Below are 288358 nucleotides of genomic sequence, written 5' to 3'. Positions count from 1 at the left end.
ACCGGAACAGTGAATGGGATGGCTCTGTTTTTTCCTTTCAACTGCTCGTTAGGGTTGTAGTACAGGTTATGCAGGCAATATGAGGTGCAAAATTTTTATCTTGATCACCATCAGGGCAATCAAAATACAATTTATATGTCTTCTTAACCAAATCAGTGATTGGTTTTCTTTGGGCTTTTGGAGTGAATTTCCCACACGCATAACAAAAGATATTAGGGTGGTTTGGACACCAACGAGATTTACTAGTTGCCACTTTTCTTAGTGTTAGTTTAAAACACAAAAAGTATGCACTATCTTTCACACTCACTGAGGATCTCTTTCACACCACTGGATTACCATACCAACCATTTACTGACCATTTGTAGATCTTCTAGCTCTTCTCTGCAAACCAAAAACAAACAATTAAACAATAAAACAGAAGATCAGCAAAAAGCGAAATAATGAATAAAAAACAAAAAACCTTAAAAAACTAAAAAATGATACGTGCTAGAACATTTTGAAAGGTATATTCGGATTCTACACACCAAAATACATACTTGCTGATGTATCACATCCCATATGTAAAATGGCTGTGGACTAATGTCACCAGACAATGCTTATGCATTGTTTGGTAACAAGAGCACATAGTGACTTCCAACAAAGTTTAAACATAGCTTCAAACGCGTTATAATCTTCGTCTCGCTGAGGTGTTTAACGTCAAAATTTAAAACATTAACTTACTTGTAATCAGACTTTGAAGCTGTTTTAGAATGGGAAGTCTATTCTTTAAGGAATTGTGCCTTTCCTGGTAAATGCCGAGCTTAGAAAGGGTTTTATTCAACGTGTTATTCTTGTTAGGGCGCTAAACTTCTGTCAGCATGTGCGGTAACTCGACCATTACCCTGTAGAGACTGAGGTTGCGTGGGCCGGGATCCCATGACTGTTGCGCGAATATGAAATCAGTGGGTTCACACAGGCCGCAGTCAGCAACTTGCAGGCTCTCAATGGCTCCACGCTACTAGCGCCAGAGAGGATAGACTGGTCAGCTATGCCGAACAGTTCAGCCACGTCAAGTACTTTTGTGAGAAAGTAATTGAGACTGATTGTCCCATGAAAAACACCCACACGGACATAGCTAGAGAAGGCGTTTGAAGCACCACTGACTGTCAGCACAACGACTGCTGTCGCAGCTTCTCTTGACGCAGCAGCAGAGAGAGACAGTGGTACACAGTGACAGTGGTACACAGTGACAGTGGTACACAATGACAGTGGTACACAATGACAGTGGTACACAGTGACAGTGGTACACAACGACAGTGGTACACAATGACAGTGGTACACAATGACAGTGGTACACAGTGACAGTGGTACACAACGACAGTGGTACACAATGACAGTGGTACACAATGACAGTGGTACACAACGACAGTGGTACACAACTACAGTGGTACACAATGACAATGGTGCCGCTGTTCAGTTAACACCATCACGATGAACGTATTCGAGTGTGGAGTCTGCGAGGAAAACAGACGTAGCCAGGTGGCATTCGGCATTGCTGTACGGGCCAAGCACCTGGTGGGATTTATGAGGCGAACTGTGTAGGCAACACTATCACCTCTCGTTCCCATAGCCGATAATTTGGACAGCAACCTTTATACTTGTGAGGCGTTAAGGCCGGCGGCTGCGCCACATCTTCGAGTTCTCCGTTGCGTTAACTTTCAACAAGATAATGCAAGACCGTATGCTCCACATGCTATCTTGATCTGCCTTGAGACTATTCGACTGTTTCCCTGGCCAGCACAGTCTGCGGACCTCTCACCCGTGTAAAACGCCAGATCACTAGCGGCCGAGCCCTGGCACAACTCCACTCGACAGCCACATCGATTGACGAACTCTAGCATCGAGCTGAAGCAGCGATTTGAGCTACCAGTATCTGCCAGTTCGACTATATGCCCAGTTTGATTAAAGAGGTTATTGCTGCCAGAGGTCACAGCTCAAGTGTGTGTGTGTGTGTGTGTGTGTGTGTGTGTGTGTGTGTGTATGTGTGTGAAATCTTTTGGGACTTAACTACTAAGGTCATCAGTCCCTAAGCTTACACACTACTTAACCTAAATTATCATAAGGACAAACACACACACCCATGCCCGAGGGAGAACTCGAACCTCCGCCGGGACCAGCCGCACAGTCCATGACTGCAGCGCCTAAGACCGCTCGGCTAATCCCGCGCTGTAAATCGTAGCTCAGTGCACTGAATTTCACAACCGTCTTACGAACAGATCACTTAAAGGCTTAATCATGTCTCGTCCTGTTACACTGTGTACGTACTAGGGCTGTTGATAAAATATTGTTATATCTATATATTGAAAGCTTTTCAAAAAATATCGATATATATCGGCGATATTTCTTTCCCGTTATATCGATACCGAAATGGCAATATCTAGTGCCGATATAATTATTTTATATTATATTTTTTCTCGATTTTCGGTAAATATGTGAAATTGTTCTAGTGAAATTGTAGTAGGACATACTTTCAACGTGTGAAGCAGTTTGAGCTCCCATACCGTCCAGCCTTTCTCTTTGACTTTGTGAAGCAAGTATAGGTGGCACAAAGAAGACGTCTGGTTGCACACCGAGAACCATAATGATGTGATTCCCGATATTTTTAAAAATGTCAGCAGTCCTAATACGTACAGTCAGTAAAATTTCGTTGTTTCCTATCCTTCCTGATGTTGCAATTTTAACAGCCAATGTACAGGGTGGACATTTAAAAATGTACTAATTCACGGAATAATGTAGGTGGAGAGGTAAAACTTGACACACATGCCTGAAGTGGGATTATTCTGAAACCAAAAACGAGTGCAAAAGCCGGCCAACAGGTGGTGCTGGTCCGGCAAAGCCCATTTCACACTCCGAGGGTCTGTCAACATCCACAACAGCTGAACATGGGCTACCGTAAAACCCAGCACTGTCGTGTAAACCCCACTGCATGGCGAGAAAATCACGATGTGATGTAGCTTACCGCATCAGTCGTGATCGGACCCTTTTTCCTCGAGTTAATGCAGGGTGCTGCTTTTCGAACTGTCGGCGTGACGACAGAGAGGCACACCGGTATGTTGCACAGTCGCATCATCCCTAGCGTGGCCGATAAACCTTCTGCTGGAAGGTACGACTTTTATTCAAAATGGTGCTCCACCCCAAACTATCACACCAGCGTAAGATGTTTTGCGAACATCGTTTGGCGAGGATCATGTGCTGAGCCGACAAACCGTCACGGTTGGCCTCCCAGGTCTCGAGACCTCGTTCCGTGTAATTATTGGTTGTGGGGTTACCTGAAGTCGCAGGCCTACCGCGATCGTCCTACGTAATTAGAGATGGTAGGAGGCAGTATCTGACAGCAATTTCTCGCCATACCTACTGATAAGCTATAGACTGCTGTTCACAACGCTGTCCCTCGACTACTTGTATTGTTGTTGAATGACGACCGAAGTGTTGAGCATGTATTATGAAGAAGCACCGTTTGTCGGTAATTTTGTGCGCCTTTTTGGTTTCAGTAAAAGCCCGTGTCATTTCAAACATGCCTGTCAGCTTTTATCTCTCTACCTACATTATTCCGTGAAACCCTGAATTTTCCGATGTTAACGGACTTTTTGGTCACGCTGTACTTTGTCATCTCGTATTTGTTTCAATTCTCTCTCTCTGCTCTCGTCATTAAACTAAATTGTAGTTTCTGTCCTATAGCTTTTCCGTCACTAACAAATGATCGCTTTCGTCTGCAGAGAAAATTGTGAAATTTTTAAGAAAATTAATGCAATGTTTTTCTTTGTTGATAACTTCAATGCATCAGAAGTCTCCATTAAAGTAATTAGTATTTCCGTTCATATAATTCTCGATAAACGCGAGCCTTGATGGATAAACGGTCTAGTGCAAGCGTGTTCACCGCAATACCTGCGCAAACGCACGCTTCCCATTTAATTACAGCACCTGCGACGCGACGCTGGAGTCACGCACGTTGCAAATACACGTTGTATTTGAGCGGCATAATGCGGAGCTGCATGGAATTGCAATGTATGTAAAAGCAGAGACTTTTTTTTTGTATATGACAAACTAAACGGGATCCAGCTCTCACGTTAAATATTGGCATGGAGCACAACGTTTGGCCACAGTTTCATTCTAAAAAGCATAAGGAACAAAATATAATTGCAGTGTCGTCATTTTTCTGGAGTTAATACGTTTTGAGCTATCACATGGAATAAGTTTCTGACTGCAGTACATAAACAATCAAAAAACTAAATAACACTGACAATATGTACGAGGACGGATAGCAACATTCATATTTATTTGCTTTATCTGAAATTTGTGTATCGTGTTTATGAGTACCATGTATCAAAGAATAATAAAATGTGATCAGCTAAGATAAAGAAGAACATAATGACAAACTGTGATTGTGGACTTTCTCTTGCGCAAAGTGGCAGTGTGACTTTCCAGTATTTCTGCATATACATAAATGTAATAGTATGACGTAAGAGGATACAATTGGAAAAACTAAATATCTTGTTTGTCATTGAATAATATCAGCGATATGAACGAATAATAAGTAAAAGGATAGCAATTAGAAAGTAATATTACATGAAGGCAGGCGAACAGTTGCTGAAGTTCTAAAATCTTCAACGCAAGGTTCAGGTTAAATGCTTTTTGCTAGGTACCCGATATATATGCCTGTGACTCTGCTTCATTGCGTTTCCGATCTCACATGTGAAGATGCCTGGTTTTTACACAGAGGTGTTACAGTTTATGTAAATTATATTATAGAAGTGGCTGCTAAAAACTAACATCCAGTTAATGAGTTCCTCTGGTTCCTGTTTCCAAATCGGATATCAATTTAATATTTAAAGACGATATACTTCACATATTTTACTGGTATCTACATTTTTTAAAGATCAGATTGCAGTATCGTCGTAAGACGACAGCATAACGCAGTTGCTAGTACACAAAAAACATCAAATAAGAACATATATCCGTGTGTCGGACCGAGACTCGAAATCGTGACCTTTGCCTTTCGCGGGCAAGTTCTCTACCATCTGAGCTCCAAAAGCACGGCTCACGACCCGTCCTCACACCTTCAATTCTGCCAGCACCTCGTCTCCTACTTTCCAAACTTCACAGAAGCTCTTCTGCGCACCTTGCAGAACTAGCACTCCTGGAAGAAAGGATATTGCGGGGACATGGCGTAGGCACAACCTGGGGAATGTTTCCAGAATGAGATTTTCACTCAGCAGCGGAGTGTGCGCTGTTATGAAACTTCTTGGCAGATTAAAACTGTATGCTGGACCGAGACTCGAACTCGGTACCTTTGCCTTTCAGGGCCAAGTGCTCTATCATTAGTACCACGAGGTATTGGCAGAATTGAAGCTATGAGGACGCGTCGTGAGGCGTGCTTGGGTAGCTCAGTTGGTAGAGCACTTGCCCGTGGAAGACAAAAGTTCCGAGTTCGAGTCTCTGAACGGGACACAGTTTTAACCTGCCAGGGAGTTTCAGAACAGCACAACTCCGCTGCCAAGGTAAAATCTCATATAAGAACATATGTCATGCACGTAGTACTGTGCACTGTTCTACATCTACACCTACTTCTACATGGATAGTTTGCAAATCACCCGTAAATGGCCGGCAGCGCGTTCATCGTACCACCTTCACAATAAATCTCTATTACTTCACTCTCGAACAGCGCGCAGAAAAAACGAACACCTATATCTTTCGGTGTGAGCTCTGATTTCCATTTTGGTTTTAGATTTCGAAGACTGTGCCTTCCGTGACCTTTACATCAGCACCACATTTTTGGTTTAATATCCAGAATTTTAGAATTAATTATGATCTTTCCCTGAATATTTATCTTCTTTTACTACGTTGGTCGCTTACCGTTTAACAATGACGTACAGGCCGGATTCGTTCTTGTGACATAAACGCACCCCTATATAACATGCACAGTTCTGTGGTTTCCGTTTTTAAATATAAACGTTACTGCAATCTGCAATTGAGATCAGCTTCCATATCTCATGATCAATACTTCATCTTGTTGAAAGTTGGTGACTCATCACACGATCCTGTTAACAAAAAAAATTTAAAAAAATGGCTCTGAGTACTATGGAACTCAACTGCTGAGGTCATAAGTCCCCTAGAACGTAGAACTACTTAAACCTAACTAACCTAAGGACATCACACACATCCATGCCCGAGGTAGGATTCGAACCGACCGTAGCAGTCGCGCGGCTCCGGACTGAGCTCCTAGAACCGCTAGACCACCGCGGCCGGCTCCTGTTAACAGTATGTCTCCATTTTTTGCCGTCTTCTGCATTTCTGAGTAGCTGTCGGCACGTTTGGTTTTTCTTCTCCTTTATCTGGTCCATCCATCATCTCAATGAAATTCCCTGCAATCTTTTCCCTTTGACTTTGGCTTGGATGATCATCTTTTCCAAGATATCCTCCTGTCGTCGAACTATTTGACGAAAGAGCTGCATAACTGGCTGGAGACAAATACTGGACAACTTCTTCGCCATTCTTCGTTCTTGAAGCACTGATTTGTTCGTTCATTTGTCCATCCATGATATCTCAACAATCTCCTTCTTAACCACATCTCAAAAGCATCATTTATTTTGCGGTCAGCTTCAGTTACTCTCCATGTATAAGTGCCATAAAGAAAAACTGGAAACAGTGGTGATATCAGGACTCTCAGTTTAGTATGCCTAGCTAGGGCTCGCTATTTCCAAACCACTGACAAGATCGTCCACATCTGATGTCGATGCAACATCCTTTCACAGGACAATTCTATGCCGTTTTTCCGGTGTAAGGCCTCCCCATTTCTCAATCACTGAGCTCGGGATGACAAAGTGATCATGTTTTGATAGCATAACAATAACTGGTAGTGACTCGCCTCTCTCAGCTATCTTGGTTTTTGTCTTTTCCTTATTAACTGAAAACCCAAGATTCTCACTTTCTTTTTAACTCTCTCCAGTAATTACTTCATTTCCACTTGTGATTCTGTAAACAGCATCGTATGTTCAGCAAATCTTGATCTTGATTCTTTGTTCTGCAGTTCGGATCCCACCAATTCATCCACGAAGAATGTTTCTCATAACATAAGTATTGGAACTGTGAGAGAAGTGGACAAATGAGTCCATTGTTCTCCTTATGCAACGAATAACATCATTTGGTGTTGGCCCTTAGGCAAACAAACCATGCGTGTGTGCTTTTATGTTAAGTTCATTCAAATGAAGCTTATGACCCCAAAGTAAACAGACTATGCACCAAATCCCTTACTGTTTATTTATTGAAGCTCCGGATGTTTATCTGTCTAACATTTTTTCAAGTTGCTGCTTCCCCTCCTCTCCCTAATCCCGACCCCCTCTCCTCTATGTCAATTGGATATAAATATCAGGTTAGGATGAATTATTATAACTGCTACCATTTTTTATCCAAGAAATGATTCCAGACACCTTGACAGTGCAACGGGTATGGGAAACTCAAATGTTATTGTATTGGCTGGACTTCAATAATTACTATGAGTTATGACCCAAAAATGATGTCAGGCACTTTAACATTACAGTGTGCACAGGAAATTCAAAGGGCGTTATCCTACTGCCTGACTTACTAGGATTTAAATATATCATGGCTGCCCAATGGTGTTTCCTGTAAGCACTCCAACATATGACAAAATTCCATTTTTATAAGTTTGAGGCTATTTGTTACAATTTTTGTGATTTCGTCTTATTGTTCCAAAGATTCACTTTTCAAGACTAGCAGCAAAAGACACAAATAAATGCATGACTTTGAATGTTTAACAACTCACACAATGTATTATTTAAAGAAATTTATTGATATCTCAATAGTTCCAAGTTTAACAATCAGAATAGAGTAGTTTTTAAACAAATACATTCATGCTACATACCAAATCTATTTACGTAATAATGTTTCACTGAATCAAAATTGTTCACGTATTGTTAGTGTGTTAAAAACAATAGTCTACGCACCATCACATCACTATCAGGCTCTCATAGGGGAGCGTGATACTATAAGATGATAGAAGACTTGTAAATAACGGAGGAAAGCCAAAAAAATTCAAGCAGGAACGTTTCTACAGATATGTATGCACACACACGAACAAAGTATTTTCGCATTCGGAAGAGAAAGTTGGTGATTGAAACTTCATAAATAGATCCCGCCGCAAAGAAAACCGCCTTTGTTTCAGTGACTCTGCCACCACAACTCACGTACCACATCGGTGACATTCTCACCTCTGTTGAGCTATAACACGAAACGAGCTGCTCTTCTTTGAACTTTTTCGATGTCCTCCGTCGATCTTACCTCGTAAAGATCCCACATTACGCAGCAATATTCCAGCAGAGGACGGACAAGTATAATGTAGGCTGCCTCTTTAGTGGGTTCGCCGCATCTTCTAAATATTCTGGGCCGGCCGCTGTGGCCGAGCGGTCCTAGGGACTTCAGTCCGGAACCGGGCTGCTGCTAAGGTAGCAGATTCGAATCCTGCCTCGGGCATGGATTTGTGTGATGTCCTTAGGTTAGTTAGGTTTAAGTAGTTCTAAGTCTAGGGGAACTACTTAAACCTAACTAACTCTAGGCGGTCCGCAGCTCGTGGTCTCGCGGTAGCGTTCTCGCTTCCCGAGCACGGGGTCCCGGGTTCGATTCCCGGCGGGGTCAGGGATTTTTCACCTGCCTCGTGATGACTGGGTGTTTGTGTCGTCTTCATCATCATCATCAATCATCCCCATTACGGTCGGAGGAAGGCAATGGCAAACCACCTCCACTAGGACCTTGCCTAGTATGGCGGCGCGGGTCTCCCGCGTCGCTCCCCTACGCTCGGTAAACGGAGTATGGGACTCATCATCATCATCATCAAGTCTAGGCGACTGATGACCTCAGATGTTAAGTCTCATAGTGCTTAGAGCCATTTCAACCATACGTGTTCTGACAACAAAGCGGAGTCTTTGTTTCGCCTTTCCCACAATATTATCTATGTGGTCTTTCCAATTTAAGTTGCTCGTAATCGTAATTCCTAGGAATTTAGTCGAAATGACAGATTTGTGCGACTTATCATATACCAAAAATTTATCGGATTTCCTTTAGTACTCATGTGAATGACCTCGCACTTTTCTTTGTTTGTTTAGTGCCATACAGAAATTCTCTCTACATCATTTTGTAATTGGAATTAATCGTCTGATGATTTTACTAGACGGGAAATTACAGCGTCATCTGCAAACAATCTAAGGGGACTGCTGAGATTATCACCTAGATCATTTATGTAAATCAGGAACAGCAGAGGGCCTATGACACTACCTTGCGGAACGCCAGATATCGCTTCTGTTCTACTCGATGATTTACCGTCTATCACTAGGAACTACGACATCTCTCAGAGGAAATCATGAATCCAGTCACACAGCTGAGACGATACTCCGTATGCACGCAATTTGATCAATAGTCGCTTGTGAGGAACGGTATCAAAACCCTTCTGGAAATCTAGGAATATGGAATCGATCTGAGATCCCTTGTCAACAGCACTCTTTACTTCATGGGAATAAAGAGCTAGCTGTGTTGCTCAAGAACGATATTTTCTGAATCCGTGTTGGTTGTGTATCAATAAGTCATTTTCTTCAAGGTGATTCATAATGTTAGAGTACAGTATATGCTCCAAAATCCTATCGAAAATTGAGGTCTATGATATGGGTCTCTAATAATGGGTTACTCCTATTTCCTTTCTTGAATATTGGTGTGACCTGTGCTACTTTCCAGTCTTTAAGACCAGATCTTTCGTCAAGTGAGCGGTTGCATATGATCGCTAAGAAAGGCGCTATTGTGTCTGCATACTCTGAAAGGAACCTGAGTGGTATACCATCTGGACCGGTAGACATGCCTTTCTTAAGTGATTTGAAATTTTAAAGTTGCCTCCCTCCCCACCCCCAGGAGGCTGCGGTGGGGGGCTAATTTTAGCACCAGCAGATGTCCCCCTCGAAAATAATCAACTTTGGATTCTACACATTTTTCGTGTGAAGCTCATTTTTCGAGTTATTCTGGTTTGTGAACTCAAAATTTACACCGTGTATATAAATTATCTAGTAGAAAGCGTCGGATGCTCTTTAAGGCTGTTCGTAGACGATGGGGTTGTTTATAACAAAGTAACAACGCCAGAAGATAGTAAGTATTTGCAGAATAGATGAATGATGGATGGTACAGGCTCTGGCAGTTGAACGTAAATAAATGTAACATATTGCAAATACATAGGAAAAGAAATCCACTAATTTATAGTTACACTATTGATGACAAACCACTGTAAACAGTATCTGCCATAAAATACCTAGGAGCATCTATCCAGAGCGACCTTAATTGGCATGATCACATAAAACAAGTAGTCGGAAAAGCAGATGCCAGTCTCAAACTCATAGAAATAATCTTAAGGAAATGTAACCCATCCGCGAAGGTATTTGCTTATAAGGTGTTTGTTCGACCGATTCTTGAGTATTATTCATCTATCTGAGACCCCTACCAGATAGGACTGATAAAAGAGAGAGAGAAGATCCAACGAAGAGCTGCACGTTTCGTCACGGGATCTTTTCGTCGTCACAAGGGTTATGGAGATGCTCAACAAACTCGATTCACAGAAATGAGGTACTTTGTGCATCTCGGAGAGATTGAAATTTCGAGAGAGCACTTTCCGGGAAGAGTCGGACAACACATTGATTCCCCGCACATACTTCTCGCGTAATGACCATGAGGAGAAAACTCGAGAAATTACAGCCAATATAGAGGTTTCCCACGCGCTATTCGCTAGTGGAAGTGTTGGTGGGCTCAGTTAGTAGTACAAAAAGTACTCTTCGCCACACACCATTAGGTGGCTTGCCGAGTATGATTTTGATGTACTTTTTCACGGGGATCTGAAAGTCTATAAATGCTGAAGTTGTATAACTGGAAACAAGCAAAACATTTATTACATAACTTCATTTTTTCGAAGTGATAATTAAAGCTTTATGACGACTCCTCGTAGAAGAATAGGACATTCACAGGAATGTCCCGTAAAAAGAAAAGTTACACAGGCAGCCAGACAATAGCAGCAGCAGCAGCAGAAAACGGAAGGCTGCTTTAGAGACAGCCTAATGAGCCTGAGCGTAATTTCCTCTGTAGAAAGGCTCGTGTCGTTTTTCTGACTCTTGTTAACTTGTTAACTACTCTTTTCGTAAAAAACAAAAACATTTAGTTGTGAGAGTAGTTTGCTTTTGTTATGTTGCCAGCACAGTCTTCAATAATTTTTGAATACAGTATAGTATGCGTATGCATCAGTCGATCAGATTCGCTGTTCGTCCTGTCTGTTGTAAAATTTCTTTAATAAATCTAATTTTATTGTTGAGTGAAGTTCACGGTAATCTCTGTCAAAAGCTCCTATCCAAAATACAGTTTCTACGGTCAGTTGAGAAAAGTGACAATGACTGTCAAAACCATACTTCACCAGAAGCGGTATATTACAATGTTCAACACACTGTGAGGTTAACTATATTTTCTCTTCCGAAAGGATCAGCTTGCTTAAATTATGTACGCGGACATGATAAAGTTCACTTCACTTATAATTTAACGTCTCGCAGCAATCATACGTTAATAGGTCAAGCAGTTAACATCAGAGTAGGTAACCCCCAAAATAAGCTAACGACAAAACAGCAAACAGGCAAATGGGATTTAATATGTGTATATCCATTTTATCAATTCTCGAAATCAGCGAGATGATACATGTTACAGCAAAGAGCCCTGAATACATGCGTAAATATCATTGAAAATATCAACTTCAGACATTATTTTTCTACGCGGAGATAAGACAAGCGCTCAGGGTACGCACTCGTGTACGATGTGTTATAATAGCTGTATATTTATGTGTGATCTATTTCCCCAAATGGAAATAGGAATTTCTGTTGCGTTTAATAATAGCATATGTCTCCAATATACCAAGCACCTTTCGTTACTTATGATAGTGATATGTGTATTACGTTATCTCTTTCCGAGCTGTGTAAGTCTATTCACAGATTTCGTTTATTTCCTTGCGCAGTACATCTATGTGTACGCCAATTTACTTGTTCGATATTTCGTTGTGCTAACTCGTAAACTATAATGCCATACCGCCCTGAATTTTCGTAAATTCCCCATGGCGAGTAAGTACCATTGTAAGTGGGCTGTTTAGGTTTTTATATTGGTAGCGCCATGTAGCGCTCTGTATGAAAATTACTGGCTGTGCTGTGTGCAGCCTATGGCTGGTTCGAATTGTTGTAATATTCGCTATTGGGGTGTTGGGCAGTTGGATGTGAACAGCGCGTAGCGTTGCGCAGTTGGAGGTGAGCCGCCAGCAGTGATGGATGCGGGGAGAGAGATGGCAGAGTTTTGAGAGCGGATGGTCTTTACATGTGTCCGTCAGAGACAGTAAATTTGTAAGACTGGATGTCATGAACTGATATATGTATTATGACTTTTGAACACTATTAAGATAAATACGTTGTTTGTTCTCTACCAAAATCTTTCATTTGCTAAGTATGCCTATCATTATTTAGTGCCTTCAGTTGTTAGAATCTTTTATTTAGCTGGCAGTATTGGCGCTCGCTGTATTTCAGTAGTACTAGTAACGAAGATTTTTGATGATTCATGAAAGGTATAGGTTATTGTTAGGCAGGGCCATTCTTTTATATGGATTATTGAAAGTCAGATTGCGTTGCGCTAAAAATATTGTGTGTTAGTTTAGTGATGATCAGAATCAGTAAAGAGAGAAATGTCTGAGTATGTTCAGTTTTGCTCAGCTGTTTGAAAATCAAATAACGTAAGGGGTTTATGAGCACAAGCATTCATAAATTTTTCTAAGGGGAGATTTCACCATGCACATCGCTGAGGATACGATTCCAGCTTTTGAAATACAACTGCTAACAGTTCGTGCGGCTGGCTAGCTTGCGCCACATTTCCTTCTGCCTCCGGGCTAGATTATATTATGTGGTCAGTGCTGGAATGTACGTTTAACATGTGAGATCGGGTATTTACCAAGCTCTAATTTGGTTAAAATTCCCGAAATCACAACTTATAGTCAAATAAACAATTAACTGACGCATTTATAGAGAGAATCACGGACATCGTCAGGTAAAGTGCAGCGGTTCTTCGAACACATCTCTAGAATGGACCGAGGGAGATTAGCTCGGCAAATAATAGAGTTTCTTGTCAACAAGAGAATTAAAGTACGCTGTACGCAAGGGATACGAAGGTATCTGCCAGAAATGGGAACACAGGCAGAGATATACTTCCCTGGAACTGCTTCACCGACGAGGGCTTCCTGCCTTCGGCGTGAGGTTATTGGACCTTTAACACCTTTCCTTAACGTATCAGGTCGAAACTGGGCCGTTTGCATGAAGCAGAAATTACATTCACCTTAGTACACACATAATGGGCGACACACAAATATTTTCACGTCCTCGAGCGAGTACCAGTTGTAGTGTATATATGCATTAATCAAACAGAATGTATGGTATTACATGCTGTTCTCCCCGTCTGACGCCAAATTTCTTTAATAAATAGCATTTTATTACTTAGTGAAGTTGAAGTTAGTCTCTGACAAAAACTCTTATCCAAAGTGCAGGTTCTGCCTCGCTTATGGAAAATAATTAATGACCGTTAAAAGTAAACTTCACCAGATAGAATATACTGCAGTCCACAACACGCTGTAAGGTTAACTATCTTTTCTCTTCAGATCTTTAGCAATATAGAAATCGTTAGCTGATTATTAATCTGTATAATAACAGGATCAAGTTAGTTAAATTATGTGCGTGGATAGTAACAGTTCATTACAATGATATTTTATTGTCTCGCAACAAGCACAATACTTATCCTTATCGAGTCAAGCAGCTAACGTCAAAGTAGGTAACACCAAAATAACCTGGCGACAAAATGGCACATAGGTAAATGGTCTTTTTCATATGTGTAAATCAATTAATTCTCAAAGTCATTGAGTGTATACATATAGCGGCACTAATGTCTAGTTTCCATTGTAAAGATAAGGCAAGCGCGTAAAGTGTGCTCTCGTAAATTATACATTACAACTGCTGTATAAAGGTGTGAGGCATTTCGCTAAATGGAATTATTAAACTTAAAGCCGTATTTAATAATAACATACGTTTTCAAAATTTCAGTCAGCATTCCCTTTTCGTGATATTGGTATGAACACAATGCTATCGCTTTCCGAGTTGTAAAACATTCAAAAGCCAAGATCACACGAATAATTTTTTATTTAAAAACATTAGGTTTCGACAGACTTTGCTGTTATCTTCAGGTCTTAAAAAATCTTTTTGTTATTTTTAAATAAAGGAATATTTATGCGATCTCGGCTTTTGAATTTTTGTGGTAAATTAGCCAAATTGATCCTTCTGTCTTCTCAAACTGAGAAAATTCAATCCACAAACGTCGTTAGTTTCCCTGCACAACAGGTCTTCTGTGTACGCTGTTTGATTTGCTCGCTATAATCCATAATCTATCGAGTTGGGCAGTCATATGGACTTCTGACGATGGGATTATATAAGTCATAAATCGGAAAAATACTGTCCAGATGAATGTAAAAAATACAGTTTGCTGGAAAATTTCTAACATTCATTATTGATAAGCAAAAGTTGAGAGACGTGAATACTGTAAAACCTTCACTTTAATAAGTCATGGTTGCAAAATACTGACAAATTATTTGCTAATAAGGAAAACTCCGAACAGCCCTCGCAGGGCTCAGCGGTATCATCTCTAGCCGATAGTCGTCACCGGGTGCCGATGTGGAGGGGCATGTAGTCAGCACATGTCTCCCAGTTGTTGTTGAGCCGCTACATCTGAGCCACGGAGCTCCTCAGTTGACCTCACCACGACTGAGGGCACCCCACTTGATAACAGTGCTCGGCAGACCTGGACGGTCTCCCATCCAAGTAATAGCCGAGGCCGTCACCGCCTAACTTTGGTGATCTGACGTGAACCGATGTCACTAATGTGACAAGTTTGTGGGCCGAATTATTTACAGGGAATGAAAAATCTAGTAGTAGTCGGCCTCAGAGAGGATCATTTTATGTTCTGGAGAAATGTACGAACACACGAGGTAGTACTGACCCTACGTGTGATGATATATGTTTAGGAAAGGCAATCATGTTTATAGCATTTGTGGATATAGAGGAAACTTTTGATACTATTGAGCGGGACATATTCTTTGAAGTTCTGAAAGGCGTAAGTCGTAGAAAGAAGAAGGTTATCTGTAGCTTGTACAGAAACCAGACTGTAGTTAAGGAGACAGCAATCATTTTAGCCTATTTCCGATGATATTTGATCCGTACTTTGAGCAAGCTGTGAAGGACACCAAGGAGAGATTTAAAGTTCAGGGAGAAGAATTTAAAACTCTGACAGCTGCTCGTGATACTGTAATTCTGTCGGAGACAGAAAAGGAGGTGGATAGTGTCTTAAAAAGAAGTTGTCACAGGGATAGCAACAAAAGTAGAACAGGCATAAAGGAATACAGTTGAACTGAATCGGACGACGCTGAGGGAATTGGAATAGGAAATGAAACACTAAAAGTAGTAAATGAACAGGAAACAGTGATCGAAGTACTGAATGGATAGAGCTCAATGAGAGACAAAACACGATCAAACTGAGACTAGTTTTTATATGCCAGTCGCTGTTGAAGTGTTTGTATTATGCGAAGAACTAGCCAGATCTCTGCAGAAACCTAATTGCTACGGTCTCAGGTTCGAATCCTGCCTCGGGCATGGATTTGTGTCATGTCCTTAGGTTAGTTAGGTTTAAGTAGTTCTAAGTTCTAGAGGACTGATGACCTCAGAAGTTAAGTCCCATAGTGCTCAGAGCCATTTGAACCATTTTTTAGAAACCAAATTGTAACACAGCTGGAGCGAAACTTTCTGCAGATGTTACAAGAGTAGGCTCTTGTGAATCTTAGGCTTGTATTAGCGTTTGATATTCTGTTAGAGAAAGCCAAGCATTATTCGAAGAACGTAAATTTGAAAGATCCAAATATCTTACGACCAAGAAAATTCCATCCTGGACTGATACAGGAAGAAACATCATATATTCCTGAAGAATTTCCTCATGGACGAAGATTCAAGACAAGCGCGTTTCAAATCCTTGATCTCTTTCCGAATGAGACTGAGGACGGTTAAAACAAGAGGATCTAAAGCGAATATTCCATCACGAAGAGATAATTGCTGCTTCCTCCAAAACAAATCCTCCGTCTACACTAGGTTTGGAACAGTTTGTTGGAATACACACATAGCAGACTTTAACCTGCACACGTTTCATGCACAGCTAGAGAGGCCCTTTGCGACTGGTGTACAATCATGTAATGTGTCCTCTATAGGAAAACAACTTATTGCTGAAGGTGGTAGTGTTAAAAAACTTCTCAGGAAATTATTCATCTGATTTGGCCATTCTGATTAAGTCAGTTCCAGTATCGTCAGTATCTTCTGAACGGCCACCCGGCGCCTGGTGATCAGTTAAAACGTGCCTCAGGCCAACAACGACGCAGTCGAGACTCACACAGCTACTACACCATCACGTTCACAAGGATTTTTCTCTAGAACTGTGGAAAGAAAGGCTACTCTCAAAAGTTGTGTGTAGAACTTTTGGAATCTAACAAGAAACAAAATAAAGCTGTCAACTTTTTCAAAGAAATTATTATTTTCTTTTTTCCAATTAAACTGCGATGCGCAGTGTCCTATAAATAGTAATAATAATAATACTAAGAGGTTTATCAATGTCCGTTTGTTATTGTGGTTCACAGTCAATCTGAACTACTGCTCGTAATTGGTCTCAGAGAAAAGTAGAACTAACGCCGCCCTCAACTAAGCGATGTATCTTTGAAAATTAAGGGAAGGAAACTGGGCCCATATTTACGTTTTTTAATGAATTGTTTGTCTTTCTATGACAACAAATCACTGACATCTAATGCCGCCCCTTCATCGCTATGAGGCTGTTATAATCATAAAGGCCTAACGCACACCGTCTAGACTGTAGTATGTATGGTTGCTCCTGACATTCGTTGATCTTATGGTGAACCAGCTTTATCTCTGCTGAAGGCCCACATTGTGTATATGAACAGTCAAGAAAATCTGTCTTATTGATCCCTCTGTTATTCGCTTCCACAAGGGAACTTTATGTCCGTGCCTTGGACCCTTACGGTTCTCAGTGGCTCATACACATTTACTTAACGGTTTTGCTGAGAGATGTATGTCTTATTCACACTGGACGAAATGTGTGAAGAGGGCTCTACCCTCTCCTCCCAAACAGTCAGTGAATAGGTTTGTATCCCCGCCCCCCAAAAAACTGTGAACAGGATTGCTTGCCACCTCCCCCACCAAAAAAGTAATTGGTACACCAATGTTCCATCCACTCAGTAGTCGCAAAGCCTCGTCACCTGCAATAGGCAGAGGACAACGGTGTGTCCCGTTGTGGGCTGCCCTCTCGCGGGCTCCAGAGAAGCCGGCAACATTTGTACTGGTGCCTGGGCTGCCATCTAGTGAAAGCGAGTGCAACCCGGTTCGCTGTCTGCCTCTCATCCAGTACACAGGAGCTACGGAAAAACTGGCTATACGAGTGAATGAACGGTCTCCTCGGGTATAGGTCAGTTTGAATACAGTACTACAATACGTATAGTATATGACTCATATATGCCCGCTGTAATGTACTAAACTTTTCGGCGGGCTACGTCCCTGGAGGGCTGAGTAACTTTACATAAGTTGTTTGTAAGTGACATCGTTAATGTATGAAGGATAACGTAGTAATTGAAACAGTATAATTGCATTTGTTTTGTTTGTTGTATGTCACCGAGCGAGAGCAAACGAGACCAGCGCCTCACTCTTAACTTGCAGCGGGACTGATTACCTCCTGTTACAGGAAACCAACCAGCCGACTACTGTAAACTGTACATTCTGCATTCATTAAGCAAAAATAAATATATTAGTCTAAATGAATGAAATGTTGTGATATTGTAAATAAGTTCATATATGGTCATCTGTCGAAATGTAGTGTTTGTTGCATCTGTTAAACTGTTCGAGCCATTACAAGTACTGCATTTGTTTACGTCTGAATGGTTTATTACATGCTGGGTTTGCGGTAGCGCCTACTTAGGAAGAATATAATAAACTGATTCACAAAATTTTTGCTTTATATTATTGAGGATTTAAAAATGTATTTTGACTCCTCTTCCACAGAACGAAGTTTCTGGGAAATCTAGTTATGGCATCCACCGTGTTCTACTCGTGAATGCAGTGGCAGAGTGGCACATCGACCGCTGTGTTGAGCTGTTCCCATAGGACAGCAAACATCACAATACTTTTGCATCTTCACTTAAGTACATTTGTGTTGTACGTTCCGATGGCTGCACTTATAGGGCTTTTCACTATTGTTAGAGTATTTTAACAAGAACGAAGTTAACTGATGTAAAGAACTGGATACGTCATAATTCCATTATTACTCTGTAACGACCCGCAAATAACAACGGGTCTCTTGTACAAAAACACTTAGGATAAATCTCTGAACAGTGTTGTCGCTTGAGTTCGGTTTCACCCTTCACGCTGTGTGTGGTGTGTAAACGTGTGATGATATTTGATCCAGCTACCTAGAATTACTCCGTTGATTAAGTATAAAAATTAATGAATAATAACTATACGTCTTTCTTCGAAGTACTTATAAACTAGTCAATTAGTCTTCGGTGTTCTCTATTATAAAAGCGTCATCTATGTCATGCGGGCCTCTCTAAATCTATGTAAGTATTAGTGTTACACATAGTAAAATATGTGAACGGCTAAATAATAAACGTCGACTGACTAGGGCCTCCCGTCAGGTGGGTCCCTGAGTGGAGAAAATCTCCAACTCAGCCGGTAATCGAACCGGAGCCCTTAGGATTGACATTCTGTCACGCTGACCACTTGTTTTCTTTCTTTTTTCATTTTGTTCGGTATTGTTCGTTGCGTTTGGTCTGGGCGGACGTCACAAGACATCCGTTCAAGTTGATCGTTGATTCCTTTACTCAGTTTTTTATTACAGAGGGTGAGCAGCCCTTTGACCGAGCACGCTGAGCTACCGGAAACGGACATGTGTACGGCTCATACTATGTAAGTGCGTTTAAAGGCTATATTGAAAGAGTCGAATGACAAAAACGTGTGAGACTCTCTGATTAATTTGTGGTTGAAGAACAATTTTCCAGAAATTACCACATATTCTCTGATTTCTTTATCAAATAGCACAGTGCTGTGTAGTGTGATGCTGTGCAGTAGCAATGAACAGGAAAATGTAATGAGAGTGCTTACAAGCTCCTGTCTTCGTGTTCACTACGTTGGTTCGGAACGATCACTACTTACAAGTATTTTTCTGTAATCTTTCTTCATTGGTATATTTGCGGCCACTTAATGCATCTTCACAGGTTCTCCTCATGTTCTTGCAGGTAAAGCTAACGCCAGGAGAAACATCTTGTCGTTAAAAATTTTATTTAGTTTTCTTGTAGGTATGGAAACAGTCAATGGTTCTCTGACTTTACTGCTCCAAAGACATTCCAGAGAGAATCTTCTCCAATCGACATGTTCTTACATTATTAATGATTTTTGAATCATACATATTTTATTTTTGATTTCGTTATTTTATTTTGCCCGTATCTTTGTAACAATAATTGGGTAATAAAATATTTCTTGGACTGTTCACATCCTGTCTTTGGCTGAAACTGCTTCAGTCGCTGCAAAATTACACACAACAAAACATCATAACAGAAGACTTTTCCGAGAACTGGCGCTTGCAGTAGATTACGAATCAAGATACACTACAGGAATTTCACCGAAAACAATTTCAAAAAAATGTTCATTTATTTATTTTGTCTTTAATTAATTCACGGTAAATAGTATTAGCAGATGAATAAGGACAATGTTATTTCAATATGCACTGAAAAACATTCGTGTAGTAATCTTCTACAAACATGGACAGATAAACGAAAAACACAACGTGTTTCGAATATGGGTCGCAAAAGTGTGAAGGCGAGACGCTAGCCACTGTCCCACCCCTTCGGTTGAACCAGTCACTCGCTCAAAGGCACATGAAGTACCTCGAAGCCGGCCGGTGTGGCCGGGCGGTTCTGGCCGCTTCAGTCTGGAACCGCGCGACCGCTACGGTCGCAGGTTCGAATCCTGCCTCGGGCATGGATGTGTGTGATGTCCTTAGGTTAGTTAGGTTTAAGTAGTTCCTAAGTTCTAGGGGACTGATGACCTCAGATGTTAAGTCCCATAGTGCTCAGAGCCATTTGAACGAAGTTCCTCGAAAACTTCGACAGTCGTTTTCTCAGAAACGGTTGAGTATCTACGGATAAGCCGAGACACGTGTCCGCTTTATTTTGGCTCCTCATCCACTGAACGAAGATTCCGGGAAATCGGGTTATGACACCCGCCGTGTTCGCCTCATCAGCGAAACCTGACATCAGGTCCATATTGTCCAGCTCTTCGTTAGTAAACCTACCCGTATTATTGTACTGTTAACGTACAATTAACACTTGCGGAAAAACAAATGCAAGACAGAACCAAGCGATACCGAATGCAAGCTTGAGGACGAATACTAAAATGGACATTACAGTTGTCAACATACGGTGCCGTCAGTGAATTGGAGACGTTTGTATCCATACAAGACAGACGGTACTTATCGTCGGCATTTGCGGTGTTGTGTAGGTACTACCAGTGCAATACAGGTACAAAAAAAGAAAAAGATTGAATAACCAACTAAAGGGTCACTTTCTAACTGTCTAAGAGTGAAATGTCAGAAATCGTTGTAAGGAAGGTAGAAAACCTGAAAAAGAAAATGCAAAGACTCAATCTAGATATATTGGGAGTTAGTAAAGTGAAATGAGAAAATGACAAGGATTTTTGACCAGACGAGTGCAGGGTAATATCAACAGCAGCAGTACATGGTATAAACGAAGTAGGATGCGCTATGAATAGGAAAATAGTTCAGAGAGTGAGTTACTGTGAGCAGTTGAGTGATAGGATTGACCTCATCAGAATCGACATCAAACCAACGCCAACAACAATAGTTGAGGTATACAAGCCTACGTCGAGCTGAAGATGACAAGATAGAGAAATAATACGAAGATACTGAACGGGTAATTCAGTACGTAAAGGGATATGATAACCAAATAAACATGGGGTATTGGAAGGCGGTAGAAGAGTAAGGAACAGATGAAAGAGTAACTGAAGAATATGGGACTGGTAGTAGGAAGGAGAGAGGAGAAAGTCTAATTGAATTATGCAGTAAATTTCAGCCTTTGATACTACATTCCAAAATCAAATATTGGATTGTGAGGCGCACACAGGATCAGAGATACTCAGATCACAATTTGGTAACGCTGAAGAGTAGACGGAGAATAGAATAGGGGGACAAGTGTGGAAGGAACTGGAATACTGGGCGATGAGATGCGTTTGAAATTCTCTGAGGCTATAGGTACTGCGATAATTAATCTTACAGCAGGCGGTTTAGTTGATAAGGAATGGACGTTGCACACCGAGGTACAAAGAAGATAACTGCGAGGAAAAATGGAAATGAGCGTACGGCATCGTTGGCCGGAAGGCCCCTATTCGGGGAAGTTTGGTGGCCAAGTGCAATCCTTATTTCATTGGACGCCACATTGGGAGACGTGCGCGCCGGTGACGAGGATGAAATGATGTTGAGGACAACACAATACCCTGTACCCGAATGAAGGAAGTCTCCAACCTGGCCGGGAATCGAACACGGGCCCGTTTGCATGGGAGGCGAGCACGTTACGCAGGCGGACAACTTTGCGGAAACCTTTGGGTAACAGAAAACATACAGCACTTCAGCTATCGGCAAAATAAAATACAAATATTCAGGGTAAGGCAAGAATACAGCAAAGTAAGTGGCTTAGGAACGAGATAAATAGAAAGTGCAGCAAAGCCAAGGGCGAAACCGCTGCAGGAAAAACGTGAAGAAGTGAGAGAATAAATAGTCATCGGAAGGACTGACTCAGCACATACGAAAGTCGAAACAGTCCTCAGTGAAAACGAGTGCTTCAACACTAAGAGTACAGTGGGAATTCCACTGTTAAACGCGAAGGAGAGAGCGCATAGGCAGAAAGAGTAGACTGAAGACGTCCATTGGTGGAGGAACTGTCTGAGGATGTGATAAAAGATGAAGTGTGAGTCGATGTGGAAGACACAGCGGATCCTTAATAGCGTCAAACACAGCTTTCGAAAACTTACGATCGAATAAGACAAAAGAAATGGGTAACATCGCCTCAGCAGTTTCTAAAATCATTGAAGGCAGTGGCAACCAAATGACTAAAACTTAATGACTAAAACTTAAGAATGTGGATACGAACCCTCAAGTTTTCGGAAAAGTATCACTCACACAATCCCGAAGATAGCATAGGCTAGTAAGTGCGACGTGTATTACACAACCAGCCTGACAGATCATGCGTCGAATTTTCTAACAAGAATAATATAAGAAGAATGGAAAATAAAACTGAGGATGTTTGATAACACTCAGTTACGTTTTCGGAACGGTAAAGCCACGTGAGTGGCAGTTAAGTCCTTACACTTGATAATGGAAACAAGACGACAATAAATCAAGACACGTTCATAGGATTTTTCGATGTAGTAGAAGCTTTCTACAATGTAAAATGGTTCAAGATGTTCGACAGCAGAAGAGAAATGGAAGTAGACTACAGGGCAAGACGAATATCGTACAGCATGTATAAGAACAAACAGGGAACCAGAAGAATGGAAAGCCAAGAACGAAGTACTCGGATTAAAAAGTGAGTGAAAGACGTGGATGAAGTATTTGGCCTCTGCTGTTCAATCTATAAATCGAAGAAAGACAGACATAAATAAAAATAGGTTCAAGAGTGAGATTAAAATTTATGGTGACAACATATCAATGATACGATTCGTTGATGACATTGCTTTCCTCAGTGACATAAAGAAGAATTACAGGACCAGTTGATTGGAAACAGCAGTGTAATGAGTACAGAATAAGTATTGACAGTAAACCAAAGAAAGGCGAAAGTACTGAAAAGTACCAGAAATAAGAATAGCGATAAACTTAACGTCAAAACTGGATATTACTTTCGAGGAACTCCTGAAAAAATTTTTTAAAAAAAAGCTAAGTCTTTTGTTCTGTAGCTGATTTAAACTTGTGGTTGTTGTCTGCATAGGATTCAAATACTTTTTAATTTACCTATTATTACTCTTTTGTTTAATTACATGTGTAGACTCGTTCTATGACTACGGAGACGATGCTCCTCAATTTGGTCCAACATAAAAATATAAAAAAACTAAGTGAAGGGTTTCTGCTACCTTGGAAGCTAAATACATGATGGACGAAGCAAAGAGGACTTAAAAATTAAACAAGCATCTGCAAAGAGGGATTCCTGGCGATAGCCAGTCTATTAGTATCAAACATAGGCCTTAATTTGAATAAGAAATTTCTGAGAATGCACAGGTGGAGCACAGCCTTATAAGGCAGTGAATCGTCTACTGTGGCAAAGCCGGCTAAGAACCGAAACATTTGATATTTGATGCTATAGAGGGTTTTTGAAAATTATATGGACTGATAAGGTAAGGAATGAAGATGTTCTCCACAGAACCGACGAGGGAAGGAAAATGTGGAAGACACTGACAAGAAAAAGCGACAGGATGGTAAGAAATGTAAGGGATCAAATAATCTCTCCCATGGTACTACAGGGAGCTACAAGGAGTAAAAATTTTAGGACAAGACAGAGTCCGGAATACATCCAATAAATAAATGAAAACGTAATGTGCAAAAAAAAAAAAAATTAAAAAAAATGAAGACCACTTCTGGCCCACCACCCAATATGCAAATGAAGAAGCCTTACTCTTCGTTCTCACTGCCTCCGACGACGAGTTTGATTGCCAGGAAATAATTTGGTTTGCATGCGTCTCCACCAAATCTTAGATGAACATTCTCCGCTACTTCCACTCGTATTTTGCATGTATTTGCTTCCGAACGTTTTAGCGAAAATCGAAACAAAATACCTTGTTTGACAACGAGAGAAAATAACTGATGTTCAGACGCTAAGCAACAACGTTCCATAAACAAATCGTCTGTATCAGGATGTTTTGACGTGTAACAAAGGTACAGGGCTATATTTAATAGCAGATCTATCTGTTGGCTCTGGGTGGCTGAGGTCAAGCCACAAATCCTCGACCAGTTAACTTCACCTGATCTCCGCTGCATGGCAGCCAGTAGTACGTTGTGCTCCCGCATATGAACTCTGATAATAAATGATTCTAAGGCGACAACACTTTGGGAGAGGCTATGAATAACAGACAAATCTGGTAAAATGTTAAAATATTGCTGAGGCCCAGTGTCCTCGGGTTTTGAAGGTGTACATTAGTTTCATCAGTTGCATCAAGTTACTAATTGCTTTTATGAGAATTAGCGGAGCTCATGTGATAGTAATTCCTCACTCTCAACAGGGCACTGCTGATACGAGCGAAAAAGTTACTGACACCTGAAGTTAAAATTCTAAGCTGCCGCACCTCCGCTATGCTGTGCGGCATAAGTTTTATGGTCTTAACCACGCGAAAATTGAAATTAGGTAATTACAACCCCAGGATAGTTTAAGATAATTTCGCAATCAATAACCCGATATTCTCAGAGACACAAAAATAAACTAATATCACCGTCGCAACCAAATGGTCATCAACGACGACAGAACCACAACACCGAGACAGTGAATAATGGAAAATCCTACTTACCGACATGAGCTGGGCTGATGGCATCTCGCCTGGCATAAGCCAGCCCTTTGTCTACCATTGTCTAACAGGGAGACCGTGCATACTCGTCATCACCGATTTCGCCCAAATTTGTGGTATATGCAGGGTTTGGTTGTAAATGAAAGTGGCGAAAGTGAGCGTTCCAGATGATCAAGCTTTTAGGAAAAAATAGCGTTCTGGCACGGTTTGGAAGAGCTGTGAGGCAGTTATGGTGGTTTGGTTTCCTGTAGCTGTGGGCGCAGCGGTAAGTGTACAGAAAGACAATCTGAGGGACGTAGGATCGGATCACTACGCTGACTTTTTTTTAATTTTCAGTTTTTATGATACTTACACTGCAAATAAACCGAAGTAATGATCAGTGCATTGTATTCATAAAAACTATATATTTGTATTATAAAAATGTATTTATATATGAGTGTACGAATCACATCTCCTTCTAAACGACTGGGCCAATTTCAACTAATCTTGGAACACATATCCCTTACTCCCACGCAGCGATTGTTATGGGAATAAGAACTACCTACCTCTCGTAGCTCAGGAGATGTGACATGGTAAACAGTGGGATGCGTGAAAAATTACCTTATCATACATGACGTATAAATTGTTTTACTCCTTTGCTACTAACTCTGTTCACAACAAATTTCGCGGACGGTGTCCACATATGTCGCTGAATGTACTTACACGACTACACTGAAGAGACAAAAAAACTGGTACACATGCGTAATATTGTGTAGGGCCCCCAAAAGCACGCGGAAGTGCCGCAACATGACGTGGCATGGATCCGACTAATGTCGGAAGTAATGCTCGAGGGAACTGACCCCATGAATCCTGCAGGGCTGTCCAAAAATCAGTAAGAGTACGAGGAGTGGAGATATCTTCTGAACACGACGTTACAAGGCATCCCAGACATTCTCAATAATGTTCATGTCTTGGGAGTTTGGTGACCACTGTAAATATTTAAACTCAGAAGAGTGTTCCTGGAGCCACTCTGCAGTAATTCTGAACGTGATGAGTGACGCTTTGGCCTGCTGGAGTGCACAATGGAAAAGAATGGATGCAGGTGGTCAGACAAGATGCTTACGTACATTTCACTTGTCAGAGCCATATCTAGACGTCTCAGGGATACCATATCACTCCAACTGCACACACATCACACCATTACATAGCCGCCATCAGCTTGAACAGTCCCCTTCTCACATGCAGGGTCCATGGATTCATGAGGTTGTCTCCATAGTCATACACGCCCAACCGCTCGATACAATCTGAAACGAGACTCGTCCGACCAGGCAACATGTTTCCACTCAACAGTCCAAAGTCAATATTGACGGGTCCAGGCGAGGTGTAAAACTTTGTATCGTGCAGTCATCAAGGGTACACGAGTGGGCCTTCGGCTCCGAAAGCCCAGATCGATGATGTTTCGTTGAACGGTTCGCACGCTGACTCTTGTTGATCGCTCAATATTGAAATCTGTAGCACTTTACGGAAGGGTTGCACTTCTGTCACATTGAACGATTCTCTTAAGTCATCGTTTTCCCTCTTTTTGCAAGATGGTTTTCGGCCGCAGCCATGTCGGAGACTTGATGTTTTACCGGATTCCTGATATTCACGGTACATTCGTGAAACGGTCGTACCGGAAAATCCCCACTTCATCGCTATCTCAGAGTTGCCGTATCCCACCGCTCGTGCGCCGACTATGACGCCACTTTCAAACTCACTTATACCTTGATAACATGCCATTGCAACAGCAGTAACCAATCTAACATCTGCGCCAAACACTTGTTACCTTATATATGCGTTGCCGATAGCAGCGCCGTGTTCTGCCTGTTTACATATCTCTGTATTTTAATACGCATGCCTATACCAGTATCTTTGGCGCTTCAGTGTGTATCATTGTGTGACACATAATTCAAGAGATATGTCATCATAAACACTTAGATGCGTGAAACAATGTAGAATCATGCATGAAGTACTACAGAGACAATCCTACAATCGAGTCAATTAAGGAAATCCCTGACAACTGGCAGCTCATTTGACAGCTTTCAAACTACGTACCGCAAACGGCTATAGGCGAAAACAATAGCCGTCTACATAGCTATGAAGAGGCGTTGCCATAGAGACTTTTACAAATTCGCGCTGTATCTCCTGCACATGTAACTATAATATTGTGTGTAATCAACTTCTGAGGTAATTGAAGATTAGAGAGAATTTGTATTTTGCATATTAAGTTTCTTAATTTGGATGCTGTGCTAATATTTTTGTACATTATGCATATTTCTTTATTCGACCGTTTCATAATTTCAAAGGTGTTTTCACAAATATTTGGAACTGAAACTTTTTCGGTGTTTCATTAGAAACACTGTTCATTTTTTGTTATCGTTTCTAATGGAAAGTAGGCAAAATGAATACCCGGGAAATGGTAGGTTTGTCAACTTGCACATTCATAAAAGGAAAAACAAAAGAAAATTTGAGATTGCAAATAAATTTCCAGGAAGTGATCATTAGGCGTACACGAGAACTTCGTAAGTTAGATAATTTTCTTTTTCTGCAGTTGATTTACACACGTCGGGGTAATATTATCGCAAAACCAGAGGATGCAGAAATTTCTCTCTCTCACTCTCTCTCTCGTTGCAGTGGTTTGCACAGTGGACTCGCATTCGAGAGTACGGCGGTTCAAACTTGCGTCCGGCCATCGAGATTTAGGTTTTCCGTGATTTCCCTACATAGCTCCAGGCAAATCCCTGAACGGTTCCTTTCAAGGGGCACGGCCTATTTCCTTCCCCATTCTTCATACCATCTGAGCTTGTGCTCCGTCTCTAATGATCTCGATGTCGACGGGACGTTAAATTTAATTTTCCTCCCTTTCTTTAGAAACTTTCTCGCCATCTTGACGAATTATAAGCACCTCATTTTTACGATTACATGGTTGTTTCAAAGTTTTTATACAAAAACAAATTTGATTTACATTCATAAAAGGTTCTCTCTCACTCCAAAGTTTTTCAGCTCACCAGACGTAACACTTCTTTACGTCAAATATTGACGAGGATAGCTAGTAATATACAATGGAACGCATTTTGATGCAGTCTTCTCGGGATGTGATTTCCTTTTTTCACTCTGTATGAGATTAATTTTAATGCCTTTTGATCAAATTCTTTAGCTGGCGATAAAATTGAACATCACAGGATGGTATTAGCCGAGTACATTTGGGGGGGGGGGGGGGATAGAATCACTTTAATACTTTTTCACGATGGCAGACCTTCTTCATATTGAAAAATATCTTTGTGTAGTTGTAGATTTGCTTCTTCTCGCCACGAGTCAATTAGCAAAAGAAATTTGCGCTCCTACGCACCTACACAGAGGGTTTCATGACAGCAAATATATATTGATCATTATCTCGGTTTATTTAGAACGTAAGTAAGGTAAAAATTGAAAATAAAATAATGTTTCTGCGTAGGTACTCGATCCCATGACCCTCGGATTAACTTCCTGCACTTTCTCCACTGCGGAAACCGCTTTTTGAGATCTATCTAACGTAAATGGCTCATGCCTCGCACAACCCGAGTGTCATACGCCATTTCTTTCTGAAAGCTTGAACCTCTGGAGCTTCAACTTCTATCACTTTCATTTGCGGTGAATCTGGACGAAAACGGTGATAACAAGTAGGCGCGGTAACCTCGTAAGTCTACATATGTTGTCCAAATCAATATGTACATCATCAACACCTAAACAAATTCACTTTCTGTGCAAATTTACTTGATTAGACTTTACTGACTCAACATAATCAAAAGCAGAGCTTATTATAACATGACCGTGGAGCTAAATGCACCACTCCTCCAAATCCAGTCACGTGTTTCTTCAACATTGACGCAACGCCCCACCTGCTGTCCGTCCTGGGCGCCATTGACGTCACACTATCCACTTTAAGAATTATTAATGCTTTTAATATTGTAACTTTAAATCGATGCCTCCATTGGAGACATTCTCAGATGGTACATGTCACACTTTCTCCTACCTCTTAACTATGACAATCTGTAACTTTATCATGTACTATTTTTCCCCTCTCATTTTCTTTGCTCCCTTGGACTCTTCCACAAAGTCGTATCGAAGGGGTGTCAGTCGCTGCAAACTACACATAATTACTTAAGTCATGGTTAGTATTTCTCCGCCAGCCATCAAAACTTCTCGACAGCATAGCCTGAATTTTCGTCATGCTGTATTGCGTTTTTGTAGGCACTAGCGCCTTCTCTCCTCGACAATGGATGCCCACACTCCTCGTTGGATTTCTTGAATTCGGATCATTAGACTAATTAAAATTCAAATATCTCGTGATTCTTCACCCGGATCACGATGTTTTTACCAAACTTAAGTCTAATAAAATTTTACATACGCCTACATATGAGTCCACCTGGTTACATCTCTTCTTCATTACTTTACTGTAACAACTTGTCAACACTGAGATGAATGTGCACAGGGAGATGACGTTCCACTGCCACATTCATGTTTCCACAGGAAGTATGACAGATAACTGCAGTGTCAGCCCACAACCAGGTGTTACACAACGTTTTGCCAAAGTGTTCACCAAGACAGTCAGACCTAGCGTTTAGTAACGATTTTTAAATGTAGAATACGCTCATTGCAGGGAAGGGCGTCTTAACATGAGACACAGGCAACGCTGAATGCCATTCCACCCCTGCTCTGGCCCTGCAACCTCCGGCTTCTTTATGCCTCACTTAGAGTGGTGACACACATGAAGGTGTAAGATCAACCCCACATATGTATTGGCCAGTTATCAGTACTGCTGCTGAACATGTGTACTGCTCCTCTGGTGCCTGCCACATACACCATGTGGCGACGAGAGTGTTTCTCTCTATGGTCACACCTGGACCGCCACTGGAAGCGAGTGCATGTTGAGAAGATTAGAGATGGAGTACAATCTCGGATTATTTCAAGCACGAGGAAGCAAATCAGCCATGCCATTTCAAATTAACAAACCCTGCATCTGTCTGGAGTGATTTAGGGAAATCACGGAAAACCTAAATCTGGATGATCAGATACAGATTTGAGCCGTCGTCCTACCAAATACGAGTCCAGTGTGCTAACCACTACTCCACCTCTTTCGGTAGAGTGATTGTTGACTGGTAGCTAAGGGGTTCTACATCTACATGGATACTCTACAAATCACATTCAAGTGCGTGACAGAGGGTTCACCGAACCACTTTCACAATTCTCTATTATTCCAATCTCGTATAGCGTGCGGAAAGAACGAACACCTATATCTTCCAGAACGAGCTCTGATTTCCCTTATTTTATCGTGGAGATCGTTTCTCCCTCTGTAGGTCGGTGTCAACAAAATATTTTCGCATTCGGAGGAATGATTGGCATTTTGCGAGAAGATTCCGTCGCAACGAAACCGCCTTTCTTTTAATGATGTCCAGCCCAAACCCTGTATCATTTCTGTGACACTCTCTCCCATTTTTCGGGATAATAGAAAACGTGCTGCCCTTCTTTGAAGTTTTTCGATGTACTGCGTCAGTCCTACCTGGTAAGGATCCCACACCGCGCAGCAGTATTCTAAAAGAGGACGGAGAAGCGTAGTGTAGGCAGTCTCCTTAGTAGATCTGCTACATTTTGTAAGTGTCCTGCCAATAAAACGCAGTCTTTGGTTAGCCTTTCCCACAACATTTCTATATATTCCTTCCAATTTCCATTGTTCGTAATTGAAATACCTAGAAGTTTAATTGAATTTACGGCTTTTAAATTAGACTGATTTATCGTGTAACCGAAGTTTAACGAATTCCTTTTAGCACAAATGTGGATGACCTCACACTTTTCGATATTTAGGGTCAACAGCCAATTTTCGCACCATCCAGATATCTTTTCTAAATCGTTTTGCAATTTGTTTTGATCTTCTGATGACTTTTTTTTTTGGTCATCAGTCTACTGACTGGTTTGATGCGGCCCGCCACGAATTCCTTTCCTGTGCTAACCTCTTCATCTCAGAGTAGCACTTGCAACCTACGTCCTCAATTATTTGCTTGACGTATTCCAATCTCTGTCTTCCTCTACAGTTTTTGCCCTCTACAGCTCCCTCTAGTACCATGGAAGTCATTCGCTCATGTCTTAGCAGATGTCCTATCATCCTGTCCCTTCTCCTTATCAGTGTTTTCCACATATTCCTTTCCTCTCCGATTCTGCGTAGAACCTCCTCATTCCTTACCTTATCAGTCCGCCTTATTTTCAACATTCGTCTATAGCACCACATCTCAAATACTTCGATTCTCTTCTGTTCCGGTTTTCCCACAGTCCATGTTTCACTACCATACAATGCTGTACTCCAGACGTACATCCTCAGAAATTTCTTCCTCAATTTAAGGCCGGTATTTGATATTAGTAGACTTCTCTTGGCCAGAAATGCCATTTTTGCCATAGCGAGTCTGCTTTTGATGTCCTCCTTGCTCCGTCCGTCATTGGTTATTTTACTGCCTAGGTAGCAGAATTCCTTAACTTCATTGACTTCGTGGCCATCAATCCTGATGTTAAGTTTCTCGCTGTTCTCATTTCTACTACTTCTCATTACCTTTGTCTTTCTCCGATTTACTCTCAAACCATACTGTGTACTAATTAGACTGTTCATTCCGTTCAGCAGATCATTTAATTCTTCTTCACTTTCACTCAGGATAGCAATGTCTCAGCGAATCGTATCATTGATATCCTTTCACCTTGTATTTTAATTCCACTCCTGAACCTTTCTTTTATTTCCATCATTGCTTCCTCGATGTACAGATTGAAGAGTAGGGGCAAAAGGCTACAGCCTTGTCTTACTCCCTTCTTAAGACGAGCACTTCGTTCTTGATTGTCCACTCTTATTATTCCCTCTTGGTTGTTGTACATATTGTATATGACCCGTCTCTCCCTATAGCTTACCCCAACTTTTTTCAGAATCTTGAAGAGCTTGCACCATTTTATATTGTCGAACGCTTTTTCCAGGTCGACAAATCCTATGAACGTGTCTTGATTTTTCTTTAACCTTGCTTCCATTATTAGCCGTAACGTCAGAATTGCCTCTCTCGTGCCTTTACTTTTCCTAGAGCCAAACTGATCGTCACCTAGCGCATTCTCAATTTTCTTTTCCATTCTTCTGTATATTATTCTTGTAAGCAGCTTCCACGCATGAGCTGTTACGCTGATTGTGCGATAATTCTCGCACTTGTCAGCTCTTGCCGTCTTCGGAATTGTGTGGATAAGGCTTTTCCGAAAGTCAGATGGTATGTCGCCAGACTCATATATTCTACACACCAACGTGAATAGTCGTTTTGTTGCCACTTCCCCTAATGATTTTAGAAATTCTGATGGAATGTTATCTATCCCTTCTGCCTTATTTGACCGTAAGTCCTCCAAAGCTCTTTTAAATTCCGATTCTAATACTGGATCCCCTATCTCTTCTAAATCGACTCCTGTTTCTTCTTCTATCACATCAGACAAATCTTCACCCTCATAGAGGCTTTGAATGTATTCTTTCCACCTATCTGCTATCTCCTCTGCATTTAACAGTCGAATTCCCGTTGCACTCTTAATGTTACCACCGTTGCTTTTAATGTCACCAAAGGTTGTTTTGACTTTCCTGTATGCTGAGTCTGTCCTTCCGACAATCATATCTTTTTCGATGTCTTCACATTTTTCCTGCAGCCATTTCGTCTTAGCTTCCTTGGACTTCCTATTTATTTCATTCCTCAGCGACTTGTATTTCTGTATTCCTGATTTTCCCGGAACATGTTTGTACTTCTTCCTTTCATCAATCAACTGAAGTATTTCTTCTGTTACCCATGGTTTCATCGCAGCTGCCTTCTTTGTACCTATGTTTTCCTTCCCAACTTCTGTGATGGCCCTTTTTAGAGACGTCCATTCCTCTTCAACTGTGTTGCCTACTGCGCTATTCCTTATTGCTGTATCTATAGCGTTAGAGAACTTCAAACGTATCTCGTCATTCCTTAGAACTTCCGTATCCCACTTCTTAGCGTATTGATTCTTTCTGACTAATGTCTTGAACGTCAGCCTACTCTTCATCACTACTATATTGTGATCTGAGTCTATATCTGCTCCTGGGTACGTTTACAATCCAGTATCTGATTTCGAGATCTCTGTCTGACCATGATATAATGTAATTGAAATCTTCCCGTATCTCCCGGCTTTTTCCTAGTATACCTCCTCCTCTTGTGATTCTTGAACAGGGTATTCGCTATTACTAGCTGAAACTTGTTACAGAACTCAGTTAGTCTTTCTCCTCTTTCATTCCTTGTCCCAAGCCCATATTCTCCTGTAACCTTTTCTTCTACTCCTTCCCCTACAACTGCATTCCAGTCGCCCATGACTATTAGATTTTCGTCCCCATTTACATACTGCATTATCCTTTCAATATCCTCATACACTTTCTCTATCTGTTCATCTTCAGCTTGCGACGTCGGCATGTACACCTGAACTATCGTTGTCGGTGTTGGTATGCTGTCGATTCTGATTAGAACAATCCGGTCACTGAACTGTTCACAGTAACACACCCTCTGCCCTACCTTCCTATTCATAACGAATCCTACACCTGTTATACCATTTTCTGCTGCTGTTCATATTACCCGATACCCATCTGACCAGAAATCCTTGTCTTCCTTCCACTTCACTTCGCTGACCCCTACTATATCTAGATTGAGCCTCTGCATTTCTCTTTTCAGATTTTCTAGTTTCCCTACCACGTTCAAGCTTCTGACATTCCACGCCCCGACTCGTAGAACATTATCCTTTCGTTGATTATTCAATCTTTTTCTCATGGTAACCTCCCCCTTGGCAGTCCCCTCCCGGAGATCCGAATGGGGGACTATTCCGGAATCTTTTGCCAATGGAGAGATCATCATGACACTTCTTCAACTACAGGCCACATGTCCTGATGATACACGTTACGTGTTTTTAATGCAGTGGTTTCCATTGCCTTCTGCATCCTCATGTCATTGATCATTGCTGATTCTTCCGCCTTTAGGGGCAATTTCCCACCCCTAGGACAAGAGAGTGCCCTGAACCTCTATCCACTCCTCCGCCCTCCTTGACAAGGCCGTTGGCAGAATGAGGCTGACGTCTTATGCCGGAAGTCTTCGGCCGTCAATGCTCATTATTTATCAAAATTTAGGCCGTGGCGGGGATCGAACCCGGGACCGAAGACATTTTGATTATGAATCAAAGACGCTACCCCTAGACGACAGCGTCATCTGAAAATAATATAAGACGGTTGCTCGAATTGTCTCGCAAATCGTTTATTAGATATAAGGAACCGCAAAGGGCCTATAACACTACCTTGGAGAATGCCAGAAATAGCTTCTGTTTTACACGATGACTTTCCGTCAATTACTACGAACCGTGGCCCCTCTGACAGGAAGTTACAAATCCAGTCATATAACTGAGGCACGCAGTTACACTAAAAGCCGCTTGTGTGGTATAGTGTCAAAAGAATTCCGAAAATCCATAAATACGGAATCAATCTGAAATACCTTGACAAGTTGCTTGCTGTAAATTATTTGAGAATTATAAATTTTGTACATGGGTACACGTTCAGAGACCGTGAACAGTTACATTTGAAATAAAAACAGCCCTCGGTCACTGTTTTTAACAAATTAACCTGGTTTCAACACTGCTAGGAGTGTCTTCTTCAGAATTTAAAACAAAGAATGGTCTATATTCTATAACATGGTCACAGAATAATGACTGAAAACGTTTGATAGGATATAAGTACGGAAACATCGTAAAAGACTGACAGTAATTTTGTGTCATTTATAAAATAATAAATATGTCAACAGAGCATTAGTCACAAAGAACCTGCGAACCTTGCAGAACTAGCACTTCTGAAAGAAAGGGTATTGCGGAGACATGGCTTAGCCATAGCCTGAGGGATGTTTCCAGAATGAGATTTTCACTCTGCAGCGGAGTGTGCGCTGATATGAAACTTCCTGGCAGATTAAAACTGTGTGCCGGACCGAGACTCGAACTTGGAACCTTTGTCTTTCGTAGGAGAGCTTCTGTAAAGTTTGGAAGGTAGGAGACGAGGTACTGGCAGAAGTAAAGCTGCGAGGACGGTGCGTGGGTCGTGCTTGGGTAGCTCATTTGGTAGAGCACTTGCCAGCGAAAGGCAAAGGTCCCGAGTTCGAGTCTCGGTCCGGCTTACAGTTTTAATCTGCCTGGAAGTTTCACGCAAGAGGTTATTTGCTGTTATACGGAATATAAGGAATGGCAGAGAGGTTGCTAACCCTCAGGCGTTAGATCATCAGAGGAGCAGCACTGAACTGCATGGGTATTGAAGTTTCCGTACAGGTTCCGGGTGGTTATAATTAAAGTTGCCCTATTTAAAACGTTATAATACGGAAATTAATTACCGTACGAGGACCAAATCTGGTAGCATTAATTTCAAGGACATAAGGAAGAGAAATAATGCAGAAATAATTCAATTAAAACACTTTTAATGTGCTGCTACAGTACATCATGCCATTACATACCGGTACCATTTGTGCTACAAAAGAGGCTCAATATGACGCACCTCAGTGTCCAGAAGTGTCAGAAAGCGCAATATTGCATTATGCACAACAGAAGAAAGAATATCCATAGTTATGCTGACTAACTCTCTTCATACGCTGTCCTTCAGATCAGCACATGTGTCAATGTCCCCTGGTAAATGTGTCCTTCAGGTAGCCCCAGAACCAGAAATCGCAGGGCGTGAGATAAGGTGATGGTGCCGGCCAAACATTTGGAAAGGATCGGCTGATAATTCGATCGTTTCCAGATGTGTCGGAGAAGCAGGTGAACTTCACGACCGATGTGCGGTGAGGCCCCATCTTGCATGAGAATTGTTGAGTTCAATGCGTCTCTCTTCTATAGGGCGGATATGAAAAGCTGGCGAAGCAAACTGTTCAAAAAAGAGTGGGCCAATGATGAACGTAGCCGTGAAGTCACACCATACGATGACACGTTCACCATACAGAGGAACTTCATGACAGTGAGTGGAGGTGAAGATCCCGACTCTCGGCAATTCTGTGTGTTCACCTCACCCGTCAGCGAAAAATGAACTTTGTCTGTACATAGAATGGTCCAGGGCCAGACCTCGTCAACTTAAATCCTCGCGAGAAAGTGGAGGACGAAGTCAACACGTCGTTGCGCGTCCTGTGGTGCAAGCTGCTGCACGATATGGATCTTGTACAGATACCAGTTGAGAATGGTTCCAATCACCTTCCGTACAGTGGACTACGGGATGTACAACTGTCGTGAACAGCACACGCACAGCCTGACGGTCGGGAATTGCTCGCAGCGTTGTCTGCCATAGCAACAGTGATTTCAGCAACCACCTGTGGTGCAACCTATCGTCGGACGCTTCCCGGAGCCACGCCCAGTTCTCCAGTTGATTCGAACTTCTTCATCAGAGTAGGTGGCGAAAGAGGACCCTTATGTAATCCTTTCAGCCTGCGATATTCTCGAAGTGCAGCTGCAGCACTGCTGTTGTTTAGATAATAGAGCTCCACCAATAATGCCGGACTCCTTTTGCCCAAGCTCATATTGGCACGTCAATAGGGGCACTGCGGCTGGTCAGGTGTGTAAGACTATGCACAAGATGACTGATCACGGCATCTGGTGGCCATAGTTTGAACTGGACTGTCGCACTGTGACGTGTGGAAATCATGCACCCCATACTCTGCACATTAATGCTAGCAAGTTTCGTATTCGTACGGTAATTAGTTCCCGTGTTATAACGTGTAAAATAGGGAAAGTTTAATTATATCCACCCGGAATATTTTTAATTTTGTCAACAAAGATGCGGGGGTTCCAACGTGAGCGTTGCCGAACTGGACGGTCTTGTTGTTGTTATTGTGGTCTTTAGTCCTGACACTGGTTTGGTGCAGCTCTGCATGCTACTCTATCCTGTGCAAGCTTCTTCATCTCCCAGCACCTACTGCAGCCTACATCCTTCTGAATCTGCTTAGTGTTTTCATCTCTTGGTCTCCATCTCCGATTTTTACCCTCCACGCTGCCCTCCAATACTAAATTGGTGATCCCTCGATGTCTCAGAACATGTCCTAGTCCGCAGCTCATGGTCGAGCGGTAGCGTTCTCGCTTCCCAAGCCCGGGTTCCTGGATTTGATTCCCGGCGGGGTCAGGGGTTTTCTCTGCCTCGTGATGACTGGGTGTTGTGTGATGTCCTTCGGTTAGTTAGGTTTAAGTAGTTCTGAGTAATAGGGGAAGGTGCGGCTCTCGCAGCCGAACAAAGCAGACGTGCAGTGTGTGCCCTCCGCCGTCGGCGAGGACCCGCGCGCCTTGTTTACTTTCTTCGGCCGACACTAACGTGACGCCTAGCGCTACAAGACCATGGCAAACCAATACAGAAGATCAACCTCGAAATTCACGTTTCGGAACGACTTTACCCGACCAAAGGCGCTCGAAGTCGAACGCTTTTTAAAACAGGAAGCCAAGATCCCGGCTGCCGACATTGTCGGCATTCACTTTTCGAATGTCAGTAGCACGGTCTATGTAAAGCTCATAAACGAAACTACTTGCGACAAGGTGCTTCGTGCGATGAAACAAGAACTCCGCTTCTGCCACGCAGATGGCAATGTTGGCAACGTCGAGGTCGGCCATGCCGCAATGGGACTGCGGGCTATACGCATATTCGAACTTCCATTTGAACTCCTGGCGGCAGAAATTGTAGCGGCGCTCCGCCCCTACGGCACGGTACACGAACACGTGGCTGAAAAATGGACCCAGTTTAAGACGTACCCAGTACTCAATGGAGTACGCCAAGTGCGCATCGATCTCCAACGACACGTGCCATCCTATCTACAGATAGGAGGATGCCGGGCCATAGTTCTTTATGACGACCAGCCGAAGACGTGTTCCGGATGCGGCAAGGAAGGTCACCTCCGTTCCGAGTGCCTCCAGCGTTGGATCTCACAACTCCCACCGAAGGACGTTGCACCACCAGCGGAGAAGACTATTCTACCCGTGACTTACGCGGCGGTGCTCACGACGTTCTCCACACAACAGACACGGCCGACCGCTTCAGCGGTACAAAAATCACTTTCCACGGACAAAGACCTGGATGGTCCACCGACCTGGCCAGTGGTGGAAAATAGTACTACGAATCTGGAGCTACCGAACGCGACAGACATTGACGCCAGCAAGATGTACCGACCGAAGCGTTTGTTCCGGCGCAGCTGAGTCAATGCCGTCTTCTGACAATGAAGGCCACGTACGGAAACAGCGATCACCGAAACGCCGAAAGCGCCGTCGTCGGACCGTGTCGGAACACATCGGTTCGTATTCGGCCGGGGAAGAACAACTGACCACTCAAGAAGCCAGCCGCGATGCTGAGGCTGTTTCCACTGACTCCAACCTTGCAGAGCAGACAGAAAAACATGCAGCTTTCGACCATCAGCCCATTGACAGAAACAGTGAGCAGCGGGAAGGTACCAGTGCAGGCAGCGAAGTCGCCCGCTCCCTTACTATCAAACATTCCGAGCCTATGAAACATGAACAGACATCCGCGCCCGCTTCGTGGGCCGAGGACGTCGAGACACAAGAACCCGATCTGCGGCCAGATGAGGCGCCGCCGGATCATGCAGCATAAGCAGCACAAGGAGGACCGCGTTCGGCGGGGGCTGACATCACTTCCGATGTTCGCTTCTCTCCAGCATCACCATGGATAACCCCGCCCAAACAACGCGTTCCCAGGCTTACCGCCTGGAGACAATGAATATCAACATGATCAGTTCTCCTGTCAAGATCCAACTTTTGAAAGAAACAATACGAACCATGGGAGTTGACTTTGCTTTCCTACAAGAAGTGAAAACGACTGCACTCCCGCACTTTTACGGTTACGCCACACATGTGACGCCCGGTAGCCCTGCAGACACCGGAGTGGCAATATTAGTGCGTGATGGTATTGAAGTTACCGACGTCACGTATCTTCCCTCCGCACGAGGAATAGCATTTACGGCGCTCAACACCCGATTCATTAATGTTAACGCGTCGTCGGGTACCACAAGACGTCACGACCGCACCACGTTCTACTCCACAGATGTCGCTCCTCTTTTCCTTGGACGAGACTACCACAGCGTCTTCGCCGGCGATTTTAATTGCGTACTTCACGCCAAGGACCAAATCCCACATTACAAGCCTTGTCCGGAACTGGGTGCGATGATCCAAGAACTCCACTTGTGCGACACGTGGGAAAAAGTCCACGGTAACCGCTCTGGCCACACTCATCTTACCAGTCATTCGGCCAGCCGACTTGATCGCATATACGCGTCACAAGATCTCACACAAGGTGAGCTGGACGACAAACTATTCCGATCATAGTGCCTATATCTGCACTATAAACCTACGCCCCCAACAAGTCTGGCTCAGCAATGGCTTTTGGAAGCTCAACATAACTCATCTCCAGGATATGGATTGCCGTAGGCAAGTTGCAGCAACGTGGACTGACTGTGAACGCCGCCACCCACGATACACCTCGACCCTGGAGTGGGGCTCCTCTGTGCCAAACCAGCAATCCGTAGGACACGTATACAATATGGCAAGGACGTGACTGCGTGGCATCGACAGATCCTCGATTTTTACTACGCGACTCTCAGGGACCTCGACGCCTTACCCCCTTCCCCGGAGAGACAACATGATCAAAGCAGAATCAAGGCTCACCTACTGTGATTGACGAAGCGCCAACTAGAAGGTGCAATAGTCCGCTCGCGACGGCACGACCGAACGGTTGCAGAGAAACCCACTATGCACCACGTTGTGGCGGATAAGCGCCGACAACTCCAACATTTAATCACACAACTCAGGACACACGACGGTCGATTATGTGTGACCCAAGCAACCATAGTAAAGGCGGTGGAAACATTTTCGTCATCTTTTCAAGGAAAGAACCGTCGATGACGAGGCCACTACTGAAGTGTTACAGCAGGTAACATGTACTATCGACGAGGCTACCGTGAATACACTAACAGAGGAAATCTCACTCGAAGAAGTCGAAGACGCCGTGGACAAAGGTGCGGCCAATAAGTCTCCTGGACCTGATGGATCGAATTCTATCGGACTTTCCGTGGCATCATGATGCCTCGCTGGGTTACAATGTTCGGCGAACTTATGTCTCCAGACTGTGTTGTGCCGCCAGCGTTTGTAGGTCTTCTCATACCGGTACACAAGCCAGGTGGAGGGCTATCCATTAACGACTATCGGCCGATTACAATGCTGAACGCCGATTACAAGATTTTTGCCAGGATTATGGCGAGCAGTATTAAGAAGACATTGCCGATGATCCTCGCTCCAGAACAGACCTCGCAGGGGGGAGAAGCCAACATACACATGGCCACCGGTGACTGCAGGGACTTAACAGCGATCGCTTCTGCGTGCCGTCTGAGAGCGGCGATCGTCTCCGTCGATTTCAACCGCGCCTTTGATAGAGTGCACCACAACTTCCTCCTACGAGTGATGGACTGTATGGGATTCCCCCCGGGCCTCATCGACACACTACGGCGTCTTTGGACCGCAGCCAGCTCACACGTCCAGGTCAATGGAAGGACGTTAGGACCAATACCCATTAAGAGGTCTCTACGACAGGGTTGTCCCCTTTCTACCTACCTATATGCCATCGCACTCGAGCCTCTCCTAGGGGCCTTAACTACCGCCTATCTAGCATCACGCTGCGGGACTTCACCTTTAGCTATAGGACATACGCTGACGACCTGCTACTGCTGGTTCGTTCCAATGACGAATTTCAAAGCGTACTAACCTGGATTGAGCGATACGGACAGGCCGCAGGCAGTTATCTGAACATCAAGTCGGATGCGTCGGATATTGAGCGTGGTCTCGGACCGGAAGCTCTCGCTCTCCCCCACCAGTTTCTGATCTGCGATATTTGGGAATCACGTTCAAGAAATATGTACGTAAAACAGCTGCAGCAAACTACCGACGGTTATTACAGATCATACGCGCAATGGTGCGACAGAACCTACTCCGGGACTTGAATCAGCAACAACGTGTTGAATACCTGAACCTCTATGTGGCAATCAAAATTCAACCACGTGGCACAGGTCCTCCCACTAACGCTGCAGATAGATCGCCGGCTTCAGGAGGCCTGCAGTTACTACGTTTCCGCAGGTCATATATTTAAAGTACGATATATCACTCTTACCCTCCCAGTGCACAAAGGGGGGCTGGGATTGGTCAACGTCAGGGCGAGAGCAGCTGCTCTTTACATGAGCAACATGAGGAAACGATGGAAAAGTCAATATACCTCTCTCACGGGTCGTTTACTACAGATTCTGATGCCAGTCTCTCAAGTCCCGCCGGTGTCGGTGGCGCACGTCGCACCACAGCTCTCCCATGTGTCGACCTTCATTCTTGATTACAGCTATGTCAGCTCGAACTTCTCCGCCACATGTCCAGAAAAGGCGAAAGATTTTTATACCAACCTTCTGCGTTCTGTTCCCCATGACGTGGTGGAAAACAAGTACCCTACGGTTCACTGGCCAAGAGTGTGGAAAACTATACACCACAACTTTCTGTCATCCACGGTGTGTTCTAAGTGGTATCAGATCGCCAACAAAAAATATGCTACACGAGAGCGACTTCACACTATTGGACTGGCAGACTCGCCTTATTGCCCAGATTGTCACCTCTTGGATACCGATAAACATCGCTTTACTTGCGCATCATCGTCCGGAGTTTGGCGACTAACACAGAAGATATTGGTTTGTTACCTCCGGGTCACACCTGATATGATTGACCCTCAGACCCTACTCTGTCCAGATGAAACTTACTTTCCGGCCGCAAAATATCATGCGCTCACACGGTTCAAAGGACTTACCGTCGCCTATATCTTTAGCGACGGAGAGAAAGAGCAGCTTGATTACTGGTGGTTCCTGCAAAATGCTCACAATGCCCTCGAACGCACACCGAAATACCGTACGCTCTTCTCAAATTATTTACGCAGCGTTTTCGTTAACCCCCCACTCAGCGGGGAGTGCCAAGCTGCGGTTCATGTTCTGTGCCGCATCACACTAACGGCTGAACGTTCTGCCTTGTCAACCATGAGCGACGGAAGAGACAGACTGCTGCAAGGATGCTGTTTTCCTTGAGGCACTAGCGAAGCAGAATGCCTCCGTTGCAGATGCCCTTCAAAGGCGCTGTTAGAGATATCAAATAACGATGGCGAAGCACCAAGTGGAACCAGTTACATTTATTGAAGAACCTTTTAGTTGGAAATGCATCAGTGATTTACATTTTTATTTTTTTGATTACTCTTTATGCCACCTCTGTTGTTGTAACACTTACTTGTAACATTGAGTTCCTAGAATTCTCATTTGTACACGTTTCCTAAATGTAATCATGTAAGAAAATAAATAAAAAAGTTGTTAGAGCACTTGCCCGCGAAAGGCAAAGGTCCCGAGTTCGAGTCTCGGCCCAAAAAAAGGGACTGATGACCATAGATGTTAAGACCCATAGTGATTGGAGCAATTTGAACCATTTGAACATGTCTTACCAATCGATCGTTTCTTCTAGTCAAGTTGTACCACAAGCTCCTCTTCTCCCCAATTCTATTCAATACCTCCTCATTAGTTATGTGATCTACTCATCTAATCTTCAGTATTCTTCTGTGGCACGACATTTCGAAGGCTTCTATTCTCTTCTTGTCCAAACTAGTTATCGTCCATGTTTCACTTCCATACATGGTTACACTCCATACAAATACTTTCAGAAACGACTTCCTGACAATTAAATCTATACTCGATGTTAACAAATTTCTCTTCTTAAGAAACGCTTTCCTTGCCATTGCCAGTCTACATTTTATATCCTCTTTACTTCGACCATCATCTACTATTTTGCTCCCCAAATAGCAAAACTCCTTTACTATTTTAAGTGTCTCATTTCCTAATCTAATTCCCTCATCAACACCCGACTTAATTCGACTACATTCCATTATCCTCGTTTTGCTTTTGTTGATGCTCATCTTATACCCTCCTTTCAAAACATTGTTTATTACGTTCAACTGCTCTTCCAAGTCCTTTGCTGTCTCTGACAGAACTACAATGTCATCGGCGAACCTATAAAGTTTTTATTTCTTCTCCATGGATTTTAATACCTACTCCGAACTTTTCTTTTGTTTCCTTTATTGCTTGCTCAATACACAGATTGAATAACATCGAGGATAGGCTACAACCCTGCCTCACTCCCTTCCCAACCACTGCTTCCCTTTCATACCCCTCGACTCTTACAACTGCCATCTGCTTTCTGTACAAATTGTAAATAGCCTTTCGCTCCCTGTATTTTACCCCTGCCACCTTTAGAATTTGACAGACAGTATTCCAATCAACATTGTCAAAAGCTTTCTCTAAGTCTACAAATGCTAGAAACGTAGGTTTTCCTTTCCTTAATCTATTTTCTAAGATAAGTCGTAAGGTCAGTATTGCCTCACGTGTTCCAATATTTCTATGGAATCCAAACTGATCTTCCCCGAGGTCAGCTTCTATCAGTTTTTCCATTCGTCTGTAAAGAATTCGTGTTAGTATTTTGCAGCTGTGACTTATTAAACTGATAGTTCAGTAATTTTCACATCTTTCAGCACTTGCTTTCTTTGGGGTTGGAATTATTATATTCTTCTTGAAGTCTGAGTGTCTGTCTCATACATCTTGCTCGCCAGATGGTAGAGTTTCGTCAGGACTGGCTCTCCCAAGGCTGTCAGTACTTCTAATGGAATTTTGTCTTCTCCGGGGGCCTTCTTTCGACTCAGGTCTTTCAGTGCTCTGTCAAACTCTTCACGCAGTATCGTATCTCCCATTTCATCTTCATCTACATCCTCTTCCATTTCCATAATATTGTCCTAAAGCACATCGCTCTTGTATAGGCCCTCTATATACTACTTCCACCTTTCTGCTTTCCCTTCTTTGTTTAGAGCTGGGTTTCCATCTGAGCTCTTGATGTTCATACAAGTGGTCTTTTATCTCCAAAGGTCTTTTTAACTTTCCAGTAGGCAGTATCTATCTTACCCCTAGTGAGATAAGCCTCTACATCCTTACATTTGTCCTCTAGTCATCCCTGCTTAGCCATTTTGCACAGCCTGTCGATATCATTTTTGATACGTTTGTATCCCTTTTTGCCTGCTTCATTTACTGCATTTTAATATTTTCTCCTTTCATGAATTAAATTCAATATTTCCTCTGTTACCCAAGGGTCTTAGGGTGAGCCCTCGACGTTTATCGACGCCCTTTCTAATATTGCACCCTCTCCCCACCCCCACCCGCACCACTAAGATCACACTAAAGAAGGGCAGCAACAGGAGAGTTAAAAAAAGGCATAAAGACCCATTGCTGCTTCGGATTACGTTCGAATTTCTCGAATGTTTTTCAACTTTCCCTAGTGGTTCCATCCTATATACCAGAGCAAAAATTGCGGACTACACTCCTAACAGGCCAGATGATTTTCAGTGGTACTTTAGAGAAAGGGTGTCATAAGTGTCGAACGTTATCAAGAACGTCATCCTCTTTGTCATTACACTGCGAACTGTCATTGTCAAACGCGAGATGTATGGAAATCAACTCCCCAATTGAAGGGGCGGTTTCACTGACGCCCCACTTGCTATCTCCTGAAGTCTCTCCGTGTCACTTATGAGCGGCGCCGTGTTTGAAATGTTTTCCTCGGCCACTCATAAAAAAACCTCATGATTTAAACGCTGGGCGTTGCGGTTTTGGTCTCCGTTGCAGAGTCTTCAGAAGAAGGGGTGAAGTGTGGGTAAGAGGGGGTGTTCGACCTCCCTACGGCGGTGGACAGAATTGTGGTAAAATTTGGTTCCAATGTAACGTCAATAACTCACCTTACACGTCACGTGAACTACCTAGCTCCGACCTTTTCTTCGCACCTGTCGACACCTCGCTGTTTCAAGCGTCGCCGAGCCCGAGGTTGGCAGTGCATTGCGAGGCGCTTTTGCACCATTACAGACGAAGGATAAACGCCGCTTTGAGCCAAATCTCAAACTTAAGCGTCGCGGTGGAAGACAGTTACTGGGTTTAAAGAAAGTGATCATTTATATTGTGCGGGTTTAAAGAAAGTGATCGTTTATATTGTGCAATGCGTGTATTTATTGAAACTCCGCAATATCCTTTCTTTCAAGAGTGCTAGTTCTGCATGGTTCGCAGGAGAGCTTCTGTAAAGTTTGGAAGGTAGGAGACGGATACTGGCAGAAGTGAAGCTGTGAGTACCGGGCGTGAGTCGTGCTTCGGTAGCTCAGATGGTAGAACACTTACCGCGAAAGGCAAAGGTCCCGAGTTCGAGTCTCGGTCGGGCACACAGTTTTAATCTGCCATGAAGTTTCATATCAGCGCACACTCCGCTGCAGAGTGAAAATCTCATTCTGGAAACATCCCCCAGGCTGTGGCTAAGCCATGTCTCCGCAATATCCTTTCTTTCAGGAGTGCTAGTTCTGCATGGTTCGCAGGAGAGCTTCTGTAAAGTTTGGAAGGTAGGAGACGGATACTGGCAGAAGTAAAGCTGTGAGTACCGGCCGTGAGTCGTGCTTCGGTAGCTCAGATGGTAGAACACTTACCGCGAAAGGCAAAGGTCCCGAGTTCGTCTCGGTCGGGCACACAGTTTTAATCTGCCAGGAAGTTTCATATCAGCGCACACTCCGCTGCAGAGTGAAAATATCATTCTGGAAACATCCCCCAGGCTGTGGCTAAGCCATGTCTCCGCAATATCCTTTCTTTCAGGAGTGCTAGTTCTGCATGGTTCGCAGGAGAGCTTCTGTAAAGTTTGGAAGGTAGGAGACGGATACTGGCAGAAGTAAAGCTGTGAGTACCGGCCGTGAGTCGTGCTTCGGTAGCTCAGATGGTAGAGCACTTGCCCACCAAAGGCCAAGGTGCCGAGTTCGAGTCTCGGTCGGGCACGAAGTTTTAATCTGCCAGGAAGTTTCATATCAGCACACACTCCGCTGCAGAGTGAAAATCTCATTTCGTGTATTTATTGATCTTTGTCATCTATTAATAAGTAAAGTTCATTATTTTAAAATGCTGTACTATACTCCCTCTGTGTTTTGCAATCTTTGGACATTTACAAACTAATAATATTTAAGTTCCATGAAAAGTCATTTCTTAGAGTTCACGATAAATGTACAATGATCTCAAACAATGCTTCTGATTTGAATTTTTCAAAACTTATGTATTATAATACTTATTTCATTTTTTTCTTTTGTGTTACATCTGTTTTTTTTTAATTTCTTGTATTAAATGGTATAGCAATCTTGGTGGTAAAAGGCGTATCACTAATTATTCTATTTCTTTTCATTTACTTGGACAAGCCTATATTCATCAAAGTTGGAAAAATGCCATACACAAGTATTTGTACGTTAACTAATTTTGTCATTTTTAGGGATCTATGTAACTTCAATTTCAATATTATTGAAGGAAAGGAAAAGATAAAAACTTTCTGTTATTTGGGATCCATTTTAGAAATCGAGGGAAAATCAGGGTCAGAAATCAGTAAAAGAATTAGTAGCGTACGGAAGGTCATTGGGATGCTTAACTCAGTTTTATGGAGCAGGAATGTAATAAGCAGAACTAAAAAATTAATATGCAAATCCATATTAGAGAGTGTGGTTCTGTATGGAACGGAGACCTGGAGAATTAACCTGAAGCACATTAAAAAATTACAAGCTCTAGAGATGGACTTCTGGAGAAGATCGGCAAGAATCTCCAGGAAAGAAAAGATAAGGAACATCGAAATAATGAGAATGGAAATAAAAGAAAGAATATATGACGTAATGTATAGGAAGGAATTACAGTGGTACGGGCATGAACGCCGAATGGAGAAAACCAGAATACCAAAACTGATACTGGAGTGGGAACCGGAGGGGAGAAGTGGACGACCTATGACCACCTGGCTGCAAAATGTACAGCACACAATGAGGAGAATGGGCGTAGAGGAAGAGGACACACAAGATCGAAACACCTGGAGAAATATTTTGAAAATATAGTTTAAGAACGTTTATTCTTTCTATAATTTCAGAGTAAATTATTATGCCTGAGATAAGCCTCTGTAATGAGGAAATAACAATAATAAAGTATTATTGAGGTATTAACTAATAATTACACTTAGATCATCAGCAGGAGGCCTCAGCTGTAGTACGAATTATCACACATTAATCACCTGCGTAGTTAGTCTAGCGGAATCACTCAACAATCGCTTTCTTGTCTCCCATGTTCCATTCTCGGGCAGAGTAACAGGATTTGTTGCGAACCACAAATGATTTTAATAGACGGGTAAAGATAAAAAAATTTACCCGGCTTTCCTTCTAATTTGGCAGATACGCTGACCACTGCGCTATCCGGACACAGTGGTCATCGCAACTGCCCGGACTAGCCTAGTACGCCTCCCGTCAGACTCAAATTCTCAACTTTATCCACACACTATTAAATGTAGTGGCTCTTGCACATTACCCTCACCACTGGCACCTTTTCGCCGATTCCAAATGGTTCAAGATGGTTCAAATGGCTCTGAACACTATGGGACTTAACATCTGAGGTCATCAGTCCCCTAGAACTCAGAACTACTTAAACCTAACTAACTTAAGGACATCACACACATCCATGCCCGAAGCAGGATTCGAACCTGCGACCGTAGCGGTCGCGCGGTTCTAGACTGAATCACCTAGAACCGCTCGGCCACAACGGCCGGCTCGCCAATTCCCGTTAGAGTTCGAGCCTGGTGTGCTTTCTCATTGCAGAGATCATGAACTGTCCTCGCCTGAATTATTTGTATGTGATGTCTCTTTTTTCTGACACGTCATGCTAGAAATTTACTTCTTCTCATTCATGCTATACCAACTGTGCATGTAATTGTCATTCAATAATTCTCAGTCCTGAAATTTCTTGTAAGGTTCCCTTCTTATATAGCTTGAAAATTGCTGAAACATTTACCATCTGCTAATGCTCTGTTGGAAATTCCGTATTAATGATTGCTTGCTGAAGGCTATCTGAACAGAAATCATAATAATATTAAATTGTTTAATTATCATAAAATACATACAATGTTTTAATATTATAGCAAAAACAATAATAACTCGTTTACTTCATTGCTTAGTACGTCACTTATAGCTTTAGCAATACTTCCAAGAAGTTCAGTTCAGATAAATAGACAACTTGAAAAGCATTCGTTCGAAAGTATGAGAAGTATACGAGGCGTGATAAAAAAATTATGGGAAATTTTATTTTTCTGAAAGAATCTTTATTCATGAACTTCAACTGTGCCTCATTCAAAGTAATCTCTCTCGTATATAATACATTCGTACCAGCGCCTTTTCCAGTCTTGGAAACACTTCTCGAAATCACTTTTCGCTTTGGCGTTCAGCTGCTTCAGTGATTCTGTTTTTATCTCATCAATGGTGGCAAAACGACGTCCTTTCATGGTTCCGTTGAGCCACGGGATTAGAAAGAAGTCACAGGGGACAACGTCCGCCGAATACGGTGGCTGAGGGAGTATAATGACTTTGTTTTTTGTCAAACAGTCTTGAAGAAAAATTGAGGTTTGAGCGGGAAATTTATCGTGGTGAAACTTCCACGAGTGGTTTTGCCACAATTCTGGTCATATTCTTCTGATTCCTTGAGACAAACGCCGCATAACTTCCAGATAGTATTCCTTATCAAAAGGCAGGAACTTAAGACGCACTACCCCATTATATTAGAAGAAAACAATGAGTAGAACCTTCACATATGATCGAAATTGTCAACCTTTTTTCGATCTTGCCTCTTCAAGCAGTTTTCATTGGCACGATTGGTTTCAGCATCATACACGTATATCCATGTTTTGTTAAACCTACTTTAGAAGTTTCGAATTGTTGTCGACTTCATGAAGATATCTACACAACGTCGTTTTTGGAGAAAAGTCCATAACTTCGGAACTAACTTTGCTGTTACACGCTTCATGCCCAAAATATCCGAAAAAATTGTTTGACATGAACCAGGGGATATGCTGACATTATCACCAACCTGTCTGATTGTGATTCAGCTATTTTCAAGAACCATTCTCTGTACTTCTTCCATATTGTCGTCATTAACTGATGTACTACGACCTTCAGGGCGGTCGTCGTCTTCAACGTCTTCTCGACCCTCTTTGAAGCGGTTACACTACTCGTAAACTCTTATCTTACTCATAGTAGACTCACCGAAAACCAGAGTCAACTTTTCGAATTCGGTGGTGCATTTATTCCATTTTCAAGCAAAATATAATGCAAATTCTTTGATCTATCATTTTCGAAAGTAAAAGTATAGCCTTTACGACTGTCACCAATAAAATACATATTCAAAACAGCTCAAAAAGCAAACATTCATCAGGATCATGTGTACTAAGAAGATAAAGAAATTGAAAATCGGATGTATAAATCCCACGACGTTAAAGAATTTCCGTTACTTTTTTATCACACCTCGTATCTGTCACGCAACTGATTTGAAAAGTATGACAGAAACAAACTCTTCCAGTGTTGATAAAGTCATAATTTATATGACTTAAAATCGAAATGTGCATTCGCTATTATCAGTGTTTTACTTAGGACTAGCATTGTGAACACTGATCTGTAAACTACGGCTGTGCGGACGTGTAAAGGTTGGATTATTGTTTCTTTCAGCCGCTTCTGTCTAATGGGTTCGAAAAGTCACTCTGTTTGATTTCCCGTTTATTTCTTCCCTTAGTGGAGTGTCTCTCCATTCCTGTCTTACCTTAGTAAGCTTCTTGTTGTTTGGCAAATCTACCTGTCAATTCGCGAAGCGTGTCCTAGTTGTTGACAGCAGGTGAGGTCAGCCTATCGATGGGCGCCTTTCCCTAGCTGGAATGCTCGCTGCAGCCGATCGAGCAAAAAGCTTATTCATGTGGCAAGACCTCAGGCGAGTAACTGGAGATATCCTGTGTTAAACATGGCTTGTGATTTCTTGAATTCCTTGTCATTTTCGAGACTCTTCTTTTTCAAGCTACTTTTGTACTTGAATATTGTCTGAGAACGTTGGAAACTAATATATGTATAAGGAGCAATCGAAAAGTTTCCGTTGGAAGACCGTACAGTCCAGAATCGGTACGTCAAACAGGCAAATTCAGCGTCAGCAATTATTCCACGGATCCCCTGGATGAAGATAACCTTTTGGTAAAACATCTTTGCTACTGCGTTAAGAAGTCCGTAACTGCCTCCTCGACGTCTTCAAATGGTTCAAATGGCTCTGAGCACTATGGGACTTAACATCTGCGGTCATCAGTTCCCTAGAACTTAGAACTACTTAAACCTAACTAACCTAAGGACATCACACACATCCATGCCCGAGGCAGGGTTCGAACCTGCGACCGTAGCAGTCGCGCGGTTACGGACTGAGCGCCTGAACCGCTAGACTAGCGCGGCCGGCTCCACATCTTCGTCCTACAGGAATCGTCGACCCTTTAAGGCGTTTTTTAAAGACCCGAATGCGCGATAATCGCATGGGGGAGAACACGACAACAGGGTGGTTGCTCTAGTACCTCTCACTTGAGTTTTCCTAATTTCTGCGTCACGACATTCGCGATATGGGGACGTGCATTATCATGAAGTAGCAGCACGGAACTTGGCGCACCATTCCGTAACGGTCGTTTTCAAAAATGGCTCTGAGCACTAAGGGACTTAACAGCTGAAGTCATCAGTCCCCTAGAACTTAGAACTACTTAAACCTAACTAAACTAAGGACATCACACACATCCATGCCCGAGGCAGGATTCGAACCTGCGACCGTAGTGATCGCGCGGTTCCAGACTGTAGCGCCTAGAACCGCTCGGCCACTCCAGCCGTCAACGGTCGTTTTCGACAGATTTGCTGCCCCATATACATTCTTCATTCTCCGATGGATGTCTACCTGTGTTTGTCCTTAGGCAGCCAAGAAAAGAATAACAGCACGTTGGTACTGTTTGGGGAGATTTGGCAATAACGTCGCCATGTTGGAGTCATGCTACGTTGCATATATGCTACAGCAACGCCCTAAAACCGAAAGTTTTGATCTGCCTTATAATAATATACTCGCTTTTAGTAAAACTTGTAAAATTTTCTTTGCAAGGCGGTGGGATCATGGCACCCATTGCTACCTCTCCCTTCCCATAAATCTGCGTCTGGATGAGATACTCAAAAGAATGTTCACACATAATCTTCTTGAGAGTTGTAAGAATCGCGTACGTTTTGGCAATAAATCTCGACATGTCAGTAGTAAGCTGAGTGTCATTACTTAATCTGGGAAAACAGTTGGCTAGCTAATAAATTTTCTTCTACTGGAGTGACCCATGTAACTCCGAACAATGATGATGCCTGCATGAAATGTATTTGAATTTGCAGTGAGAGATAAAAATCGCTCTAATCAGTTTGTTGAATGCGCGGATCTCAGAAATATCCTGAACCACATGATTTACAAAGTGGTTGTTTGCTGCGGCTACTTGCGACAACGGTACGGAAATACTTTCGTACGTGTTACATTGGCTTTGTGGCTGGCAGGTGGTTTTAGTGTACACACTATGTTGAAGGGTCAGCAACGGTGGATCAAGTTGAAGACTGCACCTTTGTATTTCGCGTCGCACGTTTAAAGGAGCCGTGTAATGATTAAAGTCACTGTTTGACGGCTGGTACCTTACAGCATTAATCTGGTAACTGAACATGGCACCGTAATTTAATTCAGGAGCTACAAGAATATGTGCCCGACAGTACTACGAGACATCCATTGAATTCTACTCGTAGACTCAATGCAGTCAGTACCCAGTCTAGACCCCGAATGTCATTAACTACACCATAAAAGACTGGGCACAAGATATTTTAATCAGATAAGTAAAATCAGTGGTTGTGTAGAGATTGCTATATTGAGCAAAAATATTATACCAGTTCTGAGTAAATGTTCACAACATTTATTTTTGGATAAAGTATATACAGTACTTAACTCTTTTCTGAAGGGCGTTAAAGGAACATCAATGTGTAGAACAACATGTATACAAGAGAAGAAGGAAGTTCCAATGGATTATGTGGAAGATCTGCATGGTGCACCAGCTGACAAAACCAAAGTGGATTTAGATTTGAAAGGGAGCAGAATAAAGAAGACCGAGGTCCTAATATACTTAAATGGGGAAAATCAATTCAGAAGCCTCAAGACAAAGAAAAAAAGCGTTGGGATGTGACAAAACGCCATCTAAAGCACTGAAATACTTACGTCAAAATTAAATAGCGACATTGATTGAGGTATTATATAGAATTTTCGACACAGGAATTTGGCTTCAGGATATACTTAAAACAACTCTAGTATCCTTACCCTAAAAAGCAACGGAAAAGAATGTAAAGAATGCAGCAAAATTTGTTTTATTAGTAATGTTACAAAGGCTGTAAGGAAAGCCACATTAAGAAGAATTAAAAAGTAAATTGACGAAAATATTGGAGACAACCAGTTCGGATTCAGACAGGGGAAAAAAAAGAATCTGTAGGTTGTCTGAGGATTATTGGAGAAAGTATGACAGAAATGAACATGGAGGTGTACATTTGTTTTATCGGTTGGAATACAGCATTCGATAGCGTCACCTAGAGTATACTGTTGAGAATTTTAAAAAAAATGTTAGACTGGACTACAAAGAAGGAAGAATGTGACAAAACGCCAGCTAAAGCACTGAAATAGTTATGTCATGGAGATGTACACAAAGCAAAAAGTGACAATAAGAGTGGAGAATGAGGAAACGGAAGAGATTAGCAGTGACAGGGGTTTAAGGTAAGGATTCTCACTGTCACCGACGCTGTTCAGCATATGAGGGGAAGAACTGATACGTAAAGCCAGAGAAGACGCAAGAGGCATAAAAATTGGAGGAAAGAAAATAAGGCTATAAAATTCTGGGATGATCAAACAGTACTGGTGGAATCAGAAGAGGAGCTACAGCAGATGTTGAAGAGTATTGCAAGAAGGGCTGAAAAACGGAGATAAACATAGGAAAGACAAAAGCGATCAGAATCAGCAAGAACGAAGCTCCAGTTGACATATTCTTAGACAAAGAAAAGATAGAAAAAGCAAAGTCCTTTCTGTGCCTAGGAAGTTTAATGACGCGGAACAGAAAATGTACAGAAGAAGTAAGGAGGATAACTATGAGAAAGAGATAATTTGAAAAAGTGGAGCATTTAGTAACAGCCAGAAGGATTAAAATGGAGCTGTGGAAAAGATTTGCTAAATGTTATATGCATAGTGTAGCGTAGTGTTGTACACCATTGAATCATGAGAAGTAAAAGAAAGAAGAAAGATATATAGGAACTTCTGAAATGTGGGTGTGGAAAATAATGCTTCTAGTGACGTGACAGACTTAAGACCCAAAGTCTCTCCAATTGAATTCCAGTTGTAACGGACGACAAATACTTCGCGAGCTTCAGTACTTGGAACACTTAACTTCCAGTTTAATATGAAGTTTAACCTTCAGTTTTCTTGCACGGTTTTTCCGCCTGTTCCTTACATATGGCTGTCAGAACTTGTAGCAAAGCTGATGAAAAGTATTGTTGCTACCTTAGTAGTGGCTTTTAAAATTTTAATTTATAAGTTTAGTTACTGTGTTAATTTGTATTGTCGCACAATATTAGTCTGAAAAATGGTATGGCCATCGTAGAATGAGCTACTCGATTTTGTTGTCCATGTTTCTGATGTGTAGATTTGTAGAGCTAGCTGCCTATTGGAAGAACTTCCTTAATCTCTCGACATCTTTCTTTTAGTCACGGTAGGTCAGCCCGTAAGTGTAGTTATCACGATGAATGATCCCAACGGAAGTGAGCCTGTCGTGCTCATCTGCTGTCGGGCCGTGCAGCCCCCTATATATAAGGCGGGAAGGTAGGAACTGTGACCTGTTTCGGACCATGTAACTTTCGCAGCAAAACAGTGCGGCAAAGGTGGGTCCCTCTGCTTCTCTACTGCCCCCCCTCTTCGCCGGACTAGAACTATGGTGTCGGCTCGCCGTACACGCCTGCTGCGCAGGCAACCCCTCTGACTCTACTGTACCGCGTGGGGCCTCTACCTCCGTATACACCTACTACGCAGGCAACCCCTCTGACTCTACTGTACCGCGTGGGGCCTCTACCTCCGTATACACCTACTACGCAGGCAACCCCTCTGACTCTACTGTACCGCGTGGGGCCTCTACCTCCGTATACACCTACTACGCAGGCAACCCCTCTGACTCTACTGTACCGCGTGGGGCCTCTACCTCCGTATACACCTACTACGCAGGCAACCCCTCTGACTCTACTGTACCGCGTGGGGCCTCTACCTCCGTATACACCTACTACGCAGGCAACCCCTCTGACTCTACTGTACCGCGTGGGGCCTCTACCTCCAGGGTATACAGCAGAGCTAACATTCTCACTGAGGTGTAGAATAGGCCACGTCATACAAGGAGTCCTGCTTGTCAACAAGTTACGGTGAGGATGATTGGGATCATGTACGTATACGATGTCTATGATTGTGTGGGTTTCCTGGCTTACATAAATGGTGCAAAGCTCTGGGAATTCAAAGTTGCAGTTACGAAATACGTTTACGATTTGATGAATATCACTCCGCTCTCCTGTGGCCCATCTCAGATGATGTCCAGAACGTGCATACGTGTGTGTTCCAGAGTCAAAGACGTGGTTTATTCTGTACATTCACTACACGAGTGTACTGTTTTCCCATGTCATCAATCTTCATCTTTAAGTGATATCTTTGCTATTTCTACAGCTTTTATATCAAGGTCCTCACTTTTGGCCCTTATAAACTAACACTCCTCTGATCCTACACTTATCCTTTAATGTTTCAGTAGATTATAAATCCCTATAGCTTTTCTCCCTTGTACGATTGTTTCAACAATCTATGTAGTTCAAACTTTTCTCGTTTCCCTTTAGACTGGTCCCTGTTATTTTTACAATCCTTGATCGTTGTCCCTATGCTGTTCATTTTTTGAACACAACCTACGACCAGCTTACAGACAGAAGTGATGACACTTTCTGCAGGACCTGGCCATCATTGCGCAGGACAATGCTCAAAGCACGTACAGTGCAAGCTGTTACTGATTTGTTTGACTGATGGGGCTGCTAAGTCCTATACCACTTACTGCACTCCCCTGAATTAATCCCTCGTGAGTTCAACTCGATTTCTAAACTGAAGTAAACACCTTACGGCATTCGCTTCAGAGCTGCTACAAATTCGTCGGGTAACAGACCACAACGGTCGAACTGTCAACACAACTGGTACTGCTAAGAGTATCCTACGACTTACACATCGCTGGCAGCGGGTTATACACAATGCTGGAGACTACTTTGAAAGTCAGTAAAACTTTGAAACGCGTGTAGTTTTTGTGTGAGCTGTAAATAAATAGTTGCGACTATTAAAGTTATAACCCTGTCAGAGACAGCAGAGCACTAAAGAGAACAGTTGAACGGAAAGGATAGTGTCCTGAAGAGAGGTTATAAGATAAGGGTAATGCAATGCAGACGAACTGAACAAGGTGATTCCGGTAGAATTAGATTGGGATCTAAGACACTAAGAGCAGTCGCGAAGCAACTGTTGAGGCTTAAGTAGAGAGGATGTAAAATGCGGGTTGGCATTACCAAGGCAAGCGTTTCTGAAAAAGAAACAATTGTTAACATGTAATATAAGTTTGTCAGCTAATCTTTTCTGAAGGCATTATTATGCATTGTAGCCTTGTACAGAAGTGAAACGTGGACGTATAGTAATTCAGAGAAGAAGAAACTATAAGCGTTTGTAATATGGTGATGTACGAGAATGCTGAAAATTGGAATCGAGCAAAAAACGAAGAGGTACTGAATCTAACTGGGGAAGAAAGAAATTTATGCCAGAACATGTTTAAAGTAATGGATCGGTTGATAGGACACATCATGTGGCATCAAGATCGTGAGTTTGGTAATGGAGAGAAATGTTAGGGTTAAAAACTGTAGAGGTGACCAAGGGATGAATACATCAAGCAAGTTGAAATGGAGTGAGGTTGCAAAAGTTATGCAGAGATAGAGAGGCTTGAACACGACTGACGAGCGAGGATAGTTGCGCCAAACCAAGACAGCAACAACAATGGTGACGACGACAGCTGCACGGCATTTGGAAATATTTGTTGGTGCACCAACAAATGTATTATTTTAAGTGTTGTGTACATTTTAAATGGGATGTTTCTCTTATTATATTTAGCTTTCTAATTTACTAGGACCAGTCTATCTTTCTTGGCATTTATATGCTGCACTGGATGTTATCTGATTACTATCTATAATTTCGTTCCCTGGTGTCCTTAGATATTGGTTAAACGCCGGTAGTGAGTGTGTCTTATGTCAGCTTGGGAGTTAGGCCTAATAATGCACGCTATCTCTCTAAATGTGGCAGCCTGGTGCGAAAAATTCATCTGTTCATCACCTCCCAAATCAAAAATTTCACTGTTGGATTGCGCATATCTGCCATGCGGTCTATGCTTACCTTTCAGACCTCGCGAATAAACCATCCCATCAATACGATAATACGCAACTACCCTAGGTTAAGAATTAAGTTACATTATGCTGAAGTGGTGACGTAGCAAATGAATTATCAAATCCAACAGAGTTATCTTATTACGTGTTCACACATTGTTAGGAAGCATAGACTGGAAATGTGGGTGATGTGTCAACAAAGTTTCACATCAGTGGTATATTGACTACACACATCACATAAAAAGCATAGGTTTTATTGATAAATATTTCTTAAATACAAAAGATTGGATAGTTGTACATAATTTACTCTGAAAAAGGAAGCGATAAGATACTTGGATGGTATGGATGAATCACATGTGCACTGAATCTCCTTCTTATACTTGCGTAAACTAATAAATAGATAATGACAATTACACAAACAAAGCTTCCAGTACGTTCCGTGGCCCAAAACAAATTCCGCAGCACACCACAATATGACGTCTTTGTTAAGTCCACATGTGTGCGGGTAATGCTTTTAGCCGAACACATTAAATGCTTTTTAAATGACTCTTGCTTATGAATGTATGAAAGACATGCTGTCTGCAAGAGACTTTAACCCTACCCCCGTTTCGTTCAAATAACGCTGTCAATAACTAATCACATAATGATTGGCAATAAATTAACCCTTCGATTGTTTTTCCTGAAGACAGTACATCACTGAGCACCACACATTTGAGTCAAACAATGTGTACAAAATGATACCGAAAAACTTGGAAGGTTCATAGAGGGTATCTCGAGGAACAAGTTGAGGACGGGAATCCATGCCTGTAAATTGTCTACCAACGGCGCTACAAAACGTCGTATTCGTAGGGATTAACGCATTGTGTTAGACTATGAACAAACGCGACTTTTAACTCTCACAGAACATCAGCGATGTTGTTGTCGCAGATGCAAATGGGTTCGATCCCATCTAACCAACTGAGTGCTGTGAAGCCCATTTCGACAGTTCACCTGAGGTTCGTCTTGGGGGAAGACGACGTTCATTTCGAGGAATACTACTGAGAAAATTTGGAGAACCACCATTAGTAGCTGACTGGAGAACGATTGTACTGCCGCCAACGTACATTTCGCGCGAGGTCCGTGAAGACAAAATGAAGGAAATTAATACTCATACGGAACCGTGTAAGAGTCGTTTTTTTTCTCACTTCAATTGCGATTGGAGACAGATAAGGAAATTTCATATTACAGTCTTGACGGCAAATTTTTATTAAACGCTAGAGGTTACCTGTCATTGCTAACCGCTTTAGATTATACCTAGTTCATCATCAGACCATGTGTCTGGAATTCATGATGTCATGCAGCAAGCGTGGGAGAGAGCTTCTCTTCTATAACGATACCATTTTGATGGTAGTTAGCAGTTGCTTGGGGTGTCCCCAACAATTGGCAGTGCTCCGCTTGTCGTCTCTGGTTACCACCTAACTCTAAAAACGTTTTTCTAGTTTCTTATGATCGTGTTGTGTAGATAGACTTTATAATTTTGGTACCTGATATTCACTAAGAAGAGTAATCTTTTGCACTACACAGAAATAGTCCGATGATGATGTAGACGTGACCGAAACCGGCTACCGTTCACCTGTATTTTTTAGTTTTTGATAACAATTTGCGATCAAGACGGATTACTGTTTCTAATTATCTAATCAAGTTGCTGGTTGTTTCAGTAATGTTTTCCAAAAATAGATAAGAAAATGACTAGTAGTGGTACAAAGTACTCTCTGCCATACACCCTATGGCGACTTGCAGAATTTACATGTACATGTTAAATGAAGAGGCGGCTTCGCGGAAGGCGTTGGTCCCTCTCACTTCGATGCATCGCAGCGTGTATGGGTGACTTTTCCTGCCATGGATCTCCATTCTCGACTTGTTCCTCAAAGGAGACTCTACAACCCCTGGGAGATTATCGCTATCGTTACGGTACATCCTGTACACGATTTACATATAAATATTTCAAATAGCAAATAATCCTTGTCGTAACCGAAATGTTATCGAAAAATAAATAATAGTGAACAATGACGGTGATTACGATGAAGTCTCTCGGCGGTAGCTAGAACGATTAGCTCGCTACCGCCGGTTGCTGTCTTCCTTCCCACCCCAGGAGGGGAAGAAGGCCTCGAGTGGCAGGATGGGATCGTCGGTTGCCATGGTGATCCTCAGTGAGTGCTGGGAAGGCACGGACTTCTGGAAGAAGTCTGAGGCCGAAGCGGATGACGTAAGGTCGGCGATCATCTGCGTGGGCGGGACGGCGTCGTCACTCCACTGGTGCGACGTCGACGACGGGTCCGGGACGGAGTCTGCGGCCGTGGCGGGGGTGGCGGCAGAGCTGGGGTGGTCAGTGTCCACGGCAGCGGCCGCGTAGTGCGGGGAGGCGTGCGTGGAGAGGGCAGGCGGCGCCGAAGGCTCCCGCTGCGCCCAGTAGGCCGACAGTAGGTCCGTCGTCTGCTGAGGGGGCTGCGGCGCGGGCGTCGTGGCGGCGGCGGCGACGGCGGCGCTACTGGGCGCTCGCGGACCCGCCGCCAGAGTCAGTTCGGCAATCCTGAGCGACTGAGACTGCTCGTCGTCCACGCCGACGGCCGGCTGCGCAGTCCTGACGCCGAAGACACCCGGAGCAGAAGGCGCCGAGGGAGCGGACGGCGTCTCGTTGGCTGAGTCGGCAGCGGCGGCGACTGTGGTGGGTGCGGCTGGCGTCGTGGTGGTGGTCGTCGTGGTCGTGCTGGTGGTGGTGGTGGTGGCGACGCTGGTGGCGGTACGCAGTAGCGGGTTGGGCCGCACCGCCGAGAAGATGCCCTTGGTGCGCAGCGAAGGCCGCGAGACGATGGCCGACGGCGTCGGCGCTGAAACCGTCGTCGCTACTGTCGGGTCTTCTGTGGTTGTGGACGTGCTTAGCGTCGACCGGTAGCGGCTTTTGTACTTGTACCTGCAGGCAGAGCCAAGTAGAAACATTACTTCACAAATGCAAAGGCTACTTCTGAGTGTAATTGTGATGACCAAAGCATGCCAGATGTTTACAAGACATATCGATCCAATATATACAGAGTGGTTCATTGACCGTGACCGGACCAAATATATCACGAAATAAGCGTCAAACGAAAAAACTACACAGAACGGAACTTGTCTAGCTTGAAGGGGGAAACCAGATGGCGCTGCCATAGGTCAAACGGATATCAACTGCGTTTTTACAAAATAGGAATCCCCATTTTTATTATGTATTCGTGTAGTACGTAAAGAAACATAAATGTTTCAGTTGGATCACTTTTTTCGCTTTGTGATAGTAATAGTCACAAACGTGTGGCTCACAATTTTAAACGAACAATTGGTAACAGGTAGGTTTCTTAAATTAAAATACAGGACGTAGGTACGTTTGAACATTTTATTTCGGTTGTTCCAATATGATACAAGTACCTTTGTGAACTTATCGTTTTTGAGAACGCATGCTGTTACAGCGTGATTACCTGCAAATACCTCATTAATGCAATGAATGCTCATAATCATGTCCGTCAACCTCAATGCATTTGGCAATACGTTTAAAGGTATGTGCTAAGGTCTGATCAGGGTAGCTCCAGAAAATAGTCGGTAGTTGCCAATCGCAAGGTGGAGCGAGGATAATATCTTTGAGTAGGAGGATCTTTGATGGTTAATAGGGCCGGGCGCGCACAGTAAAAAAAAAAAAAAAAAAAAAAAAAAAAAAAAAACTGGGTGTCGCAGCTAGGTGCCCGGAGGAAGCAGACGTGTGGTGACAGCGTTAAGTTAGGTCGCTACCCCTGACTAAACTTTAGCACGTAAATGAGAGAAGATATCAAATCATTTCAAGTTGGTTTTTGTTAGATAATGTTCAGAGTTAGGATTTTTATGGCCAAAGTTTGATGCAGTAAGCGTTATGTAAAATTTTTTGTAAGTGTGATTCGCACTATTAAAATGTTTGAAATAGTAGGTTTTGTGAATGACTTAAAATTTTAACAATATATATATTGAGGTCAACATTGTGTTTAAATCTAATAGCCTGAATCATAATCCACATCCTTTGCTTGTACTGAATATGAAAATGAGTAGTAAACGAAAGTTACCAACCGATGAAAGAACCAAGTAAACATCAGGGCCAAAAGTTAATTCTCCAGTACCATCTTAATGCCAGTGCACAAACGGCATTATTCTCTTAAACTTGATTGCTGAGTCAAATACATGTTTCATTTCTGGCAAAATGGAGGAGTGCAAGAAAAAGTTCACAGACGCAGTCAGATGCAGGTTTGCTGAATAATTAATTTAGAAAAATCTCATCACTGATACTTTCACAGAATAAAATGATAAAATTTTGGTTACATACTTTCAACGTGTAACGACAATTCTCTCAACAGCGAGTAGTTCGCCTTCCATAATGTTCGCGCATGCATTGACAATGCGCTGATGCATGTTGCCAGCCGTTGCCGGTGGGTCACGATAGCAAATATCCTTCAACTTTCCCCACGGAAAGAAATCCGGGGACGTCAGATCCGGTGAACGTGCGGGGCATGGTATGGTGCTTCGACGACCAATCCACCTGTCGTGACATACGCTATTCGATACCGCTTCAACCGCACACCAGCTGTGTGCCGGATGTCCGTCATGTTTGAAGTACATCGCCATTCTGTCATGCGGTGAAACATTTTGTCGTAACATCGGTAGAACATTACGTAGTAAATCAGCATATATTGCACCATTTAGATTGACATCGATAAAATGGGGGCCAATTATCCTTCCTCCCATGACGCCGCACCATACATTAACCCGCCAATCCATCGTGGATTTTCCGTTGCCCAACAGTGCATATTATGCCGGTTTACGTTACCGCTGTTGGTGAATGAGGCTTCGTCGCTAAATAGAACGGGTGCAAAGAATCTGTCATCGTCCCGTAATTTCTCTTGTGCTCAGTGAAAAAACTGTACACGACGTTCAAAGTCGTCTCCATAGTGCATAGTGCGTAGAAATATGGCACGGGTGCAATCGATGTGAATGTAGCAATCTCGACACCGACGTTTTTGAGATTCCCGATTGTCACGCAATTTGTCTGCTACTGATGTGCGGATTAGCCGCGACATCAGCTGAAACAGCTGCTTGGGCATCATAATTTGTTGCAGGTCGTGGTTGACGTTTCACATGTGGCTGAGCACTTCCTGTTTCCTTAAATAACGTAACTACCCGGCGAACGGTCCGGACACTTGGATTATGTCGTCCAGGATACCGAGCAGCTTACATAGCACACGACCGTTGGGCATTTTGATCACAATAGCCATACATCAACACGACATCCACCTTTTCCACAATTGGTAAACGGTCCATTTTAATGTATCACTGAGCAAATACCGTCCGCACTGGCGAAACGTTACGTGATACCACGTACTTATACGTTTGTGATTATTACAGTGACATCTATCACAAAGCGAAAAAAGTGGTACAGCTAAAACATTCATATTTCTTTATGCACTAAACGAATACGTAATAAAAAATGTGGGTTCCTATTTTAAAACAACGCAGCTGATATCCGTTTGACCTATGGCAGCGCCATCTACCGGGCCAACCATAGCGCCATTTGGTTTCCCCCTTCAAGCTAGACGAGTTTCGTTCTTTGTAGTTTTTTGGTTTGATGCTTATTTCGTGAGATATTTTGCCCGGTCGCTATCAATGGACCACTCTGTATATATAAGCACTCACACTGATAAGCCAAAACATTATGACCACTGCCCACCGCGACGCTGGATGCCGCTTGGTGACGCTGCGGTCATGTATGTAACCGGAGCAGACGTGGACGGGGGATCGCCCTAGCGAAGACACTGGTTGCAAATGGGGAAATCCACTGAGATAAGCGACTTTGAGAAAGAACGGATTATTATTACGCATAGATTGTGCACGAGTACCTCGACAACGGCGGAGCTGGACGGATGTTCATTTACATCTACGGAAAGAGATACAGGTAGAAGGATAGTGAGACTACCCGTAGGTGCTAATGGTAGGACGACTACTCTTCACAGCAAGTGCGGTTCGGAGGCATATTTTGCACTGTGAAATAGTATAGATGGTGACCTGTGGCACCTCAGCCGAAAAAGCACAGTGCTGGTGCACGCTCAAGTGTTTCGGAGCGCACCGTTCATCGTACATTGTTGTGCGATGAGCTCCGCAACAGATCACTCCTACGTGTTCTCATGCTAACTCGACGACACCGTCAGTTACGACTGCAGTCGGCTTGCGACCATCGGGATTCGACCGTCGGTCAATGGAAACGTGTCGGCTCTTCGGGTGAATCACATTTTTGCCACACTAGCTCAATGATGGTCTCTACAAACCCTGTCATCGAGATGAACGGTGGCTCGGAACGTGCACCAGGCCACTGATGCAGGTTGGTGAGAGCGTATTATGCTATAGGAGACATTCTCCTGCGCTTGCATGGGACCTGTGGTGGTAATCGAAGACACGCTGACACCTGCGAACCACTTCCATCCCTTCATGCTTGATATCTTCCCCGTCGGCGATTTCTTTCACCTATCATATCATTGGTAACTCACCCATCAGCTAAGCCCATCCCTTGCGCTTGCTAAATCTTTTAGACCATGGTTGACGTCAACAGACGTCCTGCTCCTCTTCATGTGTCGCATTCTTCCGATCACTTTTAAACGTTTCGATCAGCAAATAAATATTCCTATGTGACACGGCACTGTCTCCGCATTGTCCTGAAAATCTAAAATGAATTCAGGCCCTTTTACCCCTCACGACCTAACAAATCGAACCATTGCTCATTGTTCCTCTTCGGTGCAAATTACGAGTGGAACAGGTATGTTTAAGCTGTCATTTACAGAGGTCAGGGACGTACTGTGCGTACATTACTGCAGTGGTACCAACAGTAAGAGAGCATGGGCAGAAGGCAGTGTGAGAGTTATGGATGTGTGTCATGACGAAAGTGTAGATAATTACCGACTGTTCTTCGTGCAACTATGGTAGTAGTAGTAGTAGTAGTAGTAGTAGTAGTAGTAGTTACTTGAAGTAGTAGATGTCCATTCCGTGAGGAGTTAGAATCAGGCTAAGAACCAAGTATTCATCATTTGGTTTTGCAACCTTCGTAGTAGCCTTGTTTGCAGAATTACTAGTTATAAGGACGACATGTTATCCAAAGAACTCTTTTGTTTCTATTTTTTCATACGAACCAAAATGTGTTTCAGCACCTATGTATCATCTTCAGTGGATATTCTTTATTCAGATCTGTAAAATGTAAACATGTTTTATGTACGTATGATTCAAACGAAAATTACACCCAAAGACAATTTTCCTGTTGTTATTACCTAAATTTTTCTCAATTACTAGGTTAAGTAGAACTCTTTGCAAATCATTTGGTGTTGGTAGCTTGTCACCTGTTATCTGCAATTAAATGATGTTACTGTGTGTACGGTTCGGGATTTAACAAATCACTTTATTTCTAAACGTAATTTCGTTGTGCGAAAGTATTTCACAACTATATTTTGGTGACTATAACTAACTGCAAAACAGAGTCATAAAATATTTTCTCACAACAAAATTACGTTTAGAAGTAAAGTGATTTGTTAAATACCCAACCCTATTCACGGCAACACCATTTAATTGCAGTATCCAAAAATTTATAGAGTTGTACATCACCCAATAATGAAGAAAAACGAAGATAATAACAAAAAGAGGCAAAAACTGTTTTTAGGTGTGGTTTTCGTTAGAATATAATTAAATTAAAACATTTTCCAGAACTGAATAAGGGATACCCACTGACGTTGGCACAAAAGCGTGGAAAGACGTTTGGATTTATACGAAAAAACAAAAAAAACAGTTGTTTGCATAACAGGTGGACCTTATATTCATTACATAAGAGGAAAATGCTCAGTGCGCATCCGTAACACATCAACCCCCATATAACAACAATGTTGATAGTTGAGGCTGTAGCTTCGGTGCCACATGACACGCCTACAAGATGCTGCAACTTCTCGTGGCGTGCGTACAGTACCTAGTGGAGGGCGTGGCGGCCGTGGTGGAGGTGGGGGCACTAGAGGCCCTGTAGCGCGCGCTGTTGACGCGGGCGGGGTCGCGGGCAGCGGGCCGGGGGCGAACCGCCTCCAGGTCTGCGGGGGCGGCCGTAGAGGCGCGCGTGCGCCCAGAGAAGCGCGGGGCAGTCGCCGCCTCCGTGGCCTCTGACGCAGAGGCCTCCGGCGCCGCAGTGCTGGTGGACAGCCGGTTCAGCCGCTCCTGGAAGTCCCGCACGCTGAAACGAGGTCGCGTCGCGTTGTACCTGCACACACACAGAGGCACTCTTACTCCCTCAACACCTGTCAATTGTCCGGCTGAAACAGCACACGCAACTCTGCCCAACAGTTATATCAATTCATACAGGGACTCGGTTACATTTCACTGTCTACAAAATAGGAGTTTCTAACAATGCACTGAAATTATAACAACTACACTTTACCGTACAAGGAGGCCCTTGTGCTATATACGCTGAAGAGCCAAAGAAACATCCCAAATATCGTGTAGGGCCACTGCGAGCACGCAGAAGTGTAGCAACACGATGTGTCATGGACTCGGCTAATGTCTGAAGTACTGCTGGAGGGAACTGACACCAGGAATTCTGTAGGGCTGTCCATACATACGTAAGAGTAATAGGGGGTGGAGATCTCTTCTGAACAGCACGTTGCAAGGCATCCTAGATATTCTCAATAATGTTCATGTTTTGGGAGTCTGGTGGCCAGCGGAAGTATTGAAACTCAGGAGAGTGTTCCTGGAGCCTCTCTGTAGCAATTATGGACACGTGCGGTGTCGCATTGTCCTGTTGGAATTGTCTAAGTTCATCGGAATGCACAATGGACATGAATGGAGGCAGGTGATCAGACAGGACGCTTACATAAGTATCACATGTCAGAGTCGTGTCTAGACGGTATCAGGGGTCCTATATCACTCCAACTGCACACGCCCAACACCATTACAGAGTCTCCACTGCTGACATGCAGAGTCCATGGAGTCATGAGGTTGTCTCCATACACTTACACGTCCATCCACTCGATACAATTTGAAACGGGACTCGTCAGACCAGACAACATGCTTCCAGTCATCAAACGTCCAATGTCGGTGTTGACGAGCCCAGGCAAGGCGCAAAGCTTTGTGTCGTGCAGTCATTACGGGTACGTGAATCGGCCTTCCGCTCCGAAAACCGACATCGATGAATGGTTCGCACTCTGACACTTGTTGATGACCCAGCAATGAAATCAGCAGCAGTTTGCGGAATAGTTGCACTTCCACCACAATAAACGATTCTCTTCAGTCGTCGTTGGTCCAGTTCTTGCAGAGTCTTTTTCCGGCTGCAGCGATGGGGAAGATTTGATGTTTTGCCGGATTCCTGATATTCACGGATACTCTGTGAAATGGTCATACGGGCAAATCCCCACTTCATCCTTACCTCGGAGATGCTGTGTCCCATCGCTCGTGCATAGACTACAACATCACGTTCAAACTCACTTAAATCTTGATAACCTGCCATTGGAGAAGCGGTAACCGATGTAACAACTGCACCAGACACTTGTTGTCTTATATATGCACTGCCGACCGCAGCGCTGCATTTTGCTTGTTTACATATCTCTGTATTTGAATACGCATGCCTATACCAGTTTCTTTGGCGCTTCCGTGTATTCATCTTGTTCAGTCATACAAATTATTTAACGGTTTTACGACGACTGGGACGTATGTGTGACACGATAAGTTATCAGGGAAGCAGTGGCAGTTTGCTGCATCCCACTGGCTGACGGCAGCCGGCTAATGGTTTGTAGAAATCTTATAATTATATTGCCGTATCGTAGTTGCACTAAGGAGTAAGCATACCAGAACGTGTAGACAAATCATCCGCTCCCTGTTGACGCAATAAATCAGTTCGTGTGTGTAAGTCGGAAACCAAATAAGCAGATTTGCAAAGGGGGCCGGTGTCGTATCTTCCCAGACAATACGTCTCAGTGAAGTGCACGCACGTTTTGACGTTTGCCCCATCACAGGCGAAGCCCTTATTTAGCACCTACAGTGCCGCTTACGAGCTTGGAATGATACTCCGTCCACTGACGTGTGTCTGTTTTCAGTGTGTCTTGTGGTTTTTGCGCACTCGTCTTCTGAAACCCTGGAGGTACTTACTATTAATCCTGTATGCACTACCCCCATCCCACCCCTTTGAAAACGAAACTGTGGGAAATATTTTTCCTATTATTGCTTCTGATTAAGAAATTAATTAAAACAGCCGTGGATTAACGTTTTCGACGTAAAATTGGCTGTCAAAGGGTTTGAAAACCCTCGTCGCCAGTGCTGTGCAGGCCAAGTTTGTGAGTTCGTGAAACGGCTTATGGTGCAGTACACTGCTAAGACAATTACTCCTTGCCGCTATTACACAGCTATACCCCTGGGTCAGGTGACAGGATAGAAGAACGAAAGTTCTACAGCACTCCGACAAACTAGTAACAAAGTCGCACTAATAGTTAAAAAGGTTTAGTTATCTTTGTCACTTGTTGAATGATTAAATCTGCATTACTGCATCTAATATAACACAAAATGGCCGGCAACTGCTAAGTGCAAAGAATCGTAAGTGAACTTGACAGTACATAACAAATGTAATTTACAACAACTGTCTGTTCACTTCTAAGAGTTCACTAAACGACATTCCCTGTCTAAGATAGCCCTGGACGATGATCTATAACCTAGTGGGCGAGATCTGTTCTTCTGTCTTCCAAGTACACTTCTGTCCGTTGCCGTCCAGACATTCGCGGATTGCACTCGCTCGGAAATTAGCCGAGGCGAAGTCGGTATCTTCAGCCTCAGCGTTGCTCATAACGCTGCTGGAACTCGAGCAAGTGGAAAGTCTATAGCACTGGGACCAGCTCGCATCTTTGCGCCTGTGGTGCTTTTGACGTGGTTGTGTGGTTGTGTCTTGTTCGGACAACACAGCAAAAAGGGTACCAAAGATCGGTTGAACAGACTAGCGCCTCAAGTCTTCCTGGTGTGCAGGGGGACTTATATAGATGAGTGGAAATTAATATAAGTCACAGAACTTTCCGATCGTATACGGGCCCGTCTTCGAAAATACGCCATCCTCGCGTGTGCTACGATCTGTGTTACAATCAGACCGTAAGTCACGACCAAGGAAGCTACGAACAGTGTACAACTGACGTTTCGTAATAAAGCTGCAAATTAATCTATCTGGAAAGGTCGTTGACTAAATTCGACTTACTTTCATCGGCAAAACTATTTTATTCTGAATTTTATTTGGAACATTGTTTTTCGCAATAGCGAGCTTATATTATAACAACTACACCACACTGCACAAGTGAACTATCGTCAACAGTATTGTAGCAACATAAATTTTGTTTCAAAAAGAACCGAGATATTTCATTTTTTGCGTGGTTCTTGCACAAGGAAAGACCTGAAATTTTGGCATCCCTAGACACTTTTTAGTGCGACCACATGTACTATTTACGACGAAAGCCATCTGCCCCAGACGAGTAGCGTCTCCCCTTCTGTAGAAATCTGCTTTATAGCATGAGTATAATCTAAGACCTCTTGTTGTGGTTTTGGTTATGCATCTACAACACGATCACCAAATCTGCATGTGGACGCAATGTTTTGTACATGTCATTCGTATGCTTGCCACACGCCAGAGGCTAAGTTAAATCCCCTGTTGCTTAGGCAGCCCAAGTAGCTTCTGTGCTCCACGGGCACTCCGCAACAAAGGGGACGCAAAGCGCACGTGATCTGAAGGCAATGTCAACGTTAGTAGTTGTAACATATAATGTGAAATACACAGGATCAAGCAATACACGTTAGAAATTAGTCTTCATTCGTAAAATTAAAAATGGTACATTGGTAAAGAGGTTTCTACAGCTTTCATAATTTGATTTTCAAACCAAATACCTTTTTTCGATGACTCTATGCTAGAACTCGAACCCTGATCTATGCCTCACGCGGGCAGTGCGTTGCCAGGTAAACTATCCGAGAATGAGTATCATACCGAATGAGTCTTTGGAAAATGTCAAACTACAGCGAGTCATGAACTCCCATGTAAACTCACAGACTGTCGAAATTAGTTGTGTGAGCACTGCCTTACCCTGACCTTCTTCACAGCTTGACATGTATTCACTTTCTTGTATATTCACGGAAAACTTTTGTATTCAGCTTTCACTTCTTCGTTACTTCAGTTCTTTTTATTTCCATTGTTACTCCGCAAACTTTACCAGACTTCACAGTTTCATATAAGTAATCGATTCGGGATTAAAGTTGACTTCTTTCTCATGAAGTGGAAATTTATCTACACTGACGGAAAAAAAATCGCAATACCAAAAAATAATTAATGTACAGTAATGAAATTTCGGGAATACTCTTGCCTATCTACATCTAGATCTACATCTACATCCATACTCCGCAAGCCACCTGACGGTGTGTGGCGGAGGGTACCCTGAGTACCTCTATCAGTTCTCTCTTCTATTCCAGTCTCGTATTGTACGTGGAAAGAAGGATTGTCGGTATGCTTCTGTGTGGGCTCTAATCTCTCTGATTTTATCCTCATGGTCTCTTCGCGAGATATACGTAGGAGGGAGCAATATACTGCTTGACTCTTCGGTGAAGGTATGTTCTCGAAACCTTAACAAAAGCCCGTACCGAGCTACTGAGCGTCTCTCCTGCAGAGTCTTCCACTGGAGTTTATCTATCATCTCCGTAACGCTTTCGCAATTACTACATGATCCTGTAACGAAGCGCGCTGCTCTCCGTTGGATCTTCTCTATCTCTTCTATCAACCCTACCTGGTGCGGATCCCACACTGCTGAGCAGTATTCAAGCATTGGGCGAACAAGCGTACTGTAACCTACTTCCTTTGTTTTCGGATTGCATTTCCTTAGGATTTTTCCAATGAATCTCAGTCTGGCATCTGCTTTACCGACGATCAACTTTATATGATCATTCCATTTTAAATCACTCTTAATGAGTACTCCCAGATAATTTATGGAATTAACTTCTTCCAGTTGCTGACCTGCTATTTTGATAGCTAAATGATAAGGGACCTATATTTCTATGTATTCGCATCACATTACACTTGTCTACATTGAGATTCAATTGCCATTCCGTGCACCATGCGTCAATTCGCTGCAGATCCTCCTGCATTTCAGTACAATTTTCCATTGTTGCAACCTCTCGATACACCACAGCATCATCTGCAAAAAGCCTCAGTGAACTTCCGATGTCATCCACCAGGTCATTTATGTATATTGTGAATAGCAACGGTCCTATGACACTCCCCTGCGGCACACCTGAAATCACTCTTACTTCGGAAGACTTCTCTCCATTGAGAATGACATGCTGCGTTCTGTTATCTAGGAACTCCTCAATCCAATCACACAATTGATCTGATAGTCCGTATGCTCTTACTTTGTTCATTAAACGACTGTGGGGAACTGTGTCAAACGCCTTGCGGAAGTCAAGAAACACGGAATCTACGTGTGAACCCGTGTCTAAGGCCCTCTGAGTCTCGTGGACGAATAGCGCGAGCTGGGTTTCACACGACCGTCTTTTTCGAAACCCATGCTGATTCCTACAGAGTAGATTTCTAGTCTCCAGAAAAGACATTATATTCGAACATAATACGTGTTCCAAAATTCTACAACTGATCGACGTTAGAGATATAGGTCTATAGTTCTGCACATCTGTTCGACGTACCTTCTTGAAAACGGGGATGACCTGTCCCCTTTTCCAATCCTTTGGAACGCTTCGCTCTTCTAGAGGCTTCTTCCATCAGTGTATGTCCATTTGAACCTTCTTCTTATTCTTAAATACTTTTATAACTTTAGCTTTCTTTAGTTAGGATTCCAATGTCCTTTGTTCATCTCTAGCAAGTTCGCCGCCGATAGCTGAGTGGTCAGCGCGACAGAGTATCAATCCTAAGGGCCCGGGTTTGATTCCTGTCTGGGTTGGAGATTTTCTCCGCTCAGGGACTGGGTGTTGTGTTGTCCTTATCATCATCATTTCGCGCAAGCCACCGAAGTGGCGTCAAATCGAAAGACTTGCACCCGGTGAACGGTCCACCCGACGGAAGGCCCTAGTCACACGGCATTTATTTATCTGTAGCAAACATTCACATAGCATGTCCCAGCCTGTCGCCTATGAACCTATCCCTTCTTTTAGCCAAGTTGTTCCATAAAGATGTTTTCTCGCCGACCTGAGTAATCAACTTCAGTGATTATCCTGTCTACCTACTTAAATATCTTTCTTCTGTAACATAATTTCTCCAAAGCTTCTACATTCTTCTTGTCTATACTTATAATGTTTCACTTCCGCATAAGGCTACATAGACAAATGCTTTAAGAAAATACTTCCTAACACTTAAGTTTATTCTTGATGATATTTCTCTTTTCAAGAAAATCTTTCTTCGGTATTGCCAGTCTGCGTATTGTAGCCTCTTTAATTCAGCCCCGTCAGTAATTTTTCGGCCCAAAAGCTGTTTTCCTCAGTTTCATCTAATTTACTTCGTCAACATTCCATCACTGTCACTTTACTTTTGCTGGTATCCATCCCCTTCAGTTGAACTTTTAAGTCCTTTTCCGTCTCTCAGAATTACAATGTCACAGGAAAATTTTAAAGTTTTTACGTCTTTTACTTGAACTTTAACTGCCTTTGCAAATTTCCTCTTCCCTAGATTCATACGAGAAAGAGACTTTGCTAATAATTGTAGGTAACATCCAAAACCCCGGCGGTACTAATTGGTATATCTGGGCTTATTATCCACGAAATTGGGAAACCCAACCATCTTTAACCCTAAATGATACTTTCTCAGAGCATTTCTTAGCATGTGTTCTGTGAACCTATCCCTTCTTTTAGTCAAGTTGAGTCATAAGGATGTTTCCTCACCGACCTGATTACTTTAGTGGTTGTTCTGTCTACCTACTTAATCTTCAGCTTTCTTCTGTAACACAACACTTCGAAAGCTCCTATATTATTCTTGTTCGTACTGCCTATGTTTCACTGTCCCATAAGGCTACACAGACAAATATACTCCTTCGGCAAAGAGTCTAGGAGTAATAACAGATGAAAATCCAAACTGGACTGAGCACGTAACTCCAATGTGCAAGGAAGCATCAACATCTCTCCAAGCCCTGCAAAAATAAAAAAGGCTCTTCCCTCTTGACCTGAAACAGAAACTTGTACCAACAGTTACACTACAAATTGTTGATTACAGCGATGCCATCCTGCAAGGTCTTTCTCAGGAGAGCTCACGTCACCTGGAACTAGTTATGAATGCTTGTGTTCTTTATATCTGTGATGTCTGACTCTCTGATGATTTTTCACCATCATATGCACAGCTATCCTGGCTGCGGACAGGCAAGCGCAGAGATTCCCGTACCCTCTGCCGTTTCTACTACCTTACCAGCGATCGCCGCCCGTCACATCTCTCCTCGATCTTAATACTCTTGTCTGAACAATATGCCACAAACACCCGTTCCTATCAGAGCTAAATCCTTTGTGTTCAACTCCATTTTCTCGAAGTCCTTATCAGTAGCAGAAATCCGACTCTTAAATAACCCCTTGCATTATACAAGACAACTGAATAACAGCTCCAGCTTCAAAAGACTGTTAATAACATTTCTACTAAAGCAACAATAAAGATTACCATTGTCCCTTAGCGCACTCATTACCCTTGTACACCCCCGTTTCCAAGCAATCTTCCTCATTTCCCACATTTTTAGCTGGTGCAGTCTCCTTAAATTTCTTTTCCACAGAACTCGTTATAGCAGAAAACATGTATTTTGTACGCTTATAAATTCTTTGTACATCTGTCAATATCATTATTGTTGTTATTGTCATTATTATTGTCACTATTATTGTCATTATTATTATTATTATCATTATTATCATCATTATTATTATCATCATTATTATAATATTATTAGTGACATCGCTTCTCGCGCCCGGGTTCCCGGGTTCGGTTCCCGGCGGGGTCAGGGATTTTCTCTGCCTCGTGATGACTGGGTGTTGTGTGCTGTCGTTAGGTTTAAGTAGTTCTAAGTTCTGGGGGCCTGATGACCATAGATGTCAAGTCCGATAGTGCTGAGAGCCATTAGTGACAGCAGCAGCAGAGGCAGTAATAGAAGTATTGCCAGTATTTACTTCATTAGTTCATAGTACTCTTATTCACATTGTCACAATAAACATTCAAATCATTTTAACACTTCTGCCATATTACAATTGTTATTTCTTAAGTAACTATGATGTAAAAAAGGCATTGTTTGTATGAAACCCTGGCCCGATATAAGAGAGGGCTAGATGGCCGTAATCAGATCAGGTTAAATAAATAAATAATACTTTATTCATGCACCGTACACAGGCTTCACATAGAAATATAGCTTTCCTGCTTGAGGTACTTAGTATAAGTGGAGAGTAAAAATATTGTACCGTGTTTTGAATTCCACTTGAAACTATACGTCGTTCAATAATAGGACGGGGAAAAAGGCGACTCATTTGAGATTGACTAAAGTGGTCAAACATTCAGTTTGCTAACAGCTTAAAGTTATTTTATGAACGAGTTATAGATGATCGAGACAATATTGTCCACTACAAATTACTGTTCACATTACTGTTTGCTACGCGTTTCTAGTGTTACAGTCACCTAGCAGCAAACATTCAAGAACGTTAATTATATCAGTATTGGTTAAAAACAGTCTTGGTTACAATTTTAGCTTTTTTATTTTTCAACGACGCCTTTCTCCTTATTTTACGCATCTTCAGGTTGTCTACATAGAAAACAGAGAACAAATACATCTATTTAAGAATCGCGATCGCGTTCTGCAGACTTGGATAACCTAAAAGCGTGTATAAACAGATCAAATACTGAAAGAGCAAATACCTTAATTTGGTATTTCTTGGAAGAATCCTTTAGTCAGTGTCACCAAAGGGCATCGAATAATCAGGCCAACATCGCCTTAGTTAAACTCAGTAAAAACTAGAAACATAAAATAGTAAAATCATTACATTTTCTAGATGGACGCGAGCGACACCAAGCTCTGCATAACGCGTTCCCGTTCAAAGGAGCGAGTAACAGAATAAGATGGGGCTCAGGTAGTAAGCTTAATTATATCGTTTCCGAATTTTGACTCTTCATAAGATCCCTCGATCTCTTTTCTCATCCAGATGCTGCAAATCCCCAGAGCGGTGAATGGAAGTAATAGCCTTACCTTGATCTCTGACGCAACTTCTCCAGAGCGGAGGAGACGGTGCTGGCTGGCCTACTGGTGGAAGGTGCCGGCGTTGTCGTCGTTGTGGTGGTGCTCGTCGTCGTCGACGTCGTTGTCGTCGTCGCCGGCGGCTCGCTGACAGCGGAGGCCGAGTCATCGTCTTCAGCAGCGTAATCTGCCGCCGACGGAAAGCGCGCGTCGGTTCCGCCTCCCAGTACATCGTTCTCGAAATCCGATTCCGTCTCTACTGGCAACTCTTCCACGTAGACTTGCTCCGTCGGTTCTGGAAAAGGCGTGTCTGTCTCGGTCAGCTGCTCCCTGTGATATTTGGTCTTGCCCCGGATAAGACCCTGTTGGTTGACCCTCTGGCGGACCTTCTGCGCGGGGGCAGGCGCCGTCTGCTGGTCTACGGCGTAATAATTGTCCTCGGCGTCCAGTGGCGAACTGGACTGCAGCTGGTAAGCCGTGTTGGCAACGGCCGCAGTGCGCGCCGGCACGTCTTCGGCAAAGTTTTGTGACGCCTGTGGCCGTTTGTAGCGATGCCTCTGCACCTTCTTCAATTCCGCCAGCCTGTAGTCTTGCACGTAATCTCCCGAATTGTCGCTCTGACTGACGGGATCGTTTGTCGTTTCCTGCTGGCTTGCCGGCTCGCTGTCGTATTCCGGTTGCGGACTAGTCGGGCGAACGCGCTTCTTGTACTGCGGTCTCCTCGACGGGTGGAGCGGCCTCCGGTAATGGGCGACGGTAGTCGGTTCCTCCTGCTGGCTCCCTTGCACAGGTCTGCGGGAGACGTGCTGTTGCCGAACTCTCGTGCGTTGGCTCGATTGCCCTTCGACTTGGGACTCTATTGCTGCCTGGACGATACTCTCAGTCGTAGAATATCTGCTAGAAGGTCTCCGAGTGAAAACTTGTTGTTCAACTTCCTGGTTTTGTGCAGGAACTGGGGATGCGTCTTCATGAGGCGTTTCTTCAGGCCTGTTAACCACATTCGTGTACGCTTCTTCGTCTCTTTGGGATTGGGGATAGTTCTCACTGCGGTAAGTGTTCAGCGAAGACGCTGGAGGGTTTCTGTGCTGAGGACGCACTGGCCTTCTCCTCTGCTGCGGACGGCCCTCCTGAGCTGTGAGCTGTGGCTGACTGTAGGCACTATCAGTGGCAGAGTTCTCCTCCGTAGCAAAGTCGATTTGCGTGTTTTGTTTCTGCACTGGCCTTCTCGTGTGTGGGCGAGTCGGCTTCACAGTGTTCTGCGCCTGTTCCCAGTCGTTGCTACCGACTGTCCGCTTGTCGCTATCCATGGTGATATGGTACTTCTGCTTGTTTTGTGGCCTCCTCCGAAGGTGCTCACGTGGCACTTGACCATCAGCGGATGCCGGTGCTGAAGGCGCCGAGGGAACCTCGCCCACAGCATCTGGTGCAGTGGCAGCATCCTCGTTGGCCTGCAGATTCGCCGTATTCTGGTAGTACGTCTGTTGTTGACTGATAGCAACTTGTTGTTGTTGTTGCGCTGTGTCCTGCTCACCGGGTGCAGTGACTGCCGGGCGCTCCTGCCGGGTCTGGGTAGGTCTGCGGCGCCGCTGCGGACGGTATTCTCCACCTGCCGTGGGTTGTTCCAGCTGGGGAGTAGACGTCGGCCCTCGAGCAGACGGCGAGAACTGTTGCCTCTGGGGTGGCCTCCTAGCGTGCTGACGAGGCGTGTCTTGCTGGGCCGCCTCTTCCTGGTACTGGACGGGTTGCTGCGTGGAAGCTTCCGGCTGGTGAGCCTGCGGTGGCCGCCTGCGACCTTCGTGCCTCTGTCGCAGCGACGCCTCTTGCTGTGTAGACACCTGTTGTGGAGCTGTCGGCTCGGAAGCGACGTGGTGCTGAGGTGCCGTGGGCGGCCAGGAGGCGGACAGCGCGTTCTGCTGCTGCGCATTCTGCTGCGTTTCCGGTCGGTACTGCTGTTGGAGGACGTACGTGCTGTGCTGGTGCGGTGGAGGCTGGGGCTGCGTCCTCGCGTCCTGCACGTCCCCGGTGGCCTCGGCGTACGCGGGCTTCTTCTGGCCCGCGGAAGGCCGCCGCTTCCTGCCCGGCTTGTCGGCGACCGTCACACCGTCCGGTTGACGAACGCCGGCGCCCGGTCGTTGCAGCGAGTTGGGCTGCGCGCCCGGCTGGTCGCGGAGGAACGTCTGCGGCTGCTGCTGCTGCAGCTGGAAGTACTGCTGAGGGCGCTGAGCGGGCGTATCCACTTGGCTCCCCGCGGTCGTGCCCCGGTCGTCCGACACGCCCAGCGTGAAGCCCACGACGCTGGCCGACGTGTGCACCGGCTGCTCCGCGTAGCTCGGCGTGTACGCCTGCTGCTGGAAGAGCGCTACGGCCTGTTGCGGGTACTGCGTGACGGTAGTCGGCGGGGGGCCCGGGGAGTAGTTGCCCAGCGACGCCGTCGGCCGCTTCGTCTCGAAGCGGTGGCCCTGCCCTCCCAGCGAGGAGGCGCTCAGATAGGCGGCCTCGTCGCGAATGTTGCCGTGGAAGGTGACGCTGCCGGCGGTTGCCGTGTGCGTGGGCGGGGCCGCCCCTTGCGGCCGGGGAGTGGCCGCCACCGGCTCGCGCCCGCCGAAGACACTCTGTGCTTGTCCGGCGCCGAGACCTATGCCACGGAAAACAAGCATTACTATGTCTCACTACAGACAAGGGACGTCAAAAAATGGCCCTCAGCGCTATGGGAGTTCATTCCCCTAGAACTTAGAACTAATTTATAAATGATGACTAACTGAAAACCTCAGCTGCCGACAGGTGTGGACAGCTGAAAATGTGTGCCCCGACCGGCACTCGAACCCGAGATCTCCTGCTTTTTTCAGTTACTCATCATTTATTCCAGGGAAAATAGCTGCAACGTCATCAACAGTACCTGTTCTTTCGAGAACAAGTTACTGTCTTCGTATATATAGTTAAAGGCAACCCAGCCATTGACCTTCGTCTGTGCGAATGCGCACAGGTTGCCCAAACACTTACGGGAATCGCCAAAGCGTGTGCGAGTAATGAGTGGGTGGGCAAATGTCTATAAGGTACAATACATATATAGAATTGTGGACAGTTGGGAATGTGAGTCTCACGGGAAGCGTGCAAGGGACAAGTCCCTGCAGTCGCGCTATTCATCTGTGTCCTCGGTGGCTCAGATGGATAGAGCGTCTACCATATAAGTAGGAGGTCCCGGGTTCGAGTCTCGGTCGGGGCACACATTTTCAGCTGTCCACATCGAGGTATATCAACAACACCTGTCGGCAGCTGAGGTTTTCAGTTAGTCATCATTTAGTAAAGGGAAAAGCTGCACAGTCATCAACAGTAATTGTTCTTTCGAGAACAAGTTACTGTCTTCGTATATAGAACTACTTTGTTGTGTACATAGTTCCGCGTAGTCAGCGGGTACACAACTTTCCCACTAGAGCGCGCCCCACTAAGCACAACAGCGCAGGCGCAGCGCTCGTCCATCTCCACACTAAGAGATGGCGCTGCCATAGAGACGGACCAAATTCTGCCCCCGCCGATCCGCGTATTAATATGTAAAGCAGCCAATGAGATTGCTGCTAACAATCCTCGCGGATCACACTCGCGCAGTGATACATGAATGCGCGAGGTATTATGAGTGTACAGACCTCCGATCACCAGTCTGCATTTCTCTGCACCAGTCTGTACCAGTCTACATTTGTCTGTACCAGTCTATAGTCAAGTTTCAGTCTGCGCCTAATAAGATTACCATATTCCTGTACATAGCCATGAAGATAAATGTATAGGCACTTTTGTCAAGTATCAGAGATATACGTGAGAATAAGATTAACGTACCAATACCAAAGGAACTTTGTCAATTGTAAATAGCATCCAGAACCAAGTTAAGTAATTTTAATGCTTGTTATTATTTTAATAAATGTGTGTGAAAATTTATCAAGCTCTGTTTAAAGTTGGTCACCGTCAATCTGCTACTCTAAGCGTGCAAGTGGCATTTCTATCGTCTGACCTAACGGCTGAAGATAAACACGCTACGATAAGACCACGAGACATATTGCTGACACTCGCCTACTTCGTTAGAGCGACAAGTCAAATAATCTGATGGTGTGTGTACTGAAGGTCTTACAGTACACACACCACATACTTAAACCTAACTAACCTAAGGACATCACACACATTCATTACCGAGGCCGGATTCAAACCTGCGACCGTAGCGGTCGCGCGGTTCCAGACTGTGGCGCCTAGAACAGCTCGGCCATTCCGGCCGGCCAGGGGACGTCAGACTGATTCCATATTTTTACTAGGGTTGCCCAGAAAGTAATGCACGGCATTTTTTCATCAACAATTCTTTACTGAACATAATGAGAATTACAGACACGAAAGAACGGTGTTTTATCTACACGCCCTATTTTTCTACGTTATCTCCACCCCGCTCTATGGCCTTCCTCCAGCGCGAAACAAGGCCCCGTTGGTACCAATCCTTGTCCTGGTGGCGGAGCCACACTTCGTTTGCTGATTGACAGACTCAGCGCCAACTGCCGAGTCGTAATGCGTCTGTCCTCGAGAATGACATCAGCTCGCTGCAACATGTCAGGTGTGACAGCCGTGGATGGTCTCCCCGACCGCTGCAAACCGCGGAGCTGCGCCGAACGGCCTTCTGATGACCTCACCCTCCGTGCCCAGCGACTTACTTCTGTCGACAGCATATGTTCCATAGACTTTGCACAAGCGTTTGTGAATATTCCCCACAGTTTCTTTCTCTGCAGTGAGAAACTCAATGACGGCACGTTGCTTATAGCGTACATCACCTACATACGCCATTTTGAAATTCTCCTGCGGCTACGCTATATGTCGGAAGTGACGGAAGCTCGCCGCTCACACTCATAAATCTTCAAATAATACATATGTAACGTTTCGCATTCGTAGCATTGTTTTGGGATGAGAAAAAATGCGGTGCATCATTTTCTGGGCAATCCTCGTAGATTCCAGAAGGCTTTTGATACCGTTCCTCACAAGTGACTCCTAATTAAATTAGGTGCCACTGAAGTCTTGTCTCAGTTAAGTGACTGGATTCGTGATTTCCCGTCAGGAATGCGACAGTTCGTAATAACTAACTGAAAGTCATCGAGTAAAGCAGAAGTAATACCTGACGGTCCCCAAGGAATTGTTAGACACCCTCTGTTGCTCCTGATGTACATAAACTATTTAGGAGACAATTTGGGCAGTCCTCTTAGACTATTTGCAAATGACGCTATCATTTACCGTCATCTGATGTCATCATATGATTTAGACAAGATATCTGCAGGGTACAAAACGTGGGAACTCACTCTAATTAATGAAAAGTGTGAATTCATCCATATGAGCAATAAAAGCAATCTGCTAACTTTATGTTACACTATAAATCACACAAATCTGAATGCTGTAAATTCAAGTGAATACTTAAGTATTACAATTACGAATAACTTAAATTGGAACGATCCCACAGATAATGTTAAAGGGGAAAGCAAACCAAAACTGCAATTTATTGATATTAAGACCAGCTTGCAACCAACATCCAGAAAACAGAATTCATGACCAAAATCAAGGACATTCCATCTAAAGTTCCAATAGACGGCACTAATATAAGTAAAGTATCCGCATTCAAGTACCTAGGAGAGTGGATCTCTCGAACGAGATCTAGAACCTAGCCATAGGCAACAGTCGCACCACGTATGAAACGGTTTATTACTGCTGCAAATCTACTCGTCCAAGTACCTCTCCACATTACACTACGCTCCAACACTACAACTCGGTAGTAAAACCCTCTGTCCCGTATCTCTCCGTATGCATCGTCTAAAGTAAAAGAAGCGGTAAATGATTGGCAAAAAGCACTAGAAACCGTTTGTCAAAATATACAAGTACCACCCGAAGATTTCTTACCCAACGCTGTGGCAGTATAGTGAATACATTGAATACGTACTGGGGAAGAAGTAAGGCGAGACCAAAGCTTGAGCTAGTATTACATTTCCCTATGTATTGTAGGATAGCACCCTTCTTCCCCTTCCGATACAGGTTTCCTGCTTTTTTCCTAAATCAACGCCTCCAGTACCGTGGCGGTTTCAGGTTCTGCCTGTTATGTTCCCGTTGCTATTTCCGATGACTTTTACGTCCAGTTAACAACGGTTCAAATAACTTGTCCCTAAAGATATGTGATACAACGTGTCAAAAATTACCTGATAAAACTAGTACGTTTTTGATACGTCATATTGATGGGAAACTTCCTCTGACTCGAGAACACCAGGAGCTTCTTATATGCTGACGACTTCGCTCTAACCACCCAGAGCACAGATTTTGAATCAGTGGAGAGCAATCTCATGAATGATCTATCCAGATACTACAACACAAACGAGCTTAAAAGAAACCTTTCAAAGACCCACATGTGTGCTTTTCATCTGAGAAACGAGGAAGTCACTTGCAAGTTGAAAGTAGTATGGTCGAAGGTGTACTGGAGCAGTAAGAGACTCCAAAATACCTAGGAAAGGCAATTGATAGCTCTCTCATTTTCAAAAAGTACTGCGTGAAATGCAAGTCGAAAGTCTTCAGGAGGAACAATCTCCTACTGAAACTGGCTGGATCACAGTGGGGTAGTCAACCTGAAACGATCCGGATATCTGCGATGGCACTGTGCTATTCTGTGGCAGAGTATGCCTGTCCTATTTAGTATAATTCAGCTCATGCCACACGGGTGGATGCAGCTGTCAACGAAACCTGCAGAATTATAACAGGTTGCATGAAACCCACTCCAGTCGAATGGCTTTACCACCTCGCAGGAATAGCTTCGCGACCTGTTCCAAGAGAGATAGCTGCGAACAAGGAAAGAAAGGTAGTGGAACAGGAAATTACCCATCCTCTGTATGGGCATGAACAGCATCCGCAACGACTTAAGTCAAGGAAGAGTTTCCTTAGGACATCATTGGAACTTAGAACCATTGCTTAAAAAGCTAGGCTACGCCCTACCTTCCCCCTCGTTGGAAGAGAGTTGTTGAAGCTTTACTTCCAGGCCATGACGGGGAATGGAGAAGTTGAGAGTCCCTGAATAGACTGAGATCCGGAGATGGAAGATCGAAAGTAAACCTGGCACAATGGGGATACATTGATCCAAATGATATTCGGTGTGACCGTGGAGAAGAACACACAGTCCGGCACATGCTTCAGTGTCGATTGAATCCTGTCATCTGTACAGAAGATGACCTTCAAACAAGCAACAGAAAATGCACTGGAAGTGGCCACGCTTTGGTCAAAAGTAATTTAATCATAACTGTGTATGTACATGTACCTGTATGTTTTTGACACGAGAATAATAACTGGAAAGGTCAAGTCACATACCGGCTGGTACGATATTTAGAATGAACTGAGATCACGACTTAAATGGCAAATATTACGCCCAGAATTCAAGAGATCAGCCTACAATCTAGTAACCAGGAACCTCTCTTCTTCTTATTATTATTTGAAACATCCCCACAATGAAAAGTCTCTCATTGTCAGGATTGGAACGGGCTACCTTTCGGTCAGGCACCAGCTCAGCACAGGCGCATGCCAACCTCATTAAGAGTCTGTAAAGCTATTACCCTGCACATTACAAGTTATTTATTTGGGAGACATAATGATTACAGTCTTGGCTACTTACTCTGAAGAGTAGAAATACTAATGCTAGAAATACTAATTCAGCCCGATTTGATAGAACTCTTGATGCACAGAAGCATCAAAATAGATCGTGTCGAATTAACCGTTAGTAGAATATGCTGCGTGACCTCCTTGGCTCACACAGTTCGACCGTTCGAGTGACTGTGTTCTGGGCCATACTTCAGGCCCACTTACTTTCAGAGTGTTAAATAGATGTGATAGATGTGTATTATATTTTAAAATTGTGAGCCAGAGGGGTACACCATTTCAAAGTTATTAAGTCTGCAGACGATGACATGCTGTCAAAACTATCTGCTGAGGTTATACAACAAATTTCATTTGTATGATATTCGTCGCTTATTAGTGAACTTCGTGTGCTTGCGTTTTGGTTAGAAATACTGATGAAGAAACTAAAGGCACATGTGTATTTCACTGTTTTCACTATTGCTATCAAATCAGGTTAGACATATGATGAAGTATCCCCTCAAAACCTTGACGTATTATCTTGTATAATTGCATAAAAATACTGTATTATTAACAAACGGAGTGCCGCACTTCTTGCTTCGGAAGATACTGTGACCGGATCACTTCTAGTGACGTGTGAGAGCTGTCACTATTTCGTTCAGCGACTGCTACAAATAAGTATAAGACTTCAGCCGTGTTTAATCCTTTCTCCTGTTATTCCGGTAGCTTAAGATTTGCCAGACCTCCCTCTCACCGCTAATGCTGTCAGTTCCGTGTCGGACCCCGCTAAGCGAGCACGTCTTTCTTAGGCGCGATTCAACCGTAACTTCCCCGAAAACATGATGCTGCAAGACACTTAGAACTCTGTTCCAATGTAGACACAATAGGCTGTGGTTTCCGCCAGCGTCCATCTGCTGGCGATGAGGCGAAAAAGACAATTTTCCGTAAGAAACACAAGATTAAAGATTAATCTTGTCCCTACAGCCACCCATTCCAAAACCAAGTAAGAAGAGAGAGAGAGCAAAGTCCGTAACGGCCTTCCGTGAAATTACCATCTCTTTGTGCACAGTCATCACAGGTGTTGATTACTATTACTTCCCGCCATTCCCTCCTCTAACACGAGTTTAGGGTTAACACGCGATGTTTCAAAACATAACAATATGACAGATACAGTGGAAAACTACAGTATTATTCATTCAAAGTTATTTACCATCAATACTAAGAAATGAAAACTATATTTTTCATGTAATTAAGTCTATTTTTCTTTGCAGTTGCCGTTAATATTCGGACAATTTTCGATCCTGGATACCATTTCCGAGCTAGGTGACACAGTGCTTAAAACACTGAAGTGGTGTTCGAGAGGAGAACGGGTCATTTGATTTAGGTATTCTGTGATTTCATGAACATAAGGATGGTTCCTTAACCACAGGTCTCGTCCTTGTCTCCCGCTTTCCTTCTACAACTGAGCTAATGAGCTGCCACTAATGACACCGAAAACATGTTTAACGCTTACATTCCAATCATTTTGTTACCCTCCAGTTATAGAAGTATGAAACCGGAATTTTCCTATAGATGGTGCTTGCCGTCAACGTAGGAACATGGGACCGCGACTGCAGAGCCATCTCTTTCCTGTAACGGTTGACGACGAATGTCAACACATAGTAACCCAAATTCCATACATCGGCATCTGTTTCAAACCCGTAAACATGTCTAGTTCTTTGCCTACGAACTACGATTTGCGGACAGCATTGGTTTTCTGTTATCATCTTAAGAAAACTGCTGCAGAATCGCGTCAAAAGCTTCTCGAAGTATTCTGCGGACATGCTCTTGGGAAAACAGTGTTTCGAGTTGTTCAAAAAAATTCAGAAGTGGTGATTTGGACGCGAGAAACGACGAGCGGGGAAAGCTATCGAAAAAGTTCAAAGACAGCGAATTGCAGGCCTTATTGGATGAAGGTGACACTCAAACTCAACAGGAACTCACGGAGGAATTGAATGTGACGCAGAAAGCCGTTTCTATACGGATGAAAGCTATGGGAATGGTGCAGAAAGTGGGAAAATGGGTTCCGCATGAACTGAATAAAAGACAGCAAGGAAATCGAAAGACCATTCGTGAAATGCTGCTCGCCAGATACAAAAGAAAGTCGTTTCTCCATCGAATAGTGACAGGTTAAGGAAAAGTGGATATATTTTGAGAATCCTAATCTACGTAAATTGTGGGTGAATCCATGCAGACCATCGACATCCACTGCAAGACGAAATCTGTTTGGAAAGAAGACAATGCTCTGTGTTTGGTGGGATCAGAAGGGTGTCATCTATTATGAGCTGCTAAAACCTGATGAACCCGTTAGCGCTGATCGTACCAAGAGCAAATGATCAATTTAAATAAAGCATTACGTAAGAAACGACCAGAATATGGAAAAGGGCAACACAGTCATATTGCTCCATGAGAACGTCCCATCACACACAGCAAAACGGGTCAGGGAATCGATCCAGGCATTCAGTTGGGAAATACTAGGGCATGTGGCGTATTCTCCAGACTTGGCCCCGTCGGATTAGCATCTACACAAATCAAAAAAAGTTTTGCATCACCTCGGTTCCGAGAGTTCCGGAATCTGTACAGAAAATTGGAACAGAGATCAACAGGAACACAATTTCCGCCCTTTTTATTGCTCATCAAAACCACATATTACATATTGTGCACCATACAGCGAGACCTTGAGAGGTGGTAGTTCAGTTTGCTGTACACACCGGTACCTCTAATACCCAGCAGCACGTCCTCTTGCACTGAGGCATACCTGTATTCGTCGTGACATACTATCCACAATTTCATCAAGGCACTGTCGGTGCACATTGTCCCACTCCTCAACGGCGATTCGGCCTAGATCCCTCAGAGTGATTGGTGGGTCACGTCGTCCATAAACAGTCTTTTTCAATCTATCCTGAAGGAAGTCATTCACACGATGTGCACGATGTTGGCGCGAATTGTCGTCCATGAAGACGAATACCTCGCCAATATGATGTCGATATGGTTGCACTGTCGGTCGGAGGATGGAATTCGCGTAGCGTACAGCCGTTACGATGCCCTCCATGACCGTCAGTGGTGTACGTCGGCCCCACATAATGCCACTCCAAAACAGCAGGGAACCTCCACCTTGCTGCACTCACTGCACAGTGTGTCTAAGGCGTTCAGTCTGACTGGATTCCTCCAAACACGTTTCTGATGATTGTCTGGTTGAAGGCATAAGCGACACTCATCGTTGAAGAGAACGTGATGCCAATTCTGAGTGATCCGTTCGACTTGGTCCTATCTGTACCGAGCTGCATGGTGTCGCGGTTGCAAAGATGGACCGCGACATGGACGTTAGGAGTGAAGTTGCGCATCATGCAGCCTGTTGCGCACAGTTTGAGTCGTAACACGACGTCCTTTTGCTGCACGAAAAGTATTAGTCAACATGGTGGCGTTGCTGTCAGGGTTCCTCCGAGCCATAATCCGTAGGCAGCGGTCATCCACTGCAGTAGTAGCCCTTGACCGGCCTGTCAGTGCAGTTCCTGTCTCTCTGTATCTCCTCCATGTTCGAACAGCATCGCTTTGGTTCATTCCGAGACGCCTGGACACTTCCCCTGTTGAGCGCCCTTCTTGGCACAAAGTAACAATGTGGACGCGATCTAACCGCGGTATTGACCGTCTAGGCATGGTTGAACTACAGACAGCATGAGCCGTGTACCTCCTTCCTGGTGGAATGACTGGAACTGGTGGGCTGTCGGACTCCCTCCGTCTAATGGGCGCTGCTCATGCATCGTTGTTTACATCTTTAGTCGTGTTTTCAGTGACATCTGTGAACAGTAAATGGGACTGTGTCTGTGATACAATGGCCACACTAAAACTCTATCTTCAGGAGTTCTGAGAATCGGGGTGATTCAAAACTTTTTTTGAGGTGTGTATTTGCATCACTGGGGCACGCTATAGCCTGCCAGAGAGGTGGGAGAAATGTATAAATAGCAATGGAGAATATTTTGAATAAAATGTTGTTTATCAGTTTCAAACAACAGACGTGTAATTATTGCAACTAAATTCTGGTTTCATAGTTCTACAGCTGGTACACTATCTGATCAAAAGTATCTGGACACGTATTAGTAGACATCAATATGGAGTGCGTAAGTGCTCCACCCTTACGACGAGTTGAATTTTGCTGGGGACACTTTCTGTGATGTGACTGAATGTCTGTGGAGGACTGGTAACACAGTCTTCTTCAAGAGCGAAAACAAGAGCAGGAAGCTGCTGCGAAGTCGACGTTTTAAGGATGACTTCAGATGGGAATTCTGGGCAGGCCAGCCCATATCAAGTATTTTACTGTCCTCATACCACTGACTCACCGTTGCTGCTTTATGACAGGGTGTATTGCGTGTATTGTGTATTTAAACTGGGGACCTAGAAACGACAGAGAGCCCTCAGTGGTTCAAAACCCCGCAACAGGCCGCAGCAGTCCACCCACCCCACCGCCGCCCCACACCGAACCCAGGATTATTGTGCCATTCGGCTCCCAGTGGACTCGTCCGGGAACGTCCCAAACCAGACAAATGTTTGCTTGGTAGCGTAATTATTGTGTACGCGTATGTGGAAGACAGAGTTTGTGCAGCAATTGCCGACACAGTGTAACTCAGGCGGAATAAGGGAAACCAACTCGCATTCGTTGAGGTGCATTGACATACTGATACTAAAAACCATCCAAAGGTAGCCGGCACCCGGGCCTCGACACTAAACCGCAGGGCGGATTCGTGCCGGGGAACGGCACGTTTTTCCGCTCGGGAAGCCGCGCGTTAGACCGCGCGGTTAGCCGGGCGGGATTTATGACAGGGTGCGTTGACATGCTGATACTAACAATCATCGTCTGTGAACTGTACAGTACACAATGCTGTAAATGTGTTGTATGGTTCCACCTCTTGCGCTTTCTTATGTGCAGTTAGCTGACCACACCCTGAACATGAAAGCATTCCTGTATCGTAACACCACCTCCTTCGTTATTCACTGTTAGCAACATACACGAAGAGCAAATGACGTTCCCCAGGTATTTACCAAACGCAAAAGCTATCATTGGATTGCTGCGGGATGGAATATGATTCCTCACTCTAAATCACAGATTGTCAGTCATCCAATGTCCAGTAACGTCTCTCTTTTACCACACCTCTATCTACATCTACATCTACATGGATACTCTGTAAATCACATTTAAGTGTCTGGCAGAGGATTTATCGAACCACCTTCACAATAATCCTCTATTATTCTAATCTCGTACATCGCGTGGAAGAAACTAATTCCTACATGTTTCCGTGAAAGCTCTGATTCCTCTTATTTTATTATGATGATTGCTTCTCCCTATATAAGTCGGCGTCAACAAAATATTTTCGCATTCGGAGGAGAAAGTTGGTGATTGGAATTCTGTGAGAAGATACCTCCTCACCGAAAAATGTCTTTCTTTTAATGATGTCCACCCCAAATCCTGTATCATTTCAATGACACTCTGTCCCCTATTTCGAGGTAATACAAAACGTGCTGCCCTTCTCTGAAATTTTTCGATGTACTCCGTCAATCCCATCTGCTAACGATTTCACACCGTGCAGCAGTATTCTAAAAGAGGACGGACAAGCGTACAGCCACAAAATTTTCTAATCGTTCCTCCGAATTTAAATTATTCCTAATTGTAATTCCTAGATATTTAGTTGAATTTACGACCTTTAGATTTGATGATTTAACCTGTAACCAAAGTTTAACGGATTCCTTTTAGTATTCATCTTCATGACCTCACACTTTTCGTTATTTATTGTCAATTGCCAATTTTCACACCATACAGATATCTTTTCTACAACGTTTTGAAGTTTGTTTTGATCTTCTGATGACTTTACTAGTCGATAAACGGCAGCATTAGCTGCAAACAAGACAGCTGCTCAGATTGCCTCGTGAATCGTTTATATAACTAAGGAACAACAGAGGGCCTATAACACTGTCTTGGGGAACGCCAGAAATCACATCTGTTTTACTCAATGACGTTTCGTCAATTACTACGAACTGTGACCCCTCTGACAGGAAATCACGAATACAGTCGCATAACTGAGACAATATTCCATAAGCAAGCAATTTCACTACAAGCCGCTTGTATGGAAAAGCCTTTTGAAAATCCAAGAATACGAAATCAGTTTTAAATCCCTGGTGAGTAGCACTCAACACTTCATGTGTGAGCTAGTTGTGTTTCACGAGAACGATGTTTTCTAAATGCATGTTGACTGTGTGTCAAATGTGTGTGAACTCTTATGGGACTTAACTGCTAATGTCCTAGGCTTACGTACTACTTAACCTAAATTATCCTAAAGAAAAACACACACACACCCATGCCCAAGGGAGGACTCGAACCTCCGGCTGGACCAGCCGCACAGTATATGACTGCAGCGCCTAAGACAGACGGCTAATCCCGCGCGGCATGATTGCGTGTCAACGAACCAATCTCTTCGAGGTTTATTCATAAAGTTCGAACACAATATATGTTCCAAAATCCTGCTGCGTATCGACGTTATTGATATGGGCCTGTAATTAAGTAGATTATTCTTACTATCTTTCTTGAATATTGGCGTGACAACGGTAACCGTTGCTTAGCAGTGACTATGTATATACACATATATACATATATAGACATGTATATCTGGGTTATGAACAGCTGTTCGATCATTGTACCCCATTCTTTTTAACTCTCTTCAAACAACCGTTGTGCTAGTTAGACTGTTGGCAGTGCTCTGTGACACACGTGTGAATCCTTCCGATGATTTCATGCTACATTTTACAACCGCCCTCCGCAATATTCGACGGCTCCTCTCCGTCAGAAGATGTCTGCCTGGCCTTACAACCGCCCTCCGCAATATTCGACGGCTCCTCTCCGTCAGAAGATGTCTGCCTGGCCTTGGTTCAGCTGTGGTTTTTCCTTTCTACTCCCAATCCACAATCGCGTCACCGACAGTCCATTGGGGCAGCTCTAGAAGGACTAAAATGTTCCTGATGGGTGAAATTCAGTGTCTCGTCCACTATATTTTTAGAAGGTGATATCCCACTGCGCTTACGTATTTGAAACATGTCGCACAACCACCTTGAGCTACTGGTAAAATACTTTAATTACATAACCAGTTTCACTTGTCTGACAATCATCAAGTTCTTATATACCAAATAAAATAATACATAAGTAAGGTTATAAGCTAAATTGTCACGAAAGTGTTAGAAACTGTAAATGTTAACAACAACCCAGACGCAATGAATTGTCAAGTACTCACATAAAAGTATTCACAGCCTCATGTTAGGCTAAATGTAAAATCATTGTTGTCAGATGATAAAACCATTAATTATACACTGAAAATAAACTCAGTAAAGTAACTTATTACGGAAGCCATATCGTAAATGGTTCACATTTGTATCTGTTATCATTTCGTTACTATGTTCGTTGTGCGAATAAAGCATTTTACCAGCAGCTCAAGGCAACAATGTGACATTTTTCAAAGTCCACTTTCGAACTCTGCTGACCAGCTCATTCTGCTGGTACTGCATCTTTACTGACAATACAGTATTTCCCGCCGCTTTATATACTGTCAGGTCCGCCTGTTGTGACATCTAGTGGTCAATTCCGCATTACATATGGGTGTGCGGACAATTTTGATCACATAGTGTAAGTTTTGACTCCGCCCGGAGTAGCCGTTTGGTCTCAGGCGCCTTGTCACGGATTGCGCGGCTCCGCCGCCCCCCCCCCCCCCCCCCCCTTCAGAGGTTCGAATCCTTTCTTGGGCATAGGTGTGCGTGTTGTCCTTAGCGTTAGTTAGTTTAAGTCAGATTATGTAGTGTGTAAGCTTAGGGACCGATGACCTCAGCGGTTAGGTTCCATAGGAACTTGTCACAAGTTTCCAAATATTTCCAGTTTTGGCAGTGACAAACGAGGTAATTATTTGTTTGCTTACTTTTCATTTTCATTTATTCGTTCTGGTCGTACATGTAATATGAGAAGCTAGAAATGGGACAACTGATCTTCGCTTACCGCAATGGCGTAGAACGAAGCTAGCGCACGTTATCACGTCAAAGGCCCTATACTTTCGGCGTGTGAAAGAAAGAGTAGAAGAGTAGCACCTGTGTGGAAATGCCTAATTACTGAAGTGACTGCTCACAAAAACCTGAGGGTCCTGTTTCGAGTCTCGGTTTGGCAGGTATATTCCACTAGCATGACATATTCGTTAGACTGAGTTCGTTACTGGTATGTTCTTTCCGCAAATTCAACATTATTCGGTAAATCCACTGGTGTTGATTAAAATTGCATCATCAGGCGTGATAGCAAATAATGAAATTTTATGTATTGTCTAGACTCTTAATTCTTGGAAGAATGCTTGATTAACTTTTATGTGATTTGGGGGAATACATATACACTATGTGATCAAAAGTATCCGGACACCTGGCTGAAAATGACTTGTAAGTTCGTGGCACCCTCCATCGGTAATGCTGGAATTCAATTTGGTGTTGGCCCACCCTTAGCGTTGATGACAATTTCCACTCTCGCATGCATACGTTCAACCAGCAAGGTTTCTTGGGTAATGGCAGCCCATTCTTCACGAAGAGCTCCACTAAGGAGACATATCGATGTCGGTCGGTGAGGCCTGGTACAAAGTCGGCTTTCCAAAACATCCCAGAGGCGTTCTATAGAATTCAGGTCAGGACTCTGTGCAGGCCAGTCCATAACAGGGATGTTATTGTCTTGTAACCACTCCGCCACAGGCCGTGCATTATGAAAAGCCGCTCGATTGCGTTGAAAGATGCAATCGCCATCCCGAAATTGCTCTTCAACAACGAGAAGCAAGAAGGTGCTTAAAATTTCAGTGTAGGCATGTCCTGTAATAGTACCACGCAAAACAACAAGGGGTTCAAGCACCTTCCAAGAAAAGAAACGACCACACGATAATACTACCGCCTCCGAATTTTACAGTTGGCGCTACACACTCTGACAAATGATGTTCACCGGGCATTCGCTATACTCTCACCCTGCCATCGAATCGCCACGCTGTTTACCGTGATTCGTCACTCCACATAACCTTTTTCCACTGTTCAATCGTTCAATGTTTACTCTCGTTATACCAAGCGTGGCGTCGTTTGCCGTTTACCGGCGTGATGTGTTGCTTATGAGCAGCCGCTCCACCATGAAATGCAAGTTTTCTCACCTCCCGCCTAACTCTCTCATTACTTGCAGTGGATACTGATACAGTCTGGAATTCCTGTTTGATGGTCTGGGTAGAATCCTTATTACACACTACGACCCTCTTCAACAGTTGGCGGTCTCTGTCAGTCCACAGTCAAGTTCGGCCTGTACGCTTTTGTACTCTACGTGTCCCTTCACGTTTCCACTTCACTATCACATCGGAAACGATGGTCCTAGGGATGTTTAGGAGTGTGGAAATCTCGCTTACTGTCTTATGACACAAGTGACACCTGAACACGTTCCAAGTCCGTGAATTCCGCGGAGCGCCCCATTCTGCTCTCTCACGATGTCTAATGACTACTGAGCTCGCTGATATGGAATACCTAGCAGTAGGTGGCAGCAAAATGCACCTAATATGAAAAACGTATGTTTTTGTGGGAGTTCGGATACTTTTGATCACATAACGCAATTGACTATTATAGCAGAAACAAAGGCCCCTTATCGGCTGTCCATCGAGTAGAACTGGGTTTCGATGGCATATACAGGTACGTCGTTCCACGCTGCTTCAACTCTACTCCAGAGATCAGTACATTCTCTCTCAAAAAAAAAAAAATCCAAATGGCTCTGAGCGCTATGAACTGCTGAGGTCATCAGTCGCCTAGAACTTAGAACTAATTAAACCTAACTAACCTAAGGACATCACACAGATCCATGACCGAGGCAGGATTCGAACCTGCGACCGTACCGGTCGCTCGGTTCCAGGCTGTAGCGCCTAGAACCGCACGGACACTCCGGCCAGCAGGATATGCGTACCAGTGGTAATCCTGCTGTATACCAAATGGGACGCCGAACCGGGTTTGGCCTGAATGACCCGAAACCAATGCAGAGCGTTTTCCTGCTGCTCATTAGACTGCGAACTGTCATTGTAGACGGTAAGATGTGCGGGAATCATCGCCCTAGGAAAGGGAATGGTTGCCACCTCCTGAGCGTTTGTGTGCTGATTCTGAGTGATGGTGTGATTGTAACGTTTTCCCCGGCCACTCATAAGAAAATCACGTAATTTCAACGCTATACGTTGTAGTTCTAACCTCCATCCAAGAGGGCCCAAAAAGAGGGGTAAAATGTGGGTAAGCGGGGTTGTACCGACCTTCCGACGGGGAGCGTTCACGATGGCGTTGGGCAGAATTTTGGTGAAATTTGGTGTCAGTGTAACGTCATTAATTCACCTTTGGCTTCACATGAACGTCTGAGTTCTGACCTTTTCTTCGTGTGTGTCGAGACCTTACTGTATGAAGCGTCGCCGAGCTCCGGGGTAAGGTCGCGGGGCGCCATGCATTCCCACCATCGCAGATTAAGGTTGCATACTCGCGTCGCAGTGAGTGGGAATTAAGGGGTTTCAAGAAAACTGATCGTTTAATTCTATTGCGCAGTATACTTCTCGCAGTTGGGCTCAATTTGCATACCCAAGCACGTAATATAATTCACGTGAATAGGACGTTTATTGCTTGCCGCCTTCGTGATTTTTCTGTTTTAATGGCCAGCAGTGTATTAAATTACGTATATTAACGTCGTTTTCGACGCTATCTGATGGTCGACGGAAGCAGCGTCATTTTTCGTGTTTTTCCCAGTGAGTCTAGCTCATACAACGAATGCCGACTCGTAGCGCAGGAAAAATTGACATCGTAAATTAGGAATATGGATTTTTCTGAAGTGCCGGAATAAATAAAGTAGGAATGGTTGGTTTGATCACAGACTCAACATTTTACAGAAAAAAATACCTCGATCACCGAACGAGGTGGCACCGTGGTTAGCACACTGGACTCGCATACGGGAGGACAACGGTTCAATCCCGCGCCCGGCCACCCTGATTTAGGTTTTCTGTGATTTCCCTAAATCGCTCCAGGCAAATGCTGGGATGGTTCCTTTGAAAGCGCACCGCCGACTCCCTTCCCCATCCTTCCCTAATCCGATGACACCGATGACCTCGTTGTTTGGTCTCTTCCGCCAGACACTCTAGTCCAATCCAATACCTCACCCATGAATTTTCGTAAGAGACAGAGTATTCGCATGATTCAGTGCATCTAGTTAGACAAGTGATGTCGTTTATTGACATTTTTCAGTCCCATCAGCGGTGGTCCACCGCATATGCCTTCTTCTTGGCGTGACACCGACAGAGCATAAGCATTCTGAGACAACCGGAAGCTGTTTTGAAAGCGACGGTTTTCCTGCACCGTATTAGGCATTGCAATGTATTGTATCTGTGCTGATTTCCACGCCGTATCTGAGACGCACCTGGTGACGCGGCGGCAATCGCCTGGTGGCTGGTGTACTGCGACGAGACTGCGGCCGGGTGCTGACGGTGCTGCGTCGACAGCACGTAGTCCGGCTGCTGCTGGTACTGTTGAGGCTGCTGCTGTGGCTGCTGCTGTTGCTGGTAGTACGTCTGTCGCTGAGGCAGACTGCCGAAGGCGTCCTGCTGTGTCTGTGTCTGCGGTTGGGCCTGCGGCTGCTGGGGGAAGAACTGGAGCTGCTGCGTCGCCAGCTGCTTACTGCCGCCAAAGTACGCGTCGCCGGAGAAGGGCGGGAAGCTGACGTAGGAGGAAGCGGAGCCCGCGCCCGGCCCCTCGAGCAGGAAGTCGGAGGCGCGCGGGGGCGGCAGCAGCGAGTGCAGGTAGTAGGGCCCGGGGTGCGTCTGCTGCGCCGGCGACAGGTCGCGGCTGTCCTCGGGGAAGGCGGCGGGGGGCGGCTGGTCGCGCGGGGGCGGCACCAGGCGGCCCGAGAAGCCCGCGTTCTGGTCGCGCCGCGGGCCCACCGCACTGCAGCACACACACCACCACGACGCTCGTAATGGAACGGAACAGGTAAACGAGAAGATAGCTGGGCCCCAGTACATTTTAACAAACATATCTACGATTGATCCATTAAGTTTCGGGCGTTCAGTCGCATAAGTTCCACTTCTTTTAATATTTCTGCCGTACACAGTTCGGTCATCTTCAGAGTAAGCCCAAAGACTGCTTCGCACTGTTGGTTTGAATCATACATGACAAACAGAGTGCAAAAGCCTGTGCTGAATTATTCTGGTGATGACGGAAAGGTAGAAAGGTAGTAACTGTGGAGAAATCGCAAAGGGACTCCCACAGGGTTTAGTTTTGGGTCCACTCCTATTCTTTATACATGTGAATGATCTTTTACTCACCACCCAACAAGCAAAATCGCTACTTTTTGCAGACGATACTAGTGTTATTACAAGTCCCATTAGAGAGGAAGCAACAGAAGAGCTAGTAAATAATATTTTCCAGAGAACTATTAAGTGGTTTGAACTGGAAGAAACAAACTACTGAACTTCTCAAACAATTAAGTTCAGCTTATAAGTGCTGATTTTGGTAACAAACGTATCAAACTGTTGTCATATTTTGCACATTTACACTCAATAATGTCCTACAGAATTATTTTCTGGGGTAACTCACAACTTATGCAGAAAATATTGATTACACAAAAGCTAGCAGTCTAAATAATATGTCGTGTTTGCCCGTATATGTCATGTAGATACCTCTTCAAGGAGTTATGCATTTTAACTGTCCCGTCACAATATATATTATCGCTAGTGAAATCCATCGTAAATAACCCATCACTATTTCAGACAAATAGTGATGTACATGCCTACAACACGAGAGCTAAAAAGTCCTATAAATGACTCGTTCCTCATTATTTCAATAAAAGAATCATTGAAATATCCTATGGAAGATTAAATAACTAACTGAAGCCTCAATACTCACTCGATCCTTTCAGACTCTCCGACAGTGCCATTGCGCATGTGGTCACAGGTACGAGGGCGTGCTGCAAAGTAATGCCTCCGAAATTTTTTCCTGTTCTCGATATTGTGTACTAAACGGAGGCCCTAGAAACGACGGAGAGGCTTCGTCCCGCCGTAGCCCTCAGTGGTTCACAACCCCACAACAGGTCACAGCAGTCCACCCACCCCACCGCCGCCCCACACCGAACCCAGGGTTATTGTGCGAATCGGCTCCTAGTGGACCCCCCTGGGAACGTCTCATACTAGGCGAGTGTAACCCCAAATGCTTGCATGGTAAAATAATTATGGTGTACGCGTACTTGGAGACAGTGTTTACGCAGCAATCGCCGACATAATGCAACTGAGGCGGATGGAAAACCGCCTTAAAAACCATCCACTGGATGGCCCGCACACCAGACCTCGACACTAATCCGCCGAGCGGATTCCTGCTGGGGACCGGCACGCCTTCCCGCTCGGGAAGCAGCGCGTCAGACCAAGCGGCTAGCCGGCCAAGCTCTCAAAATTGGTTCAGGTATTACATGTTAACAATATTACACTGCCGACTTTGCCACTTCAGTGACGCAAGCTGCAAACCCCTGCTGCTATAGGGCTCCGAACTGTAATCTCTAACAAGGCGGTGTGTGACGTAACTGTGTCGGTGAGTGAGAAACAGCGTGCTGTAATCGAGATGCTAACTCCAGAAACTGTCGTCCACACATGTAGCATGACAATGCCAGACCACACTCGATCGCTGCGAAATCTGCAACACTCCGATACCTTGGGTTTACTGTCCTCGATGTTCCTCCATACGACTTCGCCCCTCCGTTTTTTTCTGTTTCCAGAACTTAAAGAACGCCTTCGAGGACTTCACTTCGATAGTGATGAAGCTATGCAGGCAGAGGTGAGGTTGTGGCTTCATCAACAGTCAGACATTCTACAATGACGGTATTAAGAAACTGGACTCTTGCTGGAAGAAATGTGATCGTCGCCAGGGTGGCTACGTTGAGAAATAAAAGTGTAGTCACAAATATGAAGGATGAAGAATGTTAATAAAGTATTTCTCTGTCCTGCAGCCATTACGAATCGAGACACAAAGGAATTAACGACGTCTAGCTGTTAGTGGGCGTCGATACAGAACAATGGGGAAAGTTAAAAATCTGTGCTGCACCGGGTTTCGAGCCAGGGCCTCCTGCTCAGGAGGCAGATGCACCGCCAACTGCACTCTCTGGTCACAGTGGTCATTGCATCTGCATGAACCATCCTAGGACGTCTGCCATGAGACCCAGATTCTCAATTTATCCACTCACTACTGACCTAATGTCTCTGCCCATTATCCTCATTACTCGTGAAGTTTGCGCTGACCACTGTGTCCGGATGGCTTACAAGGGAAGGACGTCAGACACGGCCTAGCTATTCTGTTCATTTTCAACAGGTTGTTTGTGTATGAACAAGACGTAAGTCCTGTAAGATATTTTGGCTCACTTGCTCCCAGATTCTGAGAAAACGACGCTTAAAGTTCATGACACTAAATAGATTCGAAGCTAACTGGATCGGTAGATAATTATAAACTGAGTATTTTTCATCATCATGCGGGAAAATGTGTTTTCCGAAAAATCAAGAAAACAAACTTTTACTGCTGTCGCTTATACACACATCAAGATAAAAATGCTTCACCGAAAGCGGCGCTAGCCGAGCGACAGCGGGCACGGTAATGCAGTGCGTTCGGTCAGAGAGCTGGCTGGCTTCTGAAATGATAAATAAATAAATAAATCAAAATAAAGAAACCTGAGTGAGAGATTCAAAGATGAACTTGACTGGGTGTCACGAGACGTCCACCCAGACCGAAAACCGAGGGCAATAATGAAAAAAGTGAAGGGAAAAAGTGTTGAAGACATCTGGTTCAAGAGCGGAGATTCCGTATTCGTTTCCTATAGGTATACTGCATTTTTTGCTTTTATTTTTGCATATGTAGCTTTTGGAAAAATGAAATGATCGTGCTGCATTGATGGCCTGGATGTCCCATCCAGGAGAGTTGACTCGCCAGGTTGCAAGTCTTATTTTAGGTGATGTCCTATTGGATGACATGCGTCGCGGTGATGAATGTATGAGAACAACACAAAACCTTGTCTACTAGCGGGGAAAATATCCAACCTGGCCGGGAATCGAACCCAGGCCCGCTCCATGGTAGGCAAACAGGTTACCACTCAGCTACGCAGGCGAACGTAGCTTTGGGAATAGACTGGAATTACAGGATTCATAACTTAAATAAATCTATGGGGAGTATAGCAATCACTTTTATTGCTGAATAACTACAATTTCTGTCCAAACATCATAATCAAACCGATTTTTCAGTCTACATAAGGAGAAACAATACTTCGGAAGACGTGTCACATCTGTATGAAATGGCAAGTAGTTCACTTGGTTGTACCTCGGAGGACCGCAATCCTCCTCTTGCACTGATAACAGACTGTGAATACCCCACTCTGCTCTCCTGAATTCCCTTCCCCTAGAAGTGTCGCCTGTGCCCATCCGCCCCACGCTAACATGTTACCATGCGGCCTCCGGATGGTCTCGACCCCAGACTGTACGTTATGACGAGAGCGGGAGTAGGGCGGACGTACCTGAAGGAGGCGAGCACGCTGGGCGTGGGCGTGGTGGCCACCTTGCGGCGCTCGGCGTCCTCCAGGTGCGCCCTCAGCTTGTCCAGCACGGGGTGCCCCACGGCCTGCGTGCTGTAGCGCGGCTGCTCCGTGCTGCCAGCCACCGGGCGCCAGCCGTCCTGCAACACACCCACAACGTCCACATGCTTCACTGTGTCGTAATATCTGCTACTCACCTTGTAGTGGACCTGGTGAGTAGTATATAATTTTATTTTCAGTATACGACTCTATACAGTCACCACCCACACCAATAACAATACCAACTATAGTTTCTCATTTATGTTTCAACAGATGGTAAAAAATAAATTGATCATATCAAAATGTAAAAATACACTACTGGCTATTACAATTTCTACACCAAGAAGAGATGCAGATGATAAACGGGTATTCACTGGTCAAATATGTTATACTAGAACTGACATGTGATTACATTTTCACGCAGTTTGGGTGCATATATCCTGAGAAATCAGTACCCAGAACAACCATGTCTGGCCGTAATAACGACCTTCATACGCCTGGGCACTTAGTCAAACAGAGCTTGGACGGCGTGTAAGTGTACAGCTGCCTATCAGAGTACTGACTGGCGTATTGTAACGAACCAGTTGCTCGGTCACAACAGACCAGACGTTTTAAATTGGTGAGAGATCTGGAGAATGTCATTTTCTGTATCCAGAAAGGCCCGTACAGGACCTGCAACATGCGGTCGTGCATTATCCTACCGAAATGTAGGGTTTCGCAGGGATCGAATGAAGGGTAGAACCACGGGTCGTAACACATCAGAAATGTAACGTCCACTGTTCAAAGTGACGTCAATGCGAACAAGAGTTGGCCAAGACGTGTAACCAGTGGCAACTCATACCATCACGCCGGATGATACGATGACGAATACACGCTTCCAATGTGCGTTCAACGCCATGTCGCCAAACACGGATGCGATCATCATGATACTGTAAACAAAACCTAGATTCATACGAAAAGAAGAATTTTGCCATTCGTACACCCAGGTTCGTCGTTGAGTACACCATCGCAGGTGCTTCTGTCTGTAATGCAGCTCCAAGGGTAACCGCAGTCATGGTTTCCGAGCTGATAGTCCATGCTGCTACAAAATCGTCGAACTGTTCGTACAGATGGTTGTGATGCAGATAAGATGCCTGTCATCTCCACTGCTAGTGATACGAGCCCGTTGGGATGCAGCACGGCGTTCCGTATTATCCTCCTGAACCCACCGAATCCTTATTCTGCTGACAGTCATTGGAGCTCGAACAACGCGAGCAGCAATGTCGCGATAAGATAAACCGCAATCGAGTTAGGCTACAATCCGACCTTTATCAAAGTCAGAAACGTGATGGTACCCATTTCCACTCCTTACGCAAGGCATCACAACAACGTTTCACCAGGCAACGCTGGTTTACTGCTGTTTTTATATGAGAAGTGGGTTGGAAACTTTTCTCGTGTTAGCACGTTGTAGATGTCGCCACCGGCGACAACCTTGTGTGAATGGACTGAAAAGCTAATCATTTGCATATCACAGCATTTTCTTCGTATCGGTTAAATTTCGCGTCTGTAGCAAGTCACTTCGTGGTGTAGCAATTTTAATGGCCAGTAGAGTATATAAGGAAAAGATGTTTCAGACAAAACAGTGTAATGCTAAAAATGTATCGAACAAGCACTGAAGCGCCAAAGAAACTGGTATAGGCATGCGTATTCCAATACAGAGATATGTAAACAGGGAGAATACGCACAAACGAATGGACCCAGCAAGTCCGAGGCAGAGATGAAGTGTAGATTTTCCCTTACGACCGTTTCACGAATGTATCGTGGATATCAGGAATCCAGTAAAAATCATATATCCGATACTGCTGCGGCCAGAAAAAGATCCTGCAAGAACGGGTGCAACGACGACTGAAAACTATCGCTCAACGTGACTGTTGTGCAACCTTTTCGCAATTTGCTGCAGATTTCATTGCTGGGCCATCAACAAGTGTCAGAATGCTCAAAAATCATCGACATGGGCTGCAGTTTTCAATCCTGGGCCATCAACAAGTACCAGTGTGCGCAAAGATCATCGACATTGGCTTTCCGAGCCGAAGGCCCACTCGTGTACCCCTGATGACTGCACGACACAAAGCTTTACGCCACACATGGGCACGTCAACACCGACGCTGGACTGTTGATGGCTGGAAACATATTGCCTGGTCAGACACGTCTCGTTTGAAATCGTATCGAGCAGATGGACGTGTACGGGTATGGAGACAACTTCATGAATCCATGAACCCTGCATGTCAGCAGGGGACTCTTCAAGCTGGTGGGGGCTCTGTATTGGTGTGGGGCTTGTGCCGTTGGAGTGATATGGGGCCCCTGATACATCTAGATACGACACTGACAGGCGACACGTACGTAAGCATCTTGCGAGATCATCTGCATCCATTCATGTCCACTGTGCATTCCGACGGACTTCAGAAATTCCAGCAGGACAATGCAACATTGTTGAGCATACTTGGGATGCCTTGCAACGTGCTGTTCAGGAAAGATCTCCACCCCCTCGTATTCTTACGGATCTTTGCACAGCCCGCAGGATTAGTTGTGTCAGTTGCCTCCAGCACTGCTTCAGACCTTAGTCGAGTCCATGCCACGTCGTGTTGCGGCAGTTCTGCGTTCTCGCGGGGGTCCTCTACGATGATAGGCAGGTGTAACAGTTTCTTTGGCTCTTCAGTGTAGAACAGTTATAATCTCAATTATCAAAAGTATTAATTATATATACAATTTTCTTTGCTTGTTGAGGTCGAGTTTAAACAACATCGTTGTACAGTAAAATCCATTCAAGATCTCTTTGTCTTTTTGGCCCATTTTAAGCAATTCTTGTTGAGAAACGCGTGATGTTGACCGCGAATGTGCAGTTAAGGTACATTTTTACATAGAAATGTTTTTGTAACAGAAGATGTGCTCTTCGAAACAAACTATTACCCTAAATGACGAAAATAATCGAAAGAAAAATCTTCACAAAAAATAATTTTAATATTGTCGCAAAACCAAATCTACGATCCTCGATCTCCCTTCTTCAGACACGAAACATACGTCTAGATATACTTACCCAATGATAGACATCGATAAAACCACTAAGAGGAGCAAAAGATTAGAATAAACAATTTAATAAGTGCGATGTTCGTTTAATAAGTAATGCAACAGTTTTTTTTTCTTTGGCCAGTTTCGTTTGCAAAAATGCATAATTTTTGTGGGAGATTGTGGAATATTCACGCTTCAGTCCCTATTGTTTGATGAAGTTACGACATGTGGCGGCGCTACGCAGCTTACAAAGTGGCGTTTGTGACGCAAGTGTCATTTAGTTTCCTTTCGCGCAAAACCAGAGCACCGCAAATCTCCATAGGCGCTTGCAGATTGTCTACGGAGAGCTGACAGTGAACGAAAACACCTAGAGTCGTTGAGCATCAACGTAACAAGGTCGCGCAAACCTGTCCCATCTCCCGAATGTAAGCCGGCGTCACACAAGTGTCACTCCAACTATGTTGGAATGTTGGGACATTGTCACTAGAGGTGATCGACGAGTCACAGTCAAAAACCTCGTTGCTCAACTGGACGTCTCTGTTGTTAGTGCCGACATGCTTGTCCACCAGTTAGGTTACTGAAACGTATCTACCCGCTGGGTTCCTTGCCGCCTAATAGAAGAGCATAAAGAGGATGATCGTGACAGACTTTTGGTCGAACATCCTCACAGACAGAGAAACATGGTTTCGTCAACTCGAGCCGGAATCAAAACGCCAATCTACAGGGCGGCTCTCCAGTGAAGAAACAGTTCAAAGCCGCGCCTGCAGCCGGAAAATTCATGGCGACGATCTTTTTGGATGCTGAAGGGCTTACTCTATTTGACGTCCTCCCTCATGGTGCAACAATTAACTGTGAAATGTACTACGTTAACCTCAGGAAATTGAAGAAGCGACTTCAGCGTGTTCGTCGTCACGAAAATGAGGACTAACTTCGCCTTCTGGATGACAACATGACGCCGCAGACAAGTCTACGCACCCGAGAGGACCTCAAGAAATCTTCATTGGACTGTTCTCAGTCATCCACCATACAGCTTGGATCTCGCACCCTCCGTCTTCTGTCTATCTGGCCCAATTAAGGATGCAACCCGCGGGAAGCAGTACGTGGATGATGGCGAAGTTATTAATGTAGCAAGAAGTTGGCTCAGCCGTCGAGCAGTAGTGTGATATCAAGAGCGCGTACAAGTCGTTCCAGCAAGGTGGCGTAAGGCTGGCGCATAGAACAGAGATTATGTTGAAAAAATAAGGTCTTGTAGCCAGAATGATGGGCAACAATATACTGTATTGGAATGCTGAATATAACCAATCTGCTCTCAGAAAAAAATGTGTTGCATTATGAATTGTTATGCCGTACAACGATGATTCAGCACTGTTTCGTACGTTTTCAAGGTACTGGGAATAATTTACGTAGACCGTAACAATATCACCATGGACGTCTGCTGAACAAAGAGAGTAGGTTAGAAGTTCAAAGTAAGGCGGCTGTCATATACATACGTGCAGACTTCAGAAAGAACGTTACACACGTCGTCCCGCGCTAAGACCATTGCGGAACAAAAGCAGCCCAGTTACAGAAGAGAGACCATCTTCCAGGTTTCCTGCACGCAGTGTTTTACTGCGGAGCGGATGACAGGCGCATCACATTGTGGGAATGGATTGGCGTGACAACTGGAAACGAAGTACAGAGCTGAAGAACGCGGAACAGTACGATTCTTGTGAGCGTGAAATTGTAGTGGTATATGGAACAAATGCAATGTTGTGTCCAGGGAAATTATGTCGACAATTTGATCAGATCCACAATGACGTTGGTGATGCTGATCCGCCACACGGTCCAGATCTGACACCATGCGATTTCCATGGGCAAGATGAAAAATCGTCTGGAGCAAAAGAGGTTCTCCAACGACGAGGACGTGCAATCAGAGGCTGTCGAAACGTTGCGTGACCAGGCAGCGGGTTTCTATCGGCGAGGTATTGAACAATGGGTACAACGTTCCGTACGCTGTTGTCAGAGATTTGGTAACTATGTCGAAAAACAGTGTCATATATCTGCGTCACTTTGACGCATCGTGTAGCATTCAGTAAGAGTTACTTGACCTGCCGTAGTAAAGTGTAGGCTATTTTTTGAACTGATTTCGTAAATATACACAGTCCATTGGAAGAAGGAGCATACTTCGTCCCAATATCAGCGAATTGCTACCGTATTGAAACAGCTGTATGTACTACCTGTATTCTTCCGTACTCTTCCTGATCTCTTTTAAGTCAAGTTTATTTCGGTTTAAACTTTGTACCACCAATTAACATTTACGTCCGTCTTTGACGACTGTTGTTTCCACTTCGGCTCCTTTAAGAATTTATACGTCTCAGCACTATCACGCACAATTTTTATATTATTTTGTATCTTTTATTTTGATAGGGTTGCAGCCTCTCCCCGATGTTATTCAATCTGTATATTAAGCAAGCAGTAAAGGAAACAAAAGGAAAATTCGGAGTAGGTATTAAAATACATGGAGAAGAAATAAAAACTTTGAGGTTCGCCGATGACATTGTAATTCTGTCAGAGACAGCAAACGACTTGGAAGAGCAGTTGAACGGAATGGACAGTGTCTTGAAAGGAGGATATAAGATGAACATCAACAAAAGCAAAACGAGAATAATGGAATGTAGACGAATTAAGTCGGGTGATGCTGAGGGAATTAGATTAGGAAGTGAGACAATTAAAGTAGTAAAGGAGTTTTGCTATTTGGGGAGCAAAATAACTGATGAAGGTCGAAGTAGAGAGGATATAAAATGTAGACTGGCAATGGCAAGGAAAGCGTTTCTGAAGAAGAGAAATTTGTTAACATCGAGTATAGATTTAAGTGTGAGGAAGTCATTTCTGAAAGTATTTGTATGGAGTGTAGCCATGTATGGAAGTGAAACATGGACGATAAATAGTTTGGACAAGAAGAGAATAGAAGCTTTCGAAATGTGGTGCAAAGAGAAGAATGCTGAAGATTAGGTGGGTAGATCACATAACTAATGAGAAAGTATTGAATAGGATTGGGGAGAAGAGAAGTTTGTGGCATAACTTGACCAGAAGAAGGGATCGGTTGGTAGGACATGTTCTGAGGCATCAAGAGATCACCAATTTAGTATTGGAGGGCAGCGTGGAGGGTAAAAATCGTAGAGGGAGACCAAGAGATGAATACACTAAGCAGATTCAGAAGGATGTAGGTTGCAGTAGGTACTGGGAGATGAAGAAGCTTGCACAGGATAGAGTAGCATGGAGAGCTGGATCAAACCAGTCTCAGGACTGAAGACAATAACAACAACAACAACAACAACAACAACATCTGTAAATGGATTATCCACAATTTTTAATGCGATTAATGTTTTATATCAGTTTTGTACATGACTTGTAACAGCTCTCATATTTGGTGTTTAACCCTTGCCTTTATTTGGCAATTAAATAATACTCCGTACCTCACAGCTGACTAGCGCCATCGGCTGCGAGATGAGGATGACTGGCACGCGCCTCGCAAGGAGCCCATTGAGTGCGAGGTCGCAAGTTCAGTACTCATCAGAAAGTGTTGTGTTAACAATGTTGATACGAAAAATGTTAGCTGCTTATCACTCACGTTGTGCATCAGGAGACGGACAGAAAATGAGTGTCCGGGAGATGCAATGATCAACCTTGATGAGCTGCATGTATTACACTTCATGAAATCGACGTCGTCGTGCTTATATTGTTAGTTTTACTTTCGCTTCAGTTCTCAGCAACCATATATTGCAAATATAGAAAGTCATTAAATACCTACAAACATCCTGGTTACTACATTTTTCGTATATATTGAATACAAGGACACGCGGTAACAATAAAAGGAAGAGAAAATTTAATTTATAACAAAAAGAGATAATAGCGTTAAAAAGTTCTACAGAAGAGTAAAATATGTTTATGTGTAATAAGGACGAGCAATACCCGCCTCCGTAGCGCAGAGAGCTAAAGCACACCTAAGCGGTGGCGTTCGGCTCTGAAGCACGCTAGATGGTTAGATTTCTACTGTTGGAAGAAAATTTGACGTGCAGTATTTTGCCGAGAGTGGAACGAGATGTGGTGATGTTAACTTCATGATCACTAAACAACGCGCCAAAATCCTTCATGAAATCGCAAATCTCCCATCATTGTCTCGTAGAGTTAGAGCATGTGTTCCCCATAGTGCGACAAGAATAAGTTACGTGTAACCATTTGTTCTCATTCTCTACCTTCTTTTCTTATACCATCATACAACACAAACAGGACACAACAGTACACACACACACACACACACACACACACACACACACACACACACACACACACACACACACACACACAAACCTATTCTCAACAGCTGCAGCACAATTCTCTTACGCTTTGTGCGCCAAGACTGAAAAGACTTGCGTATTCAGCGGTTGAACAACTTTCTTGACTTCCCAGCTAACAATACCATACCACACTCTCTCTCTCTTATACTAGAAGTAATTACATGGAGCTACGAAAACAATATGAACCCTTTGCTGATACTCTGTATCTCATTCATACAAAAACTAAGGTAGGTCACTTCCGCTCTATATTATCATACTTAATCCATATAGACTTTGGCAGAAAGGATTTCTAAAATAGGAGCCATGTCTTGTAAGCTATTATTTCAAACTGAACAGAATGAAAGTAAAGATATAATTTAGCAGAGTTCCGTTAAACGCGAAACTTACAGCAGCCAGAAAGTTCATTTATCGACACCATAGGCAGCTAGGGTTACTGGTAGAGAATGTATAACTAAATATTTGTAAATTACAGTTTCTGCAACTCACTTCCTGCCGATACACATTAAAAATAATTTTCCCCTTAGTGCAGGATATATCGCTGTTGTTAGCTACTCAAGGATATTTCGTTCATTCGGATTCTATATTTAAGAAGCACCTGGCATTTACGTAAAGCTGTATACATTTTATAGGCAACAACATTTGTTGGGTTGGAACTGATATTATCGAACGAGGTGACACTACGATGAGGACACTGAAGTTGTGTATTTAGTAGGAGTAAGGGCCAGACATCATCTGGCCGTTTGGTGGAGGTTTCCAGTTGTTTCCACAGATCACTTCAGGTGGTTTCCGCGATGGTTACATCGACAAGAGTTGATTTCCTTTTCCAAGCTTTTCTACACTATATGATCAAAAGTATCCGTATAATTGGCTGAAAATGACCTACAAGTTCGTGGCGCCACCCATCGGTAATGCTGGAATTCAATAAGGTGTTGGCCCACACTTAGCCTTGATGACAGATTACACTCTCGCAGGAATACGTTCAATAAAGTGCTTGAAGGATTTTTGGCGAATGGCAAGCCATTCATCACGGAGAGCTGCACTGAGGAGAGGTATAGTTGTCGGTCAGTGAGGTCTGGCACGAAATCGGCGTTCCAAAACATCCGAAAGATTTTCTATAGGCTTCAGGTCAGGACTCTGTGCACGCCAGTGCATTACACGGATGTGTAACCACTCTGCCACAGGCCGTGCATTATGAACAGGTGCTCGACCGTGTTGAAAGATGCAATCGCCATCCCCGAATTGCTCTTCAACAGTGGGAAGCAAGAAGGCGATTAAAACATCAGTGTAAGCCTGGGCTGTGATAGTGCCACGCAAAACAACAAGGGGTGCATGCAAAAAACAACCACACAATAACACCACCGCCTCCGAATTTTACAGTTGACGCTGCACACGCTGGCAGATTACGTTCAACGTGCATCCGCCATACGCTCACCCATCCATCGGATAGCCACATTATGTACCATGATTTGTCACTCCACGCAACCTTTTTCCACTGTTCAATCGTCCAATGTTTAGGCTCCTTCCACCAAGCGAGGCGTGGTTTGGCATTTACCGGCGTGATTGTGGCATATGAGCAGCCGCGCGACTATGAAATCCACGTTTTTTCACCTCACACCTAACTGTTATAGTACTTGCAGTGGATCCTGGTGCAGTTTGGAATTCCTGTGTGATGGTCTAGATAGATGTCTCCTACGACCCTCTTCAACTGGGCGGTCTCTGTTAGTCAACAGACGAGGTCGGCCTGGACGCTGTTGTGCTGTACGTGTCCCTTTGAGTTTCCGCTTCACTATCACATCAGAAACAGTGGGATGTTTGGGAGTGTGGAAATCTCACTTACAGACGTATGACACAAGTGACACCCAATCACCTCACCACCCTCGAAGTCAGTGATTTTCTGCCGAGCTCCCCATTCTGCTCTCTCACGATGTCTAATGACTACTGAGGTCGCTGATATGAAGTGCCTGGCAGTAGGTAGCAGCACAATGCACCTAATATGAAAAACGTATGTTTTTGGGGTTTCCGGACATTTTTGATCACATAGTGTATGTGTGCTGTCGTTCCAGTTCTATTGAGATTGATTTCGACTGGGCATTAAGATTTAATTTTCCATTCCTTTATCGTGGATTTGAGGTTCAGTGTCACCCAGTACTGCTGTTAACGGGGAAAACTGAGCAGTAAGTCCACATACATGGGTGTTGTTCCCTAAATGTGACACGGTAATAAAATCATATTATGTTATGTTGCGTGAAACTGAAATGAAACTGTAATAGAAGATGACGAGAAATAATTTAGAAAGCGAGCAGAAAAAAGTAAAATAACCTACTGGTTACGTCTCGCCATTCAGTATGATAACCGTGAATGACTGACGCAAAATACTGCAGTCGGGTACTCTGCGGATCGTTCTGGTAGTAGTAATTAATTTCACTCCTTCAAGCATCCACCATCCCGCTTCTCTGCAACTTTTCCTTTTTATCCCTCTCCCAGTCCTTGAGGACTCCAGCCCTCTGCTGTACGAGTAGTAACATTAAATTATATAAACGCGTGATAAATTTTGAAATGATGACGTCAGATTAATATGATTACGAATTTAAAAGCGTTCTGCGTTCGGGATGCGTCGAATTGATTATATATTAAGCGGACAATTATGGTTTCACGATTATGGAAGCGGTGGTGTGTGTTGTGAGACACAACCAAGTAGCTACTGAGGTCTGCGTGAATGTCAGTATGATTTGCTCACACAGTCCTGGTCCCCTCTTCGGACCACAAATAAAGGTGAAACCTGGTTAATTAGCAACGGCTGGCATTACAGATTCCCTTCTCCGTTCTGTCGTAACAGCAGCGGGACGAACGCTGCCGCGTCGGGGGACCCTGCGACGCGATCCCACAAAACCGCCGCCGCTGGTCTCGCAAGAGCCTGCGACGCTTTCGTGTATAGAGCGGCGTGCCGGGTCACGACGCGCTAAAATTGCGCCGGAGTCCGCAGGACACGAAGCGGGAGCGTTTTCTCCCAGGGAGCTTTCCCAAGGCGTGTCATCAGTCAAGACAGTTCGCTCGTGTTTGCTCTCTGAGTGGGTGCTTTTATGAAATGGCAGGTTTAGTAGCTGTGTCCACTGTGCTAGTATACAGGCAGAATCAACTCTAGCGCGCAACAACTGAAATGGAACGGGAAATACCCCTCTAGATATTCTGAGGTAATAAGCGTGGAACAGCGAAGCCAACTGATGATTGAAACATCTTGTTTCAACAGTTATCATTTCTATGGAGTGAACATTAATATACTAATGGTCATTAAAATTGCTACACTACGAACATGACGTGCTACAAACGCAAAATTTAACCGACAGGAAGAAGATGCTGCGTTATACAAATGAGTAGCTTATCAGAGCATTCACACAAGGCTGGCGCCGGTGGCGCCACCTACAACGTGCTGACATGAGGAAAGTTTCCAACCGATTTCTCATACACAAACAGCAGTTGACCGGCGTTGTCTGGTGAAACGTTGTTGTGATGCCTCGTGTAAGGAGAAGAAATGCGTACCATCACGTTTCCGACTTTGATAGAGGTCCGATTGTAGCCTATCGCGATTACAGTTTATCGCATCGCGACATTGCTGCTCGCGTTGTTCGAGATCCAATGACAGTTAGCAGAATGTGGAATCGGTGGGCTCAGGAGGGTAATAGGGAACGCCGTGCTGCATCCCAACGGCCTCGTATCACTAGCAGTCGAGATGACAGGCATCTTATCCGTATGGCTGTACCGGATCGTGCTGTCACGTCTCGGTCCCTGAGTCAACAGATGGGGACGTTTGCAAGACAACAACCACTTGCACGAACATTTCGACGGCTTCTACAGTAGCATGGACTATCAGCTCGGAGACCATGGCTGCGGTTACCCTTGACGCTGCATCACAGACAGGAGCGCCTGCGATGGTGTAATCAACGACGAACCTGGGTACATGAATGGCAAAACGTCATTTTTTCGGATGAATCCAAGTTCTGTTTGCAGCATCGTGATGGTCGCATCCGTGTTTGGCGACATCGCGGTGAACGCACATTGGAAGTTTGTATTCGTCATCGCCCTACTGGCGTATCACCCGGCGTGATGGTATGGGGTACCATTGCTTACACGTCTCGGTAACCTCTTGTTAGCATTGATGGCACTTTGAACAGTGGACGTTACATTTCAGATGTGTTACGACCCGTGGCTCTACCCTTCATTCGATCCCTGCGAAACCCTACATTTCGGTAGGATAATGCACGACCGCATGTTGCAGGTCCTGTACGGGCCTTTCTGGATACAGAAAATGACATTCTCCAGATCTCTCACCAATTTAAAACGTCTGGTCTGTTGTGACCGAGCAACTGGTTCGTTACAATACGCCAGTCAGTACTCTGATGAACTGTGGTATCATGTTGAAGCTGCATGGGCAGCTGTACACCAACACGCCGTCCAAGCTCTGTTTGTCTAAGTGCCCAGGCGTATCAAGGCCGTTATTACGGCCAGAGGTGATTGTTCTGGGTACTGATTTCTCAGGATCTATGCACCCAAATTGCGTGAAAATGTAATCACATGTCAGTTCTAGTATAACATATTTGTCCAGTGAATACCCGTTTCTCATCTGCATTTCTTCTTTGTGTAGCAATTTTAATGGCCAGTAGTGTAAAACCGACAAATTGTAGGGACGAATTCCTGACTGGAAATGGAGTAAAAGAGGTCATAGGAACATGTGTCCGGAAACGGACGGTGTGCGTGCAATGACAAGTCGTCCCGGAACACAGTACAGAGCTGCATCTCGTCCACGTCACAACGTATGTTCAAAGTGACCTACATGGGATGCAACGCACGCCTTCACACTTCGTTTCATGGATTGCCGCAGTCTTTCGCACGGCTTCACAGGCGTCGGGTACGTGGTGCTGAAGGATCGGCTCATCAGGAACTGGTTCAGCCTACGCAATGTTTTTCAGATACCCCCAGAGATAAAAATTCAGGTTTTTCAAGTCTCGTGACCTAGCAGGCCATGTTACAGGGCCTTCGAGTCCTGTCCAGTGTCCGGGGAAGTGGCTGAGTAAGCTGTACCTTCTCAAAGGCCTCCAGAGTATAGGAGAGAGATAACTACGTAAGATGAGGCTCCAAATATGGGCTGCCACTTTCTTGTGGTCATCTACTGTTCGAGGTTTGCTAGCCACAGGTTGCAAAAATTTATCTGCGTTTGGTTTCGTTAATGGTACGGCTTTAAACAACGTTAAAATGGCCTACCTTTAATTTTCTCTGTGACAGGACAAAACGTTAATTTTTGAAAGAAGGATATAAATACGCGTACGAGTTATCCTTAACTTCTATAGGCTAAAGAGCAGCAGAGAAAAAAAGAGGCATTTCGTTTACAATTATAGTGCATGACAACAATACGCCTAAAATACTCGACAAATCAGTTTTCTGAATTCTGCAATTAATTATTCTGGAACCTCTCTCCCTGCAGTGGTTAGAGCTACTACTTGGTTTTTACCTTATCTTTGAGCAGTATATCGTCTAGTTTCATCCACACTAAAAATTCATGCAATAAGGAAGTTGTTTTTGTCATAGATATTTTTTCGAGTGTGTGAAAAAAGTACCAAAATTTTCCTTGGGGAAGCGTTATGCTTCAGCAAAGGATGTTCCACAAACTTTGACAAAAGATATGCAAGTATTGTCCTGTTTGGTTGTTTGAGAAAAATATCTACATAAGCTCTCTTTCTTTATTCTCTTTTCAAGAAATTTGAAGATCGTTTCTAACTGACAATTGATAGACTATGCGTGGGAAGCCACACATATCGCACATTAAGAAGTTTCGTTCCAGAACTAGGAAATAAGAAACTAACTTCTCCCCAATATCTGTACCCAAATAGATTTTTCTTCTAATGATAATGCGTACTATTGCAGCTGGAGTAAGGTCACGGTTTTTGCTCAAACTTTGCAATATTTCGTGAGGTACATTCAAAGTTAAATTAAGGAGATTAGCCCTGGATAAACGGAAGGAACCAAAGGTTGTTGAAAGTTTCAGAGCGAACATTAGGCAACGTTGGACTGAAACAGGAGAAGGAATAAAATAGAAGACGAGTGCGTAGCTTGTGAGATGAAATAAGTAAGGCAGCAGATGACCACATTCGTAGAAATACAAGGCGTAGCAGGAATTCTGGATAGCAAAGGAGACATTGAATTTAACTGACGAAAGAAGAAAATATAAAAACGAAGCAGACGAAAAGAAAGACAGACGAATGAAAATGAATTTGACAGACGATGCAGAAAGGCTATAAAAATGGCTATAGGGAAAACTCATGGCTGTGGAAGCATTCATAAAGATTAAACAGATCTTTGGAGACAAGAGAATGAATATGAAGACCTCTTATAGCAAGTAAGTACTAAGTAAAGAAGAGAAAGCTGAAATGTGGAAGGAATATATTTAGGATTTGTATGAGGGAAACTAGCATGAGCATAGTATTACAAAGAGCGAAGACAAAATAGACGAAGAAGAGATACGCTCTATGAAGAAAAAGAAAGGAAAAAAGAAAACAAAAATCTACGCACCATGAAGAAATTTTCTGAAAGGGATGGAAATTGGTAGGTATGATTTACATGTACAGGCAAACAAATGATTGCAGTTCCACAAAAAATTGATGATTTATTCAAGAGAAAGAGTTTCACAGTGAGAAGTCACTAACGCGTTGGCCAACCTCTGACCCTTATGTAACCAGTTATTCGGCTTCGCTTTGATTGATAGAGTTTTGGATGTCCTCCTGAGGGATATCGTGCCTCGTCAAATTCCGAGCTGGTAATGCTACAAACGTGCTCAAATGGGGAGAGATCCGGCGACCTTGCTGGTCGAGGTAGGGTCAAAATCCCGAGCTAGTTCCAGGGTCCTGCCAACAACGCTCCAAAGGTTTTGAATTGGGGAGAGACCCAGTGACCTTGCTTGCCAGGATAGGGTGTGGCAAGCTAGAAAAGAAGCAGTAGAAACTCTCGCGGTGTGCGGGCGGGTATTATCTTGCTTGTAAGCCCAGAATGGACTGCCATGAAGGGCAACAGAATGAGGCATAGAATGTCGTCGACGTACAGCTGTGCTGTAAGGGTGCTACGGTGACAACCAAAGGAGGCCTGCTTTGAAATGATATGGCACCCCAGACCATCACCCCTGGCTGTCGGGTCGCACGTCTTTAGTGATGAGTCCCGCTTCGAACTGAGCCCCAATGACCTGCATAGACGACTCTAGGGACGCCTCGGACAGCGGTGGGATACCAACCTGATTCCCACCATACAGCCCGACAACGAAGGGCGCTGGTCTGGGTTCCATTTCGTTTCATAGTAGAACCCCTCTGATTGTCATCCGAAGTATCCTTACACCACTGCGGTACGTCAACAATATTCTGCATCTCGTTTCTTTGTCTTTCGTTGCAGGCCATTCTGGGCTTACATTTCAGCAAGATAATGCCCACCCGCACACTTCGAGAGTTTCTAATGCTTGTCTTCGGGCTTGCCAGATCTACCCTGGCAAGCAAGGTCACCTGATCTCTCCCCAATTCAGAACGTTTGGAGCATTCTGGGCAGGACCCTCGAACCAACTCAGGATTTTGACGATCTAATGCGTCAACTGGACAGAGGTTGATGCTATATCCCTCACGAGACCATCGAGCAACTCTGTCAATCAATGCCAGGCCGAATAACTGTCTTGCTTCAGGACCAGAGGTGGACCAACGCTTTATTGACATGCTCAATTTTTGAAGCTCATTATCTTGAATAAATCATCCAATGTTTCTGAAACTGTAATCATTTGCTTGACTATACAAGAACATCGCATCTAGCTCTTTCCGTCCCATTCGGCTAATTCCTTATTGGTGCGTCCCCACTTCTTTTCTTAGAGTGTATGATACTGCGAGAAGAACGTAACAGAGCACTGAAAGACTTAAGTGGAAGCGATACCTCTGGAGTTTACGATATTCATTAAGAATTATTAATGTCCCGGGAGAGTCAGCCATGAAAAAAATTATTCCATCTTCTGTGCAAGAATGTAATAATTCCAGTTGCCAAGGAGGTGCCGACAGGTTTGAATGTTACCAAACTAAGTTTAAATGTCATGGCTGCAAAACACGGACTCGAACTACGAGGGATGAAACTTAAATAATTCACAACCGATACAAAAGACTTACATGTTTTCACCTGTTACTGTGCTTCAAAGTAGTCACCAGCGTTGTGTAGAACCCGTTGCTAGCGATGTGGAAAGCGTAGTATACCGTTAGCAGAGCCTGTTCTGTTGATGGTGCAAATGGAGCGGCCTATTGCCTGTCGACTCTCTGGAACAGTTCTGGAGCGAATCACAGTCACAAGGACTTAAGTCCGGGGAGTATGGTGGATTGTACAGTACTTCCCAGTCCCATCTACCGAACAGAACAACCATAGCTTTCGCTGTATGCGCCCGCGCATTGTCGTGCAAAATGATGAGTGGGTTGCGCAGAAAATGTCGCCGCTTCTTTCGCAAAGCTGGTCGCAAGTGATGCTCCAAATACGAACAGTAACACTGTGCATTGACGGTCTGCCGTGGAGGAACGTACACGAGAATCACCATTCCATTCGCACCATCAACAGAACAGGCTCTGCTAACGGTATACTACGCCTTCCACATCGCTGGCAACGGGTTCTACACAACGCTGCTGGCTACTTTGAAGGACAGCAACAGCTTTAAACACGTAACTCTTTTGTGTAGGTTACAAATAAATAATTGCCACTAGTTAAGTTCCAACCCTCGTATTTACAGAAGAATGGAGAAATTGGCAGAAGCCAACCTCAGGAGACCTCGGCTCAGATAATCAGATCTAAACGCATATGTAAAGGGTAGATAAATGAAATCGAGACAGATACAGAAAAAAATAAGGATCATTATTTCAAAAGTAATCGCCATACATTTATGCTACTGTGAGACGAAACTTCAATGTCTTCATGGCCGCCCAAATGTTCTACATCTACAGACATATCCCGCAAGCTGCCATACGGTGAGTGGCGGAGGGTGTGCTGTACCACTACTCATCATTTCCCTTCCTGTTCCACTCGAAGAAGGAACGAGGGAAAAACGATCGTTTGTATGTTGCCAAGGTTGTTTCTAGTACGTTGAAAAAGTTTTGTTGGGAAGCCCTTACACAACTTACATATAGTCTTGATCCCTCCCCATGCGATGGAGCTCAGAAGAAAGACATTCGTAGCCGCCGAGTTGCTTCGGACGAAGAGATGGCAGGATAGATTCTACGGGCCACAGTATAGTTTATTTCATAATAACCGCTCTGGTCCCAGTATTTTACAAGAGCATTCGTCCTACGAGCAAAGCTGGAAATGTGCTGGCCACAGGCAACATTTAACAGCCACGATTTCCGCATATGAACAGGGCACAGCGACAACCTACTGATAAAAGACGCCATGACACTAGATGTACTTCGATGAACTTAACTACGTAACCCAAAATATATAAGGGACGAAGTTTCTGTTTGAGGACGTTTCTGAAACTTATACGCAATGTAGCGCAATTCCGATGTGGGATACACGCACCGACATGTAGTCAATGGATTGGCGTAGCATTCGTATCTTTCTGACACGTGTGAGAAAAATACTGAGAGGTGAACTATGGCGACGTTATCACCAAATGCTTCCAAGTACGACCAACGTGCTGATATTCTTTTCTTGGATGCCGAAGGTAGGGTAAAAAAATGGGTCTGAGCACTATGGGACTTAACGTCTGAGGTCATCAGTCCCCTAGAACTTAGAATTACTTAAACCTAACTAACCTAAAGACATCACACACATCCATGCCCGAGGCAGGATTCGAACCTGCGACCGTAGCGGTTCGAGGTGGTGAACGCATTTTTCATCTCCTATAACGACGAAAAATTGTACCGACAAGCCTTGTAACAAGGAAGCATTTCCACACAAATTGTCCTTCATTGCTCTTTTCTGGACTTCTGTTAGTCGCCGAAGAACTCCTCGGATACACAAATTTCAGCACTCCAACTGGTGGGCGAGTGTGTCAGTACAACCAACAGAGACGTCCAGTTGAACAGCGAGGTGTCTAGTTCTGATCCGTCCATCACTTCGAATGAGAGTGTCCTTACGTTCCAACATTACATGACTCAGCTGTTCGCAGCATGCAGGCGTGCGGCAGATCGCACAGGTTCGTGCTACCTTGTTACGATGATGACAGACGCCTCTCTCAACGACATACCGTGCTTTTGTTTACTGCCAGGTCTCCTTAGACATTCTGTAATCGCCAATGAATACCTGCGATGCTCTGGTTTTCTTATAGAAGAAACTCAATGACAGCTCTTTTCTTGGAACGCACCTCCGTTACAGAAGTCATTATGAAGCTTACGTGTAATGGTACCAGCTGTCGGAACTTCGAGAAACTTCAAGGCCCACAACAAATTCCACATTTTTTCAGCCGAAATTGGCCGAGAAAAAAACGTGTTGCATTACTTCATGAACGCCTCTCGTTGCATACGATTCTCAAATCGAAGTTATTACTCGATCACATAGAGATGATTTTTGTCATCTAAATACCAAACTTCTCATATTTTTCTTGAATAGCACTGCTGTATAGTAATGACACAAAATTTACTTCCAAATTAATTTAAAATTGTATTTATGATTTGGAAATACTCTTATTATTCGTGTTTGTACGGCTTATTCGAAAAACAGGTGACTGTAAGTTGTAAATTGTTTTAGAGTCTTTGCATGTAAATATCAATGTATTCATATATCTCTGAGCTGCAAGTTGTGTTATCTTTGTTGTTGATTTTTGTGTGTGAGTATTCAGTCTCTTATGAAGTGTCAGAAGATGTAGTGTTAATGTATCAATCAGCTATGGAGCTAGTACGACGGTAGTGGTGTGTTATGGCGTAAAATGTTGTGAAGTATGTCATGCAATTGTGATGTTAAGGAATGGAAACCGGATTGTGAAGTTATACTGAATCACTACATGAAGGAAATAAAAGAAAGGATAAAAGTTCATTACGTAGCGGAGTCCTTATTTGACAAGAACCGGGCCAATGATGCTTACTAGACAACAGTTACTGAACGAAATATAAATTTGACGAAGATCTACAAGAACCAAGTAAGTACATTTTTTTTAGTTTTTAAGTGTTACTACGAACTTCCTTCTCATTTAAAAGGGATTCACACGCATAGTGATACCATTCCTACAAATGTGCGCGGGAACAACTGATGATTTTATTAGCAACAGAGGAGGGGTTCGTGACAAATATCTGATAAAATTATGATCGAGCAGATATACGAAATCCTCCTGAAAGTACATTTCTTTTGTCGTATGATGTCTTAATATAATGGCCGTCTCTACGTCGGAAACCGAGGTAGTAAATTTGCGAAATTATTTCATACCCCAGTTGATTCTGTTCAAGCTCTGTGGTGTGCAAGGGGGTGAAAAATACTGGATTAGTTTTTTCCTGTTTTATACACTCGATGCCAGATCTCATGTTTCGACTCATATCCGGCCGGCTTCTAATCCGGGGAGTGGCCGTGCGGTTCTAGGCGCTCCAGTATGGAGCTGAGCGACCGCTCTAGCCGCAGGTTCGAATCCTGCCTCGGGCATGGATGTGTGTGATGTCCTTGGGTTAGTTAGGTTTAATTAGTTCTAAGTTCTAGGCGACAGATGACCTCAGAAGTTAAGTCGCATAGTGCTCAGAGCCATTTGAACCATCTAATCCGGAATGGCCGGCTTTATAAGGATGTCTCGCGTTCACAAGATGCAGTTTCCCAGTACCAACAAAGTCGAGAACCCGGGCAAGCTGTAAATTCCTTTCTATTACCATGAAGCTTAATGCGAAATTTTTCTCTGTCATTGTTCACGTCACACTAAAAGCGTATTTGCAAAATCCGGTAATGATCAATGCTCCTTCTTCGACCAGCCTCCATGAACTGTACGTAGGGATTTCAAGAAGTATGTTACAAATGTCGACTCGTGCTAAGACCACTGCACAACAAGAGTGGCACACTGAGAATGGAGTATATGTCCGGGGTTTCCTGTAGACACAGTTCAGCTGCCGTACGGGTAACAGGTGCGTCATAGTATGCGACCGAAATGTCGTGACAACTGGAAACGTACTCCAAAGTTTAAGTACGCGGGAGAGAACGGTTTTCGCAGGCAAAACGTAAATTACACGCAGTTTTACCGTGAAATTATGGTGGTATATGTCGCGTCCAGTCGAACTGAGGCCACCAATTTGAGCGAGGTCGCGCAAAGGTGAGTGATGCTGATCGGGAAGGAAGGCCATTGACGTCCACGACAGAAGACAGTGTCCAGGCAATCGAGGAAGAACAACTGTGGTGGTGGTGGTGATGGGAGGGGGGGGGCGTTGTTGCAACGATAAGGACTTTCAAGTAGAGGTTCGGAATGGCTTCGTGACCAAGGAGCGGATATCTGCAGCCGAGAAACTGAACAGTTGTTGGAACGTTCCGACCGTTTTTTTTTTTTTACAGAGGTTTCGTGATTGTTGAAAATAGTGTCATGTGTCTCCGTCACTTCGAAGTGGTGTAGTTCAGCATTCAATTAAATTTACTTGGCCTGCTGTAATAAGGTGTAACTTATTTTTTGCAGTCCCGTCGTAAACTCTACCTTGGACACATTGTAAACTGTTTTGTGTTATTCTTAAGAGGGCAACTGTTTGTCATTAAAGATAAGCAGTTTACACGTGTCACATACGCATTCGTCATTCTGGACCTCGCAACACCTGAAATTTCGTTACCGAGCATCGGTTCCTGATCTCAAAAAATTCAATTTACGATTTTCTTTAGTCTGTATATAGTATGTGACGCCCTACTTTCATAGGATCACTCATTATTGCACCCAGATATTTTGATAAAATGGCTCCGTCGAGTCGAGACCCAGTACTTGTTCCACGACATTTTACGTCTTACCTTTATTTTCAGTGTTTTAGCTGCATAGCTCAGTATGTGTTAAGTGTTAAAATCATGTCAGTATCTGACAGAATTTTTGTGACTGAAAAGTGTTTCTCCGATTCGACTGGTTCATATAAGTTATATTTACAATTTTTAATGATCTGTAAGTCTTTCAGTATTAGGAGAGCAGGTAGAACTAACAGTACTTACGGTCGAAGGAGGGTCTCTGCCGATAACTCTGCGCTGGCTCTCAACATTTTCTGGCCCTGTAAAAGAATCAGAAGAAGTGATTAGAAATCAGAGTCGATAGAAATTCTCTGCCAAATCTGTAATCATATGAGAAAGTTCACAATGACGCAGAAACAAAACTGTAACATAATCCTTGCACACTTCACCTGTGATAATTTTTACTCTGTGAAAGAAATATCAAAATTGTATGAAATTTAGCAACAACCAACCTTGTGAATGTATTTAAACAAAGCTATGGAACATGCGGAGCAATTTCAACCGACCGTGGTACACGTAGACGTCTTACAATTCCTTCTTGTGTATACTTGCGACTATAGACGGATCAATCGAGCCCACCGGATCGAATATGCTTGCACATCTGCTCTGTATTATCATGAAAACACTTGACACGCCAACACTTGGTCAGAATATTGGATATAGAATCTCTGCTTCGCAAAATGTCGCCGTCATCGTGTGGACTGACAGGGTTAGTTTCTCGAATGGATTTCGTACACTGGTGCTCTGTGGATACTTTCATCTGCATGTCTCAGAGTGCCAGACACAGTAACAGACTGCGATTTTCATACTGGGGTCTACTCTGCGACTAAATAATTGCATTTTAAGTATGTGTTATGCGAGTTTGTTTCTTTTATTTCAGAAGTATCTAGAGTTGCTTGTTACACATGAATTAGTTTATAAATATATAGACACTACTGATGACAAATTACTTTTTTTATGTTGTTTGCATCGGAATTATTACGCTTCAGCCTCTTCTTGTATGTAATTACGAACGTTTTGATCATGTTATTAGTTACATTTACAACATTTTAGGACTATTTATTACAGCTGAACATATCTGTGGTTGGTTTTTTCTCTCCCGCAGGCAGTTATCTGACCACTCGCGCACACATACACGTGTCACTAGTACATACATGTGTTTTCTGGTACCAGTGCGCTCTGATATGAGACACGAACTCGGGACCTTTACCTTTCGCGGGCAAGTGCTTCTGGAGGGTAGGAGACGAGGTACTGGCGGAAGTGAAGCTGTGAGGACGGATCGTGAGTCGCGCATGGGTAGCTCACTTGGTAGAGCACCGCGAAAGGCGAAGGTCCCGAGTACGAGTCTCGGTCCGCCACACAGTTTTAATCTGTTTTCTGTTACTTTGCCGGTTGTGTCGGCGATACGTGAAAGCACAGTGCTGGCTTTGACTATCATTTGTTACGATGGTGAACTTTTTTAAAGGATGATCGATTGCGTCACTGTAGCGTACTGCAGTAAGTTAATAGCTCAAAGGAATGTAATATGGTTTCGTTGTGCGAAGAGAGACGGGTGGGAAGGGGGAATGATGACCATTCTGCCAACATCGACGTCATTAGAGACCAAAATACACTCCTGGAAATAGAAAAAAGAACCCATTGACACCGGTGTGTCACACCAACCATACTTGCTCCGGACACTGCGAGAGGGCTGTACAAGCAATGATCACACGCACGGCACAGCGGACACACCAGGAACCGCGGTGTTGGCCATCGAATGGCGCTAGCTGCGCAGCATTTGTGCACCGCCGCCGTCAGTGTCAGCCAGTTTGCCGTGGCATACGGAACTCCATCGCAGTCTTTAACACTGGTAGTATGCCGCGACAGCGTGGACGTGAACCGTATGTGCAGTTGACGGACTTTGAGCGAGGGCACTCTCTCCTACACTGGCATGCGGGAGGCCGGGTGGACCTACCGCCGAACTGCTCAACACGTGGGGCGTGAGGGCTCCACAGTACATCGATGTTGTCGCCAGTGGTCGGCGGAAAGTGCATGTGCCCGTCGACCTGGGACCGGACCGCAGCGACGCACGGATGCACGCCAAGACCGTAGGATCTTACGCAGTGCCGTAGGGGACCGCACCGCCACTTCCCACCAAATTAGGGACACTGTTGCTCCTGGGGTATCGGCGAGGACCATTCGCAACCGTCTCCATGTAGCTGGGCTACGGTCCCGCACACCGTTAGCCCGTCTTCCGCTCACGCCACAACATCGTGCAGCCCGCCTCCAGCGGTGTCGCGACAGGCGTGAATGGAGGGACGAATGGAGACATGTCGTCTTCAGCGATGAGAGTCGCTTCTGCCTTGGTGCCAATGATGGTCGTATGCGTGTTTGGCGCCGTGCAGGTGAGCGCCACAATCAGGACTGCATACGACCGAGGCACACAGGGCCAACACCTGGCATCATGGTGTTGGGGCGATCTCCTACATTGGCCGTACACCTCTGGTGATCGTCGAGGGGACACTGAATAGTGCACGATACATCCAAACCGTCATCGAACCCATCGTTCTACCATTCCTAGACCGGCAAGGGAACTTGCTGTTCCAACAGGACAATGCACGTCCGCATGTATCCCGTGCCACCCAACGTGCTCTAGAAGGTGTAAGTCAACTACCCTGGCCAGCAAGATCTCCGGATCTGTCCCCCATTGAGCATGTTTGGGACTGGATGAAGCGTCGTCTCACGCGGTCTGCACGTCCAGCACGAACGCTGGTCCAACTGAGACGCCAGGTGGAAATGGCACGGCAAGCCGTTCCACAGGACTACATCCAGCATCTCTACGATCGTCTCCATGGGAGAATAGCAGCCTGCATTGCTGCGAAAGGTGGATATACACTGCACTAGTGCCGACATTGTGCATGCTCTGTTGCCTGTATCTATGTACCTGTGGTTCTGTCAGTGTGATCATGTGATGTATCTGACCCCAGGAATGTGTCAATAAAGTTTCCCCTTCCTGGGACAATGAATTCACGGTGTTCTTATTTCAATTTCCAGGAGTGTAACTGACGTAGTCTCGGTGTAGCGTCGCTGATTCTGAACTGGAGATTGTCGTCAGTTCGAGTCCCAACTCGTGCGTGGAGATGCGTTTTAGATATGCTCTTACCATGAAAACACGCTGCTCTTCAACATGCGAATTTATCTTTGATCGTGACAGAATCACAAAGATGTGAGACAAATAAAAAATAACGAAAATAAAGATCATTATTACTTCTAATTACAAATAAGTCATATTTACAATTAATTGTTTGACTGAATCTGGATGTTGATATTAGCTTTATCTTACAGGACAAGTTTCCGTCGTTGCCCATCATTGGCAGTATCTGCATTATAAAGGCACATTTTTACTCGTAATATATTATAGCATATACAGCAGTGTTTAATGCGTATGTAATTTTTCGTGTCATTATAAAGCGACTTGCCTAATACGTGTTGTTAATAGCGTATGCCAATGACGGTACTTTGTAATAATAGCGTGATAACACGATCATATGATTTATGGACGTATATATGCAATCAACAAACGATTTTTTACTAAAATATACACAGTTATAGTTGGCAATTGCTGCACATGCAAAGACTATTTTTTGTTTAATATAATAGAAAACATATATTGCTAGTTCTAATTGTATTTCTTCTGTTAGAAAAACAAAGAAATAGGTTGTCATTAAAGAATACTAGTGAAATTTCTTACGATTTTTCTATGAGCTCGGTCTCTTCACTTAAAATAATGTCAGGATGTTTCGTTATGTATGCGAAAATTTATTTCTTCCAAAATATTTAGTCAGCTGCCTTTTATGGTAATATGTAGGATTACCAGGCATTGTATCATGTCACTGGCCGTATGGTTTTGTCATTTTAAGTGTACACTAAGTGAAAACAGGCTGGTGCGAGTGAGGTTTAGATGTTCTTTAAGTATTGTTTTGAAATTTCGCCCAGTTTGTCCTTTGTAAATTTCTCATAGTTATCGCATTGTAATTTATAAACATCTAAACATTCAAATTTACACGACTGTTGTATCTTACGACAAATTTGTGAACGTAACGTATTGTGCATAAATTGTAAAAATGTGGTAACTACGAGAAAATTTACATAGGACAAACAGGGCGAAATTTCAAAACAATACGAACATCTGAACCTGACTGGCACGAACCTACCTTCATTTAGCACACACTTAAAATAACAAAATCACACAGCCAGCGCCATGATTCAGAGCCTGTCAGTCCCACATACTGCCGAAAAAGGCAGCTGACTAAATGCTTTTGAAGAGAGAGAAACGAAGTATCTTGACATTATTTTAAACGATGAGATTGATGTAAGACAAAAATAGTTGAAAATTTCACTGGTATTCTCTTATGACAACATGTTTCTTTGTTTTTCTAACAGAAAAATGCAAATTAGAAGTTGGATTACATACATTCTTTGATATATAAGAAAACAATCATCTTTGTATGTACAAAAAATCCGTGTATTTACGCAAAAAATACCTTATGCTGATTGCATATATACGTATATAAATCATATATTCGTGTTATTACACGATGGTTACGAAATATCGCCACTTGCGTACGCTAGAAAGAATTACGTATTAGGCAAGACATATTACAGTGCGCTGAAAGCAATATACGCCTAAAATACTATTTTATTCTCGGCAGGACCCGCAGCGTAGAACACGCGTTACTTGATACTTTGTAATGAATGAGTCCAGGCAAGCTGCAAATAGTTTAATGTTTAGTCCTTCTTCTTACAAGATTGCTTCACCTACAGCGCCATTCTTAAGCAAACCTGTAGATATTAAGAGTTGGTTAGTCTGCTTACGGTACATAAACGTCAGTTTACATATATACTTAACGTCTACTTCCAATAGCCACCCAAAATGCATCAGTGAGTAAATTGTCGACTGTCCAGTTGTTGATTGATCGATATAAGTCATGTAATTTCTATTTGTGTTGAATTTTTTTCGTGAAGTGCTTTTGACGTCTAGATTCACAGTTTATTCTCGTCGATGCTCTATGTTGACTGTATAATCCTTGCCAGTCAGTGATGTTAGTTGTATTTCTTTGGTATCATAAATTTGTTATTATTTGTATCTATGGTTACCTTTTGTTTTCGTTAATTGCGTGTTTTATCCGTTATCGTTTTCCAAAATGTCAGTAAAGTTCTCTAGATAATTTTTATTTTTTAAGATAGATATGTCCAGTAAGAGTATCGTGTGCGTTTTTCGTGTGCGTGTATATCTCTAATTCTTCTAAATTGTTCAGAAGATAGTCTTTTGATATTTTGTATAGAAGTTTTAATACATTTTCCATCTTTGTGGTTTGGTGGTTTTAGATATAGGTAAAAGCATGATTGATTGCTGTCGTAGTTTCTTGTGTGTTCTCTAAAAGTAATGCTAAAGTTCCGTCTCGGGCACGAGTGCGTGTGATGTCCTTAGGTTAGTTAGGTTTAAGTAGTTCTATGTCTAGGGGACTGATGACCTCAGATGTTAAGTTCTGTAGTGCTCAGAGCCATTTGAATTTGAAGTTCCGTCCCGTTTGATAGACATCGAATTCAGTGCAGTCGTTACATGAAATTTTGTATATGTCTGGATAGGCAAAATCAGAAGCTTTGATTCTTTCAGATATAATTTTTGTCCTTAGTTGTTTGTTCGTGCTGCTAGTTTTATGGTTGTTTTGCTTAAGAGTTGGTTCATTTTATTCGGTATTTGTCCCAAGTATATTGTCAGCACGTATGTTTATTTTGTTTAGTTTTCTTGTCTTGTTAATATTTTTCTTTGTGTAACATTTTGTTTTTAGGTTACATGTGGTGTTTACGCTGTTTGAGCACTATATTTTGGTTGAAATATATAAACCCTACAAAATAATTTCAACCCGAATATGCACAAACTTTATAAAAAACTACCGAAATCTAAAAAGATGAAGAGAGCGAGCTGGTTTTCACACGATCTTTGCTTTAGAACCCATGTTGAGTCTTACAGAGGATATTTTTTGTCTTGAGGTAGGTGATAAAGCACAAGTAGACAACGTGTTCCAAAATCCTACAAAAATCTAACGTCAGTGATAATTGTGTGACTGTGTTCGACTTCTAAGACGACTCACTGTCCAGTCACGTGCTCGCCTACAGAATTCGGTATTGTTTATCGGATGGCGTTAATGGTAAGTTCATCTCCGGATACCCTTCCTGACGTTCACACCCCCAACCCCCCTTGCCTGCTTGCCTGCCTGCCCCCCCCCCCCCCCCCCCAAGGATAGAATCGGTATACCCTGCTGTCTGCATCTGGAGCAAATCTCATGTTCAAGTCTGAGAACGTTTTATAAATAGTTTCGTAGCGTGTAGTAAAGACGGGATGTGGACACCAGTCCGGCATTCACCTAGTTCGATATGAGAAACTTCCTAAAAATCACATCCAGGCTAGCCGACTCACTAGCACTTGTCGATCTGGGGCATGCTCACCTACAGAATAACGCAGGTGAAATGTGACGTTAGTAAGACAACATTCCCAAATTTCGTTCAGAATAAGTTGTGCGCGCGCGCCCCACGCAGGTCGTATCAATTCTACTCAATACACATGGTGTCCCAACACAGCTTCAACAAATCTGTGTTTGTTACGATCGGCTGTCGTTCGCTAATAGAAGCTGTTCCTCATGACTTTGGTGTTGTCGAGTCCATGCCACGACTCTCAGCCGCCGCCATTAAGCTAAAAGGGTGTGCGTCTCAAAATCGTTTGCTCATGAATATATTATAGTGTGTTTTCCGTGAGCCTTCAAACGCTATGGTAGTTTCTAAATACCCGGTATACTGCTTTGGAAAGTACTCAAGAGCACACACTTCGGTGAATGAGGGGTATTAGCAATAACGTCTCGACCAAGTTCCACAATATCTGCTTTCGCCATGTTAACGACATATAAGCATGCGCTTTTATGCTACAGCCGTGTTCTAGGAAGGTTTCCTGTAACTTCTGTCACGAGCTGTATAAACTTTCGGCTGTAAACTCAGGTAGCTTTAGTTACACCGACGGAAAGAAAATCGTGGTACTCTTTCTTTATTGCTACAGCCGTCCATCATCACCTTCTGCGGCTTTTCACGAATGTGTACAGTGATGTTTTTTGTGACAACATTCGTCGTCATCCATGAACCATGTCGCAGCAGCAGATACAATATTCTTTGTCAATGACACCAGCCTGTTTGTTAAAGCTGTACACGAAGTTGACCTGCAGGAGACAGTCACATTAGTTACAGTAGAAGATTAATTGTGAGTGCCAAATAGGGATAAAATTCTGTCATAAAGCAAGCAAACTAGGAACCAACTTAACAGCAGAAGTTGGGCAGTATAAGAGGGAGAAAACGCCCCACACTGCATTTGTTGGAGTATGTCTACATGAATATTTACAGTGGCAGAAACATACAGAATTGTTAAACAAAAAATTAAGTCAGTACATCATCTCCTTAGAATTTTTAAGGATACCTATAGTGTTGATGCATTGTTATTTCCCTACTTTACACTCATGCACAGTTAAGATATGGCATCGTGTTTTGGGGAACATCAGTCTTGCCAAACATTCATACTATTTCAAAAGAAAGAAATGACAGTAATAAAGAGGCTGCCAGAAAGAGAAAGATGCAAGATTTTCTTCAAGGAATTAAAAGTCATGATCCTGTCAAGTATCTGTATTTATGAAAGTATGTTTTCTGCAGGTACGTCAGGAACTGTCAGTGTTAAACAGTTAAGTTCATAGCTTCCAAACAAGAAAGAAAAATGATTTTCATAGAGAAGTATACACAAAAGGCATGTTCCAAAAACTGCTCTTTTATCACCAAGAAATTCTATGTAGTGAATTATCAGACAAAATAAAAAGAATATTGGAATTTCATTAGTTTAAAAACACTCAAAATACTAGTTAGAAAAGTTTTTATGGTATCAGACTACTTTAATCATCAACATACATAGAAGAGCAGCTTACTTCCTTCATTATAGTGAACTGAAGTGCTCATACACACACACACACACACACACACACACACACACACACACACACACACACACACACAATAAAAAAATTATTATTCTAATTTAATATTATGACCGTTAATATGTGTGGTTTCATGTCGTACAGAAGATTTTTATTTGCCAACATAGAATTCTAAAATTGTTTCATCTGATGAATTGAATTAGTAACAACGTTGGATACGAATAGTCTCCGTTAACCACAGCGATCAGATAACAAGCAAGCATATATAGACGGAAGGTTACCCGTAGATTTTCGCGGCCTTTTGCTTTAAAAATACTGATTATATAGTCCAGTCTGTTTTAGACCTTGCATGAGGTCTGCAACTGTCCCACACTGTTTTATGGTCACAGTCCATCTTAACTGCTACTTCTCGGTTTGCCTGTCTTCGTACAGTGAATACTGGTTTAGTTCCATCAAAACTGTCAGAAACTCGTTTACTGTTAAGAAATTTACTAGATCTTCTCATCACGTCAAGAGGTCACACGTAACTAGCTTTCGGACAAGTGCTCCTTGGTTATTGTCAAATGGAGACTGTCGTTTCTTAGCTACTTCAGTTCTTGCTGTGCTGTTGCCTGTAACGTCGTTGGTGCCCTCTCGGGGCCCATGGGAAATAAGAGGCCAGCATCGAACTTGTGACGTCACACTAGTTGCCTTGCTCACATAAGTCGCGAACGCTCGGCTGCTTTCAGGGACAGACTGGAAAACAGTATCTCAATGGAAATACACCCACTGAAGTCCTTGACGTTGTTCTGTGTTATCGAGACAGTGAGTGTATTTAAGCGTGGAGCAATGAAGTATTAAAGTGATCTAAAACAGTAACTCGCTGCAGCTTATGAGAACTTTAGTGTCACGTGTTGTGACGCACGTCGCAGCGCCCGTATATATGGTTGGCCCCGAGCCAGCTGCCCATTCCAACTCCATAAAAGGTAATGTTTTCGTTAGCGTGACCGCCGCTCCCACTTCAGTCTTCCAATTGCCGGGTCTGGAGCCGTCTTCAGCTGTAAATCAGCTACTTTTATCTGTATCGCTTCTTTTATTACGCTGTTTCAGGCAACATTTGTCTGCTCAACGATAGGTGTCTCGTTGAATGTAGTTCGGTGTCCATCTTCCAGAACACATCCCGCTACCGCTGTACTCGGGATACCCTAAGCGGAAATACTTATCGTGTCCTGTTCAATAGTGTACATAGCCTGCCTGATACGTAGCTGTAGACGACGTTTATACGTGGAGTTACGCTTGCCAGTTCTCCTTGGATGTGTATAAACACAAAATAATGTGAATAACCTAAAGCAAAAAGTCTCACCTGTCACCATCAAGAGTTAATGTTATGAGGAGAAATGATCTGGAATGAATACCATTAATTAGTCGGAGTGGTCGATAGACATTCCTTCGCTGCCCTATTTAGCTTCATCGTAAGAGCAAGTATATACAGAGAGGGACAATAAGACTGGCTCTGGAAATATTTATAAGACTGACATGGGATTCCTTGTTAATGAACAGCTGAACTGCCGATCACAGAAAACGCTGGAAATCATGATTTCAAGTCACCAACCGATTGCTGTCCCGAGTATTACGATTTGTCATTACGTTCGAATGAGTGAGAGAAAGGAACTAAAATTAGTGTTTAACGTTCCACCGAAAATGACGTCATTAGAGATGGAACATAAGCACATATTAAGGAAGGATTGGGAAGGTAATCTGTCGTTCCCTTTCAAAGGAACCATCCCAACATTTTGCTTAATTGATTTTAGGAAAATCACGGAAAACCTAGATCTGGATGGCCGGATGGGCATTTGAAGCGTCATCTTCCCGAATGCGAGTCCAGTGTGCTAAGTGCTAACCACTGCACCACATCGCTCCGTAATGCGGGAAAGAAGCAGGCACAATGGCCAGCTGAATGCACCAGAAGATGATGCTTAGGATAAACACAGGGCGTATTCACTGTCGACTGTTATACAGAGCACTATTAGTGGAAAACATGTGTGAGGCTGTTTGCTCGACAGTTTAAAGATGGAAGAGTTTTGGCACAACGAAAATTTGTAGTTAAATGGTGCAAAGCGAGCTTTGTAGCGAATGAAAACCGTAAATACCCGTAAAGAGTTCGAACACCAGAAAATGTTGCCCGAGTAGAGGAAAGCCTGTACCAAGTCCGACGAAATTTCAACGCAGGCTATCTGTACAAATAGGAATTAAGGCATCGTCGTGTCAAAATACCATCATAAAGGACCTGCTTCAACAGTCTTACAATTTAATGCTGTGCGCGAGTTAAAACGTCCAGACCAACTTCTGCATGTTGAGTTCTGCAGGTCTTTCCTGAGTAAAATGGAATCATTACCTTCGTATCCTCAGTTTTTCTTCAGATGAGGCCTTGTTCAGCTTGTCAAGATTTCTCACAGACCATGCGCCATTATGGATTAGAAAATCCCCAGCTGTTTAGGAGAGCCGTTGCGTAATCTCAAGACTGATGTTTGGTTGCACAGTATCTGGTACCCACATCGTAACACCATTTTTTCTACAAACTGTTAATCAAATGGTTCAAATGGCTCTGAGCACTATGGGACTCAACTGATGTGGTCATCAGTCCCCTAGAACTTAGAACTACTTAAACCAAACTCACCTAAGGACATCACACACATCTATGCCCGAGGCAGGATTCGAACCTGCGACCGTAGCAGTCACACGGTTCCGGACTGCGCGCCTAGAACCGCGAGACCACCGCGGCCGGCTAAACTGTTAATGCTAACCGGTATGTCGAGAAACTGTTTAATCCGTGTGTGGATCAACACACATAAGATGAACGACTGTAGGGTAACAGCACACAGCGCCTTGATAACGTTGTCACGAGTTCGTGAGGTTTTCGCTGAAGAGAGGACAATCAACAGACACAGTGTGATATTGTGGCCACCTCCGTGGTCTGATCTCTCTCCCTGTGATTTTTACTTTTGGGATAAATTGAAGGGTCATGTGTACTCAAATATCCTCACACTCTGGAAGAGCTACAGCAGATCACTGAAGCCGCTGTTTCCGCTGTCTCTGACAGAGCTGCTATGCTTATCTTACAGTTTGGTAAGTCGAGCACAGCACTGCATCGACGTCAACGGGGGCAATTTGTAACGTCTTCTGTGATGTTCTTTAAGAAGGGTCATTTACATGTCAGTCTCATTGTAAATATTTCCGGGCCAGTTTTATTTTTAGAAATTTGTACTTGTGGCGCCACAACCTCAACACGTTTTAAGAAAGAAAACATGGTCCAAATAGGCTGTAATATATTCTTTTGCCCGTGCTGTTACCTAGTTTACATTTGTACAGATATTCACAATTTAACTGATGCATCATACAATTCGGCGAATAGTCAGACCAGGATACGCATACAGCCAAGTGTTACGCGCTGACAGCAAGAACGTAAACAGCCAAACTCCACACCGGTGCTGTCCCCTTAAACGCTTTCCGGTATGAACTTGCTCCACTTTCTCCTATGAACTTTGTTGATTTGATGCCATATTTCCGTTGCCTCTCATCAGTTACATTTTATCGATCGTCGATAAAATAATGACACTTTCCTGTTCCCGTCTCTAGAGCTGCGTCAAGAAGCTACGCGAAACGTAGACTGACATTCCTATTGTCATTATCATCGATTGTTGTGTGCTTGCTGAAGCTGGCCGCAAATTCAATCAGTTCTGACCACTCATGATAAAAAGTGTAGGCTTTACTGCGTGTGGAAACCCGCCAAGGCAGATCATATTTTTCAACAGTTTATCGCGTAAAATACATGCAGGGTGGAGAGAACGAAACTGTTTTAAAAAAGAAAACTTTGTCCAAACAGGCTTTAATATATTTATCCTCCGTGTTGTCGGCTGATTTCGACTGTCAGTCATTTTCAAGCACTTGTCAAAAATGGTTCAAATGGCTCTGAGCACTATGGGACTCAACATCTTAGGTCATAAGTCCCCTAGAACTTAGAACTACTTAAACCTAACTAACCTAAGGACATCACACACACCCATGCCCGAGGCAGGATTCGAACCTGCGACCGTAGCAGCCCCGCGGCTCCGGACTGCAGCGCCAGAACCGCACGGCCACCGCGGCCGGCAAGCACTTGTCAACAGCCTCAAGTTTCACATTACATTTGAATAAATCGCGAGTACTTACGTAAATAGCTTTCACGTGCGTGTGTAGCACAAATAGTTCGCTAGATTACATCCATTAGTACTATGCGCACTAAGCTGCTATATAATGCTATGGCAGTTTTCTGTACGTGTACTGCTAATGGACGTAATTTACCTGTGAATAGCGCTGTAGCTGAAACAAGCTTGTGGTGAGGAAGAAACACTACAAATCACACTAGTTGCAGCGTGCCTGGAATCATTCACTGCTGTTCATATCGCAATTAATTTATTGTGCGAAAAAATGTGTTTTTTGTGCTGTCGGAACGTACGATGATGGGAAACGACCGTAATTCACTCGGTGAAAGAAAACTACTACCAACAAGCAGCTTGTGACAATAAATAAATAAAAATTAAGACAGAGAGACCCAGACGGCAGTAAATTCTGGCACCCACGTTGATGCCATGTTCCTTTCTCATCCGGAAGGCGCCCAAAACAGTTCGGCAACTTCGCCCAATGCAGAAAATATGAACGTTCGAAGTTTCAGACCATCTTTAATCATAGACTGAAGAGTTCGTATGTAAATAGAACGCAGCACGTCAACCGTAACGGACACACATCTTCAGATGCGAAAGTAACTTAGGGCGTACCCCAAGGGAGTGCTACAGCACCATTTGTCTTTACTATATTTACGAATGTCCTAGCGAATAATATCGGAAGCTATTTCTTCACCGAGACTCGCACCGAGCTCAGCTGTTAATCATTTTGAAATGTTTCAGAAATTGCTATGTCAGCAAGGTTTTCAGTGCACCTGTAGTACGCACGTACTAAAGCCTCAGCCAGTGATGTGGAACCAGTATTCCTCTTTCAATGCATCTAAACTGTGTCAACAATGTATTAAACATTCTTTTGATTTCCTAGTGAGTACATTTTTTGTTGTGGGATTTGTTGCAGTTACATCTATATTATTTATTTACACCTACATCTGCATACATACTCCGCAATCCACCATACGGTGCGTGGCGGAGGGTACCTCGTACCACAACTATCATCTTCTCTCCCTGTTCCACTCCCAAACAGAACGATGGAAAATGACCGCCTATATGCCTCTGAACGAGCCCTAATCTCTCTTATCCTTGTGGTCTTTCCGCGATATGTAAGTTGGCGGCAGTAAAACTGTACTGCAGTCAGCCTCAAATGCTGGTTCTCTAAATTTCCTCAGTAGCGATTCACGAAAAGAACGCCTCCTTTCCTCCAGAGACTCCCATCCGAGTTCCTGAAGCATTTCCGTAACACTCGCGTGATGATAAAACCTACCAGTAACAAATCTAGCAGCTCGCCTCTGAATTGCTTCTATGTCCTCCCTCAATCCGACCTGATAGGGATCCCAAACGCTCGAGCAGTACTCAAGAATAGGTCGTATTAGTGTTTTATAAGCGGTCTCCTTTACAGATGAACCACATCTTCCCAAAATTCTACCAATGATTCGAAGACGACTATCCACCTTCCCCACAACTGCCATTACATGCTTGTCCCACTTCATATCGCTCTGCAGTGTTACGCTCAAATATTTAATCGACGTGACTGTGTCAAGCGCTACACTACTAATGGAGTATTGAAACATTACGGGATTCTTTTTCCTATTCGTCTGCGTTAATTCACATTTATCTATATTTAGAGTTAGCTACCATTCTTTACACCAGTCACAAATTCTGTCCATGTCATCTTGTATCCTCCTACAGTCACTGAACGACGACACCTTCCCATACACCACAGCATCATCAGCAAACAGCCGCACCTTGCTATCCACCCCATCCGAAAGATCATTTATGTAGATAGAAAACAGCGGACCTACCACACTTCCCTGGGGCACTCCAGATGATACCTTCACCTTCGACGAACACTCACCATCGACGACAACGTACTGGAATTCAATATTTAGTACTGGGATTCAACTTTTACTCCGAGTTGAAACAATACATGTGGATTAATACTTAACATTCCGTAGCACTTCTGCTCGACTGTCCAGTGTCGCGATATGGAACCAATTCCACGTCAGAGTGATGCGACACTTCGGACAGAAAATTTTCACTGCATTGAGAGCGAGTAGCGAGCCAGTGGGAGCACTGACACACAGTTGAAATGACTAAGCAACTCTTTAACGTCAGTCATTCATTTAGGACGGAAATAAAATACTGGGTGTAGCAGAGATACGGCCAAGCTTTCAGAAAACATTTTTTACACACAGAGGAAGAAAATATGTAATATGGACATGGATCCGGAAAGGTTTTATTTTCATGTTAGATCACATTTTCTACTTCTCTTTATAATCGCGGGAAACACACAGAAACAGGGCGTACCAGTATTACATGAAACGTTTTCTTACATGACATATTCGAATTACCCTCTTGGTTACGTTTGGTTAGAATGTACAGTAAGTGGTACTTATCAGGTTCATCACCAATGTTTGTTGTTCCAGTTTGAGGAAAATAGTGTTGACATGCCACAAACTTCACTGCTAGTGTTGACATGTGACTAACTTCATTGCCTGTGTTGTGCGGCTAATATCACTCTCTGTGATGACACGCGATTAACTTCATTGCTCTATTAGAATAACAAATTCCGTGACAGATCGATAGGTTCAGGTGGACCAATTGCTTGGCTTCCACGCTCTCCGAACCTAAACCCACCAGACATTGGCTTATGGGAGCACTTTAAAGCTCTTTTCTATGGAACGATAGTACAAGATGTACAGAGTTTGGAGCCTGTATTGTGGAAAGCTGTGAAACAATACGCCGTTCTCCAGGGATGCATCAACGCATCGGGAATTCATTGCGACGGCGTGTTGTGCCTGCAGCCTTGCTAACGGAGGGGATTTTGAACAATTATTTTAGGAAAGTGTTTCATTCCATGCAGATACGTTCTTTTCCTGTTTGTTTCCCATGGTCAGTGTAATTATAAAGAGGAGTAGAAAATGAGCTCTAATATGTAAATAAAGCATTTCTGTACCTATATTTATATAAAACATTTTTTCTCTATCTATGAGATCGGACATTCCTTTTTTATGCTCCGTATATTATACTGCATTACTAAGATTCATAAGAGTGTTGTTCAAAATTCAAATGTGTGTGAAATCTTATGGGACTTAACTGCTAAGGTCATCCGTCCCTAAGCTTACACACTACTTAACCTAAATTATCCTAAGTACAAACACACACACCCATGCCCGAGGGAGGACTCGATCCTCCGCCGGGACCAGCCGCATAGCCCATGACTGCAGCTCCCTAGACCGCTCGGCTAATCCCGCGTGGCTAAGATCGTTCTTACAGAAGTCAAGAAAAGTTACAGGCACCAGAAAGTGGTGCGTGATGTGAATAACTTCAGATTTACCTAATCTTCTTCTAGATTATCCTCCACGAATATCTTTTTCCTTGGAGGAAATCTTGCTGAAGTGAAGAATCCCACCATATTCCAGCCGGGGCTCAACGTAGTACGAGTTCGGGTTCGAGATGCAGCTTGACATATTTTTGGTTCGACTAAAGACTCCTTTATACTCTGTTAACTAGAATATTTATTCTTATAATATATCTATGCTGCATAATTAAGCCGTTTTCCACCATAGGTATTCTCCCACAAGAGGAGAGGTTAGAGTTTTGGGTTCATATCCCATTCTTGCACAAAGTTATAATATTCCTTGAAGTTCTATTTCTACCTAGATTAGGTGAAAGTTCCAACATGGTTTTTCATTACAGCTGGTTCAGCTTCATCTAGAGTCTGATAAATTTAATGGAAGGCCATATTTGTGTTGTAAGCCACGGTACAACTTTGGAGCAAATATAAATAAAACAAATGCAAATGAAACTTGTAAGCGCTCATTTCAGTAGACAGTTCGCAGTGATCCACTACAAAAGCACAAATACGCAAAAAACTATGTGGGTAAGAAGGCGAGTGTTGTTAATTAAAAGTAATCCTCTACGTAGGTTTAGTAACAATTTTTTATGAATAATTCCGTGTAGATAGCGTAGGGAGCTAGGTGGAATTATTCGTGATGGTCATTATGATCGCCGTAACACCCCAGCAGTTTACTTGCCTCGTCAATAAGTTTAGATGCTGTGGTCTTAATACTAGTCCTCTGCCTTTCATCAACACGAGTGAGGCCGAGTGAGAGATAGAAGTATCATACAGGCGGCGAGATAGTTCAGCAAACTATGTGTATACTAAACAGGTCAGGAGAAAATTGATTTAATAATAGTATAAGAGCTGTAGGAGGATACACGATGACTCATTCAAAATTTCTAGTTGTTGTGACAAATGATAGCTTGCTCCAAATGTAGAAATACGTAAGTTAATGCAGATGAGTAGGAAAAACCCTTCCGTAGTGTTCGGATACAACATTAGTAGCGTCTGCTTGACAGTCACACCGATTATAGACCTGGGCGTAACTTTGCAAAGCGAAATGAAGTGGAATAAAAACGTAAGAACAGCAGCAGGGAAGGCGAATGGTGATCTTCGGTTTATGGGCATAATTTTAGAAAAGTGTAGTTCATGTATTAAGGAGGCCGCGTATACAACGCAGTGCGACACATTATTGAGTACGAGTGTTCGGGATTCTCATCAGATCGGGTTAAAGCAAGACATCGAATCAACTCAGAGGCCTACTGCTACATCTGTTACCAGCAAGTTCAATCAACAAGCGAGTATGACGAAAGTGCTCTGTGAACACAAATGGAAATCTCCGTAGGAGGGACGACGTAGTTTTCGCGAAATACAATTGATAAAATTTATAGACCCAGTATTTGAAACTGACTGCAGAACGATTCTGCTGCTGCCAACCTACTTTTCGCGTATGGACCACGAAAATAAAATAAAAGGAATTAGGGCTCGTACGCAGACATATAGACAGTTGTTTTTCCCTCGGTCTTTTTGCGCTTGGAATGGGAAAGGAAATGATTAATCAGTCGTACATGGTACCGTCCAACAGGCACCACTGTGACTTGTAGTGAATGTATGTAGATGTAGATAAATCACCACAGACAGTTATCACTTACGTTGGCAAGTTCTTTCGCTTCTGCTCCATTCAAGGCGTTTTTCGAGAGTAAGTATCAATGATCTGGATCTGATTCTCATCTCATCTTTTCCTTGAGCTCCGTACCCATTCATAACAACGCAAAAATAGCACTACACTGCACAGGCACTCTACAAAGTCAAACTGTTGGCGGAAGTATACATCTGAAATTTTGTACACGGTATAAGACAGGACTCATCCGCCCACAGCTATGCCACCGCAAACCTGTCTGTCACTGTCCAAAAGCCAAAGGTCACCTACCGTGTATATTGCCAGTTTTGTGTGTGTGTGTGTGTGTGTGTGTGTGTGTGTGTGTGTGTGTGTGTTTGCGTGTGTGTGTTTGCGTGTCTATAGGTGAGTGGGGGCCGGTTAGATTAGAAGCTTTGAGCTCTTTGGTTAAGTACTTTTGTCCTTACGAGTGACGAATTCAATTTATTTTCAGTGCTCCTCTAAATGTAGAGTAATAATGCACCAACTTGCTGAGATGACTGACTCTCACCGCTCGTTTTGTGCAGCCTAGAGGCTCTAAGTGTGCCAGGTGTTCCGCGTTGATGCTACACGATACCCTAACGGTGAATGTGAAATTCCTGCAGACAGAGAACTTTCAGAGGGTAGAATCCTTCCAGACTCGTGTTTCCGGACTTGACCTGGTTTCAAATGTTTATCCCGGTACTGTGCAACTGACAACCACAACCTGTCACATAACATGTGACTAGATTTAAAATGCGAACGAAGCTCCAGATGAATGTGGAATTATTCATGTTAAAGCGACTTTGTAATGTTAAAAGTAATATTAAAAGTAAACTATTAGGTTGTTGTGCTTTCCAAGCAACTACAACCTCAAGAAACACGTAGAAGAATCAATACATTAGGTATAAATTCATATATACGACGCACTTTTTATAATACCATTTAAACCATGATTTTTTATAAGTTTGGAGCTTTCTAGTAGAGAAGACGCTAGATGGCTTACTGACGGTGCATTTCCAATAGCTATGAGCTGTTGGTGTTGTTCCCAATTTTAGCACTGAGTATTGTCACAGAAATACATGCCGCCACTACGTTTCTCTGACAATTATATCGTATGTCTTCGTTTTGTTAAATACAATTATTATTTGATAACGATGAATTTCAAGGTTGGGTACTGAAAACTGTAAAAGACGTGTCCTTTAGTTCTGTTCGGACGACCCTAACGCATGCTTTACAATTTCATGCGTACCAGTGATAAATCAAAACTCATGGAACGTAGGCCGATTAAAAGCTGTGTATACAGTATCGAGTTGAAAGTACGTACGTAACGCGGAAATGACTAGTAGATGACACGACAAGCGGACTCGACAGCATAAAAGGAGTCGCGGAGTATTGCGTTGTCACTGGAGAAGCAGTTAACAGTAGAATGGGTTAGCCAGGAGAGGTCAGTGATTTAGAATGTGGACTAGACACTAGAGTGCGTCACCTTCATAATAAAACCACCAGGGGTATTTCACTCCTTCTAAAGCTGCCGAAGTACACTGTTATTGATGTGATTGTGAAGTGTGAACGCGAAGGAACGACCACAGCTAAACCAAGACAGACCTCGTATAAAGACGGACGGGCGTTAAGGATAGTGGTTGTGAAAACTAGCATCAAATCAGAGGAAGAAATCACGTGTGACTTCCAGCAGACCAGCTCTAGCACGACGACTGTGCGACCGGGTTACAGTGTTCGAGCAGCTCAGTGCTAAGGGACCCTTGACGTTGTGTAAACAGCGATGCCACTGGATATTGGATGACTGGAAACAAGTGACTTGGAGGGATGAGTCATGCTATACCCTGTGGCAAACCGATGGAATGGTTTGGGATTGGCGATTGTCTGGAGAAAGTTACCTGCCATCATGTGCAATGCCAACAGTGAAGTGCCGAGGAGGTGGTGTTACTGTATGGAGGTGTTTCTAGTGTAATCCCACCATTGCGCTTAAGTAAACGCTAAATCTGAAAGGATATGACTAAATTTTATGGTATTGTGTGCTGCATCCAATAGAGTAGCAGTTCGGAGGCGGTGATTCATTATAACAGCATAACAGTGCACCCTGTCACAAAACATTACGAGCAAGGCGAAGGTTTGTGGACAACAGCATTTCTGAAATGGACTGGCCTGCACAGAATCCCGACTTGTACCTAATGGGACACCTTTGGGGTGAAATGGAACGTCGACCGACCCCAGCGTGCATCAAGTCCTCTGGTTTCGGCTCTTGAGGATGAATGGGCTGCCAATCCTCCTTAGACATTCAGACACCTCATTCATCCCAACAAACTTCACGCCGTAACAAAGCCGAACAGTGGACACGCCAAATATTAATGTCCATTAATAGATGTCTAGCTACTTTTGATCGTATAGCGTACATCGAATAAATTGTTTCACTCGTGCAGTGTAACGTAGTAGGTGAATATGGATTGGGGCTAAGAAATGAAAGAGGAAGCCGCCTGGTAGAATTTTGCACAGAGCACAACTTAATCATAGCTAATACTTGGTTTAAGAATCATGAAAGAAGGTTGTATACATGGAAGAACCCTGGAGATACTAAAAGGTATCAGATAGATTATATAGTGGTAAGACAGAGATTTAGGAACCAGGTTTTAAATTGTAAGACATTTCCAAGGGCAGATGTGGACTCTGACCACAATCTATTGGTTATGACCTGTAGATTAAAACTGAAGAAACTGCAAAAAGGAGAGAACTTAAGGAGATGGGACCTGGATAAACTGAAAGAACCTGAGGTTGTACAGAGTTTCAGGAAGAGCATAAGGGAACAATTGACAGGAATGGGGGAAACAAATACACTAGAAGAAGAATGGGTAGCTCTGAGGGATGAAGTAGTGAAGGCAGCAGATAATCAAGTAGGTAAAAAGACGAGGGCTAGTAGAAATCCTTGGGTAACAGAAGAAATATTGAATTTAATTGATGAAAGGACAAAATATAAAAATGCAGTAAATGAAGCAGGCAAAAAGGAATACAAACGTCTCAAAAATGAGATCGACAGGAAGTGCAAAATGACTAAACAGGGATGGCTAAAGGACAAATGTAAGGATGTAGAGATTTATCTCACTAGGGGTAAGATAGATACTGCCTACAGGAAAATTAGAGAGACCTTTGGAGATACGAGAACCACTTGTATGAATATCAAGAGCTTCGATGGAAACCCAGTTCTAAGCAAAGAAGGGGAAGCAGAACGGTGGAAGGAGTATATAGAGGGTCTATACAAGGGCGATGTACTTGAGGACAATATTATGGAAATGGAAGAGGATGTGGATGAAGATGAAATGGGAGATACGATATTGCGTGAAGAGTTTGACAGAGCACTGAAAGACCTGAGTCGAAACAAGGCCCTTGGAGTAGACAACATTCCATTGGAACTACTGACGGCCTTGGGAGAGCCAGTCCTGACAAAACTCTACCATCTGGTGAGCAAGATGTATGAGACAGGCGAAATACCCGCAGACTTCAAGAAGAGTATAATAATTCCAATCCCAAAGAAAGCAGGTGTTGACAGATGTGAAAATTACCGAACAATCAGTTTAATAAGCCACAGCTGCAAAATACTAACACGAATTCTTTACAGACGAATGGAAAAACTAGTAGAAGCCGACCTCGGGGAAGATCAGTTTGGATTCCGTAGAAACACTGGAACACGTGAGGCAATACTGACCTTACGACTTATCTTAGAAGAAAGATTAAGGAAAGGCAAACCTACGTTTGTAGACTTAGAGAAAGCTTTTTACAATGTTGACTGGAATACTCTCTTTCAAATTCTAAAGGTGGCAGGAGTAAAATACAGGGAGCGAAAGGCTATTTACAATTTGTACAGAAACCAGATGGCAGTTATAAGAGTCGAGGGACATGAAAGGGAAGCAGTTGTTGGGAAGGGAGTAAGACAGGGTTGTAGCCTCTCCCCGATGTTATTCAGTCTGTATATTGAGCAAGCAGTAAAGGAAACAAAAGAAAAATTCTGAGTAGGTATTAAAATCCATGGAGAAGAAATAAAAACTTGAGGTTCGCCGATGACATTGCAATTCTGTCAGAGACAGCAAAGGACTTGGAAGAGCAGTTGAATGGAATGGACAGTGTCTTGAAAGGAGGATATAAGATGAACATCAACAAAAGCAAAACGAGGATAATGGAATGTAGTCGAATTATGTCGGGTGATGCTGAGGGAATTAGATTAGGAAATGAGACACTTAAAGTAGTAAAGGAGTTTTGCTATTTGGGGAGCAAAATAACTGATGATGGTCGAAGTAGAGAGATGTAGACTGGCAATGGCGAGGAAAGCGTTTCTGAAGAAGAGAAATTTGTTAACATCGTGTATAGATTTAAGTGTCACGAAGTCATTTCTGAAACTATTTGTATGGAGTGTAGCCATGTATGGAAGTGAAACATGGACGATAAATAGTTTGGACAAGAAGAGAATAGAAGCTTTCGAAATGTGGTGCTACAGAAGAATGCTGAAGATTAGATGGGTAGATCACATAACTAATGAGGAAGTAATGAATAGGATTGGGGAGAAGATAAGTTTGTGGCACAACTTGACCGGAAGAAGGGATCGGTTGGCAGGACATGTTCTGAGGCACCAAGGGATCACCAATTTAGTATTGGAGGGCAGTGTGGAGGGTAAAAATCGTAGAGGAAGACCAAGAGATGAATACACTAAGCAGATTCAGAAGGATGTAGGTTGCAGTAGATACTGGGAGACGAAGAAGCTTGCACAGGATAGAGTAGCATGGAGAACTGCATCAAACCAGTCTCAGGACTAAAGACCACAACAAACAGTGCAGTGTACCGGTGTCGCTGCGCGATTATAGGCGATGTGATCGAAGGTGCCTTACAGCTCTTGATCAGATACAAAGCAGCTGCTGTAATTTGTCTGCCTGACATTACACAATGAGCGCTTGTTGGACTCCTCCCGCAAAATTTTTGGACACAGTGCACAAACATCTAAACGCACTAGACAAACATGATTTTCTAATTCATCTCGCACGTGCTATAGCAACTACAGGCAAATCAGTTTAAACTAAAACGGCGACCGCAGTAGCAGATCACAGGCAGCACATCAACGTCGCTGGCGTAGGACGCTACCGCAGGGTTTTCAAGGAAATTTTTTTTTTTTTCCTTTTCTTTTTGTTCATCAGTCTTCTGACTAGTTTGATGCTTCCCGCAACGACTTCTTTTCCTGTCCCAACCTCTTCGTCTCGGAGTAGCACTCGCAACCTACGTCCTCAGTTATTTGCAGGATGTATTGCGACCTCTGTTTTCCTCTACAGATTTTACGTTCTACAGCTCCATCTAATACCATGCAAGTTATTCTTTCATATCTTCACAGGTTTCCTACTATCCTGTCCCTTCTTCTTACTGATGTTTGCCATATATCCCTTTCCTTGCCGATTCTGGATAGAATTTCCTCATTCCAAACCTTATCAGTCCACTTAACTTTTAGCAATCTTCTAAAGCACCACATCTCAAAAGCTTCGATCCTCTTCTGTTCCGGCGGTTTTCTCACAGTCCACGTTTCACTACAATGCAACGCTGTGCTCCAAACGCATATTCCAGCTATTTGTTCATCAAATTAATGCTTTTGTTTCATACTAGCAGACTTCTCTTGGCCATAAATTCCCTTATTGCCAGTGGCAGTGTCCTTTTTAAGTTCTCCTTGCTCCGTCCATCATGGACGATTTTGCTGCCTCAACTTCATCTGCTTCTCGATCAGCAAATTATGATGTTAAGTTCCTCGCTCTTGTCATTTCTGTTACTTCTCATTACTTTCTTCGTTCTTCGATGTATCCTCTGTTGATATTCTATACTCATTACTCTGTTCACTCCATTAGCAGATCCTGTAATTCTGCTTCACTTTCATTGAGGATAGTAGTGTCATCAGCAAATTTTATCATCGATATCCTTTTACACTAAATTTTGAGTTCACTCTTGAACCTTTCGTTTATTTCCGTCATTGTTTCTTCGATGTACAGATTGAACAGTAAGGACGAAAGGCTACATTCCTGTCTTAGACCCTTTTGAATCCGAGCAATTCGGCCGGCGGAAGTGGCTGAGCGATTCTAGGAACTTCAGTCTGGAAACGCGTGACCGCTACGGTCACAGGTTCGAATCCTGCCTCGGGCATGGATGTGTGATGTCCTTAGGTTAGTTAGGTTTAAGTAGTTCTAAGTTCTAGGGGACTGATGACCTCAGATGTTAAGTCTCATAGTACTCAAAGCCATTTGAACCATTTTTGAATCCAATCACTTCGTTCTTGGTCTTCCACTCTTATTTTTCCCTCTTGGCTGTTATGCATATTGCATATTACCCGTCTTTAGTTGTAGTTTATCCCTTTTTTCTCAAAATTTCGAACATCTTGTGGCATTTTACACAGTCTAACGCTTTTTCCAAGTCGACTAATCCTATGACCGAGCCTCGATTTTTTTTAAAGTCTTGCTTCTACTATCAAAAGCAACGTTAGAACTGCCTCTCTGGTGCCTTTACCTTCCCTGAAACCAAACTGATCGTCATCTAATACATCCTCAGTTTTCTTTTCCATTCTTTTGCATATTATTCTTGTCAGAATCTTGGCTGCATGAGATGTTGGGCTGATTGTACGATAATTCTCGCACTCGTCGGCTGGTGCAATCTTCGGAATTGTGTGGATGATGTTTTTCGTATGTCAAATGGTATATCGCCAGACTCATACATTCTATACACCAACGTGAATTGTCGTTATGTTGCCACTTGCTCGAAAGAGTTAAGAAATTCTAATGAAATGATACCAATCCCTTCTGTCTTATTCGATCTTACGTCTTTCAAATTCTTTTAAATTCTGGTACTAGCGCTGTATCCCTGTCTCTACCATATCGTCTCCTATTCTTCTTTCACCTCGTCATTAAACAAGTCTTCTCCCTAATAGAGGCCTTCAGTGTACTCTTTCCACCTATACGCTCTCTTCTGCATTTAACAGTGGAATTCCGATTGTTCTCTTAATGCTAGCACCCTTCACCGAAGATTTCCTATATGCTGAGTCAGTCCGACAATTATTTCTTCTTCGATTTCTTCATATTTCTCACCTAGCCATTTCGCCTCAGCTTCCCTGTACATCCTGTTTATTTCATTCCTAAGTAATTTGTATTTCTGTATACCTGAATTTTCCTAGACATTTTTCTACCTCCTTCCTTCATCGATCAACTGAAGTAGTTCTCTTGTACTCGTGATTTATTCGCGCCTATGTTTTCTTTTCCAGCTTCTGTGATTAAACTTTTTAGAGATGTCCATTCCTCTTCAACTGAACTGCCTACTGAGCTATTCCTTTTCGCAGTATCTGTAGTCTTAGAGAACTGTAAGAGTATCTCCTCATTCCTTACTACTTCCATATCCCTCTTCTTTGCGCATTCATTCTTCCTAGCTACTTTCTTAAACTTCAGCCTACTCTTTATCACTACTAAATTTTGATCTGAGTCTATATTTGCTCCTAGGTACACCTTACAATCCAGTATCTGGTTTCGGAATATCTACCTGACCATTATGTGATCTAACTGAAACCTTCTCGCACCCGGCCATTTCCAAGTATACCTCCCCCTTTTATGATTCTTGAACAGAGTATTTCCTATTACTATCTGAAATGTATTACATAACTCAATTAGTCTCTCACCTCTCTCGTTCCCAGTACCAAGCCCATATCGTCCCGTAACCTTTTCTCTACTTCTTGCTCTACAACGGCATTCCAGTCCCCCATGACTATTTGATTTTCATCTCCCTTAACGTATTGAATTACCCGTTCAATATCCTCATCTACTTCCTCTTTATCTTCATCTTCGGACTGCGACGTCGCATTTACAACTAACTTACTGTTGTCGGTGCTGGTTTGCAGTCGATTGTGAAGATAACAGTACCGTCACTAAACTGTTCGTAATAACTCACTCTCTGCCCTATCTCCGTATTCATCCCTTTATACCATTTTTCTGCTACTGTTGTTATTACCCTATACTCGTCTGACCAGAAATCCTTGTTTTCTTTCCATTTCACTTCATCGACTCCTACTATATTTAGATTGAGCCTTAGCATTTCCCTTTTCATATTTTCTAGCTTATCACGATCAAACTTCTGACATACCAGTTGTAGAACGTTATCCTTTCGCTGCTTTTCAATCTTTTCCTCGAGTTCACCTCCTCCTTGGCAGGCCCCTCCCAGAGATCCGAAACGGGAACGAGTCAGGAATCTTTTGCCAATTGGGAGATGACCATGATAGTTTTTCAACTATGCGCCGCATGTCCTGTGCACACACATTATGTGCCTTTAATGCTGTGATTTCCATTGCCTTCTGCTGCCTTTTGCCGTTGATCGTTGCTGATTCTTCCGCCCCCACCCCAAGTGCAAGAGAGTACCCTGAACCTCTGTCCGTTCCTCCGCCGTCTTTGACAAGGCCGTCGGCTGAATGCGGGTGACTTCCTATGCTGGAAATCTTCGGCTGCCAATGCTGACAATTTTTATTCAGAATTTAAGCAGTGGCGGTATTCGAACCAGGGACCGGAGCAGAAGAAAATGTAGAGAAAATTACGCTCCACAGGGATCAGTATACTCTACAAGCCATCTGATAAATTTGTGTCTCGTCAGTTAGCAAGAGAACTTCAGACACATGGATTGTGTTAAACAATCAGTGGGAAGCAAAAGGGATAGCACTGAGACATAATCTGGATGTCGTAGAGTGAGCAGCTATCAGCAGCAGCAATCTCCATGTGGCTTCGTACGAACTAGAGACTTAGTCAATTATTCCTCATTGTTATTCTGATATTTTAAATAGTCCAATGTGATAATGGCTGGACTTCTCCTACTTCAATTGTAAAACGTGTATCATGAAGTTTGATATATATTAGTTTAATTCAAAACACTTGTGTATAATATTTGTACAGACACCAAGTCACATTTATAAGAATCGAAGGACTTGAAAGTGAATGAGAAGGGAGGCAAGGTTGTAACCCATGCCCGATGCTATTCAAACTGTACCTTGAGCGAGCAGTAATAGCAAATGACAAATTTGGAATGGGAATTAAACTTCAAGGAGAAGAAATAAAAACTTTGAGGTTTCCCGGATACATTGTAACTCTGTCAGAGACAGCAAAGGACTTGGAAAAACAACAGAACAGAGTGGATAATGTCTTGAAAATAGTAAAACAAAGAAAATGAAACATAGTTGCATGACATCAGGCGATACTGAAGGAAATAGATTGGGAAATGAGACACTAAAAGTAGTAGATGAATTTTGATATTTGGACACTAAAGTAACTGATGATAGCCGAAGAAAAGAGGATATAAAATGTAAACTGCACATAGCATGGAGAGGAATTTTGAAAAATAGGAATTTTTTAACATCGGACATAAATGTAAGTACGGTATTTGGAAGTCTTTTCTGACTGTGTTTATCTGGAGTGTAGCCTTGTACGAAAGTGAAACGTGGATGAGGTGAAGGTTGAATGGGTAGAAGAGCAACCAATGAGGAGGCACTGAATCGAAATGAGTATAAAAAGAAATTTATGGCACAACTTGAGTAAAAGAAGGGACCGTTTGATAGGACACGTCTTGAGGCACGAAGCAATCGTCAGCTTGGTAATGGACAGAAATGTTGGGGGACAAAAACTGTAGAGAGAGACCAAGGGATGAATACAGTCAGAAGGTTTACGTAGATGAAGTTTGCAGTAGCTATTCGGAGATGAAAAGGCTGGGACAAGATAGAGTAGCGTGGAGACTGCCTACACTACGCTTGGCCGTCCTCTTTTTGAATACAGCTGCGCGGTGGGGGATCCTTACCACATAGGACTGACGGAGTATATCGAAAAAGTTCAAAGAAATGCAGCAAGTTTTGAATTATCGCGAAATATGGGAGAGTGTCACAGAAATGATACAGGATCTGGGCTGGAAATCGTTAAAAGAAAGGAGTTTTTCGTTGCGACGGTGTCTTCTCACGAAATTCCAATCACCAACTTTCTCCTCCGAATGCAAAAACATTTTGTTGACACCGACCTACATAGGGAAGAACGTTCACCACAAAAAAAAGAGAAATACGAGCTCGTACGGAAAGAGATAGGTGTTCATTCTTCCAGCGCGCTATACGAGATTGGAATAATAGAGAATTGTGAAGGTGGTTCGATGAACCCTCTGCCAGGCACTTAAATGTGATTTGCAGAGTATCCATGTAGATGCAGATGCTCGTGGGGGCGCTACACGATATTAGGCAGGGGTACCAATTTCTGTGACTGTTCACGGTAGAACATGGTCTCAGGCAGTGGCCTCTCGCGTTTTGGAGGACGCGTCATTAGGCTGCAGCCAAAGGCGCACTTTCCGCTGTCACAGGGGCCAGTGCCGGCGTCGCGGGCTTCCCAGCAACTGCGGCGTCCACTGGCCGGTGTCTAATCGTCACGGGGGATCGGTTGGCGGAGACTGCGGAATTCGGCGACAGCAGCTGGCAGTAGCCAGGCAGGCAGGCAGGCTGGGCTTTCGTCGCGATGTGGGGCGCGGCCTTGGCCGTGGCGCAGCGACCCGCGCTTGCGCAATCTGCTTTCCCTGCGCCATCGCGGGAAATCGCTCCGCCGCGGGACCGTCTCGCTCCACTAGCTACCGGGACCGCCGGCGGCTCTTCTTTTCGGGCGGTCGCCCGCCCCGCTGGCAGGATCTCGCTCCCGTCGACAGACACAGAGCTGTTTCCAGAATTTGAAAGAACTTGGCCCTAAGGCAATGTGTGTCGGGGCCGTTGCTTTCCCTAGTGGGAATTAACCCCAGAAATACTAAAGCATTTTCCGTAACACGTATAAGTAGGCTGTTAGGGTTTTTTATTTGTAACATCACCTCTGTATGAAAATCACTGGCTGTGCTGTGTGCAGTCTGTGGCTGGTTGGCATTGTTGTAATACTCGCCATTGTAGCGTTGGGCAGTTGGCTGTTAGCGGCGCGTAGCGTTGCGCAGTTTGAGGTGAGCCGCCAGTAGTGGTGGGTGTGGGGAGAGAGACGGCGGAGTTTTGGAATTTGTAAGAATGGATGTCATGAACTGCTATATATATTATGACTATTAAGGTAAATACATTGTTTGTTCTCTATTAAAATCTTTCATTTGCTAACTATACCTATTAGTAGTTAGTGCCTTCCGTAGTTTGAATCTTTTATTTAGCTGGCAGTAGTGGCGGTATTGCAGTAGCTTGAGTAACGAAGATTTTTGTGAGGTAAGTGATTTGTAAAACGTATAGGTTAATGTTAGTCAGGGCCATTCTCTTGTAGGGATTACTGAAAGTCAGATTGCGTTGCGCTAAAAAAATATTGTGTGTCAGTTTAAGCACAGTCTTGTATAAATTTTTATAAGGGGACGTTTCACACGCGTTACCGACTTGGGAGGGTCGGACTGTGGCGAGTACTTCATGGCCACCCTAAAATATTTAAAAATAGCAAATACTGTTAATTGGTAAATATTTCGTCCATAAAGGGCGGCATTACGATGGCTACTACTGTTGATGAATACAAATGAAACACTACGGTATATTGTTAATGTTTACTTATGGACAGTCTGACAGCAACTGAATAAAACACAGTTTTAGTGCCATACGCGTTTCGCCTTTATTTTCTGCAAGGCATCATCAGTGGCCTGGAATATCTACATATGTTAGCTATTTAATTTACATTTTTGTCAATGTGCCAGGAGCGTAATATGTAAGAATTTGTCCACGCAGCCTGTAAGTGCAGTTCGAAACATTACTACTTAATAGGAAATACCATCCACCAGAACTGTTTATAACCTATAGGCACAGTGACAAAAATGTAAATAAAATAGCTAACATATGTACATATTCCAGGCCACTGAGCCGACCGCGGTGGTCTCGCGGTTCTAGGCAGGCGCTCAGTCCGGAACCGTGCAACTGTTACGGTCGCAGGTTCGAATCCTGCCTCGGGTATGGATGTGTGTGATGTCCTTAGGTTAGTTAGGTTTAAGTAGTTCTAAGTTCTAGGGCACTGATGACTACAGCAGTTGAGTCCCATAGTGCTCAGAGCCATTTGAACCATCCAGGCCACTGATGATGCCTTGCAGACAATAAAAGTGAAACGCGTATGGAACTAAAACTGTGTTTTATTCAGTTGCTGTCAGACGGTCCATAAGTAAAAATTATCATTACACCGCAGTATTACACGCAACTGAGGAAGACAGGACTAAAAAAGTTGAAGATGACAAATGAAACAATTTTGAGCCAGTCGCTTGTTTATTTGGGTACTACGCGTTTCGGTAGTTCACACCATCGTCTTCCAGTGAAGTACTGTTTATTAACATAGCTCGCCTTGGTGAAGTGTCATTTTCACAGTAGCGAAGTCTTTTCACAGTACCAGGCCGAGGGCAGTGTAGGTTATGTTGCGTCTTTTACTAACGATAAAAACTGTTTATTTACAAAAGGCGCATTTGGGGTTAACAAACACGAATTTATGACAGTGAATTGTATTTACAGGGGGAAGAACAGCCCATTAACGTTTTTAAATACAATAAAAACATATTTAGGTATATTCAGGTTGAAGCACCTAAAACATGCACCGCAAATATTGTGGAAATGGAAAGTGCTACTGATGTGCTGTTTTCACAGAATGGTTTAGCATTCAGATTGTAGTAATACTTGGAAAGTGTATTTTTTGTCTAGACGTACACTTTTTGAAATGGAAAAATGCCAATTGACATTAACAAAATAAAATCAGGGACATTAGAATGTCAGTGGTGTCTGATGTAGAAGTTTAGTGCGAGTCGTTTACGAGATATCGTATTTTGAAAAGTTTCCACACCGACACTTGTTTATGCCATTGTACCTCCATCTGAAATTGATCATGTAAAGAATCGGAGCGCATAGCAGCAAAATAAATAAGTGACTGACGTAGAAAACTTTATTTACCGTTAGTTGTTGATCACTTTTACTCACAATATACGTTTTAAACAGATGTTGGTGCGTAGGTAAGATCCTTCATCCGAATGTGCTACATATGAGTTTCATTGGGTTAAGTGATATCTCTAGCAAGAGTTAAATTTTCGGTTTACGTCTACCTGAGAAATTTAAAACATTTATGGAATCAGATAAAAGAACTCCTTAAAAACAATTAAAATCTTCACTATCTTAAAATTTAGAGCAACTTTCTAGACTACAATATTTTCAAAATGTGGGCATAAAGTACCCCTCCTCTTTGGTATTGCGAGGGCTAATAATCTTGTAGGCAACGCTAATAACAAACACAGACTTTTTGCAGTGAGCGTCGTACTAGAATGAAGTGGCAAACTTCGGTTCGGTGGCAGAATACAAGGAAAACGCATCGATCTACAAAGTAGATTGCTTGCAAAACACTCGTGCGATCCATTCTGGAATACTACTCAAACATATGGGACCTTACGAAATAGGACTAACAAGGGATATTCAACATATACGGGGAAGAACAGCACGACTGGCCACATGTTTGTTTGACCCATGGAAGAGCATGACAGAGATGCTGAAAGAACTATTGGCAGGCGCTTGAGAATAGGAGCAAACTATGCCGTAAAATGGTTCAAATGGCTCTGAGCACTATGGGATTTAACACCTGAAGTCATCAGTCTCCTAACACTTAGCACTACTTAAACTTAACTAACCAAAGGACATCACACACATCCATGCCCGAGGCAGGATTCGAACCTGCGACCTTAGCGGTCGCGCAGTTCCAGACTGAAGCGCCTAGAACCGCTCGGCCACACCGTATCCCGTGAAAAACTACTTAGTAAGTTTAAAGGACCGACAGTAAGTGCTGAATCTATGATTGTGCTGTAACCCTCTACCTATCGCTCCTGTAGGAATCGCGAAGACAAAATTAGTCCAACATTAGCTAACGCAGTTTAATTTAGAAAAATCATTTTTGCCACATTCCATATACGACACACACGCGAGAAAGCTCTAATAACTGGACAAATGAGAAGTACCTTCCGTCAAGCGCTTCACAGTGATTTACAGAGTACATTGGTGCAGAAGAATCTCCCGCAGCCCTCATCAGCCATCCTTCATCGTACTTTTCTGTAGAGTTTCCACTCAGTTTAATCAGCATTCATAAACTGCTAACTGCATAACCAAACATGGTGACTGGAAAGAAAATAAAGAGTGCATTGTTTATCGACCGACCTCCGAAGCCGATGGACTACGTCTAGAAACTGGGTCGACAGACAGTTGCCTGGTACCTATACGTTCCGCCAAACTCGATCGACCCGTGGGCTTTTCTGCACCCTAAGGACACATTTCTCCGCCAACAAAAATCACGCTATTGAATGGATCAAGCGATGAACGATCACTTACCGATGGCGATAAATAACGCCTTGTCTTCTGGCAGTACTTACAAATCGCCCACAATGAAATCGAGCACCGACTGCGCTATCGAACTTTCTTTGCCAATTATCCCCGCGGCGTCTCTGCGTTACTCCCGGTCAGTTGGACTGTGCCCACCACGAGGACGGCACTACTCCCCCCCCCCCCCCCTCACCGCTTCGGCTGGCACATGAGACTCCTCATGCTATCTTCACTATATTTCTATATCGTATCCCAGCCCCACAGCAGGGTAGTCGCATGGACACGCGTCCATTTCTTTTATGCACTATACCAGGTTAAACTAAGCATTCCTCCAGTCCTATTGTCGTCCCTTCCTTAGGTTCCACCCTCCTTTCGAGCGCTCCTGCCCGTTGGTGGCGCCGAAGACTCCGTGGCCATGGCTAGCATGTTGACATCTGGCCACTTTGCGGATGCACGTATGCCTCCTTCCCAAAAAAAAAGTTGGTTAATTGCTGGAGGGAGTTGGCACCATATCTGCACACAAACGTCACCAAATTCTCATAAGTTCTGTGGAGGCAGGCCATGATATCTGACGCCACTTTGTCTCATCGCAGGTGTGTTCCATCGGGTTCAAATATGGCGAGTTTGGGGGCCAGCACATGAACTGGAACTCACAACTGTGTTCCTTGAACCACTCCATGACTCTCCAGTCCTTTAGACATGGCGCATTATCTTTTTGAAAAATGTCATTGTCGTCGGGAAACATGATCGTCATATAGGGGTGTACGTGATCTGCATTCAGTATACGATGCCTTGCACGAGCTCCACTGGACACATGCCTGCCCGCACGTATGTTCTGCAGAGCATAACGGATCCGCCGCCAGCTTGCCTCCGTCCCGCACTGAAGATGTCAAGGAGATGGTCCCCTGGAAGACGACGGATTCACCCCTTCCCATCGGCATGATGAAGAAAATATCGGGATTCATCAGACCATGCAACTCTCTGCCCACTGCGCCAATGTCCAGTTCCGATGGTCACGTGCCTATTTCAATCGTAGTTGCCGATATCGTGGTGTTAACTTTGGCGCATGCGTGGATCGTCGGCTGCAGAGGAGCATCACTATTAATGTTCGGTGCACTGTCCGTTCAGACAAGTACTCTGCCCATCTGCCCAGCATTAAACTCTGATGTCAGTTCCACCACAGTTCGCCACCTGCACTGTTTTACCATTCTGCCCAGCATACGACGTCCGATATCTGTAATGAGGACTGGCCGCCAAATCCCACAACGTCTGGACGTGCTTTCACCTTGGTTTCGCCACGTGTTGAAGACCCTCACCACAGCACTCCTCGAACACCCGAAAAGTCGTGCAGTTTCCGAAATGCTCGTGCCGAGCCTCCTGGTCATTGCAGTCTGCCCTCAGTCGAACTGATAGGTAGCCGCGTCCCACGTTCTACTCATGGACAACACGCTCACTGATACTGCATGCACAGTGCGTGTGTCTAACCAGCACTCATTGCTCATCTGGTAACGCTGCTATCGACTGCCACGCGGTCTGAGGCGCCTTGTCACGGTCCGCGTGACTCCCCCGTCGGAGGTTCGAGTCCTCCCTCGGGCATGGGTGTGTGTGTGTATTGTCCTTAGCGTAAGTTAGCTTAAGTTACATTAAGTAGTGCGCAAGCTTAGGGCCGATGACCTGAGCAGTTTGGTCCCATAAGACCTTACCACAAATTTCCAGTTGTTATCGTCGGGACGGGTTTATTTCGATAGTAGGTCGGTGGTCATAATGTTCTCCCTTATCAGTGTATGTATTACATTAAAGATGTTCAGATGTCCATATAGTTCTCTCTCACCAAGCAGGCGCAGTGGGTGTGCAAAACTGCACAGACCACCCTAGGATGCCTCCCTGTTCAGTTCAAATTCCAATTCAACCCTCAGCACACTTGGTGCTCTCCCCAAATTCGACAGCACTTCAGAGGCTCTCCAACTTTACTCGGATGGGTGACCATCTGGGCCACCATGCGCTGTTGCCATTTTTCAAGGTGCACTCAGCCTCGTGATGCCAACTGAGGAGCTACTCGACCGAATAGTAGCGGCTCAGTTCACAGAAAACCATCATAACGACCGGTAGTGCGGTGTGCTAGTCACACGCCCCTCCTATCCGCATCCTCATCTGAGGATGACACGGCGGTCCGATGGTCCCGATGCGCCACTTGTGGCCTGAAGACGGAGTGCCTGTGCCAACTTTACTAGTGTAGTACCTAAGCATCGAAAGAAATGGTAGATGTCCCTGAAACCCAAGGGTATGTGCTTTACCTAAATGAAACTACATGGTTCCAGAGACCTTTTCAAAGCTCAAGTATGCATCTATTATGTACATATATATACAGACTGAAGCAAGTTTTGATTCATCGCTTCAGTCTGCATATGTAGGTCGTAGAAAATGATCTATGATGTATATATGCAGACCGAAGAAAATTTTCATTCGTCACTTCATCTGCATACATACATCATACATGATGAGACTTGGAAAGGTCTCTGGAACCATAACGCTTCATAAGGTTAATCTCTAAGAGTCTGCTCAAACCAGACAATCCGCAGATCGATAGAGGTCAGTATAGAACCCTTGACAGAGGGCGTAATAGTCCCGTATTAAACTCTTAGTGATTTCGTCTTTTTGACATCAGGATAATTCCGTTTTTAGATAACGTATGCATATTGCATTGTATGTTAACCGGGGGCCTAGAACCCACGGGGAGGCTTCGTCCCCGCCGCAACCGCAGTGGTCCACAACCCCACGACGACTACCGCAGTCTACTTCACTCCTCAGCCGGCCCACACCCAACCACTTTTTCAGGGTTATTGTGCGGTTCGGCCCCCGGTGGACCCCTCCTCCTAGAGAACGTCTCATACCAGACGAGTGTAACCCCTATGTTTGCGTGGTATATTAATGTTGGTGTACGCGTACGTGGAGAACTTGTTTGTGCAGCACTCACCGACATAGTGTAGCTGAGGCGGAGTAAGGGGAATCAGCCCGCATTCGCCGAGACAGATGGAAAACCGCCTGAAAACCATCCAGAGACTGGCCGGCTCACCGGACCTCGACACAAGTCCGCCGGGGACTAGCCGCTCCTTCCCGCCCGGAAAGCCATATTGCATATTACTATCAACAAGAACAATTATTTGGATATCGGAAGATCGAATATGAATATCTTAAACAAGTCACCTGAGTGTAGCCCAGTATACGATTGCCAAAACACAGCTAAAAGTCCCGTCTCCTTGATGTGCACAGCCTACCAAAAAAAAAAAAAAAAAAAAAAAAAAAAAAATGTACATATTTTTTCCTGAGCAATTCTTGGTAAGAGAACAAATCGTCTAGATTTCACTATCATATTGACCACAGAAGAGGATTTTAATCTGCTGCCCTTCTCTCAGCAAACATTTTGTTACTTCTTGGGGCAGCTAGATTTCAAATTAGGCACAATACGTGGGCTTTCCAGAAAGTAAGTTCCGATCGGCCATAAACTGGAAATTACAGTGAAAATCCGATAAGCGTTGCATAGATGTGTTGGACAGTGTCTCTAGTTCTGAGCGCACCGTGAGCACGTAAAGATACCAAGAAAATAGTGTCTCCCTCCATTTCCTTCTTCATGACAAATCTCGACCGCACACTGCCAGAGAAATGAAAACGCTCCAGCAGCGTTTCCGATGGGAAGCGTTTGGTCCCCCACGTTACAGCCCGGACTTGATTGGCTCCCTCTGATTTTCATCACTGTGAAGACAAAATTTTGGCACACATCTAGAGCTGCATACCAGAGTAGAGAATTGGCAGAAAGCACACACGGCTGCCTTTTATGAAAAGGGGATTGCAAAGTTGGTACATCGCTACGACAAATGTCTAAGTAGGAGCGGCGACTGTGTAGAGAAGTTGCATATAAAATATTTATTACCTTCATAGTGGTTTCATATCGCCACCGATCGGAACTTACTTCCTGGGTAACCCTCATACAAGGCCTCTGAAGAAGTCGATAAGGAACCTGAGCGACGAGAAATGTAAAGAAGATGCCAAAATTCCAGTGACTTTGTTTTGGGCTTGCAGAAAGGATCACAACTTTTAGTAACTCAGACAAGATTCCGAGGCTGAAAACAACATGATATCGACTCACTTTATATCACTTTTATCATATTTGTCAGATGAGGGTCGCGGCGTTTAGCACGCACGCTTATCTTAAAGGGCAAGGCTGCTGGTACAGCACAGCTTGAGCTCCGTTATGTGATGCCTATGAGGCAAGCGAAGTGAAATTAAACTGTGCCAACAGCCTCGGCAGGTCCGTTAAGTACATTTGTGCCACTTACTCTGCGAGGAACTTCGTTGCAAACTTTAATAAGCATAGTTTCTCGAAGCGCAATCTTATCACGTATGACAGCTTAGTCATTAACGACGGAGAGACTCCGTCCCCGCCGCAACCACAGTGGTCCACAACCCCACGACGACTACCGCAGTCCACTTCACCCCTCAGCCGCCCCACACCGAACCACTTTTTCAGGGTTATTGTGTCTATATTGGCTGACAAAGAAATTTATCGCAATTTTACTTATATTTCTTTGTCAAGTTATTGGAAAGTTTACACTCTACAAAGAATACCAACCCCCTAATAGTCAACAAATGCTTTGCAATATCGCACTGTCTTTTCCAGCAAGTGACAGCAGTCAGAGAGAGGAAACTTTTTCTGTGCGATTAATAAATGAAAATTTGTAAGCACCTAGTCATTTAAAGGTTTTTTAATGGAATTATATTCATGATTTAATGGCAGGCGGGATTACTAGAAAATAGTAAAGCAACGATGGTTATTAAAGTTTGCAATGAAGCTTCTCGCAGAGTAAGTGGCACAAACGTGCTTAATGTACCTGCCGAGGCTGTTGGCACAGTTTAATTTCACTTCGCTTTCCTCGCAGACATCACATAAAGGAGCTCAAACTGTGCTATACCAGCAGCCTTGCCCTTTAAGGTAAGCGTTTATATTTCTGTGAGACGCGTTACTTTATCCATCAACAACTGTCTGAGCACTATACTCTCCTTTGCATACACTGTTGAATGCCATTAAGAAGAAAATATAATTAAGCTAAAAAGGAAAGCCTGCAGTATCTCCGTAGATTAAAGAAAACAAGCCACGCAGAAAATTCATCGTTTTCTGTTTAGGGCCTATTATTAATTGCCCAAAAATTTTGTTTTCATGCACGTTTATGAGAAGTTGTGGGTGTTCAGTTCAAGTAAATATCATAAATGAATTGTGATTCGGAAACAGCCAGTAGCACTTAAGGGGTAGAAAGATAAGCTCGCTGCTCATTCTTGCATTTTATCTTTCAAGGCACTGAAGAAAAATTCGTTTATTTTTTATTATTCCATACCTCAATCGGTAAAATGGGAACCTTTATAAGATCACTTTGTTGTACGTCTGTCTGTTTGCTTGCTTGTCTGTTCGACTGTTAAAAAATCCTTTTTCTCAGACACAGGAAGACGTAGAAAGTTGCAATTTACGTCATATATTAAGGCTTATCCTCCTTTAGTAGCGTAACAAAATTGAAGCTTCAATGTCAACCTAATCAGCGGATACGGCTATTTATGTCATATATTTTGAAGCTCGCAAACTCTCATCAAAACCTATAGGGTACTTCTCGTTGACCTAGAATCATGAAATTTGGGCAAGAAGCAATAATTCACACTAAAATTAACGGAAAAAATCCAAAATTGTTAATCTGTATCAAAATCACAAGAATTTTCTCTTTTGTTGTTTTATTGTCTGTCCGTCGATTGGCAAAGAGCTGTTTTCCTCGGAAACAAACAGACGTAATCAGCTCAAATTTATGTCACGTACTAAGGGCTATAGTCCCTTGTCGGTGTAAGAAATTTAACCTTCTAAGTCAAAGCAATCAGAAGATAGGGCTATTTACGTCACATATTTTGGTGCTCGAAAACTCACTGTTCAAAATTTGTAGGGTACTTCCCGTTGACCAAGAATCATGAAATTTGACAAATGGGAAGGTTCCACAGAAAAAGCAAGAGGAAAAATCCGAAATTTGTCAGTCTGTAGCTAAATCACACCAAAAAAAAATATTTTAATATTTTTTATCCGAGTGTGTGTCTGTCCTGTTAAGACCCCTTCTTCTCAGTAATGGGTTGACGTATATTTTGCCTTTATCAACATCGATAACACGCAAAAATCGCAGAGATTCCCGATTCTAGTATGGGTATACATAATTAAGTATAGATAATTACGTTTGCACGGAACACTCGCTGCGCGAGTACTACTAGCCCTTACCAACATTTTTAATGGTGCTGTGTGCCACTGCTTAGAGACACTGAATATCTTTTGAAAACAGGATTATAGTCATAACACATTTGTTAGTGTTTGCAGTGCCTCTTTTCTCAAGCAAAAGAAAGAAATGGGGTAAATAACTTCAGTTGGCCCTCCGTTTCCGTTCCGTTATGCGATGTTTTTGTCAATGCATCCTAAGGATACTTTTTTAGCTCTGGAACGATGTTGTTAAATCTTCTAACCGATTTAATGCAAGAGTTGTTGATAATGGTAGTGACAGCAGTTTAAGTTTCAAAAAGTGTGGACCACTATCCCAGAACGCAGTGTTGCTGGCGCGTCGAAGGTCAGAATGCTCGGAAGAGCTCTGGGAGCGCAAGGCTGGTGTCTTCTGATGTGTCCAGGAGCACAGATGAACGAAGGGAGTCCCAAATGGCACGTATGTTTACCGCACAACTCGGAGAAGACTGTGTATCAAAAGCATTGAAAGTTTCAGTTAGAACTTAAACAGAAGCGGAGATGTTAAAGGAGAGTCAACAAAGAGCGGCGTGCCGTTGCGCCGGTAGTGAACTTTACGGCACTTTACCTTGCAAGCGTCAACGATGACTTGAAACGAATGACAACCGGGACGTAAGAAAGGCACGCAGTAGATCCGGAGACATCGTTATATTGCGCTGAGTATTATTACTCATTAACTGAGTTTGTAACTGCTGACAGTTACCACATTTTTACACAACAAGTCAATGTACGGTGTGCGCTGAAGGGTATGCAGCGCATCAGAATTTTTATCCACCTCTCAATCCATTTGCGAATGGCACACGTGAAGAAAGTGTAATGTGACCACTCTGTCTAAGCTCGAATTTCTGTGAATATTCGACCGCGGTCATTGCACGAGATGAATGTTCGAGGATGTAATGCTGCATTGACTCACATCGAAACGAGAGCTGTCAGAATGCTGAGAGTAAGGATGTCGAACATGTACAACAGCTTTCTTGTTGCGGCTCCCACTGCAGTTCGGTGAGCATTTCTATTTCGCTTCTAAGTGTATAATGATCGACGCCCTTGTTAATAATCGATCACAGCCATATGCTTCTGGTGAATACTATGTAGTTGGCTTTCTATAACGTTCCAGAAGGAACGGTTCCGCACCAACAGCCGCGCGCAGTGGCCGCGTGGTTTGAGGCGCCATGTGACGGATTGCGCGGCTCCTTCCGTCGGAGCTTCGAGTCTTCCCTCGGGCGTGGGTGTGTGTGTTGTTCTTAGCATAAATTTAGTTGAAGTAATGCGTAAGTCTAGGAATCGATGACCTCAGCAGTTTGGTCACACACATTTGAACATTCCGCACCAACAGGCGGGGAGTCCCCATGAAGGTGACGGTCGAGATGCAGTTCCTTTGTCGGAGAAAGTATGTAGTTGGAGAAATATGGGTCTGATTAAGTTTTTGAGATGGATCGTGAGTATAGGAAGTATTTGTTTAAAGGTGGAAGAAGTTTTGTGTTTCATAAGTGCAGCGTCGAATGCTCTAAATGGAAAAGAGAATCGTAGAGTATTACATGAGGGACAGCCACTGATGCCACGAGGAAGCTTGAATATTATCAGGGTCACTGTCGTCTTCATTAGATACTTGAAGAAGTCTCGTTTTTAGCCAGTGAGATAATGGGACAGTTAAATCTTCTTGAGTATAATTTTGCAAGATGAATCCTTTCGTTGTAGCTAGACAGAATGGGTGCTGCGAAACTGTGTTAGAAAGACTAGGGATCATTTATTTGTCCCTAGTATTAATAAACTGTTTCAACTGAGTGACTTTTTACCATTCCAGTAATATCGTCAATACAGGTCACTCCATAAAAGCATAGGAAGTGGTGCATACGTCGGTTCAGGCACACAGTTGAGTTCATTAGCCGCCTACGTATCTGAATGTATTCGCCATCGTTTTTTTTTACTTGTCTGATTGCCGACAATAAACATTTAAAATAACCAGGAAGTGGTTATTCCACTGACGAATTTCTATTTAAAATCTGCTAGAGAGTGAAAGAAGATGTTTTTAAGTGTAGTTGCATGAATAGGACTAAAAAGTACCGTGTTCATTATTCCCCTTGGGATAGTATCAGTATGTCTTATTCGCTCAAGGGCTTGGGTGGTTTTTCGAAAAGGAGAAATCTAGTGAAAGTGTGAACATAAAACTAAACAATACATGTAAGAATTTTGGGAAAACTCATCCAGTACCTTACAGAAACTACACTCCTGGAAATGGAAAAAAGAACACATTGACACCGGCGTGTCAGACCCACCATACTTGCTCCGGACACTGCGAGAGGGCTGTACAAGCAATGATCACACGCACGGCACAGCGGACACACCAGGAACCGCGGTGTTGGCCGTCGAATGGCGCTAGCTGCGCAGCATTTGTGCACCGCCGCCGTCAGTGTCAACCAGTTTGCCGTGGCATACGGAGATCCATCGCAGTCTTTAACACTGGGGAACCGCGGTGTTGGCCGTCGAATGGCGCTAGCTGCGCAGCATTTGTGCACCGCCGCCGTCAGTGTCAACCAGTTTGCCGTGGCATACGGAGCTCCATCGCAGTCTTTAACACTGATAGCATGCCGCGACAGCGTGGACTTGAACCGTATGTGCAGTTGACGGACTTTGAGCGAGGGCGTATAGTGGGCATGCGGAAGGCCGGGTGGACGTACCGCCGAATTGCTCAACACGTGGGGCGTGAGGTCTCCACAGTACATCGATGTTGTAGCCAGTGGTCGGCGGAAGGTGCACGTGCCCGTCGACCTGGGACCGGACCGCAGCGACGCACGGATGAACGCCAAGACCGTAGGATCCTACGCAGTGCCGTAGGGGACCGCACCGCCACTTCCCACCAAATTAGGGACACTGTTGCTCCTGGGGTAGCGACGAGGACCATTCGCAACCGTCTCCATGAAGCTGGGCTACGGTCCTGCACACCGTTAGGCCGTCTTCCGCTCACGCCCCAACATCGTGCAGCCCGCCTCCAGTGGTGTCGCGACAGGCGTGAATGGGGAGACGAATGGAGACGTGTCGTCTTCAGCGATGAGAGTCGCTTCTGCCTTGGTGCCAATGATGGTCGTATGCGTGTTTGGCGCCGTGCAGGTGAGCGCCACAATCAGGACTGCATACGACCGAGGCACACAGGGCCAACACCCGGCATCATGGTGTGGGGAGCGATCTCCTACACTGGCCGTACACCTCTGGTGATCGTCGAGGGGACACTGAATAGTGCACGGTACATCCAAACCGTCATCGAACCCATCGTTCTACCATTCCGAGACCGGCAAGGGAACTTGACGTTCCAACAGGACAGTGCACGTCCGCATGTATCCCGTGCCACCCAACGTGCTCTAGAAGGTGTAAGTCAACTACCCTGGCCAGCAAGATCTCCGGATCTGTCCCCCATTGAGCATGTTTGGGACTGGATGAAGCGTCGTCTCACGCGGTCTGCACGTCCAGCACGAACGCTGGTCCAACTGAGGCGTCAGGTGGAAATGGCATGGCAAGCCGTTCCACAGGACTACATCCAGCATCTCTACGATCGTCTCCATGGGAGAAGAGCAGCCTGCATTGCTGCGAAAGGTGGATATACACTGTACTAGTGCCGACATTGTGCATGCTCTGTTGCCTGTGTCTATGTGCCTGTGGTTCTGTCAGTGTGATCATGTGATGTATCTGACCCCAGGAATGTGTCAATAAAGTTTCCCCTTCCTGGAACAATGAATTCACGGTGTTCTTATTTCAATTTCCAGGAGTGTACTTACGAAAGAAGCTTATTATCCAACATTGATATTGTTAGAAATGAAATCTAAAAAATAGTTCGAGGTACAGCGACATCCCAATGTGCACTGATATAATCGATGCTATCACTCTTCCAGAAGGTACCTGGAAGGTAATGAAGTTTAGAAATTCTCGTTCTTTCAGCGCCAAGGGTCTTAAGAAAGAAGTATATCATGGTAGTGGCCTTAGTTAAGGAACAATCTCAACATTCGTCTCAAGTGATTTAGCAAAACTACATAATATCTTTGTCATTTAGAGGGGATGTGAATTTCAGTTGCACTCTTCTCAAAGACGAATCAAGTGTCTTTAACCACTGTTATGCTTTGGCAGTCTCCAGAATGAAACGTACTTCCCCCAGCGGAATGTTAACTCTACTGACACTATTCAGGGAAATTAGAATTTCTGTTCAGGACTAGGCCTAAAGCCACGTTATTGATACCTTTGAACACTGTTGGTCTGTGTGAGTGACGACAACGCCTGTACCTCGGCACGTCGAAAACAGGAGGTACGTGACCGAAACCGCGCGTAACAGACGCTTTTATCAAACACATGGTGCGCAGATTACACTGTCTACAGCACTCATACTGAACCGTTTCGTGTTCTATTGACATATTTTGCTGACCCCTCTCTGTCCATGGAGGAATTTTACTGGAACTGTTTTCGATGGGAGTTCCGTTTTCCCCCTTGATGTGCTGCAGACCTTTTCGCTCACTCATGCCAACAGTATTTCCAGATATTAAAACGTGAGTTGCAACATGCAAGTGTTCAAACATCGGCTGTTGCAGTAGGCAATTAAAAAGTCGTCATTACATTCAAATTTTACATTAACCAGTCGCTAATCGAAGATATATATCCATAACTAATGGAGCGATTCGTGAGGTCTAATATCTAGTGTTTTGATGTGGAACAATTTCCACCAAGGTTGGGTTTGTATAGAAAACCATAGAGATTACTATTTGTGTGTTTGCTCTCATTATACGTTCACGACCGGTGAAGATATGTCTTACAGTCGCGGTCCAGCGCACAGTTTTAATTTGTGGTGAAGTTTCATTTCCTCACTTGTACCAATTATTATGGTACTGGGGAGCTTACGCAATCGACACAGACCAGTGCCAAGATTTCACTGTTGTGTTATCTAACTTCCTTCTAAAGTTATGGCTCCATTCACCAGCTGAGTTCTTGTGGTGACTTCGCTGTAGTATTGTGGCTTTAAAACGAACACGAACAATTCTCCCTTTCACCACTGAATTGCATGATGAATACCTAACGGGATCAGGGTTTACTCCCTTTCTGTGCTATTTAGAAATAGCCCTACGACTTACAGATGATTTACCAGTAAGTAATCAATATAAAATCCGTATTTATGTCGCTGGAATATCAAACTATGCCTCCCTGTCCAATTTTTCATGCCGGCCGCTGCACTAGGTACCATGATCCTAACATTCATCTGCTACACTGCTCGGATTGTGTAAAAAATTAATGCATTATCATCACCATTCCACTTACATCTGTACGATCTCCACATTAGTTAAATCTCCAAGAACTGTGACTGGTACGGTGCAGTACTGCACAAACCGATAGATAGGTTGTTGATGTAGGGTCATAGAAGAGACGCACAGTATGTTGGGGTGATAAATTTTCCTATTGCGTTGCAATTATGGAAGCAATAGGAGGGCTAGGGTAACTCGAAAGCACTGATACTGCAATCGAAAGGATGGTGGTGGTGGTGGTTGGTGTTAAACGTCCCGTCGACAACGAGGTCCTTAGAGACGGAGCAAAAGCTCGGGTTAGGGAAGGATTGGGAAGGAAATCGGCCGTGCCCTTTCAAAGGAACCATCCCGGCATTTGCCTGAAACGATTTAGGGAAATCATGGAAAACCTAAATCAGGATGGCCGGAGACGGGATTGAACCGTCGTCCTCCCGAATCAATCGAAAGGAGCACCATCAACAATTTCGTGGAGGCTCATCCGATAATACTATCTGGACCAATCAATACTTAGCTACCTGCATGAGTGGTACTATGCAGGATGTACTCCGACCAGAGTACGCCAATGAAAAATTCTTCCAATACCAGGATTCAATCCTGACGTCTCTGTAATAGGTAATTAATCGATCACGGTGACGGATGTGAGTCTCTTTTAGGTTTTCAGCAGTCTTAAATATTTATGTTGTGAAGGCATACTTTTGCAGCATTGCGTTTTTGGGTGCAGCAGAAATCGTTGGCATAAAATATGCTCACTTGTATGCCCCCTCCCAATGAAGGTCTAGGAAGAAAAAATTGTAGAGATATTGTCGTTGCGACTATCAGTTTATAAAAGAGAACTCAGAATATAGTGATATCGCAGGCTTCGGCAGCCATAATCAGTGCAAATAATATTTCTTTTGTTATATGTCATAACACTTTGTAAGATATTATCACATTTAGATCAGCGTTATATATTGGCTTCGTCGAGGGGGCAAGGTATGTTTATAGGTGTATGAGCCATGGCGTAAAATTCTCTAACAGTAAGGTATCAATATACAGCGGAGAGGCAAAATAATGTTAATAGTGGTAGTAATGGGACGGTTATGTTTGACTGTCAACAACGCAGGTAAGACAAGTGTCGCGCTGCGACTGTGTGTGTTCAGTCCGGACAAGGCATCAGTGCAGGCTGTTTATGAGTAGTACACGCTTCGTATTTCCATTCAGAGGCCGAGGTCGACGTGCAATGAAAGACATAACAGAATTCCAAAGAGGGCAAATTGTGGGGACCCGATTAGCTGGAGAATCAGTAACCAAGACAGCCAACTTAATGAATGTTTCAAGAGCAACTGTTTCAATAGTCATGACAGCCCACACAAAATATGGAAAGTCATCATCGTGTAAACGTAATAGTGGGCGCAAATCAAAACTAAATGACAGAGACTGTCGTATGCTAACAGGAATTGTGTCAAAACAGCACAAAACTAACGTGGCTAAAGTGACTGCAGAGCTCAATAGCCATCTTCGAGGTCTCGATCCTATCGACACTGTCTACCGATAACTCCATAAAGCGAATAATCATGGGCGAACTGCTATGCCGAAACTATTAGTGATGACAACCAACGCAAAGAAGCGCAAAATATGTCAGGAGCATAAATCCAGGACGGCTGATCAGTAGAAACACGTCATATGGCCCGAAGAGTCTACGTTTTCGTTATTTCCAAAATCAGGAGGAGTTACGTCTGAAGAACGCCAAAAGAAGTCTACAATGTTGAATGCTTGATTCCAGCGGTTAAGCATGGAGGTGGAAATGTTGTGATGTGGGAAGCCATATCATGGTATTCTGCTGGTCCCATCATTACTCTCAAAGGCCGTGTTACAGCCAAGGATTGTGTAAACAATTTAAGTGATCAGGGGCATCCCGTGATTCAAATGTTGTCCCCTAACAATGTCATATTTCCGGACGATAATGCACCCATTCACACAGCCAGGACAATAGATCGTGGTGTGAGGAGCATGCAACTGAACTGCAGTGTCTTCCTTGGCCAACACAGTCCACGGATTTGAACATTATCTAACCCTTGTGGGAGATATTGGACCGCAGACTCCGGAACAGATTTCCGCCCATCTGGTCACTACAGAAGTTAGAAGAGGTTCCGATTGAAGAGTGTCATAACATTCCACTGGAGACTAAACAGTCATTATACGTCAGTATTCCAAGAAGAAGCGCAGCTGTATTACGGGCAAATGGGGATCCAACCCCTTATTAATAAACCATTCCCAATAAAGTACAGGTGTTCACATTATTTTGGCTATCCCTTGTATTTTGTTCAGCTGATGACCCACAGCTCGTAAGTATTTTAAGAATGGTCGAGTTTCAGAACCACCAAGAGCTGCTGATAAATAAATCTTTATTAACCACCGATTTCGATCCCCTGATCGCAAAAAAAGTGACTACATCGCACTTTAATTTTGCATAAAGCCTACCGGTTTTTGTACAAAGTACCACCATCACGCCATCCTACATCAAAAACATCGCAGTACATACCTAAAATATTTTTCAGGAAACATTTGCACTTTTCTCTATGTAGCTAACGCGTTGTATAGAGTACAGTCTTAAAATGTAAAACGGAAACGAGGGTTTGGTATCATTGGCCGGGAAGCCCCTTGTAGGGCAGGTCCGGCTGCCTTCGTGCAGATCTTGTTACATTCGACGCCACATTGAGTGACCTGCGCGACGTATGGGGATGAAATGATGATGATGAAGACAGCACAGCACCCAGTCCCTGAGAGGAGAAAATCCCCGACCCAGCCGGGAATCGAACCCGGGCCCGTAGGACTACAATCTTGCACACTGACCACCTTTTTATTTTTATTTATTTATTTATTTGGGCAACGGCCTTGCCACAGTGGATCCACCGGTTCCCGTAGAATCACCGAAGTTAAGCGCTGTTGGGCGTGGTCGGCACTTGGATGGGTGACCATCTAGGCCGTCATGCGCTGTTGCCATTTTTCGGGGTGCACTCAGCCTCGTGATGCCAATTGAGGAGCTCCTCGACCGAACAGTGGCGGCTTCGGTCAAGAATACCATCATAACGGCCGGGAGAGCGGTTGTGCTGACCCCACGCCCCTGCTGTCCGCATCCTCATCTGAGAATGACACGGCGGTCGGATGGTCCCGGTAGGCCACTCCTGGCCTGAAGACGGAGTGCCTTATTTATTTATTTATTTATTTATTTATTTATTTATTGATAGGACACTCAGCTATCTGGGAGGACAGCCTTAAAAGGTAGAGAGTGCCTTACCGTGGCGTGCACTCGTCAAGTTCTTTTATCCAGGTATATGTGTCTTATACCAAAAGTAAACGTCAGCGCTACGTTTTAAACAGAAAGCAACTGCTGCCAGAAGTGATATGAGTGCCCCCTACGTAGAAACGATATATTTTTACTTCTTGAAAAAGAAATACAATATAAAGGACATATAAAAATAAAAATCGAATAAAATACGAAATGTAAGGACATAAATAATTAAATATAAATAGAAGATTGTAACTTTTACCTGCAGTATGTTTAAACTACGTACAGTGATTTTTTTATGGGATGGTGGCCTGATGATATTTTGTGCCAAAACGGTAGTCAACAGACAAAATAAAATTACAGTTCTATGCACTACAGCAAATAATTTTTTTCTGATTGTGTGGGTCGCTGTTATAACCAATAGTACGTCGGGAATACTAATCAAATTATACTCAGACGTTATACAGTTATTTGTGATAATCTATATGGCAACGTTCGTACTGCAGTGAAAAATAAAATAAAAACCATCCTGTGTCTCTTCTGTCAAAATAAACTGCGTCATGGTGTTGACCCTAGTCTTCTTCATTGAATATAAATGGTTCAAATGGCTCTGGGCACTATGGGACTTAACTGCTGAGGTTATCAGTCCCCTAGAACTTAGAACTACTTAAACCTAACTAAACTAAGGACATCACACACATCCATGCCCGAGGCAGGATTCGAACCTGCGACCGTTGTGGTCGCGCGGTTCCAGACTGTAACGCCTAGAACCGCTCGGCCACTCCGGCCGACGCTGAAGATATTTGTAATCTCTTTTCACTAGACGAACGCTGACCAGAATCTGAAGAGACAATTTGAACTGCATTAATCAACGAAATACAGGTATAAACTCGCATAATTATTTTATTTAAATAGGAGCAATGGTTGCTTTTTTTTTTTTCCAGGAAAGCAAATGTGTATGAGACAAATCTAGTTATATGATCCTTGTGTGGGTCTCACAAGATTACAGAGTAAAAATATATTGAGTTTTGGTGATTTTTGTGTTGTTGTGAACTACCGTCTGGCGCACCGCTCGGATGTTTACTCCGCTGTCTGCCGAAATTTGATCCGCCAGGTTCATGCACAGCATGCTCTAGCATAACACTTCACGAGCATTTAAATGCCTTGTCTACCAAATAGAATGTGTATCAAAAACATAGATCTTGTTATCGACGTTTTCTTAGCCATGATGCTATACTAAATGATTTTTCACCGACACAGGAAATTCTGAACAGCTGCATCATATAATAGCACGTCATAACTTTCTTTTACTAGCTGCGGCAGAGAATCATTTGCACAGGAACTAACAGACTGTGTACTTACCTATCAAAAGAGCAGCCAGCAGGGCAATGAACGTAGCGGGGCCCATGGCCACAAGTGGTACAGTTACTGTATCATGCTGAAAAAAACGAAATACTTTATTAATTTATGGTGTATTAGTTACATCATTTCATTCAAAACACTATTGTCACTGCTCGTCGAATCTACAATGTTTGCCGCAGAGGAACTATTTATTCCGTTATCGAGGAAAATTAAACAACATGAGAATCAGAAAGTTATCATAATACCCAATACAGTTCATGAAAGATACGTGGAACACCGTACCTACACCCTGACAGAATACTGCGTCGACACCGGTCATTATGTGCGGTATGACAATGTCGAAATCTAGCATCGACTTCAGCTGTTTGGGCCTCGGTTGTGTAAGAAGCAGTTGACATTCGTTTGGTGAAGAATTTAACTAACAGGAATAGCAGTTTAAGACTAGGCAATTAAAGATATCCAGATTTCTCTTTAAGAAAATCGAAAAGACGTCGCTATAGCGCAGTTCATAATCACACACTGATAGTCCAGCATGGAGAGTAATTATAGTAAATCATAAATCATTCAAAGAATGATGTGTTTATGTAAATCTGCGGTAAGCGCATGAAATCTTGTGAAGGGCCCGTATCGAATGCTAACGAAAGTCGATAACTGATCATTTTGTCTTTGATATTGCACGTGACATCAAAATGACGTCACGTTTGCGGTAGTACGAGCATTACCCCAGATTGGATTCGACCGCAGAGTCAAAGATTCAATTTATATACTCTCTGCATTCTCTTTGCCGCCGATCAGCCTCTCTGACGCGAGCGCATCTGTGGCGGCATACGCAGTAGCGTTGTCCAAATGTTTAAAAGCACAAAGGAATGGATTAGTCATTTAGCTGTTTTCATGATTTACAAATCATATTTGCGGCGTATCGAGTCAGTTTTACAGCTATAGTACACTTCCTCAACGAAAAATATGAATCGTGCTAACCATTTACATGATTCTTACGTACCGTTTTCTTTTTTCTTTTTTTTTTTTTTTTATTGTGCGTCACACAGTGATTTACACTTAACAAGTTCAGTCTCTTACTCCACTTCTTACATAATCATATACGCATTTTTCTCTGCAGAATAGATGATGTTCCCAAGCAGACGCGATTTCGTGATGATTTCTCCTTCTAGCATTATAATTAGGAATGCTACCGTGGTTTTCGTACTGTGAGTGATTGTTGACTATAAAATGTCATAAGGCAGTAACCGTACGGAGACGCTGTTAATATGCCCATCTGTTTAGAGAGCTGACTTCAAGAGGTTCCACAAGCTATCGTTATCACACATTTCGCCGCAAGGAGTACTTCTATCATTAGTGACGAGTTATCTCAGAATATGATACCATAGGTCATTAGGGAATGAATGTAAGAAAAGTAAGTTAAGTTTTTGACATTTTCATCATCAAAATCTGATACTATACGTAATGCATATCACAAAAGCTGCAGAGTTTAAATGTTTAAAATGGTGCAGAATGACTTCTAGTTCAGCTTTTTGCGAACATAAACACACATGAATTTGGAATATTCTGCTCCACTGAGCAACTTAGGCACTTGTTTTGTTTGTAATGGTGGTTCAAATTGCTCTGAGCACTATGGGACTTAACTTCTGAGGTCATCAGTCCTCCAGAACTTAGAACTACTTAAACCTAACTAACCTAAGGATATCACACACATCCATGTCCGAGGCAGGATCGAACTTGCGACCGTAGCAGCAGCGTGGTTCCGGACTGAAGCGCCTAGAATCGCCCGGTCACAGCGGCCGGCTCTGAAGTCCAGTTCTTCCAGTGTTGTGGGGAGGCACAGCGGTGTTACTCCTGGCGTCAAGGAATAGCAAGTCATCGGATATGACTTCTTGGTACGGCTGGTAGTGATTGGGGGAACTCTGACGGCATGCATCATGGATATCCTGCAGCATTTTGTGCCACCTTTCGTTCGACAGAATCCATTTTTCAACACGACAACACTCCTCCATGTATGGCACTATCTATGTCACGATGGGTTAGTCCTGTCGAAAGTAAGATTCGTAGATCTGTCCCCGACAGAACTTGTGTGGAACCAGCTTGGACAGCAACTCAGTCATAGTGCCATTGTTCAGGATATCAAGCGCCGGTTACAACAATTATGGACAGCCTGCCTCAGGAGAGGATACAACGGCGCCGGCCGGTGGGGCCGAGCGGTTCTAGGCGCCTCAGTGTGGAACCGCGCGACCGCTGCGGTCGCAGGTTCGAATCCTGCCTCGGGTATGGATGTGTATTATGTCCTTAGGTTAGTTAGGTTTAAGTAGTTCTAAGTTCTATGGGACTGATGACCTCAGATGTCAAGTCCCAGTGCTCAGAGCCATTTGATAAAATGGCTTTATGACATCCTCCCCAATCGAATCAGTGCACGATTCCAGGCCGTAGGGAGTGAAATGTCATATACACAGACGGAAAAAAACCGCAACATCAGAAAGGAGTTGTGCCACATAAACGAAAGTTGGTAGGCGTGTTTCCTCAAAAGGTTGATGTCTATTCAGATTTCCGGTCAGTCGCATAACAGTAGCTCTAGTAGCGCCACTACGAGAATGCAAATCAGGTTTGATTAAAATACACGCTGCAACGGGCGTGAGCGTTAGTTACCTTCGAGATTGGAAGTGGTGATTTGATGTTAGTCAAGAGTGCCTTTGAAGCGACAAAGGCGCCGTTATCAACACCTCAATGAATTTGAACGAGGTCGTGTAATAGGGTTACGAGAAGATGCGTGTTCTTTCTGCGCTAATACAAAAAGACTTGGCAGAAATGTAGCCACTGTACATGATTGCTGGCAGCGGTGGTCACGAAAAAGTACAGTCGCAAGAAGAAGACCAGACTACTGTCAGCCACGTGGTACCACCGAGAGGCAAGATCGTGTTCGGCGTATGGGTCTGACGTATAGTACTGCATCTGTAGCAGCAATTTGAGCAGCAATTGGCACCACAGTGACACAACCAACTTTTACAAATCTGTTACTTCAAGGACAGGCCCGGACCAGGCCCCTGCAGCGTGCATTGCACTGAACCCAAACCAAAGTGATTTACCACTTCAGTGGTGTCGAGCGAGAGCTTGTTGGTCGACAGGGTGGAGGTATGTTGTGTTTTCTGATGAAAGCTGATTATGCCTCGGTGCTAGTGACCGGTTGAGGATTGCATCCAACCTGTTTGTGTGCTAGACACATTGGACAACACCTGACGATCTGGAGTGTGATTTTGGATGACAGCGGGAGCACTCTCACGGTTATGCCACACGCCCTGACAGCAAATTCGTATGCCAGTCTGGTGATTCGACCTGTTGTGCTGCCGTTCATAAACAGCAGTCCAGGGGGATAACGCTCACCTACATACCGCTAACCCAACATGCTCTGCAGAGGGTGTCAAATCTGTCACCAATCGAGTACATAAGCGACATCATCGAATGACAACTCCAGCGTCATCCGGAAACAGCATTTCGTCCCTGTATTGGTCGACTAAGTGCAACAGGCACGGAACTCCATCCCACAAAATGACATCTGGCACCTGTACAACACGATGCATGCACTTCTGCAGGTTTGCATCTAACATTCTGGCGGTTACACCGGTTATTAATATACCACAATTTCACATGGCTTATCTCGCACTTCTGTGATCTTACAGTGTTGATCACTCAAATATGTTATGTTAATCACTCAAATGTGTTACCTAGACTAGTGCATTCCCGAATTCTCAACACTCTACATGAATTTTTTTTGGTCCTTCGATTTTTTCTCTGTCATTGGAAATAAGTTGGCTCATGCAGCCAATTTCTTTCTAAATTTGACTCGATTTTGTAATCACCGAAATAACATCACATACCCTGTCACCTCGTGGTGTTTCCTTTCGTTTGCTTCTCCCCTCCTGGATGCCTCACGTTTTTGGTGCGAATGTAGCATAACTTGTAGGTAGTGTGGTGTATTTTGTGCACATTAGCAGTAGCGTGTTGCATATTCAAATGATGGAGGTGGGGTGGAACGCGACACCACGGCTGGGTGGTCGGAGTTCACCCACGCACCGCCGAGTAGAGGCGTACAGCGGAAGGGCCATCCACTTTCGCCGCACGGACCGTCGCCTCGGATAGGGGCGTACCTGCCACAGGCCAGCGGACCCCCGCTGGGAAAGCGCCTCCCGGAAGACTCCAGAACAATGGCCTGACCTCCTACAACAACACGCGAGCCGGCAGAAGCCTCTGCGTAAACATGGCCACTTTCCTCTCCTTTGTTCCTCCTCTTCCTCTTCTGCGTAAAACGCTGGAGATGAAGATAGTCGTTCATTCGTGGTACAAATACACACGAGTTACCACTGCAGGAGGCTCCATATCTAATTCAACGTACGCTGCTTGCTATCTCAAATAACAATGGTAAACTTGCGTGTTTAGTCTTACCAGAGATAAGACGAATAAAAATGTGGAGCGAGATGGCGCAGTGGTTAGCACACCGGACTCGCACTCGGGAAGACGACGATTCCACTCCGCTTCCAGCCATCCTGATTTAGATTTTTCGTGATTTTTCTAAATCGCTTCAGGCAAATTCCGGGATTGTTCCTGTGAAATGGCACGGCCGAATTTCTTCGCCATCATCCCCTGATCCGATGGGACTGATGACCTCGTTGTTTGGTCCCCTCCCCCCAAAACAAACAGCCAAACAACGAATACGGATACACTGAACAATTTTAGAAATCCAAGATTCAAAGCCAAGATTCTAAAATTTATGTTTGTTCATATTTGTCTAGAATTGTAAAAGTACTGTAGGCTAACATACTCTATCATAAGCAAGTGTAGACGATGGCACTTTTCCTAGTAGTATTGGTCAGTTATAATCCTTACTACATTACCTGTACGCTAAGAGTGCTGCATACCTGTCAGGCATTATTTCATTTCGATCGCTTTGTTTGCTTATTCGATCAGTGTCTTACTATATTACTCTAGAAACCATAAGTAGTGAACCGCCTAGTATCTGAGTGAGGGTATATAAAGCACCATGTAACCCATGAAACGTTTTTGTTCTACATAGTTATCCTCCCCTCCTGTCTTGTTACTTAAAAATAAAGAGTACATATAACAAAATTGAAATTGTCAATGTTCAATTTAGGTTTTATTCTAACGTGAAGCAGAGGGATGTCGTAGTAAAAATAAAAAAAAACACAGATTTATCATATAACGCTAGAAAACGCATTTTCCTGAAAAAAAAGGTAATTTTGAGAAAGAAACACAAAACAAAAATATTTCAAACATCTCATCAATTATGTATCGAGTATGAATGTAAACGGTGCTTGCAACAAAAATAATTGCTTTCGTTGTATAAATGCGCCGCAGTATACGAGAAACTAATTTTTATTATTTGTAAAGAGAAATTTATATTTTGTATGGATGTAAAACACACAGTGGACTACCGCTGAACGATGTGCAGGTCTAATAATAAGCAAAACAAACAAACAAAAAACAAAGAGAGATCATCTTCTCCCAGTTTCCCTTTCACACATTGAACTACGCTTCTTTTCTTACCAATACTACCAGTACCACAGGTAATCCTACCATTTATTACGTCATTTATGTTCTGAAACAAAACTACCAAACTGTAGCTTTAGTAGACCGTATCTCTATATTTGTTTTGCGAGTTGATTGCTGAGTAGTTTGCTCGCTTTGCTCTAACAGTTTACTAATAATCTTCATTTACAGATTTTTTGTGGTACGAAGAATGAATTTGACTAGAGAACATTTCTGTGCTATTATTTTTTACGCTTTTAAGTCGTCATTAACACCTTAACAATGTCTATATCGACTTACAAATGCATTTGGCGAAGAAGCCTCACCTAAACCAAAATTTTATAAATGGCACAACGAATTCAAAAGACTTCGTTTCTTTTTTCTTATTTCTTATTTACGTGAGGGACCCCCAAGAATCATTGTTATCGATAAAAAAAAATGCCGCTGTTAGACAATACTTTGAAGTGGCCCAGGATGAAGTGAACCTTCTGTGCAGTATATCGGTCGCTCTGCGCGGGCTGGAAACTCCTACCGTTTTGTCAGGATGCAGACCGAGGACTTGTGTGTCGTCTTTACAAGCAATAAAACAGTATTCAAGATTATTCCGTTTATTACTCAGGACAGGAGTCGTTTCCGTTTCCTCTGTGACGACTAGTGTCTACGTAAACCGCGAAAAAGCTGCTGAATCAATCAGCGGACTCACGCTCGCCAAGCACACTGCGTAAGAGCGAAACGGAAGTCGATGACACCAGGGTGCGGCGATTTGCGCCCGCTGGCGATGCAGGCATGCCATGCTTGAATATGGCGGCGATCGCGGCCAGAGTGTTGGCTTCACACGCTTTTTCAGGAGTTCTCAGTTCCTCCCAGATCATTGTTCTTGATGTCCCATCACTTGGACCGCGATGTCCGACGCCGTGATGGCGTGCTGAATGCTGACTCTGGACTGCCGGTACGGCTGTATTGATAGACACGTGGACTTCTCATTAATACTGGCTGCTGTGCTGACTTCTCTACTGGAGGCTGGGTAATATCATCCGCGATAACGAATCGCTGATCTTCTCGTGAGGCAGCAAGTATAAGACCAGCAATAGAACAATGTCGCACGCAAGACGATACCATACTGTAACCAGAAAATCGAGTGCGAACAAAAAAATAGTTCAAATTGCTCTGAGCACTATGGGACTTAACGTCTCAGGTCATCAGTCCCCTAGAACTTAGAACTACTTAAACCTAACTAACTTAAGGACATCACACACATCCATGCCCGAGGCTGGATTCGAACCTGCGATCGTAGAGGTCGCGCGGTTCCAGACTGAAGCGCCTAGAACCGCTCGGCCACAACGACCAGCGAGTGCGAATAACACGAACGCCATCGATCCTACACATAAAGAGCTCCAAGCTAGTGGGAGTGGCAAGTTTATGTCACCGAGGAGAGGCTTCTCTCTACGGCATCGTTGGAATGACTGAATTGGTTCTGATCTTCTCGAGTTGTTAGGGGTCTTCAACTCCGCTACACTTGCGAAACGAATTTGTTACTGTGCCTCTACTGTGCAGTCAAAATTGTGCTAGGCGATGTTGCATCCTGCCTAGTGTCTCTTACATGACGTTACGAGAATAACGAAGGCAGTTCTTTATGCTCTCTTCTAACCACTTTCTGCTGAGCTCGCTCGCAGCCGCACTCAAGAATTTCTGCCAACCTAACCTAACCTCCTCCTAATTTACAATGTCGAAATGTTTACGCTTCCCGGCTGGCGGCTGTTGATACTTTCGCATGATTGAGTAACGGCAAGAGTTCGAATTTAGATAATTTTATCTCCCGTTTCCTTAGTAATTTGTTGTGCAACAGCAGTGTCGCATTGAGGCATTGGGTCGCGGCGAGGGTGCAGGCCGTTGGCAGCTCACGAAGAGAACACGGCAAGTGCCATAATCCAACTTCCGAGGAACTTCGCTCAATGGAAGAGGGGCAGAATAAGTGAACACGTGACTCGGCTTATACGTAAATAGTCGGCCGTTTCTCAGAAAACGACAGCCAAAGTTTCCGAGGTACATTATATGGCTTTTAAAGAGTAAATAGTTCAAGCAAAGCGGTGGTGCAGTGGCTAGCGTTCAGGCTGCACACTTTTGCATTCCTTGTTGGAAACCCGATTATTATTTTTATTTCTGTGTTTTATTTATCTAACCATGTCCATAGAAGATTACTAGACAAATGTTTTGCAATGAATACTGAAACAACGTTGTCCTTATTCATCTACTAATTGTATATCTACTGAATGAATTTTAAAAAATCAATGAGAAAATTATTGGAAATTTTTTCGATGTAATTGTTTTAGTGTATCCTTACTGCAAGTGCTAGTTTTCGGATAAGTGATCCGTTATGCGCGTTCTGCCGCAAAATTACGGCCAGCGCGTGAAATATTCAGCAATGTTAACGATGTCTCTCTACCGAGCGAGATTCCTAAGAAGAAATGCCGCTGTGTCAAACCCGACTGCGAACAATACTCTGTGTATTTGGAACTTCAGTCTTTCGAATGTTTCTACGATCGGTATCATCCAAGGGAATCCACCAAATCTTCCAGAAGAATGAACATAAAAATAAAATATAAGATGTAATATAAGATGTTTCAAATGCCTCTGAGCACTATGGGACTCAACTGCTGTGGTCATTAGTCCCCTAGAACTGAGAACTACTTAAACCTAACTAACCTAAGGACATCACACACATCCATGCCCGAGGCAGGATTCGAACCTGCGACCGTAGCAGTCGCACGGTTCCGGACTGCGCGCCTGAAACCGCGAGACCACCGCGGCCGGCTGTAATATAAGAATTGATATAAGGATAAAATATAAAAATATGAGAATTTAAAAAGACGTAATCCGTGAAAATACCAAATACACATACATTATATAATAAATGTATTATATGGTAATTTTACAGTTAATTAACGCCCTTGCACCCCCTCACTTGATAATAAACATTCGTGTAGTAAGCTTCTATGGACGTGAGTAGACGTGCGGAGTGACCGTGCGGTTTGATGCGCCATGACACGGATTGCGCGGCATCTCCCGCCGGAGGTTCGAGTCCTCCCTCGGGCATGGGTGTGTGTGTTGTTCTTAGCATACGATAGTTTAAGTTAGTTTAAGTAGTGTGTAGGTCTAGTGACCCATGACCACAGCAGTTTGTTCCCTTAGAAATTCACACACATTTGAACATTTGACGTGGGTAGATAAATGACAAAATTAAATAAAAACAATAATCAGGTTTTGAACATGGGGCGCCAAAGCGAGAGACTGAGATTAGCCCCAGTGATAGAAACAATCGCAATGTAAAATGTTTCTAAATTACATCGAAAACTTTGACCATCATTTTCTTCTAGGTGGTCGAGTATCAATGGATAAGCCGAGACACGTGTTCACTTATTTCGACTCCTCTGCCACTGAGCAAAGTTTCTGGGAAATCGGGTCAAGGCACCGGCTGTTTTCTTCTCGTCAGGGAAACATCAGAAAGTTAGACATTTTTATTTGTATTTTCTACTACACTCTTAGCACTGCGGTGCAGCAGCCACGCTCCCTTCGGCCATTGGTGTAGATGGCTTGTGCTCCGCTGCAGTGACTAGCTGGTGGACCAGTAGACGTCCGTCACGTCTGATCCCAAGAGTACTGATGTCCAAATAGCCTACTCAGCAATACACGCAGATCGTAGCTGTTCGCGGCAGAGGATTCCAGAAATACGTACTTTCAGGGTATGGCAGCCTCCAGACAGGCAACTATCCCCTGAAGCGAAGTTGTGTGGTGCCAGGGCGACAGCACCAGTGTGTAAGGGCGAGTGTCTGTGCTGCCCCAGATTTGATCTGCTCATTTCCAGGGCACGAATTTGGCTGTTGCTATAGTGAGCCTGGAGGCAGCCCACCAGTAGCAAGGCACCAACTCCCGGCAGGAGGACTTAGCGTTCGAGGATGGTCCAGCAGTGGCGGAGGCCCCCCTCATGGTGGCTGCTTGCTATCTCACCAGCGCCTGGCATAGTCGTCTTGTCGTCGCAGGCGCTGCCGAATCGCCGACACCTCTGTTGCATGGCTCTAAGCACTATGGGATTAAACACCTGAGGTCATCAGTCCCCTAGACTTAGAACTACTTAAACCTAATTAACCTAACATCACACACATTCACGTCCGAGGCAGGATTCGAACCTGCGACCGTTGCAGCAGCGCGGTTCCGGACTGAAGCGCCTAGAACCGCTCTGCCACAGTGGCCGGCTCCTGGCTCCTCTGTTGTAGTTAATAATTATTTATACGGCTTAGATACTTATTTGTTGTGCCAACGCACTGCTCCCAGCCACGTATGGATAACTAACCCGTGGCATGATAATGTAGAAACAAGTGAATAAAATGAATTAAGGGATGGGGGGAGGGAAATATTCGTCCGTTAAAGGAAGAAAGTTTTCGATTTCTTACTGAAGTTTTAAAATTTTACAGATTATTTTCCTAGTTTGCCTGGGGCACTAAGCAGTCGAGGAACTTCAAATTCTCTGCCTCAGTATGATTTACATCTTTTGCCTTGTGCATGCATTACACAGAGTTTGCAGAAGAGGTGCGATCAAATTACCCATTACCAATAAACTTTTTCTCTGTCAAGAAAATCCATGTGAAGCCTCCACTACAGGTGCATTGATTCAAGGGAGAAGCACCTTCACTGCCCGTACCAAGAATTGCAACTCTAATCATTTACAGTACCCTCCAATGGTGTGCAAGTGTACGAAGTTACGTTGACATGAGATCATGTCTTCTCAGTGATTCAGCTTTTGTCAGGTAGTTTCACTGCTCAGGCGAATACAGAAAGACCTGCCTTATCCAGTGCCGTTGTCAGTATGGCAACTGAAAGCTTGTCAGCTGTGAAATGATGTTCGTGACGAGTCAAACGGTACAGGCTGTGAATGAGTCCATTATGGCGACCTCAGTGTAAGCTCAAGGTGATGATTATTGAGTGAGAAGACATGAACCTTTCGCTCTCGCTGGTGAATCACCATTTCTCACAGAAAGTTTATCTCGAGTAACTCCAATATCATCCACTATAATTTTGCATATTTTTCACATTTAAAAATGCCAACTGTCTTAACCATCGCCTTTTTTTTCAGTAACGTTTTGGTTGGAAAAAGCTAAGGTGTGATTTCATCACCCTCAGCGGCCCTGAAACTCATTAGGTCTCAGCTGTGTTTATCACCCATAAGACACGCTCCAACAGCAAATCGCTCCACTCGATATCGGCGCAGCAGATGGTAATACATGGTGAGTAACGGAAGGCTGAGTTAAATAGGTGATCGCGATACACTAACGAGTGTTTTGGTTAAGTAGAGAGAGTGGTTTCTCCTGTGCACGCAGGACACGGCTACGGAGACGGGAGCAGGTTCCGCACGGTCGTTGCTCCTTTCCTTTCCGCTCGCTGCGCCGTATGCTGACATAACCCAGGTTGTGAGTCGAGTGGCTTAACTGAGCCGTGGCTGCATAACGACGTCAGCGGAGGCTCGACGGAACGCTGCGTGTGTTCCGCGTTGCCGTCTTTCAACGGCGTGATCAACGCTCCTAACGGATACAGCAAGGTTGAACACATTCCGCTCTGCCAGCTGTAGGCAGCTCGTGAGGCGCAGGAGAGGCGATCTTAACAGGCTTAACGGACGGACAGATCAGATTATGTCCTTGGGCTTAGAAGATTACCTCCGAGGCAAGTACAACAAACACATCACGAGTACTAACGGAAAACTAAGTACTGAATCGCTTTAAATGGTTTGTGGCATAAGTTCGTAGCGTTCTTCCACTTTAATAAACACAACAGATACACATAACAGAGACTGAAGTCATCAGTAACATACACTCCTGGAAATTGAAATAAGAACACCGTGAATTCATTGTCCCAGGAAGGGGAAACTTTATTGACACATTCCTGGGGTCAGATACATCACATGATCACACTGACAGAACCACAGGCACATAGACACAGGCAACAGAGTATGCACAATGTCGGCATTAGTACAGTGTATATCCACCTTTCGCAGCAATGCAGGCTGCTATTCTCCCATGGAGACGATCGTAGAGATGCTGGATGTAGTCCTGTGGAACGGCTTGCCATGCCATTTCCACCTGGCGCCTCAGTTGGACCAGCGTTCGTGCTGGACGTGCAGACCGCGTGAGACGACGCTTCATCCAGTCCCAAACATGCTCAATGAGGGACAGATCCGGAGATCTTGCTGGCCAGGGTAGTTGACTTACACCTTCTAGAGCACGTTGGGTGGCACGGGATACATGCGGACGTGCATTGTCCTGTTGGAACAGCAAGTTCCCTTGCCGGTCTAGGAATGGTAGAACGATGGGTTCGATGACGGTTTGGATGTACCGTGCACTATTCAGTGTCCCCTCGACGATCACCAGAGGTGTACGGCCAGTGTAGGAGATCGCTCCCCACACCATGATGCCGGGTGTTGGCCCTGTGTGCCTCGGTCGTATGCAGTCCTGATTGTGGCGCTCACCCGCACGGCGCCAAACACGCATACGACCATCATTGGCACCAAGGTAGAAGCGACTCTCATCGCTGAAGACGACTCGTCCCCATTCGTCCCTCCATTCACGCCTGTCGCGACACCACTGGAGGCGGGCTGCACGATGTTGGGGCGTGAGCGGAAGACGGCCTAACGGTGTGCGGCACCGTAGCCCAGCTTCATGGAGACGGTTGCGAATGGTCCTCGCCGATACCCCAGGAGCAACAGTGTCCCTAATTTGGTGGGAAGTGGCGGTGCGGTCCCCTACGGCACTGCGTAGGATCCTACGGTCTTGGCGTTCATCCGTGCGTCGGTGCAGTCCGGTCCCAGGTCGACGGGCACTTGCACCTTCCGCCGACCACTGGCGACAACATCGATGTACTGTGGAGACCTCACGCCCCACGTGTTGAGCAATTCGGCGGTACGTCCACCCGGCCTTCCGCATGCCCACTATACGCCCTCGCTCAAAGTCCGTCAACTGCACATACGGTGCACGTCCACGCTGTCGCGGCATGCTACCAGTGTTAAAGACTGCGATGGAGCTCCGTATGCCACGGCAAACTGGCTGACACACGGCATCGGTGCACAAATGCTGCGCAGCTAGCGCCATTCGACGGCCAACACCGCGGTTCCTGGTGTGTCCGCTGTGCCGTGCGTGTGATCATTGCTTGTACAGCCCTCTCGCAGTGTCCGGAGCAAGTATGGTGGGTCTGACACACCGGTGTCAATGTGTTCTTTTTTTCCATTTCCAGGAGTGTATTTTCCTTCATTATTTACAACAGTCGGCCAACGTTCGCATAATTTTTCAATCCCGCGACTGTAGAAGTGACTGTAGAAGGTACTATAGAAGAATTCGTCATGTTCTGAGCTCGTTTCATCTGGAAAGAAAGTTCGATAGAGAGCGGAAAAGATGAAAATCTGAGGCCGCAAGATCAGGTGAATAAGGTGGGTGCGGGATGACTCCCAACCCAACTCCTGCACAATGTTGTTTGTAGGACTGGCCGAGTGAGACTAGGCATTACCGTGGCGTTGCATTACTTCACGCAGTCTTACTGATCGTTGTTTTTGGTCTGCATCTGCAAGACGTCTCAGTTGTTAACAATAAATTTCAGCAGTGATAGTTACACCTCGGGTAAGCAATTCGTAGTACACTACGTCGTCACTGTTCCACCAGATGCATAACATTTCTTTTGTAGATGTGCACAGGTCTTTGTAAGGGGAGTTGCTGCTTTGTTTCGGCTCAACCACTCCTTTCTTTTCCTTATTTTAGCTTAAGGACACAATTTCTCGCCATCAGTAATTATGCAGGATAGAAACAATCGGCGTTGTTCGCGAGCCAACTGATGACGTGCAAGCAGAGATGCACATTTCTCGTCACCAGTAAAGATGCAGGATAGGAACAGTAGATGTTATTCACGAGCAAATTGATGACGAGGAGGCCGGCCGAAGTGGCCGAGCGGTTCTAGGCGCTACAGTCTGGAACCGCGCTACCGCTACGGTCGCAGGTTCGAATCCTGCCTCGGGCATGTATGTGTGTGATGTCCTTAGGTTAGTTAGGTTTACGTAGTTCTAAGTTCTAGGGGACTGATGACCTCAGAAGTTAAGTCCTATAGTGCTGAGCCATTTTTTGATGACGAGATGTACGTATGAGCACTCGATAATTTTTGTAGCATGCAGTACCCATACACTCGATTTTTGAATGTCGTAAGATGGTGGAATGATCGCATCACATTTGCCAGTTCTCGAGAACACTAACGTGGACCGTCGTGGAAAAAAAGGTTTAAATAATCTTCATCAAACCCCAAAGGTCTTCATGAACATAGTGACTGATGTCAAAACGATCCTCCTCAAAGCGACAAAACCATTTCCTTGTAGTGCTCTGTCCAGTGGCTCAAATGGTTCAAATGGCTCTAAGCACTATGGCACTAAACATCTGAAGTCATCAGTCCACTAGACTTATAACTATTTAAACTTAACTAACCTAAGGACATCACCCGCATCCATGCCCGAGGCAGGATTCGAACCTGCGACCGTAGCATGTCCAGTGACGTTATGCCCACACGCAGCCCAGATGTTTCTGGCTAACTCCGCTGCTGTCACCCCTCTATTGAACTCAAACAGAAGAATATGTTGGAAATGTTCAGATTCCTCCACTTGGTATTCCATTTTCTAGCGTCCACAGCTCCACTGTCTATCTCCAAATGACAAAATGTCAGTATGTAAACTCAAATAGCAGCAGTGAACAACAAATGAAAAATGACGATCGATAAATAAACCTATAGCAAACTGAATACCAATATACAAATAAAAATCGCTACGAGCTTATGTACTAACCTAACACATTATGAACGAGACAAAATTCATCTGATCATAAGTATCCGGAAGTCAGTATGTGCTGCGAAACTGAGCACTAGGTATCACCAAAAACAGATCCACCAGTATAAAATGAAGTGGGGTGTACTGTTTTGTCAGTAAAGAAGCAATTACAGTAGAATCGGTCTGCTAGAAGAGCCCAGTGACTTCCAACGTGGACTAGTCCATGAACCTTCGTTGATCCATTATGGACCATGGGACAACGGCTAGCAAGTATTTCTTAATGCAATAATGTACCAACAGCCGTATATATTGTACAAATACATACGATTTGATTCACGGATCCAGTTCTATGGCTTCTTCCGTGTATAGCGATATTACGACTATGACGTGTGAGGCCTGAAGATGGCATAAAATAGATTTCTACAATACATACGGCTGTTGGTAAATTATTGCATCAAGAAATAGTCCATGGATGTCCCATGACATCAGCAGCATTTCAGTCCTTCTAAAGCTGCCCAGGTCGACTGTCGGTGAAAAAGTGAAAGAACAATTACAACTAGACCAAGAACAGGCGGACTTCATGTAGTGACGGACAGTGATCACGCTGTGCGGAGGGTGGTTGTAAAGAGTTCTAAAAATCGCATGAAATCAGCTGCAGGAATCACTCACCTGTTTCAAAGTACTGCCAGCAGTTCAGCTGACACAATGTGCGCTGGGAGTAAAAAGAATAAGATACAATGGTCGTGGAGCTCTCCATAAGTCACACATTTCCGTAGTCATTACTGAGCTGTTAAGAACGACGCCACTGGACAGTGAATGCCTGGAAACGAGAGATTTGGAGTGATGGATCAATCCGATGGAATAGTATGGGTTTGATGAATGCCATCATGTGTAGTGCCAGCAGTGGTGTAAGGAGGAGCGATACGATACAGGGCTGCTTCGTGGCTAGGGTGTGGTCCCCTTAGTGCGCTTATGTACTTGTATTTCAAAGGATGCGAGGTATCGATTGAGATTTTAACCTGCAGTGTATGGAGCGTGTAGTTGGGGCCGGAGGTGGTTCATGATGACTGGAAGAGTTTTTCGTTCCATGACTTGGGTCCACTCATTCCATTTTCTATGGACATCAACCAGGACATCTCTTTTAACATTCTAAGTGACCAAGAGATGCCCTTTAGTCTACATCTTCATGACGAGTGTACTGTGAACACTCCCGTCTTCCAAGATGTTAACATCTGTGTTCACTGGGCTGTATGGATACGTTCCTGATTTTGCGAATAGTCAGGCTCCTTATCGTACTTCGACTAGCCACTTAAATCACCTGATCCTAAATCGGCAGAAAAATCTGGAACTTGTCATACCACATTTACACGGTCCAGTCACGTTGTGACCACCACCTATGTTGGACGTCCGCGTGCAATAACGACTCACAGACGGCACGTGACAGTACTAGCAGTGGAGCGTACACAAAGCGTATCGGGGGAACGTGGAAAACAGTGGAAGTATTTCCGAAACGGCTAAGTTTGTCAACTGCTCGCGTGTTGCCGTGGTTCAAGTACATCGTGCATGTCAGAATGGAGCTATTCAAAACCAGCACCGAGGTAACTGTGGTTCATCACGGGCCATAGATAAAAGCTCTTAACGATGGCTCATGGACTGTGCGGCTGGTCCCGGCGGAGGTTCGAGTCCTCCCTCGGGCATGGGTGTGTGTGTTTGTCTTTAGGATAATTTAGGTTAAGTAGTGTGTAAGCTTAGGGACTGACGATCTTAGCAGTTAAGTCCCATAAGATTTCACACATACATTAACGATGGCTGCGGAGGGCGAATAGACGGCTACTGTTGAGCAACTGAACGCCCAGATGAACTAAGCGGCTACCAACACTGTCTCTTCAACGACTGTTCAGCAAACGTTGCTGTATATGGGCCTCGGCAGCAGGTGCCCGGTTCATGCACCTGTGCTGACCACGGTTCATCGGCGACGGCTGGACTTTGCTCCTCAGTATCCCAACTGGTGGTCCAATGATTCGTGACAAGTGGCCTTTTCAGATTAATCACGTTTAATGCTCCATCGGGCAAATTGTGGAGACCATGCTACAATTATTGGGAAGGTCCTAGCTGAAGGATGGAGCGTTGTAATCTGGGAAATATTTTCTGGCATTCCCTGGATGATGTCATTCTGGAAGGCGCTAAACGGAAGGGGCTGCTTACTAAATTCCGAAATCCGATCTTCACCGAGGATGTTGAGCATATATTATTACCACCAACTTTGAAATCGCCCAATGATCACCATTCAAAGATAAGGGAAATTAGAGGTCGTACTGAGACGTTCAGACAGTCGTTTTTCCCACGCGCGATCCGAGAGTGGAACAGAGGGGGAGAAATATGACTTTGGCGCGAATTGTGCCCTCCGCCACACACCGCTTGGTGGCTATCGGAGTATATATGTAGATGTAAATGGTTCCTTGGGCACCATGTTCACTCCTGTATGCAGTTGTTTTTTTCTTCGGGACTATTTTATCTACCAGTAGAACAATGCAACGTGTCACACAGCTCATAGCGTACGTGCTTGTGTCGAAGAGCACCAGGATAGTTTACTGTACTCCCCTGGGCGCGAAACTCCCCATATTTAAACCAGATCGAGAATCAATGGGACCACCTCGGTCGGGCTGTTCGCACCGAGGATCCTCAAGTGAGAAATCCAGAGCAGCTGGCCTCGACACTTGCTCCTCATCCATGTAGGCACCTTTCAGAACCCCGTCGACTCTCTTCCAGCAAGAATCGCAGCGATCCGTATTGCAAGACGTGGCTATTCGGGCTTTTAACAGCTTGTCGCATTAATGTGACTGGGCAGTGTGTTTTATTAGGAAATTGGCTACAAATTAAAATTTAAAAAACTGTTGCCTTCCTGTTTGCTGTGTGTCCTCAAGTGGAGAGCGAGACGGAAGTTAAAACTTTATTCCTTCTGTACAGATCAGTTTTGGGCCATGTTCATTTTAAAGCAATGTATTCATTTTAAAGCAATGTATTTGATGGCCCTTTACTGATGGTGCCCTTCAGAGAAACTCTTTGGCTTGAACAAGGATGCTAGGAGCGAAAGTACATTCATGGCTGGCAGGACCAGCCAGGTAATGACAACCTAATATGTCTCGAGAGTTCCTCTGAACATTGATTTTTCTTTTGTAAGTGTGGCCGTTTAGAGTGGCAATAGAAAACAGTGTCTACTGTATTGTTGCTGGGACCGTGTTTTTAAATAGGGCCCAGCAGGGTCACGTAGCCTCATTTTTGTAAGTGTGCTGGAGCAGTCAACAAGTATCATCCGTGTCCATCAGATGGGACCTCGTGGACAAACCGCCAGCCGGCGTCGACACAACACGGCAAGATGCTACGGCCTACAGGCTAGCTAACGCGCCGTCATGCTCCACTGTGACTTTTCATCTTATGGAGGCTTAATTGATTAAATATTTGTAGCTTTTATTTTAGTTGATGGTTTACAACATGTGAAGCTGATACTGAACACTGGTGCCCTCTTTCTTCCCGATTTCAGTGCTTAATAAACGTTTTCTATTGCTTTTCAAATCTTAAGTTCAGGTTAGTCCCCTATGGTAGTTGAGGAGTCTCTTTTGGACGCTTTCCATTGGTATGACTGTGCTACCGCCCTTCCATTGATTCACATTCCCATGATTTGTCGATTAATTAATATTAAAACTGTGTGCTTGGTTCAAAACTGCAAGTAGGATCCAGTGAGTTACTTCCAATGCTACATGGTATGTCATCGCCATCTTTGGGGTCCATTTGTTAGCGTAGGCGCTGGGCAGGTGAGAATAAACACCAAAGACCCTTTTGGAACAGTGGCTAAAGCATTGCAGTCAATGTCTGTGCAATTTGGTAGTTCTACTACATCGAATCATAAGCTTCAGATGGACGTGGCACACCTGAAGAAACTTCTGGACTCCCGTTCCCACCGAATTCAGGTGGTGCTACAGGGTGTTAGCCTGATGTCTACTGAGGGTGACTAACCTTTTGTACCGCGTGCTTATATTCACGAACAGTGCGTGGGTGGCAGATGCCAGATGTGTTGTGAGAATCGGGCAAGACAGGAACTGGGAGAAGGACACGGCCAGACAAACCCGCGGCTAGCTACTTCCCTTTTACGGGCTACCGAGCACCACCACTCGCTCTACACGGTCCTCATTGGTGTCGCACTTCTATGGTAGCAGCAGCTCAGCACAGATCTCCCAGCGCGAAAGGGAGAGTGAAACGGCAGTCACTAAACAGCGCCACTTCTACGAACTTCACGTCCCACCAAGCAAACACTAAGCGTTTCCGCCAGAAAAAAGCAGTGTCGGGTGGCCTTTGAAATCGAATCGGGAATGGCAGCAGAATCTGTCCGAGCGACAAATATCTCTAACTATTTTTTTATCCTTGGAGACAATCTCTTTCAGGAAGTACCAGACGTCGACGAATACGAACATGGACTCGCAACTTTTAAAGCTAGTATTATATAAGGTTATATCAAAAGGGGTACTGTTTGAGGACGTTGCTGCACCGCATATACAACATACCACGATCCTGATGCGGCTGTATATAAACAACGAGAGGTAGACAAGGGATTAGTGTCGCATTCGTGTCTTTCCGGCGTGGGTTTGGTGAATGCGGAAACGTGAACTATGGCAACGTTATTACCAAATGCGTGTAAACAGGACAAACGTGCTCTTATCAACGTGCTGTTATTCTTTCCCTGGCTGCCAAAGGATAAACACCGGTTGACATTCATCGCAGAGCGAAGAATGTGTATTGGCCAGCATGTCTGTCGAAAACCAGGTCCGACAAAACGTACTGCAGCTTCTTGAAAATGCACGACAGCATATCGTAAATGTCGTAACGCAGAAGTTTCGCGAACTCAAGTGGGAGATACTCAACCGCTCCTATCTCTCGCCATGCGATTATCCCGCCTTCCGTCTCTTAATAACGGCCTTGAAGTGTCGACGATTCCTGTCGGTCGAAGATGTGCACCAGGCTGTTACGGATTTCTTCTGGCAGCAGGGAATGATTTTTAAGAGAGGGTTATCTTCAACCTGGTGCTTCGTTGGGATGATTGCCTCAATGCTCACGGTGATTTTGCCTGATCACCACCCCGATTCTGCACTGTACCATCATCGAAAGGAAATCCTTTGATAGCCTCTTATACTTTTAACGCTAGGACGTATGTCTGTAAAAAAAAAAAAAAAAAGTTACGTTAACATCACTCATTCCTGCTCTCACACTGAGAGCATATAAGCCCTGAAGTATATCACAAGATCTGTATAACAAGAGATGCCCATTTCCCCACTTGGCTCATGTCACACGCTAGAGTACCTCCGCTTGCCGCGCGAACGGTGTCCTCTTGACAAGAGAGATGCATCGATCAGTGTGGTTTCCCGAAGTATCGTACCCAGCCGTCGGCGGAAGTCAACAGGTACTACGTTTCACCTGTCTATACGACCTTCTCCCATGCTTTGAGCGTCAAGTGGCAGTTAAAACCTGTGGAACTCGACTTGCGGTGAGCGGTAACTTACGCCTGTACTCAGGCCGATAACATGAAGTTTCCTGAATTATATTACAGGATGTTCTGAAAGTCGTTTCCCCACGATTCATTTCGAAAAATATAAACAGTGACTGCGATATATACAGACACGCAAACCATTTATATTTCTGAGATAATAAGATAAATGTTCACGGAAAATAGAGATAATCAGAAGCACCAGTCTAATGCCACAAAATTACGACCGGAAAGACAGCAATTTAAAAAGAAGCTTTATTGAATACAGTCAAGAACTGACAACAACACTCAATTACCTGACCTGTCAATTAGGAGCGCATCATAAAATGTAACTGGAAATGCAAAACAGTGTCGTAAGTTATCGGTATTTCACACCTTATCTCGGAATATCGGTATTACACTTCATTTCTGACTTGTCTAAAAGCATGTAGCCTGTGTTTACATATTTAACTCATAGGAATATAGTGCCACAAATAGCTTCGCCTCACTCGTCCTTGCAGCTAGGTAGCCATTTGGCCGCATCACATTGCTTTTTTGGAAACGCATTTAAAATTCACAGTCTAAGCCGAAGGTCCTTCCAAAGTGACCTAGGAATTCATCTGCTGGATTCACATATGGGAAGATCAAAGTTCAGTTTTTCGGCTGGTTGTCCAGATTTAGGCTTTACTTAGTTTCCCTAAATCCCTAAGGTAAATCTGGGTTCGTTCCTTTGAAAGTACACAGCCGATTTCCCTTCCTATTCTTTCGCAACCCAAGCCCTCGCAGACGACATAAAGTTAAACTGTAACCTTCCTTCCGCACCGGAGATGGTACTACTCGAACCACAGCCTCCCGCTTTATGTTTCTGCAGCGTTAACGCCTAGGCAAGTCTCAGACGACAGACGCGCAATTTTAGTAGTTTGTCACAATTAACTGTTCTACATGAAAGGTATTCACAGTTGCAAATACCAACAACCACCATCTGTACAAGGGAATGACGACAATAAAAAAAATCTGTGCCGAACCGGGACTCGAACCCGCATTTCCCGCTTTACTCGAGCGGTCAGCTTAACCCCTTTGTCTACCCGTGTACGACTCACGACCAGAGCCAAACTTCGAGTGCCAGTCCTTATACAGCTGATGGTTGTTCATATTTGTACCTGCGAATAAAAAAATCAAATGGCTATGAGCACTATTGCACTTAACATCTGAGGTCATCAGCCCCCTAGAACTACTTAAACCTAACTAACCTAAGGACATCACACACATCCATGCCCGAGGCAGGATTCGAACCTGCGACCGTAGCGGTCGCGCGGTTCCAGACTGACACGCCTAGAACCGGTCGGCCACACCGGCCTGCACAGGCACGGTAGTAGCATCGTGTTTACTGTAGTGGCCTCGCTGCGACGCTTCCGTGGAAAATACACCACCATAGAGCTTGGAAGGCAATTCGTGTGATCTCACTACACGAACTGCGATATAGACAGCTGATAATAGCAACGTGATGATTTGGACTTATTAGTGGAAAGATTAATAAAAATCAATAGCAGAACTGTAAAGGTTGTATTAAAACAATCTACCTTGGACTGTGCCGAAGCATACCACTTCTCGTGGACTTCACCAACATTTATAGGAAACTGTCGATTTTTAATCGAAATTCTTAAAAAAAAATAGTGCGTAATCGAATAGGTAAACAAGCATTCGATCCTTGCTCTGTACATGGACGACTATTGTGAACAGTATTGCTTCGAAAATACTGCGATAACAACAATTCTATTCTCCACGCTCAGCTGAAGTCAGACCTCTCGTAGTGTTTAGTCAGTGCTACCTACAGCAACGCGTGTCCGAATCTGTTTACAGCTAATGCATTTAAGTTCATTTCACAAACTGAATAGTATCTTGTACAGACTGGTGTAAATACGTAGACCACAGCTGTCAGGAGAAATCTGCAAAGATTTATAAGTCAACGGGTGGGCGGACATGGCAAATGATTACTTGACAGACACTTGTCTCCTCCGACTCAGTTATATGGGCCGTAGTTCCAAGCGGACGCGAGCAGAGGCGCCAACTGGACACTCTTGGTGGAGATAGCGGTAGCAGGGGGGAGATAGGACGGTTAAAGAAAGAAGTGGACATCCTATAAATATTGAGAGGACCCTTAAATTTTAAAATTTCCCCCTGGAATTCAATATTCAAACAAATTTCTGGTTTGCAGCTAGTCGTCGTTGAATTCACTGCATGATATATCGACTGGGCAACTGCCAGTCATCTTCAGGTGACTGTCTTCGATGGACCCCCTAAAGATGACTGGCAGGTGCCCAGTTGAAGTATCCTGCAATGAATTCAACAACGACCAGCAATTTTATTATATTTCATTTCATGGACATCGCAAATGTGTTTCTAGAGTTTCAACGTTTAACCATACGTGTTGACTGATGACAACGTGATGAAGAGAGCAGCGTCTCCAGAAACGCGTTGTCGATTTGTGCCAGGTGGTTGAACGCCACCGGTTATTGTTAGCATTGTGATTCAGGCCATCCCAACGACATTTAGAGGTGGAATTTGTAGCAAGTTATTTAGGGGGCGTATAAGGGGCTTCTGGCGTTAGCGTAGCATTGTGTTTCAAGCCGTTCCAACTGGCTCCACTCGTGCAGTGACTAATAGAAAATTCTTGCCAGACTTGTTATATATCATTCGTGTCGGAGTAGGTCATGGACCCAACTAATAACCCTGTGGGAGAACCTCTGGTCGAAGTATTCGAAAATCATTTATGGAGACATCAGTGAGCTGAAGGCGTGCCCTGACAACCTGATGGGTGTGGCGATTGCTTCCGAAATGCTGTTATCCGGGTTGCGTCCCGATCACGCTGTTTTTGTTTAGTCGCTACATATTCATTACATTTCGTGACATTTCGTTCCTTGTAATAGAATAACACTTCAGTCGACGGGAAACACAGATTCTTCTGTTAGGTCACAACCGTACGTAGCAGAAATTTTTCGCCCAGTTGTTCATTTCTCACTACATTTGCGAAGACTCTGCTGTAAGCAGAGACGGCTGCCCTCACACTTTCATCAGTGTAAGGGCAGTGGCGAAGCCAGATGCCGGCTTTCTCCGCGGAGGGTCCCGCTTGCCAACTGAGCTGCGTCGCGGCGCCTGGCTGGCAAACAGAGCGTCGCGTGGAAGGGGGCGGGGGGAGGCGCGGGTGGAAGCTCAGCTCTTCTGCCGCTGCGGCCTCGACGCTCCCATTTCACTGGCGCCGCATCCAGGCACCGCCAGCCATCCGGGACACCGCCGACTCCGTGCCAAACGCCCAACCGCAGCCCATTACTATCTCCGACATAGCATCACGACACTTTTAAGACTACTGCCACAAGCAAGAGCGGCGTTCACTAAATAAAGCAACACATTTTTTCTCGGGCAATCTTTGCTGAAAAAATGCGGAATTTGTTGTGGTACATTGTGGAAAATGCTTCAGCTGCTATAATTATATTAATGCCAGACAGGTGGATGCGCTATGCGTAACCTTCAAAATGGCGTCTGTAACGGAGGTGCATTCCAAATAGAGAGCTGTCATTGAGTTTCTTCTGGCAGAAAACTAGACCATCACAGATATTCATAGGCACTTGCAAAATATCTACGGAGACTTGACAGCGAACAAAAGCACGGTGAGTTATTGTGAGAAGCGTCTGTCATCATCGTAACAAGGTCAACAAACCTGTCCGATCTCCAGCTGATGAATCGGCCGCACACAGCTGTGACTTCTGCAGTGCTGAACCTGTAGGCACTCACATTCGAGGTAGTCGACGGATCACAATCAAATACCTCGCTGCACAAGTGGACGTCTCTACTGGTGGTGCTGACACACTAATCTATCAGTTGGAGTGCTCAAAGGTGTCTCCCTACTCGGTTCCTCACAGCCTAACAGAAGACTACACTACTGGCCGTTAACATGGCTACACCACGAAGATGACGTCCTACAGACGCAAAATTTAACCGACAGGAAGGAGATGTTGTGATATGCAAATGATTAGCTTTTCAGAGCATTCACACAAGGTTTGCGCCGGTGGCGACACCTACAACGTGCTGACATGAGGAAAGTTGCCAGCCGATTTCTCATACACAAACAGCAGTTGACCGGCGTTGCCAGGTGAAACGTTGTTGTGATGCCTCGTGCAAGGAGGAAAATGCGTACCATCGCGTTTCCGACTTTGATAAAGGTCGGATTGTAGCCTATCGCGATTGCGGTTTATCGTACAACGGCCTCGTATCACTAGCAGACTAGATGACAGGCATCTTATCCGCATGGCTGTAACGGATCGTGTGGCCACGTCTCGATCCCTGAGTCAACAGATGGGGACGTTTGCAAGACAACAACCATCTGCACGAACAGTTCGACGACGTTTGCAGCAGCATGGACTGTCAGCTCGGAGACCATGGCTGCGGTCACCCTTGACGCTGCATCACAGACAGGAGCGCCTGCGATGGTGTACTCAACGACGAACCTGGGTGCACGAATGACAAAACGTCATTTTTTCGGGTGAATCCAGATTCTCTTTACAGCATCATGATGATCGCATCCGTGTTTGGCGACATCGCGGCGAACGCACATTGGAGTGTATTCGTCATCGCCATACTGGCGTATCTCCCGGCATGATGGTATGGGGTGCCATTGCTTACAAGTCTCGGTCACCCCTTGTTCGCTTTGACGGCACTGTGGACAGTGGACTTTACATTTCAGATGTGTTACGACTCGTGGCTCTACCCTTCATTCCATCCCTGCGAAAACCTACATTTCAGCAGCATAATACACGACCGCATGTTGCAGGTCCTGTACGGGCCTTTCTGGACACAGAAATTCTTCGACTGCTGCCTTGGCCAGCTCATTCTCCAGATCTCTCACTAACTGTAAAATGTCTGGTCAATGGTTGCCGAGCAACTGCTTCGTCACAATACGCCAGTCACTACTCTTGATGAACTGTGGGATCGTGTTGAAGCTCCACGAGCAGCTGTACCTGTACACTCCATCCAATGCCCAGGCGTATCAAGGCCGTTATTACGGCCAGAGGTGGTTGTTCTGGATACTGATTTCTCAGGATCTATGCACCCAAATTGTGTAATAATGTAATCACATGTCAGTTCTAGTATAATATATTTGTCCAATGAATACCCGTTTATCATCTGCATTTCTTCTTGGTGTAGCAATTTTAATGGCTAGTGGTGTATACAGAACAACGAAGAGGGACCAGTGCGGAATTGCTTGCTCGTTAAAAAGCTGATCGTAAAAATTTTTGCTGAACAAAGTCACAGGGTTCATCACTTCGAACCGAAAACAAAACGGCAATTCCTGGAGAGGCGTCACACCACTATTTCTCCGAAGAAAAAGTTCAGAGCCGTACCCTTTGCCGGTAAAGTAATGGCGACTGTCTTCAATTGGCTCTGAGCACTATGGGACTTAACATATGAGGTCATCAGTCCCCTAGACTTAGAAATACTTAAAACTAACTAACCGAAGGACATCACACACATCCATGCCCGAGGCAGGATTCGAACCTACGACCATAGCAGCAGTGCGGTTCCAGACTAAAGCGCCTAGAAGCGCCCGGCCACAACGGCCGGCGGCGAAGGTCTCCTGGGACTCTCAAACGGTTATTTCCGTTTGATGTCCTCCCTCTTGGTGCAACGATCATCTCTGAAGTGAAGTGTATCGTGCTATCCTCAGGAAATCGAACAAACGACTTCAGCGTGTTCCTCGCCACAAAAATACAAACGACCTTCTCCTTCTCCATCGCAACGCAAGATCTCACACAAATTTGCGTACGCGAGAGGAGCTCACAAAACTCCACTGGACTGTTTTTCCTCATCCGATCTACAGGCCGGGTCTCCCACCATCTGACTTCCATCTGTTTGGCCCAATGAAGGATGCACTCTGCGGGAAGCACAACGTGGATACTGTGCAGGTTCAGTGAGGTGGCGTAAGGCTGTCGCATTGAGCGGACGTTATGTTGAAAAATAGGGTTCTGTATCCAAAAGAGTGACGAATAATAGGGTGTATTGAAATCCTAAATAAAACCAACTTGCTTGCTGGAAAAAATGTGTTGTATTACTTACGAGGTTTCTGGCTGATTTGATGCTGCCCGCCACGAATTCCTCTCTTGTACAGCTCCCTCTAGTACCATCGAAGTTATGATGTCTTAACAAATGTCCTGCCACCTGCGCTTCCTGTTTATCACTGATTTTCCACATATTTAGTTCTGCGGAGAATCTCTTCATTCCTTATCACTCAACATGCCATGCTTCACTACCATACTTTGCTGTGCCCCAAAAGTATATTCTCAGAAATTTCTTCCTCAGATTTAGGCCTTTGTTTGATACTGGCAGACTTCTCTCGGCGTGGAATGTTCTCTTTGCTTGCGTTGGTCTACTTTGTATATCCTAATTGGTTCGTTTGTCTCGGGTTTTTTAGCTTCCAAGATAACACAGTTCACAGTTCAGTAATAGATACTCTGTGTCTCTTTGAACACCACATAAGAACAGGGACAGAAAAATTAAGAACAAATGATTATAAAACTAGTACCGTCTCCGTGTAGAGTGAACGTGCGAAAAGGAGTTGCAAAGTATGTAGATATCGGGCTGAAAGTCCAAAATATTGACAATTTTTTTGTTGGTCAGAACCTAGAAGCTCGCATTTGTGAGTTGTTACTGCATAATAATACTTTTGTAAGTGTGTCTGCACATTCCCTTTAGGACACTTTCAGAAATTTATGAGAAAGCTATCTGTATTATCGAGCTATCTTTCAGACAAAGAAGAAGCAGTTAGTAGTTTCTGGGTCTTTAAATGTGGATTTATTAAAAGATACAGACAGTTAAATTAGCTGGTACCATTATCTAAGTGATTCAACCTAATTCCAGTAGTCAGCTGTCCACCTCGTGAGCAGCGAGATAGCAGAGCCCTGGGAGATAACGTATTTATAGACAGTACTTATGCAAAGCTCAACTGACGACTAGACATCACAAGAGGCGGACCTGCCAGTATAAAAGGATTAGTGTGTTGTCAGTAGCGCAGCAGTAGCAGCGGAGTGTGTCGACTAGGAGGCCTACATGACCTTGAATGGGAAGTAGTCATTGGATGTCACCTGAGTAAGAAATCCATCAGGGACATTGCAAACCTTCTAAAGCTGCGCAGATCGATTACTGGCGATGTGACTGTGAAATGGAATCGGGAAGGAACAAGTACAGCTAAATCAAGAAGAGATATTCAGATACTGATGGACTGGGACAGTCAAGTATTGTGGAGGGCCGGCCGCTGTGGACGAACGGTTCCGGGCACTTCAGTCCGGAGCAGCACTGCTGCTACGGTCGCAGGTTCGAATCCTGCCTCGGGCATGGATGTGTGTGATGTCCTTAGGTTAGTTAGGTTTAAGTAGTTCTAAGTTCTAGGGGACTGATGACCTCAGATGTTAAGTCCCATAGTGCCTAGAGCCATTTGAACCATTGTGGAGGGTGGTTGTAAAAATAGCTTCAAATCAGCGGAACGAATCACTCGTGAATTACAAAGTGCTACCAGCATTCCACCTAACACAGTGACTGACGGTAAGGAGATAGAGAACTGGGTACAATAGTTGAGCAACTCCTGATAAGTCACACTTTTGTGTACTCGGCTCTAACAGATGCTTGACGGGGTATAAATTGAGACCCCACTGGAAGATGGATGTCTGGAAACGATTCATTTGGACTCATGAATTACGTTATACCCTGTGGCAACCTGAAGCAAGGGTTTGTGTTCGGCGAGTGCCTAGAGAACATTATCTGCCATCGTGTGTAGCGGCAACAGCGAAGTACAAAGGAGAAAGTATTACAGGATGGGGATGTTTTTCGTGGTGCTGCGCAACGAATAAGAACGGGCGTGGACTTGGGGAATTCTTGTAAATCTCTTGCAGCTGTGGTTGGAAGGCAGTTGTTAAGGGACCGATTGGCACATCGGATGGCAGGCGCCGGCGATGCTGATATTTTGCAAACGATTCTGCGAGGCAGGTTTACGACACCACTCGCAGACTAGAAGGCACGGCCCAGCGGGCACAGTACACAAATGTGAAGTAATAGGGGCAGCTGAGTGCACCGACGTGCTGTGAAGAATCCATGCGTTGCAGTTACAACAGCGCCTAGTGACCTACGTGTACTGGCCTAAGTGGGCTGAGGAAAGATGACGTTCTAATTATCAAAGAGCCCTTCACTTGTCCCCTCTCGAGGAGCTACGTCAGCAGCGTAGGGGAAAGATGCCAAAATACTTGAACCCGGAGGCTAAAGCAGGCATTTTGTCGCGTGTAGAACCGGAGAGAATGACGATTGTAAGTTTGAGGCCAACTATGACGACATTTTGGTGAGGATATCGGCGGACGGCCGGCCCGCTGCAGCTACTCCAACCTCCGCTGCACGGACGCGTCATTGCCGTGGCAGGGCACTTCGAACCTTGGAGCTGAACCGGCGTCAGGAGCGAGACGGCTGCTGGCCTTCGCTCTCTGGGTGGCAACGTCAGGCGTACTGCAAGCTACTGGCCGCAGGAGCGGGGCCAGGACACGAACTCGTGGCCTGCAGGGTGCAGAGCACTGAACGAGCTGCACTGGGCGGACAGCCGGAGCTGCTAAGGGTCACTACGGAGATGGTGGCCGGCGGCTTCCCTTCGGCGCTTCACATAGGGTGCACGAGTCTCGCTTGGGGGAGCATCCAGCGGTGTTCCACTCGAGGGGCACAGTTAAAGCACGCGGCAGCCACTTGGCTGTGCCAAGAGTAGGATCGCTACGTCGTTGAGGCTGGGCGACCGGACGCCGACGCTGTAGATTCTGGCATTCGCTTTGGCAGTGACCCACGCACTCTGCGCGGCGCCATCGTCGAGTTCAGCGCAATGCTCGGGGTGCACCTTCTATGTAATAAAGCCAGTGACACACTTGACTGTGTTTCTCTGCACATTTCGGTGTGAGTCATCCGTCTCTCCCAAGCCATACCTCTCAGTCGTTCTGACACATTACAGCCAGTGAGCTCGGGGGGTTGTAAAGTGTTAGGGCGTCGTCCCTGTATTGTGCTGACGAAAACGCTAAGTGCAGAAGGATGTGAACACTTTGTGTACATCGTACAGTAAAGGAACAGTTCGAAGACGATGACTGTTTGTCTGAGCATGGCAAGGCACCCATCATAAATTAGAATGTGTGAAGCCATGCTTTGTGAATAATAGTATTCCTTGGGTATCCAGAGGCCTGGTGTAAACCTATTGGAACACCTCTAGTATGACTTAGAACGTCGACTTCGCTACAGATCCCACAGTCAAACATTGCTATACTCAGACACCTCATTGAAAGTACGATATTGCACTGCCTGCGTTACTTCAAAATTACGATGAAATGTTCCTTCGGGCATGAGTGCATGTCCAGAGGAACACTGTAACTGGAATAACACAGGCGCTGCATTATCGTATTTACCTGCATGCATGTAGAGAAACATTGCATCGTAATTTGGAATAATTCTGGCACTGCGATTTCATATTCATCCGCCGACATCGGGGAAGCGACTATGAAGCAAGATGTCTCCCCTTTACGGGAATACAGACAACGAATGAAGCAGATTCCAAGCTCTCCTGAAGACGAATGATGCACACAGCCTATATTAATGTCCATTAGTAGGTGTTCGGATACTTTTGATCAGATCGTGTGTATTGCAACAGGAAGTCCTGTAATGTCGACGCAAGCTGGTGAAAAATACCAGTCAGCTGCACAGTAGAGAGACTGGCCTCGTATTCAACAAAGGATTGCTTAGCTGCCAAGCGCTTCAACCATCAATAAATATTCGTTGATTTCTCTGCAGAGGAGAGCCAAATAGCCGCGGATGTACTACCTGACCTTGGCTGCGGTCCACGATCGGTGCCGGCCTTTGTGGCTGAGCGGTTTTAGGCGCTTCTGTCTGGAACCGCGCGACCACTACGGTCGCAAGTTCGAATCCTGCCTCGGGAATGGATGTGTGTGATGTCCTTAGGTTAGCTGAGTTTAAGTAATTCCAAGTAGGGTCTATACAAGGGCGATGTACTTGAGGACAATATTATGGAAATGGAAGAGGATGTAGATGAAGATGAAATGGGAGATACGATACTGCGTGAAGAGTTTGACTGAAAGACCTGAGTCGAAACAAGGCCCCCGGAGTAGACAACATTCCATTGGAACTACTGACGGCCTTCGGAGAGCCAGTCATGACAGAACTCTACCATCTAGTGAGCAAGATGTATGAAACAGGCGAAATACCCTCAGACTTCAAGAAGAATATAATAATTCCAATCCCAAAGAAAGCAGGTGTTGACAGATGTGAAAATTACCGAACAATCAGTTTAATAAGTCACGGCTGCAAAATACTAACGCAAATTCTTTACAGACGAATGGAAAAACTGGTAGAAGACCACCTCAGGTAAGATCAGTTTGGATTCCGTACAAATGTTGGAACACGTGAGGCAATACTGACTTTACGACTTACCTTAGAAAAGAGATCAAGGAAAGGCAAACGTACGTCTCTAGCATTTGTAGACTTAGAGAAAGCTTTCGACAATGTTGACTGGAATACTCTCTTTCAAATTCTAAAGGTGTTGCTGTTGTGGTCTTCAGTCCTGAGACTGGTTTGATGCAGCTCTCCATGCTACTCTATCCTGTGCAAGCTTCTTCATCTCCCAGTACCTACTGCAACCTACATCCTTCTCAATCTGCTTAGTGTATTCATCTCTTGGTCTCCCTCTACGATTGTTACCCTCCACGCTGCCCTCCAATACTAAATTGGTGATCCCTTGATGCCTCAGAACATGTCCTACCAACCGATCCTTTCTTCTGGTCAAGTTGTGCCACAAACTTCTCTTCTCCCCAATCCTATTCAATACTTCCTCATTAGTTATGTGATCTACCCATCTAATCTTCAGCATTCTTCTGTAGCACCACATTTCGAAAGCTCCTATTCCCTTCTTCTCCAAACTGTTTATCGTCCATGTTTCACTTCCATACATGGCTACACTCCATACAAATACTTTCAGAAACGACTTCCTGACACTTAAATCTATACTCGATGTTAACAAATTTCTCTTCTTCAGAAACGCTTTCCTTGCCATTGCCAGTCTACATTTTGTATCCTCTCTACTTCGACCATCATCAGTTATTTTGCTCCCCAAATAGCAAAACTCCTTTACTATTTTAAGTGTCTCATTTCCTAATCTAATTCCCTCAGCATCACCCGACTTAATTCGACTACATTCCATTATCCTCGTTTTGCTTTTGTTGATGTTCATCTTATATCCTCCTTTCAAGACAATATCCATTCCATTCAACTCCTCTCCAAATCCTTTGCTGTCTCTGAGAGAATTACAATGTAATCGGCGACCTCAAAATTTTTATTTCTTCTCCATGGATTTTAATACCTACTCCGAATTTTTCTTTTGTTTCCTTTACTGCTTGCTCAATATACAGATTGAATAACATCGGGGAGAGACTACAACCCTGTCTCACTCCCTTCCCAACCACTGCTTCCTTTCATGCCCCTCGACTCTTGTAACTGCCATCTGGTTTCTGTACAAATTGTAAATAGCCTTTCGCTCCCTTTATTTTACCCCTGCCACCTTCAGAATTTGAAAGAGAGTATTCCAGTCAACATTGTCAAAAGATTTCTCTAAGTCTACAAATGCTAGAAACGTAGGTTTGCCCTTCCTTAATCTAGCTTTTAAGATAAATCGTAGGGGTCAGTATTGCCTCACGTGTTCCAACATTTATATGGAATCCAAACTGATCTTCCCCGCGGTCGTCTTCAACTAGTTTTTCCATTCGTCTGTAAAGAATTCTTGATAGTATTTTGCAACTGTGGCTTATTAAGCTGATTGTTCGGTAATTCTCACATCTGTCAACACCTGCTTTCTTTGGGATTGGAATTATTATATTTTTCTTGAAGTCTGCGGGTATTTCGCCTGTTTCATACATCTTGTTCACCAGATGGTAGAGTTTTGTCATGACTGGCTCTCCGAAGGCCGTCAGTAGTTCCAATGGAATGTTGTCTACTCCGGGGGCTTTGTTTCGACTCAGGTCTTTCAGTGCCCTGTCAAACTCTTCACGCAATACCATATCTCCCCTTTCATCTACATCTACATCCTCTTCCATTTCCATAATATTGTCCTCAAGTACATCGCCCTTGTATAGACCCTCTATATACTCCTTCCACCTTTCTGCTTTCCCTTCTTTGCTTAGAGCTGGGTTTCCATCTGAGCTCTTGATGTTCATACAAGTGGTCTTTTATCTCCAAAGGTCTTTTTAACTTTCCAGTAGGCAGTATCTATCTTACCCCTGGTGAGATAAGCCTCTACATCCTTATATTTGTCCTCTAGCCATCCCTGCTTAATCATTTTGCACTTCCTGCTTCATGTACTGCATTTTTATATTTTCTCCTTTCATCAATTAAATTCAATATTTCTTCTGTTACACACGAATTTCTACTAGCAATCCTCTTTTTACCTACTTGATTATCTGCTGCCTTCACTACTTCATCCCTCAAAGCTACCCATTCTTCTTCTACTGTGCTTGTTTCCCCCATTCCTGTCAATTGTTCCCTTATGCTCTCCCTGAAACTCTGTACAACCACTGGTTCTTTCAGTTTATCCAGGTCCCATCTCCTTAAGTTCCCTCGTTTTTCCAGTTTCTTCAGTTTTAATCTACAGGTCATAACCAAAGATTGTGGTCAGAGTCCACATCTGCCCCTGGAAATGTCTTACAATTTAAAACCTGGTTCCTAAATCTCTGTCTTACCATTATATAATCTATCTGATACCTTCTAAAGGTGGCAGGGGTAAAATACAGGGAGTGAAAGGCTATTTACAATTTGTACAGAAACCAGATGGCAGTGATAAGAGTCGAGGGGCATGAAAGGGAAGCAGTGGTTGGGGAGGGAGTGAGACAGGGTTTTAGCCTCTCCACGATGTTATTCAATCTGTATATTGAGCAAGCAGTAAATGAAACAAAGGAAAAATTCTGAGTAGGTATTAAAATCCATGGGGAAGAAATAAAAACTTTGAGGTTCGCCGATGACTTGTAATTCTGTCAGAGACAGCAAAGGACTTGGAAGAACAGTTGAACGGGATGGACAGTGTCTTGAAAGTTGGATATAAGATGAACTTCAACAAAAGCAAAACGAGGATAATGTAATATAGTCGAATTAAGTCTGGTGATGCTGAGGGAATTAGATTAGGAAATGAGTCACATAAAGTAGTAAAGGAGTTTTGCTATTTGGGGAGCAAAATAACTGATGATGGTCGAAGTAGAGAGGATATAAAATGTAGACTGACAATGGCGAGGAAAGCGTTTCTGAAGAAGAGAAATTTGTTAACATCGAGTATAGGTCCAAGTGTCAGGAAGTCGTTTCTGAAAGTATGGAGTGTAGCCATGTATGGAAGTGAAACATGGACGATAAACAGTTTGGACAAGAAAAGAATAGAAGCTTTCGAAATGTGGTGTTAAAGAAGAATGCTGAAGATTAGATGGGTAGATCACATAACTATTGTGGAGGTATGGAATAGAATTGGGGAGAAGAGGAGTTTGTGGCACAACTTGACAAGAAGAAGAGGCCGGTTGGTAGGACATGTTCTGAGGCATCAGGGGATCACAAATTAGGATTGGAGGGCAGCGTGGAGGGTAAAAATTGTAGAGGGAGACCAAGAGATGAATACACTAAGCAGAGTCAGAATGATGCAGGTTGCAGTAGGTAGTGGGAGATGAAGAAGCTTGCACAGGATAGAGTAGCATGGGGACCTGCATCAAACCAGCTTCAGGACTGAAGACCACGACAGCAGCAACAAGTTCTAAGGGACAGATGAGCTCAGATATGATCCCATAGTGCTCAGAGCCACTTGAACCAGGATCGGTGTGATGACGCTGGGCGGACCTGAGGCTGTTTCCGTTCCACTGGCGTCGGCTGGGCGCGTGGGCGTGGCGGCACGGAGTGCTGTCACGTACGGGGCCGGGCCGGTGCCAGTGAAGGTACAGCAGTGGCCACGTGAGGTGACGCCGCCCGACTCTGCGGCGGTCACTTTCGCGGCCGTGACACCGCGAGGAAAGTCGCGCCAGGCCGTACCGCACCGCAGCTGCAGCTGACAATCTCTCCGTCAGCTGCTGGCCGGGACAACGACTGCGCTTTCGCGCGCGTCTATCCGCCGCCACTCTCCGCGGCAAATCTGACACGTTACCTTTTAATGATGGACAGCTTCTGTTCTCCTCGCCATGTGTCGAGCTGTACGTACCCAACAATTAGTCTCTGTACTGCAGTCACTGCACTAGGTGATATCCGCTGTTAGAGAGGCGGGTGAGAGGAAAGTGCTCAGTGCGCATGCGCAGTGCGAAAAGCGAAGTACCAGCGACGAACGTCATCCGACTCATTGTTGATGTGATAATTGGGGCATTGTTGGCAGTTGAAGCCTTACGGTTCTCGTCAATTGACAAGCTTAAACTGGCCAACGGCTGCTCGAGTACTTCCGTGAGATTTGACTAGCACGACGTGAGCGCAAGCTAACCTCGAGAAATTACCAACTAAGCACAATAGCAAGCAATAGCTCCGTTTCAAACTTGACGATTCCATTAACCACAAGAGGAGTACGCCCCCGATAGCTGAGTGGGCAGCTCGACAGAATGTCAATCCTATAGGCCCGGGTTCGATTCCCGGCTGGGTCGTAGATATTCTCTGCTCAGGGACTGGGTGTTGTGTTGTCGTAATCGTCATCATGTCATCACCATCGACACGCAGGTCGCCGAAGTGGCTTCAAATCGAAAGACCTGCACCCGGTGAACGGTCGACGCATCGGGAGGCCCTAGGCACACCACATTATATTTCACCACAGGAGGAAACTGTACTTTGCGCTGAGAGTTCTCATATAGTATGTATGCATTCACAAAGGTTTCTAGTGATTTTTAAGTAGAGTTACCACAATACTGTCAACACAAGAATAAATAACATTACATTTTAATTAATTGTGACCATGCTAGCTGAGCCGTGGTGCGCCTTTTCTGGACACTAGCTCTTTGGCAATATACTATCGATTACACAGATGTACTAGGATCTTTGCCCCTGTTGTGATCTCGAGGCAGTTGGTGTTGGACTGGCTACGGGGCGCAAGGACGTGCTTGAGTGGACGAAAGAGGAAACCGCGCGTGCTCTGCTAGCAGCGGCACTCCGGGCCTATCTCGTAAGACGGTCACGAGTTTGGGGGGGACATGCCTGATGTCAACTTCGAGCGCTGTTCGTCGCATTGCCTTGCTGCTTGTTTTCTCAGAGAGACCCATCCCTGGAGACCATCTCGAACAACGATCTCCGTCGAAGGTGTGAGTGAGTTTGGTTCCTTCGTTCCGTTGGACCATTTGAATGTACGCGTTGTTCAAGTAAGAGCAGCCGGCAAAGTGTGTGACCGTATGGAGACCAGCAGACACTACTTCCTTTTAAAAATCCGCTGGTTGGATTACTATTAGGGAGCTCATTAGCACGAAGGTGTGAGTGTTATATTTTTGGCTTTTTGGTACAGTATCCAGAAGTTTTATTGTCTGTATGAGATTTTCAGTGTATTTTGATTGCCGTCAAGTCGATAGCCCTTGTACATTTCTGTAAAATTTGGGTCACTTATATACGTGCGTTTATTTGAAAACAGTTAGTAGTAAAGACTCGTGTTTTGTAAAGCTAGTTATTTATACGTAGTTCCTTTATATACACGCCTTGTTGCTTCATTTATATTTTTATTTATTGATCTCTTAACTTATATTAATTGATGTTTGCTTGGCCGGCCGGTGTGGCTGAGCGGTTCTAGGCGCTTCAGTCTGGAACCGCGCGACCGCTACGGTCGCAGGTTCGAATCCTGCCTCGGGCATGGATGTGTGTGATGTCCTTAGGTTAGTTAGGTGTAAGTTGTACTAAGTTCTAAGGGATTGATGACCTCAGATGTTAAGTCCCATAGTGCTCAGAGCCATTTGAACCATTTTTCGATATTTGGTTGGTGTTTGCCGTGTCTTCTGCGGTCTCTTTGTGTTCCAGTTTTCTGCGAGTTGGGGTGTGTGGGACCGGCGCCACGTTTCGCTTCAGCGCACAGACGCTGTGACGTCATTACTAATAGGAAGTGACTCCCGGTTGGGCGTTTAGTTGTTGTTTTGGACGGCTGGTCTGCGGCTTCAGGCATTTTAAATTGAGTCAACTTTTTCCCAGGGCAGGCACGGCTCACTAGCTACATGTACATCTGTATTCCGCAAGCTACCTTGCGGTGTGTGGCTGAGCGTACTTTGTGTACCACTGCAAATGCCTCCATACCCGCCCCTCCCCTCAAATGTGAGTTGTAATCTCTCTAGATCTATCATCATGGTCTTTTTGCAAAAATGCATTGACTCTTCTCGGAACGTACGCTCTCGGAACTTTAACAATAAACCACACAGTGGTGGAGAAAGCCTCTCTTGCGGCGTCTATCACATGAGTTGCTTCATCATTTCTGACGCTTTCGTGCTTACTAAAACAACCTGTAACGAAACGCGCTGCTCTTCTCTGGATCTTCTCTACTGTCTCTATCATGCTTGTCTGGTATGATCTCAAAATAACGAAAAATTATTCGAGTAACGGTCGAACGAGTATTTTGTAAGGTACTTCCTTTTTTGATGGACTACACTCCGTGAACACTCTTCCAATGAATCTGTTTTGCACCAGCCTGATTCACGATTAATTTTGTGTGTGTCGTTCCATTCCATACCACTACTTACGCAAACTCATGGATGCACTGCCCAGTCACATTAATGTGACCACCAATGAAAAGGTTGAATTACCACCTTTTGTCCGCTCCCGGTAGCTGAGTGGTCAGCGCGACAGAATGTCAGTCCTAAGGGCCCGGATTCGATTCCCGGCCGGGACGGATATTTTCTCCGCTCAGGGACTGGGTGTTGTGTTGTCCTAATCATCATCATTTCATCCCCATCGACGCGCAAGTCGCCGAAGTGGCGTCAAATCGAAAGACTTGCACCTGGCGAGCGGTCTACCCAACGGGAGGCGCTAGCCACAAATTTATTTTTACCACCTTATGCAGCGCGGATCGCTGCGAGACATGCAGGAAATCAATCAGTGAGCTTCTGGAAGGTAGCGACAGGGATGCGGAGGCACGCTGAAGCCAGCGCCGTGAGCGGCTGCTCTAGATATCTCGGTTGGGGGGGGGGGGGGTGATTCGGTTGGGGGGGGGGGGGGGGTGATCCATGGCACGTACAACGTACAGTCCGATGGAGGTGGTCCCACAGGTCTCGGTTTAAACCCGGTGAGTTTGGTGACCATGGAAATACGGTGAATCGACCCTGGTGCTCGTTGGACTACCCACGTACACTGCGAGCTGTCTGACATGTTGCATTGTCCTGCTGGTAGATGCCATCGTGAAAAAGTAAAATAAACTACATGCAGGGATTGAGAAATGTATACTTTTGTGGTTTTCTGCAGTCATTCCAGAAAGACTAAACCACCCAGGGAACGCCACGAAAACATTTCACACCCCAAACGCTCCCCCCTCCGGCTTAGACCCATCCGATGATTGTTGTAGGCTGTTTGTTTTCAGACCTTCCACGTGACCAACTGCAATAACCATAAAACGGGATCCATCCGAAAAAGTCACCTCTCACCTATCCAGTTGCGGTACTGGCTTGCAAATTCCAGTCATTGTCGCTGATGAACAGCATTCAAGCATGGGTGCATGAACCAAGCGCCTGCTGCTGAAGCCCATACGCAGCAATGTGCACTAAACGGTCGTCGACGAGATACTGTTGGTAACCTCTTGGTTCACCGGGGCAATCAGTTGTTAAACAATTGCAAGTCTATTCCTCCGTACACGTCTCTGTAGCCGTCGTTCAAGATTGTCATCTACGGCCAATGGTGCATCACAGTTGCCTCTGTCCCGGTTTTGGATAGCGTCATTTTGCCATGTACAGTATAGTTTAACCACGGCGACACGCGAAGCAATTTATAAATTTAGCCGTCTCGGAAAGGCTTTCACCTTTGCCTGAAAGTCAATGGTTATTCCCTTTTGGAACGCTAGGTAAAGCGCTCTGTTTCCGTATTTCGAGAACTGCACTGTTTTCCGCGTCCTCCGGTACGCTTTATATACCCTTCACTGCTAGTGCTGCCAGCTGCTGTCTGTGAGTGGTTGTTGCGCGCTGACGTCTTATATAGGCGGTGGTCACATTACTGTCGCTTAGTTGTGTGCTTCATGGAGGTAACAGCTTCCAGTGACTGTTCTGCAATTGTATAATTATACAATAAAGCATCTTTCTGTCTATGTATTCACAATCGTGATATTTGCTTATGTTGAAGGTCAACTGTACCAGGTCTTCCTGCATTTCGCTACAATTTTTCCAGCGTCGCGAATTCTATGCATACAACAGCATCATCTGCGAAAAGTCTCAACTTCCGACTTTATCTACTAGGTCATTGTGAAAAGTAATGGTCCTTTAACACTCACCTGGGGCACGAACGAAGTTCCTTTCACTTATGAAGACTTCGATCTCTTGAGAATGACACACTGTATTCTATTTGCTAGAAACTATTCAGTGCAATCACACATCTCGTCTGGTACTGCATACGCTCGTGTTTTGTTGATTAGGCGCCAGTGCGGAACAGCATCGAATATTTAAGTTTATGAGCCGTGACTGTGTGGATAAATTATTTATATTTTTCTCCTAACACTCACATTTCTTTACTTGCTCTTTATTCATAGTTCTTTTAACCAGTTTGAAACAAGTTGCGAAACACGGAGGAAAATTCCATGCTCAATAAATGAAATGAAATATAGAGAAATAAACTGAACTGTAATCACAATCGCGAGAATGAATTACAGCGGTGAGCCCTATCGTAGAGCTAATACCAACGGGTCGATCGAGAGTTCGATCCGAGCCCGAGATTTTCCGAGCTGTGAGTTAACTGCAGTCAAGCAATTCGAGATCTGCTCAAATACAGCACTACTTTGTAACACCGTGCTGCCTGCTCAAGCGAAATTATACGTGTTAGAGTTAGGCGGAAATATGAAATTAATATTGAAGATATGGATGACAAGCAATGCGTCTCTTGACGCACTTATGGACCAGCCGATCATTTCCCAGCATTCACTAGAAGATGTCAACAACGTTTCTTGCTGAAAATACGAGCAATATCAAGGACTAACACCTGGCCGAACGTCCTAGGTTAGCGTGATAAGTTTTATAACAACTGTCAGGCAAAATGTTTGTGGAATAGTTTTGTTTCTCAAAAAATATATTTTGTCTTTCTGTGGCCAGTTTAGAAAATTTCGTTCATCACCAGATAGCTTCTTTGTATGTACAGAAATGTGATGAATACAACGGCACAATTGAAAGTGTACCCGTTTTGTTTCCGAAAATTTGCATTTCTCTTGTAGCACGACCTATGGCGTTAACAGACTCATCATTGTCAAGAACGACTTTTTATATCAAGCAACCCCCAACAGCTGTGTTTAACAGTCTACTGTTGAGCAGCTTTCGGGCATAGACCAACACCATGCAAACTGACAGAAGAAAATCACATGCAAAACTTTGTCAATAAAACTTGTAAAGAACTAATGTAAGTAGGCTGTTTAGGTTTTTTTATTGGTAACGCCGCCGCCACGTAGCGCTCTGTATGAAAATCACTGGCTGTGCCGTGTGCAGTCTGTGGCTGGTTGGCATTGTTGTAATACTCGCCATTGTAGTGTTGGGCAGCGGCAGCTGGATGCTAACAGCGCGTAGCGTTGCGCAGTTGGAGGTGAGCCGCCAGCAGTGGTGGACGTGGGGAGAGAGATGGCGGAGTTTTGAAATTTGTAAGAATTGGTGTCATGAACTGCTATATATATTATGACTAGTGAGGTAAATAAATTGTTTGTTCTCTATTAAAATCTTTCACTTGCTAACTATGCCTATCAGTAGTTAGTGCCTTCAGTAGTTTGAATCTTTTATTTAGCTGGCAGTAGTGGCGCTCGCTGCATTGCAGTAGCTTGAGTAACGAAGATTTTTGTGAGGTAAGTGATTCGTGAAACGTATAGGTTAATGCTAGTCAGGGCCATTCTTTCGTAGGGATTTTTGGAAGTCAGATTGCGTTGCGCTAAAGATATTGTGTGTCAGTTTAAGCACAGTCTTGTATAATTTTTCTAAGGGGACGTTTCACTAATTAAAAACAAATATTGCTACTGCACTCAAAAAACATGTTATCTACCCTGTGTACGTTTTCGTTACGCAAGTTATCAAGTCGGATTCATATACGTCATGAACACACAATGACGCAGAATATCAAAAGTATCCAGACACCATATTAGGCTAGTTGATATGAGGTGTGCCCAACCTTCACACTTATAACGGCTTGAACTTCGCTAGACACTTCCACTGACATGTCTGAGTGTCTATATGCGAATGGCTGTCCATTCCTCCTCAAGAGCCGAAACCAGACAAGGTAGTGATGTTGGACGCTCTGGTATCGAGTGAAGTCGACGATTTAACTCAGCCCGAAGGTGTTCCGTTAGGTTCAGGTCGGGACTCAGGCGGGCCAGTCCACTTCAAAGCAGTTACTGTCCAGAAACCATTGCCTTTGGATGCTGCTGTATGATGGGGCACAATGGCATGCTGCCAGTGGCCTTACCACAGTGGTAACACCGGTTCATGTCAGGTCACCAAAGTGAAGCGCTGCTTCAGTAGCACTGTTGAAAAGCGGGCTGAACTCAGCCCTTGTGAGGCAAGTTGAGGAGCTACATGATTTAGAAGTAGCGGTTCCGGTCACAAAAACTGACAACAGCATAGAGAGTGGTGTGCTCACCACACGCCCCTCCATATCTGCGTCCAGTGACCCCTATAGTCTCAGGATGACACGGCGGCCGGTCGGTACCCTATGAGTCTTCCAGACGTCTTGGGACAGAGTTCAGTTTAGCAGTTTTCCATACTAACCACAAGTAGCACTCCCCCCCACCCCCCCTCCCCCCACCACCACCCCCCAGCCCATTCGACAACACTAGACCGTCTTACTTCTTTGTTAGCACTCCACGTGAGGCAAGTTGAACACCCTCCAGGCATTTGTCAAATCCAGACTCTTACCATAGGGTATAGCGTGATTCATTCGTCCAAATCACTCGTCTTCAGTCATCCAGAGCCCAATGGCGTCGCAAACTTGTGTCCCTCAACAGTGATCACAGAAATGATAGGATTCAGGAGCTGCTCGGCCGTCGTACGGCATATTTTTCAACTCCCTACCTACAGTCATTGTGTTACTTTGAGTAGCTGGTAGCACTTTCTGACTCACGAGTTATTCCTTCAAGCAGTTTATTACAGACATCCTCCGCAATCCTCTACAGTCTTTCAGTACGTGAGGTCTGCCTGGTGACGGTGTAGCTGCAGTTGTTCCTTCGCTTTTCCACTTTCACAATCAATCACCTTGGGCTGAAATGTCACTGATGGATTTCTTACTCAGGTGACATCAAGTGACTGCGTTCGGCGTCTTAGCCCTCCTGACCGACCTACTCTGCTCCTACTGCCTTTCTGTTGACAGTACAATACTCCCCGCTTCCTTTCATTTTGGCGGGTCTACCTCTCGTGACATCTAGCGGTATAAATGTGTCAGCTTGTATGAAGTAGACATGATTTAAATCCAAAACATCTGCACTTGATAGTGGCCTAAGACCGAAATTGCAATAGCGGAAACAAAAAGTTTAACAGTCACTGGAGTAAACATGTTGTCTTTAAAGAAATTTCACATGACTGTGAATCGCAGTTATGAAAAGTTAATCTATCGGTCAATTCTGCACTACATAGGGATGTCCAGACACTTTTGATCATACAGTGTAAGGTAGATGTATACGGTTGTATTACAATTCCTTACAATACTTTAAAGAAACCAACCTTACATGTAACCTTACCTTGCTCATGACATGTATTATGCTCATATACGAAATATGATGCACTATTTCGTAGTTGGAATATCGTACCATACCATACCGTACCATAAATTACAGCTCGAAACATTGATCTCTGCAAAATGTACTCCCTGCCAGCTAATACACGTGTGTATACAGTACACGCTATGTAATCCGAAAACATGTTCCTAACCCTCGTTTTACTGAGGAAGTTTTCTAACTGGTTAATCATTCCTCTGAATTTTATCCTGAGACAGTTTCCCTGATCATGAGTTAAGGCCGAAACAGGTCGAACAATAAAGTTTGTAACTCAGGTGAGAAATATTTCTTCATATAACATGTTCCTGTAATTCATGCAAGTTGTAGAGCGTCATAACACCAAACTTTTTACACATCAGTGTTACTTATCTGTGTGTGGCGTACTTGCGCTTGTCAGCACAATCACGAATGTCTGAAATTTAAAACATACCAGTGTGTGTTGGAATACGTTGTGTTAATATGAGATCAGACTGCTCAGGGTCCAAGTCCAACAGCTGATGAACTTCATATTTTAGCTTTAAACATTCGTGATTGTGCAGACAAAAACGTGCAATTCGGTAATTAGACTTTCAACACCGTATTTCGCGCTGCACAAAAGATGAAAATTCTCGGGAAAAATGCAGACGCTTTCGTTAGCAGCATGGCAGTCAGCACATGCAACAGATATAAATGAGACGAGCAAAATATGCATAACCGCAATGCCAAGATATAACAGAATATTTAAAGGTGAAACGCTGATAGCCGTTTTAAGACTTGTCATTATGGATTTATTTTCTGGAGTAAGGATAAGCCAGTATGCGCCAGCCGCTAATGATCACTTCGGGCGTCCAGGGAGATGGGAAGAGTACAGTTGAGTAGAAAAATATGGTGGATAACGTGTACAGAGTGTGTGTGTATATTGAATGAATGTCATTATCAGAGGATGACTGGTGACAAAATAAGTGTGTCAGAGACAACAAAAGACTTAGAAAATTAGTTCAACTAAATGTATCTTGCAAAGGAATTATAAGATGCACATCAAAGTAAACTAGGTATTATGGAATGCAGTCTCATTAAATTCGGTGATACACTATTAGATTAGTGAGACATTAAAAGTAGTAAACGAACTTGGGCCGGGGGGGGGGGGGGGCAAAATAACTGACGATAATTGGAGTAAAGACTCGAATCGCAAAACAACATATTCTGAAAAAAAAAGGAATTTGTTAACACTGAAAATAAATTTAAGTGTTAGGAAGTGTTTGTCTGGAGCGTAGTCTTGTAGAGAAGTGAGACGTGGACATAGCAATATACACAAGAAGAGAACCAAATCCTTTGAAACCTGGTGTTACACTCTGAAAATTACACTGATGTAAAAAAATTGCAACACCAAAAAATTTCTACGAAGTAAAAAACGAAAGTTGGTAGTCGAGTTTCTATATCTGAAAGATGACATTTATTTATATTTCGAGCCACTGGTATTAGTGGCGCTAGTAGCGCCACTGCAAGGATGCAAATCATGTTTGCTTTAAAAACACGTGAAAATGGTGGTGAGCTTTATTTGTCTTCGAAACTTGACGCGATCAGTTTGTTAGTCAAGAATGCCTTTAAGTGACATAGACGCCATTATCAATGCCTCATTGAGTTTGAACGAGGTCCTGTAATAGTGCTACGAGAAGCTAGATGTTCCTTCTGCGATACTGCGGAAAGGCTTGGTAGGAATGTAGCCACTGCACATGATTGATGGCAGCAGTGGTCATGAGAATGTACGGCCGCAAGAAGACCTGGCTCTGGACCATCACGTGGCACTACCGAGAGGGAGACCATCGTGTTCGGCGTTTGGCTCTGGCGCATCGTACTCTATCTGCAGCAGCAATCTGAGCAGCAGTTGGCACCGCAGTGACGCACCGAACTGTTACAAACCAGTTACTTTAAGTACAGCTCCGAGCCATTTACCCTGTAGCGTGCATTCCACTGATCCCCAAACCAGTTGAAGGGCTGCAACCAACCTGTCTGCATGCTAGACACACCCAACCTACACTTGGAGCTTGGTCTGGTACGCCATTTCGCACGACAGTGGAAGCGCTATAGTCTGCGATGAGATTTCGTGCGACAGCAGAAGCACTCTCGCGGATATCCCCCGCACCTTAAGTGCAAATTTGTACGTTAATCTGATGATTCGACCTGTTCCGCTGCCGTTCATGAACAGCATTCCAGGGTGTGTTTTCCAGCAGGATAACGCTTGCTCACATATCGCTGTTGTAACGCAACATCCTCTAAAGAATGTCGACATATTGTCTTGGCCGGATTGATCACGAGGTCTGTCTACAATCCAGCACATATGGAACATCACTGGACGACAATTCCAACGTCATCCACGAAGAGCATTTACCGTCTCTGTGTTGAGCGATCAGGTGCAACAGGCTAGAAAATCCACTCCACAAACTGACATCTTGCATCTGTACAACTCAATGCATGCACGTTGCTTCTCTTCAACATTGTGGGGGTTATAACAGCTGTTGATGTACCAGCATTTCACATTTGCAGCGGCTTATCTCGAGCTTACATTAACCTGTGATCTTCAATGTTAATAAGATAAATATGTTTACCTAGACAAATGTTTTCCCAAAATTTTATTATTTTACATTACTTCTTGATGTTGCGATTTTTATCGTCTGTGTAGATGAGTAGATGAATAACTGATAAGGAGGTTCTTACTCGAATCGACGACAAAAGAAATTTATAGCATAACTCGACTAAAAGAAGCGATATAGTGGTAGGACTCATCCAGAGGCATCAAGAAATAGTTTATCTGGTACTGGAGGTTAAATGTGGGAAATGTGGGGCTTAGAAATTATAGAGGGACACCAAAGACTTGACTACCATCAACAGCTTCTGTTGGATGTAGGCTGCAAATAGTTGTACAGATATGAAGAGCCGGCCGCGGTGGTCTCGCGATTCTAGGCACGCAGTCCGGAACCGTGCGGCTGCTACGGTCGCAGTTTCGAATCCTGCCTCGGGCATGAATGTGTGTGATGTCCTTAGGTTAGTTAGGTTTAAGTAGTTCTAAGTTCTAGGGGACTAATGACCACAGCAGTTGAGTCCCATAGTGCTCAGAGCCATTTGAACCATTAGATATGAAGAGAGGTGCGTAGGATAAACTGGCGTGTAGGGCTGCATCAAACCAGTCTTCGGTTATATCATCCTAACTTCAACAACAACGTTGTTTAGCTTCATTCACATCACACTTGTGTTTCTCAGGTCAACGTTTGAGCAGTGCGTCTATCCCCGTGGGAATCGTGCACCTGTGTCTCCGGATACAGGCGGCCCGCTGGCTGCTGCTACGTCGTCTGGACGCCAAGTTCACTGGGTCACGGCAGCACGTGCTTGCCAGCAGCAGCTGCCCCAGGTAGCCACTGCCAGTCAAGGTCACACACACACGTCTGTTGCTCTCCAGAGCTCAACATTGGAGTCCAGCTTCTGAGTCACCGTCGTAAGAAGCGCAGTGACCTGCAGTGGGCGCAAAAGTGTTGTACCAGCATCACTCACTGTCATCACTCTTGTAGTACGATCTTCAGTCCATTATTGTTGTTGCTATTGTATTCAGACCGAAGACTGGACTTACACAGCTCTGGAAGCTAGTTTACTTAATACAAGCATCTCCGCATAAAAACAGGATGTTTCCAAAAGAATGACCTAATTTTGGACGGTAATAATTACTAAACATGGCACTTTCCGGCAAGGATATATGTGTTATTTGAATGGGCGTGGCCTAGAGTTTCAGAAAATCGTCAGATGTTAGTCAATGCTTCTTCTCAGCTTGCAGTCAGTCAGACGTAAGATGGCGTCCACTCAATAGAAGACGTTTTTGTGCTACAGTTTGCAAAGAGTGAGTCAGTAACTTCAGTCCATTCGGTCCAGCGTATTTGGTATAGCTAATCTGAAGAGACAGGATGCTTGTGCAAAGGTAGGAGTCCAGGTCGACCACACACTTCTTTTTTGAGAAAAACACAATGAGTGGAATCAGCTGTCTTCAAATGCTGCAGAATTGACTTTCTCCACAACTTAATGATGGGTCCGATGAGTTCATTTTCCTACAGGATGGTGCTCGTCCATGGCGAAATTTGACTATTCCTTAGTGCTTTAGGGTGTTTCTTACCAATCGATCCCTTCTTCTAATCAAGTTGTACCATAAATTTCTTTTGTCCCTGATCCTATCAAGTATCTTTTCATAGTGACCCGTTATAACTGTCTAATCTTCGGCATGTGCACCACATTTCAAAAGCTTCTATTAATTTCTTGTCTATACTGTTTGTATTCCTCTTTCCAATTCAGTACAAGGCTACACTCCACATACTTTCTATCAGGAAAGACTTCCTACCAACTAAATTATATTGGGTGTTTAAATACCTCTCTTCCTTTAGTAAAGCTTTTCTTACTACAGCAAGCCTGAGTTTTATATCCTGTTCTGTCTTCGGTAAACGGTACGATAGATAAATATAGATGTAAAAGGAAGGATCATGGAGAAATGATGCCAGAGTGATGATTAGGACTTCACCCTACGGATATACACCACGTGGAGAAACAAGTCTTGGAAGATCCAAGAAGAGATGACGTGAATAAGGCTGACCTGCGAAGGAGGAAAAAGCGTCACACCTAACCCCTGAAAGTGATGAACATGACCCATGCATCGTCAGTTATTTTGTTCCCCGCATAGTAGAACTCTTCCACCATTTTCAGTGTCCAATTTCCCATCATCTGGTTTAATTCGACTAACTCCATTACACTTGTTTTAGCTCATTGCCACTACAGTCATAATGCCCGATATCATCAGCAATGTTCCACCACTGTTATCAGTATCAACGTCACTAAAAAATCGTAACTAATAATATCCTCATCATATCCATCACAACAACGACCACCAAGTGTCATAATTGTCACTCTTATGAATTTCTGAGTGATAAACTACACCTGCAGTGTCATATTTTTCCCCATCTGCTATCTGGCACCCACCTGATGCTGCTATTATCTCTCCTAACTACCTCTTTGTAACTTCGGCTGTTTTCATTTTCTCTACATGCTTTTTTTTTATAACGTTCGTCACAGTATCTATCTCGGAGTGAATTGGGCAACCCCCTGTTTGTGTCCTGTTCTGAAAACTCTAGTCGGATAGATGAAATATGTGAATTTACCAACACTGGACACATACCGCAAAGACGAATGTCAATCACACAGCTTCGGAGGCCCCTACTTATTACGGTGAGTGAAAGATAGAAGAGGCAAAGAGGAGACGTACATGTGAACGAGAAAGTGGAAGACCTGTCAGGGTAGTGTCTGAAGAGACAGAAATTCAGTTTGAACGATTTTATAATATGTTGATTTTATTCCTTCCTTCCGTATTCTTTTGTTTGTAGGTATAGATTGTGAGTTTATATACACTAGTTTTACACATTAAAATTTTATTCGCTGCCACTGCGATTTATTGGGCAATAATCTTCTATTTTTATCCAAACAGCTTAAGTAAATTTAAGAAGACGGTATAAATACAGGATCATTTTTTCCAACGTTTATAAACTCTATAGATTGATCGATGAGAGGAAACGGAACAAAAAAGGTTTAGTGAACTTCCGGAAATTCAAGGTTTTCGTTCTAGAGATCATTTATTCAGTAATACTTTGTTACAGAGACTACGTTCTAATATGAGCTGTACCAAGCAGCCAAGGTTACAGTATGCTGGTTTCTTTCTAGAGTGTGGTACTGTTCCTCATACGTCATGCCCTAGCGCCCTCTCCTGCCGTAGTAATTGATAATGTTTTGTCCGATTCACTTCTCTTGCTGACTCACCTTGTAGTGGATGCGATACAGCGTTGCACACAATGGTTCCGTATTCGAATCAAGAGCTCTGCGACATGGTGATTACTTACGCAAAGGCAAATGGCAAAGAGCGGTGGGCAGCATCGCTGTATCGGGAGACCTATCCCTGCCTACAACAAAGACAGCATTCAGTGTCTGCAAGAGTGTTTCGCCGTTTGTCTGAGACAGGGTCGTTTCAGTAATCAGGAAACATTGAACGACATACCCGAAATTTTCTGACACCTGACTTTGAGGGTATTGGGATTAACACTGTGGAAGGCAACCGCCTTGCCAGTACCAGACAACTGGCCCGCCCGTACAGGATAAGCCAGACGACCGTGTGGGACATCGCCCATGACAATTGTTGTTATTCTTATCACTTACAGTGTGTCAGGGCTTACTAGCGTCAGACTTTCCATATCGGGACCAGTTTTGTCACTGGTTTCTTCACCAGGCAATCACGATTCTGGGATTTGTGTCATCTATTCTACTCTAAAATGAGGCCATTTTTATCCGGAGTGGTAAATTCAACTTTTACAACATTCACCTGTGGGGTGGTATGCAGAAACCCCATAGTATGGTGACAGTGAATCATCAGCATCGGTGCAGCCGGAATGTGTGGGTCGGGATAATTGGCGATCACCGTTTGGAATCATCTTCCTTCCACGTCGCCTAACAGGCCTGAACTATCGGCGTTTCTTGAGGGTGACTTTGCCTCCCCTGCTGGAAGAAGTGCCACTAATGATTCGAATGGTTACGTGGCTGTTAAATGATTGTGCTCCAACCCGTTTCTCCGTTAACGTCCGGATGCATCTCAATCTTGTCTTCCCCGGTCGATGTATTGGACGAGGAAGTCCAGTTTCATGGCCTGCTCGTTCATCGGATCTCAACCCCCACAATTTCTCGTTTTGGGGCCATCTGAGATGTATCGTATATGCAGAGCCCATTCCAGATGGGGAGCATCGTTTTCATGCTGCCTTTGACACTGTTCGGATGCAGCCTGGCCGACGTGAACATGAGACAGACCATGCAACCTCGCGTATACGCATGTGTTGAGGCACATGGAAACCATTTTCAACTCATTGTAAATGTGACTGCTTGACACAGCGAGCCGGCCGGAGTGGCCGAGCGGTTCTAGGCGCTACAGTCTGGAACGGCGCGACCGCTCGTTCATAGGTTCGAATCCTGCCGCGGGCATGGATGTGTGTGATGTCATTAGGTTAGTTAGGTTTAAGTAGTACTAAGTTCTAGGGGGCTGATGACCTCAGTAGTTAAGTCCCATAGTGATCAGAGCCATTGAACCATTGACACAGCGCATATTAGGCAGCAGGCTCTGTAACTATGTACGATTGAATAACTGGTCTCTGGCATGGAAACCATGCATTTCCGGACATAAGTTCTTTAGACCCTTTTTGTTCCGTGTCCTCTCATCTGTCAATCCCTAGAGTTTGTACACGGTGGAAAAAATCACCCTTTATAATGATGCAGTGTTATATGACAGTGTTGAAGATCACAATGATCGATCGAGTAGGCAATGAAGTCGTGCAGCAACACGCCATGGAGAAAAAAAGTTGAAAGAACGCAGTGAAAAGAAAGGATAGAATGGTTGGGCTCATATGAGTCGTTGCTGAAACCTGTAGTTGAAGTGATGGTCGAAGGAAAGAATCGAAAGTTGTAGGTACACAAGGCAGAGTCGACGACCTGGAATGCGGAAGCTGGACTGAAGCGGTCAGGAGATGCTAAGTGACCGGAGTGGACAGCTGTATCGAAGTAATCATTTGGTTGGTAAACAAAACAAGAAAAATTAGGATTCCACACTCTGTGTCAGTGCAATTAAAATCTTCTCGGTGTACTTTCGCATCTCCCAATAAAAGTCTAAAATAACCGACGTTTCGCCTGCGATGCACCGACCTTCCGACACCCTGAAGGAAGCTACTGCAGTACAGCCGAAACGTCTTTTATTTTAATAGTTTATGTATTTTACATATGATGCGGAAGTATATGCCGAAAGATTTTAACGATGACAAATCCGAATCTGAGAATACGAAAAACTCGAGAACACACTCACGAAAGTAACACTGTTCTGGATTTTAGGGACACTTTCCAAGCGTACACACTGTTATACGTAATTCACACTTCTAACGTTCATTTCGAAATCAGAGTCACACAATTTAAAAGATTAGTACTTATCCAATTCTGACTATGGTCTGTTTAGCAAATAATGTTTTGTTTCATTCTCAGTATTGTCAGCTTTGTGATTTGCAATTTGTTCTTCTACTCTTTAACTTTGGCCTTAAGTCATTTTGTTGTGGACAGCAATTCTTAAATATTGTTCTATTTCGAATAAACCTTAAGCTTAACAGGGAATTGCGTAACGCTGCTCATTTCTCCAAGATCATTTCTGTTAACAGCTGTCGAAGTGTTTAAATAAACTGATGCTTCTGATGCGTTCTTTGAGATTGAAATCGCCTGTAACTTCATTGTATTTTATAAATACTTCCTAATGTTCTATTGGAGAAAGTTTTCACAGGTCTGGTGAGAGCTAAATTCCTTGTGCGGTTTGTGAATTATTTACATTTTGTTGTCGACCGTGAGAACTTTCATTTTCTGTCTCTAAGCGTTCAGATTTATCGAACTGAGAGCTGAGAAAAACTAACGCAACTTTTTGTGTTGTCTCGAAAGAAAGCTGGGTGACCGTTCACGTGACCTCGAAACATCTCAGATCTCAGAAAATGCTCTCGTTTGTGTAAGTCACGCTCGGCAGGAGAACATAATTCTCTGCCGTTCTGTATCTGTGTCAGCTAAGGGAAAAAAGAAACGTCCGCCCGAGGTTAGGTTTGGTTGTTTCAAATACCGTCTGCAGGGATCTCGAATGTTGGCTGTATTAAAAGAAACTGAACTACGTGACACTTCTGCACTTTGCCATACCTACTGCTTACTTTGTCCTTATAAATTCGATTGCCCATTCGCATGTCTTCTGGGAACTTCTTCCGCAATTTGCCATCAGTGCTTTGGAACTGCCATAGTACATTTTCCGTGAACTTATCCCGAAATATTTATTTACAAGTGAAGTAAGAGAACTGTACTATTTGTCCGCTCAGTACTTCATATACATTTCTGTGAAATCACCTTCGTCTGTTTATTTCACATTACTTATTGACGGTCTTCAGCTTTTCCTTGGCTCTCCCGTGGTTACCAATCGGTATAATAAGGAGACGAATATCGTCCATCGCTTCGAAGTGAGACATTGGCTCTATAGTGTCATTATATAATTTAAATCACATTTTATTTCTAATATTATATCCCTGTTTCTATATTTATTTTACTATCTGCTCTTATATGCCCTGCTTTCGTTCGAAATACTGTTTTTGGTGTTAGTGGCTCATATCCACACAGTAAAGAATGAATAGGTTTTTTTTTGTGGAACTTTAGTATTCTCTCTTTGTGGTCTAAAATTTCTGTGAAGAAAGCCATTAATGTCCTCAGACCTATTTTATCAGTGTTCCCTTCTTTCTACAAGGGTACGGTATATCCTTTGAACTTCAGTTAATTTAGTCTTTCTATTTACTTATTATGAATTAATTTACTGTTTTTCACTTAACAATTTCTGATACTCTGAATGCCATCGTTTTATTCGTGATAGTCGAAAAAGTAAGGGTGAGCACTGTAGCTATCAAGTGTACTATATTAGCGACTTTTTGCAAGGATTCCTCACAGTCAGTTTATTATTTGCTTATCAACAGATAAGTCATTGTACATGTTTTATAATGTAAATTGTGTATGTATATCTTTGATATTATGAAACGATTACTCTTAACACATGAAAGGTATCAAAATTTAAAACCATGAAGGCATGGTGTACCCTGTTATGTACATAAATTTATGTTGGTCTTAAAATCTTGTTTTGCATCAGTGGCTATTTATTAACGTTTATATTCGGTTGACTATTCTTATCAGCACGTTTCTCGGGACCGATCAACAATGTTCACAATCAACTTCATCAGGTGCTATCGTAGAATACAGATTTGACTGAATTTCGATTATCTGGCTAAGGTTATGTGTATGGCCTTCCTTTGAGGTATCCACTTTGCTTTTAATATATTTTCCTTTTTTGTTTAAATTATTGATTTTATTATTTCAGTATGTTATTTGCTGTGTTTAGCAGTGAAATAATTTATTTCCGTTGTTTTCTCCCTTACTTTTTTTTAAATGTATGCAACAGTCACCTGTCCCCGCTAAGGTGCAGAATCATCGTACTCTTCAGTATTTGCTCCGGTTCCTTCATGGATATTAAATCCATTGATGCTTGTTCTGTTCCCATATCATTGTCTTCCAATGGACCCACATATACCCTGGTATCACCGTAGCTTTCTTTTCTTCAAAATTTGCAAAAATGCTCTTAGCAGTTTACTATTTTTCCATTATCTTTTTCTTTTTTACTGAAGTGTGTAATTATTTTATACGGCAGTCGTTGTTTAGTGTGGCGGTCCTCTCCTATTTTGTTTGTAAATAATTTCCAACTTCCTTGATTTATCTGCAAGCAACATTACTTAGCTCCTCTTGATACTGCAGCTTCTTAGATACCTATTTTTGTGTCGGACTGATCTTGCAGCCATTTCTTATAATTCTTTCTTATTTTCAGTGATATCTCCATAAATTTCTATTTTTTATTTTACTTTTGGATTAGCTATTAATCCACGAGTCACAGTTCATTACTGTCGTCAATTCACTGCGTTGATGAATGACGCAATTCGCCATATCGGTCTCTGCATGGAGAGGTTTTATCACTTAACTGAGCATATTAACACATGATTGTCTGCAATTTAGAGAGACACGTAATTGCCATGTGGAGTATACACTGTGTTCAATACTCAAGCGTAAAAATTCTATTGGAAAAACAAAGCCTTTACTTTATATTAGCTTCTGTTTATTCACATAGTTCTTCCCCCCCCCCCCCCCCCTTTTTAGTCGGCCGCGGTGGTCTCGCGGTTCTAGGCGCGCAGTCCGGAACCGTGGGACTGCTACGGTCGCAGGTTCGAATCCTGCCTCGGGCATGGATGTGTGTGATGTCCTTAGGTTAGTTACGTTTAAGTAGTTCTAAGTTCTAGGGGACTGATGACCACAGCAGTTGAGTCCCATAGTGCTCAGAGCCATTTGAACCATTTTTCCCCTTTTTAAATTACCTTTATTGTGTAATGGTCACAATGCAATGCAAAAAGGTAGCCTTTCGCTTTCGAAGCAATAGATACAAATCACATCAATATACAGTGATTAATTATAAAAATTCTCTTCTAATTTTCGTTTAAGACCGTACTGTATATCTGACCAAACTATAAGTCGAGAATTTAAACGACAGATAACATATAACCGTAAATAATGCTCTAGTAATTTGTCTCGTACCATCTGAAGTGTCGAGTCTCTTTTCGTTTACCGTAGCATGGAACATCCCAATTAAGTTCACTGGCTTCCTACATAGTAAACGAATGTGGAATGCAGTACACTATAATGTAGCTAATCAGAGGCATCGTAATTTAAGGTGCTGCTTCATAGTGGCTTGTACCGCGGCGATAAACTGATCACATTCCACAGATAATCTGCTTATGATGAGGCAGTGGATCCGTGGAAGAGGCCACACTTACATAGCCCTCTGTAGGATACAGCGTCAATAACGACCTCCGAACTGCTTATTAGCCGCTTAAGTGTGAATAAATGAGGATGTTGACACCGCACCTAATACGATATCGTCTTTCGAAGGCTGTCCTCACCTTTAATATGTCATTGGGCGATATACATCAGATTAACTTCGACACAGGGCGTAAGGCTGTCGTCGAAATAAATCAAGACGAATAACTACAGAATAATCCAAAAGGTACTGTCAGCTAACTGCAGAGATGGCCGACAAAGTAGAATTAATTTGAACTCTTAGTCCCTTTTCCATTACTGTAGCAATAGGTCAAAACAACAAAATCATCGTGAATGTTGCCAGACGAAATTTATTGTTGGTAAGGCTCCAAGTGACTTCATCTCTTTTCGCGAGGCATACGTAAGGGAAACGATATATTGGTTTAACCCTCTACGAACGTACGCTGTTTGAGCTGTAACTGTAGTCGATACCGTGATGCACAACGCCTCTTTTGTATCCTCTGTGACTAGAGATGAACGAACACTTTCGTGCTTACTGCGGCGAAACGCACTTCCATTCTTTGCATATTCTGTGGTTCCTATTGGAATCCTATCCTGTAAGGTTCCCAGACTGACGATCAATACCAAAGAACTAAAGAATAAAAATGCATCGTATCATATTCAGATTGGAATAAGAAAGAAAGAACACGTTGTTTCTGGTACTGACCAACAAGCAACGCTATCCTCTTGTGGAGTACGGGGCAGTGAGTGACAAAAAAAGTGCTGCATGCAATTTGGATTTCGTTTTTCTGAAAAACATCTCGATTATATGCAAAGTGACAGTATCTCGACGCCTTGTCAGCACAGGTCATTTGGAAACTGAAGAAATCAATATGGAGTTAGCCAATCATGACAGGCAACACCATCTGTACTGAGTAAGATTTTAAGGCAGCTATTGAAGAGGACAGAGTACATACTGTAAATGTTTAACGAACTGTAGTGTAATTACACCGTAAAGAGACTGGCGTCATGTAGATTCATTTTTATTATGAAACACGATGGAGGCATGGCTAAACGAATTATTCAGTGTGATAAATTTACTTCTTATTTATTTGGAAAAGTCGGTAGACACATTGTGCATACATAGGAAAGGGGACACCTATCGTCATCAAGATCCATTGCTAAAATATAAGAGCAAAAGTTCTTAAAGATGTCTCACAACTTCTGTGACAAGTGTACGTTGAAACTGGTCAGAGTCGAAATTCATGGTGAGACATATGGACCACAAAGACAGCCTACCACCGCTGTGGCATCAAACGACGTCTCATCCACAGACGACTCTTTTTTCTGGAAGTAACCACTCGAAAGGTAAATCTGTGTGGCGAGGTCTGGATTTGAACTCCCGTCCTCCAGGACACGAGTACAGTGTCTGACAACTACGCCATCTTGCTCAGTTCACGAATGTAGGGAGAATGTGTGATGACCACGTGAAAATCTACATCTACATCTACATCAACATGGATACTCTAAAAATCACACTTTAGTGCCTGGCAAAGGGTTCATCGAACCACCTTCACAATAATTCTCTAAAACTCCACTTGAAACTTCCCCTTTGTATGTCAATAATGACAGTGCTGGAAAAACTCTTACGTTATTTAATTTTCAAACAGCTGAGCAAAACTCAACGTACTCAGACAGTTTTCTCTTTACTTATTCTGATCATCACTAAACTGCACACAATAGTTTTAGCATAACGCAATCTGACTTTCAACAATCCCTACAAAAGAATGGCCCTGACTAACAATAACGTATATCTTTCACGAATCACTTACCTCACAAAAATTTTTGTTACTCGAACTACTGCAACACAGCGAGCGCCAATACTGCCAACTAAATAAAACATTCTAACTACCGAAATCACTAACTATTGATAGGCATACTTAGCAAATGAAAGATTTTGATAGAGAACAAACAATGAATTTACCTTAATAATGTTCAAAAGGCACTATATTTATGACATCCATCTTTACAAATTTCCACACGTCCAGATCGTCCGCTTACAATAACCGCTCAAAACTTTCGCCTCTCTCCCACCACATCCACCACTGCTGGTGACTCACCTCCAACTGCCCAACGCTACGCGCTGTTCACCTCCAACTGCCCAACACTACAATAGCGAATATCCCAACAATGCCAACCAGCCGCAGACTGCACACAGCACACACTCTCGAGCAGCGTGCGGAAAGAACAAACAAATTTACCTTTTCGTGCAAGCTCCGATTTCCCATATTTTATGACGATGATTGTTTCTCCCTATGCAGGTCGCCGTCAGCAAAATATTTTCCCATTCGGAGGAGAATGTTGGTGATTTAAATTTAGTGAGAAGCTCCCGCCGCAACGAGAAAGATTTAATAGTGTCTAGCCCAAAACTTTATCATGCCCGTGACACTCTGTCACGCAAGTGATACAAAACTTTCTACATGCACTCCGTGAATCCTATCTGTTAAGGATCCCAAACCGCCCAGCATTACTCCGAAAGAGGACGGACATACGTTTAGTAGATCTGTTGCATCTTCTAAGTGCTCTGCCAATAAATCACAGTCTTTGGTTCGGCATCCCCACAACATTTTCTGTGCTTTCCTTCAAATTTAAGTCGTTCGAAATCGTAAATCCTGTGTATTTAGTCGAATGTACAGTCTTTAGATTTGTTTTATTTATCGCGTAATCGATGTTTGATTCCATTTAGCACTCATGTGGATGACCACACTTCTCGAAGAGTTTCGTCCCACTCGTAAATGGATTTGCGTATGGCAGGATCCACGTTCCATTCTTTTCTCGTACGCCACTGAACGCGTGTTACAGATATTAACTGTGATAACCATAGCATACACTACACCTTTTGTTGCGGCAACCGCGTGTTGACTGTCAGGAGTAGGTCTGACTGCTGCATAACAAACGTTTGTGGGTATGTGTGCACATGCGTCATAAGACTCAGTGCTCTTCATGAAGTGGAGAGGATCGTAACTTGGACAGTCTCTGTCGGCTACGTATTTAGTCAACAACATGCGAATTCGAGTTCTTTAGTCGTATTCATTTGTTTGTGAATACCTCTTGTCCTGACCCTTTCTATGAATATGTTCAGTGACGTTTCGTCCCCATATGGGTTAGACATCTTCAGAGATAAGTCGGGAGGGGCAGTGTAACTTTCTGTGATTCGACCACGGTCTCAGGGAATACTACACTACTGGCCATTAAAATTGCTACACCACGAAGAATACGTGTTACAGACGCGAAATTTAACGGACAGGAAGAAGATGTTGTGATACGCAAATGATTAGCTTTTCAGAGCATTCACACAAGGTTGGCGCAGGTGGCGACACCCACAACGTGCTGACATGAGGGAAGTTTCCAACCGATTTCTCATAAACAAACAGCAGTTGACCGGCGTTGCCTGGTGAAACGTTGTTGTGAAGCCTCGTGCAAGGAGGAGAAATGCGTACCATCGCGTTTTCGACTTCGATAAAGATTGGATTGTAGCCTATCGCGATATCCGTTTATCGTATTGCGACATTGCTGCTTACGTTGGTCGAGATCCAATGACTGTCAGCAGAATGTGGAATCGGTGGGTTCATGAGGGTAATACGGAACGCCGTGCTGGGTCCCAACGGCCTCGTATCACTAGCAATCGAGACGACAGGCATCTTATCCGCTTGGCTGTAACGGATCAAGCAGCCACGTCTCGATCCCTGAGTCAACAGATGGCGACGTTTGCAAGACAACAACCATCTGCACGAACAGTTAGGCGACGTTTGCAGCAGCATGGACTATCAGCTCGGAGACCATGGCTGCGGTTACCCTTGACGCCGCATCAGAGACAGGAGCGCCTGCGATGGTGTGCTCAACGACGAACCTGGGTGAAGGAATGGCGAAACGTCATTTTTTCGTATGAATCCAGGTTCTGTTTACAGCATCATGATGGTCGCATCCGTGTTTAGCGACATCGCGGTGAACGCACATTGGAAGCGTGTATTCGTCATCGCCATACTGGCGTATCACCCGGCGTGATGGTATGGGGTCCCATTGGTTACACGTCTCGCTCACCTCTTTTTCGCATTGACGGCGCTTTGAACAGTAGACGTTACATTTCAGATGTGTTACGACCCGTGGCTCTACCCTTCATTCGTTCCCTGTGAAATCCTACATTTCAGCAGGATAATGCACGACCGCATGCTGCAGGTCCTGTACGGGCATTTCTGGATACAGAACATGTTCGACTGCTGCCCTGGGCAGCACATTCTCCAGATCTCTCACCAAGTGAAAACATCTGGTCAATGGTGGCCGAACAACTGGCTCGTCACAATACTCCAGTCACTAATCGTGATGAACTGTGGTATGGTGCTCCAGCTCCATGGGTAGCTGTACCTGTACACGCCATCCAAGCTCTGTTTGACCCAATGCCCACGCGTATCAAGGCCTTTATTACGGCCAGAGGTGGTTGTTCTGGGTACTGATTTCTCAGGTTCTAAGCACCCAAATTGCGTGAAAATGTAATCATATGTCAGTTCTAGTATAATATATTTGTCCACTGAATACCCGTTTATCATCTGCATTTCTTCTTGGTGTAGCAATTTTAATGGCCAGTAGTGTATTTAAGGAAGTCTAAAGGATTTGCCGTATCGTTAGAGTGATAACGTACAAGGCCGCTAACTGTACTAGTGCGCGATACGTCAGAAATGTTACGTAACACCACTCGGCGAGAAGGTCAGAAGAATTTTGTGCGAGTTTTGTGATGTTTTAACGACCAGTGGAAGCCTTATTACGGGAAGACGCCGCATGGCTACATAGCTGGGAGCCCGGGGCTACGCTGTATATTTCGAATCGCCGGCATAGTCCCGTTACACGTAGCCAGCAGCCTCTCGTCTAGCACCGCCGCCCCGTTAGAAGCATCCGGCCTGCCGGTATCACCCATCAGCTGTTGTGCCGAGGTCTGCGGATGACGCCTTCCACCAGCTCGCGACACTTACAGCTATGGTCGTCTCATCTAATTATTTTTTGAGCATTCTCTCAGTTGTTCCAGTCAGCGCCACTCTCCCTTAAATGCATAAGAGTTTTGCCTTGGCGCATAAATACGCTGATGACCATAAAAATTACTTCGCCATGAAGAACAGCATGTAACCAATGCCAGAACGGCACGTAGTGTACTGTTCGTGCAGATCAAGTTGACACTTGGCGCTGTGGCTTACGGCAGTGACCGTAAAAGCAATTCCCATTTATGGTCGCTACCATCAGCCACCGTGCCGAGTATTAACTTGGTTTGCGCAGGGAGTATTATGCAATGCAAATGAAAAGTATGTCGGCGCTACTGTACGCAGCAGGTATGCAGGGTGTTCGGAGATTTCCGTTTCAAACTTCTAGAAGTTGTAAAGGGGACTAAGTAGATAATATTTTGAACTGAGACCCACGTGTGTTAGAACAATATGGTTGGGACTATGCCGGCGATTCGAAATATACAGCGTAGCCCCGGGCTCCCAGCTATGTATCCATGCGATGTCTTCCCGTAACTCGGCTTCCACTGGTCGTTAAAACATCACACAACTCGCACAAAATTCTTCTGACCTTCTCGCCGAGTCGTGTTACGTAACATTTCTAACGTTTGAAAATGTGGTGGTAACTCGACCACTTTTACAAGTAATAGATTAAGCTTGACTCAGTACGTCACTTGTGTTACAATTCCGCTCATTAGTAGCCAGTACTCGTTGAAGGGTTCTCTTCAACATAATTCCAATACGCCCTCTTTCGGTTCGGGTGTACGGTGTCTCCTTGAAGCACCACAGTCACGCCTGCTGACCGTGAAGGTACCCTTCCTCGAAGACGTTGCGTGACTGGCGGAAAGACTCAGACGTTACGGAGAACTATCTTGATAAAGGCGACGACCAGCTCTTCCATTACCGTGAGCTTCGCCATTCAGTATATCCTGCAAACATGTACTCATCCACGTTGCTCTAACACACACAGACACGTGAACAAGTCAGAGGAGTAGGATAGACGTCAAATAACACCAGGCCATCCGGCGTAGACACCCTCCATCTGACTACCCTATTGCGTACCTACCTAGCTAAAATGTTGTCAAACGGCTGTAGCACGGGAATGGTACGCTTCCGGACATGGGTTCCTACATGTAAAAAAAAAAAAAAAAAAAAAAAAAAAAAACACTCCCATCTACAAGCCCCAGGAGTTTGTAACGGGAATTTCCGAACACCCTATATAAGGAAGGATTTGACAGTGGGTTTCTCAAGCATATATTTTATTCGAATACTTTTTTTCTAATAACATCGTGTTTTTCATTGCGGGTGAAGCAGAAATTTTTTACCAGCACTTGTTGGAATCCGACAGGGGTAGAATGGTGCGATTTTTCAACCTCGATATTCCTGCTCACGTTGGTCAAGATCCCTCGTCTGTCATATGATTACAAACCCGACGGGTTCAAGAAGGCCTCACTCAACACATTGTTCGATCTCAAACGACACACGCGAGTAGCGAGAGAGGGCAGATTATTGTTCTCTCGGTCGTGCAGAATCGTATAGTTACGCCACGTATCTTGTGCCAGGGAATGGAGTTGTTTGCAACAAGACAAGCATTTCGGCAACAGAGTGAGGCACACCACCAGTTGTGTTCCCAATGATAAACTGGACGTAGGAACGGCACCACGTCCTCTTTACAGATGAGTGTTGGTTCTGCGTACATCACGACAGACGTACCCATTTACACAGAGGTGACAGAAGTCATGTGATACCTATTAATATCTTATCGGACCTCCTTTTTCCTGGCGTAGTGCAGCATCTCGACACAGTATGTACTCAAAAAGTCGTTGGAAGTCTCCTGCAGAAATATTGAACCATGCCATCTCTACAGCCGTCCGTGGCTGTGAAGTGTTACCGGTGCAGGATTTTGTGGACGAACTGTCCTCTCGATTATGTAGGTCTAGGTGGCCAAATCATTAGCTCGAATTGTCCAGAATGTTCTTCAAACCAAACCTCGTAAGTTTCAGAGATATGAAACCGTTAGGTCTGTTGGTTGGTAGCAGCAGAAGAAGAAACAGCCGTGTAGAACTCTCTTACAAATTTTACTCTCTCCCCCCAACTGATTCTGTTATAAATTTGTACGTGTTTCCCGTTGGAACTGTGCTGAACACTGATTCTTGGCACAGATACATTTATGGCTCTTACGTAGCGCATACTAACAAGAAGTCTGGCAAGTCTACGGGCCGAGATCGACAGATTAACTTATCTGTTCTCTGCCTTCGTGCCTGTAAAAGGTATTAAGATTGTTCGTGGCAGACCAAGGCTGAAAACGCTTCAGGGAGCACTCAACAATTGCCGTACATTTGTGAGAATGTAGTTCATCCACAATTACGAACATATTTTCGAATTGGCACGTAATGAACTGCGAACAGAGCTACGGGGAGGAAAAGAAGTCGTTTATCTTGGGTGAACGTACCTCGAAACTGCTGAACATTTCAATTCCCTGTGGGAAACGAGTAATAGCTCGGTACGGCGCCGCCGTCTATAAACTGGGCTGACAACAGCGCGGCACTGCCCACGATTGTTAAGCGAGTGCGATGGCCGTGGATAATGCGAGCGTAGAAAGCGCGAGCGGCGGCGCGAGGACAGTAAAAGATCCTGACGCGCGCGCCCGGGCCCTTCACAAAACTACCGGCTAGCGCTCCAGCGACTGTCCACCGGTCCCCGCCACTTCGATCCGTTCACTGCGCCGGTCGTAAACCGCTCCCGTTCACTCGCAACGCCCTGCGTCCAGCTCATAAAGTCCCTTTCATTCCGGCGTCCTTACAACGGGACGCTACGACGTTGGGATCACAGACTTACTTCAAACTTTGTACACATTTAGCCGGACACTAAAACAATATAATGTGCAAGTAGTGAAGAGCACTACTCTGGCAGTTCCGAGAAAATTGCAAGAGATGTTTTACGCGTCTATTACGTAACTGATGTACCTGTGTGTGGGTGCCCGACGCTAGAGTTGATGGTGGTCAAGAGGCTAGCGCTCGAGCATTGTAAGACGCACATGTATAAAGCGACGGTTCACACTGAACTCTTAATTTACACTGAAGAGCCAAAGGAAGTGGTACACCTGCCTAATAGCGTGTAGGGCCCCCACGAGTACGCAGGAGTTCGTAGCACGGCGTGGCATGGAGTGGACTGGTATCTGAAGTAGTGCTGGAGGGAACTGACACCATGAATCCTGTAGGACTGTCCATAAAATCGTAAGAGTACGAGGGGGTGGAGATCTCTTCTGAACGTTGCAAAGCATACCAGATAATGTTCATGTCTGGGTAGTTTGGTGGCCAGAGGAAGTGTTTAAACTCAGAAGATTGCTCCTATATCCATTCTGCAGCGATTGTGGACGTGTGGCGTGTCGCGTTGTCCTCCTGGAATTGCCCAAGTCCGTCGGAATACACAATGGACACGGATGGATGCAGGATCAGCCAGGACGCTTACGTACGTGCCACCTATCAGAATCGTATCTAGACATATCAGTGGTCCCAACTGCACACGCCCCCCCCCCCCCCCCCCCCCCCGCGCCCTCACCCATTACAGAGCCTCCACCAGCTTTAACAGTCCTCTGCTGACAGGCAGGGTCAATGGATTCACCGAGCGAGGTGGCGCAGTGGTTAGATACTGGACTCGCATTCGGGAGGACAACGGTTCAATCCCGCGTCCGGCCATCCTGATTTAGGTTTTCCGTGATTTCCCTAAATCACTCCAGGCAAATTCCGGGATGGTTCCTCTGAAAGGGCACGGCCGACTTCCTTCCCCATCCTTCCCTAATCCGATGAGACCGATGACCACGTTCTCTGGTCCCCTTCCCCAAACAACCAACCAACCATCCATGGATTCAGGAGGTTGTCCTCATCCCCGTACACGTCAATCCGCTCGATGCAATTTGAAATGAGACTCCTTCGACGGGGCAACATGTTTCCAGTCATCAACAGTCAAATGTCCGTGTTGACGGGCTATGAATTCTAACGCCCGTCACCTACGCACAGGTAAATCAGTTACATCGGACGCGTAAAACTTCTCTTGCGATTTTCTCCGAACTGGCAGATAGTACACCTCACTACCTGGACATTATATTGTTTCAATGGCCTAGTAAATGTGTACAAAGTTCGATGTAACTCCGCGATCACAGTGTCGTGGCCTCCTGTCGTTAGGCTGGAGCGAAGCATGAAAGGAAATTACCGATGAAGAATTTTGTAGTTCAGACACTACGTAAACATCGCTCTCGGATTCTTTGAGTGACTACTGTTGATTGCCTTTCCCAAAGTTCGCCGGTCAAAGTGTAAGTGTATTGGTCGTCACCTTCAAAGAGCGCAGCGGTCGCTTCGGAGCTCTGAAAATGGGTTAGATCTGGTACCGGTCGGCGAGGACCACGAGAAAGATGGGCGGCGCCGCCTACGTCACAGCACGTGACACAGCAGGTCACACGAGTGCCAGCAGCCGCCTGCCGCAGAGATCGAGTAATTATCTCAAACGAGTTTAATAATTCTTAATTGCCCGTTTGAATGCATGCAACCTCTCGACAGCACACGACAAAGTTAAGACATATACTGGGAACGTTTTCGTTGGCATACTGATTTGCCGTGGACCCTGCACGGTGCCGGCCGTTCGCCAGGTATGGCGGGCAAGCCAAATAGTGTGATGACACAATTTCGTTGCGGGACCCGAATTTCTCGTGGACCCCGCCAGGCGGTCAATTGGCTCCCTAACGCAGTCTTGACAGTGAAATGGTGTGTATGTATCAGTCGGTTGTGTGGAATCAGTGCAGTAAAATCGATCGGTGTGGGAACGTGACAGAACGGCAGAACTGAATCATCGTGTTCTGACGTGACTATTAATAGCGCTGGCAGCCACGTTACGCGACCTAAGAACTGTGGTCGTAAAAAAAAAAATTAAAAAAAAATTGCTAACCGATACACGATACAGGCTGAAGACGATCGTCACGCCTTGTGGACAGTAATTGTTGCTTTCAGTGATTGCGGGTCTATCTCAACAAGTTACCAAGCGAACTTTATGAACAGAACTGCATGTAGTAGATAGGTTAGTCAGGTATCTCCCAAAAGGCTTTTACTCACAGCAGGACATAAAATCTGCACGTCTTCACCGGGACCAAAAACACAAAAACTGGAGAACAGCTGATTGCAAGCTTGTTGTGTTGTCCAGAGAGTCTCCATTGCAAATGATGCAAGGCGTCGAGTGCTCCAACTACCCAATCAGGCGTTTAAACCATAGGGTATGGAGTGTGCAGTTAGTTCAGCGGTAGTTATACAGGGTGGTTCAGCTGCCCCTACCGATTGGTTTTATGTAATATGTAACACCTGCAAATGCCATGCCCAAGTTTTTCATATTCTATCGCTCACTATGTGCAAACTACTAGTCCTACACCAAAAATGAACGAGATCTCTTTCCTAAGAAATTGAATGTAGTAAAATTTTGTACTAGGATACGTTTTAGCTAGAGACCATAGTCTTCAAATAATTCAAGAAAAAGATACAAAAATGACCATCAAACGCCTTTTTCTTGAATAACTCCAAAACCTTGCCCTCCAGCGAAAACGTATCCCAGTGCAGGATATAACTTCATTAAATTTCCAACAGAAAGGTCCCGTTACTTTTTTTCTGTACGACTAATAGTTTGGCGTAGCGAGCAAGAGAATAAGAAAATCTTGTGTGTGGTTTTTGAAGGCATTGTGGGTTGCATAAAACTTATAGGTGTAGACAGTTAATCACCCTTTATCATGCTTTGGGGGTGTCTTCTGTGCTATGACTTAGACCTCTTCATTCAGGTTGATGTGAATATGAACCAGGATGTCTATTTCAATATTCTTGTTGACTAAGTCTTGCCCTTTGCGCTACATATTCCTAATGAATACGCTATGGACAGTCTGTTTTCCCTACATAAGAACAGCCATGTTCAGAAACTCGTTGAACTGACACTATTATGAAGGCTAGAGGCGGTGCTACACAGTATTAGCGCGATATCTCCTGACTGAGAGCAGCTTTTTGCATGGCGTACTTATTGTTTCCACGAACGGGTGTCATTGTCAAGATTCTCCCTCCACTACTGGTGGCAAGCTGCTTACCACCAGAAATGGAAACTGAATCCTTGACAATGCCAAATACTTGCGCTGGGTGATATGTCAGAAAAGTAACAATCACTCCTCGATCGAAACACATGAGAAATTAGGAACGAAAAACCTCGCTCCATAAGCAATCATAGAACGGTTATTAATCATAAAGTTTTTCTGTGGCGAGACGGAAATCTATAGATGCGATATACATGTACAGAAAAATAGATGATTATAGTGTAACGAAAACTGAATGATTTAATCAAGAGAAAGAGCTTCACTAGTTGAGCAAGTCATAACGCTCTGGTCCTTTGCAAGCAGTTATTCGGCTTAGCATTGATTGCTAGAGTTGCTGGATGTCCTCCTGAAGGATATCGTACAAAACTCCACCCGATTTACCCGTTAGATCGCCAAAATCTCGAGATAGTTGGTGGGGTCTGCCAATAATCCTACGAACTTTCTCAATTGGAGAAAGGTCAGGGGACCTTGCTCATCAAGGTAGGGTTTGGAAATTACGAAGACTAACAGCAGAAACAGAGTGGGGCGGGCATTATCTTGCTGAAATGTAAGCCCAGGATGGCTTGCCATGAAGGGCAACAAAACGGGGCGCAGGATATCGTCGACGTACCGCTGTGCTGTAAGGGTGCCGCGAATGAAAGCCAAAGAGGTCCTGCTATGAGAAGGAATGGTGCCCCACATAATCACTTCTAGTTGTCAGCTCGTATGGCGGGCGACAGTCACGTTAGTATCCCACCGCTGTTCGGGCCGTCGGCAGACACGTCTGCGGCCTGGAATCTCATTGAGTGGAGTAGAATTGTCTTCAGTGTTGAGCTCCCGCATCGAACTCAGCCCCGATGATCAGCGAAGATCGTTTAAGAGTTAAAACTGTTGAATTCACACAACTGTTAGTGAATTTAGGAAGCACTATGTCCTGGAAGAAATCTTATCACTGTTCGGATTTTATAGTGTGCAGACCAGCAAATTTTGACAATCTAAATACATCAAGGTCATAGAAAAACACAAAAGAAAACTAGTGATGAAGGTGCAGCATGTCATACGTACGAGTCAAAGCTATAGGATGTGAGCGATGTGATCAAAGTTAATTCCTTTTTTTAAGCAGTCGATTCTTAATTTTAAAATACAAATAAAAAATCTCCCTCCTTCCGTAACTCGCACGTAAACGACATAAGAGGATTACTTCACCGAAAGTAAAATACGCTTGAAGTTTTTCTGCTCCACGAAACAAACACCCAAAATTCAACATTTTAAGGCGAGAAAACTTTACAGCTTTTTGTTTTGTTTTACGTCACAGCGTAAGTCTGTGATACAAAATCCGTGTGAGGCATTAGTCTGCATCTACATATTATACGTACGTATACTCCGTAAGCTACCGTACAGAGCATGACGGAGTGTATGTCGTACGAATGTTATGGATTTTCTGTCGTATACCATTCGCATATTGAGCGAGGGAAAAGTGACTTCATGCTTCTTTACATTCCCCAATCTCTTCCCTTTTTCTCACGATCTGTATGTGAAGTTTGCATTTGTGTCATCATAAAGGTCTTGCAGTCTTCTTCCAGCCCAAGTCCTCTGAAGTTACCCAAAGGCCAACCACGAAAGCAAACTATTTTTTCCTTACATGGATTCTCATTTCTTTTACACATTCTTATGGGCTATGCCGGCATGTTACAATCCTAGCAGCTCTTCTCTGAATTCGTTCGGTGTCTGCTCCCATGCCCGCCGATAAGGACCAAGCACTAGAACAAAACCCTAGTGTATCGTGTACGATTTCGCTCATAAAAGCATTGCATTTCTCCAGAACAGATCATAAAAATTCGATCCCGCTTCCCTAATACTGAAATTATGTAACCGTTTCATTTTATACGGATTATTACTATTGCTACTATAAAGGGTGTTTCAAAGTCTTTGCTTCAAACATCTGTCTGTGGTATATCACGTCATAGGGAACAAAAAATGTTCGATAACACTTCCCTGCGACGCTAGACGTCCTTTAGTAATTCGCCAACCCTGGGACGATAAAATCTCGCCGAACTAGCAGGGTCTACTTGCCAGGTGTGCTGCGTACTACCTAGCCCGCGGAACTGTCAGGGGGATTACCAACAAAACCTTGAGAGTAAGTGCCTCTAAGCGGAGGAAGTTATTTTATAAGAGAATCAGAAACATTAATTTTGCTGGTCCTACCCCACTTCATACGGAGTAGATGACTGGATTATAAGCAACATACAAGTCATGCACAAGCCTCAGGGTGCATATGCCCTGCTGTTACCCAGCGGCATAACCAATACAGAAGGACTCCTCGTGTCTCCAGGACGCATCAGTGAACATTCTGTCTCTAATAAAAGTTGTTCCCCATGACGTGGCCTATCACACCTAGACGACTGACGCAAAGTCTTTCAAGCACCCCATATACATATATCATGTGACTTGCTCAAAATCTTCATTAGTAATTTTGTAATAGGATACTACATGACTTTCACTTCGTTATGGGCTTGCCTTACAGTTATCCATATTTAAAAAGAGCTGCCTTTCGTTGTATCAAGTGGAACTTTTGTCAAGTACTTGTGCGTTTTTTAACGATCGTTCAACAACAATATTTTGCTTTAGACAACAGAACCATCAGAGAACAATCTTACAGTGCTGTTCGTGTTATCTAACATATCGCTTCGTGTATTGAGAACGACGGAAGCACTATGACGCTCGTTTGTGGGACATGCGATTTTACTTTCGTTTCCGTAAAATATTTTCCGTCTGCTATAACCCACTGCGTTCTGTTAATGAAATATTCATCGAGCCAATCACGTATTTGCGAAGACACTGTGGATAGTAGTCGGTATTGTTGTGCAGTATGAACGTCTTTTAGAAATCTAGGAAGATGTGATCTATCTGCTCGACTGCATCTATTGCTTGTTAGATGTCGTGTATGAACAAAGCAAGCTGTGATTCACACAAGTGCTTTTTTCCTAAATGTGCGCTGATTCTTAGAGAGCAGCTTGTTTTTCTCCGAGAATATCATACTGTGTAAAGTTATAATACGCTAATGTTTTTCGTCTCTAAAAACACTGCCTGCGTTAAAGATTGGGGCTGCGGGGAAACACGCCCGTGTCGTTTGGTGTGATTTGTTGGGAATGGAACTTTTCCCGTTACTTTCCGTGTGGAATGCTGACCCGCCCATCTCGAAGGAAGGCAGCGACGCACTAACAGCCACGTTGGGCCCAGGTGACTCCAGCCGAAGACTTAACTGTGATTCTTCGTTCCAGCTGGGACGCGTGCACAGCGCGCACTGGTTACCTTGAGATATTTTGTCCGAAATTTTGAATCTGGAGAAGTTGGACGACATCGGGGCACTGGTGCTTTGTTTTCGGTTCCTAACATAGTTGAGTTTCGTTTCGCCGTCTAATATTAGTTGTTTGCTGTAGTATTATTAATGACTTATTTCTGGTCCACCGTGTGTTCCATCTACGGCTGCGTAACATATCATTGCCTTATTATCCACGTCTTACATAATTATACATCAAAGGAGTGATACTATCAATCACCCTGCGCTCACCCAACAACCACAAAGTGGCCTCTTATATCAAGTTCGATGCCAAATTCCGTAATTGTTACTGCATAAGTCGCCAGCTTAAACTTTAAGTCAGCGATTAGCGAGGAGACCTGCAGTTCTTACTTGAATGGAGCAGATGGTACGGTAAATGTCGTGTTACTATGGCAGTCCCTAAGCATAGATTCCCCAACAAGAAAGGCAAACCAACCTGTTCACTATGCGCTCTGATTAACGATCGATTGTGTGACTCTGTGCAAGTCCAAAAATGAGTTTCGTATGTTTTTTCGTAGCCGTTATATGAATGCTGCGATTGATCCCAGTGTTATTGGGCGCTTCAAAAGACATAACAATAGATGACAAGATCAAATGATTCATATACAAACGACACACACATGAGCCCCACGAGTGATTAGTGTTAGGTTTCGAGTCGACTTAAGTGTGTGAAGTAGCATCGGAGGTTTCGAAGAAATAAGAAACGAGACCACCGACATACTTTATCATATCATTCATAAAAAAGAAACTTGATGCCATGCAGACAACATATCGAATCCGTTTTTCATTTTCTTAGTATGATGGTAAGAGCGTACGCTTTTTTTTTATTTCAGCCAGAATCTCATAGTATGGCAAGTCAAATGAGGTTTTGGTTAGCTATCATCACATTCTGTTATTAATCAAATGCCGTCTGTGGCGTATACACTCTGCAGGAAGTTTGGCCGAAACTGGTTATGATTCTTATTGTGATATGATATTGGGTCTAAAATTAAAAGAGGTAGTGTATAATTGACAATCACTCTTCTCCATTACGAGAACGTAACTTTTTCCGAACGACGAATGGGTTACACAGGTACTACTCACTTTGATTCTGGCATTACCTGGCACCAACAAAACCGACGAGAAGAAGCAACGGAAGACCTAACATCGTCAGGCTAGAATAGTCACAACGGTCTTGCACATATGAAACAGTGTTAATATACTACACTGTCCGTTTTCTACCTAAATTTCACTTCAGGTCGAACTGTGATGGGAAACATGCCATTTGTTTATTCCATATCTGATAAATCTGACTCTTCCTTGCTTCTAAACATCTTGTCAAGGAGTCTTGTTGTCATAAGCGACGTGGTGTCATAGCAATCTTGAGCCTCTATCATAGTTTCCCTCACTCCTCTTCCTAACCACTCTTACTATCATACTTATATATTTGTTTGGTCTACGAAAGTAGTTCTGAAGATGTAAATTGTTCGTTGTATTTTAAACGTCGGCTTTCACAGCAAAATATCAATTACTTTTTCATAGCGAAATAGACCAAAATGCCGAAATTCTTTTAAACAGTTTCTGATGCTTTATAGTTTACACTTTACCCACATGAGATTTCTGGTCATCGTACAATCTCCTTCGCGTGTATAAAACACTCGCTTACGTACGGAAGTCATTTCTGTTACACAAGGACCAACGCGCTAATTACGTAGTTCGCAAAAGTTAACCTACAGCTAGTACTAAGCCTAACTTTCAGCTTGGATACTGCATCCACGATGGGGTAATTAGCTATCTGACATTTACAATTTCAAAATTGCATCTTGCAATAATGCGGCAAAAGTAAATTGTACTCTTCGAGGCTGAGAAACGTCACTGAACATTCACACCACCTGTGCTACGTTATACATCTTCTCTACCACAACGCGCTGGCTCAGAAGGTTCCAGCAGTGTTGGCTTGAACAACGATTAACATGACCGGCTCTTCCAAAGCGCGTGCGGTATATTAAAAAATGTTAAAAGACAGTGAATTGATATGATTTGATTTTTAAAAAAATTTATTAGTGGAGATTTGACTTCTTATATTTTTCATATCTGTGACGATCATTTCTGTGTTCTGCGGTGTCTGTACGTTATGGTGATACCACAAGCACTTGTGTTACTGACCGGAGAGTTCTTGGTAATCAAAATAGTAACTGATGTGCCTCGCAAAATAAAGCGCGCGCGCACACACACACACACACACACACACACACACACACACGTGCAGTCTTCTGGCAAATCAACGAATCACACCTGTGTTTGCAAAGCTTAGGTTTTGGATCCTTCCTATGCATTTCGGCAAATGAGAAGTCGATCGGAAACACGAAGGTGATAAGTAGCCATTCACTAAACACGACTACAAGTAAAGGCATTGCGTCACAACATTAATAAGCGATGCGAAATATTTGGAATCCATTCACTTCGGGACTCATTTAAATGTTACTACCTCTTCTAGAGCCTTTCACCTCGTTTAGAACCGTCAGCAAACATTAAATCCATTTACACTCACTTTTGCAATGTTCACTTTCAACAAGAAAATCGATTGCTTCGGTTGGCTGCATTTGATCAATACAAAAAATTCTGTGAGCATTACAGGCAATTTAATGAAGCAGTTCTGTGTAACGGGTTTACCGTCTGAACAGACGGCGAGAGAATCCCACAATTATTGAAGTACAGGTCTGCGAAAAAGTGAGTGGGCTTGGTTGTAAGATGCGGTGCTTTCGAAGAGTGAAAGGTGCTGCATTACTTCCCGAAAAACAACTGATTGCAGATGAACGATGCAGACGTAATCGGTGCGTCTAAAGTGAAGGGTTATGACACTAAGTATATTATTGGTGGAGCAGTAGACGTTGGACTTCCCTTCTATTGCAACGCAGAGGACACCTTCTACCTGAAATCTGGCTGCTGATGAATGACCTAATAAAGTTGACATCAGTTACATCTTGACGGTGCTGATTTCATTACACAAACGATTTTCTTCTTTCAATAGTAAAACCAAAACAGGTTTTCCATGAAGCTGATGCAATTCCCTGAACAGCCTCATATCTCGTCAGTCCAAAAAGTTTCGAGACTGGATTAACAAAAAAGAAAAAAGGAAAGATAAAATTGTGTTCACCCTGGTCTCCCCCCACTTGAGTTCAAAGCACAAAACTTTCATACAACCGTGCGAAACTTTCATAAAAGTCCTTCTTTGGGATGTTGTTCCCCTCGAGCCCCATATTCACCCCTTCATCGGTCTTGGCGAACTATCAGAGACCCATTCAGCACTTTGTCGTACTGTGGTAGGTTCGTACAGATTGAAATGTTCGGAAACGTACTTAAAGAATTTTTTTTTCAACTACACTACCTGACAAAAGAAAGTTACGCAACAAGAAGGCAGTGACGACGGACAGTTTAAGACATGTAAAATAGCTGATGCCATAAGAATATCAGAAGAAATCTTTGTACAATACGGGATTTGAGCTTTGTAAATGTTGATCCAAATCAAATAAAACAGCTTTACAAATAATGCAACAGGTTTTTGTGAATGAAACGTGAGTTCGTCGTTCCTCGCCAGAAACGAAATAGCAGTCATATCACTGTATTGTAGCGGATAATCTTATACCTTTTCTTGACACATGGCCGCAAGGCGAAGTCAATTTCATCTGCCGATTAGGTGATAAACAGTATTGTATGCAATGGAACACGAATTATCTGTGGGACTCAGAAGACAAGTCCTCATAACAAAATAGATGCCGAAGTACGAGGGAAGGGGCTTGGAAGACGAGAGAGAAAAAAAAAAATCACCCTTCGTAAAAACAGTGCACCTAGCCACAAACCTGCTATGGCACTGGGAAAACTGAGGGATCGGAAGCATGAATTGTTGGAACATCCTCCATATTCATCAGTTTTGGTATCCTCTGAGTTCCACCGGTTCATATACCCATACATATTTCTGAATAACTTACGTTTGTTGCAGCCCTTGTCTTTCAGCTGCAAAAATAAAGGAAGGTGTATTTGTGGGCCCAGAAATCAAGGAGTTGCAGAAAGATGCAAATTTTGAAGTACGTTTAACTGACAAAGAAAAGACAGTATGGGACTGTTACAAGATGGTGTCAGAAAACTTTTTCGGAAGAAGAAGAGCTAGTAATTACAAAGCAATGGTGAATGACATGATCAAAGCATGTCAAGCTGTGAGGTACAATATGTCTTTTAATGTACATATGATGGACTTTCATCTGGACTACATCACAGATAGTTGTACTGACGTATCGGATCAACACGGTGAAAGATTCCATAAAGACATTTGTACCACACAAAGGCGTTATGAAGGGAAGTGGGTACCTTAAATGTTAGTAGATTATTGCTGGAGTATCATTCGAGAGAATAAAGATTCACAATACAAGAGAAAAAAAGTGATTTGCATTACGATACAGTGGCTCTCTTTTTTGTCAATTTTCTGTAATTTCTCATGTCAAATAAATGCTACAAAGCGTATACACAAAGATTACTGTGTTCTATGTTAGATCCCAGCCTCCACTAATGTGATGAACTTATAACATCATAAAAACGTGAATATCTTTATCGAATTTCACCTCACTTTTTGCTGCACTATATCAGAAACAGAAAAGAGAAATAAAATTGAGACTACTCATAAACTATCCCTGACAGAAAGAAACTAAAAACAGTTTTGAATTTAGGACAACAAGTACAACTTTTAATTAATCATCGCATGGTAAAACAAGTACTCACAATAAATTATAAGGTGGTGTAAAAATGCAAAACTCAGATACAAGATAAAATACTGCTTTATTTCTAAAAATTCAACAATATTACTAATATTTATAACTTTTTTATTTGACGATAATCCATTTCGTATGCCTGCAACAGATATTAATTTTTCTTCAAGTAATTAGCAGTTAAAAGCAGAGAAGGTTACTTTCATTAAAAATTATGATTCAATGTACGCGAATTAAAAAAACCATTCGATAAAAGATGTATAGTAACATGGAACGATGAGCGACTTCGCACATATTAAGTTAATACATTAGACTCTTCTTTCCCATTAACTAATAACACTGGATTGACACTGCATTTTGTTTAAAAAACGGTTTTCATGTGAGTGTCGTTCGATAAGTATGGTCATTATGGCATGTCTTATGATAATTCCACAACATGGTAAATTCCACGATGTGCACTGAACTGGTAAGGTAGGATGTATCTGAATGCCAACTTAAATTAGGGATCCAGTACAGTAGGTCACGTCAGGGGTTGAAAGGAAACATACGCATTGGAACTGCGAAAGGAACAAAAATAAATCTGAGTCAACCACTGTCCTTCAAAATAGTACCTCAGTACACCCGCACATTCACCAACTATGGGGGAAGCGTTGAATGCCATCCGAAATGCGATCAATGTGCGCCACTTGTCGCCGAAATGGCACGAGGATTTAAAAAGCACCTCCCACGCAATGGCTTCTTCCGTTGTGTAATGAGGTCAGAGTCGCATGGACTGAGGCCTGGTGACTAGAGGAAGATTCCTCAGCCCCCACCACTGAATTCTGTTATTGATGAGGCCTTTAGTGTGAGCTGTAGCTTTATCGTGGAGTATGACGACATCATCCTGCAGTGACGGACGTTTTCGAAGAAGTGTACATCGCATGTGGTCCAGCAGAAAGCTATTGTAGTATCGGACATTGACAATATGGCCGTCCGTAACAGGGTGACATTCCAGAATACCGTGTTTTGTCATAGGCCAGAATGAGCATGATCTTCGTGGGTGATGCCCTTTCGCCCACAGCTGCTCGTAGTTCCGCTTTTGTGCTAGCGAGAAAGGTAATTTTCACGTATGCTCGCTGTTCTACACTGCTTACATCGATCTTATAGCAAAGCAAAGCTCATACGGTATGTGCTGGCACTGACTCATCCTCGTATGCGGTCGCAGCTGTCGGTTGATTTCGGTACTGTTTGCCGTGAGATTTCGAACGCATTTACTGCGATTTCGGTGATAGCACCTGTTCACAAGATGTACTATAGCTGCCGTCACTTATGGAATGACCTTGGTATAATAGTTTCAATTCTATATACAAATACTTACGTTTCTAGCATTTGTAGACTTAGAGAAAGCTTTTGACAATGCTGACTGGCATACTCTTTCAAATTCTGAAGGTGGCAGGGGTAAAATACAGGGAGCGAAAGGCCATTTACAATTTGTACAGAAACCCGATGGCAGCTTTAAGAGTTGAGGGGCAGGAAAGGGAAACAGGTGTTGGGAAGGGAGTGAGACAGGGTTGTAGTCTCTTCACGATGTTATTCAATCTGTATATTGAGCAAGCAGTAAAGGAACCAAAAGAAAAATGTGGAGGAGGAATTAAAATCCATGGAGAAGAAATAAAAACGTTGAGGTTCACCGATGACATTGTAATTCAGTCAGAGACAGCAAAGGACCTGGAAGAGCAGCTGAACGGAATGGACATGGTCTTGAAAGGCGGATATAAGATGAACATCAACAAAAGCAAAACGAGAATAATGGAACTTAGTCGAATTTAATCGGGTGATGCTGCGGGAATTAGATAAGGAAATGAGAAGCTTAAAGTAGTAAATGAGTATTGCTATTTGGGGATCAAAATAACTGATGATGGTCGAAGTAGAGAGGATACAAAATGTAGACTGGCAATGGCAAGGAAACCGTTTCTGAAGAAGAGAAATTTGTTAACATCGAGTATAGATTTAAGTGTCAGGAAGTCATTTCTGAAAGTATTTGTATACGGAAGTGAAACATGGACGATTAATAGTTTAGACAAGAAGGGAATAGAAGCTTTCGAAATGTGGTGCTACAGAAGAATGCTGAAGATTAAATAGGTAGATCACATAACTAATGAGGAGGTATTGAATAGAATTCGGGAGGAGTTTGTGGCACAACTTGACTAGAAGAAGGGATCGGTTGGTAGGACATGTTATGAGGCATCAAGGGATCACCAATTTAGTATTGGAGGGCAGCGAGGAGTGTAAAAATCGCAGAGGGCGACCAATAGATGAATACACTAAGCAGATTCAGAAGGATGTAGGTTGCAGTAGGTACTGGAAGATGAAGAAGCTTGCACAGGATAGAGTAGCATGGAGAGCTGCATCAAACCAGTCTCTGGACTGAAGACGACGACAACAACAACATACAAATACTATTTACTGTACAAGGAAACAAAAGGAAATTTAAATATGTTAAATCAAACAGAAGCACATTTCAAAGCATATTCTCCTCTTCTGTGTACTTGTGTACAAAATTCTCAAGAAATGCAGTTTACTAACAAGGCAGTTAGTTTACAAAACACTCGTTCGACGAATACTTGAACTCTTCAGTCTGGGTTCCGTGCCGTATAGAACTGACAGAGGAAATACATAAAATCCAAAGAAGGGGAGCACGTTTCGTTACAGGTTCATTTATCAAGCACGAAAGCATCACTGTGATGCTCAGTCAACTCCAGTGATAGAAGCTCCAATGACATTCTGCAACACAGTGTGATTTAATGTTAAAAGTTCTGAGAGCCTACGTTTCTATAAGAGTCAAAGAATGTATTGATTCCTCCTACTTGCGAGAAGACCATGAAGAGTCTCTACATTTGGTACCGGGGTTGCGTAGACAAGAGATTTCAAATGCCCGCATAAATGAAAGTCGAGAGGGTTGAGGTCAGGAGAGCGTGGAGGCCATGGAATTGATCCGCCTCTTCCAATCCATCGCTCACCGAATCTGTTGTTGAGAAGCGTACGAACACTTCGACTGAAATGTGCAGGAGCACCATCGTGCATGAACCACATGTTGTGCCGTACTTGTAAAGGCACATGTTCTAGCAGCACAGGTAGAGTATCCCGTATGAAACCATGACAACGTGCTCCATTGAGCGTAGGTGGAAGAACATGGGGCCCAATCAAGACATCATCAACAATGTAGAGCAATGAGTCGCATGTCAACCAAGCACCGAAGTCAATATTATCTTCCTTCAATTGGGCCAACTGGCGGTGAATCGAGGAAGTACAGTACATACTGAAGAAACTAAAATGAGCTCTAACATGGAAATTAAGCGTTTCCGGACACTTGTCCACATAACATCTTTTCTTTAGTTGTGTGTGAGGAATGTTTCCTGAAAGTTTGGCCGGACCTTTTTGTAGCACCCTGTATATCTTAGATTACTGCGTATCCTTCTTCGTAAGGTCGGCCCATTTCTTGTTTATAAGCCACTTCTTGCTCCTGAAGACTGAAAGTAAACAATTACTTTAGGAAAAAACAACGCATGCACAAAACATTTCACAGTATTTGTAAAATACTATAATTCTCTCTTCGTTTACATCCGCATAACGTAGCAATCCAGTATGTTTCCTTGCTTTAATGAACTTCTTACGATACGCTAATTTTAACAGTTTCTTGGCTCGTGATACGCGACCATAGTAATTGCGCGTTTCCTCATTCAGTCTAGTGGTAACAGCAAAAAATATACCGGTATAAAGGCTCACACTTTTTTGTGAAACTTAAGTACGAAACTAAGTAGGTCCTATTGAAAAGTTGTCCATTGCCTACCTGTAACTAGTAAACGTACAGACATTTTTATACAATAGTAACATCATGAAATGATGGTTAAGATTTTGCGATGCTCATTAACAATTGAAGTTCTAGAGACACTACGAGCGAATTGAAATATTAAACATTTTCTCGCATGCTCGAAAGTATAACTAGCCATCCCAAAAATGAGTATTTGTTATTCGTAAGATTATTGACTTAACTCTCATCGTCGGATTATATTTTTGATTGGTGCTACGATTTATGGTGCCACAATAATCACCGAAATACGACAGCATTTTAGTGTGTTTCTCCTCACCATTCGCATGTAGACAACCGTTCCACGGCATGACATGGTTATACAGGCCAACCGCTTGACAGCGCTGCAGTAGCGAAGTTACAGAAAATCTGTGAGAGTTTCGTGACTCGTATGTTAGGCTCTTATTAGGCTTCAAAATCGACCATGACTTAGTTTTACAGAACTCTGAATTCATAATCGTGCTCGAAGGCGCAGAGATGATTTTGCCTAATGGGGGCCCGACTTGTTAAACAGTATCTTAAAAAAAAGCTCACGTTTTTCATTTATTCTGAAAATATGTTCATTTATTTTTTTAATTTTATATACATAGTTTGATTTTGAGAGGTCTTAATACAAACAGCATTTGGCCTATAAAATTAAACAAGGAAACCTGTTTTTAAACATAAGTAAGAAATACCCAAATGCACAACCACATTTTCTTATTTGGCAACATGATAACTTTACTTCATTGCCAAAAGAATAAAAATACAATATTGCCTCCTTGCTTAAAAAAAAAAAACAGATCAGTCTTCTAATACATGGTTCTACTATGACAGAGCAGAAGAATCTTAATGTGGGGTTGAATAACTTATTAAGTTAAATAGGTTCAAGCCTTCTTTGAAAATAGCTATCTTTCTCCAACTACAATCTTTTATTTAGATTTATGACTTACCTGATGCGAAGACAGAAATTTCTTCAGCACATTATAAGCATACCAAGTACCCCAACTAACTCTCAAATTTTATTAAAATATCTTTCATTTCATTAAAATTCTTCAATTTCCTTAAGCGATCAAAAACTTAGTTTTAAATCATCATTTCAATGACCAGCCTAAAACTACACTCCTGGAAATTAAAATAAGAACACCGTGAATTCATTGTCCCAGGAAGGGGAAACTTTATTGACACATTCCTGGGGTTAGATACATCACATGATCACACTGACAGAACCACATGCACATAGACACAGGCAACAGAGCATGCACAATCTCGGCACTAGTACAGTGTATATCCACCTTTCGCAGCAATGCAGGCTGCTATTCTCCCATGGAGACGATCGTAGAGATGCTGGATGTAGTCCTGTGGAACGGCTTGCCATGCCATTTCCACTTGGTGCCTCACTTGGACCAGCGTTCGTGCTGGACGTGCAGACCGCGTGAGACGACGCTTCATCCAGTCCCAAACATGCTCAATGGGGGACAGATCCGGAGATCTTGCTGGCCAGGGTAGTTGACTTACACCTTCTAGAGCACGTTGGGTGGCACGGGATACATGCGGACGTGCATTGTCCTGTTGGAACAGCAAGTTCCCTTGCCGGTCTAAGAATGGTAGAACGATGGGTTCGATGACGGTTTGGATGTACCGTGCACTATTCAGTGTCCCCTCGACGATCACCAGAGGTGTACGGCCAGTGTAAGAGATCGCTCCCCACACCATGATGCCGGGTGTTGGCCCTGTGTGCCTCGGTCGTATGCAGTCCTGATTGTGGCGCTCACCTGCACGGCGCCAAACACGCATACGACCATCATTGGCACCAAGGCAGAAGCGACTCTCATCGCTGAAGACCACACGTCTCCATTCGTCCCTCCATTCACGCCTGTCGCGACACCACTGGAGGCGGGCTGCACGATGTTGGGGCGTGAGCGGAAGACGGCCTAACGGTGTGCGGGACCGAAGCCCAGCTTCATGGAGACGGTTGCGAATGGTCCTCGCCGATACCCCAGGAGCAACAGTGTCCCTAATTTGCTGGGAAGTGGCGGTGCGGTCCCCTACGGCACTGCGTGGGATCCTACGGTCTTGGCGTGCATCCGTGCGTCGCTGCGGTCCGGTCCCAGGTCGACGGGCGCGTGTACCTTCCGCCGACCACTGGCGACAACATCGATGTACTGTGGAGACCTCACGCCCCACGTGTTGAGCAATCCGGCGGTACATCCACCCGGCCTCCCGCATGCCCACTATACGCCCTCGCTCAAAGTCCGTCAACTGCACATACGGTTCACGTCCACGATGTCGTGGCATGCTACCAGTGTTAAAGACTGCGATGGAGCTCCGTATGCCACGGCAAACTGGCTGACACTGACGGCGGCGGTGCACAAATGCTGCGCAGCTAGCGCCATTTGACGGCCAACACCGCGGTTCCTGGTGTGTCCGCTGTGCCGTGCGTGTGATCATTGCTTGTACAGCCCTCTCGCAGTGTCCGGAGCAAGTATGGTGGGTCTGACACACCGGTGTCAATGTGTTCTTTTTTACATTTCCAGGAGTGTATATCAAATAAATTTATTTATAAAACAACCGACATGTAGGTAAAGGATTAGTGTCGCATTTGTGTCCTTCTGACGCCCCCTGTGGCAAATGTGAACGATGGCGACGTCATTACCATGTGTGGCCAAACAAGACTAACTTATTGTTATTCTTTTCTTGATTGGTGAAGGACAAACACCGGTAGACATCATTGCAGAATACAGAAAATGTATGGGGCGGCATCTCTGTTGGCAACCAACGTTGTGGAATGGTGCGCCAAGTTCCGTGCTGGTCTCGTCTCGACACGTCCTCACATTGCAAATGTCGTAACGCAGAAGATACACCAGCTCAAGTAGGAGACACTTGAGAAACCCGTCCTAAGGCCCTAACTCCACCACTGCGAACATAACACCTTCGGTCCATTAGAAAAGGCCTTGAAAGGTCGACGAATCCAGTCGTGCGAGGATGTGGAACAGGCAATTACGGACTTCTTCACGCACCAGGAGACGGTGTCTTAACAAACGGGTACCCTCAACCTGGTTCGTCAGTGGGATGATTGCCTCAGTGCTCACGGTGATTTTGCCTGATTGGCAAATCGAGTGTGGCGTGTACAGCCTTCGCAAAGAAACTTTTTAATCACCCCTTATATGGCATTTGCACACGTATAAGTCTTTGAAAACGAATGAATCATTTATAGATACCCTTCTCTTTAAGGAGGGACGGACTTCAGCATGATACAAAAGGAAAGAGGAGATTTGGTTTCAGGGTCCCCTGCTGCAAATTTAGAAACGGATGTCGAAACAGACACACCACATATAGCAGAATACACTGTAGGGGTCGCACGCACATAGGCTCTGAGCTGTGACGTCACCATGAACCCTCTCACCACGTCGCACTGCATTGAGGCTTATAGGCAAAGAGCACACACATGTTTACGTCATATGTATGTATGCATGTATTATTATTATTATTGCTGTTAATAATATTAAGCTTTATATCCTTTATTCAATTTTTCCGTGTTCAGTAAAATGCTAGTGTAAAGGCACCGAACTAATTTTTTTTCAAATTTTGTTAATAACTTTGAGTTTTCGAGACACTACGGTTCAAATCAATCAAACCTGGAGGAATCTTACGTTGCCTGAGTCTTCTTTTTAGCAGTGACTTCACTAGGAAGGGGTTATTTCAATACGTCTCAGACAAAAGGTAATGCTTTATAACATAGGCAATTTAAAGTTGTAGTCTTCGCAGTATCTTCAGATGACGGCTTAGTACACTTTCATTTCAAAGCCGCTTATTGTTGGCAGTCAGTAAAAGAGCCCTGAACAACTTTTTGAACACGTTTTAATTTCATGTAACTCAGCTCAACTTCGAGAGTGAGTGAGAGAGAGAGAGAGAGAGAGAGAGAGAGAGAGAGAGAGAGAGGGACGATCCTGTAAATCTGCATTCTTTAGCCTAACATATTTCCTTCCTTTGAAGCGAGACTAGCCCCACCAGGCAACGTGGGCTTTGTATCGTGGAGTCTTCAAGGGTACACGAGTGTACCTTGCGCTCTGAAGCCCCCATATCGATCATGTCTCGTTGAATGGTTCGCACGCTGACACTTCTTAACGGCCCAGCACTGAAATCTGCTGCAATTTGCGGAAGGTTTGCACATCTGTCACGTTGAACGATTCTGTTCAGTCGTCGTTGGTCCCGTTCTTGCAGGATCTTTTTCCGGCAGCAGTGATGTCGGAGATTTGATGTTTTACCAGATTCCTGATATTCGTGGCACACTCCTGAAATGGTCGTATGGGAAAATCCCCACTTCATCCCTACCTCGGAGTTGCTGTGTCCCATCGCTCGTTCGCCGACTATAGCACCACGTTCAAACTCACTTAAATCTTGACAACCTGCCAGTGTAGCAGCAGTAATCGATCTAACAACTGCGCCAGACACTTGTCTTACATTGGCGTTGCCGACCGCAGCGCCGTATTCTGCCTGTTTACATATATCTGTATTTTAATACGCATTCCTATATCAGTATCTTTGGCGCTTCAGTGTTCAGGAAACTTAATTCCTGACTTAGTTGTCTGCTGTGTTTAGTACAACTGGCGACAGCAGAGCAAACCGTTATTTTTCACTTAAAAAAGTTACACAAAAAAAATCCCTCATTGCACTGATAATTACGGCAAACTCTGAACTCAATCGCCAATCACTCATAAAACTTAATTGTGCCGTAAGCAACCTTCTTTTCGCTCGTATACGCAGTTACCGTGCAATATGTGATGATAACTGCTGGCTACCGAGCAGCGGTGGGGTGCGCAATGACGTCAGCGAAGCGTCTTGCTATTGTGCATACGTCTCGTGATCCCTACCGTGCCTTCTAATATCGGTGAGACACAGGATGTGTGTCGGAGTCGGTTACGCAAGTTATCAACCTTATCCGTGCGCCCTAAACGCTAGCGTCCGCCTTCCTTTCTCCGAGAGGGAGTTGCCGTAAAGCGTTTACAGCACAATGAAATGGTGGTAGCCATCACTGTGCCATGTGGGGTGAGCGAAAGCGGGAAGGGGATTAGTAGTGGAACGGTAACAGTCGCGCAGCGCGCCATTTCCGGCCGGCGCGGTGAAAACACTGGCTGGGCCTATGCGTAGCCCGGGGCTCGCGGAAGCCGGCGCCGCCGCTGCGATGCGCCGCGGCGCTGCTTTCGCGGTACGGCACGGCCGGCAGGCCCGGCGCGCCGTGTGAAAGTGCTGGCGAGGCGGCACGGCTGTCCAGTTAGACCCGCACCTGACCGGGATTTCCCTCCCCCGCAAGGGCCGTCTAGCCATGCACAAGCGCCGACAAACGAGGCTCTTCCCATGCGCCGCACGAGCAAGCACGCCGGAAAAAAATTAGTCACCTCCCAGGGACATGACGCTAAAACCGTGTAACTCCGTCCCTAACCTTGACAATCGCCTGCTTAGCTGAGTGAAGGCAAAGGCCTTGCCACAGTGGATACACCAATTCCCGCCATATCACCGAAGTTAAGCGCTGCCGGGCGTGGCCGGCACTTGGATGGGTGACCATTCGGGCCGCCATGAGCTGTTGCCATTAACAAAAAAATGGTTCAAATGGCTCTGAGCACTACGGTACTTTATTTCTGAGGTCATCTGTCCCCTAGAACTTAGTACTACTTAAACCTAACTTACCTAAGGACATCACACACATCCATGCCCGAGGCAGGATTCGAACCTGCGACCGTAGCAGTCCCGCGGTTCCGGACTGCAGAGCTAGAACCGCGCGACCTCCGCTGCCGGCTGCCATTTAAAAATGCCGGCACGGTAGCTCAGCGTGTTCAGTCAGAGGGTTAGCAGCCCTCTGCAATAAAAAAACTGAGCTAATCGATCAACAACGAACTTAAACGGATGTCTCACGACGTCCGCCCCGAGCAGATGCAACGAACAATCGCGAACAAAATGAGATTTTTTTTTTTTAAAAAAAGAGTAACATGATTGCATCCCATGCAGCAGGTCCGGGATCGATTCCCGGCCAGGTTGGAGAATTTCTCCGCTCGTGGAGTGGATGTCGTTTTGTACTCATCATCATTGCAGCATCATCATCGGCACGCAAGTAGCCCAATATGGCGTCGACTGAAATGAGACTTGATGGCCGAAACCGAATGGGCCCTCCCGGCCACCAAGGCCTTACGATCGTTTCATTTCGTTTCACCTTGGCAATAATCTCGGTTCGCCTAGGAAACAGCGTCCACAAGTTCCTTTACCTATTCCATATCCAACTAAAGACACTCACTGAAGATCAGATCGCGTGGATTTACCAGATTCCACAGATGTTGACGACTAGTTTGAAAATTGCTTGGCATATACGTAAACATTCAGCTTTTACTCTTTTCCGCGTTTCATAACTTGCGAGCACTTTCACTAATGTATTCCGTACCTTGCAGTCGATATCTGACGCAGACACCACGTAGCAATCGATTTTTTGTAGTTTTTTATATTTATAGTACACGAGATTTACACTGAAGTGACAAAAGTCCTGGGATACATCCTTTTCTCCAGCGTTGTGTGGTCGAGCGGTTCTAGGCGCTTCAGTCCGAAACCATGCGACTGCTACGGTCGCAGGTTCGAATCCTGCCTCAGGCATGGATGTGTGTGATGTCCTTAGGTTAATTATGTTTAACTAGTTTTAACTCTAGGGGACTGATGACCTCCGATGTTAAGTCCCATAGTGCTTAGAGCCATTTGAACCATTTTGAACCCAGCGTAGTGCAGAAAGTGGACGTCGCATGTTCTCCACAAGTCGTTGGAACTCCCCTGCAGAAATACTGAACCATGTTGCCCCTGTAGCCGTCCATAATTCCGGAAGAGTTTCCGGCGCAGGATTTTGTACACGAAGTGACATCTCGATTATGTACCAAAAATCTTCGATGGGATTTATATCGCGTGATCTGATTGTGAGTGGCCAAATCATTCGCTGGAATCGTCCAGAATGTTCTTCAAACCATCCGTGGACAACTGCGATCCCGTGGCATGACGCATTGCCATCGATAACAGTTCCAGTGCTGAATGGCTGCAAAGGTCTCCAAGTAGCCGATCATAACCATTTCCAATCAATAATCCGTTCAGTTGGACCAGAGGACTCAGTCCATTCCATGTAAACACAGCCCATACCATTATGGGACCACCACCAGCTTGCACAGCGCCTTGTTGACAACTTGGGTCCATCGCTTCGTGGGGTCCGCGCCAAACTCGAACTCTACCATCAGCTCTTACCAAATGAAATAGACACTCGCCTGAATAGGCCACAGTTTTCCAATCATCTAGGATTCAATTGATATGGTCACGAGCCCACGAGAGGTGTTGCAGACGATGTCGTGCTGTTAGCAAATGCTCTCACTTTGGTCGCCTGCTGCCATAGACCATTGACGCCAAATTTCGCCTCACTGCCCTAATGGATGCGTTCACCGCACATTGACAACTCTACGCAAACGCAGCTGGTCGTTACATCTAGTCCATGGTGAGAGTAATGCCTGAAATTTGGTATTTTCGTCATTATCTTAACACCGTGGATCTCGGAATATTTAATTCCCCAATGATTTCCGAAATGGAATGTCCCTTGTATCTCGCTCCATCTACCATTGTGCTTTCAAAGTTTGTTAACTCTCGTCTTGCTGCCATAATCACGTCAGGAACCTCCTCACACGAATCATATAGGAGCAAATGACAACCCCGCCAATGCACTGTCCTTTTATACCTTGTGTACGCGATACTAACGCCATCTGTATATGTGCATGTCGCTATCCCGTTACTTTCGTCACCTCAATGTAGAACTCAAATATCAGCCAATCAAAGCACTTCGAAGCAATTCTCAGCAATTCTCGAGTAAATTGAATTTGAAACTGTTTGATTGAAGACAGGCGTTTTTTTTACGTGGTACAGTGGTTACATTTCAGGTCGAGCCCTGGGTTCAATTCTTGGCCGATGCGAATTTTTGTACAAAGAAACATGTTCTAAGAGCGTTTCCGTGAGCGTCAAATACACAAGAATACAATAAAAATGGATACCTCTCGAGATTAGTAATCGCTAGATCGCTAATTCGAGTCCCGTTTCCGTCATTATTCTTTTTCCTTTTTTTCGTTAGTCTCTAATACCTACCTCTTTTAAATAAAAATTTAACAATTATTAACAAATGGATAATAGCTATGTAAGGCATTTACTGCCAAATTTAGATGGTTGTCATTAACGTCAGGCACATTCAGTGCAGCCTCAATAGGTCAGGCTTGAGAATGACCAGTCGATAGCAAACTAGTCGCCACATTGTATGTACTGCAATTGTGACAGATTTGTCTTCACGGAACAAAAGGGTTACTGGTCCTTCATCAACAAAATTACGAAACTGCACACATAGGTACCTCATTTCTATGTAAAACGCATTTTTTATTATGTCTAATTACATACGACACGCAAGAATCTAGTTTTCGTTTCAAATATAAATTCTTAATTAACAATCTTTTATAAAAGATTGTCATTAACGAGTGTTTCAATTTTTTAAAACATTAGAAATGAAATTTTTGTCACCTTTATGTTTTACGCTACACGGAAGTGCGCCTTTGTTTGCAAAATTATTATGGCTACCTATGTGGCAGGTGAGAATTCTGTCACAGATAAAACGTCCTTGCTTGAGGATATTGAAGATGCTCGGAAAACCGAAAGTTTTCTCCATAATTATTGAGAGGTGTATCGAACTGTTTCGACTGATTGATATTTGGGTTCCGAATATGCGGTTCATACAACCTAGGACAAAAAAAAAGAAGGAAACGAGTATGAACAACGAAAAATTACTCGAATGGGACGGAAATCGGTAGACGTGATGTACATGTACAAACAAATGATTACAGTTTCAGAAAAATTGCATGGTTTATTTAAGAGAAAAAGCTCCATTAATTGAGCAGGTCAATGGTCCACCTCTGGCCCTTTGCAAGCTGTTATTCGGCTTGACATTGATTGCTAGATTTTTTGGACGTCCTCCTTGTGGATATCGTACAAAATCCTGTCCGTTTTGCCTCTTAGATCGTCTAAATCTCGAGATAGTACTAGGGCCCTGCCCATAATGTTGCAAACGTTCTCAATTGCGGAGAGATCCGATGCATTTGCTGACCAAGGTAATGTTTGGCAAGTACGAAGACAACTAGTAGAAATATTCGCTGCGTGCTGGCGGACATTATCTTGCTGGAACATAAGCCCGCCTTGGATGGCTTGCCTTGAAGGGCAACAAACCGGGGGGCAGAATATCGTCGATGTGCCGCATTGCTGTAAGGGTATCACGGGTGACAACCAGAGGGATCCTGCTACCAGTGCTTCAGCCTTCCTAAATACCTTCACAAAAGACGAAGTAAATATTCCAGAATTCGAATCGAGAACAGCTGCCAACATGAGTAACGGAGAAGTAAATATCATCGGAGTAGTGAAGCAACTTAAATCGCTTAATAAAAGTCTTCTGGTCCATACTGTATACCAATTAGGCTCCTTTCAGAGTTTGCTGATGCATTAGCTCCATACTTAACAGTCATATACAACCGTTCGCTCAACGAAAGATCCGTACCAAAAGACTGGAAAGTTACACAGGTCACACTAAGATTCAAGAAAGGTAGTAGGAGTAATCCACTAAATTATAGGCCCATATCGTTAACGTCGATATGCAGCAGGATTTTGGAACATATATTGTGTTCGAACGTTATGAATTACCTCGAAGTAAAAGGTCTATTGATACACAGTCAACATGGGTTTAAAAAACATCGTTCTTGTGAAACACAACTAGCTCTTTATTCGCATGAAGTGTTGAGTGCTATTGACAAGGGATTTCAGATCGATTCCGTATTTCTAGATTTCCGGAAGGTTTTTGAAGCAGTACCACACAAGCGGCTTGTACTGAAATTGCGTGCTTATGGAATATCGTCTCAGTTATATGACTGGATTTGTGATTTCCTGTCAAAGAGGTGAGGGAAAGTCATCGAGTAAAACAGAAGTGATTTCTGGCGTTCCCCAAGGTAGTGCTATAGGCCCTTTGCTGTTCCTTGTCTATATAAACGATTTGGGAGACGATCTGAGCACTCGTCTTACGTTGTTTGCAGATGATACAGTCGTTTACCGACTTATAAAGTCATCAGAAGATCAAAACAAATTGCAAAACGATTCAGAAAAGATATCTGAATGGTGCGGAAATTGCCAGTTGACCCCAAATAACGAAAATCATGAGGCCATCCACATGAGTGCTAAAAGGAATTCGTTAAACTTCGGTTACACGATAAATCAGTCAAATCTAAAGGTCGTAAATTCAACTAATGACCTAAGAATTACAAATACGAACAACTTAAATTGGAAATAAAACCTAGAAAATGTTGTGGGGTAGGCTAACCAAAGGCTGCGTTTTATTGGCAAGACACTAACAAAATGTAACAGCTCTACTAACGAGACTTCCTACACTACGTATGTCCATCCTCTTTTAGAAGACTGCTGCGCGGTGTGGGATCCATACCAGACAGGACTGACGGGTGCATAGAAAAATTTCAAAGAATGGAAGCAAGTTTTGTATTATCGCTAAATATGGGGGAGAGAGCCACTGAAATGATACAGGATTTTGGCTGGACATAATTAAAAGAGGCGTTTTTCGTTGCGACTGAATCTTCTTTCGAAATTCCAACTTTGTCCTCCGAATGCGAAAATATTTTGTTGACACCGACCTACATAGGGAGAAACGATCACTACGATAAAATAAGGGAAATCAGGGCTCGTACGGAAAGGTATAGGTGTTCGTTCTTTCCGCTCGCTATACCAGATTGGAACAATAGAAAATTGTGAAGGTGGTTCGATGAACCCTCTGCCAGGCACTTAAATGTGGTTTGCAGAGTATCCATGTAGATGTAGATGTAGATGTAGATGAAATGGCACTCCAGACAATCGCTCATGCCTGTCGTGCCATGTGGCTGGAGACAGTTCAGGTTGGATCCCACGCTGTCCGGGGGCTCTCCAGACACGTCTGCGGCCTGGAATCTCACTGAATAAACCAGAATTGTCTCCAGGGATGAGTCCCGTTCCTAACTAATCTCCGATGACCAGCGAAGACGTGTCTGGAGACGCCCTGGACAGGAAGTCAGATGACAAAGTTGAGATAGGAATTTGGGCATTAAGATACATTTAAATGTTCATTTATGCCACAGATTAACCGCTGGGCGAAGTAAGTGTTCCCTTATTAAATGTTTCTTAAAATGAGGACAGGTAGATTTTATAAAACCTTCATGGATCAGTATTTACAGATAAGAGGGCATTTTTAATAAGGCGATTTCATGCAGATATTCCTACATGTACTCAGAATTTAATAACTACACAGGAGCACTTAATGTTTTACACAGTACACACTTCATTGCAGATACGTTGGGAATTGCACTTTAATACGCCAACTAACCATCCACGGTGTATCAATGGGATCTTTATCTCCTCCCTTAATCATAGGTAGCAAGGGTCTGCGACTGATGATCAGAATTCAATAATCTATCGAAGGTTTCCTAAGGATTCTTCCAATGGATGATAGCTTGGTACCTACTTTTCCCACAGCTACACCATCTGGTCAAACCTAACTGCATGTGTGGACATTAATATGGGGTGTGTCCACTCTACCCCTTCATGACAGCTAGAACTCTGCTGGGAACTCTGCTGGGATGTCTGTAGAGGGATGACAGTCCATTCTTCTTCAAGAATCACAGCTAGGAAAGCTAGAGATCTTGAACAGGGCGGGGGCGGGGGGAATTTGCAGCGAAGTCTACATTCTAACCCCACCCAGAGTGTTTCACTGGCTTCAGCTGGGAAATCCGACAAAGCCAGTACATTTCGGGTATGTTGTTATCCACGAAGCATAGCCTCACTAATGATGCTTTATGACAGAGTGCGCTGGCATGCTGATACAGTCAGTCATCGCCTCTGAACTGTTCCGCTACTGGACGCACCAGAAATGCGGCAAAACGTGTTCATTTCCTCGAAAAGCACCGCTACACCGTAACACCTCGTCTGTTTTTCATTACAAGCGACAGATATGATTGGCAGGTAGCGCTTTTCAGACATTCGCCAAACCCAAACACATCCATCGGATTGGCAAAGAGGATAGAGTGATTCATCGCTCCAGATCAGTCGTTTCCAGGCATTCATTGTACAACTGCGTCGCCCTTTAGCATTGACGACACATGTGTGTGGCTTACGAGAAGATGCTCGGCTGGAACCTCGCGCCCGCTACGGTCGCAGGTTCGAATCCTGCCTCGGGCATGGATGTGTGTGATGTCCTTAGGTTAGTTAGGTTTAAGTAGTTCTTAGTTCTAGGGGACCGATGGCCTCAGATGGTAAGTCCCATAGTGCTCAGAGCCATTTGAACCTTTTTTTTTAAGATGCTCGACCACTGTACCCCATTCGTTTAACTCGCCACACTCAGTCAAAGTCCTAGCTTGGCTTCTGGTAGCTTTCACGAGTGAGTCCTTCCGCTGATTTTATGCGATTTTTTTTTACAACCATTCTTAACAACGCTCGACTATCCCTATGCGCCACTACATGACATCTGCCTTATTTCGGTTTAGCTGTGGCTGTTCCTTCGCATTTCCGCTACACAATCAGATCGCCAGTAGTCGACTTGTGCAGCTATGGAAAAGCTGAAATGTCTTTAACGAGTTTGTTGCTCAGGCGGTATCCAGTGACTAGCCATTGATGTCTCCTGACCGACCCATTCTGTTGTTACTGTTTCTCTGCTGACAATACAATACTCTCCGCCTCTGATGACATGTAGTGATCAATTCCATAATACCATGTGGGTGTCCGGATACCTTTGATCAGACAGCGTAGTTTCATGTGGCCATTCCACTTTATGTCGCTTCCCCTGAACTCTTCTAGATGTTTTACGGTTACTACTGGGATTAGTCATTGCAATTACTAAACCCAAATCGTAGGACTTTCTGCCTATTTATGCATAAAAAGTTACATTTGTTTATAATGAGGGTCAAAAACAATCCCCACACCAGTCGTTGCTCCTGTCCAGGACTTACTGCCATTTTCTGCCATTACGACTTTCCTACATGCAACAGCACCGTCATCCAACAGGATCATACACCATTCGACATTGTCCTTGGATTATTTACACGCCGTAAACAATTATGGCCCTAAAACTGCTCCTTGAAGTATTATCGACGTCCATTCTACATTTGACGATTGTCTTCCATTAAGAACGGCGTGTGCATTTCTGCCTGCTAGGAATCGCGAATCCGATCACATTGCAAGGTACATCATCACGTATTTTCTCATTTAGGTCATAGCGTAGATCTTTATCGCATGCACAACTTGACAGCTTCAGCCGACAGTGTGTGTCTATTTATTTTCAGTCTTGAGCAGTGATCAAAAGTTTGTAACAGAAATTACTCTTGTCACTGATGCGATTCGATTTCTTACGAAACACTTGTTTGGACAGACGTACATGCTTCATATGATGGATGCGGCTTTCCGGTTTTTCTATGAGAACTATATCGAACAAGTCGTTTGCGTTACTTCCGCTGTAGAGCTGCAGTACAATATTTCGTTTTTGCTGGGAAAATTACGTGTGTCGAACAAGCAAGTCCCTCCCATGTGGTCGGTGCTTATTTATATGCTGCGAATGCTGAAAAAGATCTCAAGGCCGTTATCAGTTCCTTCTCCCTCTCTCGCTCAAATGCCGTATCATCGATGATTTAGTGAAGACGCCCACTGCAAGGGGCAGCCTTAAAAATTTTAATCTCCCACCATCACATCCGAATAGTACTTCATACGTTTGACAAAGAGAAGACTAATATTTTGCAACAATAAGTAGTAAAGGAAAATAATATGTCACATACAGCCGAACAGCCCTTCAAAGTCAGGTTTCTACACAGCTAAAGCGATTTTGAAAGTTGTAAGTTCCATTAATCCGCGCCAGATTTAATCCCGGATCATTGTCCAGTCTTCCCAGCCGAATACACGTATAAAATAATCGTTATTGTGAATCGGGTGGCATAACAATAGCTGATAAATGGCTCAAATGGTATCTGAGCACTATGGGACTTAACATCTGTGGTCATCAGTCACCTAGAACTTAGAACTATTTAAACCTAACTAACCTAAGGACATCACACCCATCCATGCCCGAGGCAGGATTCGAACCTGCGACCGTAGAGGTCGCGCGGTTCCAGACTGTAGCGCCTAGAACCGCTCTGCCAAATAGAAGCCACTAAACATATTTTCTTCTTGTATGTGAACCAGCAAACGGAACTCTTAATACAACTAATCTGACATAATCAACTTTTACTCTCTGATATGGCCATCTTCCGCCATCAAAATATGTATTAATACTAAAAGCAATAACAAAGTTTTTAAATATATCTGACCTTATCCTAGAAAACACCTAAAAAACGGAAAGACAACTGTATGACGTATGGACTAAATGCTAGTTAAACAAGGAAAGAGACTCCCTTTCTAACGACCTCAAGATTGGTTAGATATTAAGTAATCTTCTTCACTTGAAACGAGATTTTGTCAGTATTTTCATTAGTAGGTGGTTTCCTCGACGTACATGCGTAGCTGCATGTTAGATACTGTCATTTTTGTTTAAGGATAAAGCGTCCTTGGATTCTACTCACTTATTTCCTTTCACGCTGAAGGATCGAAAAGCATGGCTATAAAACTCTTTTCCAATCTACCCTTGCAAATAAAACACCTGAAAGACAACAATAAAGTTTACTCTTGACCGCTACTTCTATTATATAGGCTTCAGAATAATATATATTCAGAAGTAAGTGGTCAGTTACAGAAATATAAATGTCTGTCGCGTAGCTACATAAATATGTTTATAAACAAATGTGTGCACATGTCAAACTGAAACATTCGATATCGTAACGTGTGTAGTGAAAATTATCTCCGGAGCACCAGAGTCACTAACTTAATTCAGAATTAAAATGAATAACGATTAACCAGTGGGAGATTCGCTGGCTATAAGGGACAATAATCCGTGGACGACCACGCTACTTACTCGGCGTCTCTTATATACGATGAGGCGTCTGTTATTCTACGAATCCCAAGTATAATTATTTTCCTACTCTTGTCAGAAAATCCAAAAATACAGAGTGCTTGTAATGTTTGCTTATTACTGCGTATTAGTATGTTTAAATTTATAACCACTTCTTGTTTCATAAAAGTGTTTCAGTTTGCACGCTAACAATCATTCTGTTGAGCGCACAAAAATCGTAATACAAAAATATTGTAAGGAATAATAGGTCATATTTTATTTTATATGCATGTTGCGTATATTATTTCATTACATGGCAGGACGGAAATTGATTGATGCCTTGCCGAAGTATAGATATATGACTTGCCGGAAACTTGTCAACCGTATAACAGGTAACGCATGACTCTCGAATTCTAAAATATTATCTTCAGCGATGTGACATTTCAGGCTGACTTGTCTCGACAATGAAACCAATATAAGAGGTTCGTTAATTTTCATTGATCACCTGCAAGCGATAGAGCGCTCTGCCCTTATGACTAATGTAATTCTCACGCATGTATTAAAGCACAACCGCTGTTCATATTTCATTTGCCTTTACGACTAAATGAACTCTTTCTCAGTGCCGAAACATGGAAAATGTAGAATCGTTCACATATTTGCTTTGCGTTAATGAATACGTAAAGTAACTAAAGCTTTTATAAATGCCAAGGTGTTTCATCTCGCTTAGTAGAAATGCGAAGTTAACTTTCTTTACAAACTACATGAACGTGACAGATTAAAAACTAGACTTTTATATCTCTGAAGTAGAGTAGCTAAATAAATTTCGTGGAATGACGCAGGTGGAATATAGTGAACTAAGGTATGACGTTGTGAAAACTAGTATACCACAAGCTCCGTTCAGCAGGCTCTAGAAGAAGAAAGGAAAGACTGTGCCTTAGGGCGATGCCCTATTCTTAGGCGAACTGCGTCTGTGTGGGTGAAAGCAATCGTACCGAAGCTGCCACGCTGATTGCTGTCCTTCACTTTCAACTGTCCTCTCTGTCACTGTCAGGAGTAATTATTACCTAGTAAGGAACAACACACTGCTTCCTAGCGCGCCCTAATCACACCCATTCAAGTGCGACATCTGTGGTACCTAACAATACATCTTCAGCAACATTTCATAAACAATGAAGTACACGTACTTCCTTGTGTTTTAACGGAACAGTCAAGACGAAGTGTAAAAGTAAAGTGGAAAACAGATCCTAGCCAGCATGGAAATCGTTACATCTCGTTGAATAAACAGCTGTAAATGACGTTTCTCATGACACTTCTGCACGAACTATCTTTTCAGATTCACGGAAAAGACAACGAGGAGGGCTTTGCCTCATCTGGTGGATATGAGTAACTGGAAATTTCCCACATCCAACAGTTTCATAGCTCCATCATCGGTTTGTTTGCTCACTAATCAACTATTACATTTACGTTAGACAGGGAGACTTCACTTTATACGGTAAATCAAAGGACGCCACAAGTAACGCTGAAGAACATAGAAAATTTATGTACAGTTTTTAACACAAAATATTGTTTAAGGATTATCGCTATTTTTTTGTAGTTCGCAAAAGGCAAGTAGTGAAAACTTAACCTCCCACGTTCTTACGTAGCATATATGCTACACGAATTTTTTTTCTTGCTGAGGGAGTCTACTAAACTCTCTGTACCTGATTCGAACGCATACTTTAACTCATATGCTTCCAATGCATAACTTGTTTTCGTTTCTGCATGTTCCCAGTAGATGGCTGCACCTGCTTAAAAATATGTTTATTGCAGTGTCAGAATGTGTTTTAAAAATGAAAGTAATTTTTCTTTGTATTTTGTAACTTTGAAGATGAAGAGGAGGTTGATTCCTACACATTAGGTGAAAGGAAAAGCAGTTACTGAGTAACGAAGTAACACGTGACCGTGTACTCAGAGTTCCTGTATACTACTACACTACATACTGTATTATCATTAATTTAGTAACAGAACAGACGTCAAAACTTCTGTACGAAGTGCCCATCCTACAGCTGCTTCATATGCTAACCTATAAATTATATAACCACACACTTCATTTCTTCCAAGTTCCCGGAACCCTAGTATCGTCGCATTACTAGATTGTAAATCCGTAGTAAATCATCTCATCTAACGGGTAGACCACAAATTAACTACTATCCTCATGTCGTTTTACAAAATACTTGAAATTTTAAACAGAGTTCTTAATTTGCCTTAAACGTATTGGTTGAAGAGCGAGTGTTTTTTTGTACCGCCCACAACGTATTCACTTCCGTGTGTGTGTGTGTGTGGGGGGGGGGGGGGGGGGGGGGGAGATACAACGACAATGTTAGAAGCAAAACTCTGCCGGGCTGTGCATTTAACTTGGGAATCTGTTATGAAGTATAACTGAGCACAATGCGATTCGATAATGGGGACCTACTTCTTTAAAGAGAACTGAAAAGAGCGAATCATCAGAATCCAATTTAGTTTGATTTTGGTTCGAACGCCAATACAAACATTCTGATTTAGGTCCTCATGATATTGCTAGATCACCTGATACGAAGGCTGGCGTGAAATCTTCATAAAATGCCAAATGAGAGACCAAAATCCAATCTAACAAGCTTATACAACTCTGCTTCTCACACGTTTCCATCGTGACAATATTTTGAACCATTCCAGCGAAATAAAAAACATGTATATTTTAAAGTAAATTAACTGACTCAGCGTCAAGAAATCTGACAGAATTTATGAAATAAAGTAAAATTTCTAATTTAACTCAAATATCTGTGGTTTACTTTTAATTCCTCCTGGATGCCAGTCAGGTATAGCCAACGATACTTTTTTTCTTCTATATTTGTTGAGGAAGCTTAATCAGAGAGCACAGTGGCTTCATTTCTTTTTTCAGACTGAATTCTCTACACTTGCCAATAATTTCAAGTTAGTAATGTGAGTGTACTCTGCTGTTTTGTTAGAAGAACTGGGTTTTTGAAGTGGGCCCTATTCTGAATGAAGTCACTCGACTACAAAACCTACTACGTTCAATTGATGAGCATAAATGTTTTACATGGCTACTTGATGCAGCGAATTACGGCAGACTTTTTCAAATCATTGCCTTGCTGGTTTCTATGCTAATGTAATCTGCACAACTGAAATGATCTCCACTTCGGTTAAGGAATTGAAATGTATAAGAGTTCGAAAATCCTAGTTCCTTTACAAATAAGTTAATGTGTTAAATATTTGATTTTAGGCATGTAAGCCCTAAGTGAGAAAAAGTTTTGAAAAGGTTTCAAATTATGTTTAAAGTGTGTCAGAAGTCCTACGTGTTCTCATTGTCAAATACTGTATGAATAAAGTCTGAGTAATTCGCGCGCCTTGAGTTACGCTGCGTCGAGACATATATATTGTTTCTGTACATAATACTTAGTGTGTTAAGCCTTTAACATAAGAGTATAGCTCGTAACGACTAGAGTATGAAGGCATTTTAAAATTTTAAATTCTGTCTAGTAATATACGAAACATTTAAAATCTAATTTTCGTTGCCTCTGGAAGCAGTTAGACAACTGCAACTCGGATGGAGCTCCATGAACCGGGTTACCCCTTTAGAAGCATAGATAAAGTGCATCGAATCTTTTGCTCTTATTGAAGAAACACAACAGTCGTCATACAGAAAGATAACAAGTACATCACAGTCGTTTCTTATGCATACCGACAATAGCGATAGCTTATCGTTTTATGCAAATAACGTCTCAGCTAGCTTTCTCGAACTGTGTAGAGAGATCTTCGATGTAGCGAATGCGTGATTTGAAATTCACATCCACAGACAAGTGGAAAAACTGAAACCTCGCGATTCATGAAGTATTCAGTAACCACAAGGATCTGAAAGGAGACCGTCTGACTTTCGTTTTAGCCAAATCAGTTTCTTAAGTTGGTAGGAGTTCTCCACAGTTGTGCAGTTGAGCACTCGGTTCGCCCACAAATTTGTGATCGTCGACTTCATTTACAAATAAATGTAGAAGTTTCTTGACTCCCTAAGAGAGAAAAAACTTACTTTCAGGTGTTCTTATGGGAGGTCACTGCCAGAACATAGCTTGTGCAGAAGTCTTCTTTGTAACAGTGTTCAAGCATATTAAGCAAATGAGGTAGTGTGTTTCGTAGACATCTGCAAGGAAATGAGTCGTTCTTAAAGCCGAAGTTTCCCTGCTGTCCTTCACATGATCCACAGAGAACTGGTTATTCATAAACGTTTTGATGGCGAATTATTAATATTTTGTTCAGTTTCAACATAATCATGTTGTACGGAAATGCTAATGACTGTGTGCATCGACTGGACAAGCTGGCCTCTAGAGAGAATTTACAAATTTCCGAGCAGTGTTATAGTAACAATAAAGATAATCTAAATTTTAGTTAGAGCAAACAGACGAATTATTACGATAATTTTGAGAAAGTCTACTGCGACATAAAGGGAAATACACAATAGTTGTTCTTGAATCCTGTCAAGTGTTGTCCTCACAAGGTCGTAGTAAAGGACGCAATCGAAGAAATTTATAATCGTGACATTAGATTGACAACCCGTTGTTTCAGACAGTGTTGCAGAGACGTTCAAAGACCTTACATGGCGATCTTTGGAAGAAAGAGGTTCGTCTCGCGAAATGCTATCTGAGGAGTTTCCGGTAGCAATATTCGAGGTAGACTGTACAACTTTTCTACTGTTATCGTGGTATATGTCCTCACAATCGTGAAAAATGGTCGCATGTCATCGAAGTGCCAACCAGATATTTGTTTTCCTTGGTTTCCCTACGCTACTTACGATAAATGCTCGGCTAGTTGCTTCCAACTGACCACGGTTTATTTCCTGCTGACACAGAATGACTTAAGTGTTCGTTTTCCCTGTGCTCTTCGATAATGGAACGATAGAGAAATAGCTTGAAGATGGTTCGATGAACCCTCTGCCACACACTGCAGGGTAAACTTGTAGATGCAGATTCTTATCCAGTCCTAGCCTGTGCCCCATCCCGAACGACTTCATGTGGCATAAAATACCAATCTCGTTTTTTTTGTTTTTTTTTGTTTTTTGTTTTTTTTTTTTTTCATTTCCATCGTGCATCTCGCACATGGACTTTAAGTTAGGAGAGACGTAGGAGTGCAAAAAGCCACACAGACTGTCATTCTCCCCACTTTGCAATATCGAGCAGAACAGTAAAGGAAGCCAGAAACTATGGAACGAAGTGCTCTCTGCTATATACAATACAGCGACATGAGAAGTACTTACTTGGATAAAGTTTATAGTGATGACATGATTGCATGATCTTCGTCTTTATTTTCGAAGCAGAGTTTTGTAGCCGATAAAGTAATTTTTTTATATTTAGCAATTTTACACATACGTTATTGATTTTATCTATTTATATGTCATTCCCAGCGAGCTAGAGGCAAGTGTCCCATACTCAAGCGCTTATTCTTCTAATCAGTCAAATTGTCAAGTGTTGAAGCGATGGAATTGCGACAGTGGGCTATTTCAGATCATTACAGAATAAGCAAGGAGTTGTCATTCAATATTGTTCATGTTCCTAAAAGTATTCTTTCAGGTTGCATACAAGGTGTTATTCTGTAGTAGGGTATATTTGTTTTCAAAGCTAGTTTGTATCATCCATGCATAAGAGTTAGAATTTGAAAGAAATACTAATAAATGATGCTTGTTGATGCTAATAACTGAGAATCAAGATCTTAATGTATACTACATCTATGCTCCGAAAACCACCTTATGATGTGAGATGTAGAATATTGCTGGTGTCACTATCTTTCCCCCCTTTCCCTGTTCCATTCGCGAATTAGAACGTACCTTCTCGAAGTTTCAACAATAAACCTCTCCATAATGCACAACTCCTCTCTTGTAGAATCTGCCACCCGTGTTTGATGAGCATCTCCGTAACGCTATCGTAAAGAGCAAACGAGCCAGTGACGAAATGCGCCGATCTTTGCTGGATCTTCTCTAACTCTTTTATTTATTCTACTTGATAAGCATCCCAGATTGGTGAATAATACTAAAGAATCGATCGAATGATTGTTCTTTCGTGGATGGATTACATTTCCGTAATTAATCGCAGTCTGGCATGTGCTTTTCCTACTGTTTGTTCTATGTGACTATTCCACTTTATGTGGCTCTGGATGGGCACCCCATGGTATTTTACATTAGCTAACGTTCACAGTGACTTGCCACCGATAGTATAATCGAACAGTAATGGACCTACTCGCCTATTTACGCACAATACGTTACATTTATTTAAGTTTAGGGGCTAGTCCTACATAAATCGGCTGTTCCTAAAATAATCAGTAAAAATCTAGATGATCAATTTTTAAGTAATAAGAGCAGCAAAAGAAAAATATTTAACATTCCCTCAATCCACCATTAGAGGCGGAGAACAAGTTAGGACTCGATAAGGATGGAAGAGGAAAAAGGCGTGCGCTTTTCAAAGGAACCATACCTGCATTCGTCTCATGGGCGATGAGGATATCACAGAAAATCTAAGACAGAATGAACAGACGGGAATCTGAACACCGCTCCTTCCAAAAGTGTCTGCCGTGTGATTTGGAAGTAGAGGAACAGTAGAGGAAGAGCCGTGTTCTGCAGATAAGTTTAGCTCGTAATTAACGACAAATATCAAAAAATTACTGAGAAAAATGTACATGTAATATTTCAAGACTGCTTGTCGTGGGCTGTGTGACTTTTTTCAATAAAACATTCCAAGTATTCCAAATGTCGAACAATGACATTAATACTGCAGTTTCGTAGAGACCACAGAAATTACTATGTGATTTTAGCATTAGATCAGTTTCTGAAAAATTTAGTTGCCTTTCTTTGAAGGGCCAAAATAGTATACTAGGTGCCTCGAACAATGAATCTACGTGTAAATGTAACTGAAATGCGAGGCATCTTTGAATATCACCAGCTATAACTCTTGGGTACACGGTGAGAAACGGTTATTTTTCTTTCATTCGGTAGCACGTCAGTCCTGAAAATATTGCTAGAGAAGATTAAGACGTTATAAAGCCAACTAAAACTGATACCCCAAAATCTTCGACGCTTGGGCAAATAGAGCTATGAAAGTAGGACTCAGATTTCATTAACTGTAAACATGAGTGAGCGTTAAAAATCGTTGATAATAATTTGTAGTAAAAGTGTTTTGAACATCTACGCTAGGAATTCTTCTTGTAGGTTTGACGCATTTTTTGAACCTTCCTTATTTTCTTTACTCCATCTGGTTCGTTTTCCCAGGTTCATTGTACCTGTTACACATACTGTCTTGAGAACTCCCGCCAGTTCCCGACAGTGCTGACCTGCGTTCAATTTTCAGTAACACTCGTGCACTTACTGAAATCGACATTCTCTCGTAGTTGAAAGCCATTTTCGCTAATATACTTGACCAGAGTGTATCCTCTAAATAATATGCTACTTTTGACGATTTTGTACTTCACACTGATGATGAGTAGGGAACTAGATGCAAACAGTATCCACTAGTAAAGGTAGATACTTCAGTTGTAGTAATGTTCTGATTTCTAAAAAAAAATTGACAAAAGAATATTCAGCAGAGCTAGGCGTTGCCCAGTGATTACTTCTGTGGGATTGATTGTGGTATTCAGAAGTGACATAGCAAGTATATTACACGAAAACAAAACTTTTCACGCCAGATATCATTATAGTCACTTAAATTCAATGAAATAGAAACTTTTTCATGGTGGGGCATCGTCATTGAGATATAACCATTTAGGGTTTGAGGAATTGTGCTTTATTCATCATACCCTTTTCTCATATTAACATATTTTGGGTAAAGAGGTTTGCGTGTAAGGGAGCTTTATGTCCACTGCAGTGAAGAACTGTTTTATGGTCGCTTCTTTGGCGTTTTCAACTAGTCCAGAGACTGCAAATGCATGTAGCCATCTCCAGCTGACACCCCCTACTGGTCCTGTATTCTGCATGCATTTTCAGCCTCAGAAATGATTCAAAACGCCAAAGAAGCGACGATAAAACAGCTGTCCACTGCAGTGGATGTCTACGGGGTTAGTAGTACTTACATATTTCTTGCAGCTATCCGACATGAACTTAAGCCTATCTAACGGTGCAATAACAGGTGATTTAAATTTTGGCCACCCAAACGACAGTTCACATCATATTTCGCACTTTTTCTGCAGATGGTTGTTGTACTGATTTAAACGTTTCGTTTTGGCAACAAAGCCAATACTTTTAAATACGCTAAAAAACTATCCATAAAGATACCATTCCCTGAGAAACTGTATCTGATAATGGAATGAGTACAACTGAAGAGTGTGTAAAACTTATTTTGCTGGCTCGAGGCAAGTAGATAATACTGAAACATCCAAGTGCCGCATTTGTCCTTAATGTATTACATTAAGAATGGGAACGAATCCAATATTACTTTTTCTACCTGCAAGCGTATAGAATTTTATTGTATTCGCATACTGACAGAAACAACGAAGAAGGCACAAAAGACGTTCGAAATATCGCTCTGCTACACTCTGTTGATTCACTGTGATATTACAACACTAGAGCTTGATCGAGTGTTTTAAGTTACGACGAATGTTTTAAGTTCAGGTAGAAATCTGGCAAGGTCTGACTACAAAATCTTACCACTAACTCAATTTCTGCACACTGAAATTAGTTCGTAGTATATGGTACAAAAAATTGGTACGTTTTCTCCTTTCCCATTTTATATTCAAGCGAAATAAATAGAACAGTATCTTCATATTTGCTACTATGTTCCTCATTTCGCTATAGAAGTTTCCCTTAAGTTATCAGTAATGCCTTCAAGTACGTAGTTGTCTACAGGTCTGTATGACAACTATGCAACCCCACACCCATCTTAACTGAATGCTATGTACTCGAAAATCAATACGAGTAAAATTAGTTCGATACAAGTAGCAAATGCTTAGAGGACACTGTTTGTTGCTAATTTAAGAGTTTTGATAGTGATGTGCATCGTTCATGATCCGCCACACTTTACACGTCAACAGACCTATCAATAGCGTCATCGTTAGACAAACTGTTCCGTAACTCGTCAACAATGGCCGGTGTGTTGTGTTATTCAGAGAAGTAAATAACATATCGTCAACAGTCCAAGAAACAGATGTTTTAGTAATCGAACTCGAGGCTGTAAATAATATCTGAAGTGAAGGCACTCACCGTCAATGAGCCGTGGTTCGCGTTCCAACCGCGCGTCGAAGTCTCCGGAGCGCTCCGCAAGTAGGCCTGTGTGGTAGTGTGTCCTGACGCCAGCCACGCCGCGGGACGACTGAGGCCGCGCCGGCCGCGTCCGCCAGGAAGTAGGCCCCGCAGGGTGCGTCACACTTTCCCTCAAGGTCCCCTCTTCGTCCTCTCCTACGCTCGAAATTGCGCTCTTCCTTCCAAAAACAGACGAGGATGCATCCCGTCTCCTACGTGCTACAAGAAAGGCGTCGTTAGAGATCTCAAAAGTAAATTAACATTCTTGAAAGTTGCAACACCAATTAGAATGCTTCTGGCTGAGGCGATGGCTTAGGATTATAAATTACACAGAAAGGTTTTGGGCGATCTGGTTTGTGGACCGCAAGTAGGCTTTGATTCAAGCGGCGTGGGAGTCAGATAAGACGACTTATGAAATTGAAATAACCTACACAGTTAAATAAAAACAGAACAGTGACCAAAATAAAGGTAATCTGCTGGAAATTTCGTACCTTTGTGCGTCAGTGAATCAAAATTTATTGCGGGTAACACTCAATACCGTATTGCTAAAATCAGTGCATTGTCACGTACTTGGTTTCCTGCCCCGTTGTTCGACAACGGTCAGAGTTCCGACATCTTGCGACGGTACATCGCAAGTTTCAGCTGCTCCAAAACAGCAGATACCGCAACCGTTCACAAGTTTCAGCTGCTCCAAAACAGCAGATACCGCAACCTTTCAGTGGATCCCTACCTGGTGGGAAGCATTTCACGTGGTGGTTGCGATTTGCTCTTGTTGTATTGCCTTCAAAGACGAATCCATCGCCGAAATGTCGATCGTAGGGCTGGACAATTAATTGATGGATCCTCTCCCGATACTATACGACCCTCAAATTATACTCGATAGCGATGAGACATCCGCACATGGTATCGGTCAAAACGTGGCTGACCCACCTCAATGTTGAGCCCATGTAACTGTGTGCCTAATGATGTATTTGTACCTGGTTGCCACCACAATCTTCAATGACGGTTATCTAGCCTCAGATTCACTAATCCGTGAGGATAATTCAATGATATAGATTCAGTTTCGCTTCCAAGTGTTTTCTTCATCAACTTTTCATTCATCACGGTTCTAGATTATTTGTGTTGTTTCGAGATGTGCTCCTAGACCAAACTGATCATCTTGAAACGACAGTACTTTGTGGGTCAATAGACCCCTGCTAGTTGCCGGCAACATTCAGTGCAGAGTTATATCGCAGTCTACTCGGTGACCAAAGAGCCATAATTCATAGGACTCGGCCTTTGCTGGTGTTGTTGGCAGCAGGTGAAGAGTACGTGAGAGATCAGTAGTGTTTTGTCTCGCGGTAGCGACCGAACATTGGATTGACGTCGCTGTTGTGTACGCCGTTTCAGCGGGCTACTTCCCGTCCTGACAACCCTTCTCTGCTCGTCGAGGCAAGTTGACAGACTGATGAGCTGACATAAATTGTATTGTGCCGTTCACGATTGGAGACACAACGCGCTTTGTTGAATTACACTGAGAACGTAGTTTATGATTAGTTCCACTACGCAGCGTTTCCCTTGGTCAAAAGAGCTTTAAGAAAACGGTTTCAGATTTTTTTTTAAATTTTCAGTATTGTGTGAAACCTCCAAGAGTTCTAGTCACATACTCCAATCACCGTGCCATGGACTCAGACAGGGACTAGATATGTTCCTGAAGAGCCTTGTTCCAGTCACGTTCGATAAGCGACACTCAGGAAAAAGTTGTGCCTATAACTTCTTCTACGAGCGGCTGGACAACCAAGGCACGAGAGGACAGGCACTGTCATACTAAATTATGACATATAGAGTTGTCTCATTGAGAGACAGTAATTTGGACTCTAAAGTATCCATGACGCTGTGGTTGCTGCTCTGATTGTTCCTGATACGTGGACGCCAAAGCTGCATTTTGTATCTATTGGTACCCCAGAACGTGACTGTGCATGTACCTATTATGCTGCTCAAAAATATATAATGCTCCATTGGATAAATCACGACAGCGATTATTACGTATGCATTGGAAATAAGAATAAAAAGAATACGATCGAAAAGAAGCCGCTGCTACTAAAACCAGCAACCTGTTCCATCAAGAAGATCGTTACTAATTGGCCAGGCGATAGGTCAGACCTAGCGTCCATTATGAGGATGCGCTCTCAACAGCGATAATTCCCCAGTCACGTCCACAGAATAGAATTCAGTGACTCCTCAATTTACTCGTACACCTAGGAATTAAAATTTGTTTCAGACCACATAGTGTTTTGTAACATCGAGATAAGCTAAAGAGATTGAGTTGTAACATCGTTTCCCCACTAACATTGCAAGTAACCTCGTATAAAAAAATAAAATAAAAATAAAAAGACTGACAGAATCGTCATGTTGTTCAAAAAATTGTAACTTGAACATAAAATTCAGCGTATTTCCACAAAAAAACGGTTAACATCATTCCGTGGCCTACCATGGTTCAAATTGCTCTGAGCACTATGGGACATCTGAGGTCATCAGTCCCCTAGACTAAGAACTACCTAAGCCTAACTAACCTAAGGACATCATACAAATCCATGCCCGAGGCAGGATTCGAACTTGCGACCGTAGCAGCAGCGCGGTTCTGGACTGAAGCGCCTAGAATCGCTGGGCCACAGCGGCCGGCTTTACAGTCCGTGTTCCATTTCTCTACAAGACTGCAATGCACAAAAATACTTTGAGAAAAAAACTTGCTAACACTTATTTTTGCGTATTCTATTTTATCACCAAGGGAGACGGCGCTGTGGTTGGCACACTGGACTCACATTCCGGAGGACGACGGTTTAAATCCGCGTCCGGTCTTCTCGATTAAGATTTACCGTGATTTCCCTAAATCGCACCATGAAAATGCCGGGATGCTCCCTTTGAAAGGGCATGGCCGAATTTCTGACCCATCCTTGAAACTCTCCAAGAGTGTGCTCCTTCTCCAATGACCTCGATGACGACGGGATGTTAATCCCTCATCTTCCTTTTCCCACGTTATCGTGACGTGTCTGGAGACGTCCCGCACAGCGGTGGGATACCAACCTGACTGTCGCTCGCCGTACGGACCAGCATCCAGGAGTGATGGTCTGGGGTGCCACTTCTTTTCATAGCAGAAGCCCTTTATCATCCGTGGCACCCTTACACCGCAGCGGTACGTCGACAATATTCTTCCCCCCGTTTTGTTGGTCTTCATGACAAGCCGTCCTCAGCCTACAGTTCATAAAGATAATACCCGCCCGCACGTGGACAGTTTAAACCTTGGCCAGTATAGTCACTGGATCTCTCCCCAACTGCGAACGTTTGGAGCAAATCAAGAAGACATCCAACAACTCTGTCAATCAATGCCATGTCGAATACCCGCTTGCTTAAGGGCCACAGGCGGACCAACGTGTTACTGACTTGTTCTAGTTTTTCTGAAATTGTTATCATTTGTTAGTCTGTGCATGTATATCACATCTACCGATTTCCCCTCCCCATTCGAACAATTCCTTCGTGGTAAGTCGGGGCTCAGTCTCTTCTTTCTTGTAGTGCATATTACCCCGAATATATTTGATGTAGGCTGCTAGGCTGCCTTATGTGCCAGACGCTGTATACCTGGCAGTGTGGCAGCCAGACTGTCGTCGTAATCTTCTGACACAGAGATTATGAAACCATTTCGCTACAAGAATTCAGAAAAAGAATCTAATAAGAAAGAGGAAAGGGAAGTGTTGATCAGAGTATAGGAGCTGCCAGTTGCAATGTAATTAACAATATTTGATACATCTGGCACAGAAAGGTAGCGATGAATCTGCAGGATAGACGACACTTACAAGCGGTTGGTCCCCGCGGTGCATCCAACAGCAGTATCGCAAACTGTTAATCAGTGAAAATATGCTGCTATCAGTTTCAAGCTGTAACAGCAGGAGACTGACCGAGGTGCAGTTTTATGTTACTGCGCACAGTGAGCAATGATGTTGCAGAGTCTCCTCAAGGCGTAATCCAAGTTAGTAACATGGAAGTGTAGTTGGTCACCCATAGACGGTCTTTGACGTTACTACTGTTGCGAATGCGATGGAGGTGTGAACTAATGACGGAAGAGTAATAGTTGCACTTTTACGTAGTGGACGTCGTGAAAAGTGACCATGTGGTGGGTACTCAGTTAAACAGCCTAACTGACGAGAAACCACAGGTCCTCTATTTGTTCTCAAATTGGTTCAGAAGAATTGTTTGGATCCCATGTTCGCACACCACCGATCTTCGTAATCCCTCTTGCCTGATTCCGGCAGGGATTTTTTGATAAGAATTTGGTTACACGATAAATCAGTCTAATATAAAAGCCGTAAATTCAACAAAATATCTAGGTATTACAATTACGAACAACTTAAATTGGAAGGAACACATAGAAAATCTTGTGGGGAAGACTAACCAAAGACTGTGTTTTACCAGCAGGACACGAAAATGTAACAGATCTACTAAGGAGACTGCCTACACTACGCTTGACCGCCCACTTTTAGAATACTGCACCGCGATTTGGGATCCTTACCAGATAGGACTGACGCAGTACATCGAAAAATTTCAAAGAAGGGCAGCACGTTTTGTTTTATCGCGAAATATGGGAGAGAGTGTCACAGAAATGATACAGGATTTGGGCTGAACACCATTAAAAGAATGCGTTTTTCGTTGCGATGGAATCTTCTCAAGAAACTCCAATCACCATATTTCTCCTCCGTATGCGAAAATAATTTGTTGACACCGACGTGGCCAGTCGATGTGGCTGAGCGGTCCTACGCGCTTCAGTTCAGAACCGAGCGGCTGCTACGGTCGCAGGTTCGAATCCTGCCTCGGGCATGGATGTGTGTGATATCCTTAGGTTAGTTTGGTTTAAGTAGTTCTAAGTCTAGCGAACTGATGACCTCAGATGTTAAGTCCCATAGAGCTTAGAGATATTTTACACCGACGTACATAGGGAGAAACGATCACCACGATAAAATAAGGAAAATCAAAGCTCGTACTGAAAGATATAGGTGTTCGTTCTTTCCGCGCGCTATACGAGATTGCAATAATAGAGAATTGTGAAGATGGTTCGATGAACCCACTGCTAGATACTTAAATGTGATTTGCAGAGTATACACGTAGATGTAGATGACTACAGTCAGGAAGTCCGCAGCTCATGGTCTTGCGGTAGTGTTCTCGTGTTGCGAGCACGGGGTCCCTGGTTTAATTCCCGGCGGGATCAGGGATTTTCACCTGCCCCGAGATGACTGGGTGTTATTGTGTTGTCTCCATCATCATCATTCATCCCCATTACAGTCGGAGGAAGGCAACGGCAAACCATCTCCATTACGATCTTGCCTAGTACGGCGGTGAGGGTCTCCCGCATGGTTCTCCTGCACTCTGTCACTTCATTCATTCATACAGCCAGTAAGTTTGAGTGGATATAGGTTTCAGCAGTTAGGACGAGATGAAGAGGCTTGGACAGAACAAACTAACAGAAGAAGTGCGTCAAACCAGTCTTCAGACAGAAGACGACAACAACAAGAGGTGAGCTCGTGGCTAAGAGCAGCGTGAATGGGCGAGGGAGACGTTGCCAGGTGAGTGCCGGTTTATTGTAACTAGTAATTCTGGAAGCGAGTTGCACCAGAGAGAACGAGGAAGACAGCACGAGACGGAAGCACATGGTAGTTACGACGGTCATCACGACTCGTCTAAAGGACGCCATGAATAACGTGGATGTAAGGACCGCTGCAACTGCCGTTCAGTCTCACGAAAACGACATTTTATTGATACAATGAAAATTATACTGAAGTATCCTGTGTTGCATTGAACCCTGGTTTCGTGGACAACGCCTGTCCTCAAACAAAATATCGAACATTCTGAGAAACGCAAGACCGTGAATATCGCATAAATCCAGAGCTGTACCTCGTGAAGTGTGGGGAACACACTACGACAGATGTTTCTTTGCGGTAAGCAAGTACATTATTGTTACGATGTACTTTCATAGATCTCACTCAGCTCTTGTACAGGGTAACTTTAACCTTTTACTGTCTTCTGAATACTGTATCTCATAATCTAATCGTACCTTTAAAGTAAATTTTGCTTCAGGTACTCAGCCTTCTCCAAACGGCAAAAAAGCTTCTCCCCTTTTGGTCACATATGCATTTTTCAGCTCCCACTTGTATTCAGGGTGAGCATTAATAAAACCGACAAACTGTAGGGACGTACTCCTGACTGGAAATGGAGAGAAAAAGGTCCTACGAACATGTGTCCGGAAATGGACGGTGTGCGAGCAACGACAGTATATCTTCCTGGAACACAGTACAGAGCTGCATCGCATCCACGTCACATATGCCCTCTATAGGACTGCAGGTGTTAGGGATAGTAGCGGTTGCCATGCAGGATATACTTAATCGTACTTTGGCTTACACCATGTTGGCGGGCCACTTGCCTAGGGCTTGTGCTGGGGTTTATCTCAGTATCTTGTAGGGCACGGTTCTTCAAATGTGGTGTACGCAGAATCCACCGCCTCCTTGCAGTTCCTCTCTCTCAAAGGACCCAAGGTCGCACAAACGCCCAGAAACGGTTTGAAATGTTGTGTGAAGTGGTACGAAACGTCCCCTTAGAAAAATTATACAAGACTGTGCTTAAACTGACACACAATAGTTTTTAGCGCAACGCAATGTGACTTTCAATAATCCCTACAAGAGAATGGCCCTGACTAACATTAACCTATATGTTTCACAAATCACCTACCTCACAAAAATCTTCGTTACTCGAACTACTGCAATACAGCGAGCGCCACTACTGCCAGCTAACTAAAAGATTCAAACTACTGAAGGCACTAACTACTGATAGGCATAGTTAGCAAATGAAAGATTTTAATAGAGAACAAACAATGTATTTACCTCACTAGTCATAATATATATAGCAGTTCATGACACCAATTCTTACAAATTTCAAAACTCCGCCATCTCTCTCCCCACGTCCACCACTGCTGGCGGCTCACCTCCAACTGCGCAACACTACGTGCTGCTAGCATCCAGCTGCCGCTGCCCGACACTACAATGGCAGACAACAATGCAAACTAGCCACAGACTGCGCACAGCACAGCCAGTGATTTTTCATACAGAGCGCTACGTGGCGTTACCAATAAGAAAATGTAAACAGCCTACTTACAGTGGTTGTTGCTTGTGAGGGTGCTTTTGGCATGAATTCAGTGGCAAAGAGTTCTTCTAAGGCAAAACACTCAGTAGCGCCCGCCCATATTTATGGAGAATTTTACAGAGAAAGCCTACAAAGTAGTCCTAGGCCCCTGCAAGCAGCCAACTAGCATCAGCAGTGTGTCAAGTGGTTGCCTATCTGCAGGAACCTATTGCAGATTTTCTCTATAAAAGCACATTTTCAAAAGTCAAAATAGCTGTGGACAGATGCCTCCGAGGGTTTTGGCGAACTGTGAGGTCGGGGGGAGTGGGGGGCGGGGTGACTTTTAGAGGGCCCCTTTGCCGTTCTATTGTTGTTGCACCCCTCCGAGATCGTGCCACAGGAGGGCGTGTATCAGGAGCACTGAGAAAGCATAAGCGACCCTTTGCTGCTGCACGTCACGTTCAGATTTCGTCGAATGGTTTTGAACGGTCCCTGACGGTTCCATCCCACACATCTGAGCAAGAATGTCAGTCGCACTGCACTCCAAAGGGACGAGATCACGTTCAGTGGGGCAGCAGACGTCCTTAAAAAAGGATTAAAGTGTCATGGAGATATCAGCAGTATCAAAGATTGTCAATCTACATCTACATCTACATCTACATGACTACTCTGCAATTCACATTTAAGTGCTTGGCAGAGGGTTCATCGAACCACAATCATACTATCTCTCTACTATTCCACTCCCGAACAGCGAGCGGGAAAAACGAATACCTAAACCTTTCTGTTCGAGCTCTGATTTCTCTTATTTTATTTTGATGATCATTCCTACCTATGTAGGTTGGGCTCAACAAAATATTTTCGCATTCGGAAGAGAAAGTTGGTGACTGAATTTTCGTAAAAAGGTCTAGCTGCGACGAAAAACGTCTATGCTGTAATGACTTCCATCCCAACTCGTGTATCATATCTGCCACACTCTCTCCCCTATAACGCGATAATACAAAACGAGCTGCCCTTTTTTGCACCCTTTCGATGTCCTCCGTCAATCCCACCTGGTAAGGATCCCACACCGCGCAGCAATATTCTAACAGAGGACGAACGAGTGTACTGTAAGCTGTCTCTTTAGTGGACTTGTTGCATCTTCTAAGTGTCCTGCCAATGAAACGCAACCTTTGACTCGCCTTTCCCACAATATTATCTATGTGGTCCTTCCAACTGAAGTTGTTCGTAATTTTAACACCCAGGTACTTAGTTGAATTGACAGCCTTGAGAATTGTACTATTTATCGAGTAATCGAATTCCGTTCCTCATCGATTTAGATTAAAACTGAGGAATCAACGTTCAAAGGAAGGGGATGGTTTCATTGTCGCCCTTCATGTCACCCCCTGAGGCCATCCCGTGTCAATTCTGAGCGATGGTGTGGGTGAGAAATAGTTTCCTCGGCTCCTCATGAGAAAACTATGTGATTTCAAAGCCGGGCGTCGCGGTACTGTTCGTCATCGCAGAGGCGTCAAAATAACTGGTGAAATGTAAGAGGATCTGTGACGACCTTCCCGTCGTGTGATACGTCCACAGTGGTATTGGGTAGAACTGTGGTGAAATTTGTCAATATGTCATCATTGACCCACCTTACAGCTCACACGAACTTGTGAGCTGTTTTTCGCATGTGTCGACACCTTGCTGTTTGAAGCGCGCCACTCTTTTGCACCATTACAGATTAAGTCTATAGGCACCTTTGAGCCAAATTTCAAATGTGTGCTCTCAATTGGAGAGAATTTCAAAGTTTCAAAAAAAAATCCTTTAATTTTTTCCCTCAGTGTTACTTGAAAAATACCGTATAAACTTTGAAGAAGAGCTATGAGTATTTGGATACAACCGAAGGAGTTTGTTCGTCCTAATTTCGAGAAATAAGAGCCTTTCTGTACAGAGTGAAGTTTCACTTTGTAGTAGAACGTGCACTAATTTAAACTTCCTGGCGGACAAGAACTGTGTGCCAGACCGGGACTCTAAGCTGAAAGCCTTACTTTGTGCAGCGAGTGCTCTACGAACTAAGCTACCCAAGCACGAATCAGACCTTTACTTGTGCCAGTACCTCAGTCTCTGCCTTCCAAACTTCACGGGACTATCACTACTGGAAGAAAGAATAAAGTGGACACATGGCTTAGCCACACCCTGGTGAAGGTTTACATAATGAATTTTTCATTGTGCTGCGGGGTGTACGCTGATTTGAAACTTCCTGGGAGATGAAAACTGTTTGCCAGGTCAGGACACGAAACTGAAACACACATAGTCGGTAGAGCACTTGCGTTCAAAAGATAATGGTTCTAGCTTTGAGTCTCAGTCAAGATACAATTTTAATACAAATCTTTCAGAAGGTTTTAAATCCTTCCTTAAGCTATGAACAGTGAATCTTTCTTTTACAGATACGAATTACTGGACATTCGATGCCAATTTCATTCGAATCTTTCCGAGTGTACTACTGGCTTGTTAAAATGGCTCTGAGCACTATGGGACTTAACTTCTTTGATCATCAGTCCCCTAGAACTTAAAACTACTTAAACCTAACTAACCTAAGGACATCACACACATCCATGCCCGAGGCAGGATTCGAACTTGCGAACTTAATCATATAAAGTACTGGAAATACTGAAATAATAGATATTTCAGCGATGTCTTTAGCTCCTTCCTTAAGCTGTAGTCTTTTTGCCGGGGCAGGTACTTTCTACCGGTGTCATCAGATCACCGCAGTCCTTTATCGCTAACATTTAAGATTTTGGAGTATTTTTAAGACCCTTTATTATTTATTTTCCATTTTTCGATGTTTACTGTTGATTTGTTGATTAAATGTCTTTTTTTTGCAGGAGTGCTAGAAAATCTACAAATTCTCACTATATGACAGATGTGACAAAGAAATGGCAAATAAAAGAAGACCCTCACTTTTTTCGAATACAAAGAAGAATTAAGTTGAAAATATTTTGTGAACTAATTTAGATGAGTCTAGTTGCACCCTTGTCTCCTGATCAGTATGAACAAGTGTTGAGCTGTATCGCTATGAATCAGATAAAGAAGCAACCACCACCAAACAGGGCGAAGACCCAAGCATCATTGGCAAGATGAAACTGAGTGTTTTTTAAGACTCTTACAGTATGGTACTAATAGATTACGCTCGTAAGGGGCAAACCGTTACTGCAGGATACTAGCGAAGTCTCCAGAGGAGGTTAGCTGAAGACCGAACGCTAAGGAAGGCTACTGTTGCACATCAACATTCCAGCTCAAGCCGCACACGACACAGTCACATATGCCTATTTGAGCTTAAAAATTTTGATCCTTTCCTATTCTCGTAAGATGGCGCCCAATAACATATTCCTCTTCCCTCAGGTGAAGAAATTAATTCCTGGCTGGCATTTCCAGAGTTTTCGAAATGCAAAGTAAACATGCAGACTTCTACAACCAGGTTCTCCACGAAGTCATCCATCGTGGAAACTGTGTCGCATTTTAGGGCGGAAATAATTAGAGAAAGACTAACATCACTCATTCTGATCTTCACAACTCGAATTTCTAGAGGTAATAATTAAACATTTTTAACAAATCCTCGAATTATTACTGCAATATTGCCCTTGCATTTTTTACCTCATGTGCCATAGCAGGGAAACAAAAATCGTAGGATAAAGATCTGTAGAAAAAAATCAGTGTGATTCGGTGATAAACGATACGCCAGGCGTTGTGTTCATTGACGATAGCTTCAAAGTTCCTCTGGATTTTGTACGAAGTTTTCTTGAGAAATGTTTTCATTGGATAGTGTTTGTGGAACGAAGAAACAACCATTATTGCAATATTGGTTGTGGGGAACCGACTGGCGACCGGCCCAGACGAACTCATAAAGTTGGCGGGTGCTGGAATTAAACAGCAGTCGGGTCACAAGAGAAAACGCGTGCCGTAAACGCGTGCAGAAAGACCAGCTTTAATGCTATGACGAATGCGTGAAAATGCAGCTTAAGTCGGTACGGTTCTGCAACAGGGTGTACCGGAGGAGAATCATGCAGAACTACGAGCAGCGGGCGGCCTCGAAACGCCAGTGGCTCGATGGTAGACAAACGAGCACAGCCGAACCGGGTGGGTCGCCGTTTCGTCACCTCGTCGCAACACCACGGTGATCAGGGCGGCCCGCGCCGTTTCAACACGTCGTGATGCGTGCAAACCTAGTCTGCTGGCACAGGCCACGGCACGGACGCTTTAAGAGCGGTAAAAGAGCAAAGATGAAGAATTAATTGGGGACGGTGGTCGACTTTCCCTAACACTGTACCTAATACGCTGATGAGGCAAAACATTATGACACCTGCTTAATAGCTTGTTTGTCCGTCTTCGGAATGGAATACATCGCCGGCCAGACTGGCCGAGCGGCTCCAGGCGCTTCAGTCTGGAACCGCGCGACCGCTACGGTCGCAGGTTCGAATCCTGCATCGGGCATGGATGTGTGTGATGTCCTTAGGTTAGTTAGGTTTAAGTAGCTCTAAGTTCTAGGGGGCTAAGGACCTCAGATGTTAAGTCCCATAGTGCTAAGAACCATTTGAACCATTTTCTGCGTATCAGGGATCCGGCAGTTTGTTGGTAGGTTTGTGGAGGCATGTGACATTAGATGTCTACGCACAGGTCACGTAATTCGCGTAAATAATGGATTTGCGGATGCGGTGATTGCTCCCGATAGCGACCCAGATGGGTTTCACAGGGTTTAAATCAGGTGAAATTGGTGGCCAAGACACCAACGCGCGTTCACTCCTCAAACTGCTGTAGCACGGGTCTGACTCCACGTCTGTGATTTTCCTAAATAGCTCCAGGTAAATGCCGGGATGTTTCCGTTGAAAGGGCACGGCCGACTTCCTCCCCCATCCTTCCCTAATCCGATGAGATCAATGACCTCGCTGTTTTATCTCTTCCCGTTGCTCCAAGACACGGACAATTATACTGCTAAAATACATCGCCATTGGGTAACACATCAAGCATGCAGGTGGCATGCAGCTGTCAGCGTGTCTTCGATCGCTACCACAGGTCCCATGCAGGCGCAGAAGAATGCCTCCCATAGCATAATTCCGCTCCCACCAGCCTGCGCCCATACAAGTTTCGACTTGCCTTTCACCTCGATCACCGCGTTTGTGGAGACGACCAGTGGCCTAGTGCAGCAAAAACGTGATTCATCCGAAGAGCCGGCACGTTTCCATTGATCTACGGTCGAATCCCAATGGTCCCGTACCCACTGCAATAGTAACTGGCGACGTCGTTGGGTCAACATGTGAACACGTAGAAGTGATCTGCTGCGGAGATACATCTCCAAGAAAGTACGATGAGCGGTGTGCTCCGAAACACTTGTACATGCACCAACATCGTGCTCTTTCGGCAGAGATGCGACAGAACAACATCTATCCTATTTTCCCGACAGACAAGCCTCTGAACCCCAATTCCTGTGAATAGTAGTGGACGTCTAGTCATTTAGCGCCTAGTGGTAGTTTCACTGTCCTTCCACCTCTGTTCGTGGATGCTCACGACAGTAGCACGTGAACATTAGACCAGCTTCGCCGTTTTCGAGATACTCGTTCACAGGCTCTGTGTAATAACAATCTGTCACTTGTCAAAGTCGTTTCTCAGTGGATTTCCCAATTTTCAGCTCGTATCTTCGCTAACATGATCCACATCCGTGTCTGCTTCGTTTACATACTTCCGTTGCCACGTAACGTGCCCGCAACGCCACCAGGCGGTATGCCGGCCGTTGTGGCCGAGCGGTTCTAGGAGCTTCAGTCCGGAACCACGCGGCTGCTACGGTCGCAGGTTCGAATCCTGCCTCGGGCATGGATGTGTGTGATCTCCTTAGGTTGGTTAGGTTTAAGTAGTTCTAAGTCTAGGGGGCTGATGACTTCAGATGTTAAGTCTCGTAGTGCTTAGAGCCATTTGTAAAACTAAAATTCCTCTCTCTCAAACCCCACCCTATGGGGAGAGAGGGAGAGTTTTAGTTTTAGCGAATCAAAATTTACGGAGTAAATAAGTATTTTTTATTTATGTGTAACCATTTTCCTCGCAAAAAAGAGAACATGGATTTTCGTGAATTACAAAGCCAACTACCAAGAATCAAAACAAATGTTTAAGACAAAATGAACGTAGTTTTTTTATGTAGAATCTGATTCTGCAATAAAAATGGGGTTCCCATCTGAAACTTTAATGTCGCCCCCCCCCCCCCCCCCCCCTCCGGGGGGCTAGGGTGACGGGCTAATTTTAGAATCGCAGATGTCCTCGTCGAAAATAATCAACTTTGGATTCTACATATTTTTTCGTGTGAAGCTTATTTTTCGAGTTCTTCTGGTTTGTCAACTTAAAATTTACACCCTGTGCATAATTGTCAATAGATGTCGGTTGTTTTCTGTTTGCTTGGTTACCGTCACATGCTGCAAAACGGCTACTCCACAGCAGAAATAATTTTGTGTTCAAGAGTTCGAGAAATTTAATTCCGTGGTTACAGTGTAAACACGTTTCAGGCTGAGGTACCAAACTGATCCTCCTAATGGATGGGACATTCGCACATAGTATCGATAGTTTGTAAACACAGGATGCGTATGTAAAGGAAATGCCTTGGTCACCCACGTGTTTCCGGCGAAAGTCTCTCACGAATTCGAACCCCTTTTCAGCGAAGACCTACAAAATAAGCTCGTCCTGTCATTCGGGACTGACAACTGACTGACAATTTAGGGTGTTTTGAGATGTCGGTTGGTTGTAAAGCCGTACAAGTTACAGTGTTCGAATGTGGGACCTACAGAATCCACGTGCACACACTGGAGATGTACGAGATGCACCTAAAGTCAATCTGTTTACGGCCTATTCTTCCTTGGTGGAAACACGGTTAACGGTTAGCAGTATCTTATGTTACAAAACTGGTTGTTTCCGAGACTGAACGAGGATAAATTCATTGTTCAACAATACAGAGCACCCTCTCACTGTAGTTGCCAAGAGCATGGATGTGTGAATGAAACTCTACCGAGCCGCTGGGTTGATCGTGAAAGAGCCGGCGACTTAGCGCTTCTCATCTGACCTCCACGTTCACCGGATTTCACGCCCTGGGACTGCCTCCTGCGGGGTTTCATTAAGGGATACATTTACTCACCAGCATTAGCACAGAACGCAGAAGACTTTTAGAACCGGACTACCAAACATCAGTGACGATGGACTTGCTTCCCTTCATTTGAGAGGAATTTGAGTATCGATTTGATCTTGTTCCCGTCACTGGTGGAGGATTTACTGAACATCTATAATCTAAACTTGAGATATTCGTAAATATATGTCACAAGTTTCATAGTTCTACGTTTTTCGGTTTAGTATATATACACTAAAGCGCTAAAGAAACTGGCATAGGCATGCCTATTCAGATACAGAGATATGTAAACAGGCAGAATACGGCGCTGAGGCCGGCAGCGCTTATACAAGACAACAAGTGTCTGGCGCAATTGTTAGATCGATTACGCTGCTACAGTGGCAGGTTATCAAGATTTAAGTGAGTGTGAACATGGTGTTATAGTCAGCGCACCAGCGATGGGAGACAGCATCTCCGAAGTAGCAATGAAGTAGGGATTTTCGCGTACGACCATGTCAGGAGGTTACAGTGAATATCAGGAATCCCATTAAACATGAATGAGCCGTGCATGGCTCGCCGTCCCACCATTTGGTATTTTACACCCTGTTTTAATGTATTTCCATCTCACCACGTTGATTAAAATTACTGGCGTTAGTGAGTTCCTGTTTTGCCTGACCGTCATCGGCGCTAGTAGCGCATATCTATCTGATAGGATCTTTGCTCGGCTGCTATTACTTCCCGGTTGTCATCTGTCGAGAAGTCAGTCGGAACGTGCGAGGAGGAGACTTCACGGCGGCAGTTCGGGTCGTGAGTTGGGCCCTGCCAGGGAATTGCAACGCGTCTGCAGCGCAGCCCGGGCCAGCCAGTCGCCAGCTTGCAGCAGCAGTGAGCCCTGCGTGGACATCCCCCGCCCGCGCGTATGCCGCCACCCATCACTTAAGCCGGGCCTGACCTTTGGTGGATTGTTGGTTGATCGGTCGGTCGGTCCGAGGACATGCGGCGTAGTCCACTGGACCGATGGCGGTCTCTGTGCAGTGTCGGGGTCTGCCTGGAGTTGTCCGATCGGTACGAGCATCGTCGCTCGCCGACCCAGGACGTGAAGGTTGAGTGGGTTTGTGCATTACGTTGTTGGTTCCGGTGCTGCCGTTGTGGAGGTTTTCCTGTGAGCAACAACGAGTGAAGTGTTCGAGATAGCCGCCGTCAGGTCGAATTGATTAAATTAATTTATCCATAGTTACGCGCACCAGCGGAATTTTCTGCCTTATGGCCGTTAGTGTTCTGGTTACCTGCCCTAGCCGATAACGTAATTTTTAGGCAGTCTTTCCCTCGCCGGTTGTTGCTGCCAAACATGGTGTGAAGTTTTGGCAGCTCAGTTCACATACGCGTTTGTTTGGGGATAGTGATAGTTGTAACCTTTTGTGGCCTTGAATTCTCGTGGCAAGCAAGCGGTTGGTCGGTCGGTCTGTGACTGTCCCTTTGTGGGGTTCGGACGAATCGAGTGAAGTTGGGCTCACCGCCTGTCTCGCCTAAGTGAAGGAGGGCAGACCGATCCCCTAGAGGCTCCTGAGTGCTGTTCCCTTAATTATTGGCTGGCTCTGAGCACTATGCGACTTAACTTCTGAGTTCATCAGTCGCCTAGAACTTAGAAGTAATTAAACCTAAATAACCTAAGGACATCACACACATCCATGCCCGAGGCAGGATTCGAACGTAGCGGTTGCGCGGTTCCAGACTGTAGCGCCTAGGACCGCACGGCCACTCCATCCGGACCCTTAATTATTCTTTGGCAGTGTTAATGTTGTTGTAAGATATTTTAAAAGGTTTTTTGGGGCTTTACTGTATTTCATATTTTTAATTGGGCAAAGTTAATTGAAGGCCTTCAGCCCTGGAAACATGTTCTCAGAGTTTCCTTCAAGTCCAAACATTATTGCCTTCTGCTCTTGAAAGGTTATTGTAATTTCCTCTGAAAAATTGTACAAGTTACTGTGTGCCTCCCGCCGAAGATGTAGCAAAAAGAAATTTGTAAAATTAATGTATTGTTTTACCGATTGTTGCTATATATATAAATAATTAGCGAATGTCCCCATAGGAGAACGATAAGCAGGTGATTTATCAATATTTCTTTAGGTTCTTCTTGTTTTGTCAATATTTCCTCATTTTCTCCCCAAAGGCCTTCTTTCTTTCTTCAGTCCACTTTGGTCGGTTTGGTTTTGGTGCCGTCTCTGAAGTAAACTTCCACTTGTCAATTTTTCTTCTGAATGTATCCCTGTCTGATGCGTCTGTTATGTCAATTTTTGCTTTTGTCAAATCCTTCTTAACTTCAGTTACCGAGGGTATTGTTGCTTTAAGTGATGTCACATAGTCCAATAGACGTTTAGTTAACCTGTTTCCAGGTAATCTGTGTAGGTGTACATAAAATTTCATTCGTCTCTTTCTGATGTCACTTTCGATATTTGATAGTTTTTCAGTTGTTTCGATGGTCTGCAGTCTGTATCCATCTTGTGTGTATCGTGGTCCCAGAATTTTCCTAATAATTTTTCTCTCTATTTTCTTAATATCTTGTAAATCTAGTTTTCTATTCAGTGAGAGCGTTTCACTTGCATATGTGACTGTAGGTTTGATAACTGTGTTGTAGTGTCTGATTTTAGTTCCTTTTGACAGGCATTTTTTGTTATATATGCTTTGAACAAGTCCGAATGTTTTCTTGAATTTCTGTACTCGATTGTTTTGTGCTATTTTCTCGAGTCCTGTTGGTTCAATAACTTCGCCGAGATACTTACAGTGTTTGACTCTGTTGATTTCACCAAAATTTGTTTCCAGTTTCGGAATATCTAATTTGGAGCACATAAACTTCTCAAAGGAGATTTGCAGGCCAACCTTCTCTGCACATTCTTTAAGGATCTCAATTTGTTTTATTGCAGTTTCTTCACTGTCAGTTATAATTGCTAGGTCATCTGCAAACGCTAAATATGGGATGTTCAATTTTCCTTTACCTCTTCCTAGTTCAATTGGTTTCCAGAAGTTTTGTTTCTTTAGTTCGATTTCCCATTCTTCCATTACTTTGTCTAAAACTATGTTGAATAATAGTGGCGAGATCCCATCTCCTTGTCTTACTCCTGTTTTAATTAAGAATGGTTCCGAGATTTCGTCTATGAATTTAATTTTTGATTTGGTTTCTGTCAGTGTTTGTTCGATTAGTTTTCGGGTTTTGGTGTCTAGTCCACGTTCTTCGAGAATATTAAATAGAGACTGTCTGTCTAGAGTCATATGCTTTTTTAAAATCAACGAATGTGCACACTATTGGTTTAGACCGGATTGCTTTCAGTTTTAAAATAGCTTTAAGGTTAAAGATCTGTTCAGGGCAAGATCTGTTAGGTCGAAAGCCTGCTTGGTAGTCTGAAATTGTATGTTCTAGTTGTTCTTGTGCCCTCTTTAGTAGACACGCGGATAAAATTTTATAAGTCACAGGTAAAAGTGAAATGCCTCTGTAGTTGTTTACGTCTGCTCTGTCTCCCGTTTTGTGCAGTGGATAAATTACTGCACACTTCCAATCCTCTGGAATATTTTCTGTCTGCCAGATTTCTGTGATGATTTGGGTGATCTCTTTTAGGGAGTTTGGGCCAAGGTTCTTCAGTAGTTCAGCTACAATTCCATCCTCTCCTGATGACTTATTATTTTTGAGCTTCTTAATGTGGCTATATATTTCTTCCTGAGTTGGCGCTAGTGAACTTTCATTCGTGCATTCTGGTTGTAATCTGGGGAATCTTGTTTTCGGTTGTGGGCAGTTTAGAAGTTGTGAAAAGTATTTAGCTAGTTCTTGGCAATTTTCTTTGTTAGTTAATGCTAATTTTCCATTTTCTTTCCTGAAACAGAGGTTTCGTGGATTATATCCTTTGACTTGATTTGCGAGCATTTTGTAAAAATCTTGTGTGTTGTGGTTCCTGAAGTCTTCTTCTATTGAGTTTAGTTGTTCATGAAGATACTTTCTTTTAGTTTGCCTAAGTATTTTAGCTGTTTGCTTTCTCACTTCGAAAAATGTCTGTTGCATGGTTTCTGATTTGTCACAATTGTAATTTAGGAAGGCACGTCGTCTCTCTTCTATTGCATTATCACAATCTGAATTCCACCATGGGTGTTTGGAATTTTTCTTTAATGGGATCAGTTCTCTTGCTTTCTATACTATTTTTGTTTGGAAATCTCTCCAATTGTTTGCAGGTTGCTTTTCCCATACTTCTGTAATTTTTGATTCTTCGATTTTTTTCAGATCAAATTTGGGAATTAGTGGAGTTTTTTTTCCTCCTCTCCTTTTTGGAGTGAATTTAATTTTCACTCTGGTAAGATAGTGGTCAGAATCTATATTTGTCCCTCTGCGGATTTGAACGTCATGTATTTCTTTTTGGAAATCATAGGAAATCGCAACATGGTCTATTTGAAATTCCCCTAGCTGAAGGATAGGGGATCGCCACGTTTTTTGTTTCTTAGGGTCCTTTCGAAATGATGTTGACATGATTTTTAGGTTGTTTTGCTGGCACAGCTCGATGAGCCTCATGCCATTCTTGTTCGTGAATTTGTGTGCAGGGTAGTTGCCGACTGTTTTTTTATATTTCTTTTCTTTGCCGATTTGTGCGTTAAAATCACCGAGGAGAATTTTTACGTCCTCCTTTGGAATTCTGGACATTTCATTTTCAAGTTTTTCCCAAAATTTTTCTGTCTTCTTGGGTTGTTTTTTGTTATCAATGTTGATGGGTGCATGAACATTAATAAATATATATGTTTTGTTGGTGTGCTTGACTCGCATGGTCATTAGTCTGTTACTGATTTGATTCACACCTATAACAGAATCAAGGATGTCCTTATTCACAATAAAGGCCATGCCAAATAATGCAGCTCCTTTGCATATTTTCTTGCCTGTTTTACTTTTAAAGATACGGTAGTTATTGTAGTGTATTGTTTCTGAATCGGTGAATCTAGTCTCTTGGAGAGCAAGGATTTGAATTTTCTGTTTGAGTTCTGTCATCAGATTATGTAACTTGCCAGTTTGTATTAGTGTTTGGATGTTGAAAGTGCCAATAAATGTATGCGACTTTCGTGGAAGTTTACCAGAGAACTCCGACTCTCTCTGTCGTACTAGCCCAAGCTCCCCAGAATCCGATAGCTTGGTTGTCGCCACAGGGAGAGTGGATTGTCCACCTGGGGTAATATTAATTTTACTTGTACGAATCATACTGCTTGTAATTCAGTTCCAGCTATGCTGGGTGGTTAGAGCCAGGGATTGTTAGTTCCTGGAGCATGGTGTTCAGCCGCACCTCACATGGTGAACAGACGCTGGCCAGAGTACCGGTGGTTGCCACACAGACGTGTCTGGACTTTGGATATGCTTTATCTTCTCCGTAAAGCTAGCCTCTTCCGCCAGTTCCGCCGTACCGATAATCTTCATCTCCGTCTTCACTGCCGTTGAGGTCTTCATCGTACCCTGACAAGGGGCCCTCACAAGGTATTATCACCCGGGACAGGTGAACCAAGGTTTTTTAACGAGGTGTTACTCCTCCCCCTCCTCCTTTTGCAACCGAGCTTGGGACCGGCTTTGGCGGAGTTATATATATATATATATTTTCAGAAATTAACTTTGCGGCCTTCAGCCATCTTATTGCGTTTGTTTATCTCTTTCTGTGTACCTTGCGGGCCATGAGCCCTTTTAACATCCTAAAACATTGTGGCTTTCTGCCTTCTGTAATCATCATAGTAAATTTGTAATTTTGAAGATTTAATCCGGCGGCCTTCAGCCGCTCGGCATACTGATATCGTATGTGTACGATTTATCTTATTCGTCTTCATGTCTTTTCAAAATTGAACGTATTCTAAAGTGTCTGAAGGCCTACAGCCACGAAGCAAATTTCTTTCAAAATAGTAAGTGAACTAAATGATAATAAATTACAATTGTGAAATTAATCCGACTGCAACTCCCTTGGCACTTTCCACAACCCTAATTACCTGTTAGCGCTGCGTTATTTAGCGGGCGTTGCAATGAAATATCCGACATCGCTGCGGCCTGAAAAAGATTCTACAAGAACGCGACCAACGACGACTGAAGAGGATCGTTCCACGTGACAGAAGTGCAACCCTTAGCAAACTGCTGCAGATTTCAGTGTTAGGCCATCAACAAGTGTCAGCGTGCAAACCATTCAACAAAACATAATCTGGCCGAGCGGTTCTAGGCGCTTCAGTCTGGAACCGCGCGACCGTTACGGTCGCAGGTTCGAAACCTGCCTCGGGCATGGACGTGTGTGATGTCCTCAGGTTAGTTAGGTTTAAGTCGTTCTAAGTTCTAGGAGACTTATGACCTCAGATGTTAAGTCCCATAGGGCTCAGAGCCATTTGAACCAAAACATAATCGTGTACTCTTGATGACTGGACGAGACAAAGCTTTACGCCTCGCCTCGGCCCGTAAACACCGACATTGGAGTGTTGATGAATGAAAACATGTTGCCAGGTCTCGTTGCAATTTGTATCGAGCGGATGTACGTGTATGGGTATGGAGAAACCTCATGAATGCATGGACCTTGCACCTCAGCAGGGGACCTCTTCAAGCTGATGGAGGCTCTGTAATGGTGTGGGGAGTGTGCAGTTGGAGTTGTATGGGACTCTTGGTATGTCTAGATACGACTCTGACAGATGACACGTACGTGAGAAGCCTGTCTTATCACCAGCATCCATTGATGTCCATTGTACACTCTGACGGACTTCGGTAATTCCAGCAGGACAATGTGACATCTCACACGTCCAGAATTGCTACAGGGTGGCTCCAGGAACACTCTCTGACTTTAAACACTTCCGCTGGCCACCAAACTCCCAAGACATGAACATTGTTGAGCATATCTGGGATACCTCCACTTCCTCGTACTCTTACTGATTTATAGTCAGTCCTGCAGGATTCATGGTGTCAGTTCCCTCCCTCACTGCCTCAGACCTTAGCCGAGTCCATGCCACGTCGTGCTGCGGCGCTTCTGCGTACTCGCGGAGATCCTACACCATATTAGGCAGGCGTGCCAGTTTCTTTGCCTCTTCAATGTATATGCGTCCTAAATATTTATATTTTTTAAACACCGAACGCATCCTTGAAAGACATCGAGAAAGATAAAACGGGTCTTGATAAGATTTCAAAGTGATGCAAATGATGGGAATTTGCTTTAAGTGTACATCAGTGTAAAATATGCAGTTCAAAAAACGAAAAGAAATGTTCTATGACTACAATATCTCTAACTTACAATTAGAATCAACAACTTATGCAAATACCTACGTATAATCCTGTGTACGCACATTAACTGGAAATAACCATATTCACACATCAAAAAGAGTTTTGCATCACCTCGGTTCGAGAGTTCCGGAACCTGTACAGAAAATTGGAATAGAGATCGACATAGAGATCATATCTGCCCTTTTTATTGCTTATGAAAACCACACATTGCATGTTGTACCACAATAAAGCGAGACCTTCAGAGGTGGTGGTCCAAATGGCTGTACACGCCAGTACCTGTAATAGCCAGTAGCACGTCCCCTTACATTGATGCATCCCCGTATTTTTCGTGGCTCACTAACCACAAGTGCGTCAAGGCACTGTTGATCCAGACAGTCCCACTCCTCAACGGCGATTCGGCGTGGATCCCTCAGAGTGGTTGATGGGTCACGTCGTCCATAAACAGCCCTTTTCAGTCTAACCCGGGCATGTTTGATAGGAATCATATCTGGAGAACAAGCTGGCCACTCTAGTCGAGTGATGTCGTTATCCTGAATAAAGTCATTCACACGATGTGCACGATAGGAGCGCAAATTATCGTCCATGAGGTCGAATGCCTCGCCAATATGCTGCCATTATGGTTGCACTATCCGTCGGAGGATGGCATTCACGTATAGTACGTCCGTTACGGCGTCAGTGGCGTACGTCGGCCCCACATAATGCCACCCCAAAATAGCAGGCAACCTTCATATTGCTGCACACGCTGGACAGTGTGTCTAAGGCGTTCGTTCAGCCCGACCGGGTTGCCTGCAACGATTGTCTGGTTGAAGACATATGCGACACTGACTGATGAAGAAAACGTGATGCCAATCCTGAGCGGTCCATTCGGCATGTTGTTGGACCCATCTGTACCGTGGTGCATGGTGTCGTGGATGCAAAGATGGACCTTGCTATGGACGTCGGGAGTGAAGTTGCGCATCATGCAGCCTATTGCGCACAGTTTGAGTCGTAACACGACGTCCTGTGGCTGCACGAAAAGCATTATTCAACATGTTGGCGTTGCTTCAGGGTTCCTCCGACTCATAATCCGTCTGTAGTAGTCATCCACTACAGTAGCAGCTCTAGGACGGCCGGAGCGAGGCATGTCAACGACAGTTCCTGTCTCTCTGTATCTCCTCCACGTCCGAACAACATCGCTTTGGTTCACTCCAAGACGACTGCACAGTTCCCTTGTTGAGAGCCCTTCCTGGCACAAAGTAACAATGCGGACGCGATCGAACCGCGGTAT

At 43.8% G+C, this 288358-nt stretch overlaps 1 protein-coding gene and 1 pseudogene across 1 annotated transcript; one reads left to right on the top strand and one right to left on the bottom strand.

The window, feature by feature from the left end:
• Window positions 1–56563: 56563 nt before the first annotated feature.
• LOC126267322 (mucin-5AC-like) lies at window positions 56564–265656 on the bottom strand. Its single transcript, XM_049972422.1, has 8 exons — window positions 265550–265656; window positions 164936–165011; window positions 117387–117442; window positions 96814–96971; window positions 92692–93215; window positions 73584–76206; window positions 64349–64630; window positions 56564–59275 (listed from the first exon to the last, which is right to left on the bottom strand). Exons 2-8 carry the CDS (start codon window positions 164979–164981, stop codon window positions 58423–58425), a joined length of 4542 nt encoding a protein of 1513 aa, XP_049828379.1. The 5' UTR covers window positions 164982–165011; window positions 265550–265656; the 3' UTR covers window positions 56564–58422.
• On the top strand, window positions 163170–163287 carry LOC126268444 (5S ribosomal RNA; annotated as a pseudogene).
• Window positions 265657–288358: the final 22702 nt, after the last annotated feature.

The sequence above is a fragment of the Schistocerca gregaria genome, chromosome 4, assembly GCF_023897955.1.
Source record: "Schistocerca gregaria isolate iqSchGreg1 chromosome 4, iqSchGreg1.2, whole genome shotgun sequence".
NCBI classification, from domain to species: Eukaryota; Metazoa; Arthropoda; class Insecta; order Orthoptera; family Acrididae; genus Schistocerca; species Schistocerca gregaria.
This window is presented reverse-complemented; position numbering and strand designations above follow the sequence as displayed.

What these genes read in the sequence shown, in the direction of transcription:
- LOC126267322 (XM_049972422.1), bottom strand. Translation starts at nt 164,981, where the DNA reads ATGGGCCCCGCTACGTTCATTGCCCTGCTGGCTGCTCTTTTGATAG. An exon ending in AGCGTGCTCGCCTCCTTCAG is followed by an intron (nt 93,216 to 96,813) that starts GTACGTCCGCCC and finishes TGTGTGCTGCAG; the next exon opens with TGCGGTGGGCCCGCGGCGCG. An exon ending in GATTGCCGCCGCGTCACCAG is followed by an intron (nt 76,207 to 92,691) that starts GTGCGTCTCAGA and finishes TCCGTGGCATAG; the next exon opens with GTCTCGGCGCCGGACAAGCA.